General features: G+C 40.3%; 2 protein-coding genes and 2 long non-coding RNA genes across 4 annotated transcripts; 3 read left to right on the top strand and 1 right to left on the bottom strand.

Annotated features, from left to right (window-relative positions):
• Nucleotides 1–9,364: 9,364 nt before the first annotated feature.
• LOC311295661 (uncharacterized protein) lies at nt 9,365–15,253 on the top strand (the record flags this gene model as incomplete). The annotated part of the gene is made up of 3 exons (XM_084417126.1): nt 9,365–9,705; nt 10,646–13,871; nt 15,248–15,253. The coding sequence occupies exons 1-3, from the start codon at nt 9,683–9,685 to the stop codon at nt 15,251–15,253; spliced, it is 3,255 nt and encodes a 1,084-aa protein (XP_084273252.1). The 5' UTR covers nt 9,365–9,682.
• Nucleotides 15,254–102,715: 87,462 nt separating this feature from the next.
• Nucleotides 102,716–104,375, bottom strand: LOC311296093. The gene is made up of 2 exons (XR_014628490.1): nt 103,406–104,375; nt 102,716–102,917 (listed from the first exon to the last, which is right to left on the bottom strand). It is a non-coding gene; the product is annotated as an uncharacterized lncRNA (long non-coding RNA).
• A 9,407-nt stretch (nt 104,376–113,782) lies between these two features.
• Nucleotides 113,783–212,352, top strand: LOC311296107 (uncharacterized protein). Its single transcript, XM_084417754.1, has 6 exons — nt 113,783–113,981; nt 114,173–114,329; nt 146,539–146,777; nt 148,134–148,170; nt 211,555–211,717; nt 211,847–212,352. The coding sequence occupies exons 3-6, from the start codon at nt 146,716–146,718 to the stop codon at nt 212,002–212,004; spliced, it is 420 nt and encodes a 139-aa protein (XP_084273880.1). The 5' UTR covers nt 113,783–113,981; nt 114,173–114,329; nt 146,539–146,715; the 3' UTR covers nt 212,005–212,352.
• Nucleotides 212,353–212,418: 66 nt separating this feature from the next.
• LOC311294912 lies at nt 212,419–213,730 on the top strand. Its single transcript, XR_014628133.1, has 3 exons — nt 212,419–212,549; nt 213,490–213,533; nt 213,618–213,730. It is a non-coding gene; the product is annotated as an uncharacterized lncRNA (long non-coding RNA).
• Nucleotides 213,731–288,358: the final 74,628 nt, after the last annotated feature.

Genomic DNA, 288,358 nt, shown 5'->3' with positions numbered 1-288,358 from the left:
TTTTTCAATTAAACGTTTCACATGCTGTTGAATAGTTAAACCCTGCTACCTGGTTACAGTGCACAGCCGAAGAGGAGTGTCTTGCTCGAAGTATCCTCCCCGTCTGGTGGTCTCTACATGCCCCAGTGAAGGCCTCCGCCCTGTTCAGAAAGAGAGAAGGTATCCCTGTTGAGTGTTTGAATACCGCTGAACCATTGAACCCTGTTGTGTTGTTGCAGTACGCAGTTGAAGTGGAACGTTCGCTCAAAGTGTTCTTCTGCCTGGTGGCCCTCCATGCCTATGTTGTAAGCCGTTGCCCCCGTTGAGAAGGAAAGGGAACAGCTGTGGCCCGTGCCTCGATCGAAAGGTCTTCCCGTTGTCCAAGGTTCCCTCACGTCCCGGCTAAAGGCCCTCGTCCTAACTGGTCTGGCATAAAGGACACCTACCGGGATATACTTACCTGTGTCCCCTCCTGGCCCGGTCCGTTCGCCATCTGTGTCCCTGTGCTTTGTCCGAGTCTGAGGCAACCGCTCTCTGGGTACTTACCTCTGGGGCAGCATCCGGGACCTGTTCCACTCCCGTCCATGAGTCCGTACCTGGTTCCAGTCTGAATGGGGTCCGTATAGTCACGACTTCCTCTTGAGTCCTGTAAAGAGTACTTACCAGTGATCTACCTAGACGGTGTGAGTTCCCCTCTGATTCCTCTCCAACGAGCTGCAGGGCCGCCATGATCGTTCCCCTCTCTACGGTCCAGGGGGTCATTGAATTCCCTCTGGTGACAAGAAAGAAGATTTTAATTAGGATTTTTCAAATTATTGCTCTTAACTGAATAAAGAAAATTGTTATTCCTCTATTCTCTGGTCTGTCTGGTCCTTGGTACGTTCCTCGAGGTGGTACCCGGTTTCCAGGGGTGGGTGCAGTCTGGCTTGGCCCACCCCGACCTGTGACAGAACTTGGCGTAGTCGGCAGGGTTACCACCTTGAGTGGAGCGATCAAGGACCTAAATGGCAGAAGAAGAAGAGCCAGTGGCCCGACAGCCGGTTATGCCTTTCTTTATGGGAGAAGTACCTCCAGAAGTACGTAGGTCCGGGGTCTGAATTGAGTCTGTCAGCATGGAAGACCCAGGTTGAATACCTGGCAGGGCTCCAAGGGCTAAGCGCCCCGCAGAGGGTACAGTTCGTGTTAAATTCGTTGGAGGGAGAAGCAAGAAGAGAAGTACAGGCAGCGCCGGAAGCAACCCGAACCACAGTCCGAGCCATCTTTGATTTTCTCACGGGACAATATGGAGACACCACCCCGGTAGCTGTCCTGCAAACACAATTCTTTAATTGTAGGCAAGGGCCTCGACAAACTGTTCGGCCATTCGCGTTGCAACTGAGGGAACAGTTTACCAGGTTAAGGGGAAGACAGGATCGTGGCCTGGGGGATGAGGAAACCTTATTGCGAGATCAGTTCTTGTTAGGATTACGGGAGGGTCCCGTGCGTCAGAGTCTGCGGGTGCAACTGAGACGGAATCCTGACCTCACGTTCGAAGAGCTGCGACGAGAGGCTCTAGCGTGATCACACCGAAGGTGTGGATCCTCCCAGCTATCTGGCTGCGAACGCTGTTAGTGGGCCTTCGGCCCCTGCTATTCCCGATTGGAAGCATGCCCTCCGGGAAGAATTGAAAAGGGATATCCGCGAGCAAATGTCCGATTTGTCTAAGTCTGTCGTCGAAGAACTCCGCCGAGAACGCCTCCATTCATTTCCCTCACCACGGGAGCGAGCCTACTCTGACTGGAGTCGCCCTTCAGAGCGTTATTCCACCCGATCTATGGGTCCCCGATTCCAGTGGGACGAACAGGGGCGTCCCGTCTGCAATGGTTGTGGAGAAGCCGGACATTATATTAGTCAGTGCCCCTCCAGACGCCCTTCGAAGGGGGGTTTTTAGAGTCTCCGGCCACTGCGGGTCAAGTGGTCGGGACCCCCTTGTTAGACCCTTCATCTTCCAAACTGTCTGAGAAACGCCTGGTGGGCCGTTGTCCGGTCATCGGTTCCTTCTGAACATCGGTTCCGGTTCCTTCTGAACACTTAACATGCCCCCCAAAGCATATGCCTGTAAGTGCAATACTCCCACTGTCTAGTGCAATAAACTCAGGTGATATTTATATCTATATTATTCATACTACTCAAAATACTGTAAATATGTTTATAATCTGTAACATGCGCTAGACTCCCACTGTCTAGTGTAATATTCTCTAATTCAGGTGATATTTATATTATTCATACTACTCAAAATACTGTAAATATGTTCATAATCTGTAAATGTTTATTCAGACTAAACCCAACTGTGACCCTACTTTTTTACTTTTATACTATTTTTATTTATTTTTTATATATTTTCATTCTTAGAATTTGTATTACTATGTTCTTGTTGTATTTGTATTTGTATATGTGCACTGGAAGCTTCAGTACCAAGAAAAATTCCTTGTGGGTGCAAGCACACTTGGCAATAAAGCTCTTTCTGATTCTGATTCTGATCATGGTTCAAGTCAATGGCCAGAAGGTACAGTGTCTGTTGGACACGGGGTCGCAAGTCACTCTGTTCACGGAGAGCCTCGTCCAGGAACTGTTCGGTACCCAAGGCCGGTCGACGACTGAAGCCCCCTGGTTAACTCTGCGAGGAGCAAATGGTCTTGACATCCCGTACGTGGGATACGTGGTGACAGACCTAGAAATTCATGGTATGGTTGTACCCCAGAAGGGAGTGGTTGTGGTTCGTGACGCGTGTCTGGGGTCTCATCGCCCCCTGCTGGGCATGAATGTCATTTCTGAATGCTGGGAGGAGCTGTTCCAGAGTAGGCCGACCCGAGCAACTGCGACACTTGAGGGCAGAGAATGGGAGCGTATTAGAGCTGATTGTCGCCGAGTTTGCCTGACTGAACAGCAGGAGGACCGGGAGAGTACTGGAAGAGTGGCTTGCCGCTATGCTTTGTCCATTCCGGCTCGAAGTGAGGCGATGGTCTGGGTCAGGGTACCCCCTAGACTTTATCACCCGGACGAGTGGGTGTTGGTGGAACCGCACAACGATGGCCCTAAGGTGGAGGTGGCCAGAGGACTGGCGTCTGCCCAAGGAGGTCGAATCCGGGTGAGAGTCCGAAACACGAATCCTTTTCCGATCCAATTGTATCGTCATCAGTGTCTGGCCCGAGTTATCTCGGTGAAAGTCAAGTTCAGCCAAGTAGGTCCAACCATAGTGGAGGTTGCTTTGGCGCAGACGGGGATGCACAGAAGGGAGGCTGGAGGAGGGCTGCCGGCCCATCTTGGGGGTGAGTCCCTACAGGGAGAGGGGTTGGGTCCCTACAGGGAGAGGGGTTGGAGGAGGATCAGACAAGGCGGCTTAAGGCTTTTCTATCAAAATGGCCACAGTTGTTCTCCACGCATGACGAGGACTATGGGTGTACCAACATTGTTAAGCATCAAATCCCCACTGGAGAAGCCACGCCTAGTAGAGAGTGTTACCGACCGGTACCCCCAACATTATACTCTGAGGTTCGTGCTCTTCTGCAAGGGATGCTGGATAAAGGGATCATCCGCGAGAGCAGCAGCCCTTGGGCGGCCCCGATTGTTCTGGTGAGGAAGAAGACAGGTGCATGGAGATTCTGTGTGGATTATCGGAGGTTGAACCGAGTGACGAAGCGAGATGCTTTTCCATTGCCTCGAGTCGAGGATTCCCTTACAAGTCTCACACGGGCGGCCTGGTATTCTACATTAGATTTGGCGAGTGGATATTGGCAGGTACAGGTGGACGAGCGGGACCGGGAGAAGACGGCCTTTACGACTCCCTTTGGGTTATATGAGTGGGACCGGATGCCGTTCGGCCTTTGCAACGCCCCTGCCACGTTCCAACGGCTGATGCAGCGCTGTCTAGGGAGCCAGTTGATGGATACCACTCTTGTGTACCTGGATGACGTGATTATTTATTCCCCCGACTTTGAGTCCCATCTTCAGCACCTTGAGCAAGTGTTCTGCTCTCTCGAGAAATACGGGCTGAAGCTCCAACCGGATAAATGTCAACTTTTCCGGAAGGAGGTTAAGTTCCTGGGCCATATCGTGAGTGCTGCAGGAATCGCTGTAGACCCAGAGAAGGTGTCGGCTGTGCAGGGGTGGGCTGCCCCAAAGACCGTGCGCCAGGTCCGATCTTTCCTTGGCTTCGCAGGGTACTACAGGCGATTCATTAAAGATTTCTCTAAGATCGCCAAACCCATGAACCAGCTGTTGGGTGGAACGGGACACGCCAGGGGCCGAGGGTCCCCCGCGATTCAATGGGATCCGGCATGCGAGGCCACCTTTCAGAGGCTCAAGCAGGAGCTATTACAAGCACCCATTCTGGCATACGCTGATTTCACACAGCCCTTCATTCTTTACACTGATGCTAGCCATCTGGGCCTGGGGGCTGTGTTAGCTCAGAAACAACAGGAGGAGGAGAGAGTTATCGCTTATGCTAGTCGGGGTTTACATCCCGCAGAGAGGAACGATGCCAACTATAGTTCCTTCAAGCTCGAGTTACTGGCCATGAAGTGGGCGCTTAGTGAGAAGTTTAAAGACTACCTATGGGGAACAAAGGTAACTGTGGTGACTGACAATAATCCACTGGTGCACCTGCAGACCGCCAAGCTGGGGGCGGTGGAACAGAGGTGGGTGGCGCAACTGGCCAACTTTGATTATCAGCTTCAGTACCGGCCAGGAAGGGAACACACCAACGCTGACGTGCTGTCTAGGTAGCCTGAAGGAGGGCCGGAAGATCCGAGTTCCATGCTTGGGGTAGACCGTGGCGAGGGAATGATGGTGGGCATTGTGGAGGCACCGGGACAATCATCGGGAACGGAGGGTGTGAGAGGTTAAACCAGATGCTGATCGGTCTCTTGGGGACTTTGGAAGGCGACCAACAGGGACAGTGGGCTGACAATCTCCCGGCGATGGTCCAGGCGTACAACAACAGTATTCACAGCACGACCGGTTATGCACCGACTTACATGATGTTCGGAAGGCATGTGAGACTACCAGTTGATCTACTGCTGGGAACTGCGGCAGCTGAACAGGGAGGCAGCGTAACGGGGTGGGTGATTAGACACCATCAACGCCTTCAACTGGCTTATGAACGGGTCTCGGACCGAATTAGTCAAGCCGCAGCCAAGAACAAAAGGTTGTATGACCGGACTGCTCGAAGTGCACCGTTACTGCCTGGCGAGAGAGTTCTCGTGCGAGATAACCGACGACAAGGAAAGGGTAAGCTCAGTGATCGGTGGGAACCCCAGCCGTATGTGGTCCAACGACAACCGCATTTCGATCAGCCTGTATATGCCATCCGTCCCGAAGGGAGAGAAGGTCCAGAGCGGGTGCTCCATCGAAACCTGATGCTCCCTTGCCCAAATTATCCCAAACCAGCTGTAGAGAGACCTCCGACTGAACCAGTGTGGATGCCTCCTTTGGTGGGATGGGCTGTGGTCCCTCAGAGATTGGGTATAGGGCCAAGGCCCGAGGAACCTAATTCCCCGCCAAGACGATCCCAACGGGAGAACCGGGGACAACCCCCAGCCAGGTATGGAGACTGGGTGTCCGGATCCCGTTCTAGGGACTAGAACGTTTTGGCAGGGGGGTATGTCACGGTGTGACAAATTAGAACAGGACTAAAGTCCTTGTGAATGCAGTGTTATTCAGAGACCTCCAGTGGACGCCCGCCTCTATTGCATCGTGAATCCGTTGCCATGGCAGCAAGGTTAATTGCCCGATTGACAGCAGGTGTGGAGTAATTACAGAGAGTTGTGAGAGGGACACGTATTCAGATGGGGCTTTAAAAACAGAGAGGAAGCAGACTGTCGTGTGGTTCTCCTCCCGTGAGATACTGTGTTTGTCGGCGGGTTTGTTTTGGATTTGAGGCTGGGCTGTGAAGTGGGTGAAGATTGAAGCTGAGGAGCGGAAAGAGAGTGAAGTAATTATCAACGAAATCCCAAGGAATATCGTCAGCAGTGGGGAAGACGCAAAGTGATGAGTATCGGATCCGTTGTTTATATGCACTAACACTGAAGTGATGTCGAGAGTTTGGCAAGTGGGTGGCACGAGTGAACTAGTACACCGAGTGAATTGTTGATCTGTCTCCAACTTTTGTCTGCTCTTCGCTGAATGTGACGATTGCTGCATCCGTTTCCTGCTGTCTCGGGAGAGAGGTTGAGCCCTTGTGAGAGACAAGAGTTGATCTGGTGGGGGAAAGACCGGTGGGTGAGTGCTGGCCCGAATGCACGGTGTGCGAGTGGAATGCAGTGCCTGAAGTGACGATTCACACGGTTTGTGTTATGGAGTGAAGTTCATCGTGTGGAGAAGTAATAGTAGTTTGCTGTGCACTCTCTCCTTTCAGTCTTTCACTCGCCGTCTCCAAGGAAGGTGTGATATATCAAGCGCCCAACTTACCATTTTGAGACAGCCCGGCTTTGCTAATGCTGAATGTTTCATATGCTGTTGAACTGTTAAATCCTGTTACATTGTTACAGTGTACAGTCGAAGTGGAGTGTCTTGCTCAAAGTATCCTTCCCGCCTGGTGGTCTCCACACGTTCCTATTGAAAGCTGTTGCCCTGTTCAGAACGAGAGAAGATATTGTACCTGAATGTTTCCTCTATGGCTGAACTGTTAAACCCTGCTATATTGTTACAGTGTACAGCTGAAGTGGAGTGACTTGCTTAAAGCATCCTTTCCGCCTGGTGGTCTCCACACGTTCCTATTGAAAGCCGCTGCCCTGCTCAGAACGAGAGAAGGTATTGCAGCTGAATGTTTCATCTACTGTTGAATGGTTGAATCCTGTTGCATTGTTACAGCGTACAGCTGAAGTGGAGTGACTCGCTTAAAGCATCCCCTCTGCCTGGTGGTCCCCACACGCTCCTATTGAAAGCCGCTGCCCGGTTCAGAACGAGAGAAGGTGTTGCAGCTGAATGTTTCATATGCTGTTGAATAGTTAAACTCTGCTATCTGGTTATAGCGCACAGCCGAAGTGGAGTGTCTCGCTCAAAGTGTCCTTCCTGTCTGGTGGTCTTTACACGCTCCATCGAAAGCTTCTGCCCTGTCCAGAAAGAGAGAAGGTATTTCAATTGAACGTTCATATGCTGGTGAATAGTTAAACCCTGGTACCTGGTTACAGCGCACAGCCGGAGTGGAGTGTTTCGCTCAAGTGTCCTTCCTGTCGTGTGGTCTTCACACGCCCCATCGAAAGCTTCTGCCCTGTCCAGAAAGAGAGAAGGTATTTCAACTGAACGTTTCATATGCCGTTGAATAGTTAAACCCTGCTACCTGGTTATAGCGCACAGCTGAAGTGGAGTGTCTCGCTCAAAGTGTCCTTCTTGTCTGGTGGTCTTCACACGCCCCATCGAAAGCTTCTGCCCTGTCCAGAAAGAGAGAAGGTATTTCAATTAAACGTTTCACATGCTGTTGAATAGTTAAACCCTGCTACCTGGTTACAGTGCACAGCCGAAGAGGAGTGTCTTGCTCGAAGTATCCTCCCCGTCTGGTGGTCTCTACATGCCCCAGTGAAGGCCTCCGGCCTGTTCAGAAAGAGAGAAGGTATCCCTGTTGAGTGTTTGAATACCGCTGAACCATTGAACCCTGTTGTGTTGTTGCAGTACGCAGTTGAAGTGGAACGTTCGCTCAAAGTGTTCTTCTGCCTGGTGGCCCTCCATGCCTATGTTGTAAGCCGTTGCCCCCGTTGAGAAGGAAAGGGAACAGCTGTGGCCCGTGCCTCGATCGAAAGGTCTTCCCGTTGTCCAAGGTTCCCTCACGTCCCGGCTAAAGGCCCTCATCCTAACTGGTCTGGCATAAAGGACACCTACCGGGATATACTTACCTGTGTCCCCTCCTGGCCCGGTCCGTTCGCCATCTGTGTCCCTGTGCTTTGTCCGAGTCTGAGGCAACCGCTCTCTGGGTACTTACCTCTGGGGCAGCATCCGGGACCTGTTCCACTCCCGTCCATGAGTCCGTACCTGGTTCCAGTCTGAATGGGGTCCGTATAGTCACGACTTCCTCTTGAGTCCTGTAAAGAGTACTTACCAGTGATCTACCTAGATGGTGTGAGTTCCCCTCTGATTCCTCTCCAACGAGCTGCAGGGCCGCCACGATCGTTCCCCTCTCTACGGTCCAGAGGGTCATTGAATTCCCTCTGGTGACAAGAAAGAAGATTTTAATTAGGATTTTTCAAATTATTGCTCTTAACTGAATAAAGAAAATTGTTATTCCTCTATTCTCTGGTCTGTCTGGTCCTTGGCACTTTCCTCGAGGTGGTACCCGGTTTCCAGGGGTGGGTGCAGTCTGGCTTGGCCCACCCCGACCTGTGACACATAGATATGAGATCCTTTATTTGAAACATTTAAAAATGCTGTAGTGTGTTGGCTTTTTAACTTTGAATACAAACGTCTTGTCTTTTACTTTTGTAGCTTTTTTACTAGTCAGCTTCCGACGCGATGTTATTCCTTGTACGCGCAAATTCAAAGCGTCGCGTCTGGGCACGTAAATGACGCTCGCGCTCTTTTAAACTCGTAATACGAGTTTATATTTAGAATACATTGCAATCACTCCAAAATAGATGACGACAACTCACAACTCGCATTACGAGCTGTGCTTCTTTTAGAGGTGGGAATCTTCAGTCACCTCACGATCCGATCCGATTCCGATTCTGGGAGTCACGATCCGATTCCAGAACGATTCTTTATCTACCCCCCCCCCCCCCCCCCCCATTAATTCATTAGTTTACATAAGTAATTAAGTAGTCTATTTGTTTTATAATTACAAATAAAATAAATAAAACATTAAAACAGTTTTATTTTAAGAATTTTAAACTAATATAACTTCAAACCATATAAATAGCAAATAATAAAGAGAAGCATAGAAACAAATGACAAAGAAACAGAAGAGTGCTTTCAGTATTTAAGATTATCTGAACATTTTCCATTCAAAAACTGTGAGTGATTTATTTTCATCATACTTTTGTTTTTTACTTTGACATCTTATTAGACTGAGATATCTTAGATATCTATTTAGCTGCATTCACGCTCGGATCTCTTTTTAAATAGGCCTGGTTTGTCCTCACCGTTTAATCCCTTAAGACATAACTTGCTGTGTTTACGTTCATTTTGCACAAGTATATTAAACCACTCACACGGAGTCGCACAGCCGCATGCGCGAGCAGTCAACACAAACAAAGCGCGGATCAGCATTTGAAACTGAAAGCAGCCTTCTGTTAGCGAGGTTCATATTTTAAATATATAAGTCCACTGCATTCCAAACCACATAAACGATGACTTCGTAGAGCATTTTTAAGGAGAATATCGACGCGCGAGGCAGCACACTTCAAGTGTAACATGTTACGGTTGTGATGCTTTTGTTGTTGTTCCTGCTGTCTCCTTCTTTAGGATTGGTCCTGGACTTAATGAGAAGCCGTTGGTGGTTGGACCAGAGAAAGAGGCCTGGACTATAAAATCCCCTGGAATTCCTCTGGAGGGAGCTCTCTGTTTTTTTTTTGCTTGCACTTTGTTGTACTGTGTGTTTGACCTGTGAAAGTGTAACACAATGTCTGCTGTGCTCTTCCTGTGTAGAGTTAACAGAGTGCTGTTAGCCACCTAATTCTTGGTGATATGTTTTTAGAAACCTCAATGCTTGTGATTACATCTGTTACATACCAGCTACATGACTTTGAGAAGCTGTAGGGGGTGAGTGCCTTGTTTTTTTTGTAGGCCAAAAGGCCTTCACTTTTCTCCTGTTTACTGGACAGTTAAGGAGATAGGGTACTTTTTCTGTATCTTTTTGTTTCTTTTATTTGTGATCATTAGGGAAGTTAGCTTTCTTGTGGGAAAGATAGTTTCTGTTTGTTTGTTATTTTGGCATTAGCTCACCCCTGAAGATTTTGCTTCATATATTGCTTTGTTTGATTTATTTGACTTATTCAAGACACTTTGTAAACTCTGAGATACCATCTTCTGAAAACAATCAAGAGAGCAAGAAAAGTCAAAATAAAAGACTAACTGAGAAGCATTGTGTTGTTGTTTATGTTACTTCCCTGACCTAGACCAGGGTCCGTAACATAAATTGGGGGCTCGTCCATTGCATATCAATGAAGGTAGTTGATATTAGTTATACAAGCATTTTTTGCCTGGTAATTTTTCTTTGGTGCTTGACGAATTTGAGGAGTATAAGCATGGAATTTGATTTAACGTCGTTTACATTGTCTCCTACCACGGAGGAATTTAATAAGTGTCGTAAAGCTGATTTGTTACAAATTGCAGATTTCTTTAATATTGGTGTTCATAGGGAGGGGCCAAAACGATTGGTTAAAGAAGAGTTGCATAGCAAACTGGTGGAGGCTAGAATTTTGCCAGATGAATCTGTGGAAGGAGTAATTGAGAAGGGTGCTGAGGCAGCAGTAGATGGAGATATCTTTCCTTTTTCAAGCATAGATCCTAGTCATTCTCGATTTGATCCTATGCTGGCTATTAAATTGAAGGAGTTGGACCTGCAGTTAAAGAAACAGGATTATGACGCGCAGCTTCTTCATTTTCGGACTCTTGAGTTAGAGGCTGATAATAAATTTAAATTACGCAGTTTGGAATTGCAAGCTAGATCATCACCTAATGTGCCTGTGCCTGTGCCCAGGTCTAGACCACCATCTCCTCGTTTGCCAGGGAATGTTCCAATTTCACCTGCACAGAATCAAAGTCCACCCGCTACCTCTTCTGTTGGTGCGTCTGCGACCAGCTTTGATGTGAGTAAATACGTTACACTTGTTCCTCCTTTTAGAGAGACGGAGGTAGACTCCTATTTCGTCGCTTTCGAACGCATAGCAGCTACATTACGTTGGCCAAAAGAGTTGTGGTCGCTGTTATTGCAGTGTAAATTAGTGGGTAAAGCTCAGGAAGTGTGTACAGCTTTACCTATTGAGCAAAGTTTGAATTACGATACAGTTAAAGCTGCTGTTTTGAGAGCGTACGAATTAGTACCTGAAGCTTATCGCCAGAAATTCAGGAACCATCAGAAAGTTACCAGTCAAACATTCGGCGAGTTTGCTCGTGAGAAAACAGTGTTGTTTGATAAATGGTGTGCAGCAAGCAGAGTTACAACATTTGAGCAATTACGTGAACTCTTGTTGTTAGAGGATTTTAAAAGTTGTGTTTCAGAGAACATTGTTGTATATCTGAATGAACAGAAGGTCTTGTCTGTGACTAATGCCGCTGTTTTGGCAGATGAATTTGTGCTCACGCACAAAACTGTTTTTACTCCGTCTATGTGTAGAGAGAAACATGGTTCATCTGAGTTTCCTGTGAGAAACAGCTCAAGGGTTTTTTTTAAGGGTAAAGGAAAAGGAGAGAATAGAGAAGCAGCTTCGAATGTGTTTCGTAATACCAATGTGGCTCGTGAGGGAGAGAGGCGCGTTTGTTTTTTCTGTCGCGAGCCAGGACATTTGATTGCTGATTGTAAACGCTGGAATCAGATTAAACCTCCTGAGAAACCAAAGGGAGTTGCTCTGGTTCATACTGCTCCCTCTGTGTTTAATTCTATTAATTCGCATACAAATTTATACTGCCCTTTTATTATGAATGGTGCAGTATCTCTCACAGGGGAGCAGGGAAATTTGAAGCCGATTACAATCTTGCGAGACACTGGTTCGGTTCAATCCTTTATTGTGGAAAGCGCACTAGACTTCTCAGAACAGTCGTCCTGCGGATCAAGCGTGTTAATCCGTGGTATTGAGCTCGGCTGTGTTAAAGTTCCTTTGCATTCTGTTTACCTTCAATCTGATTTGTTTACAGGAATTGTAAGTTTGGGAGTACGTGCTCAGCTTCCGATAGAAGGAGTAGGTCTGATACTAGGCAATGATATTGCTGGGGGTAAGGTGTTTCCTCAGCCCATTGTTGTGGATCAGCCAGATGTGTCTGGGTTTTGTGAACAGCTTGATGTAGGTCAACAGTTTCCTTCTGTTTTTACTGCCTGTGCGGTAACCCGTGCTCAGACTAGAAAGTTTGATGATGTTTTAGATGTGTCTGAAACATTTATGACTGATAAAGTTGACAGAGATGAATGTATGCAGGATGTTTCTCCTAATGTGTGTGTTTCTGACCAGGATGTTGTAGTCCAGTTGGAGTCTATGCTTGGGGCCGGAAAAGAACAGCTGGCGGCCGCACAGAAAGCTGACCCATCTCTAGCCAAGTGTCTTGCTGAGGCTGTACAAAAAGATGTAGTAGATAAAGATGTGGCTTATGTTTGGGAGGATGGAGTGCTTATGCGTAAGTGGTCCCCATCAGAGAAGGATCTGAGCTGGAAGACTGTGTTTCAAGTAGTGGTCCCTCATAATTATCGTGAACAGATTTTGTGTTTAGCTCATGATCATGCTCTCTCTGGTCATCTCGGAGTAAACAAGACTTTCGGTCGCATTCTTCGCTATTTTTTTTGGCCTGGCTTGAAAAAAGCGGTTTCAGAGTACTGTCGATCCTGTCATGTGTGCCAGCTAGCTGGTAAACCTAATCAGGGAATTCCTAGTGCTCCTCTTCATCCTATTCCAATTGTGTCGGAGCCATTTGAGAGAATTATTATTGATTGCGTTGGTCCATTACCCAAGACTAAGTCTGGTTATCAGTATTTGCTGACTCTAATGTGTGCTGCTACTCGGTACCCCGAGGCGATTCCTATGCGTACCATTAGAGCTAAGAATGTGACTAAAGAACTGGTCAAATTTTTCTCTACATTTGGTATTCCCAGAGTTATACAGTCAGATCAAGGTACAAATTTTACCTCCAAGCTGTTTTCTCAGGTTCTGGACTGTTTGTCTGTAAAGCATAAACTTTCTAGTGCCTATCACCCAGAGTCACAGGGAGCACTAGAACGCTTTCATCAGACCTTGAAAAGTATGTTGCGTACGTACTGTTTTGAAACTGGGAAAGATTGGGATGAGGGCGTTCCCTTGGTCATGTTTGCTGTACGAGAAACCGTTCAGGAATCCTTAGGTTTTAGTCCTGCCGAATTAGTGTTTGGGCACACTGTGCGGGGCCCGTTAAAACTGTTTCGTGAACAGTTGTTGGCAGAGACAACCCCCCAAACGAGTGTACTTGAGTTTGTGAATTCCTTCAGAGAACGCCTACGCCGAGCTCGTGAAGTGGCACTTTCGGAGTTGGGCCGCACTCAAATTAAAATGAAGACCCGCTTTGATAAAAAGAGTGTTTATCGAAGTTTCCAGGAAGGTGATTTGGTGCTCGTCTTCCTTCCTCTTCCAGGGTCCTCATTGCAGGCAAAGTTCTCGGGTCCCTATACTATCAAGCAGAAATTAAGTGACACAGATTATGTCATTAATACTCCTGACAGAAAGCGAAAGACCAGAGTGTGTCATATTAACATGCTTAAGGCCTATGTAATGAGAGATGTAACTCCGAAGGATGTAGCTCAGAGTGTGCCAGAAGCCACTGATTCCATCTCTGCTGCTATGGCAGCTGTGTATTGTCCTGAGGAGGATGGGCTTAGGATGCGAGAGGTATCGTGTGCTCTGCTGGACAATTCAAAGCTTTTAGTGGATCTAAAGTCCCATCTGTGTTATTTGAGTGAAGCGTGTCAAAGTGATGTTGTTGCGCTCATTAAAAAGTTTCCTGTTCTTTTTTCTGATGTGCCTAGTCAAACCACAGTGTTGGAACATGATATTGATGTGGGTGATTGCTCTCCTATTAAGCAAAATTCTTATCGTGTAAATCCCATCAAGAGAGAAATAATGCAAAAAGAGTCTGCATACTTGTTAGAACACGGTTTTGCTGTGCCAAGTTCCAGTCCATGGAGCTCACCCTGTCTGTTGGTGCCTAAATCAGATGGGAAATTTCGGTTTTGCACAGATTACCGCAAGGTAAATTCCATCACGAAACCTGATTCCTATCCTTTACCAAGGATGGATGATTGTATTGATAGGGTTGGCGCTGCAAAGTTTGTAACCAAGCTTGACCTGTTAAAGGGTTACTGGCAGGTACCTTTGACCGCCAGGGCTTCAGAAATCTCTGCTTTTGTTACGCCTGATCATTTCCTGCAGTACAAGAGGATGGCTTTCGGGATGCGAAACGCACCCGCCACTTTCCAACGCCTAATGAGAATAGTGCTGGCTGGGTTAGAAAACTGTGAGGCATACCTGGATGACATTGTCGTTTATTCATCTGATTGGGAACAGCATCTAACAAGTCTATATGCAGTTTTTCATCGACTAAGTGATGCATCTCTTACATTGAATCTTGCCAAATGTGAGTTCGGTAAAGCGGTCGTGACATATCTTGGGAAATGTGTGGGTCAGGGACAGGTGCGTCCTGTCAATGTGAAAATTGAGTGCATAATTGACTTCCCAGCTCCCAAAACGAAACGAGAGCTGCGTCGTTTCTTGGGAATGACGGGATATTACCGTGCTTTTTGCAAGAATTTTGCTGAAGTTGCATCACCCCTTACTAACTTACTGAGTCAATCCAAAGTTTTTGAGTGGAGTTTAGAATGTCAGTCAGCTTTTGATGCTGTTAAAACGTTGCTGTGTAGTGCCCCAGTTCTATCAGCTCCGAATTTTTCACGACCATTTAAATTGGAAGTGGATGCGAGTGAGGTGGGAGCAGGCGCAGTCCTTATTCAGGAGGATGTTACTGGAATTGATCACCCAGTATGCTATTTTTCAAGGAAGTTTACGAAATCGCAGCGACATTATAGTACAATCGAAAAAGAGGCTCTTGCACTGTTGCTTGCACTTCAGCATTTCGAAATGTATCTTGATGCTTGTAATGTCCCTATCCTGGTGTATACTGACCATAATCCCCTGGTTTTTCTGTGCCGGATGTCGAATTCAAATCAAAGACTGATGCGCTGGTCTCTTTTGATACAAGGTTTTAATTTGGAAATTCGGCACAAGAAGGGATGTGAAAATGTGCTTGCCGATGCCTTGTCACGTGCACCATGTAACCTTGAGGATTAAGAATTGCTTTGTGATTACAAATAATTATTTGTAATTTTAAGGGTGGGGGTGTTACGGTTGTGATGCTTTTGTTGTTGTTCCTGCTGTCTCCTTCTTTAGGATTGGTCCTGGACTTAATGAGAAGCCGTTGGTGGTTGGACCAGAGAAAGAGGCCTGGACTATAAAATCCCCTGGAATTCCTCTGGAGGGAGCTCTCTGTTTTTTTTTGCTTGCACTTTGTTGTACTGTGTGTTTGACCTGTGAAAGTGTAACACAATGTCTGCTGTGCTCTTCCTGTGTAGAGTTAACAGAGTGCTGTTAGCCACCTAATTCTTGGTGATATGTTTTTAGAAACCTCAATGCTTGTGATTACATCTGTTACATACCAGCTACATGACTTTGAGAAGCTGTAGGGGGTGAGTGCCTTGTTTTTTTTGTAGGCCAAAAGGCCTTCACTTTTCTCCTGTTTACTGGACAGTTAAGGAGATAGGGTCCTTTTTCTGTATCTTTTTGTTTCTTTTATTTGTGATCATTAGGGAAGTTAGCTTTCTTGTGGGAAAGATAGTTTCTGTTTGTTTGTTATTTTGGCATTAGCTCACCCCTGAAGATTTTGCTTCATATATTGCTTTGTTTGATTTATTTGACTTATTCAAGACACTTTGTAAACTCTGAGATACCATCTTCCGAAAACAATCAAGAGAGCAAGAAAAGTCAAAATAAAAGACTAACTGAGAAGCGTTGTGTTGTTGTTTATGTTACTTCCCTGACCTAGACCAGGGTCCGTAACAAACATCAAACATGCGCGTCTCTCACAGCGCATCCTGTACAATGAAGCCTGTGAATGTCCTTATAATTCGTTTCAACCTTTCCGAACTTTATTAAATATTATTTTACTGAAGGTACGTGTGTGGGGAATTGTTAGTAAGCAAAAGACGGGTGTTTCTAAAGCAAACTCTGCGTCATCGCACATCTGGTTATAAACTAAGCTCAGAATTGATTCTGAAATTCTCAGAATCGATCCAGAATCGTTGGAGAGAGAATCGCGATGCATCGATGGATCGATTTTTTTTCTCCCACCACTAGCTTCTTTGCGTGCCTATTTAGGCTTTTGCTTCGCAGCACCTGATGGATGCGTTCGTTACACAAACGTTCAGAAGCCGGCACCCGCTTTGAAACGGAAACATTAATTGGTTTAACTGCAGATGAGTGACAATTCAACAATATCCAATGAACAATGAGGCTAGTATTTCTGTCCGTCTTGACTGGTGGACTATAGGGGATGTTACAATTATGGAGGCCCCTCCTCAAAGCCCGAGGCCCTAGGCAATCACCTGCTCTGCCTATAGCTAGCGCCGGCCCTGGTGACGCCACCTCTCTTGGGAATTTAGCTTTGATGAACCTTGTTCCATCTTCAATATCCGTGCCTGGATAACATCTCCTCTTCACACTTGAGACAGGGATAACTCCCCACCCCTCCAGTTTTGTTATGATGTCGTCGTCGTTCAGATAAACGGGTATATGCATAAACGACACCACATACTCCCTGTCTTCCAACTTCTTCACTTCACATATTTGTCCATTAATATCCAGTCCATTTAACAGTTCATCACAACATTCCTCAGATTCCATTGTTACCTCGTATTGTTTCTGTTGTTTCGGGCGCACCGCCAATATTCCCCTCACACCGATTTTCTTCGTTATTGCTTTAATGATACTGTGTTGCCATCTCTTGTTTCACTCACATCAATAGTTATTGTTGCCTCTTTCCTTCGTGCTGCTTATGATCCTTTCTCGTTGCCCTAATTCAGTCCTTTGTTCTTTTGCCATCTCTGTTTCTGCCGCCATTTCCTTGTTGCTGTCGTGTAGTCCGTCCGAGTCACTCATACTTACAAAAAAACAACAAACTTAAACCACTTCCCAGACAGCACACGGCTGCTGGTTAGTGGTTTAAAACAAAAAAAACGTACTAAAACAAAACAAATTTCCCACTCACACTAAACAAATAAACAAAGAAGATAAGAGAATCTCTCTTTCCAAACTGCAGTCACACACTTCCTGGTTTGCTCTATAGCGCCCTCAAAGTGGTATGGCCGTAAGCGAAATCTGCTGCCAAAAACTGGCTTTTTGAAGAAATGCATAGATTTTTCAGATTTTCTGAAGAAACTCTGCTGTCAAGACTGGGCTTTTTGAAGAAACTCAGAGACAATTTTGGTCATTTTGAACAAACTCCTAAACTCTTTTTTTTTTTTTACAAAAATGCTTACAGCACCTGGTATTCTCAGGCGGTCTCCCATCCAAGTACTAACCAGGCCCGACTCTGCTTAGCTTACGAGATCAGACGAGATCGGGCGTTCTCAAAGTGGTATGGCCGTAAGCGAAACCTGCTGCCAAAAACCGGCTATTTAAAAGGTTAGAAAATTAGTGAAGTAAACTAAAAAGCTTACAGCACCTGGTATTCCCAGGCGGTCTCCCATCCAAGTACTAACCAGGCCCGACTCTGCTTAGCTTCCGAGATCAGACGAGATCGGGCGTTCTCAAAGTGGTATGGCCGTAAGCGAAATCTGCTGCCAAAAACGGGCTATTTAAAAGGTTAGAACATTAGTGAAGTAAACTAAAAAGCTTACAGCACCTGGTATTCCCAGGCGGTCTCCCATCCAAGTACTAACCAGGCCCGACTCTGCTTAGCTTACGAGATCGGGCGTTCTCTTTTTTTTTTTTTTTTTATCTTTTTTTTTTTTACTTTCAATTCACAGATTTTCAATTACATCATTTCATCTCATTTTACATACTCACATTTCACTTCATTTATATAGTTCCATAAACATAAAAAAGGAAAAGAAAGAAAATAAATAAAATACACACAAATGTGTTGGCATTTACTCAATTTGCAACAACCAATCCCAACCAAATAGTTTTATTTTTACCAATTGAAACATATGTCTTTGCCTGGCTCTTGATATATTAACTTATTTGTATTTACAAAAAACTCTTTCACCTCTTTCTCTTCATATTTACAAATCAGCTCTACATCTCTTTTTGTTATTGACTTAAATCTATTATTTTAACCTTCCTCCCTTCAAAATGTGCATAGTTCCTTCTTAGAACCACTGCTAGTCTGGCATGACTCAATATAAAATTAATTAAGCAATTGTCCATTTTTTTCTTTTTCTCCAAAATTCCAAACAAAAACATTTTACTCCATTCCTCCTCTGATTCAACTCCCACACCCCAGTTTTCTATTAACAATCTTTTTAGAAAGTCAAAAAAATCGACCAAAGCCTCACATCTCAAAAAATAATGTAAAAAACTCTCATGGCCATTATTACACACATCACACATCACATTTACCTCATTGTTTATTTTATTTAACACCACATTTGTGTAGATTCTATTATGTCTTATCAAAAAATCATTATTCTCACACTCTATACTGTTATATTTCACATTTAAGTTCGACCATATTGTTTCCACATCCAAATTATCAAACACCCTCTTCCACACTTTCTCTGCCGCTGGCTCTTTTCTAACATCAACAATTAGCCTCCTGTATACATTTTTAACACTTAAGGTTCTGATTTGATATTTCTTTCCACCATAATCTATATACATCTCCGGCATACTTTGTTCTCTCTTGGATATACATTCACTTTCAATCAGATTTGTCCATTGTGTGGGTATACTTGATTTAATCTTTTCATATATTTTGTTCACTTTCTCTCTGTTCTCCATTCCCTCCAAATCACACACAGAGTCATAAATGCAGTTGTTTCTGAGGAATCCTGGAATGACTTCATACATAACGTCTTTTACTTGTTTTATGCCTCCTTCTATAAATTTAGGTTCATATAACATTTTGTTTTTATGTTTAAACTTTTCATTTAGAAACAGTGGTAGATTTTTAATCATATGTATGTCTTCACACTCATACTCTGTCTTAGGCAGAAACTGCCTCCATGCCTCTAATACCTCCCGGTATATTTCTGGTATTCCTCCCGTCATAGATTGTTTAAAGCCCATGTACCAACCATTTTCCCCTATTCCTCCAACATCGTCAATATATTTTCTCAAGAATTCCTTCCACCCATAATCCCATCTACCTCCCATATACTTTATCACTGTTTTTATTCTCATTGCAGTCCTTTTTATTTCTAGGTCCATCAAGTTTAAACCTCCTTCCCATTTCTTTCCCACCAATGTTTTCTGTGCTATTTTCACTCCTTTTCCCTCCCAAATAAAATCACGCACAATTTTATTCAACTCATTCATCACCCACCCTGGCATTTCGATTACATTCATTACATACACACATACTGATAACAACAGACTATTTACTACAATTACTTTCCCATTTAATTTTAATTTCCTTCCTTTCCATACTGCGCATACTGTTCTTATTTTGTTAATCACCCCGGTCCAAGTCACATCTCTTGCCTCTTTGCTTTCCACCCCTAAATATACTCCCAGCACTTTTATATATTTTTCCTATTAGTCTATTAGTTTTCTCGATGGAACAGCTTTAACAAAAGTTGAAGAGTTTAAATATCTTGGTCTCTGGCTTGATACTCAGCTTTCCTTCAAACCTCATATTAATTCAATCTGCAAGAAAATATATGGTCAATTGAAGTCACTTTATCGCTCTGTTGATTGCTTTTCACAACAGGTTCGAAAAAGAATAATTACGCAATTGATACTTCCAATAATTGATTATGCTGATATTATATACGGGAATACTACTGATTCAAATCTTCGTCCTATCTCTGTACTTTATAATAGTCTTTGTAGATTTGTGCTTAGATGTCCCTATAGAACTCACCACTGCCGAATGTATGAGTCTTTGTGCTGGCTGGCTCCCAAGTCAAGAAGGCAATTTCACTGGTTACTACTTATTTTTAAGTGTATTCACTTGCATTTCCCTCCATATTTGAAATGTTACCTAATTTCTTTTAATACACAGTACAATTTAAGGCATACGGATCAGCTCTTCTTTTATGTACCCAGAATTTGCAAAGAAGTAGGTCGTCGTGCGTTCAAATTTAAAGCTCCATCAGACTGGAACAATCTTCCCTGCTCGCTCAGATCTATAACTACTTTACATGTTTTCAAATCATCTCTTCTTACTTATTTTCAAACACCGTGTTCCTGTTTCTGATCTCTCTTTCTTTTAATTTTAATTTTATTTATTATTTTTGTTTATATTGTACATGTTTGCATTTATGTACCTGTATGCGTATAGTGAAGTGTGTAAGCATATTTATACCTTGTTTTTGTATTTGCATGCTCGCAGATGGCTCATTGATTTCTCCGATTATGGTATGGGCTAAAATGGGGGGATTAGGTTTGTGGGAGCATTGTTAGTGTGTGTGTGTGTGTGTGTGTGTGTGTGTGTGTGTGTGTGTGTGTATGAATGTTACTGTATTTAAATGTTTTTTATAGTCTTGTGTAGTATTTACTTTAATTATGATTTTCCATTTTGTTGCTGGTTTCTTTGTAATGTAAAGGACCCCCTCGAAAATGAGATGGTGCATCTCAAGGGGTTATCCTTGAAAAATAAAGAAATAAAGAAATAAAGAAATAAAGAAATATATTTTTCCTCTACTTTTATCCCTACCTCTACTCTCTCAACCTCCCCTATGTACATTAACTCTGATTTCTCCCTATTTATTTTTGCCCCTGATGCCTTCCCATACTTCTCTACTATCTCTAGAACTCTTTTTACACTATTTCCCCCCCTCACTGTGATTGTGGTGTCATCCGCATACTGATTTATAATACATGTTCCTCCATATGGCAAATTAATCCCGGCTATCCCTTTATCTCTCTTAATTAATGTGGCTAAAGGCTCTACTGAAATGGCATACAGTAATGCGGATAGGGGACATCCCTGTCTCACTGACCTCCCTATCTCAAACTTATCTGTTAGCACTCCATTTATCTTTATACAGCTTGTTGCTCTCCCATATAATTTAAGTCAAGTCAAGTCATCTTCATTTATATAACGCTTTTAACAACGTAGATTGTTTTAAAGCAGCTTCACAGAGATATGCGTATAATTTAAGGTAACAGAGATTGTTTTGGCTTTATAGCAGAGTTAAGTTATTTTCCATCTAAAGTTAGTTTTGATTGATTTGCTTCCGTCGCAACGATCATTTGTTATTAAATTAGGGGCCGCTAAGACGACACCATTCCCTCTACACAGACTTTAAACGCGAACCTGTGAGAAACGCTGATGGCGTTCACATGCGCATTTAGAATGGGTTCTATAGTTATGTGCATTTGAAAATACGCAGGTTTGGAATTCCCTACAAGCCAAGCCTAAACAAAGTACTTGTCTTTCCTTATAAATTTTGATAAAGAATTTTATTTTATTTTGTTGCTTTGGGGTGGAACGCGAAACAAATTTTCCTGACAATGCCTTATCTGTATAGTGGTAGAGGGATCCTCCATAGGGAAAGACTAGTTGGCACTTCAGCACTGCGTTGTCATCGGTCCAGGCGAAGGTCCTTCGTCAGATCTGGATACGGCCTGGATCCGGCAGGCTGCAGGAAAACCTCGGGATAAACATAGACACTAAAATTAGCGTAGATGCCATTCTTCTCATGATGTAACGAGTACATCAGGAGTTATGGGAAGTGTTCCCGGTTCTGGCTGACCTAATCTATGCAGCCTAACATTATATTATAGAAGTCTATAATGAATTATGTGAATGCTAGGTCAAAAAGATGTGTTTTTAGTCTAGCTTTGAACTGACAGAGTGTGTCTGCTTCCCGGACAATGGTAGGAAGACTGTTCCAGAGTTTTGGTGCTAAATAGGAAAAGGATCTACCGCCAGCAGTCGATTTAGATATTCTAGGTATTAGTAACTGGCCGGAATTTTGAGATCGCAATAGACGTGAAAGACTATAATGCGTTAAGAGCTCACTCAAGTACTGCGGAGCTAAACCATTTAGTGCTTTGTAAGTAATCAGCAATATTTTAAAATTGATGCGATGTTTAATAGGGAGCCAATGCAGTTTTGACAGAACTGGGCTACAGATGGTGGACAACCAAAATGCCTATTACCGCCGCGCCAGCTGCCGCGGCGAAATCACCGCGGCGAAAATAAACCAGCCGCATTTCAAAGTCGTTCCCGAAATGACCGCCAGGTGGCGCAAAGGGACATTGTGCAAAACACCAGCAATTGCCGTATTTTAAAATGTAAGTGGGTTAAATATAAAACCCTAAGCCTAATAGGCATATTTTTCATATATATAAATAGGCCTATTAGGCTACAACAGAATAGAACCAAAGATAGAATAAATTTTAGAACTGAAAAAATAGAATCAAAAGTTAAAAATAGAGACGATATTAGGAGCAATGACGCGGAATATTTTTACTATTCTATTGAGGAATTAGATAAATGAAGAGCTCTCGTGAGCGATACAATTGCATAGTAATTTATACTGATTTCAAAAGCAGTCCTTAAAAAAAAAATACATGGAGTAGTGTGGCATAATTTTTGAGAGATTACTCGGAACGCGTTTTAGTTAAGATCCTGGTTTCAATGCCCTTAATGTATATAGGCTTGGCTACTGCTTTAAAAAAATGTCACAACGCGTTTTGAGATTGTTTTGGATTAAACATTGAAGTTTAAAATGTAGTGTTTTGGCACACCAGGCCGAGTGGCGTTACGCATTGTTCAAAAATCAGGTTTTATTCTGGCATGTTGAACTGGCGTTAGATTTATTTATTTTTTTGATTTATTAGATTTAGATTTTAGATTTCGTTAGATTTATTTTTCTCATAACAGCTAAAATAACTTATACATGCCTTGTCTTAATATGACCTACTTAATATAGGCAATAGGCATATAATAGCCTATATAATAAATTAGCAAAACTTGGCCACTAAATATTTCATTTTCAATTATTTTAATTATCACAATTAAAGTTTTAATTTTATTAAATTGAACAAGCGCAACAATCAGCATCTAATCAAATATTCTAAAAGATGTATTATTAATAATAATGTTATTTCAACATAATATTTCGTTTTTTCGACATGTGTGCGTGCAACAAGCAAGATGTGTATTTGTAAATACGGTGATGCGTGCATTGATTTTTATCAATAAACTAGTGTTTTCTGACAGTGTCGACTGCAAAGATGAAGTTGACGATCGCCATTTTTGTAGTGAACGCACCTAGAGAGAAATGCACATATAGACATAATCAGAGAGTAGCCTTTTTCTTTTCGTTTTGAATTATTTCGTTTGAAGACATTTCAAGCTTTGTGTATTTGATGTATTTATCATGTCTGTGTGAGGCATACGCTGAGTTTCGTTAAGTTAGGATGAGATGCGCTCCAGCTGACGTGCAATGCAAGTGACCGCGCGGGCGCCTCCATGATTAGTGTCTGTTATATTTGCTTCTCTTACTTATTTAAATTCAGGCAGTATAGTAGGCCTATAGACTTTTTTTTAGAATAGAATTTTGCTGTGCACTTGCATATTAGTGTCAGCTGGGAAGGAAATATATACCAGACCTCTTGGAACTTTAACTGAATACATAGCGTTGGTAAAGCATACTGAAATTACATCCCTACAAATTTATTAGGCCCTACTGAAAATAAATGTATCGAATTTAAGCAAAGTAGCCTAAATGTTAAGACTGTAAGCCCTTTGCTTTTTTACGTAGCCTATAAAGGACTCTTATAGCCGACTTTGTGTTAATTTAATTTGTAGAGGATTTTTTTTTTAACTCAAACATTAACACTGAAATAAATGAAACTAAATTATTGTAATTTTTTTGGCACACCACGACGAGTGGCGCTATGCATTGTTCTAAAGCCAGGTTTTATTCTGGCATGTTGAATTAGTGTTGGACAAACGCGGCGGCGCGTTCATTTGAATGAAGAGCGTTTGAGCGAACACACACTGGAACGTTAGGCCATGTCGCAACGAGTGAATCGTGGCCGAGTGGTTGAACTTACGTTACGATCATTTAGATGACACGGGTTCGAATCCCGAACTAACTTGGACTACTGATATTTGTATATTAGCCTATTAATGCATTTTATAGTCTATTGTTGATGCAGAGAGATTTGTCTAGTTCTAAAACATAGTTTTTTGCTTATAGCCTATTTACAAAATAAAAATCACCATGCATTTCCATTTTACACTAAGGAACAAATATTATACAATGACTTTACTTCTGTAACCTATAATAATTCCAATCGTAATTTCAAAAGCAGTTCTGTTAAAATTTGTATATATATATATATGACGTTTAAACGACAAACAATAAAATCAGAACCAGTATTCTGTTGCGTTCATGGGGCTCGATGGTGTTTTAAGCCCCCACTGGCTCCTTAGAGGCAACTAACCCATACCCTCAACCTTAAACCTACCCATCCCCTCGCTGCCTGGAAGGCGCCGTTGGGGGCTTAAAACACCAAGTGCCGTTGGTTCCAGTGGCAGTAATGCATCCACGGCTTTTCAAAATGTCACAAAGCGTTTTGAGATTGTTTTGAATGAAATATTTAAGTTTATAATTAAGTGTTTTGGCACACCACGACGAGTGGCAAACTCTTTGTTTTGTTTTGCAAACTCAGCTAGCCTGTGGGGGGTTTGGAGAAGGCAATAGTTGCTTTATCGTGGGGGTGCAGGACAGAGGTGTTAATGTTCCGTCTTTCATATGGAGAGTGTCGGAGCCAGCCTGATGAGCAGGCAAAGGCAAAATTCTTCTAAGGATTAATCTCAAAATCTCCAAAAGTCCATATGTAGGCCCTATATCTTATTAAATTATAAATATTGTAGTTTTATTGATTGTATTTAAAGGTTTTCCACACACAATTTCAATTTAGCAGATACAGAGCTCTTTAATTCGCGACCCACCTCGTTTTATTGTAAGGTGAATTCAGCAAGGCATGTTGTATCTTTGAAGGAACAAAAGCTATTTGTTACAGTTTTTTCTTTCGTGATTTGTGTGGATGACACACAGCGACAGTACAGTATTATCAGCTGTATGGTGTTTTTTTACGTTTAAATGCTTAATTTCGAGAAAGACCCGCCGCGCGCAGTGAGGGAGACCAAACTTACTAAAAAAATATCCAGCGCGAGAGAGAGGCAAAGAAAAACGCCTGTTCTTAATTTATGTTGCTTTGAGCTTTTTTCGTTTTGTACCGTTTTAATTTTTTTATTTAGCTGCAATTTCTTTGACAATAGAAATTTAAAATGTTGCAAGAATAAGATTCTGTGTTTCTTATTTTGCATCACAAAGGGAATAAACTCTATCGATGCAACCCTGTTTAAATAAATAAACTGACACTTTATTCGTACCTTGAAATGTGCGATGGGTTTTCAAACTTAATTAATTTTCTTTTTCTTTTACATTTTCATTGTTTAATTTTTAATTGAAAGCAATACTGTATTGAAAGTATTTTTCTGATTTGTTCGATCTGTTTTGAAAAATGTCTTCCGTTGCTATGGCCGGGTATCACTGTCAGTCATCTCAATCTCGTGAATGATTCACACACACACAAAAAAACGGCTCAATTGGAATGTAGCAAATTTATGTTGTAATGTACAATTGATAATTAAACAAGATGATTGACTTTAATAAACAGATGCATATTTAAGCATCAAGAACGGATAAACATAAACACTGTCGGCTACACTGAGATTCGATCTCAGATCGTTTGAAGCTCCGAAAGGCTATTGTTAATGCATTGACCACCGAGCTATCGTCTGAATAGAACAGTTGAATAGTTATAGCCTACCACTCGGTCACGAATTTGTTTTGTTTTATTTTGTTTGAAATGGATTTTTACATGTTTTGCTTTCGTTAATGTTAACCAATTCTGTAGTAGCATAATAGGCCTATATTTTTTCCCTAAAAGTTTGTTTTATTCTCTGCTTTGTTTGTTTATATTTTTACATATTCAATCAGTCTCATTTTTGTTCAAATAATGAAAAACGTTTTTTTTGTTGTTTTTTTTTTTACAAGATCTTGCGCCACGTTTTTTTAATTTATTATTATTATTTTTTAAATAAACAGATAGGAAACTTACCTTTTAAAATGCCGCAGTTGCTGCTGTTTTGCCCTGTCACTTGCGCCACCCGGTATAGCCTAGTCATTTCGCGAACGACTTTGAAATTCGACTGGTTTATTTTTGCTGCGGCAGTAGGCCTAATAGGCATTGTGGTTGATTATTTATTAAAGAATTCAATTGATAATCATAACAACATGTAAGCCTATTTAATTCTGAATATAACAAAGAATGCTTAAACCGACTAACATCGGTTAGTAACTGCAAGTCCTGAAAATGTTTTAATTTTATGTAAGTAAATGACAAGTAACCTATTGACATAGCCTTTCTAAATTATAGAAAAACTGGGCACACAATTTTAACGTGTCTACTTTGTTTAAATTTAATGAATTTGAATTCGTTTAACCACAATATTTATCTTGAATTTATCTGTGGCCTCTCAGCTCAGATTACTGCCGCGGCCGATTACGTCATAAAGAGAATAAACGGACACTTTTCAAAGTCTGTGATTACAGCGCCACTCAGCGGTAAAAGGCAGCAAATACACATCCCAATTTTGCCGCCGCGGGAACGGCGGCGGTAAAAGTCTCATTCTGGTTGTCCACCATCTGTAATATGGTCATACTTCCTGGTTCTAGTAAGAACTATAGCTGCTGCGTTTTGAACTAGCTGTAGTTTGTTTATTAAGCGTGCAGGGCAACCACCCAGTAGAGCATTACAATAATCTAGCCTTGAGGTCATGAACGCATGAACTAATTGTTCCGCATTTGTCAAGTTTCCCTAGTTTACTCACCCATCCCACCATTTTCACCCCAAATCCAAACTTCTCTAATACTCTAAATAGGTATTCGTGTTCTACCCTATCAAATGCTTTATTCCAATCTATCCCTATTACTATCCCTCCTTTCCTATCTCGTTTCATATACTCTATCACATCTCTTACTGTCGCTATCGTGTCCGTTATATCTCTGCCTGGTACGCTATAACTTTGTGTTGGTTGCACTATACTCCCAATCACTCTTTTCACTCTGTTAGCTAAAACCTTAGTCAATATCTTATAATCAACATTTAGCAAACTGAAATTCCCTATATCTTTTAGCAAAGTCTGTAATTCCCTATATCTAACCTATTCCCTTTTTTATAAACTAAGGCGATCACTCCCTCTACCATCCTATTTTGCACTATCCCTGTTCTTTCTATCCCCCTGAATACTTCTAATATTGGTGCTACCTCTTCCTTGTATACTTTATACAACTCTATACCTATCCCATCACTTCCTGGACTTTTTCCGCTCCTTAACCCCCCTATTGCCTCTATCACTTCTGCCTCTTCTATCTCCCTATCACACCAGTCTCCATCTTCCTTAGAACATTCTCTGCGCTTTCTAGCACGTCGTCTATACTTTCCTCATCTACTCCTCCCCTTTTATATAACTCTTCATAAAATCCCTGCACTGTCTCCAAAATCTCTACGTAATCTTTTGTTGCCTTACCCTCTTTCGAATTTATTTCGTTAATATATGTTTTACTTTGTCTCCTTTTCTCTAGACCTAAGAAATACCCTGTACATTTTTCACCTTCTAATGCATATTTTGCTTTGCTCCTTAAAATTGCTCCTCTACATTTCTCCCTCTCATATTTCTCTAGTGCTGTTTTAACTTCTATAAATTTTTCCATACTGTATCCTTCTTCATCTTCTGCTTTATCTAACTCTTCTCTCAATCTTTCTCTCAACACCCTTTCTTCCTTTATCTTTTTCCTTCTTCTTTTCTTACTATACTTTATGCTAATTGATTTGATTTGGTCCTTCATTGTCTCCCATCTCTCTCCTATTCTATCATCTAATTCGCTATTCATTTTGAACTCATCTATCTTCTCGTTTTCTCTATTTAATAAATCCTTCATTTGTATCTCATATTCTTCCTCTTCAATATATCCTGCATTCAATATCCACATCCCTCCTCCTACCTCTTCATTTCCTATCTTGATTTTAAACCTAACACTATCGTGGTCACTTAAACTATTTTCTTGATGCCTTATTCCGTCTATATACCTAATTATTTCTTCCTTTGCTAACACTAAATCTATTCTACTCTGTTTCAATATCCCTTCCCTTAACTGTTTCCTAGTGAACTCTCTTTTTCCTGGATTTTCATATCTCCACACATCTATCAATCCCTTGTCTCTTATTATCTCCATCAACATTCCCCTCGACTTCTCCCATCTGAATTTTACCCCCTTGCCAACATCTAATCTACTGCATTTTATGTTGAAGTCTCCCACTATAATACATTTTCCAACAACTAATTCTTTTAACTCTTCTAGAATTTCCCTCCTGTCCAATTCTACATTTGGAACATATATATTTATTAATCTAAAGTCTACATCTCTATACCTAAATTCGACTATCAAAATCCTTCCCCTCTGATCTTTATATACTTCTTTTATATTTTCTATGCTATCTTTTTTAAATTAAATTGCCACACCTCTTGCATTCTTAGCTCCGTTATTGTAATATATGTCCCCCCTCCACTCTTCTCTCATCTCCTTCACCTTATCCTCTTCCCAATTTGTTTCTTGTATACAAATAATATCGCTTCTAAATGTAAATAGTAACTCTTTCATCTTCATTTTATCTCTTAACCCATTTATATTTATTGATGTTACAGTGGCCATGAGAGCAAACCAAAAAACATATATCATGAAATAAAACATTTAAACAAATATCACATACCCGACCTTGGTTCTTTTATCTGTTCAGTCTGTTCTCTGTCTATCTCAGACTTTCTCTTTGCGCTCAGTCTTTTGATTTTTGATTTCAGTCCTTCTCTTTCTCCTTCATCTCTCTTTATTCCGCCACTACTTTCTCTGAATTCTGGTGCGGTCTCTTTCTTTTCCTCTTCTTCACTTCTTTCCTCTTCATTGTTTTCTCCTTTCTCCTCCTCCTCCTCCTCCTCGCTCTCTCCCGACTGCTCCATCTCTTCCTCACCGCCATCCTCTTCACTGGAACTTTCAGCTCTATCTCGCCATTCCATTTTGTTTCTTTCTTCACCTCCCACAGCTCCGTCCGTCTCTTGCCTTTCCACATCATCAGTTGTCTTCTCGCCTTGTTCCTCAGTCAGAATATTGTTACTTCTTTCACCTTCATCTTGTCCATCCATCTGCACTCCCTCTATTCCCATCCGTTCTTCACAATCACTTGCATAGTGTCCACTTTTGCCACACTTAAAGCACTTAAATTCAGGACACTCTCTGAATATGTGCCCTGGCTTGATGCAAAGTCTGCAGACACGTACTTGCCTATCATGGATGACCCGAAAGTATTCTGTGCCCCTCAGAGTCTCAAACTTCGTGGAGTATGGAAGTGAACATACCTGCTCTGTGAAGCGAACTTTTAGGAACCGCGTTCCATCTACTGTATCCGTTCCAGGCCATACCCGACGTTTTATTGGTGAGAGTGGTCTCACTCCCCAATCTTCTAGCTTAGAGAGAATCTTCTCATCCTCTAAGTATACTGGCAAGTTAATAAAGGACACCACCATATCATTATTTATAATGTCTCTTGCATGCACCATCACTCCTTTTATTCTCACTCCGTCCATTAGTTTTCCTTTTGCCTCTTCGTCCTTCATTGTGAGTTCATAAATCCTTTCACCTCTCACTCTGCAGCCGATCACCTCTCCACACTCCTTCTTTACTCCTTTCAGTAACTCCATCATGGAAATTTTCTCAGTTCCCTCCACTTCCACCTCGACAGTCAGCTCCTTGCTGTATTTCTCTCTTAATCCTACTTGTGGTCCTCTGCTGGTTTCTTCTCTCTCTTTCTGTATGTCTCTTGTGACTTTACTTATCTCGTGTTGTTTTTGCATCTTTGTTTGTTTGTCTGCTCCCTTCCTTTTCTCCTCCTCTTCGTTCTTCCCATCGATGCTTTTTCTCATTATTTCTTGCTCTCTTTTCTTTACTGCAGCCATGTTGTCCATCAGAAGCATGGAACAAACAAACCAAGTTCAGAGTCCAGGCTAAATCTAACTTTTAAAAACTGTTTTTCAAAAAAACAAACTGAAATCCAAAGACAAAATTAGTCAAATAAAAAGTTTTAAGCAAGCACTGTTTAGCTACTTCTTTGCCGCCTCACTCTCTGGACTGTACCACCATGCGTTCTCAAAGTGGTATGGCCGTACGCGAAATCTGCTGCCAAAAACGGGCTTTTTGAAGAAATGCATAGATTTTTCAGATTTTCTGAAGAAACTCTGCTGCCACGACTGGGCTTTTTGAAGAAACTCAGAGACAATTTTGGTCATTTTGAACAAACTCTTAGACTCTTTTTTTTTTTTTTTTTTACAAAAATGCTTACAGCACCTGGTATTCCCAGGCGGTCTCCCATCCAAGTACTAACCAGGCCCGACTCTGCTTAGCTTCCGAGATCAGACGAGATCGGGCGTTCTTTTTTTTCTTTTTTTTTTCTTTTTTATAAAAATAAAATCAGCTTTCCATACATTAAAAGTTGTTCATTCATAAAATCCTCATCTCCTCGTTAACACATTCATAACACAGATTTAAACCGAGAAACTTAAACAAGACAAGTTCATCCTCTTTTGGCAAGTAAAAGTGCTTTTGTTTAAAAACACATATAACATCTTTGGTAAAAATTTCATAAAATTCCCCCATCTTGTTCTCCATTAGAAAATAATTGTACAACATTTTTACATAATCTTCCACCATCTGTTTAAAAAGCACCCATAGATTTAGAGTAAAATCTCTATTTCTTGCTACATTCCTTCTTTTCCATATCGCTTTTTTCACCAGTATTAAAATCAAATTTACAAGTTTCCTATTTTCTTTGTTCTCCGTCATTCCCAGCATAAAAAATCTCTTCCATTCATTAACCTCTTTGTTTTCTCTTAATTCCTTGACAATTTCTTTCAGTTCATTAAAAAATGGGTTCAGCTTTTCACAGAATAAAAACAGATGTAATATCCCTTCATCATCTTTTTTACAGACTTTACATTGGGCATTTCTTTCTTTCTGCATTAAACACAATCTCATTTCTGTATAAATCACATTTTGTCTTATAAAATAATCTAAACATTCTAAATCCACATCCAACCATTTCCATGTTCTATTCTTCCAGATGTCTTTCTCTTCAATTCCATTAAAATTCCTTAGCCAGACCTGGTTGGCCACAGGTTCTTTAAAAACTCTATTTATAAAAAACTCATAAAACATTTTCACCGTTCCCAAATTGAAATCCACCTTCTTGTCTTTACATTTTAAGAACACCATAATTTTGTTTTCTTTTTCTTCTTTTTTGTTAATCTCATCTAGCCATTGCCTTGGGATTGCTTTCTTGACATCTTCATACTGTTTTTTTAAAACCATCACATTAAAATCCTCCTTCTCCTCCTCCATCGCATCCATAATCACTTGGAGCAGTAAAAATCCCTCTTTCAACTCCCATAAAACATCCCTCACTTTTACAATCCCCACTTGTAGCCACTTCTTAAAATAGATATCTTAAAATAGGTGTGACGACACCTGCTGTCGATTCTGTGAATTTTGTAATATGACTAAAAATGCACAATAAAGCAAATAAAAACATAAAACTCGATTTCAATATATGAGAGATACTCATTTTGTATTGAATGCTATTTATTCCATATCTATTCTAGATTATATGAAACATTATTAATCTAATGTAAAGACAACAAACACAATTTAGTGTATAAAAAAAAAAATCACAGGACAGGTTTCATTATTGAAGGCTGCAGCTCCATTTATTATCAAAACAAAAATAAATCACAGATTAGGTGCGGGCGAGGGTGAACCTCGCGCCGGGCTGTACAGCGCGGGCTCGTCAGGCAGCGACCACCACTCGAGGCCGAGGCTTATACGGCCTACGCTTTCCTCGTCAGCGTCCTCACCGTTAGGTCCACCAAACCTACCTCCTGGAGCAAATTGTGAAACCAAGCACTGTTTAGCTACTTCTTTGCCGCCTCACTCTCTGGACTGTACCACCATGCGTTCTCAAAGTGGTATGGCCGTACGCGAAATCTGCTGCCAAAAACGGGCTTTTTGAAGAAATGCATAGATTTTTCAGATTTTCTGAAGAAACTCTGCTGCCAAGACTGGGCTTTTTGAAGAAACTCAGAGACAATTTTGGTCATTTTGAACAAACTCTTAGACTCTTTTTTTTTTTTTTTTTACAAAAATGCTTACAGCACCTGGTATTCCCAGGCGGTCTCCCATCCAAGTACTAACCAGGCCCGACTCTGCTTAGCTTCCGAGATCAGACGAGATCGGGCGTTCTTTTTTTTCTTTTTTTTTTCTTTTTTATAAAAATAAAATCAGCTTTCCATACATTAAAAGTTGTTCATTCATAAAATCCTCATCTCCTCGTTAACACATTCATAACACAGATTTAAACCGAGAAACTTAAACAAGACAAGTTCATCCTCTTTTGGCAAGTAAAAGTGCTTTTGTTTAAAAACACATATAACATCTTTGGTAAAAATTTCATAAAATTCCCCCATCTTGTTCTCCATTAGAAAATAATTGTACAACATTTTTACATAATCTTCCACCATCTGTTTAAAAAGCACCCATAGATTTAGAGTAAAATCTCTATTTCTTGCTACATTCCTTCTTTTCCATATCGCTTTTTTCACCAGTATTAAAATCAAATTTACAAGTTTCCTATTTTCTTTGTTCTCCGTCATTCCCAGCATAAAAAATCTCTTCCATTCATTAACCTCTTTGTTTTCTCTTAATTCCTTGACAATTTCTTTCAGTTCATTAAAAAATGGGTTCAGCTTTTCACAGAATAAAAACAGATGTAATATCCCTTCATCATCTTTTTTACAGACTTTACATTGGGCATTTCTTTCTTTCTGCATTAAACACAATCTCATTTCTGTATAAATCACATTTTGTCTTATAAAATAATCTAAACATTCTAAATCCACATCCAACCATTTCCATGTTCTATTCTTCCAGATGTCTTTCTCTTCAATTCCATTAAAATTCCTTAGCCAGACCTGGTTGGCCACAGGTTCTTTAAAAACTCTATTTATAAAAAACTCATAAAACATTTTCACCGTTCCCAAATTGAAATCCACCTTCTTGTCTTTACATTTTAAGAACACCATAATTTTGTTTTCTTTTTCTTCTTTTTTGTTAATCTCATCTAGCCATTGCCTTGGGATTGCTTTCTTGACATCTTCATACTGTTTTTTTAAAACCATCACATTAAAATCCTCCTTCTCCTCCTCCATCGCATCCATAATCACTTGGAGCAGTAAAAATCCCTCTTTCAACTCCCATAAAACATCCCTCACTTTTACAATCCCCACTTGTAGCCACTTCTTAAAATAGATATCTTAAAATAGGTGTGACGACACCTGCTGTCGATTCTGTGAATTGCGGTTGGCACCTGAGCCCATTAATCACCTAGATTGCCAGTCTACTGGAAACACCTGTGTTCGTGCCTTGGATGCTGTTTAATGGTGCGTTCACACCGGACGCGTTTAGCGCGTCAGGCGCGAGTCATTTCAATGTTAAGTCAATGCAAAGACGCGTTACGCGCGTAAAAAATTCCTGCGGCGCGAATGAGGCGTTTAGCGCGGCGCGGTAGACGCGAATTCGCCTCATTCGCGCGTCAAGTTCGCGCGAATGACGCGAATTGAGCGTCTGGCGCGTTAAGCGCGTTATGCGCGAATGATTTTATTAGTGCTATTTGTGCATTCACGCGTTTGACGCGAATTCGCGTCTGCCGCCCGAGTTGAAAAATCTGAACTTCTGCGTCAATTCGCGCCGCGTTAACCAATCAGGAGCCTGCTTGCATGCTGCTGTCACGTGGTGAAGTGACAGTTTATAATGTTATTTTATGTTTGGCCTCAATAAATTATTTTGTAATATGACTAAAAATGCACAATAAAGCAAATAAAAACATAAAACTCGATTTCAATATATGAGAGATACTCATTTTGTATTGAATGCTATTTATTCCATATCTATTCTAGATTATATGAAACATTATTAATCTAATGTAAAGACAACAAACACAATTTAGTGTATAAAAAAAAAAATCACAGGACAGGTTTCATTATTGAAGGCTGCAGCTCCATTTATTATCAAAACAAAAATAAATCACAGATTAGGTGCGGGCGAGGGTGAACCTCGCGCCGGGCTGTACAGCGCGGGCTCGTCAGGCAGCGACCACCACTCGAGGCCGAGGCTTATACGGCCTACGCTTTCCTCGTCAGCGTCCTCACCGTTAGGTCCACCAAACCTACCTCCTGGAGCAAATTGTGAAACCCCTGAAACCCTCCGGAGGGTTTGGTGGACCCGAGAACAGCGACGATGTCCACTACGCTGCTGTTTCTGCTCTCCAGAGCATATACGAGCGGTGACTCTCTCGATTAATGCTAATGCTAATGCTCGATAAACATCTAAAAAAAGATGGCCGCCAACAGGTTTCGAAACTTTCGCCTCTGACGCGCGTAAATTTCGATTCAAACTTTTGATTTTACGCGCGTCAATTTCGCTCTTGACACGCGAATGCACACAAAGTGGTCAAGCGTATAACTAGACGCGGCAGGCGCGAATTTTGACGCATTTTCGCGTCCGGTGTGAACGCACAGTAAGAGATCACCAATTGACCGGACAGATTCAGTCTTTGGTTTTGGACTCTTTGGTTGTGTTGTATTTTGTTACCCTCTTTATTTTCATTTGCAATCACATTTTTACTTCAACACTGGATTACATTTCAAACCTGCACCTTGCCTTACACACTGACCTTGCTGACGAATACAGAAATGTTATTTTCTTTAATTGATTTTCATCTTCTCAACATTTAGTGTTGTCTTATTTTGTAATTAAATAAATATTTCTTTGAGCTTATAATTTGGTTTTCGTGTGTCCCTTGTTTTTGTTGCTTCCCTTGAGCCAAGGGTCGTAACAAAATTGGGGGCTCGTCCGTTTAGATTATTTGATCGCGCTAAAGTTTTGTTTTTGTATAGGTTGATAATTGATTTATTACATTTTTTTTTGGGACATGCGAAAATTTGTTTGTACCGAAGTCAATTAGTTCGTCGTGTGAAATCGCCAGTTGGTAAGTGCAATATTGTTTTTTTTGAACGTGAGTTTTCTCTGATAGGTATAGCGGCATGTTTCTTTTGAGACGTGTCGGATTTGTTATTTTTCTGTAGTGTTGCGGTGAAAGTGGGTAGAAGTAATAATCTCGGGAGCACATCCGTGGTGTTGAAGGCGTCGCTGGTTTGACCAGTTGCGTTTTTCACCCAGCGGGCTACAGTGCATAAATACCCCCCACCGGTAATCGCATGAAGACTAGGGTTGAGTTAGGTAGAGGTATTCGAAAAGTAGGTAGAGGGAAAACTCTCGTTATTTGATTGCACTGTACTAATTATTCTTGTGATTTTTAGCATGGCTGATATTGATGAGTTTGTTAGTTCACCGTCGCATGAATTTTTGGACAGGTGTACTAAAGAGCAATTATTAAGTATTGCCGAACGTTATGAAATTGTGATTAAAGATAAAAGGCTCAAAGAACATGTTAAAATAGCTTTGAAAATTGAGTTAACCGAAAAAGGTTTATTAGACACTGAGATGAAGGAATATGTACCAGTTGCGTCTGAATTAAAAAGTAATTTGTCTTTTGAACAACAAAAAGAGCTGCTACTTTTACAGATGGATCACGAGAGGTTAAAACTGCGTTCTGAAGAGGGTAAAGTAGAATTAGAAAAGGCAAAATTGGATTTGGAATTTCTCAAGCTCAACCTGATGAAAGAAGGTAAGCTTTCTAGTTCTGGTCAGGAGCAGAGTATGTCTTTTTCAATCACTTCTAATCTAAAACTTGTTCCCAAATTCAATGAGGAAGATCCTGATACCTTCTTTACTCTATTTGAACGCATGGCAGAATTGAGGAACTGGTCAGATGAGAATCGTGTTGCACTGCTGCAGTGTGTGTTAACTGGGAAAGCACAAGTAGCGTTCACTTCATTGTCCGTTGATGATTGTAAAGATTATGGTACAGTTAAATCTCTCATTTTAAAGGCATATGAATGTGTACCCGAAGCATACAGACAGCACTTTCGATTACAGAAAAAAGACGAGTGGCAAACAAACTTAGAATTTGTGCGTGATCTGAGAAAACACTTTAATCATTGGTGTAAGGCATTAGACATTAAAACATTGGAGGAGTTAGTTCATTTGATGGTGTTGGAACAATTTAAAAATTCAGTTCCGAGCCATATTGCTATGTTTATCAGTGAGCATAATGTTAAAACGCCAGAGGAAGCGGCTATGTTGGCCGATGATTTTGTACTGACGCACAAAACCACTTTTGTTGATTGGCATGCTCGTGATGTTCAGTATGTAAAGTCTCCGTTTATGTATAATCGTGTTTTCACAGGAAAATTTGATCCAAGCAAGATTTGCAATTACTGTCATGAGAAAGGACATTGGAAAGTAGATTGTCCGGTCCTTAAAAATAAATCCAGAAGTAATGCACAAAGTTCACAAGCTAAGCCTTCTGCTCTTGCAGCACCAGTCCTGTTGGCAGGGAGTGAAATCGTTAAAAGTCAAAAACTTGATGTTGATTTCTCTTCTTACTCACCTTTTATTACAGAAGGGCGTGTATCTCTGGTTGGAGAGAAAGAGGAAATCCCCGTTAAAATCTTGCGGGATACTGGCGCAATGGATTCATTTATTTTGGACTCAGTTTTGCCTTTTTCTTTGCAGTCTCATACTGGTGAGAGTGTTTTAATTCGTGGAATAGGACTGAATACTCTGTCTGTGCCTCTTCATAAGGTAAGGCTTCAGTCCGATTTGATTCAAGGTGAGGTTGTAGTGGGAGTACGACCAGCTTTGCCAGTTGAGGGGGTCCATATTATTTTGGGTAATGGACTGGTAGGTGAATGGGTGTGGGCTGATACTTCACTGTTTCCCATAGTGACCACTGCTAATAAAATTGAGACTGAACTGAGTGTTTTGTGCCAGGATTCAGCATGTGTTGTGACTCGTGCAATGAAACGTGCCAATGATGAAGTGTGTGATCAAAAAGAGATTCAATCTGATAAAGGCTGTTCTAAGTTGTTTATGCCTGACTTGTCTGCCTTGTCTTTTCCTGTTTCTGCAGAGGATTTAGGAAAGGAACAGCGAACTGACTCCTCTTTGGATGAACTCTTCCAGAGTACTGTTCTTCCAGTAGAGGAGTGTAACGTTGCCCGTGGATATTTCGTTCACAATGGAGTGTTGTTGAGAAAATGGAGTCCTCACAAAGATTTTGTTGGGGATCCTGTTTTTCAAGTAGTTGTTCCTACTAATTTTCGACAAATGATGATCGAAATTGCGCATGATCAATTAGGTCACCAGGGGGTGCGTAAGACTTACGATCGCCTGTTGCGATATTTTTTTTGGCCGCGTTTAAAACGAGATGTCTCTGCTTATATTAAGAAATGTAAAACCTGCCAGTTAACCAGTAAGCCGAATCAGGTGTTGAAACCTGCTCCGTTGAAACCAATTCAGGCTACTGGTGAACCGTTCGAGCATCTTGTTGTTGATTTGTGTAGGGCCACTTCCCCGTTCGAAGTCTGGTAGTAGTTATTTGTTTACTGTGATGTGTTTGAACACGCGTTTCCCTGCTGCATATCCACTACGTACAATTACATCTCGTTCTATTGTGAAAGCTCTAACCCAGTTTATATTTGTCTTTGGAATTCCGAAAAACATCCAGAGTGATCAAGGTTCAAATCTTACTTCGCATCTTTTCCAGCAAGTGTTAAAACAGCTGCACATTAAGCATAATCAATCTACTGCGTTTCATGCACAAAGTCAGGGTGCATTGGAGAGATTCCATCAGTCGTTAAAGTCACTTCTCCGTGCGTACTGTGTGCAGCTGGATAGAGATTGGGAAGAGGGTTTACCTTGGATGATGTTAGCCGCACGTGAAGTGGTGCAGGAAAGTATGGGTTTCAGCCCTAACGATTTGGTCTTTGGCCATAATGTTCGTGGACTGTTGTCCGTATTTCAGCAGGTTGGTAAAGCTGTAGAGCCTCCTAAAAACTTGGTGTCATATGTTTTGGGGTTTAAAAACAGACTCATCCAGGCTAGAGAACTAGCAAATTCTTTGCAGTGTCCGAATCAGAGGTTGGTTCGGTGGTCCTTGTTCCTGCAATCCTTCTGTCTAGATATTCGACATATTCGAGGATCGGAAAATGTGGTAGCTGATGCGCTGTCACGCGCCCCAGATGCAGTTTAATCTACTGGATTTGATGTGTTATTCCTTTTTGGTGTCTTTGGGAGCTGTCTGTGGTTCTGAATTTGAGTGTACCCTATGACTGAATTTTGTTTTGTTACAGGGATCTTTGTGGGAGTCCCTGTTTTATGGGGAGGGGTGTGACGACACCTGCTGTCGATTCTGTGAATTGCGGTTGGCACCTGAGCCCATTAATCACCTAGATTGCCAGTCTACTGGAAACACCTGTGTTCGTGCCTTGGATGCTGTTTAAGAGATCACCAATTGACCGGACAGATTCAGTCTTTGGTTTTGGACTCTTTGGTTGTGTTGTATTTTGTTACCCTCTTTATTTTCATTTGCAATCACATTTTTACTTCAACACTGGATTACATTTCAAACCTGCACCTTGCCTTACACACTGACCTTGCTGACGAATACAGAAATGTTATTTTCTTTAATTGATCTTCATCTTATTATTTAGTGTTGTCTTATTTTGTAATTAAATAAATATTTCTTTGAGCTTATAATTTGGTTTTCGTGTGTCCCTTGTTTTTGTTGCTTCCCTTGAGCCAAGGGTCGTAACACTCATGTATCTTTATTTTGTCATTTAAAAACAGAGGCTGATTTAAAATCCTTTCCCTCCCCTCTGGATTAAAATCCACCTCTGTTAGAAAAAGCCTCCAAGCATTTAAAACCTCTTTATAAAACGGTGGAATCCCCTCTATCATCCAAATTTTCAACTTCATCCATAAAATGTTTTCCCCAAGGTTAAAATTCCCACATTTATTTAAATAAAAACCCATCAATTTCTTCCATTCAGCTCTATTCTTGTCATCCAAATATTTCCTAACCACTTTTACCCTCATGCTTTTCATCTTTTGTTCCACATCAACTAAACCCATCCCTCCCTTTTCTGGTTTTCCTATCAGTGTATAATACGCTATCCTTGGAGGCTTTTTTTCCCATAAAAATTCTAAAATACTCTTTTTTTTTTTTTTTTCTTCTTTTTTTTTTTTATTATTCTCTTAAAGACCCAGTTTGGTAATGACATCACATGCAACTTGTACCACATCTTTGATAACATTAACATGTTTACAGTTAAAATTTTCCCTTTCAAACTTAAAAACCTATTTCTACAAAAATCAGTCTTCTTTCCATCCCTCCCAGCATCTCTTCCCACATATTATCAATAGCTTCCTTCTCGTTCTTTGCTAAAACTGCTCCTAAAATCTTCATCTCTTGTACCTCTATGAACTTAACAACCCCTGTTAAAACCTCTGTTCTTCCAAACTTCATGTATACTGTTTTTCCTTCATTTATTTTTGCACCTGAGCCGTCACAATAGCTTTTAATTTTTACCATCACTTCTTTAACACTTTCTATATTTTCAACCACAATTGTCGTATCGTCAGCGTACTGGAATATTTTCGTTAATTCTTTTTTTCCTTCAAATTGTATGCCCTTTATTCCTTTTTCTCTGTTTATTAAAAGCCCTAAAGGTTCCGCCACCAAAGAATATAACTGTGCTGACAGTGGGCACCCCTGTCTTATGGATCTTAAAACTTTAAAAGGCTGCGTTAAAAAACCATTACATTTTACCTTTGTTAAAATATCACTGTATAAAACTGAGATCCATTTTATAAAATTCCCTCCAAAACCAAATTGTTTTAAAACTCCCAATAAAAACCCCTGTTCCACTCTGTCAAAAGCCTTCTCAAAATCCATGCTTATTACGTATGCACTCTTTCCTTTTTCTTTTATGTATCCCACAATATCTCTCATGCTGCTGGTGATGTCTGCTATATCCCTCCCTTTTACTCCATAAGCCTGGTTAGTTTCTATTATGCTTGGCATGACATTCTTTAGTCTGTTTGCTAAAACTTTGGCTAAAATTTTTAAATCTGTTTAACATTGTAATGGGCCTAAAATTCTTCAGTTCTGTTTTGTCTCCTTTTTTCTTATAGATTATTTTCATTAAGCCTAAGCCCATTCTTGGGTGTACTCTTTCTTTTTTGAAAACCTCTTCATAGATTTCTTTTAAAATTATGCTTATTTTTTCTTTAAAAACCTTGTAAAACTCACTTCCAATACCATCTATTCCTGGGCTTTTCTTCACTCCTAGCTGATTTATGGCCTGTATAATTTCTTCTGTTATTATTTTCCTTTCACAATCATTTTTATCCCTCTCACTGACTTTTCTTTTTATCTGTTGTAATAAAATATTTATTTTTTCCTCATCTCCTCCCTCTGATTTAAAAAGTTCTTCATAAAATGTGCTTATTTCCTTTAAAATCCCCTCTGTGCTTAAAACCGCTTGTCCTTCTTTATTCTTAAGTTCCCTAATTATTTCCACCCTCCCCCTGCTTTTCTCAAGGTTAAAAAAGAATCTGTTACATTTTTCCCCTTCCACCATATATTTTGATTTACTTCTTAACATCGCCCCTTTGTATTTCTCTTCTTCTATTTTCCTTAACTTTTCCTCCACTTCGATTACTCTTTGCACGTTTACCTCATTTTTATTTAGCTCCTCTCTTAACGTTCTTCTTATTTCTTCCTCCTTTGTTCTTTTCACCTTTTGCAACAATTTATAGTAGTTCATTGAATATTTCTTTATGTCATATTTTACATTTTCCCACCATTGCCTTTTGTCTTCGTTGTACATTGGGTCTCCTTTTCTCTCATCTAATATATATTCTATCTCTTTTTTAAAACTTTCATTCTTTAAAACTTCAGTGTTTAAAATCCATACCCCAGTCCCTTTGTGTCTCTTTTAAAATCCATCCTCATTAAAACCATTTTGTGATTGCTTAGGGTCGTTTCTTTATAAAATATTCCCTCAATAAAACATTCCAGATTTCTGGTACTTAAAAAATAGTCTATTCTGGTTTGGCACATAAAATTCCCAACCAACTGTCGTCTTGTAAATTCCTTCTTTTTCCCATTTCTTTCCCTCCACACATCAATCATATTTTTCCCTCCCATCAACGACCTTAGTTCTTTTCTCCCCCCATCCGATTTAAAAACCATCCCATTTGCCATATCCATTTTACTATAAACAGTGTTAAAATTTTTCATTTATGTCAGCTAAAACATTAAAATACCTTTTCTTTTCTTTTTCTTCATTGGGAGCGTGCACGTTCACTAAAATAAAATCATCTTCTTCCATCTTAATTTCTACAGCCATGCATTTCCCTTTTGTGTCATTATACATTAGTTTTGCCTTGATACCTCTGTCTTTTCTTATTAACACTGCAACTCTCCATTATTAAAAAAGAATTCCTCGCCTTTGCCAATGTTTTCATTATCTTTGTCCTTTCCGTCCTCCTCACCAGTCTGTTCTTTCTCCTCTGGCTCTTCCGTTTCCATTTGTCTAGTCTCGTTTATCTCCATCTGTTCCTCCATTTCCTCACTGTCCAGTGTTAGCTCAGTCTTTTCGATCTCGTTGCCATTGCCTATGCTTTCATTGTCCTCTCTTTGTGTCGCTCCAATGTCCTCACGTTGCTCCTCTTCGTTGTCCGTCTCATGCATCTGCCCGCTCTCTCGCTCTTCCTCCTGTTGCTGATCGCTGTACCAGCATTCGCACTTGTCCAGTGCACGCTTGCAGTCCGGACACCTCACCACCTTGCAGTCCCTCGCGAAGTGGCCTGTTTCCTCACATTTAAAGCATTTAAAGTCTGGGCAGTCCTTCATCATATGCTCAGGGCTCATGCACAACCTGCAGGTTCTCACCTGCTGGCTATGTATCACCCTGAAGTATTGCGGACCTTCTCCCGTCTCGATTCTAGTGCTGTAGGGTAAGGAGGCCACTTCTTTCGGGAATCGCACCTTCAGGAACCTCGTTCCATCCTCAATGTGTGTGCCGTTGTACACTCTCCGCCTTATCTGAGAGATGGGAGTTACCCCCCATCCCTCCAGCTTCTGTAAAATATCTCCGTCGTCCAGGTATGCGGGCAGATGCATGAAAGAGACAACAAATTCTTTGTTATTTAACTTTTTAATTTCACACATTTTTCCTTTAATCATCAATCCTTCATCCAGCTTATCAATATCTTCTTCCTTTTCGAATGTAATTTCATATTCTTTGATCATTTTGGGTCTTACCCCTAGTATGCTTGTCACGTCCATCTTGTCTTTCAATGCTAATTATTGGACAAAAAACTTCCTCACGTAATAACCTAGAATACTGTCTAACACTTGATGGCTGCTCTGTTAAGTCTTCGTCGTCGGTTAGGAACCTGGGTGTGCTCTTTGATACCAATCTTTCATTTGAAAGTCACGTGTCTAGTATCTGTAAAACCGCATTTTTCCATCTTAAAAATATATCTAAATTACGTCATATGCTCTCATTGACAAATGCGGAACAATTAGTCCATGCGTTCATGACCTCAAGGCTAGATTATTGTAATGCTCTACTGGGTGGTTGCCCTGCACGCTTAATAAACAAACTACAGCTAGTTCAAAACGCAGCAGCTCGAGTTCTTACCAGAACCAGGAAGTATGACCATATTAGCCCGGTTCTGTCAAAACTGCACTGGCTCCCTATTAAACATCGCATCAATTTAAAAATATTGCTGATTACTTACAAAGCACTAAATGGTTTAGCTCCGCAGTACTTGAGCGAGCTCTTAACGCATTATAGTCCTTCACGTCTATTGCGATCTCAAAATTCCGGCCAGTTGATAATACCTAGAATATCTAAATCGACTGCTGGCGGTAGATCCTTTTCCTATTTAGCACCAAAACTTTGGAACAGCCTTCCTACCATTGTCCGGGAAGCAGACACACTCTGTCAGTTCAAATCTAGATTAAAGACACATCTCTTTGACATAGCGTTCACATAATACATTATAGACTTCTATAATTCAATATTAGGCTGCATAGATTAGGTCAGCTGGAACCGGGAACACTTCCCATAAATCCTGATGTACTTGTTACATCATGAGAAGAATGGCATCTACGCTAATTTTAGTGTCTTTGTTTATCCCAAGGTTTTCCCGCAGCCTGCCGAATCCAGGCCGTTTCCAGATCTGATGAAGGACCTTCGCCTGGACCCGATGTCAACGCAGTGCTGAAGTGCCAACTAGTCTCTCCCTATGGAGGATCCCTTTCCCACTCTACAGATAACGCGTCGTCGGGAAAACTCAATTTGCGTATCTACCCCGAATTGATAAAATAAAATAAAATTCTGAATCAAAACTATAAGGAAACACCAGTAATTTGTTTAGGTTTGGTTTGTAGGGAATTCCAAACCTGCACACATATATTCAAACGCACATAACTATAGAACCCGTTCTTAATGCGCATCTGAACGCCATCAGCGTTTCTCACAGGTTCGCGTTTAAAGTCTGTGTAGAGAGAATGGTGTCGTCTTGGCGGCCCTAATTTAAAAACAAATGATCGTTGCGACGGAAGCGAATCAATCAAAACTAACTTTAGCTGGAAAATAACTTTATTAAAGAACCGCTATAAAGCCAAAACAATCTTACGTTAAATTATACATTTATCTCTGTAAAGCTGCTTTGAGACAATCTACATTGTTAAAAGCGCTATATAAATGAAGATGACTTGACTTGACTTGAATGCTTGTATTATGTCCTCTGCTTTTCCTTCTTGCACCTCCGCCAAATCAATTACCACCGTTGCTTCTTTGCTGTAATATCTTTTGTGTTTCTTTTCAGGTCCATCCTTTTTTCTTTGCCTTGTTTCCAGTCCGGTTTCCGTTTGCCGACGTGTTCCTCTTGCCAAATCCATGTCTGTTGCCGTTATTCCGTCCATTTCTCAAAAACAAAAAACTGAAACGATCCCTCCCGAACAGCAAGGCTGTTGGGAGGACAAGTAACAAAATAACAAAAAAGTACTCAAAAAACACTTATTTAGATCAAAATAAACACAAATATAACACAAACGTTTGGGTGAACCTTCTTCACCCCACTGTAGCCAACTCACTTCCTGTAGATTACTAGCTCCCTCTAGCGTTCTCAAAGTGGTATGGCCGTAAGCGAAATCTGCTGCCAAAAATGGGCTATTTAAAAGGTTAGAACATTAGTGAAGTAAACTAAAAAGCTTACAGCACCTGGTATTCCCAGGCGGTCTCCCATCCAAGTACTAACCAGGCCCGACTCTGCTTAGCTTCCGAGATCAGACGAGATCGGGCGTTCTCAAAGTGGTATGGCCGTAAGCGAAATCTGCTGCCAAAAACGGGCTATTTAAAAGGTTAGAACATTAGTGAAGTAAACTAAAAAGCTTACAGCACCTGGTATTCCCAGGCGGTCTCCCATCCAAGTACTAACCAGGCCCGACTCTGCTTAGCTTCCGAGATCAGACGAGATCGGGCGTTCTTTTTTTTTTTTTTTATTATCAAAAGTATCAAAAATATAATTTTACAACATAATCTCAATCAAATCAAAACAGACACAACACTTGAATTACTTCCACAAAAAAAAAAAAAAAAAAACATAATTACACAATATACACAAAATATACCATAACCATACATTCCACCTTCAAAATGTTTATTTCCTTTTAGAATTTTACGCTTAAGCCTTCTTTGTCATCTACCCTTATCAGCCTACATCCATTAATGAATGCCTTTTCAAAAGCGTCTTTACTCAGATATTTCCACATTAAATAAACATTCTTTCTCTCCACAGATTTGAACATCACAGTAACATCCACTTTTTTCTTTTCAAAGTATGCCAAATTTCTCCTCGCCCATATTGCATACCTTGCATGACTTTATTGTGACCTTGCATGTGGTTAACTCCCACATCTTTACAGTTTGTACTTTCACCAAATAAAAACAATTTTTCCCACTCTTTCCCTGTTACATCTTTTCCCCAGTTTCCCTTGATCAAATTTTTCAATTTTTCATGAAATACATCCAGCTCTTTGCATTCAAAAAATATGTGCATTAGTGTTTCAGGATCAGTCTTAGGCCCCGTTTACACGATGGGAAAACGCAGATATTTCCCTGCGTTTTGGCATGTCATTTACACGAAAACGCCGTTTTTATCCAAGAAAATGATTATTTCTAAAAACTCCGGCCAAAGTGGAGATTTCTGAAAACGCCGGTTATGTGTTGCCGTGTCAACTGGGAGAAACGGGGTTTTAGGTTCTCAAACGTCACATTATGCGCCAGAAAATGCTTACGTCATGTGAGCGCCCTATGTTTAGAGTTTGTTTGGCTACTATTTGATCATGGATGCTGTTAAGGTGGTACTCATTTTTACTTTTGTGCAAACGTTTTTGGCCTGTTTGCATTTGCTTCGCTGCCTGTCCACACAAACGAATCTCGCGCCATGTCTGTTGTTTTGAAAGGAACTGAAAGTCGCTCGTGCTATTCGTTGTTGTCGATTTTGAGGATTCTGATTGGCTTGCATGGCTTTATCCTTCTCCCTACACTGCCGCCCATAGGTTTGGCATAATTATGATGTTGCTCGACGCCGTATTTATGCGGGTTGATGTAAACGACAACTTTTTTGAAAACGATGTTGTGTGCACGATGTTATTTTTGAAAACGGAGGGGGGAGAAATATTCGTTTCTCTAAATACCCGGCTATGTGTAAATGTGGCCTTACAAACATCACATTCTCTGTTCACATTTCTATTGATTTGATGAATCACCACCTTTGTGTATATCCTGTTATGTCTCAGTTTAAAATCTAAATTCTCACAATCCAGCCCATTATACTTCACACTTAGGTTCTTCCAAATTACCTTCACATTAAGATCTGGAAACACTTTTGGCCATACACTTTCTGATGCAGGCAATTTGATTTCCTTTTCCACCAACATCTTGTATATCTCTTTCATGGTTACCACAGCCAAATGTTTTCTCTCATCATTTTTCACAATATACATGTCTGGAATTCCCCAATTTCCAACTTTCATCACCTCTTTCTCTATCCTTTCTACCCAACTCCTGGGCAGACTTGCTTTGATGTTTTCACCTACACAGTCAACTTTTGATTTTTCAATCTCGTCATCCCATCCCACAACACAATCATAAATAGCCCTATTTGGTAGAAAACCCCTTACATATTCATATACTATATCCTTGACTTGTCTTATTCCCGCTTTCATATACAGTCTGTTATAAAACATTTTCCCTTTCATCCTTATCTTGGGATTCAAAAATATCGGCTGGTTGTGTATTTGATTAATATTTTCGCACTCATATCCTATATTAACCAAAAACTCAGCCCATGCACTAAAAACTTCTTGGTAAAATAGTGGTATCTTTTCAACCATTGGCTTCTTTAATGCTAGAAACACCCCTTCCTCTCCACATCCACCACTTTTGTCTAAAAAATCTCTCAAGAATCCCTTCCATCCACAATCCACTTTATCATACAAATACTTCTTTATCATTTTCACTCTTATTGATTTTCTTTTTACATCTATATCAATCAGCTTCAAGCCTCCTGCCGTATAATCCGCTATTAATGTTTTTGTTGATATTTTTACCCCTTTTCCTCCCCACAAAAAATTATTCACCACCTCCTTCATCTCATTCAGTACCCAGTCTGGTAAATCAACTGCGCCAATCACATAGTTACATTTGGAAATTACTAACGAATTTACAACTACTACCTTACCTCTCAATCTTAAGTCTCTTAACTTCCAAAACTGTAGCACTTGTTTCATTTTATTTAGAATTCCAGTCCACGTAGCATCCCTAGCTTCCTTTGCATTAACACCTATATTCACACCTAAAATTCTCATATGATCACTTGTAACTTTAAAAGGAATATCACACCCTCCTATATCCACTCCTCCTACACTCATTATTTCTGATTTATCAATGTTTATTTTTGCCCCTGATGCTTTCCCATAAGTTTCCATGTGTTTCATTATTTTATTTATACTCTCAATATCTCTAACTGTAAATGTTGTGTCGTCTGCATACTGGTGTATTAAACTCATCCTTCCATATGGAATTGGAATTCCTCTTATCTCCTTATCTTTTTTTATTAATGTTGCCAGAGGTTCAGCTGTTATTGAATACAGCAAAGCAGATAAGGGGCATCCCTGCCTTACTGACCTTTCCAAAGGAAAGGGATCTGTTAAAACACCATTTACCTTTACACAACTTTTTGCATTATTATATAAAAGACTTATCCACCTTAAAATCCTCTCCCCAAATCCAAATCTTCTCATCGTTTGTTCAATAAAACTGTGTTCTACCCTATCAAATGCTTTGTTTAAATCTATACATAAAACTATCCCCCCTTCCCCATCCTTATCCAAACTATCTACTACATCTCTTATTGTACAAATTGTGTCTGTGATGTCCCTTCCCGGTATACTGTATGCTTGATTTTGTGATATTATATTCCCCACTACTTCTTTTATTCTATTGGTTAAAACCTTTGTTAAAATCTTATAATCTGTATTTAAAAGACTTAACGGTCGGTCATTTCCCAAACTAAGCGGGCTGCCTTTATTTTTGTACAGAATCGTGATCACTCCTAACCCCATTGTCTCTGGCACCTCCCTTCTCTCCTCCATACTTTTAAATACCTTTAGCAGTATTGGCGCTAATGTCCCTATGAAGGTCTTTTAGAACTCATGCGTTAAACCATCCGAACCCGGGCTTTTATTCTTTTTTTGTCTGATTTATTGCACTCTTTATTTCTTCAATATCTATATCTCTTTCACACATGTTCTTCTCATCCTCATTTAGCTTCACATTCACAGTACCCAATACTTCATCCACACACTCTTGTTTTACACCCTCTTTTTTGAATAATTCCTTATAAAAATTCTCCACTTCTTCTATTATCCCACTAAAGTCATTTATTTTTTCACCTTTCCCATTTTCCAACTCTACAATATGCTTTCTCCTCTGCTTTTTATTTTCTAGATTGAGGAAAAATGTTGTGCTTCTTTCTCCTTCTAAAGCATACTGAGCTCTGCTCCTTATAATTGCTCCCTTGCTTTTTTCTTTTTCATACTTCTCTAATTCCGTTTTTAGCCTCACGAAGCCCTCTTCACCATGCTCAGGATTACTTTCTATTTTTTCCGCTTCTTCTTTTAAAGCAATTTCCAGCGCTTCTGCTTTACTCCTCCTCATAAAATTCCTTTGTTTTGAATACCTAATGCTTCTTTTTTTTATTTTCCTTTTCATTCCCTCCCACCATTCACATATATTTTCCTCAAATAGAGGATTCTGGATTTCATAATTTATACACTTTAAAATACTTTTCTTGTATGGCTCTTCATTTAACAAATTAGCATTTAAACACCACACTCCCCCTCCCCTCTCCTCTCTAGTTACACCCACCTTGATTGTCATCACTGCATGATCACTAACATCAACAAACTTATGTTTTACATTTCTGACATATTTCAACATTTCCCTTTTCGTTAAACATAAATCTATACGACTCTGTTTAAGGCTACCCATCACCATTTGTCTTCTCGAGAATTCTCTCTTATGTGGATTCTCTTCCCTCCACACATCAACAAAATCTTCATTCCGCATCCACTCTGTTAAAATCTTTCTTGACCCATCAGATTTAAAATTGGCACTACACGAGGCATCCAATCTCGTGCACCACACATTAAAATCCCCCACCACTATGCACCTCCCCTTACATATTTTCTTCATTTCGTTGAAGACTTCTTTTCTATCAGCCTCTATATTTGGTGCATAAATGTTTGAGTCTAAACGGTTCATTGCAAAACATAAATTCAAGCCCTAACATTCTCCCGCTTCCGTCATTATAGATCTGTTTCACATTTTGTACTTTATCTTTTCTTATCAAAATCGCCACCCCACAGGCTTTAACATTTCCGTGACTCACAAAAATGTCACCCTCCCATCTCTTTTTTATATCACCCATTATGTCTGCTGTCCAGTGTGTCTCTTGTAAACATAACACTTCGGCTTTTGACAGTCTTTTCACTCTCTCAAATTTGTTTAGGTCTCTTAGCCCATTAATGTTTAGACACGCAATGTTCATAACACCCCACATCAGGATTATCACATTTTTAAAAAGATTTATACTCATTCAGATTAAGTCAAGCTCTTACTTTCCTCCTTATGCTCCTCTGCTCTTTTCTTCTTTCTTTTTCTCTGCACACTTTTCCCCTCACTCGTGTCCATGTCTTCCTCCACATTTGTTACAGGATTCTCAGGTATTTCCTTCTCCTTTCCTCCCCCTTCGTCCTTCTTCATACTTTTCTCCTCCCAATGTTTGCCTCCCTGGCTTTTGGCTCCTCCTTCGTCGCCATTTTTTTCCTCCTTCCCGTCCCCATCTTCACTTTCCAGGTCTTTTGGACCCATCTCTTTGCCTGGTGTACTCTCTTTCTTCTTTCTCTCTCTCATCCGTTGCCTTGAGCCCGCATCCTCTTGGCTGCTCTCGCTCTCAATGTCCTCTCTTTTTTCCTCTCCTTTTTCCTTTCCCCAGGTGCTTATACTTGCCTCTCCTTCTGCGATCCCCTCTTCTCCGCTCTCCACCACCTCGTACAGATCTGACGATATCTCCCCGGTGTCCCCGTCTTCTGCTGCTACCAGAGTTTCACACACACATAGTCCTGGCCGCATTCCACACATGTCGCAATTCTCCTCTTTGCACTCTCTTGCATAGTGTCCGTGTTTGCCACATCTAAAACATTTAAAGCTCGGGCAGTCTCTCACAACATGCCCAGGTTGTAAACACACGCGACAAACCTTCACTTGACGATCGTGTATCACCCTGAAGTGCTCCGTCCCACCAAGCGTTTCAAATTTCGTCGAGTAGGGCAATAATTTTACAATGTTGTTGAATTTGACTTTTAAAAACCTTGTCCCGTCAGCAATGTCCGTTCCCGGCCACATTCTCCTTTTTATTTTCGACGCCGCTGTTACTCCCCAGTCCTTCAGTTTGTTCAGGATTTCTTCATCTTGAATATACATGGGCAGTCCTAGGAAAGAAACGACCAACTCCATGCAATCCACTTCCTTCACCATCACACGACTATTCCTGATCTTCAGACCATCCAGAATTTTCTCTTTTGCTTTCCCGTCCTCCATTGTTAGTTCATATTCTTTTGGAGTTTTGTATCTGCATCCAATCACTCTTCCGCATTCTTCTTTCACGCTCTTCAATGATTCCATCATTGTGATTCCGTCCTCCCCTTCCATCTCCACCAACACCGTCAGCTCTTTACCGCATGTTTCGACCTCTTCCTGTCTCTTGTTGTCCAGCCATTTCTCCTTCTTTGCTGCTCGAGGTATCCATCCCCAAACAGCAAGCGCTGTTTGAGGATTAAATAACCCCAAAAAGCAAACACTCCTTTGTCAAAATTCTTTTAAACAAAATAAAAAATATATATTCTTTCACTCCAAACAAACACTCTCCTTTCCCTCCTTGCTTCTCTTGCTGTACCACTTCCTGTAACCACTAGGGCGTTCTCAAAGTGGTATGGCCGTAAGCGAAATCTGCTGCCAAAAACGGGCTTTTTGAAGAAATTCATCGATTTTTCAGATTTTCTGAAGAAACTCTGCTGCCACGACTGGGCTTTATGAAGAAACTCAGAGACAATTTTTGTCATTTTGAACAAACTCTTAGACTCTTTTTTTTTCTTTTTTTTTTAAACAAAAATGCTTACAGCACCTGGTATTCCCAGGCGGTCTCCCATCCAAGTACTAACCAGGCCCGACTCTGCTTAGCTTCCGAGATCAGACGAGATCGGGCGTTCTCAAAGTGGTATGGCCGTAAGCAAAATCTGCTGCCAAAAACGGGCTATTTAAAAGGTTAGAACATTAGTGAAGTAAACTAAAAAGCTTACAGCACCTGGTATTCCCAGGCGGTCTCCCATCCAAGTACTAACCAGGCCCGACTCTGCTTAGCTTCCGAGATCAGACGAGATCGGGCGTTCTCAAAGTGGTATGGCCGTAAGCGAAATCTGCTGCCAAAAACGGGCTTTTTGAAGAAACTCAGAGACAATTTTGGTCATTTTGAACAAACTCTTAGACTCTTTTTTTTTTTTTTTTTTTTTTTTTTTTAAACAAAAATGCTTACAGCACCTGGTATTCCCAGGCGGTCTCCCATCCAAGTACTAACCAGGCCCGACTCTGCTTAGCTTCCGAGATCAGACGAGATCAGGCGTTCTTTTTTTTTTTTTTGACATTTTTCCAAATACAAAAAGTACATCATTACTTTCATCACTTTCAATACATCACTTTACAATACAAGTACTCAGTACAATATATTTAAGCTTAAAAACTGTTAAAAAATACAATAAAATAGAAATAAAGTAAAAGTAAAACCTAAAAAACCAAATCACTTCCAGGTACATTCCATTCTAAATCTTTTAAAACTTTAGAAACCCTTGGAGTAAAAACAACATAAAAGCTTTGCAACATGTTTTCATACTTAAAATACAAATACAGTCCTTCAATATATCTTTCTGTTTTCCTTTTAAGAACATTCCAAACATCAAGCACCACTTTTCCTTTTTTGGCCACATTTCTTCTTTCCCATACTGCATTTTTTATCAACATTATTAACAGGTTCACAAACTTTTTACTTTGACAATTTTCCTCAAATCCAAACATCACTATCCTCTTCCATTCTATTACCTCTTCGTCCCAGTCCTCAATTAATTCTTTTATCATCTTTTTGCATTTTCTGTAAAAACCCTCCAACTCTTTACAGTGTAAAAACAAGTGTAAAATTCCTTCATCTTCGTCTTTGCATACTTTACATGTTGCATTCTGTTCCATTCCAATCTTAGTTAAAATACATTCGGTAAAAATTACTTTGTGCCTTATAAAATACTCTAAACATTCCAGCTTGGTTTCCACTATCTTTCCCCTCATATTTCTCCATATACTTTCTTTTTCCAGATCTTTAATTCTCTGTACCCAAAAATTGTTAGCAACTGGTTCTTTAAAAACACCATCTCTAAAATAACAATAAAACTGTTTAACATTACACTCCTTAAAATTACATAGTTTCCCTTTCAGTCTGACATAAATTTCTTTCTCTTCTTTCCATTCCTCCATGTTTTCTATTCTTTTAATCCATTCCTTCGATATTGCATTTTTGACGATTTCGTATTTATTTTCTATTTCTCGTTTGTTGCATTCCTCTTTTGCTTCCTCCATTGCATCCATTATAAATTGTGATGGTAAAAACCCTTCTTGAAATTCATACAAAACATCTCTTACCCTTGTTATTCCCACCTCCATCCATTTTTTGAAAAAGATCTCTTTCCCATCTCTTAAAATACTTTTGTTTAAGAACAGAGGTTGGTTTAAAATGTTTTCTCTTCCTTTCAGATTATAATCTATTACAGTTAAGAAATCCCCCCAAGCACTTCAAATTTCCTTATAAAAGTCAGGTAATCCTTCCGCCATCCAGTTTTTTGTTTTCATCCATAAAATATCCTCCCCCAAATTAAAATTCCCACATTTGTTTAAAAAATATTTCATAACTTTCTTCCATTCTGTTTCATTTTCTTCCTGCAACAATTTTTTGACTATTTTAACTCTTAAGCAGTTTTTCCTTTGTTTAATATCCATTAACCCCAACCCACCCTCTTCTAATGGTCCTAATAAAGTGTTGTATTCTCGATGGTTTACCCTCCCACAAAAAACAGAGAAAACATTTCTTCAGCCTCCCTTCTACCCACAAAGGCATTTCTGTCACATATAAAACGTACCACAGCTTTGAAACCATTAAAACATTCAATACTAAAACCTTCCCTTTCAAATTTAAAGCCCTCATTCTCCAAAAATTTAACCTTCGCTCTATTCCTGTTATTAATTCCTCCCATATTTTTTCTCTTACTTGTCTCCCATCCTTTCCCATTAAAATCCCTAAAATCCTAATTTCTTCAACTTCCTTAAAAGCGTTGCCCCAAACTTCATATACACTGTCTTGTCCTCATTAATTTTACTTCCTGATCCTTTGCAAAATTCTTGTACATTCTTCATTACTTGTTTTACACTCTCTTTCTCTTTAACTATTATTGTTGTGTCATCCGCATATTGAAAAATTGTCCCTTCTGCTTTGCTTTCCTGTATTTGTATTCCTTTTATTTTCTCTTCTTTTCGTATTGCTAGGCCCAAAGGTTCTGCTACAAGAGAGTATAATAAAGCTGAGAGTGGACATCCTTGTCTAATTGATCTAGTTATTTTAAAACATTCCGTTAAAAACCCGTTACATTTTATTTTTGTTAGAGCCCCCTTATATAAAATCTTTATCCATTTCATAAAATTCTCACCAAACCCAAACCTATTTAAAACCCCAAATAAATATTCATGCTCAACTCTATCAAAAGCCTTTTCGAAATCTAAGCTGATCAAATATCCGTCATCATTCTTTTCTTTTCTTTTATGTATTGTATTGTGTCTCTTATACTCATCGTTATGTCTGCTATGTCTCTTCCTTTTACTGCATATGCTTGATTTGTTTTTATTATTTGTGGCATCACTTCTTTTAACCTATTTGCTAAAATCTTTGCTAATATCTTTAAATCAGTATTTAACATTGTTATTGGCCTGTAGTTTTTTAAATCAGTTTGTTCACCTTTCCTTTTATACTTCATCAGCCCCATTCCCATTCTTTCATTCATCTCTTCCTCTTTAAAAATTTCCTTAAAAACCTCCTTTAAAATCTCTGTTAAAATGTCCTTAAAACGTATATAAAATTCACTTCCCAAACCATCTATCCCTGGGCTTTTCCTTTTATTTAGTTGATCTATCGCTCTTTTGATCTCCTCGTTCTTGATTTCCCCTTCACATTCTTTTTTATCCTCTTCACTTAAATTTGTTTTTAATATAATTTAACAGTTTCCTTTTTTCCTCTTCTTCCACTCCTCTTGTTTTAAAAAGATCCTCATAAAAAAACTTTATCTCTTCTAGCACTTTTTCATTCCCCTCTACAATCTCTCCACTTCTCCCTTTTATTTCTTTTATTATTCCAACTTTCGCCCTTTTTTTCTCCAAGTCAAAAAAAAACTTTGTACATTTCTCCCCCTCCACCATATATTTGGACTTACTTCTTAATCTTGCCCCCTCATATTCTTTTTCTTCTATTTCTTTCAGTTTCTCCTCTATTTCTTTTATCTTTATCTTTAGTCTTTATTCTCATTATTTAATTCTCTTTCTAATGTCTCCTTTATTTCTTTTTCTTTGTGTCTTTTACTTATTTGTAAGATTCTGCAATACTTTATTGAAAACTTTTTTACTAGATATTTAACATTCTCCCACCACATTCTTTTGTCTTCTTCATAATTGCATCATCCTTCTCTTTCTCTATGATTCCTTTTATCTCTGCAACATAATCTTCATTCTTTAAAATCTCTGTATTTAAAATCCAAGTACCCGGTCCCCTTTGCACATTGCTCCAATCAATTTTAAAACGTAAAAACGTATGATCACTAAAACTGGTTTCTTCGTAGCTGATTTTTTCAATAAAATTCTCCACATTTCTTGTACATAGCACATAATCAATTCTTGTTTTACATATAAAATGCCCCACTATTTGCTTCCTTGAATAAACCTTTTTCCCCCCATTTATTTCCCTCCATACATCTATTAAATTATTTTCTCTCATCAATTCGTTTAATTCTTTCCTCCCTGTGTCCGATTTAAAAACCATCCCCTCAGCCATGTCTAGTTTGCTAAAAACTGTGTTAAAATCCCCCATCATTATTATTTCCTTATATTTCTTTATTACACTCCTTAAACGGTTAAAAAATTCTTTCTTTTCTTTCTCTTCTGTTGGTGCATGTACATTCACTAAAATTAATTCACGTCCTTCATAATTTACTTCCACAGCCATGCATTTCCCCATCTTATCTTTGTACACCACTTTGGTTGTATTAAAAACATCTTTTCTCATTAAAAACGCCACCCCTCTTCCAAGCCTACCATCCCCATTATTATATAAAATATCCCCTTCCCATTTCTTTCTGTATTCCATCATCACACTCTCTTTCCAATTTGTTTCTTGTAAAACAATGACATCTTCTCCTCTACACTTTTCTTTCACTCTTTCAAATTTTCTCATGTCCATCAGCCCCCTTGCATTAAAAGTAACACAACTTAAAACCATTAAAAGAAATAAAAATAAATACCTAAAAAACATTATTCTCCATTTTCTCCCTCCAGGCCCTTTAACACTTCATATCTGTTTGCACTTTCATCTTGGCTCCTTGTCATAGTCCTTTTTCTTGCATTTTCCAAATTCGGTGTTACCTTTAATGATCTCCTTCTTATTTGTCCTCTCCCCCCTCTGTCTTTGTCCATATTGTCCATTGTTATTTCTTCTTCACTCTCTGTCTCTTTACTTTGATCCTTCCTTCCTTGTCCATCTTTCTCCACGTCATCCCGATAATTTTTAAAACTGTCCGATGTTTCCATTGCTGTCCATTGCGTGTCCTGCTCCATTGTTTGTTCTTTATCTTTATCGATCTCTTGTTCCCTTTCTCCTTCCTCTCTGTTTCTCGTTCCTCCTTCCATTTCTTTTTGTTGTACATTTTCTTCCTCTTGTCCTTCATCGGTTTGTCCTTCCTCCTCGTTGTTTCCTTCATGCACCTGTCCGTCCACCTGATGCTCCCTACCTCCTTCCTCCATCCAACACTCACACTTATTTAAAATTTCCTGACACTCCGGGCACCTGACTGCATTACAGTCTCTTGCGAAGTGTCCCTTTTCTTCACACTTGTAGCACTTAAAATCTGGGCACTCTTTAAGCAGGTGATCTGGGCTCATGCACAGCCTACAGGTCTTCACCTGGTGACTGTGCACCACCCTGAAATACTGCTGCCCTTCAGCTGTTTCCAGCCTTGTGCTGTATGGCAATGATGCCACCTCCTTAGGGAACCTTACTTTAAGGAACCTTGTTCCATCCTCAATTTCAGTGCCCGGGTAGCATCTCCTTTTAATTTTCGATATGGTCCATCAAGGTAGACAGGCAGGTGCATGAAGGAAACAACATAGTCCCTATTTTGCAGTTTTTTTTATTTCACAATTCACCCCTTTTATATTAAGTCCATCAATCAATTCCTCACATGTTTCCTCATTTTCCATTGTTAGTTCATACTCCTTTCCTTGTCTTGGTCTTAATGCCAGAATTTTCCCATTTCCACATTTATCCACCACTGCCTTGATAATATCCGCAGCTCTCACCTCATTAACATTCTCCACATTCACTATCAGCGTCGCCTCCTTTAAATACTTCCTTCCACCGAGCTTGTCTCGAACGTCTTGATTTTTCCCGTGTCCCGCTCGTTGTCGATAATCCAGTCTCGTGTCGTTTTCCATTAATCCATCCATTATAAATAAAAGAACAAAAACATGCTTAAACTCCCCCCAAACAGCGTAAGCTGCTGGGAGGAAAACTCAAAAAAAAAAAAAAAAAAAAAAAAGACTATTATTTTCAAAAAACAAAACTAAATTAAACGGAAAATTGGTGAGCCTGTCTCACCTACTGCAAACTACAAACTGCCACGTCACTTCCTGTTTGCTCAATAGCGCCCTCAAAGTGGTATGGCCGTAAGCGAAATCTGCTGCCAAGACTGGGCTTTTTGAAGAAACTCAGAGACAATTTTAGGCATTTTGAACAAACTCTTAGACTCTTTTTATTTATTTATTTATTTATTTTTGACAAAAATGCTTACAGCACCTGGTATTCCCAGGCGGTCTCCCATCCAAGTACTAACCAGGCCCGACTCTGCTTAGCTTCCGAGATCAGCAAGATCGGGCGTTCTCAAAGTGGTATGGCCGTAAGCAAAATCTGCTGCCAAAAACGGGCTTTTTGAAGAAATTCATAGATTTTTCAGATTTTCTGAAGAAACTCTGCTGCCAAGACTGGGCTTTTTGAAGAAACTCAGAGACAATTTTAGGCATTTTGAACAAACTCTTAGACTCTTTTTATTTATTTTTTTACAAAAATGCTTACAGCACCTGGTATTCCCAGGCGGTCTCCCATCCAAGTACTAACCAGGCCCGACTCTACTTAGCTTCCGAGATCAGACGAGATTTTTTTTTTTTTTTTTTTTTAATTTTCAGTTTTAAGTACATTACAATACATTTACTTTTACAAGTTGTAAAACACCCTTTACAAACCAACATTAAGGAATAAAACCTTTAACATTTTCCACTCATTTCACACACACATTTCTCAAAACAGTATTTTACATTGGTAGCTTTACCTTCACTTCATTCAAGATATGTCGTATTTCTGATGTCATAAGACTATTAAAACAATCCACCCTATCCTCCATTTCCAAGTAACTGAACAGTACTTGTAAATACTCATCCAATTTTCTCTTGAATAGCATCCATAGATTTACTTTAGACTTTTTCTGTTTCACAATGTTTCTTCTACTCCATATTGAATACTTTGCCAATGCCAATATTACATTTATTACTTTCTTATTTTTACATTTAACATTGATACCAAACATCATTATTTCATTCCAATTAATTTGTTCATCACCAACATTTCCCATTAACATCGGCACAATTTTCTTTAAAATTCCCATCAATTCTTCCAGTTCTGTACAATATAAAAACATGTGTAAAATTCCTTCATCCTTTTCCTCACACACATTACATAAAGCATTCTGTGCCATTCCAATTTTATACAACCTCATTTCTGAAAAGATCACGTTTTGTCTTATATAATAGTCCAAACATTCTACTTTGGTGTCTAGATACTTCCAATGGATATTACTCCATATCTTCTTCTCTTCAATTTCAGGAAATATCTTTTGCCAGAATTGGTTTGCTATTGGTTTTCTAAAAACAGAATCTCTAAAAAGGATATAAAACACTTTCACAGCACATAATTTAAAATCCAAATTATTTTCCCCTACTTTAACTAAAACCTCCATTCTGTTATCTTCCTTTTCTTTACTCTCTAGTCCTTTTCTTTACGCTCTATTCTTTTAACCCATTCTTTTGGTATTGCTTGTTTTAAATCCTCATATTGCTTTTTTAAAGTAGTCATCTCAAACTCTTCTTTTGCCTCAACCATAGCATCCACTACTACTTGTATTGGCAAAAAGCCTTCCTTTACTTCATATAAAACATCCTTGACTTTTTTAAAACCTACCTCAATCCACTGTTTATAAAAAACCTCTTTATTTTTCAATAAAATATGTCTATTTAAAAACAAAGGTTGATTTAAAAGCACTTCTCTTTCTTGTGAAGAATAGAATAGAATAGAATCGGGCATTTATATAGCGCTTTCATATGTACTACTGTACACCCAAAGCGCTTTACAATCATGTCAGGGGATCTCTCCTCAACCACCACCAGTGTGCAGCATCCACTTGGATGATGCGATGGCAGCCACAGTACAACGGCGCCAGTGCGCTCACCACACACCGGATATAGGTGGAGAGAGGAGAGAGAGTGATAGAGCCAATTCAATGTAAGGGGATTATTAGGAGGCCATGATTGGTAAGGGCCAATGGTGTGTGGCCATGACACCGGGGTTACACCCCTACTCTTTACGAGAAATGCCATGGGATTTTTAATGACCACAGAGAGTCAGGACCTCGGTTTAACGTCTCATCCGAAGGACGGAGGGACACTAATCCTTGTGGGTTAAAAGAAACATGATGTAAAAAATCGATCCATGCATCTAAAACTTCTTTATAAAAATTGGGTATCCCCTTTATATTTCTTTTCTTCAGTTTCATCCACAAAACCTCATCTTCCAGCCCCATGTCTCCACACTTATTCAAAAAATATTTCATTATTATTTTCCAGTCACTCTTGTTTTCTTCATTTAAATATTTTCTTACTATTTTAATTCTCATGCTTTTTTTTCCTTTGCTTCACATCCATCAATCCAACACCTCCCCTCCTCTATTGGTCCAATTAGCGTATCATAGGCTATTCTCGAAGGCTTGCCATCCCATAAAAAGTTTAAAATAAATTTTTTTAATCTCTTTTCTGCCCATATTTGTATGGGCATTACTGACAACGCATACCACATTTTGGATAAAAGTAAGGTGTTGGCTTCCCTTTCAGATTTAAATTCCTTTGCTTCCAAAAAATGAGTCTCCTTTCCATTCCTCCCAATATCTCCTCCCACATCATATTCACACTATTCTTCTCATCTTTTCCAAAGTTTATTCCTAAAATTTTCATGTGCTCTTCTTTAAAAGCAAAATTAGTTGGTAATATTTTGGCTTCTCCAATCCTCATGAACGTTGTTTTTTCCTCATTCACACTTGCTCCAGAACCTTTACAATATGTTTGCACAGTCTCCATTGCTTTACTTATACTATCCACATCATTCACTATTAAGGTTGTATCGTCAGCATATTGAAAAACTTTTTGCACTTCTATGTTACCCCCAATTTTTATTCCTTTAATATCTATATTTCTTTGGATAGCAATCCCTAAGGGCTCTGCTACCAAAGAGTAAAGTTGAGGTGACAATGGACAACCTTGTCTAATTGATCTTGTAATTTTAAAAGCATTTGTTAAAAACCCATTGCACTTTATCTTACTCATTGCTCCTTTATATAAAACTTTAATCCACTTAATAAAATTCTCTCCAAAACCAATTTTTTTTTTAAATGTCAAATAAAAACTTATGTTCTACTCTATCAAAAGCTTTTTCTAAATCCAGACTAATAACATAACCACTTTTCTTTTCAGCTTCCGTGTAACCTATCATGTCTCTCACATTAATCGTATCAGTTATATCTCTTCCTTTAACAGCATATGCTTGGTTTGTTTCAATTATTTTTGGTAAAATATCCTTCAATCTGTTTGCTAAGATTTCAGCTAAAATTTTAAAATCACTGTTTAACATTGTGATGTGTCTAAAATTATTTAAAGCTGCTTTGTCCCCCCCTCTTTTTATATATAATTTTCACTAAACCCATCCTCATAATCTGACTCACTACTTCTTTCCTAAAAATGTCATCATATATTTCTTTTAAAATTGGTATTAACTTATCTTTAAAAGTCTTATAAAACTCATTCGTTAAACCATACTCCTGGACTTTTCCCTCCCTTTAATTGCATTATTGCCCTTTCTATTTCTTCCAGTTGTATCTCTCTCTCCCCTGCTTCTTTGTCATGTTCTTCCACTTTTAATATAATATGTTCTAATAAAAACTCTTTCTTAATTCTATCTATTCCTTTTCCATTAAACAAGTCTTCATAATAGTCCTTTATTTCTTTAAGTATTTCTATTGTTTCCTTGACTCTTCTCCCATCTTTCCCTATTATTTCTTTTATTATGTCTGCTTTTCCCCTACTTTTTTCTAAATTGAAAAAGAACTTGGTACATTTTTCCCTTTCCACTGTATACCTTGCTTTACTTCTTATGATAGCACCTCTGCACTTTTCTTCTTCTATTTCACTTAATTTTTCCTCCAGCATTATTATCTTTTGCAAATCACTTCTTTCTTTACTTAATTCTTCCTTTAAATCCTTTCTCACTATTCTTTCCTTCATCCCTTTTACCCTCTGTATTAAATTACTATACTCTATTGAATATTTCTTTGTCATACTTTATATTATCCCACCAAATTCTTTTATCCTCTTTATACATTTTATTTTCCTCTCTATTTTCTATTAGTCTTTCTACACCCATCCTATAATCATTTTTCTTTAAAATTCCTGAATTTAAAACCCATACCCCTGGTCCTCTCTCAAATTCATTCAAATCCATCTGTACAAACAAAAACTTATGATCACTCAGAGTTGTCTCTTTATAATACACTTTCTCTACATATTTTCCCAGAGCTCTTTTAATTAAAATAAAATCAATTCTAGTTTGGCACAGAAAGTTTTGCACTATCTGCTGTCTTGAGTATTCTCTTTTTTTCTCATTTCTTTCCCTCCATACATCAATAAGATCATTTTCTTCTATTAAGACATTAAGCTCCTTTCTCCCTTTATCTGATTTATACACCATTCCTTCTGCCATGTCCATTTTACTAAAAAGTGTATTAAAATCACCCATTATCAATACATTTCCCACTTTTGATATTAAAGGTCTTAAATTGTTGAAAAAATCTTTTCTTTTTTTCCTCCCCTGGTGCATGTATATTATATAATATCATCTTTTGTTTCCCACAATTCATTTCCACCGCTAAACTTTTACCCGCTCCATCATGTAGTGGCAATTTTTCATTAAACAATCATCAACTGCGTAAGAGACACTCTGAAATTCAAATGATCATTAAAAAAGTATTTTATTCTTGCAAGAAGGCCCAGTTGCCACACAGAAGTCATTAGTACAGTCTGTGGAACAAGTGCGACGAAGGGAGGGAGGGCAAAGGAGCCTTTATATCTTTTCCAAGGTCTCTTACAGGCCGGCTCTTATCTATAGAAGGGAAGGTTTCTCTGCTAGTGACCTAATCCTGCGGAGTTTATTCCTACAAACTCAGAAGTCCCAAATGGGACCACCTCTGATCCCAAGGGGTCAGAGGTTCCCTTTTCAGCTGTCTCCCCCTTTGTCTCACAGTGTTCACATTAATCATTATATTGAAAAATCAGGAGCACACCTAGAGTGTGAAAATTAAAATTCCCATTACAATCCCCCCTTTTTATCATTCATTGATAACTGATCAATCAAAACACATCATACTAATACTACAACTCTGATCACTCTTCTTAAACTTGCAGGAACAGAAAAAGATTAAAATGAAATAAGCTTAGGCTGTTTTGTAAGGATAGGCCCTTAATTTTATAGCAAGCAAGTAAAGGTTTATATAAGGCCGGGCTAGGTGGATAAGCACTGTTATCGCACCCCCAACACAAGGTCGGACCCTCAGTCACCTCAATATAAACAAGAAATAGTATAGATTATATTTAGAAAGAAAAACATCATTAGGAAAAGATAAAAGTAAGATAAAAGTCCCTCATTTCAAACTCTGTCCTTGTACGCCACCTCGTGACACGGATGGCTACTGTTTTTAACCCTCTTTACACATTATCATCGTCCTTAGAAAGAAAGAATTTAGAAAGTAAGAAAATAAGAAATTGAAAAACACCCCCCAATTTACCACCCATTACTGTAGCTTCCGCTACTTCCACCGTCTGCCTAATTTTGTTCATCCTTTGGATAGGCTGTCATTTTCGCCAATTGAACATACATTCCAGTACCCATGAATAACAAAATTATCAGAATACTCTTGTACTCAATACTCAGAACTCCTGTACATTCAGCCTTTTCCATTAATCCACACCCATCTACATATTTCCTAACCATATTCTGCTTGTTTCAGGCCTGTTATTTGGTCTCTTAAGTCAGTCATCTACAAACGTTTTCCAATGTCAAAGTCATCAATTGTTTCTATCAGGTCAGGTCGTGGTGTACAGACTTGGTCAGTATCAGTCAAACAACATTCTCCTCCCTTTGTTCACAATAATCCACAGAGCTTGATGACCAAATTTCTTTCAAATTTGTCATTTGCCTTAACCCATCTGTAATGATAAAACTCTCGTTCCAGAGGTCAATGACACATACATAGACACTATTCAGACAGAATAGCTCCCATAATCTAACACTTACCAAGACCTAGTTCATTCACCCTCAAACACACACACACATACCTGACTATAAATCACTCACATTTTCATATTCACATCTTTTTCTAAAAAGATTAACGTTTATAATAAGATTTTAAACTTCTCATTTTCCTGTAGCTTTTATCTAATTTTACATGGTCTCTTTACCAGTTTCAAAGCACGTCTGTTCATTATTCATTTTCTCTTAGAAAAGTCAGCTTGGTTGTTTTGGTTCATTATCATTATTTTGCTTCAGCTTGCTTTAGCAGGCCGATAACAGAAAGACAGACAGAGTACCCTTCCTCCACGTTCAGTCTCTCTCACTATTCACAAATAATCTTTTCAACAGCCTCCTAAGACTGTAATTTAGACAAAACATAATAATAAATTCATTACAATAACCTTTGACCATTAACCTATATCCAGACTTTTCTTGAATCCACAAAAGCTGTCTTCATCTTTAGCCACCACCATGTCTAACGACCTTCAGGAGTTAAAACTATCTTACAGGCATATTATTTCAATATCAACACTTCTATAATTTTTTCCCTTGCCCATAAGGCAACCAGCATCATGTTCCTGACATAAATTAAGTTTTGTTACTGTCTCCACAACAAATAATGACAATCACTTCATGGTCTCAGCTGGCTCTTGAAAGCCCATTCCCGTTAGCTCTTTATCTTTAATCTCCATCAGGGTGTGTCCCCTGGCATCGTTGCAGTGATGGAAACGCGGTTTTCTGGTGAGTGGTATAGAGGAACTCACATTTTGCGGGTCAGACTGCCATGACTCGTCGGCACAGCATCTCCCCTCTCAGTGACCTGCTGATGCTGGTGGCTAGTGCAGTCTTTCAGCGTTCAACTCTCATACCTTTCTCACATATAAAACACCTGCCTTCTCTATTTGGCAAAGCGCCCAGCAGCGATGCAATCCTGCTTTGGGCGTCCATCCTTTTAAAGCCTTTGGAGAATCTTACCCGTCATCAGATATACACCTCATGCATACTGGTCATCGCGGTTATTTTCATTTTCTTTTTTTCATCATCACGCAATCAGTTTTCTTCAACAGAACTCAGCTGTTTTCTGGAGCTCAGGAAAGTCACATTCAAGAGTCACCTCACCCGGACTTGCCTAATAAGTGTTAAGGGAGACAGGTTAATAGCAACACGATTTAATCACTTAAATCTGTTAGACCTGTCCGAATCAGCAAAATCTCAGTGAACTTTAAGCACATCCGTCTATTCAGTGTACTGTAGCCATTGCCATAGGTCCTGTCTCATAGTGGAGGCTAAGATCAGACAAAGAAGTTACTGGTCCTAAATTAAACTAGTCAAAAACGTCACTTCTATCGTTTAAGACTTCTTAAAAGTCATTCAGTTTTACTTTAAAAACATTAACAAACTTCCCTTTAAATGTATGAAATCTGAACTGCCTGTAGCATGATTTCTGTTAACATCTCCATGTCTATGATTTTTAAACTGAAACACTGTGCCTTACTATATTATGACACAGGCTCAGATAACAGCCTTAGCTGACATTGAATGAGAGAGACTCTGAGGCATTCAGGGCTGGTACACTGCACTCTCATAAACTTCTAAAATCAAACTTTATCTACCAAACTAAAATTCCCATTACAATCCCCCCTTTTTATCATTCATTGATAACTGATCAATCAAAACACATCATACTAATACTACAACTCTGATCACTCTTCTTAAACTTGCAGGAACAGAAAAAGATTAAAATGAAATAAGCTTAGGCTGTTTTGTAAGGATAGGCCCTTAATTTTATAGCAAGCAAGTAAAGGTTTATATAAGGCCGGGCTAGGTGGATAAGCACTGTTATCGCACCCCCAACACAAGGTCGGACCCTCAGTCACCTCAATATAAACAAGAAATAGTATAGATTATATTTAGAAAGAAAAACATCATTAGGAAAAGATAAAAGTAAGATAAAAGTCCCTCATTTCAAACTCTGTCCTTGTACGCCACCTCGTGACACGGATGGCTACTGTTTTTAACCCTCTTTACACATTATCATCGTCCTTAGAAAGAAAGAATTTAGAAAGTAAGAAAATAAGAAATTGAAAAACACCCCCCAATTTACCACCCATTACTGTAGCTTCCGCTACTTCCACCGTCTGCCTAATTTTGTTCATCCTTTGGATAGGCTGTCATTTTCGCCAATTGAACATACATTCCAGTACCCATGAATAACAAAATTATCAGAATACTCTTGTACTCAATACTCAGAACTCCTGTACATTCAGCCTTTTCCATTAATCCACACCCATCTACATATTTCCTAACCATATTTTGTTAACTTTTAATTCAATCGGGCAATGGTTTTACTTAGTAAGCTCTATTTAATACCCTATTTAATCTATTACTAAGCCCCAGTTTGATTCAATCAAATAAAATCATCAAAAACCATCACAAAACAAATTATTCTGCTAAACTTAAACCATTAGTTGGTCCACACCCTCCTCCAGGTGTGTTGATCATCTCATTCGCCCCATGGACATTCCGTCTTCACCAGGGTGACTCTTTGCGAACCGTTGCAATGGGCTTTCCCTCGCTGGCAAGGGAGGTACGTTACTAGCACGTCCTTGATCCCTCACTGCCCTCCGCGTCGGCGCGTGGGGTTGTTGAGGTTGGTTGGTGTAGTCTAAGGTGAGAGGCGTGGACCCAGGTGTCACCCTCTCCGAACATTTTTCCAATCCTTACGGGATTTTCCCTCAGATCCCGACTGCACCTCCACTGGAATCAACCATTTGCTGTTTGCTGTCCCCTGTGAATGCAGACCCTAGCTATTTTGTTAGTGACCGTTTTTGTCTAACCGGTCGTCCCTTTTGGTGTGACCTGTGGAATCAACTTTGCTCATGTCAACAAAACAATATTTATACATTTGGAACAGAATCAGTTCTGTTCGACAATACATCCTGACATTCTGCAAAGGGAATATTTAAAGTTATGCGCTTGCACAAGGTGTGGCCTTTCATTCTGCCCTGTATCTGTCTGTCTGCATGCTCTGTAAAGAAAAACAAATGTCGAGGTTATTGTCAGATAGTAAAGTACGTAGTTTCTTTTGTCTGCTGTGCTGCCGCGGCCTTCGCTGCCGCATCTGCCCTGGCGTTTCCTGTTGAAACGGTCCTTGTTATAAGCACTTACAGACAGCAAATTTTGTTAGGCATAAGAACGACTTCTTGCAGGGCTTTTACCCAGTTAAACCCAGTGTCCTCCCAACATTTATCGTCCAACCTGTTTGATTGCATTCAGCAAATTCGAACCCCTTGGTATGGCAATTGTTACCATCCCCCTTTTGATGCATGATGCACAACTCGTGCATCAATTTAACAATGGTGTTTGGGTAAACTAACCCAAACGTTGTCCTTCAGCCAAATTTCCCCCAGACATCTTTCTCTGCCTGAAGGGCACTGGCCCTGAGTCTCACTGCTTGTTTCAGGCCTGTTATTTGGTCTCTTAAGTCAGTCATCTACAAACGTTTTCCAATGTCAAAGTCATCAATTGTTTCTATCAGGTCAGGTCGTGGTGTACAGACTTGGTCAGTATCAGTCAAACAACATTCTCCTCCCTTTGTTCACAATAATCCACAGAGCTTGATGACCAAATTTCTTTCAAATTTGTCATTTGCCTTAACCCATCTGTAATGATAAAACTCTCGTTCCAGAGGTCAATGACACATACATAGACAATATTCAGACAGAATAGCTCCCATAATCTAACACTTACCAAGACCTAGTTCATTCACCCTCAAACACACACACACATACCTGACTATAAATCACTCACATTTTCATATTCACATCTTTTTCTAAAAAGATTAACGTTTATAATAAGATTTTAAACTTCTCATTTTCCTGTAGCTTTTATCTAATTTTACATGGTCTCTTTACCAGTTTCAAAGCACGTCTGTTCATTATTCATTTTCTCTTAGAAAAGTCAGCTTGGTTGTTTTGGTTCATTATCATTATTTTGCTTCAGCTTGCTTTAGCAGGCCGATAACAGAAAGACAGACAGAGTACCCTTCCTCCACGTTCAGTCTCTCTCACTATTCACAAATAATCTTTTCAACAGCCTCCTAAGACTGTAATTTAGACAAAACATAATAATAAATTCATTACAATAACCTTTGACCATTAACCTATATCCAGACTTTTCTTGAATCCACAAAAGCTGTCTTCATCTTTAGCCACCACCATGTCTAACGACCTTCAGGAGTTAAAACTATCTTACAGGCATATTATTTCAATATCAACACTTCTATAATTTTTTCCCTTGCCCATAAGGCAACCAGCATCATGTTCCTGACATAAATTAAGTTTTGTTACTGTCTCCACAACAAATAATGACAATCACTTCATGGTCTCAGCTGGCTCTTGAAAGCCCATTCCCGTTAGCTCTTTATCTTTAATCTCCATCAGGGTGTGTCCCCTGGCATCGTTGCAGTGATGGAAACGCGGTTTTCTGGTGAGTGGTATAGAGGAACTCACATTTTGCGGGTCAGACTGCCATGACTCGTCGGCACAGCATCTCCCCTCTCAGTGACCTGCTGATGCTGGTGGCTAGTGCAGTCTTTCAGCGTTCAACTCTCATACCTTTCTCACATATAAAACACCTGCCTTCTCTATTTGGCAAAGCGCCCAGCAGCGATGCAATCCTGCTTTGGGCGTCCATCCTTTTAAAGCCTTTGGAGAATCTTACCCGTCATCAGATATACACCTCATGCATACTGGTCATCGCGGTTATTTTCATTTTCTTTTTTTCATCATCACGCAATCAGTTTTCTTCAACAGAACTCAGCTGTTTTCTGGAGCTCAGGAAAGTCACATTCAAGAGTCACCTCACCCGGACTTGCCTAATAAGTGTTAAGGGAGACAGGTTAATAGCAACACGATTTAATCACTTAAATCTGTTAGACCTGTCCGAATCAGCAAAATCTCAGTGAACTTTAAGCACATCCGTCTATTCAGTGTACTGTAGCCATTGCCATAGGTCCTGTCTCATAGTGGAGGCTAAGATCAGACAAAGAAGTTACTGGTCCTAAATTAAACTAGTCAAAAACGTCACTTCTATCGTTTAAGACTTCTTAAAAGTCATTCAGTTTTACTTTAAAAACATTAACAAACTTCCCTTTAAATGTATGAAATCTGAACTGCCTGTAGCATGATTTCTGTTAACATCTCCATGTCTATGATTTTTAAACTGAAACACTGTGCCTTACTATATTATGACACAGGCTCAGATAACAGCCTTAGCTGACATTGAATGAGAGAGACTCTGAGGCATTCAGGGCTGGTACACTGCACTCTCATAAACTTCTAAAATCAAACTTTATCTACCATCTTTTAACTCTACTCCAGCGTAAGGCATCTTTGCCAGAATTTACATGTATTTTCAAACAACCATATTTTATATTTGTCTTTTGCCCACATCAGGGAATTTAGACATTACAAATTTCCACTCAGATCGTGTCTCTGTCGCACTGGACGTCTCAGCCACAGCACACACCAGATTCAGATAAGCAAACTGTTTCAGCCAATCACAAGCTTATCTTTTGAAAGCAAAACATCAGCTCTTAGTTCTTTCATGGTCAACTATTCCTCCACGTTCAAATTACTAACAAACTGTTTGTTTAATCAGATGCCTTTCTACATATTTTACATTTATCAACTGTTAATCCAGTAATACTGCTTCTACTTATTTGATCACATTTCATCTCAATTTTAGTTGTCCCACTTCTGACACCAAAATTGTAGTGGCAATTTTTCATTAAACAATCATCAACTGCGTAAGAGACACTCTGAAATTCAAATGATCATTAAAAAAGTATTTTATTCTTGCAAGAAGGCCCAGTTGCCACACAGAAGTCATTAGTACAGTCTGTGGAACAAGTGCGACGAAGGGAGGGAGGGCAGAGGAGCCTTTATATCTTTTCCAAGGTCTCTTACAGGCCGGCTCTTATCTATAGAAGGGAAGGTTTCTCTGCTAGTGACCTAATCCTGCTGAGTTTATTCCTACAAACTCAGAAGTCCAAAATGGGACCACCTCTGATCCCAAGGGGTCAGAGGTTCCCTTTTCAGCTGTCTCCCCCTTTGTCTCACAGTGTTCACATTAATCATTATATTGAAAAAACAGGAGCACACCTAGAGTGTGAAAATTAAAATTCCCATTACAATCATCATATATCCCTTTAACTTGTCCACACCCATCTCTTTTAATTAAAATGGCTACCCCACTTCCTCTTCCACTTTCATCGCCATTGTTATAAAAAACATCTCCATTCCACCTACTTTTAAAATCCTCCATTTTTCCATTTTTCCAGTTTGTTTCTTGTAATAAAATAACATTTGCTCCTTTACACAGCTCTTTCATCTTTTCAAATTTTTCCACATTCAATAATCCTCTTGCGTTCCATGATACAATATTCAAAACCATATAAATAAATAAAAAACAATCATTATTTTCCCCATTTTCAGTCTTCTTTTTCTTCTAGGTTCCTTACATCAAATCTGTTTATATTTTTCAAAATTCCCTTTCTTTTTCTACATACTTCTAAATTTGGTGTTACCTTCATTGATCTTCTTCTCCCCACTTGTCCCAAGCCTTTGTCTCTGCTTTTATCCTCCGGTCCATGTCCTTCTTTACCATTGCTCTTGTCCGTGTTTTTGTTTTTTTCCCCTTCATTTTGCTCTTCCATTGCGTTTGTTTTTACTTCAATTGGTGTCCATACTCCTTCCTCCATACTTTCCTCCTCATCTCTTCTTTCTTCCTCGTTGCTCTCAGCTTGTACATTTCCATTCTCCCTCTCCTCTTCTACTGTTAAATCCTGCTGCTCCTCCGTTTCCTGCATTTCTTTCTTTTCCATGGTCTCCTCCTGCACCTGTCCGCTCTCCTCTTGTTCCTCCTCCTTCTTCTTCTTCTTCTTCTTCTTCTTCTTCTTCTTCTTCTTCTTCTTCTTCTTCTTCTTCCACTTCTCTGCTATCCATCCAGCATTCACATTTGTTTAAAGTTTTCAAACAGTCTGGGCACTTGTCTGCTTTACAATCCCTTGCGAAGTGACCTTGCTCCTCACATTTATAACACGAAAACTCCGGACAATCCTTGAAGATATGCTTTGGACTCATGCACAGACGGCAGGTCTTCACCTGCTGACTGTGGATAATCCTAAAGTGCTGTGTTCCCTCCGTTGTCTCGAAGCGTGTACTATAGGGTAATGATGCTACTTCTCTTGGGAATTGCACCTTTATGAATCTGGTACCATCTTCGATGTCAGTTCCCGGATAGCACCTTCTCCTTATTTGAGAGGTAGGGATTACTCTCCAGCCCCGTAGCTTCTCCAGAATATCCTCGTCCTCTAGGTAAGCGGGCAAATGCATAAAGGAGACCACGTACTCCCTGCTCTGTAGTCTTTTTATTTCACACATTTTCCCTTTGATTTCAACTCCATTTACAAGTTCATCACAAATGTCTTCTTTGTCCAAAGTTACCTCATATAGTCCATGTTGTTTTGGTCTTACATCTAGGATTTTTCCTACTCCCACCTTCTCCGATATGGCTTTAATGATATCTTCTGCTCCTCCATTTTGCACCTCTGTTACATCAATTGTTATGGTCGCCTCCTTTGCATATATTCTTCTTTTCTCCTTCATATTGTTTCCATTATCTGCTTGTAATCCTTTTTCCGGTCCTAGTTCATGTTGTCTGCCTGTTTCTCGTACCTTTTCCAAGTCCGTTTCTTTGTGTCCGTCCATTTTACTCATTTCCATTTCCTCCACCCGTGCAAACACAAACAAAAATAAACTACTTCCCAGACAGCTCAAAGCTGCTGGTTTGAGATAGAACTAAACAAATCTAACTTCAAACTATTATTTTACCCTAAACATACAAAAAAAACAAAAATAAAAAAATAACTGAATATGCAGAGAGCCTTTCTCTCTGAACTGCTGCCAAACTACTTTCTGGAACGTACCAAGATCAGACGAGATCGGGCGTTCTCAAAGTGGTATGGCCGTAAGCGAAATCTGCTGCCAAAAACGGGATTTTTGAAGAAAATCAGAGACAATTTTAGGCATTTTGAACAAAATCAGAGACAATTTTAGGCATTTTGAACAAACTCTTAGACTCTTGTTTTTTAACCAAAACTGCTTACAGCACCTGGTATTCCCAGGCGGTCTCCCATCTAAGTACTAACCAGGCCCGACTCTGCTTAGCTTCCGAGATCAGACGAGATCGGGCGTTCTTTTTTTTTATTTATTAAGAAATTTCAATCAATAAAATACAATAAGAATAAATACAATAAAAAAAAAAACATTTTCTTCTACAATCATCTCTACATCACATATCTTTCTTTTACATACACAATTTAAAAATCACCTTCACTTCCTGGCAGCTTCCACATTAAATCTTTTAAAACACAACAAACATTTGGGGTAAAAACACGATAAAAAGCATCCAACATATTTTCACATTTAAAATACATATACAATCTTTCAATATATAGCTCCGTTTTCCTTTTAAACACAGTCCAAACATCCAATACAATTTTTTCTTTTTTAGCCACAGTTCTTCTCTCCCATATTGCACTTTTCATTAACATTACACACAGATTGATAAAACTTTTGTTTTGACACTTCTTTTCCCAACCAAACATCACCACTCTGTTCCATTCCATTACATTACATTTTCATCCCACTCCTCAGTCAAATCTTTAATTAAACATTTACATTTTTCTAAAAATTCCTCCAGTTCTTTACAATATAAAAACAGATGTAAAATCCACTCTTCCTTTTCCTGGCACACTTTACACAGAGCGTTTTCTTCAAAACCTATTTTATTTAAAACAACCTCAGTAAAAACCACTTTATGCCTTATAAAATACTCCAAACATTCCAATTTTGTTTCCACACACCTCCCCCTCATGTTTCTCCATACACACTCTTCTTTTAAATCTTTGAATTTCTGCACCCAGTATCCATTTGCAATCGGCTCTTTAAAAACACCATCTCTAAAAGAACAATAAATCATTTTCACAGTACATTTCTTAAAATCATACAGTTTTCCCCCTAACTTCACATAAATACCTTTCTCTTTTGGCTCTCCTTCCATACTTTCTATTCTTTTAATCCACTTTTCAGGTATTGCACTTTTAATGATTTCATACTTATTTATTATCCCTTGTTCACTGTAATCCTCTTTTGCCTCCTCCATTGCATCCACAATAAATTGTGTCGGTAAAAACCCTGAAATTCATATAAAACGTCTCTTACTCTTGTTATCCCCACTTCCATCCATTTCTTTAAAAACATTTCTTTCTCTTGGTTTAAAATGTTTTTGTTTAAGAACAGAGGTTGATTTAAAATGTTTTCTCTCCCATGTGGATCATACTCGACTTTGGCTAAAAATTTCCCCCAGGCACTAAAAATTTCTCTATAAAACTCTGGTAAGCATTCTGTCATCCAAATCTTCGTTTTCATCCATAAAATTCCATCCCCCATGTTAAAATTCCCACATTTGTTTAAAAAATATTTCATCGTTTTTATCCACTCTGGTTTTCCCTCATCTTGTAGGTATTTCTTCACTATTTTCACTCTCAAACTATTTTTTCTTTGTTCCACATCCATTAAATCTAACCCCCCCTTGTCTACCGCCCCTAAAATCGTGTTAAAAGCTATTCTTGCTGGTTTCCCCTCCCATAAAAAGTCAAGAAAACATTTCTTCAGCCTCTTTTCTGTCCACAATGGCATCTCTGACACATATAAAACATACCATAGCTTAGAAACCATTAAAACATTCAATATTAAAACCCTCCCTTTCAAATTTAATGTTCTCAATTTCCAAAATTTTTACCTTCTCTCTATTTCTGTTACTAGTTGCTCCCACATTTCATCTCTTACTTTCCTCTCATTTTTCCCCATTAAAATTCCTAAAATCCTAATTTCTTCCACTTCCTTGAAATTAAAATAATTCCTTAAAACCATTGCTTTACCAAATCTCATATATACTGTCTTATCATTTGCTTTACTCCCAGATCCTTTACAATATTCTTCTACAACCTTCATAACTTCTTTGACGCTCTCCTTTCCTTTTACTATTATTGTAGTGTCATCAGCATATTGAAAAACCTTCCCTTCAGCTTTGTTTTCCTCAATTTCAATTCCAATTATTCCTTCTTTTTGTTTTATAGCTAATCCTAATGGTTCCGATACAAGTGAATATAATAACGCTGAAAGCGGACAACCCTGTCTTATTGATCTTGTGATTTTAAAACAATCTGTTAAAAACCCATTACATTTTATTCTTGTTAAAGCACCCTTATATAAAATCTCAATCCATTTGATAAAATCTCCCCCAAAACCAAAATTCTTTAAAACATCAAATAAATACCCGTGTTCAACCCTATCAAAAGCTTTTTCAAAATCTAAACTAATTACGTATCCATCTTCCTTTTTTTCTTTCATGTACCATATTGTGTCTCTTATGCTCATTGTTATATCCGCTATATCCCTTCCTTTTACTCCGTACGCTTGGTTTGTTTCAATTATACTTGGCATTACTACTTTTAATCTGTTTGCTAAAACTTTCGCTAAAATCTTAAGATCTGTGTTCAGCATTGCCTTTAGTTTTTTAAATCTACTTTTTCTCCTTTCTTTTTATATATCAGTTTTGTTATCCCCATCCCCATTCTTTCATTAACTTCTTCTTTTTCAAAAATTTCTCTAAAAATTTCCTTTAAAATCTTGGTTAAGATCTCTTTAAAACATATATAAAATTCACTCCCCAAACCATCTATTCCTGGACTTTTCTTTTTATTTAGCTGCTTTATTGCTCTTTCTATCTCTTCTTCTCTGTTTTCTTGATCGCATTCTTTTCTATCTTCCTCGCTTATTTTTGCTTTTATCTGATTCAACAATTCCCTTTTTTCATTTTCTTCTACACCCCTTGTACTAAAAAGATCTTCATAAAAAATCCTTATTTCTTCTAAAATTTTTCATTCCCTTCTACAATTTCCCCATTTTTCCCCCTTATCTCTTTTATCATTTCAGCTTTCCCTTTTTTTTCCAAATCGAAAAAGAACTTTGTGCATTTTTCTCCCTCCACCATATATTTAGCTTTGCTTCTTAACCTCGCCCCCTCATATTCTTTTTCCTCTATTTCTTTCAGTTTTTCCTCCATTTCCTTTATCTTTTGTATCTCTTTATTTTCTTTATTCAATTCCACTTCCAAACTTTCCTATATTTCTTTTTCTTTGTATCTTTTGCATTTGCGTATTATACTACAATACTTAATCGAGAATTTTTTTATTAAAAACTTTACGTTCTCCCACCATATTCTCTTATCTTCTTCATACATTTCATTTTGCTTTTCTTTTTCTATAATTCCTTTAACCTTTAAAACATAGTCTTCATTTTGTAACATTTTTGTATTTAAAACCCATATTCCTGGCCCTCTTTGCACTTTATTCCAATCCATTTTAAAAAATAAAAAACTGTGATCGCTAAAACTTGTGTCTTCGTTAATATTTTCGATAAAATTCTCCACATTCCTTGTACATAAAATAGTCAATTCTTGTTTTGCACACAAAATTCCCTACTATTTGTCTCCTTGAAAATTCTTTTTTCTTTTCATTTCTTTCTCTCCACACATCTATCATATTATTTTCTGCCATTAATACTTTTAATTCTTTTCTCCCTGTATCAGTTTTAAAAACCATTCCTTCTGCCATGTCTTGTTTACTAAAAACCGTGTTAAAATCCCCCATCATTATTATTTCCTTATACTTCTTTACAATATTTCTTAAAACATTAAAAAACTCTTTCTTTTCCTTCTCCTCCGTTGGTGCATGTACATTTACTAAAATCAATTCTCTTCCTTCATGTTTTGTCTCAACCACCATACATTTCCCCATCGTATCTTTGTATATAATTTTACTTGCTTTAAAAAGTTCATCCGTCATTAAAAAAGCCACACCTCTCCCCAGCCTCCCATCTCCATTATTGTATAAAATTCCTCCTTCCCATCTCTTTTTGTATTCATCACATTTTCTCTCCAGTTTGTTTCTTGTAGCACAATAATGTCTTCTCTTTTACATTTTTTCTTTTACATTTTCAAATTTCTTCAAGTTCAAAAGTCCTCTCGCATTAGTCAAGTCAAGTCAAGTCATCTTCATTTATATAGCGCTTTTAACAACGTAGATTGTTTCAAAGCAGCTTCACAGAGATAAGCGTATAATTTAAGGTAACAGATATTGTTTTGGCTTTATAGCAGAGTTAAGTTATTTTCCATCTAAAGTTAGTTTTGATTGATTTGGTTCCGTCGCAACCATCATTTGTTATTAAATTAGGGGCCGCTAAGACGACACCATTCCCTCTACACAGACTTTAAACGCGAACCTGTGAGAAACGCTGATGGCGTTCACATGCGCATTTAGAATGGGTTCTATAGTTATGTGCATTTGAAAATACGCAGGTTAGGAATTCCCTACAAGCCAAGCCTAAACAAAGTACTTGTCTTTCCATATAAATTTTGATAAAGAATTTTATTTTATTTTGTTGCTTTGGGGTAGGAACGCGAAACAAATTTTCCCGACAACGCCTTATCTGTATAGTGGTAGAGGGATCCTCCATAGGGAGAGACTAGTTGGCACTTCAGCACTGCGTTGTCATCGGTCCAGGCGAAGGTCCTTCGTCAGATCTGGACACGGCCTGGATCCGGCAGGCTGCAGGAAAAACTCGGGATAAACACAGACACTAAAATTAGCGTAGATGCCATTCTTCTCATGATGTAACGAGTACATCAGGAGTTATGGGAAGTGTTCCCGGTTCCGGCTGACCTAATCTATGCAGCCTAACATTAAATTATAGAAGTCTATAATGTATTATGTGAAAGCTAGGTCAAAGAGATGTGTTTTTAGTCTAGCTTTGAACTGACAGTGTCTCTGCTTCCCGGACAATGGTAGGAAGACTGTTCCAGAGTTTTGGTGCTAAATAGGAAAAGGATCTACCGCCAGCAGTCGATTTTGATATTCTAGGTATTAGTAACTGGCCGGAATTTTGAGATCGCAATAGACGTGACGGACTATAATGCGTTAAGAGCTCACTCAAGTACTGCGGAGCTAAACCATTTAGTGCTTTGTAAGTAATCAGCAATATTTTAAAATTGATGCGATGTTTAATAGGGAGCCAATGCAGTTTTGACAGAACTGGGCTAATATGGTCATACTTCCTGGTTCTGGTAAGAACTCGAGCTGCTGCATTTTGAACCAGCTGTAGTTTGTTTATTAAGCGTGCAGGGCAACCACCCAGTAGAGCATTACAATAATCTAGCCTTGAGGTCATGAACGCATGGACTAATTGTTCCGCATTTGTCAATGAGAGCATATGGCGTAATTTAGATATATTTTTAAGATGGAAAAATGCAGTTTTACAGATACTAGACACGTGACTTTCAAATGAAAGATTGGTATCAAAGAGCACACCCAGGTTCCTAACCGACGACGAAGACTTAACAGAGCAGCCATCGAGTGTTAGACAGTATTCTAGGTTATTACGTGAGGAAGTTTTTTGTCCAATAATTAGAAACTCTGTTTTTTCAGAGTTAAGAAGTAGGAAATTACGAGTCATCCAATTTTTTATATCTGCTATGCATTCCGTTAATTTTGTGAATTGATAAGTTTCGTTAGGTTTTGAAGAAATATACAGCTGAGTATCGTCAGCATAACAGTGAAAGCTAATTCCATGTTTCCTAATGATATCTCCTAATGGTAGCAAGTACAGAGTGAACAGCAGCGGTCCTAGTACTGAGCCTTGTGGTACGCCATACTGAACTTGTGATCGATGAGACATCTCATCATTTACTGCTACAAACTGATAACGGTCAGATAAGTATGATTTAAACCATGCTAGTGCATTTCCCGTAATGCCAACATAATGTTCTAATCTATTTAAAAGAACGTTGTGGTCAATGATGTCAAATGCAGCACTAAGATCGAGTAACACTAATAGCGAGATACAACCACGATCGGATGATAAGAGCAAATCATTTGTGACTCTAACGAGAGCTGTCTCGGTACTATGGTACGGTCTGAATCCAGACTGGAAATTCTCGCAGATATAATTTCTTTCAAGAAAGGAACACAGTTGTGAGGATACTGCCTTTTCTAATATCTTTGACAGAAAAGGTAGATTCGAGATCGGCCTGTAATTGACTAATTCTGTAGGATCAAGTTGCGTTTTTTTAACTAGCGGTTTAATCATAGCCAGCTTAAAGTTTTTTGGTACGTATCCTAGAGACAAAGATGAATTAATGATATTAAGAAGAGGATCTATGACCTCTGGAAGCATCTCTTTCAGTAGCTTAGTCGGTATCGGGTCTAACATACATGTTGTCGATTTAGATGATTTAACGAGTTTAGTAAATTCTTCCTCTCCTATAGCAACGAATGAATCAAATTTTTCCTCGGGGAGACTACAATGCACTGCCTGATGCGATACTGTAGTAGACGGTTGCATAGTTATAATTTTGTCCCTGATATTTTCTATCTTATAAGAGAAGAAGTTCATAAAATCATTACTGCTGTGTTGCTTGGAGACTTCGGTGCTTGAAGCTTTATTTTTCATTAGTTTAGCCACCGTTTCAAATAAATACCTAGGATTATGTTTATTTTCTTCTAATAGGGTTGAAAAATAAGCAGATCTAGCAGCTTTTAAAGCCTCTCTGTAAGCAATCGAGCTCTCCTTCCATGAAATGCGAAATACCTCTAGTTTTGTTTTCTTCCAGTTGCGCTCCATTTTTCTGGCTGCTCTCTTAAGTGCCTGAGTGTGCTCGTTGTACCACGGCGTTGGACTATTTTCTTTAATCTTCTTTAAGCGCAACGGAGCAACTGTGTCTAAAGTGCTGGAAAAGAGAGAGTTAAACGTTTCTGTTGTAATATCAAGTTCTTCTAAGCTATCTGGGATGCTGAGATGATGAAACTGATCAGGAAGATTATTAATAAAGCAATCTTTAGTGGCAGAAGTGATAGGTCTCACATATTTGAAACACGGAGTTGGCTTTGCAGCCTTGGCTTAAATGCAAATTACACGAGACTAGATAATGATCTGAGATGTCATCGCTCTGCTGCAGAATTTCAACGGCATCAACATCTATTCCATGTGATAATATTAGATCTAGAGTATGATTACGACGATGAGTAGGTCCTGACACGTGTTGTCTAACTCCAATTGAATTTACAATGTCTTTAAATGCCAATCCCAATGCATCTTTTTCATTATCGACGTGTATATTAAAATCACCAACAATTAGTACTTTATCTGCAGTCAATATTAATTCTGATAGAAAGTCCGCAAATTCTTTGATAAAGTCTGTATGGTGCCCTGGTGGCCTGTATACAGTAGCCAGCACAAATCTCAAACGTGATTTATCGTTTACACTATAGATTTTTACATTAAGCACCAATGCTTCAAAAGAATTATATTTAAAACTTGATTTCTTAGTGGTTTTGAAACTATTACTATAAATTACAGCAACACCACCCCCTTTGCGTTTCAGACGAGGCTCATGTTTATAACAGTAATCTTGCGGGGTTGATTCATTTAAAGTAATGTAATCGTTTGGTTTTAGCCAGGTTTCTGTCAAACACAGCACATCTAGGTTATTATCTGAAATCATATCATTAACAATGAGTGCTTTTGAAGTAAGCGATCGAATATTCAGCAACCCAAGCTTTAGCATTTGCTCGTCTGTATTATAGCTTTTTTTTATTTGTTGAACATCAATTAAATTTTTAACCTTAGATGGGTTAAAACGTTTTTTGGATTTCCAAATTCGGGGAACAGACACAGTCTCTATACGATGATAGCTAGGTAAAAGAGGCTCTATGTGATGGGATTTATCTGACCTGGGTGACGCGAGGCCGCTAGCAGACAGTCGGTTTAGCCAGTCTGTCTGCTTCCTGACCTGAGCCCCAGATTGTCATGTTTGAGCTCTAAGACTATGAGCCATATTACTAGATAGAAGAGCAGCACCATCCCAGGAGGGATGAATACCATCTCTTTTCAACAGGTCAGGTTTGCCCCAAAAACTTTTCCAATTGTCTATGAATTCTATATTATTAAGCGGACACCACTTAGACAGCCAACCGTTAAGCGAACACAATCTACTAACTATCTCATCACTCCTGCGAACAGGAAGGGGGCCAGAGCAAATTACAGTCCTTGACATCGTACTTGCAAGTTCACACACCTCTTTAATATTAATTTTGGTGATCTCCGACTGGCGGAGTCGAACATCATTAGTGCCGACATGAATAATGATCTTAGAGAATTTACGATTAGCATTAGCCAGCACTTTTAAATTTGCTTTGATGTCAGGCGCTCTGGCTCCCGGCAAACATGTGACTATGGTGGTTGGTGTCTCTATTTTCACATTCCGTGTAATAGAATCGCCAATAACTATGGCACAATCATTCTCAGTGGGTGTTTCACTGAGCGGGGCAAATCGATTTGTTGTGGTAATCGGAACGGAAGAGTGGTTTTTAGATCCGCGACTAGAGCGATCCCTCACTGTCACCCATTTGCCCGGCTGCTCAGGCTCTACTTCAGCCAGAACCGACTCATGTAAAGTGTTCACTAAGCTATGCTCATCCAAAACATCTGAAGCTCTAGCACTCTTACTATCCTCAATTAAAGTTTTAATTGGCTTTTTTAGGCAGACAGGAGCAATCGATCAGGAGCCTAAAAGTCATTAAAAGTCACACAACTTAAAACCATTAAAAAGAAAATAAATAAATATCTAAAACCCATCATTCTCAGTCCTTCTCCTCCAGTTCCTTTAACGCCTCAAACCTGTTTAAACATTTCACTAGTCCTTTTTTCAGCACTTTTTTTCTTGCAGTTTCTATATTTGGCTTTACCTTTAGCGATCTTCTTCGTACTTGTCCCCTCTCCACTTTTTCCTTCTCGTCCGCCTCCATCCTTATTTCTCCTTCGCTGTCAGTTTCTTTGTCTTGTTCTTTTCCTTTTTGTCCATGACTTGAAGATATGTCCATTGGTGTCAATTGCATGTCCTCTTCTCTTATCTGTTCATCATCCTTTTCATTTTCTCCTTCTCCATCCTGTCTATTGTTTGTTCCTTTCTCTGCTTCCTTTGGTTGCGATTCGTCCTCTTCTTGTCTTTCTTCACAATGTCCTTCTTCCTCGTTGTTCCCTTCATGCACCTGTCTGTCCACCTGTTCTTCCCTTCCTCCTACCTCTCCCTCCATCCAGCATTCACATTTATTTAAAATTTCTTGGCAATCCGGGCACCTGACAGCGTTGCAGTCTCGTGCAAAATGTCCCCTTTCCTCACACTTATAGCACTTGAATTCTGGGCAATCTTTCAGCAGATGTCCTGGGCTCATGCACAGCCTACAGGTCTTCACCTGGTGGCTGTTCATCACCCTAAAGTACTGCAGCCCTTCCGCTGTTTCCAGCTTTGTGCTATAAGGGAGTGATGCCACTTCTTTAGGGAACCTCACCTTCACAAATCGTGTACCATCTTCAATGTCAGTGCCCGGATAACACCTTCTTTTGATTTTAGATATGGGGGAAACCCCCCCAACCTTCCAATTTGTCCAAAATTTCATTATGATCCAGGTAGACAGGCAGGTGCATGAAGGAAACAACATAATCTTTATTTTGCAGTTTCTTTACTTCACAGTCCACTCCCTTTATTGTCAATCCCTCGATTAAAACGTCGCACATTTCTTCCTGTTCCAGTGTCAGTTCATATTCTTTGCCTTGTCGGGGTCTTACAGCCAACACCTTTCCACTTCCAATTTGTTCTGAAATAGCTTTGATTATATCCTCCGCTCTCACTCCACTCACGTTCTCCGTATTTACGATTACTGTTGCCTCCTTTAAGTATTTTCTTTCACCAAATCTTTTCCTTGCTCCTTGATCCTTTCCATTTCCAGCTCTTTGTCGATTCTCCAGTCCAGTGTCGTTTTCCGTGCGCGTTCCTCCTGCCAGTCCAGTGTCGTTTGCCGTGCGTGTTCCTCCTGCCAGTCCAGTGTCGTTTTCCGTGCGCGTTCCTCCTGCCAGTCCAGTGTCGTTTTCCGTGCGCGTTCCTCCTAGCAGTCCAGTGTCGTTTGCCGTGCGCGTTCCTCCTGCCAGTCCAGTGTCGTTTGCCGTGCGCGTTCCTCCTGCCAGTCCAGTGTCGTTTGCCGTGCGTGTTCCTCCTGCCAGTCCAGTGTCGTTTTCCGTGCATGTTCCTCCTGCCAGTCCAGTGTCGTTTTCCGTGCGCGTTCCTCCTGCCAGTCCAGTGTCGTTTTCCGTGCGCGTTCCTCCTGCCAGTCCAGTGTCGTTTGCTGTGCGCGTTCCTCCTGCCAGTCCAGTGTCGTTTTCCGTGCGCGTTCCTCCTAGCAGTCCAGTGTCGTTTGCTGTGCGCGTTCCTCCTGCCAGTCCAGTGTCGTTTTCCGTGCGCGTTCCTCCTGCCAGTCCAGTGTCGTTTGCCGTGCGTGTTCCTCCTGCCAGTCCAGTGTCGTTTTCCGTGCGTGTTCCTCCTGCCAGTCCAGTGTCGTTTTCCGTGCGCGTTCCTCCTGCCAGTCCAGTGTCGTTTTCCGTGCGCGTTCCTCCTACCAGTCCAGTGTCGTTTGCCGTACGTGTTCCTCCTGCCAGTCCAGTGTCGTTTTCCGTGCGCGTTCCTCCTGCCAGTCCAGTGTCGTTTTCCGTGCGCGTTCCTCCTACCAGTCCAGTGTCGTTTGCTGTGCGCGTTCCTCCTGCCAGTCCAGTGTCGTTTTCCGTGCGCGTTCCTCCTGCCCAGTCCAGTGTCGTTTGCCGTACGTGTTCCTCCAGCCAGTCCAGTGTCGTTTTCCGTGCGTGTTCCTCCTGCCAGTCCAGTGTCGTTTTCCGTGCATGTTCCTCCTACCAGTCCAGTGTCGTTTGCCATTAATCCATCCATTTTAAATAAAAGAACAAAAACACGCTTAAACTCCCCCCAAACAGCATAAGCTGCTGGGAGGAAAACTCAAACAAACAAAAAAAAAACTAAACAAAAAGACTATTATTTCCAAAAAACAAAACTAAATTAAACGGAAAATTGGTGAGCTTGTCTCACCTACTGCATACAACAAACTGCCACGTCACTTCCTGTGAGCTCAACAGCGCCCTCAAAGTGGTATGGCCGTAAGTGAAATCTGCTGCCAAAAACGGGCTTTTTGAAGAAAATCAGAGACAATTTTAGGCATTTTGAACAAACTCTTGGATGGGAATAGACTCTAGCAGGGAAAAATGCTTACAGCACCTGGTATTCCCAGGCGGTCTCCCATCCAAGTACTAACCAGGCCCGAATCTGCTTAGCTTCCGAGATCAGACGAGATCGGGCGTTCTCAAAGTGGTATGGCCGTAAGCAAAATCTGCTGCCAAAAACGGGCTATTTAAAAGGTTAGAACATTAGTGAAGTAAACTAAAAAGCTTACAGCACCTGGTATTCCCAGGCGGTCTCCCATCCAAGTACTAACCAGGCCCGACTCTGCTTAGCTTCCGAGATCAGACGAGATCGGGCGTTCTTTTTTTTTTCTTTTTTTTTTATCAAAAATATCAAAATAATTTTACATTTCACAACCAAAATTCCTCATTACAACATTTAGCATGTCACATTAAATACATTGGTACTTCTCAAAAGTTAATGTACATTTTCTTTCTATCATCCACATTAATCAAGTCACAATCCTTTAAAAAATATACTTCAAAAATATCCTCCTTCAAATACTTCCACATCAGGTAAGCATCTTTCCTCAGCACCTGTTTGAACATTGTACATATTTCCACACTTTTCCCTTCATAGGGCCCTATCTTGCACCCAGCGCAATTGACTTTGTACACCGACGCATGTTTCATTCCTATTTTGCACCCGCGCAAAGCGCGCTTTTCCCTCCACAGAAGCACGTCGCTAAACTAGGGAATGGCGGTTCAGCGCAAAGAGGAGGCGTGTTCCGGCGCAAACGTTCCTTCATGCTATTTTGCAGTTTTAGAAAACAATTGCGCCACTAACCAGGAAAAAATTTTTTAAAGTCAGTGGCGCGTTGCGCATGTTATTCATATGCTATTTTAAGGGCGCATGCTTGGCCATAATCAATGTAGCGTGTGCACAACGCGCACTTTGATTCTCTCATCTACACACAGACGCAGCAGTTTTCATTTTTGCAAATCCTACATTATTACGATAGATAGATAGATAGATAGATAGATAGATAGATAGATAGATAGATAGATAGATAGATAGACAATTTATTATAAAAGCATACATCTAGCTTACACATTTACCCAAATTATCATACGCCTTTTTAACCGAAGTTAATTTGGGTGGGTTTCTCCATCCCCAACGTCCCTGACGAGAGCGTTGCTCTCCATGGCTGTGAACCGCTCCTGGCGCGCGCCTGGCAAATCCGCCGTTATAATAGGAATCCGCTTTACAAGTGCGTCTGCTCTTAAAGGGAATGTGAGATGATGCTCTGATTGGTTTATTTCACGTTACGCCCAAACCACACCTATGAATAATGAAGCTCTTCAGACCAACCCATTTTAGATTTGCGCCTGGCGCAAGAGTCATTTATCCCGCCGGGAAAATAGCAACAGCGCCAAGACCCGCCCACAAAGTTACTTGCGCTTTGCGCTTTGACACTTGCGTTTCAGATCGTTAAAATAGGGCCCATAGAACGCTAAGTTCCTCCTTGCCCATACTGCATATCTTGCATGACTCAATATATAGTTACAGAGATTCACTTTCTTATCTTTATTACCCACCATATCTCCAAATAAAAACAGTATTTTCCATTCATCTTGACCAACATTTTTCCCCCAGCTCTCCTTAACCCTTAAAGGGGCAAGCATAAATAAATTTGATGGAAAAATTATTAATTGCTATTTTTGTATGTATCTAGACTAAAATGACACAGTTCATGCATTTTTTCCAAAATATGACCTTTATTTTCTAAGTTACACTCTGTATCTCCCGAGATACATTGCCCATTTAGGGTAACATTTTGCAATGTATTCTTTTTTATTATAGTTCATATGACTACACTACACTACACTACACTACACTACACCACATTACACTACACTACACTACACTACACTACACCACACCACACCACACTACACTACACTACACCACATTACACTACACTACACTACACTACACTACACTACATTACACTACACTACACTACACCACATTACACTACACTACACTACACTACACTACACCACATTACACTACACTACACTACACCACATTACACTACACTACACTACACTACACTACACCACATTACACTACACTACACTACACCACATTACACTACACTACACTACACTACACTACACTACACTACACTACATTACACTACACTACACCACACTACACTACATTACACCACATTACACTACACTACACTACACTACACTACACTACACTACACTACACCACACTACACTACACCACATTACACTACACTACACTACACTACACCACACTACACTACACTACATTACACCACATTACACTACACTACACCACATTACACCACACTACATTACACTACACTACACTACACCACATTACACTACACTACACTACACCACATTACACCACACTACATTACACTACACTACACTAAACCACATTACACTACACTACACTACACTACACCACATTACACCACACTACATTACACTACATTACACTACAGTACACCACACTACACTACACCACACTACACTACACTACACTACACTACATTACACCACATTACACTAAACTACACTACACCACATTACACCACACTACACTACACCACATTACACCACACTACATTACACTACACTACACCACATTACACCACACTACATTACACTACATTACACTACACTACACTACACTACATTACACTACACTACACTACATTACACTACACTACACTACACCACATTACACCACACTACATTACACTACATTACACTACACTACACTACATTACACCACATTACACCACACTACACTACACCACATTACACCACATTACAGTACACTACACTACACCACATTACACCACACTACATTACACTACACTACACTACACTACATTACACTACACTACACTACATTACACTACACTACACTACACCACACTACACTACACTACACTACACCACATTACACCACACTACACTACACCACATTACACCACATTACAGTACACTACACTACACCACATTACACCACACTACATTACACTACATTACACTACACTACACTACACTACACTACATTACACTACACTACACTACACTACACCACATTACACCACACTACATTAAACTACACTACACTACACCACATTACATTACACTACACTACACTACACTACAAGTTAAAGAAAAACCTTTATCATATTCAATATCTGTAGAGAACAGGCCTCAAAACATAAGAATATCTGTGAGTGATCAGCCCTGTTAAATACCCTTATATGGGCAATGTATCCCCCAGGATACAGGCATTCAATGCCTGATAATCAAAGTTGTGAGAAGATTATTTTAAAAATATCCACAAGAACATGTAAAACTATCCTTAAAAAACAATTTTCTAAAACAAAATCACTCAAAATATCATAATCGTGAAAAATATAAAAACACTTCCCTCATAGCCAGTGTCTTTGTCCACGTATGCTGCCATTTTGGATTTTGATACAAATATTTGGAATGTTGGCATAAAGTCACATGACCTGATTACATGACCCATCACCCCATCAGTGTTTCTCATCAACTGCAACCACATAATGCCCCTCCCCCCATGGCCCTTCCCCCCACAGCCTGTTTCAGATCGTTAAAATAGGGCCCATAGAACGCTAAGTTCCTCCTTGCCCATACTGCATATCTTGCATGACTCAATATATAGTTACAGAGATTCACTTTCTTATCTTTATTACCCACCATATCTCCAAATAAAAACAGTATTTTCCATTCATCTTGACCAACATTTTTCCCCCAGCTCTCCTTAATTACTTCTTTTAATTTTCTATGAAAGTCCTCAAGTTCTCTGCACTCTAAAAAGATATGCATCAATGTCTCTGGAGCAGATCTACACACATCACAATCCCTATTTATGTTCCTATTTATCTGATGAAGCACCACTTTCGTATAGATTCTGTTGTGCCTTAATTTAAAGTCCAAGTTTTCACACTCTAGTCCATTGTACATTTAAAGTCCAAGTTTTCACACTCTAGTCCATTGTACTTTACACAAAGATTCTCCCAGATTTCTTTGACATTTAAACCACGGAACACCTTCTGCCACACAATTTCTGATGCTGGTGCTTTTATCTCCTTTTTCAACAAAAATTTGTACAACTTATTAGTAGACACTCCTTCTAGCAATCTTTCCCCATTACCTCCATCAAAATACAAAACTGGCAATCCCCAGGTTTAACAGTTTCATTTTCAATTCTCTTTACCCAGGCTCTGGGCAGACTCATTTTAATGTTTTCACACATCGAGTCCACTTTTGACATTGCAATTTCATCATTCCATCCCATAACACAATCATATATGGCTCTATTAGGTAAAAACCCTCTTACATACTCATATGCTAGATCTTTTACTTGTCTCACTCCTGCTTTCATATACAAGTTGTCATAAAACATTCTCTCTTTCATTCTAATTTTTGGATTTAAAAATATTGGCTGATTTAAAACTATTCTGACATTTAAACTTTACATTCCCTATTACTTCTGCCCATGCACTAAGCACTTCCTGATAAAACAGTGGCACTTTGTCATACATTGGCTTTTTCAGTACCATAAACAACCCTTTGTCACGAATCCGGTCTGTGGCCTTCTGCCCGATAGCCACCAGAGGTCGTTTCTCCATCATATTGACTCACACAGCACACTGGACTGCATTTCCCATCATTCATTGCATGGACGACACACACAGCTGATTACACTAATCACTCTCCCAGCTGAGAACTATCTCACAATCACTATCACCAATTACACACTCTTTATAATCCTTGGACTTTCTCTCTGTGATCGCCGAGTATTGTTTAGCGCTTATCCTAGCGATAGCTACTCTACGGAGCTGAGTTGTTTATGCCTTGCCTATTTTCTTGTGTTTTGACATCTGCCCGTGTTTCCAGGATTAACCCTCTGCCTTGCCCTTTGGACTCTGTTTGCCCCTCGTTTGGATCTTTGCTTGTGTACCTGGATTATCTCTCTGCCTGGTCCTGTTGGATATTGTTCGCTAATCGTAGACCCACGCTTGCCCTAGGATCTCTCTTGTGTATTTCCCTAACTATACCTGCTTGCCGTTGTCTGACCCTGCCTGTTTACTATGTTTATGAATAAAAGCTTGCACATGGATCCGCACGCCTCATGTCTTGTTCGCCCCGTAACACCCTTCTTCCCCACATCCACTACATTTGTCCAACACCTCCTTCATATACCCTTTCCATCCACACTCCACTTTCCCACATAAATACTTTTTCACCACTTTCACCCTCATGGCCTTCTTTTTAACTTCTAAATCAATCAATTCTAATTCTCCTCCTATTTTGCTCGCTATTAATGTTTTCCTTGCTATTTTAACTCCTTTCCCTCCCCACATAAAATCATTCATTATCTCAGTCATCTCATTCATTACCCATTGTGGCAAATCAACTGCTCCTAAAACATAGTTACATTTGGCAAGCAGCAATGAATTAACTAGCATGACTTTCCCTCTTAACATAACCTCCCTTAATTTCCAAAATTGGAGTACTTGCTTAATTTTATTTATAACTCCTGTCCATGTGGCATCCCTTGCATTCTTAGCATCTTCTCCAATTTGCACACCTAAAATATTAACATAACCTAATGTAGTTTTAAAAGGTATATCACACCCTCTTAAATCTACCCCTCCTATACTCATTATTTCAGATTTTTCTATATTTATTTTTGCTCCTGACGCTTTCCCATATATTTCTATGTGCCCCATTACCTTTTTTATACTTTCTACATCCCTAATCGTAAATGTCGTGTCATCAGCATATTGGTGTATCACACTCTCACAACTGTTTGGAATTTGAATACCTCTTATCTTTTTGTCTGCTCGAATCATTATTGCTAACGGCTCAACCGATATTGAATAAAGCAATGCAGACATCGGACATCCTTGTCTTACTGACCTCTCAAGCGGAAATGGGTCTGTCAAAACTCCGTTTACTTTCACACAACTTTGCGCTTTACTGTATAACAAATTTATCCATCCCAGCATTCTCTTCCCAAACCCAAATTTCCTCATTGCTTGTTCCAAATAGCCGTGTTCCACTCTATCGAAAGCCTTGTTTAAATCTACACATAAAATTATTCCGCCTTCCCCATCCTCCCCCATCCTGCCCACAACATCTCTTATTGTGCAGACTGTGTCAATTATATCCCTCCCTGGAATGCTATAAGCCTGATTTGGTGCTATTATGGTCCCTATTACTTTCTTTAGTCTATTTGCTAAAATCTTTGTTAAAATTTTATACTCTGTATTTAAAAGACTTAGGGGCCTATAATTTTCTTATTTTAACGGACTCCCTTTTTTTTTATAAAGAATCGTTATCATCCCTGTACACATAGATTTTGGCACTTTTTTTTTGTCCTCCATCTCCGTATACATTCTCAACAATATCGGTGCCAAAGTACCCATAAAAGTTTGATAAAATTCATGCGTTAAACCATCCACTCCTGGACTTTTATTTTGCTTTGTCTGTCTGATTGCTTCTTCTACCTCTTCTAAAGTTATGTCTCCCTCACACAACTCCCTATCCCCATCCTTAAGACTTATATTTATATGATCTAATACCTTGTCAATATCTTCTTGTTTTATATTCCCTTTCTTAAATAAAGTTCTATAAAACTCTTCTACTCTTTCTATTATTTCTACATAATCCACAACTTTCCTACCTTCTCCATTTTCCAACTCCATAATGAACTTCCTCCCTTGTTTTTTCTTCTCTAAATTCATGAAATATTTTGTACACCTTTCCCCTTCTAAAACATATTGCGCCCTGCTTCTTATTTTTGCACCTTCACATTTTTCTTTTCCATACACTTCAATTTCTGCTTTTATCTGACAATAATGCTCCTTTGCATATTCAGGATTATTTTCAATTTTCCTTGCTTCTTCTTCCAATAACATATACATATTGTCTAGTTTACATTTTCTCATGTGATTCCTTTGTTTAGAATATCTAATACTAACTTTTTTTAATTCCTTTTTTAAAATACCCCACCATTTACATATATTTTCTTCGCATAAGTAGTTTTCCATTTCATCCTTAATACACTTCTCTATTCTCCTTCTGTACGCATCTTCCTTTAATAAGGCAGAATTTAGACACCACGTACCCCCACCTTTTATTTTTGAGTTTCCCCCTAATTTCACTATCATTATTGCATGGTCACTTATACCTGTACAATTATAACATACATTCTTTATTTTTTGTAAAATGTCCCTTTTACAAAAGACATAGGTCTATTCTACTTTGCTTTAATTCACCCATCACCATTTGCCTCCTTGAAAATTCTCTTTTGAAAGGGTTTTCCTCCCTCCAGGCATCTATCATATCTTTACTCTGCATTAACCTTTTCAAACATTTTCTAGAAGTATCTTCTTTATACACCATGTTTTCAGCCATGTCTAATCTTGTACATTTCACATTAAAATCCCCCCCCCCCCACTATACAATTCCCAATACATAAAGGCTCCAACATCCTAAAAAACTCTTTTCTTTCAGTTTCCCCATTTGGAGCATACACGTTGACTAGCCTATATTTATCATTTTGAAATGTAAATTCAATCCCTAATACCCTCCCATCACCACCATTTTGTATTTGTTTTATATTGCACATCCACCCTTCTCTAACCAAAATAGCTACTCCACGGGATTTTTGTTTCTTTGTTTTGTTTCTTTGTTTATTTTAATTGCTTATTTTCTATATCTTCATTTTCCTCTAATGTATCTATGATAGCCTGTAAAGGTAAAAATCCTGGTTAAAATGTCTTTAACTTCCAATCCCTATAAAAAAAGGTGCTTCTGTTGTTTCTGATATGTTGATTTAAAAAAAGCGGTTGCTTCAATAGTTGTTCTCTCCCTTTAAACTCAATGTATACATTATCTTTAAAACATTTCCATGCTCTTAAAACTTCTTTATAAAATTCCGGTATTCCCTCTATCATATTGTCCTTAAAATGCATCCATATAAAATCATCCCCCATTTTCCCACACTTATTTATATAAAAACTCATTATTTTTTTCCATATTAAATCATCCTTTTGAAAAAACTTTTTTACAGTCTTTATTCTCAAACTTTGCTTTCTTATCATTGGATCTATCAGTCCCAAACCTCCCTTTTCTACATCCCCAATTATTGTATTATAGCTATTTTAGCTGGCTTACCATCCCATAAAAAATTTAAAATGAACGTTTTTAATCTTTTATACACCCACATTGGCAGACTAACCACATTTAAAATATACCACATCTTAGATAAAAAAAGAGAGTTTAAAACCAGTACTTTCCCTTTTATAAATAATTGTCTTTGTTTCCAAAAGTTTAGTCTTTTTTCCATTTTTCCTAAAGTCTCCTCCCAAACCAGGTCTCTTGTTCTAATTTCATCTCTTCCAAGTGTTATTCCTAAAATCTTTAGTTCATTCTTCTGTTCTTTAAAGTTCCATTGTCTTCCTAAAACATCTACCTTCCCCATTCTCATGTATTCAGTCTTATCATTATTAACTTTAGCCCCTGTTCCCCCACAATATTTTCCCAATATTAACATTGCCTTTTCAACACTCTTAAAATCTTTTAAAAACAAGGTTCAGCAACTAAAGTGTACAGTAGTGCTGATAATGGGCACCCCTGCCTTATAGACCTTGATATCTTAATAAAATCCGTTAAAAACCCATTTACTTTAATACAACTTAAAATATCATTATATAGACATTTCATCCATGCAATAAAATTTTCCCCAAAACCAAATTTTTCCAATATATCAAATAAATATTTATGCTCTACTCTATCAAATGCCTTTTCCAGATCTATACTTATCAAATATCCTTCTTCCCCTTTTTCTTTCATATACCACATTAAGTCTCTAATACTCGTTACTATATCCGATATATCTCGATTTAAAACACCGTATGCCTGATTTGTTTTTATAATGTTTGGAATCACTTTTTTCAGTCTGTTTGCTAGAATCTTTGCCAGTATCTTATAATCAGTATTTAACATGCTCAACGGTCTATAATTTTTAAGCTCCTCTCTTTCCCCTTTATTTTTATATATAATCTTAATCATTCCTTTTTTCATACTTTCACTTAAATTTTTCTGTTTAAAAATATCAATAAATAAATCATGCAAAATTGGCGTTAAAACATTCTTAAAAACCTTATAAAATTCAGATGGTAAGCCATCCAGGCCTGGACTTTTCCCATTACTCAACTGATCTATAGCTTCATCTATTTCTTCTTCTTTTATTTCTTTATCACACATTTTCTTATCGTCTTCCTTAAATTTTGTTTCAATTTGATTCAATAAAAACTCTTCATCTTCCTCATTTATAACTTCTTTTTTAAATAAAATATCATAAAAATTCTTCACTTCGTTTAAAATACCTTCTTTTTCTTTCACAACCTTCCCATTTTTTGAAATACTTTTTATCATTTCTGCTTGTTTTCTTGTTTTTTCCAAATCATAAAAAAATGTAGTACTCCTTTCTCCTTCTACTGTATTTCTGGCTCTACTTCTTATTTTAGCTCCCATACATTTTGCCTCCTCTATTTTTTTCAGTTTCTCTTCTAATATCACTATTTTATTTGCATCCATCCTTCCTTCTGACACTTTTTTCATTTCTTCTTCCCATTCCTTATTTAATAATCTTTCTTTACTTTTCTTTATTCTTTGCATTTTCTTTGAATATTCAATAGATAATTTTTTAATATCTATTTTTAAATTATCCCACCACACACTTTTTGCTTCTTCATATAAGACATTATTAATGTTATTTAATATGCAATTTTCTACTTCCATTTTATAAATGTCGTTTTTTAAAAGTTCTGTATTAAAAACCCACACCCCTGGTCCTCTCTCCACACCACTATAATCAATAATTACATTTAAAAAATCGTGATCACTTCCACTAAAGATTTTGTAAAATACTTTTGTAATAAAACTCCCTAACTGTCTGTTACATAATACTAAATCAATTCTACTTTGTTTTAAAACATTGTTAACCATTTGTCTTCTTGAATATTCTCTTTTTACTCTGTTTCTCTCCCTCCATAAATCTATAAATCTATGTTTTTCCATAACTTTCTTTAATTCTTTTCTCCCAACATCTGCTCTATATACCATATAATCCTCCACATCAATTCTTTCTAAAACAGTATTAAAATCACCAATTAGTACCACATTGTTATAATTCTCTATTAGAACATCCATTTCTTTAAAAAAAGTAGCTCGTTCTATATCCTCATTTGGTGCATGAATATTACATATTGTTATTTCTTCTTCTTTTCCTTCTACCTTTACCACCAATGTCCTTCCTATATTATCTGTGAATATAACTGTTGCTTTTTGTGTTGTACCCCTTCTTATTAAAATTGCTACTCCTTTTTTCTTATTAGGATCATTATTGTTAAAAAAATCTCCATCCCATATATTCTTCAAACCATGAATTTTTTCATCATTCCATCCTGTCTCTTGTATACATATTATATCATTCTTCTTTGTCAAGTGATTAATATTTTCAAATTTGGTCATAGTTGACAATCCCCTTGCATTAATTGAAACTATGCTCAATTTACTCATATACAAAATAAATGTAACATAAAAACAAACAAAAAACCACATCACTTTTGTTCAGTCTCTTTCAATACCACCTCTCAATACCACCTCAATACCAAGTCTTTTCAGCTTTTTTTTTCTTTTTTTCTTTAGATTCTCTTCTTATTCTTTGTTTTTCCATCACCTTCTCAATGTTAATTTGTCCTGTTGTTTTCAATTTACTCCCTCCGCTCAAAATGTTTTTCTTCACACTTTCCTTTACACCAATAGTTTTATTCTTAATGTCTCTTACCTCATCTATGTTTGTACTGTCCTTTGCTCCTTCATTGTCTTCTTCTTTGTTTTTCATCCCATCCTGTTCAACTTTATTTCCTCCTTCTTCTCCTCTGCTCTGTATATCCATAGTTAATCCATGTGTTTGTTGTGTTACATTTCCTACATAATCCTCTTCCACATTCTCCCCGTCGTTGAGTATCTCCGTCTCCATTTCCTCATGTTCCTCTTCGTATGTTTCACATCTGCACCTGAGAAATGCCTTTCCGCAGCCTTGGCACCGCGGGGCTATGCAGTCCCGCGCATAATGCCCCTGCTCCAGGCATTCTCTGCAAATTAGTTGTGGACAGTCCTTCTTTTCATGATCCACACTTGCACATATTCTGCATGTCTTTACCTGGTGATCATGAATCACCCTGAAAAACTGCGTGCCTTCCTCCGTGTCAAATCTTGTATTGTATGGCAGTGACAGCACATCTTTTGGAAATTTCACTCTTATAAATCTCGTTCCATCCGCCACAGTTGTCCCAGGGTAATACCTCCTTCTCAGAGGAAGTATCGGTGTAACCCCCCAGCTTGTCAGTTTTTGTAATACTTCCTCATCATTTATATACACTCACCTAAAGGATTATAAGTGTTGCGGCGATCTGCCGGGAGGTGTGTCTGCGCGCGAGTGCATGTGACAGCAGTCTTGCTTCTACATGCGCGTAACAGCGAGCGTGCAGCTCTGCAGCGCGCCTCAGCAGGTGAGCGAAATTAGATTAATTAGTAGCACACGCCAGAGACCTTCATACAATAGAAGCGGTGCGAGTTTGTTCAGGTTTGCAACGTAGCTAAGAACAGCAGAAGGAAGAAGTCGCTAAAGAAGGACGGAATTAAAACTTATGGGAAAAGGAAAAGATCAAAAGGGCTACCGGTAAGCTCACATCTCCTTACTGGACTCTGAAGACTGTTTAAATGTGATCGCTGGCTACGTAGTAGTTTGAATGGGCAAGTGAAATGTATGGTCTGTTGATAGAGATGCATTGTTAATTGCACTATTAATAGATTGAAGCTAAAACATTTCTGTACATTGGGTAAATGTTTAGCTTTGTACAAAGAGACTTAACCATTTCTGAACAGAAATAATCTTATGTTAATCTACAGTAAAATCGTTTGGAATGCTTGATTTCCTTTAGGGTGAAATTATGAATGCAATATGTCATATATAAATTCTGTGTAGAATGATAGGTTAAACAGAGAATAACAGGTTAATTTAAAAGTAAATGGGTCTAAAAGTAGAGCTGACTTCCTGGTTATTCAATGCCTGATTTACATTGTTTACCTGGGTTGATATAAAGTAATGGTTAATCTAAGTGTAAAATATACATACCCTTTGCCTGATGTACTTTGCTGTGCTTTATTGTATTTGATGTGAAATATTGAACTTTATTTAATTTGTTATATTTGTTGTATGTTTAAAGGTTTTTCACCTTCCTTGTTTACTGGTCAAATAAACTGAAGAACGAGTGAAATCCTGAGTCTGATCAAGTCCTTCCCTTTTCAAGTGTGGGAAGCCATGAAGTTTTAAATACACTTGACAGTGAAAAACCGCGGCCAGTAACCAGCGAAGATTCTGCTTGCGGCCACAACCGAGAGGGAAGACACTCCACCTGCGTGCCTGAAGGATAAAGCTGCTGTTCGTCTATTGAAGGGAACAATATGGCAAAGTCACTTGATGATTTGAAAGTGGAGAGGACCACAGCTAAGAGACTTTTCTCCCGTCTTGCCAATAGCATTACGAGGACCCATACAGAGATGTCTATAGAGGAGTTAAAGGAGAACTTCAAGAAGCTTACACTAGAGAGCTCCAGAGTCATGGAGGCAAACGAAGAGATAGAGGCCGCTTACATGGCAGAGTCCAATGCAGCTACTGCAGAGGAGCTGAGCGACTTAGTGAGAGCCGACATAGAAAAGACGGAGGAATATTGTAAGCAAAAGACGAAAGAAGTTAAACTCCTAATTCGAGAGACACTCTGGGTCGTATATGGAGAAAAAGAACTGTCCCTAGCTCTACATGTTGCAGAGAGTGAGTGCAAGAATGTCTCCTCCACCCAGCTAGACGTAACTCTGGAGGTTTATGAGTTTATGCTGACCCACTTAGAGAAGTTGGTGATCAAGGTAAAGGAAGCGCACCAAAACTGGAACCGCTGGGCTTCACCAGCCGAGCAGGGAGATGCTGATGGCCGTCTAAGAGCACTTGAGGTGCACTTTCCCCAGCTGGTGTCGCGGAAGGCTGCCTTCATCAAAGCAGCAAGGATAAAACCAGACACTGAAGAACCCCCAGGCCGCCGTTTAGCTCCAGTGGCAGCGATAAAGCTGAAAGCCACAGCTCTACCAAAGTTTGCCGGTAACCAGAGAGGCTACTACAGATGGAGGCAAGAATGGGAGGCTCTGCAGAGACAAGGTGAACCAACCGGCTCCAAAGAGGTGAAGAAATTTCAACTGCTCGATAGCCTTGATGAGAAGTTGGCCAGAGATCTATGCCTGTCAACATACAACTCCTCAAACGAGATCTTCCGAATCCTGGAGAACCGGTTTGGGAACCAAGCCACCATCGCTCTCGAGATTATCGAGGAGCTACAAGCAACTCCACCAGTCAGGAGCGGCCAGCCAAGAAAAGTCATAGAGCTCATCCAAACTGTGGAAAAGGCCCTTTATGATTTGAGTGAACTGGATAATGTAGATGCCATAAATAACCCGATAGTGATTAAATCCATCGAGGGCAAGCTCCCAGAAACTCTGAAGAAGGACTGGCTCACCTATGCTGCTGATGAGAGAAACGCTGTTAACCGTCAGAACCGTTTCGACAAGCTTATCACATACCTGAAATCACAAGAATCCATATATGAACAACTAGATCAGCTGAAAGACGTCGTCGAACCCGCTAAGGAGAAGACCAAGTCTCTTAAGTACGCCAGAACAAAGACAACCAAGACCAGCAGTGAAATAGCAGGCTGCATCATTTGTGGTGACCCAAAGCACAGGAAGAAACTATATTTCTGCAGGAAGTTTAGGGCTAACCTAAAGCCAGTGGAGAAGGACGCAGCGCAACAAATTGGTGCCTGCAAGAGGTGCCTCGAAGTCCACAATGGTGACTACTGCAGGAAAACTAATTACCTGTGCGGGAATCCAGAGTGCAAAGACCAACACCACTTTCTTCTCTGTCCAGTTGCCAGATCCCAGCCTCAAAGAACACCCAAGTCTAGTCCAGTGGGAACTGAGGGCAAAAGATACACCGAAATCCAAGAAAAGTTCCTCTCCAAACTTACATCGGAGCTGGCGCAGCAATGTCAAGACGCCTTCTGCAACGTAGCATCCAGGGCATACAATTCCACTGTAGCTGAAAGAGGTCTTCTGGAGGACAACTGCTTAAAGGAGTACCCAGTGATCCTAATGCTCCTTGACGTTACTGCCAACGATGGACAAAGAATAGGGACCCTCATTGACTTGGCATCAGACACGAACTACATAACACACAGAGCTGCGAGCAAGTTGAACCTGAGAAGTGAAGATGTGACACTGGTGGTTTACGGCGTTGGAGGGATGAAAGTGTCTGTCGCAACCAAACGTTACCTCCTCAGGATACGTGTTGGCACTCCCAGAGGGACCCTCAGGTCACATCAATTGATCTGCTATGGGCTTGATAAAATTGCAGAAGTTCACAGGCATGTTCCAGCTGTCAAGTTACAGAAGATATTTCCAGATATTTCCCTCAAAGACCTCGCAAGACCGAGGGAAATACAACTCCTGATCAGCCACAAAGAAGGGCAGCTGGTACCCCAGAAAGTTCGTTCTGTCTGTGACCTGGTGCTCTGGGACGGCCCGCTCGGCAAGACCATCGGAGGCACGCACCCGGACCTCTTTGAAGAAGTCACATTAATGGCTCATACGTCAAAGACGCACTTCGCAAGATCCATGAGGACCGCAGCAGTCAAATACACTGAATTCACCTGTAAAAATCCAGTCTCCTGCCAGTCTCCCGACCATCCCAGCATCCAGTCCAATACAGCCACTAGTAACAGAGACTTTCTGAAGTGGTGGAAATGGGAAAGCATCGGAGCCTCTTGTGAGCCGAGATGTGGAGGGTGTCGCTGCGGGAATTGCCAACCTGGGGGGAAGGAAATGACGCTGGCTGAGGAAAGAGAGATGGAGATGGTGAGAGATGGCTTGACGTATGTGAAAAGAGATCACCACAGCCCTGAACCACACTGGCATGCCAAGTATCCATGGACAGAGGATCCAGCATTGCTCCCCAACAACAGGAGAGCGGTTGAAGCCACATTTCACAGAACGGAGAAGCAGCTGGCAAAGGAACCCGAGTGGAAAATGGCCTATGCTTCACAAGTCCATGAAATGGTTAATCGCGAAGCTGCAGTGAAGCTGCCCCAAGAAGTTCTGCAAAGCTGGAAGGGGCCAGTGTGGTACATAAGTCACCTGATTGCACTAAATCCACATTCAGTCTCCACCCCAGTGAGGCTAGTGTGGAACAGCAGCCAGAAGTACAGAGGCCTAAGCTTGAACGACATACTGATCAAAGGTCCTGACGTCTTGAATCCGATCAGAGCCGTCCTACTGAGGTTCCGAGCTGGTGTCTTTGCTGCCCTTGGTGACATCCGCAAGATGTACAACTCTGTCTGGCTGGAAGAAAGAGAGGTCCACCTGCACAGGTTCCTATGGCGCGACACTGAAGATGCAGAGATAGAGGATTTCGCCGTAACAAGAGTCAACATCGGAGACAAACCTGCTGGTTGCATAGCCCAAGTCGCCATGCGGGAGACCGCCAACTTACCTCCATTCAGCCACTTTAAAGAAGAGAAACGTGTGCTGGAGGAAGACGCATATGTTGATGACATCCTAACCTCTCACAATGACCTCGATCACCTGAAACTCCTCACGTCCAACATTGAGCAGATCCTTAAAGCAGGAGGATTCTTCATGAAGCCCTGGGTCTACTCTGATCAAAGTGGGAGGAAAGGGCAGAGAGGTGAGAAGATGGATTCAAAGACCGTTATCCTGCCGAACCAGTTAACTGAAGAGGATAACAAAGCCCTTGGCCTCGGTTACACCATTGAAGACGACAAGTTACACGTCATGGTTGCAGTGAACTTCTCTAAGAAAAGGAGAAAAATGCGCCTTGGCCAGGACTTACTGAGGGAAGAAGTAAGAAGCCAAACCCCAGACCCACTCACCAGAAGAGAACTGTTAAGCCAAGTCTCTGGTCTTTATGATCCCCTTGGCCTTGTGTCTCCAGCAAAACAGAAGGGAGCCATCCTGATTCGAAAAGCTTTTCAAGAAGCGAAAGTGATGCACTGCATAGAGGACACCTGGGATGCCGCCTTGTCCAAAGAACTCAGAGAAGACGCAGTAAAGCTCCTCGAAGAATATGCTGACCTGAGACAACAAAGCAAAGAGTCACTTGAAGAATATGCTGCTAAGAATGGGACTTACTGGACATGGAAGATCCTTCCAGCCAACTCACCTCACCGAAATGGCGCTGCCGAAGCTGCTGTCAAGATCACTAAAAGAGCTCTCCAAAGTCTTGGTAAAGGAGGAGGCCTTACCTTCTGCGAATTCCTGACGGTGCTCAAGCTAGCTGCCAACCTTGCCAATGAAAGGCCTATCGACGCCAGAGTCCAGAGCCGTGAAGACCGCATCCAATACATCAGTCCGAACACCCTGTTGCTTGGTCGAGCCACACAGAGTGGAGATTTCAAAGCATTCGACTACACTACTTACCCCTTCAAAAGGCTGCAAGAGATGCAAACTCAAGTTAACTACTTTTGGAAGTCCTGGAGCCAGCTTGCAGGTCCAAACCTGTTCATCCGCAGCAAGTGGCATACTGCCGAAAGAAACGTTGCCATTGGAGACATAGTTTGGCTCTGCGACCAAAATGCACTAAGGGGGGCAGTTCAAGTTAGCAAGAGTCATCAGTGTGAATGCAGATTCCAAAGGCATCGTCCGGGATGTCCACGTGAAAGTCTCTCCGAGCGGGTGTGTTCAGGCAAAGACTCCAAAACCTCTTGTCGAAGAGTCCGGGTCTAAGGAAAAGGATTTCCAGGGTACCATACTGCATCGGGACGTGCGGCGCCTCATCGTCCTCATCCCAGCAGAGGATCAATTCGACGGGGACCAGCTTGGCCTTAGATTCGACTAGCCTCACAATGACACCATGGCTGCAGCTCCAACGAAGGTACAGCACGGCGCCATACGCGTGCTCACACCGCCAGATCCAGGTGGACGACCATGTGGCATCACCTTCTCTGACGGTAGTGAGCACGCGTATGGCGCCGTGCTGTACCTTCGTTGGAGCTGCAGCCATGGTGTCATTGTGAGGCTAGTCGAATCTAAGGCCAAGCTGACCCCTCTAGACCAGAAGGGTGACCCTGTGAAAGCCGAGTTGTGCGGAGCAGTCTTTGCAGCCCGGCTGAAAAACTACTTCCAGAAACACTGCAGAATCGATGTCGAGAGGTGGTACCATCTTGTCGACAGTCAGACCATCTTGGGCGCAATACAGCGTGAAAGTTATGGCTATCAGACCTTCTTTGCGAACCGAGTTGGCGAGATCCAGAGCAGTACCGACATCCGAGATTGGTTGTGGATTCCTGGGTCGGCGAACATTGCAGATATCATCACCAGAGGGGCCAGTCCTGATAATTTAACTGAGGAATCCGAGTGGCAGTCGGGTCCACAGTTCCTTCAGCTTCCTGAGAGTGAGTGGCCGAAAAAATCAGCCAAAGACATTGCTGCACAAGCAGGAGACAGTATCACAAAAATGCAGAAGAAAACATTTGTTGCGGTACTCACCCGAAGTCGACAGAAAGCGCAAGATTCAATCAGAATCCAGGAGACAGAGTCCAAGTCCAGAAGACCACCGGCAGTAGCAGCAGTCCAAAAGCTATTGGACGAAAGGCGCTTCAGCAGTCTAAGACGGCTGGTCGGGGCGATAGCATGGACTTGGAGAGCAGCTAAGAAGTTCCTGTGTGCTAAGATTGAAGAGAAAGAAAAGTGGGAGGCAGTAGAGTCATCTGGTATCATCACAGTCAATGAAAGAGAAGAAGTGTTCCGGAACCTATGCCTGGCAGCACAAGAGGGCGTACACTTTCCGAACACAACAACGGACAGACTGGTTGTTTACAAGGATCAAACAAGTGGACTCCTGATGTGTGGTGGCAGGATCCAGACCTTCAAAGAGGACCAGAGAGCTGTTCCCCTGCTACCTTTCCAGACCTGGATCTCCACCCTCCTAGCCCGAGAAGCACATAGTGAGGGACATGATGGAGTGGCAGGGACTTTGCTGCGGATGCGAAAGAAAGCATGGGTCATCAGGGGAAGAATTATCGCCCAAAAAGTAGTTGACAAGTGTGTCATTTGCAAGAAGGCAAAAGCAAAAACCTGTCAGCAAATAATGGGAAACTTACCTGAGGAGAGGACAAGCCCGGCTGCACCGTTTCAATTCACGTCTGTCGACCTGTTCGGACCGTACCAAGTGAAGGATGATGTCAAGAGGAGAGTAAGCATGAAAGTATGGGGTGTGCTCTTTTGCTGCATGTCGAGCCGAGCCATCCATGTCGAACTGGCAAGCACGCTAACAACAGAGAGCTTTCTACTTGCTTACCAGAGGTTCACTTCTGTCCGAGGCCATCCTCAGAAGATCTGGTCCGATCCAGGTACGAATTTTATTGGAGCAAAACTTGTCCTAGAAGAGATGTACACTTACCTGAGTCTGATCAAGTCCTTCCCTTTTCAAGTGTGGGAAGCCATGAAGTTTTAAATACACTTGACAATAAGGAACACCATACTAATACTGTGTTTGACCCCTTTCGCCTTCAGAACTGCCTTAATTCTACGTGGCATTGATTCAACAAGGTGCTGAAAGCATTCTTTAGAAATGTTGGCCCATATTGATAGGATCGCATCTTGCACTTGATGGAGATTTGTGGGATGCACATCCAGGGCACGAAGCTCCCGTTCCACCACATCCCAAAGATGCTCTATTGGGTTGAGATCTGGTGACTGTGGGGGCCATTTTAGTACAGTGAACTCATTGTCATGTTCAAGAAACCAATTTGAAATGATTCGAGCTTTGTGACATGGTGCATTATCCTGCTGGAAGTAGCCATCAGAGGATGGGTACATGGTGGTCATAAAGGGATGGACATGGTCAAAAACAATGCTCAGGTAGGCCGTGGCATTTAAACGATGCCCAATTGGCACTAAGGGGCCTAAAGTGTGCCAAGAAAACATCCCCCACACCATTACACCACCACCACCAGCCTGCACAGTGGTAACAAGGCATGATGGATCCATGTTCTCATTCCGTTTACGCCAAATTCTGACTCTACCATCTGAATGTCTCAACAGAAATCGAGACTCATCAGACCAGGCAACATTTTTCCAGTCTTCAACTGTCCAATTTTGGTGAGCTCATGCAAATTGTAGCCTCTTTTTCCTATTTGTAGTGGAGATGAGTGGTACCCGGTGGGGTCTTCTGCTGTTGTAGCCCATCCGCCTCAAGGTTGTGCGTGTTGTGGCTTCACAAATGCTTTGCTGCATACCTCGGTTGTAACGAGTGGTTATTTCAGTCAAAGTTGCTCTTCTATCAGCTTGAATCAGTCGGCCCATTCTCCTCTGACCTCTAGCATCAACAAGGCATTTTCGCCCACAGGACTGTCGCATACTGGATGTTTTTCCCTTTTCACACCATTCTTTGTAAACCCTAGAAATGGTTGTGCGTGAAAATCCCAGTAACTGAGCAGATTGTGAAATACTCAGACCGGCCCGTCTGGCACCAACAACCATGCCACGCTCAAAATGGCTTAAATCACCTTTCTTTCCCATTCTGACATTCAGTTTGGAGTTCAGGAGATTGTCTTGACTAGGACCACACCCCTAAATGCATTGAAGCAACTGCCATGTGATTGGTTGATTAGATAATTGCATTAATGAGAAATTGAACAGGTGTTCCTAATAATCCTTTAGGTGAGTGTAGTTCGGCAAGTGTAAAAAAGATACCATCCTTTCGGTTGCACAAAGTTTTCTTATTTCACAACATTGTCCATTTATTTGTATTCCATCCAGCAATGGTTCACAGTCTTCTTCTTTCTCCAATGTGAGTTCAAATTCAAATTCAGTTTTTTTCCGTAGTCCATATAATTTGCCCATTCCAGTTTTGTCCTCCACAGCTTTAATTATCATCATAACCGCTAATTGTTCTGGATTTTTCACATTCATTGTCAATGTAGTTTCCTTTTTGTATTCTCTCTGATATCTCATTTTTCCTCTCAATTTATTTATCATATCTTCTTTTTGATTGTCTTCTTTTCTCTTTTCACCATTTACATCATCTTTTTCTTTACCTTGTATCTTCTGTTGTTCAGTCCTTCCTTTCACCATTTCAGCTCCATTTCTCTTCTTTCTCGAAACCACAGTTGCCCATGTTTCTTCTTCATGATTTTCACTTTTTTCTTGCATTATCCTTTTGCGTAGATCAGTATCGCCATCCAATTCATTATCCTTTTTCTCATGTTCCTTTTCCAGTCCTGTTCGATTATCCATTATGTCCTTCCTTGTTTGTACACCTCTCCACCAAAATCAAAAAGTAAAAAGAAAAATTCAACCCCAAACAGTTAAAAAACTGCCTGGGGTTAAATCGTGACAAATAATAACAAAAACAAACTTTAGAAGAGCCTTCCTCCCCAACTGCAGCCTACTCCTTTCTTGGAACGTACCAAACGAGATCGGGCGTTCTCAAAGTGGTATGGCCGTAAGCGAAATCTGCTGCCAAAAACGGGCTATTTAAAAGGTTAGAACATTAGTGAAGTAAACTAAAAAGCTTACAGCACCTGGTATTCCCAGGCGGTCTCCCATCCAAGTACTAACCAGGCCCGACTCTGCTTAGCTTCCGAGATCAGACGAGATCGGGCGTTCTCAAAGTGGTATGGCCGTAAGCGAAATCTGCTGCCAAAAACGGGCTATTTAAAAGGTTAGAACATTAGTGAAGTAAACTAAAAAGCTTACAGCACCTGGTATTCCCAGGCGGTCCCAGGCGAAACCCAGGCGGTCTCCCATCCAAGTACTAACCAGGCCCGACTCTGCTTAGCTTCCGAGATCAGACGAGATCGGGCGTTCTCAAAGTGGTATGGCCGTAAGCGAAATCTGCTGCAAAAAACGGGCTATTTAAAAGGTTAGAACATTAGTGAAGTAAACTAAAAAGCTTACAGCACCTGGTATTCCCAGGCGGTCTCCCATCCAAGTACTAATCAGGCCTGACTCTGGTTAGCTTCCGAGATCAGACGAGATCGGGCGTTCTCAAAGTGGTATGGCCGTAAGCGAAATCTGCTGCCAAAAACGGGCTTTTTGAAGAAATGGATAGATTTTTCAGATTTTCTGAAGAAACTCTGCTGCCAAAACTGGGCTTTTTGAAGAAACTCAGAGACAATTTTTGTCATTTTGAACAAACTCTTCTTTTTTTTTTTCTTTTTTTTTTTTTAAACAAAAAAGCTTACAGCACCTGGTATTCCCAGGCGGTCTCCCATCCAAGTACTAACCAGGCCCGACTCTGCTTAGCTTCCGAGATCAGACGAGATCGGGTGTTCTCAAAGTGGTATGGCCGTAAGCGAAATCTGCTGCCAAAAACGGGCTATTTAAAAGGTTAGAACATTAGTGAAGTAAACAAAAAAGCTTACAGCACCTGGTATTCCCAGGCGGTCTCCCATCCAAGTTCTAACCAGGCCCGACTCTGCTTAGCTTCCGAGATCAGACGAGATCGGGCGTTCTCAAAGTGGTATGGCCGTAAGCGAAATCTGCTGCCAAAAACGGGCTATTTAAAAGGTTAGAACATTAGTGAAGTAAACTAAAAAGCTTACAGCACCTGGTATTCCCAGGCGGTCTCCCATCCAAGTACTAACCAGGCCCGACTTTGCTTAGCTTCCGAGATCAGACGAGATCGGGCGTTCTCAAAGTGGTATGGCCGTAAGCGAAATCTGCTGCCAAAAACGGGCTATTTAAAAGGTTAGAACATTAGTGAAGTAAACTAAAAAGCTTACAGCACCTGGTATTCCCAGGCGGTCTCCCATCCAAGTACTAACCAGGCCCGACTCTGCTTAGCTTCCGAGATCAGACAAGATCGGGCGTTCTCAAAGTGGTATGGCCGTAAGCGAAATCTGCTGCCAAAAACGGGCTATTTAAAAGGTTAGAACATTAGTGAAGTAAACTAAAAAGCTTACAGCACCTGGTATTCCCAGGCGGTCTCCCATCCAAGTACTAACCAGGCCCGACTCTGCTTAGCTTCCGAGATCAGATGAGATCGGGCGTTCTCAAAGTGGTATGGCCGTAAGCGAAATCTGCTGCCAAAAACGGGCTTTTTGAAGAAATGGATAGATTTTTCAGATTTTCTGAAGAAACTCTGCTGCCAAAACTGGGCTTTTTGAAGAAACTCAGAGACAATTTTTGTCATTTTGAACAAACTCTTCTTTTTTTTTTTCTTTTTTTTTTTTTTAAACAAAAAAGCTTACAGCACCTGGTATTCCAAGGCGGTCTCCCATCCAAGTACTAACCAGGGCCGACTCTGACGCCTTTTAACTTCTTTTTTCAGCATAATCCTATAAAAAAAAACTTTCAATGGTATCTTTGCCAATTCCACTTTACAACCATTCTGCTCAATATACATTTCAGGAAACTTATACTCTTTTGTTTTAACCTCTTGTTTGTCTATTAAGGCAATCCAAGATTTTGGAATACTACTCTTGATTTTTTCAAAAACATTAATAACTGTACCTTTCCTCATATTTTCATTTCCTTCCATTGTAATATCCAAGATTGCCTGGGAGGGCAGAAAACCTGGAACAACTTCATACACGTAATCTTTTATCCGGTATAATCCAACTTTCATAAAACTTTTGTTTTCTAGCATATGTCCTTTATCTGTTATCTTAGGGTTCAAAAACACTAGTTGATTTAGCACTAATTCAAGCATATCACACTTATAATATACTTGGGGCAGAAACTGAGCCCACACTTGGAGGACTTCTCTATAGAAATGTGGCATCTCCTTTATCATAGACTCTCTTAAACACATAAACAGATTACTTTGACTACAAGCCCCAAATTTCTCCAAACAATCCCTCATGCAATATTTCCAACCATATATTTCTTTACTATATAAATATTTCTTAACAATTTTAAGTCTTAGCGCTTCCCTCCTCAAATTCAAATCCACCAATTTTAAACCTCCCTCCTTATAATCTGCTATCAAAACCTTTTTTGAAATTCTAACGTTTTTCCCACTCCACAAAAAATCTAATACAATGGAGTTTGCCTCTTTTAAAACCCACTCTGGCATGTCTAACACACTCAATGTATGAACAAATCTTGACATTAACAAAACATTGACAACAGTCACTTTCCCTTTCAGTGTAAGACCTCTTAATTTCCAGTAGTTCACAATTCGCCTTATTTTTTGTAGAATTACAGACCAAGTTACATCCCTTGCTTTAATATCTTCGACACCTATATTCACCCCCAGAACTTTGATGTAATCTTTAACATTTTTAAAAGGGATACCACAGTTGGATATTTTAGTTTCTCCAAAGAACATAATTTCTTTACATTCTTTACATTCTTTACATTCTTAACATTAATCTTTGCCCCTGCTGCTCTACCATATGTTTTTATGTGCTCGACTATCCTATTTATGCTGTCTATGTCCCTCACGGTAAACATAGTATCATCTGCATACTGATGAATTAGACTGACACCATCACCAGCAAAATTAATAGGTTTTAGCTCTTTATCTGCTTTTATTAGGGTTGCCAGTGGCTCAACAGTAATACAATATAGCAGGGCAGATAAAGGGCAACCCTGCCTTATCGATCTCTCAATATTAAAAACATCCGTTAACACACCATTGCACTTTACTACACTGTGTGCACTAATATACAGTAATCTTATCCATGATCTAAATTTACTACCAAAACCAAAAGTTTCCAAAGTCTTCCCTAAAAATTGGTGCTCCACCCTATCAAAAGCCTTGTTTAAATCCACACTTAACAATATACCTCCTTCTTCCTTCATATACGATACCACATCTCTAATTGTACTTATAATATCTGCAATATCTGTATATTGGTATACTGTAAGCCTGTGTTGGGGCAACAATACTCCCTATTACTTTTTTTAGCCTATTTGCTAGGATTTTTGCCAATATTTTATAGTCAGTATTTAAGAGGCTAATTGGTCTATAGTTTTCCAAATTTAATCTACTCCCTTTATTTTTAAAAAGAATACTTAAAACCCCAGCCGCCATTGTCCTTGGCATTACCTGCATCTCATCCATATACTGATATAGCTCTAACAGTATTGGCGCTAGAACATCCTTAAAAGTTCTATAAAACTCTCCAGTTAGGCCATCTGAGCCTGGGCTCTTGTTAGCGTTCAGACTAGAGATTGCCTCATTGATTTCTTGCACAGATATATCATTATCACAAAAAAATCCTGTCTATATCTGATAATCTGGCACTAACTGTACCCAGCACTTGTCCCATACTCTCCATATGTACCCCTTCTTTCTTAAAGAGAGTCCTATAAAAAGATTCAACGTGATCTAAAATCCCTACCAAGTCACTTAGTTTTTTTCCTTTTCCATCTTCTAACTCAGTAATACAGTTTCTGCTCTGATTTTGCTTCTCCATGTTTAAAAAGAAGGACGTGCATTTCTCACCTTCTAAAGCATACTTCGCCCTGCTTCTTATAATGGCTCGTATCTGTTTACTTCATGTTTCTTCAAATCTGATTTAATTTTTAAATAGTTTGTCAAATCATAATTTGGATTACTGTTTATTTGTTCCAATTCTAAAAAAAAAACTCCTTTGCATATCTTTGTAATCTCTCCTCTCTATACCATTCTTTTCCTTAGCATACTTAGTACTCAGGATCTTCATTTTCTGTTTTAAATTCTCCCATCTTACACATACATTTTCAGAATCTAATTGTTTCATCCATTCAGATTTTATACAATCATGGATTTTAACTAGGGGTGCACCGAAATTTCGGTTGCCGAAAATTTCGGCCGAAAATGGCATTATCGGTTTCGGGCCGAAATAAAAAAGCCAGCCGAAAATGTCAACCGAAAATAAATGTCAAGCGCGCCCCTCCCATTCACGCGCAAACGCTTGAGTTTCACTCACGGTCGAGCTGTTATCACCATAGGTTATCATTTGTCACCCACCCCCCCCCTTCGTGGAAGTATTTTAAAGTTTCAGATGAGGACAACAAACTTGCAATATGTAACGTTTGTTCTGCAAAAGTCTCAAGAGGGGGTACGGTGCCAAAGAACTTTTCGACAACAGGTTTGATACACCACTTGAAAACACGACATCCAATTGAACATGAGGAGTACCGCAAAACAACATTGGTTAAAAGTACCCCAACTACATCACAAACACCCTCTGTGGCCACATTATTTGAAAAGACTAAGCAATTTGAGGATGATAGTGTCAAAGCACGTGGCATTACTGAGAAAGTGATGGAATTCATTGCCTTAGATGACCAGCCATTTTCTGTGGTGGAGGACATGGGATTTCGTAGGCTAATACAACATATTGAGCCACGTTATACACTGCCAAGCAGACGCTATTTTGCAGAAACAAGTCTACCTGCAATGTATGACCGAGTTGCAAAACACATTCATGAGCTCATTTCCACAGACAGACAAACTCTAAGTTTTACCACAGACATTTGGAGCTCAGACGTTAGCCCAACTAGCATGCTTAGCTTAACAGCGCAGTGGATTGACTCTGATTTTAAACTGCAAAACATTTTGCTTCACTCACGGGAGTTTGTTGGGTCACACACCGCAGCAGCGATATCTGATGCTTTGTCTACAATGTTTGACACTTGGCACATTGAGAAATCTAATGTGCATGTGATTGTGATTGTCCGAGACATTGCACGGAACATGTTAAAGGCTATGGAGGACAGTGGACTGAACAGCATACCATGCATGGCACACACGCTTCAGTTGGCTGTGAATGAAGGAGTGCTGAGTCAGCGCAGCATTTCTGAAATAACAGCAATCGGGAGAAAGATTGTGGGACACTTTAAACATTCTCCGCTTGCTTATTCCCGACTGCAAGATTTGCAAATACAGTTTGGGATGCCAACCAAACGTCTCCAGCAAGATGTAGCTACTCGCTGGAATAGTACGTACTACATGTTGCAAAGTCTACTCGAGCAGAAGCGGGTCATAGCTGCCTATATGACAGATTATGATCTGCCCGCTACTTTGAGTGCACACCAGTGGATGCTAATGGAAAACATAGTGTCTCTTCTCGCCCCATTCGAACAGATGACCAAGGAAATAAGCTCGGCTAAAGCCTCGGCTGCAGAGGTTATTCCTTTGATAGCAGCACTGAAGCGTCTGCTGGGAAAAGAGGTGGAAACAGACCATGGTGTAAAAACAGCTAAAAAGACTCTTTTGGAGGCTGTTAACAAGCGCTTTCAAGACACTGAGTCCAACCCTCTCTACTGTATTGCAACTATGCTAGACCCGCGCTTTAAAGAACATTACTTCGACGAAGAGAAAAAGCAGCGAGTGCGTGAAATGACACAAAAAGCGCTGACGGAGATTGAAACATCTGGTGAAAGAAGAGACTCGATGGGGAGCGCACCACAAACGGTGCCCGAGAAACGGTCACGTACAAGTGAGGAGGCGTACACTCCCTCACTTTCTGAGATGTTTGACGAAATTTTACAGGAAAGCACCTCAATTCGCAGCGGTGTTGAAACAAGCGCAGCCGCACAACAAATAGATGTATCTAGCTGAACAACCCATTGCCAGAAGCGACAATCCTCTGGATTACTGGCGCGCAAACAAAGACCGCTTTCCATTGCTTGCACGGATTGCACGCAGGTATTTATCTGCCCCAAGCACCAGCACAGACAGTGAGAGACTATTCAGTGCAGCATCTCATGTTCTTAATGAGAAGAGGAACCGTCTTTCTTGTCAAAAAGCTGAGCAACTTTTGTTCTTAAAGAGAAACCTGACACGTTTCCTTAAATAAAAAGCAGTCAAATTTTCTGTGTATATAGTTACATTAAAATTTGCGTAGCACTGCACAACTGTGTTTCGTAAGTCTACATAGGCTTACATTTTGTTTACAGTTTGAGTTTGGATTAAGTTCTATTGCTGTTTTTGCACTGTTGTTTTGCATTGTTTTGCACAGAAATTTAAAATGCAAGTAAATAATTGTTTACATGCAGCAGCAGAATAGAGGCCCACTGCCATTCTGTGATTTTTTTTTTTTTTTGTGTGCAGTTATTCAGATAATTGTGGATTGTTTTTTCCCCACAAAATGTTAAACTATTTTATTTAATGGAAGAAAACTTGAAGAATACCGGTAATATTATTTATTTATTGTTAAAAATATTTTAGGTTTTGTTATGTAACTGTAAGTGTTAATAAAAGTTTGATGATTATTCTATTGGTTTGTGATTTTTCATTTCAGATCCATTAAAAATTAAGCAATATAAATATATATTAAAGTTTTTAAAAGAAGCCATTTTCGGCTTCAGTTTCGGTTTTCGGCCAAGTGCATCCTAAATTTTCGGTATCGGTTTCGGCCCAGAATTTTCATTTCGGTGCATCACTAATAAATACGATAACTATATGGTAAAAAAAACTAAAAAACTAAAAACAAAACAAAAAACACACCTTTATGAAGGACATTAAACAAGAAAAAAATGCACTGTCTCTTCGGTTCTGCCAGATGGCCTGGAGAAGGATTCCTGAATTCTACGTCTGACAGATGGCTGTTCGTTATGTGACCCTGAAAGAAAAATTGCAACTTAATGTAATTTCGTCAAGTACAACAAACAAAATCACGTTTTAAAAATTTCACTGAAGTGATTACAAAATTGGTAATCTTAGAGTATGGTTAAAGAGCAACTCTGTAACAGAGCAAACCTGAGCCATTAACTACCTTAATATAGAGAGCACATAAACTGCCCTCCAAGTGACAATAATACACTGACAATACAGTCCAAATATGATCAAAAACAGAAGATTCGTTCTTTGCATACAACAGCCTCATTGGTGTTGTTAGGGGTTAACAGTTTAGGACCCAAGGAAAAGAAAAGATGTTTGAAAAGAAGACCCGGAGTCAGAATTATAAAAAATTGAAGAAAAGTTTTACTGAAGATAGTTTGCAGTTTCATCAGCAGAAGTCAGCTTCAAGACTCACACAGGAGTTAGTAGGCCCGCCCCGCTTACAGTTACAAAGATCACAGCAGTTATACCATTTCCAAGGTCTAAGCTACGTCATTGCTTACAGGCTGAATGATTCTTATTGGCCAAGAAATTGATAAACATAGTAATTTTCCACACATATACAGATAGACAGAAGCATATCTCCATAGATTATGCTGCTGACACTCGGACCCTGAAGTTAGGCACGTCATGACCTTCCAGGTCGCAGATTTGGGTTGCTGGGTGCCAGCATGTCTCGAACAACAACTCAGTCAATCTCCAACAATGCCAGTGGTTCCTTAACCTCTAAGCAAGAAGACTAACACACACACCCAGCACACATCTTTTCCAAGGTTGGATTTGGCCAGGCTCTAACTATAAACAGGAGTCTCGTCTCAAAACATCAAGATAAGTTCTTTCTCTCAGAATAGGACACTTTAGTCTAAATGGAAACTATAGGCTTTAACTGACAAATGGTACCTTAAACTATAGACTTAAATGACCCCTATGTGTTTTAACATGCTGAAGCCCTTTCTCAAACACAAAACCAGTCCCTATTTAATTTCTGGAAGCTGGGATAAATAGGCAAGAAATGTTACTGCATTCAAATATCAAATACTGACATTAATGAATACATGAAAAGAACATTTCAGTAATCACACTGGTAACTTCTATAACAAAGTAAAATCTCCAGAGAAGTCATTCAACTCATTTGATATTTAGAAGGAAACATATTGATTAATACCTTGATTATAATCACTCATTACATATACATTGAAGCAGCAGTGGATTCCAATCCACTCCCTTCAGTGTCCTGATGCGCTTCAGGAAAGAGTGTGTAGCAGTGATGGCAGACATACAACAAATGTTTCACTGTTTTGTGGTGAGAGAAGATCACAGAGATTACCTACGCTTCCTATGGTACCGTGATAATGACCTTAACAAGGACATTGTCGAATACAAGATGAAAGTCCATGTCTTTGGCAACAGCCCTTCCCTGGCAGTAGCGATTTACTGCTTAAGATGAGCAGCAGAGAAGGGTGCGCCGCAACACGGTCCAGACACCAGGCACTTTGTGGAACATGGATTCTATGTGGATGATGCACTAATTTCCTTGCCAACTGAAGAGGAAGCAATAGACCTACTAACACAAGCATCCCTCTCCGAATCAAACCTGCGGCTGCACAAGATTGTATCCAACAGTCTACAAGTACTCAAAGCATTCCCAACTGAAGATCATGCAAAAGACATCAAAGACCTCAATCTCAGTGGAACAACTATGCCTACACAACGCAGCCTTGGTCTGAATTAGGAAACTGCGACTGATACATTTACATTCAAAGTATCAGTCAACGACAAACCATTCACCCGCCGTGGTGTCCTATCCATAATCAATAGTCTCTTTGATCCTCTTGGTCTTGTGGCTCCTGTCACTATACAGGGGAGGTTTCTACTTCGAGAGCTATCCATTGAAGGAACAGACTGGGACGAACCACTGCCACAAGAGAAACGTGGTGAGTGGGAATCATGGAGGCATTCATTGAAAGACTTGCAACACCTTCACATTCCTCGTCCTTACACACCCAACTCTCATTCAAAGGCAATTCACAAAGAAATCTGTGTTTTCTCTGATGCGTCTACAAAAGCCATAGGAGCTGTAGCATATCTAAGGGCAGTAGATGGAGATGGACAGATCAGCATTGGCTTCATCTTAGGAAAAGCAAAATTGACGCCAAAAAACCAGCCTACCATACCCCGATTAGAGCTTTGTGCTGCAGTCTTAGCAGTGGAGGTAGCAGAACTCATTGTTCAAGAAATTGACTTCAAACCGGATGCTATTACCTTCTACAGTGATAGCAAAGTTGTACTTGGCTACATCTATAATGAAACTAAACGTTTCTACGTCTATGTCCACAACAGGGTGCAGAGAATCAGACAATTTTCAGAACCAAAGCAATGGCGATACATACCCACAGAGCACAATCCTGCTGACATTGCCTCCAGGTCCATCCATGCATCTCAACTCGTGAAATCTAACTGGTTTACAGGTCCGGCATTCCTGCATAAGCCACATGAAGATGACTTCATTATGACAGACAACTTTGTTCTCCTCTTGGAAATCCTTACAAAGAGCCATTGCAACGCTCATCCATGTAGCTTGCTCTTCTAGATCCACCAATGAATCCAACACATGCAGCGGTTGGCACCTTTGTTCACAAGCACGCACTGTAAGTGAGCTGTTAAAAGCCAAGAATGTGATAATCCACTCTGTGCAAAGGGAATCATTCAGCAAGGACATCGAAACATTCTCTAAGGGAGGACACTTGAGCAGCAAAGTTCCACTCTCAAAACTGAATCCTTTCTTAGATAAGGACTGCCTACTCCGAGTCGGAGGCAGATTAAAACTGGCAGATTTAAGCTTCCCAGAGAAAAACCCAGTCATCTTACCTGGCAAGCATCACGTTTCTGCGTTACTCATAAGGCACTACCATGAACGTGTGGAGCACCAAGGCCGCATATTCACAGAAGGGGCCATTCGTGCTGCTGGATTATGGCTTATTGGAGGCAAGAGATGCATAAGCAGTATTCTTCATGGATGTGTAACCTGTCGTAAACTTCGTGGTAAACTAGAAATGCAGAAAATGTCAGACTTGCCACCAGAACGACTAAGTGTGTCACCACCCTTTACTTACACGGGCTTAGATGTCTTTGGGCCTTGGACAGTGGTAGCTCGCCGCACAAGAGGAGGTCAAGCTCTCAGTAAACACTGGGCGGTGCTTTTCACCTGCATGAGCACCCGTACAGTTCACATTGAAGTCATTATGTCTATGGACTCTTCGAGTTGTATCAATGCACTTCGCAGGTTTTTCGCGATCCGTGGCCCTGCAAAACAACTACACTCAGACTGTGGAACCAACTTTGTTGGTGCTTGCAATGAGCTTGAATTCCACAAAGTTGTTAAAGAAACAAAGGTGCAAAGATACATCAATAACGAGGGATGCACATGGGTTTTCAACCCACCACACTCCTCCCATATGGGAGGTGCATGGGAGCGAATGATTGGTCTGGCTTGTAGAATTCTTGACTCAATGCTGATGCGGGAAGGACACTCTAACCTCTCCGATGAAGTGCTTTGTACACTTATGGCGGAAGTGACAGCAATTATTAACAGTAGACCTCTCGTACCTGTTTCTATTGATGCAGACTCACCCTTGATTCTTACTCATGCAATGCTCTTGACACAAAAGGCAGGTTCTTTACCTCCAGCAGGAGACTTCTCTGAAAAGGACATCTACAAACGCCAATGGCAGCAAGTACAGAGCCTAGCCAACCAATTTTGGTGTCGCTGGAAACAGGAATATCTGCAAACACTGCAGATTCGTCACAAATGGCAGGAGCCATACCCAAACATCCAGGAGGGTGACATAGTACTACTAAAGGACAATCAAGAGGCCCGAAATGAATGGCCTGTGGCACTCGTCACAAGTGTTTTCCCTGGTCAAGGTGGAAAGGTTCAAAAGATTGAACTTAAAGTGACTAAAGAAAGGTCCAGCAAAACTTTCTTGAGGCCTGTATCTGAAGTCATTCTCCTGCTTAGAAAATAAGAAAACTCCTTTAAACAGTTGGTATAGATGACATCTTTATAGATGTCAGGCGGGGAGTGTTATGTTCATTGGATTAAGTGTTTTAGTTTTCACACTTGGGACTCTAATTTTGAAAATTACCAGACTAAGCAAGGGAGCAGCCATTTTAGTTTCAGTTTGCTCAGCTCTCTCAAGCATTAAGCTCCATGTGACTGCCGCTCCAGTTTTCTTTAATGTTCATGCCTCCGAAAGCATTGGCAGTAAGTAATTATTGTAAAATGTGTAAATTGAGAATATTTTCTTTATTTCCTATGCTATTTTGGTAATAATTAAGTGTTGTTTTATACACCAATTGCTCAACTGGTAAGTCTGCTCTGTCAGCCTTTATATTGTGTATATATTTTGTATTCCTTTTACTAAAAGCAATTTATTTGTGTATTGTTTTTGATAGTTTCACTCTCCTTTGAAGCATATTGGAGTAAACATCAGGAGTTTTGAAAACTACACCCTGGCTCCAGTCTTTATTTGAAGGGAGTTTGGCTTGCTGCTAAATTGTGTTCACACATATGGAAACACACAAGGAGAGCAGTACATCTATATAAATGAAGGTGACTTGACTTATAGGAAGTGTCCCCAGTTCCGGCTGACCTAATCTATGACTATGCAGCCTAATAATCATTTAACTGATTTGAATAATATAAATGTATAATGATCTGTATGAATGCCAGGTAAAAGAGATGTATTTTTAGTCTAGATTTAAACTGACAGAGTGTGTCTGCTTCCCGGACAATGTTAGGAAGACTGTTCCAAAGTTTAGGTGCTAAATAGGAGAAGGATCTACCCTCTACCGTCATACCTTGATATTCTAGGTATTATCAACTGGCCAGAATTTTGAGATCGCAATAGACGTGAAGGACTATAAGAGCTTGCTCAAGTACTGGGGAGCTAAACCATTTAGAGCTTTAAATGGCACTAGCTGAAAGTGAGCTTTAATATTAAGTCACTTACATTTTAGACTTACTTCTAAAATGCCTTACTTCCTGCTCAGCTACTGTTCGTACGCTCTTGCTTACTGCTCCGCCCTTTGCTCGATCGCTTTTATATTTTATCTCCTTTTATCTCCTAAATTTAACTTTTATCAGCACAGTGCCCAAACGACAAAAATTCTAGGATTACTAGAAAAAAGCTGAATTCTTTTATCCGACCAGCCTCCCACTGAAAGACATCAGCTTACATTCCGGGGAAGGGAAAACACAACTGCCTACTTTCAAAAGGATAAGAGAAAATGCCTCTTCTGGTTCAAGAATCTACTTGCTGCACAAACTCCCACAGACTTTTACAAAGGATTGCAGTTCTTGAAACAAAGTTACTTGCGGGACTACTAAACTTGCGGGACTACTGTGCGCCAGTGCGTCCGTGCCGAGCGTTCCCTCGGTCAGGGAGTAAAACAGGTCGCAATGGGACGAGTCGTGGGAGGCAAACAGGCCTACCTGTGCGTCCCCGAACTGATCCCAAATCAGCTGATCCATCTGGGGATGGAGTCTCCATTCTCCAGGGAGAGGCTGAAGCCATGAGAGCTTGTCGGCTGCACAGTTCAGGTCTCCCGGGATATAAATGGCTCAAAGCAACGTTAGATGCTTCTGACTCCATAGGAGGAGGTGGCGGGCGAGTTGCGACATACGGCGGGAGCGCAGACCACCTTGTCAGTTGATGTACGCTACTGTCGCGGTATTGTCTGATCGGACTAGTACGTGCTGACCCCTGAGCAACGCACGGAAGCGGTGCAGGGCGTGATGTACTGCCAGCAACTCGAGGCAATTGATAAATGAAGGCCCAGACGGGTTAAGTGCTGGAGCACTAGGTCCCTGTGTTTGCAAGCCTGGTCTCGAGAGTGAGCTAGGATCAGCCAGTCATCGAGATAGTTCAGGATGCGAACCCTGTGTAGCCGTAGCGGCACAAGGGCTGCCTCGACGACTTCCGTGAAGACGCAAGGAGAAAAGCCTACTGGTATGCCCGCCCCTCAAAGCAAACCATAGGAACAGTCTGTGACGAGGAAGAATGGAGACATGAAAATAGGCGTCTTTCAGATCAATCACTGCAAACCAATCCTGTGGTTCGAATCCAACATTCGAAAATGTGTTTGGCCGTGAGCATCTTGAACGGGAGCCTGTGAAGGGACCAGTTCAAGACGCGCAGTCTTGAAGTTTCACAATGAAGTAGGGGCTGTAGAATGATCGCACCCTTCGCCAGTAGGGTGGCGATCTCCGCTCTCATGACGGGCATTGCCACCGACCATAGTGAAGTGGACTCCCCTGAAGCGGGGTGGAGACTGTGCAAACTGAATCACATAGCCGAGCCTGATGGTTCTCTAGCCAGGCTCCCGAGAACTGTGCCAGCGGGGTCATGGGAACCACAGACGTGCCCTCGGTGGTGCAGAGAGGCAGAATGACCGGCCCAGACGTGGGTGGCATAGCGGCCCGGTGTGGGGGCACGGTCATTAGCCGTGTCCTGCCAAAGGGGACCAGGGAAGGATCAGCGTTCCACGGGAGCATGCTCTAGCAGGGGTCTGGCGACAGAGGGGGACGAGAGTAGCGAGGCTCGTCATCCGAGAACTCTGTGTGCTCAGAGATGGGTGTGTAGTTCTTTCTTTAACCACATTAGGGTGCTGCTCGTCGGGGGACAAGGATTCTCCCCCGGCCCTTCACTGGGGGAAGGAGTGGCCCTGCAACCATCTCCTGTAAGGAACTGACTGCCATCTCTGAGCAGCCTGTTTCAGGGGCACCGCTTAGCCTGGCATTTAACGGGGCGCAGGGCCGGAGAGGGCTGTGGCGCCTTCCTGTGGCTTCCTCCACGATGCGGCATGATGAAGCACTACCTCTCGTGGAGGCAGTAGATCGGGGTGTGGATGAGGGGACTCTCCCTCTGACTCATTGAGTCTCAACCGAAGCGTTGCGATGGTCATGTTCCCGCAATGGGAACATGACTCATCCACAAACGCTGCCTTAGCGTGATCAATGCCCAAACACACAAGACAGATTGTGAGACGATTGTGCACATCAGAATTAGAAACCAGTCGGCCGCAACCAGAAGTGCACTGGCGAGACGTCTTTAAAAAGACGTGCCACTCGCAAGCTCTTTTGTGAGAGGAAGGTCTCTGCAGAGTGTTGAAGCGACCAGGGAGATGAACACACAAACACTGGCAGATCACTGCACAGATCAGCAGGGAATGTGCACTCGCTGACATTCGCCGTCACACCAACACCTGGAGAGAAGCTCGTCTCGAAGAGTAGAGATGATCGATGATCTCAGGATGGCTTGTGGAGTGAAATAAAACACTTGGCTCCGAAGCTGAACTTCTGGTTCAGAAGTTACCCACGAGGTGGGGCAGAGTTACGCTATGCAAATTCCGCAGCCCCATGGGATTTCTTTGCCATTGGCTCATTTTAATTCTCAAAGAGAAGAGGCTTTCTAGGCGAAACCCCATTCGTCGTCACGATGTAACTCGTAGTGACTACAAAATGGAACACGAGAACTACAGCTGACTTCAGCCACAGCCTTAGATGAAATCAACTGAAGAGAAAAGAAGACACTAAATCTCTGAAGATCTCAGCAGAGGTGGATTAAACAACTCAGCATTACCAACTTCACTTATTACTAACCAGAATGACTTTGTTTCTGTCAGACATCTACAAAAGTTTTTTTGCAGCAGCAGCAAAGAAAGCTAAAGTGAAATGAGATCAGGTGATGATGGTTTCCTGATGATTGGTTCATAATCATCATGAAATAGCCTGAACCACTGACTTTTTTGTGTCTGACAATTATGTTGTGCTATTAATACATTCAAATTACAAACCCTGAGTTACTGCAGCATGCGATCCAGCAGTACTATAACATTATTATTATAATATAACAATCAGTTAAAATCTTTTAACAAACATGAGCACAAAAACTTAAATTATGCTGACACACACACAGATATCAACAATCAGCGTATGAATCTCAACAATGGTGACAATCAACAAAATATTCAGATAGTCAGATAAATTCAGAACATCACCTAAAAGCTACTAAATGTCACAACAAAAACAACAGCAAAATATAAAAGCAAATATTTAAAATCAAACAAAATAATAGTACAATTCAGCGACATAATTTATCCATGTTGCAATGCATGCTGGGAGTTTTGTACTATGCTGGCACCCAGCATGATTGCAGCAAGGTACTTTTGATTGTCATCATTGTTTAGATTCATGTGCTGATTGTTTATTTCTGTGTGTGTCATCGTAGATTAACTATTCGTGCTCATGTTTGTTAAAATCTTCTAACTAATTGTTGTAATGCTACAGGACCTCGAGATGCAGTAACACAGGGTTTGTGATGTGAACATATTAATGGTACAACAAGATTGTTAGTTTCAAAAGACATCAGTGAATATGTCTACTTCATGATGATTATAAAACCATCATCAGGTAACCATCATCACTTGATCTCATTTCACTTTAGCTTTCTTTGCTGCTGCAAATGTGTTTGACAAACACACTGTCACAGCGGCTGAAAAAGCCCAAAGCTATTATAAGAGTTAAGAGCCCAACTAATGGAAACACTAATCACTGTTATGGTGACTTCAAATGAAACACATTAGAGTTAAACCCATGTTAATTCTCAATAAAAACTTTTGTAGACATCTGACAGAAATAAAGTCAGTCTGGTTAGTAATAAGTGAAGCTGGTAATGCTGTTTGTGGAGTTGTTTAATCCTCCTCTGCTGAGATCTTCACAGATGTTGTGAGATGTGTCTTCCATGTGTTTAGTTTAGGACAGCTCAGAGTGTGTGTGAATGAGAGTGAGTGAGTGCGCGTGCCCGTGGCGCGCCCTTCCCCCGCCCGCTCTGTGTTATGATCGCTGCTAAGCAACGGTGTGTGTGTGAGACGGTGATCGGTGCGGGTAGTTGATTCGATATTGCAGTGAGTGTATTAAGTACGGCTGAAAATAAAGCAAATAACTCTTCGGCACGAAAGTCTCCTGTTTATATATGCCACCACAACTAACAGCGTGAAGTTTTAAGGAGTTAACCCCGGGAGGAGAACTACCGGCCCTGGAGAAGACAGATCTCCCCTGCGTCACCCAACCACGGTTCGGAGACGAGCAGGAAAGGTTAACACTGGCGACCACGAAGGGACCCTCACGTTGTTAAAAAGAAAAAAAAAACTGGTGAGCAACGAAAATCAAAGGACAATAAAAATAATAAATAAATAAGTAAATAAGTTAAAGCCAAGTGACTGTAATACAGCTGTAATAGCGGCGTGTCTAAGCTCATATGATATATAATGGCGGCCGCTCGCTATCCCTCCGATGTTTACGGACGAGAGACAAATTACTCAAACCCATTCATGTCGCTAACCAATGTTGAGGACAACAGTCATGGTACTGTGACAGCTTATGAATGCAAGGCTGAGAGAAAAAACGAACATTATAACCCATTCCTGTGTGATGAAAGTTGCACTAACACAGTTGTTAATGGAGAGGATCTGTTCGCACCACCTGACGGCCCCGCCCGTTTCTCACCCACAAATCCCTTTAGCAGAGGCCACCGTCAAAGCCACGCCCCCGCAGGAAGGCCAGACATTCACATGTTCACATATCCCGCTCCTGACATGCCATTAAAGGGACATTATGAAGTCACAAATCCCTTTGCCAATGCTCACATGGGAAGTTTCGTGCATAGCACACCGTTTATATCCAAACCTGAAGCCAGTACGTTTCCCATGCCCTGTTCTTTTATTAATCCAGACATGACTGTAAAACATGGACATTTCCCATTGCGCCAGCCCTGTTCCTCATCTCCAGCACAAAAGAGCCGCCCTGCTCAGGCGGCTCTTTTGTGCTGGAGATGAGGAACAGGGCTTTTGTCTTTTGTCAGACTCCTCAGCCGGATAGTGATGAGGACTATAACCCCAAAGAGAGAGTACCCACTCTACGTCCCGGCCAGTACGATGGCGCCACACCGTGGAGAGAGTTCCTGCACAGATTTGAGAGCTGCGCAGAGGCGAATCACTGGTCAGTCAAAACAATGGCCATTCAGCTGAAATTCTGCCTCACGGGGGCCGCAGGCGCCATCGTCCACAGAAACCCTCGTTCATCCAAATGGGACTACCGCCGCCTGCTGGAGGAACTCGAAACTGCTTATGGCCCTTCTTCAGATCATGCAGCGGCTGTAGCAGTAGAGCTGAGGCAAAGAGTGCGTAAACCTGGGGAGGCGCTTCATGTGTTCAGAGATGACATTTATGGAAAAATAGCTATAGCTTATGGTGATTGGTCAGAGGCTGAGCAAGACGCTATAGCTGTTGAAGTTTTCACAAACAGCCTGGGTGATGCAGAGCTAGTTCAAAGACTGTTAGAAAAACGTCCAGCTACACTAGCCAAAGCTTACGAAATAGCCCACCGTCATGACACCACCAGGAGAGCTGCTTCCTATGTCACCAGCATCATGCAGCCAGGGGCCCGTAACTTCACTGAACGCAGGCCCCGGGCCGCTGTAGTCAGAGAAAGAGACAAAAATGAGGCTGTGACTACCACTACCTCTGCAGTTAGCCCATCACCCAATCACTTTGTCCCACGCACATCTGCAAAAACACTAAAGCAGCACAAGAACTTTAAAAAGGGTGACATTCGCTGCTATAACTGTAACGGTTGGGGTCACAAACATAGCCAGTGCTCGTCTCCTCAAAGAAATACAAAGACTTTCCTGTCCAGCGCCGCCAAGGAAATACCCCTGACCACGGTGTTCCACCTTAAAGGCCAGAATCGTGAAATGAACATTCACATGCGCATATCCGAGCTGGAGGTATGTGCAGTCCTGGACAGTGGAGCGCGGAGGAGCGTGCTGCCTCTTCACCAATACAACGCCATTCACCAAGACGTGAGACCACCGCTTCAGTCATCCATCGTAGAGACTTTGTTCGGGGTGGGACCAGGAGATGTACCGGTGCTTGGTGAGGCCAAGGTACCGGTCAGTATCAACAACCGTCAAGTTGAAGTGGACTTTCTTGTAGCGGACATAGAGGGCAACGAGGTGCTGCTTGGCCATCCTTTCCTCACCCAGGCGGAGGCCCGCCTTGATTTCGGTAGGCACCGCATAATTCTGTTTGGAGAGGAAGTGCCTTACTTTCACCCAGATACTGTTCCAAAGTCACACGCTGTGAGAGTAGCCAGAACTGTTGTGCTTGAAGCGGGACAAGAGTACTTAGTAAAGGGCAACGTGCACTTTTGCGGAGAAGTTAAGGGAGACATGATTCTTAGCCCCACAAAGGGTTTTGTTGAAAAACACAAAATACTCATTGCCAGAGCCCTAGTCAACACACAGCCCACCAACCTTGTTCCGTTACGCCTCTTTAACCCTGGTAACAAGGCGGTGACTATTAAAGAGGGTGCCATTGCAGGCCTCCTCCAGCCAGCTGAAGCTCTGCCCTCGCCCAGTGTCCCCACAGCGGCAGATTTCTCAGCCAGTTCCCCTGCAGTTCCAGAGCACCTCAAGGAGCTCTATGCCCAAAGTTCCACTGACTTTAATGATAATGAAAAACTTGAACTATCTAACCTGTTGTGTACCTATGAAAGTGTCTTTTCCAGGGGACCTGGTGACCTGGGCCGGACCAGTCTTGTTCAGCATGACATCATAACCCATCCGGGACCTCCAGTGAAGCAGCCTCCTCGTCGTATGGCTGGGGAAAAACAGCGAAGCACAGAACAGCAGATCAGTGAGGGCCTTCAGAGCGGTATCGCCACACGCAGCCATAGCAGTTGGGCCTCACCGATCGTGATGGTGCGTAAAAAGGATGGAACTTATCGCCTATGTATAGACTACAGGGCACTAAACAGCCACACCATCACCGACGCGTACCCGCTGCCCCGCATCCAAGACACGCTGGACACTCTCGCCACCGCTAAATGGTTCAGCACTTTGGATCTTGCTTCAGGTTACTGGCAAGTTGAGCTAACACCAAGAGCCCGTCGCGCATCCGCCTTTTGCACCCGTAATGGACTATTCGAATGGAATGTTATGCCGTTCGGGTTATGTAACGCCCCGGCAACGTTCCAACGCCTTATGGATCGCGTCCTTGCCGGCATGCAGTGGGAGACCTGCCTTGTCTACCTGGACGACATCATTGTGCTGGCCAAGGATGTGCCCGAGATGCTGCAGCGGCTGAGCCAAGTGTTCCAGAGACTTAAACAGGCAAATCTCAAACTGAAACCAGCCAAATGCTGCCTGTTCCGCCACCAAGTTGTCTATCTAGGTCATATTGTGTCCGAGCATGGTGTGGCCACTGACCCCAATAAAGTCAACAGAGTCCAAACTTGGCCCACTCCCACATCAGTCCAAGAGGTCAGACGTTTCATTGGCCTCGCCTCCTATTATCGCAGGTTTGTGAAAGACTTTGCCTCCGTTGCCGAGCCGTTACATAACCTGACAAAGAAAAATGCACACTTCCAGTGGCACGCTGAACACCAAGCCGCCTTCGACACGCTCAAGCACCACCTCATCACAGCCACTGTTTTAGGCTATCCACTGGACCATGGTGAAATGATCCTGGACACTGATGCCAGCGACACAGGCATCGGCGCTGTTCTGTCGCAAATGCAGGGTGGCACAGAACGGGTGTTGGCGTACGGCAGCCGCAAACTAGCCAAAGCTGAACAGAACTATTGCACTACGAGGCGGGAGCTGCTAGCCATTGTCGATTTCACATCCCATTTTCGGCAATACCTACTTGGGAGGCCTTTCAAGGTACGAACCGACCACAGCAGCTTGCGCTGGCTCACGCGAATGAAAGAGCCGGAAGGTCAGTTAGCCCGGTGGCTTGAGAAGCTAGCGGAGTACGAGTTTGAAATCATCCATCGCCCAGGTCGCTTACACACTAATGCTGACAGTCTCTCCCGCAGGCCCTGCCGCCAGTCGTGCCCTTGTAATCTGCAGGACCCTTCCTTGCAGCTGAGAACCACAAGTCACCAAGCAATTCAGTGTGATTTGGACTCAGACACCAGCCCCCTATTGCTGAGTCCGGTGGGGGTAAGCGCTGTCAATGTTACCAACCCAAACATTTTAAAACAAACAGAGAATATTTATGTGACAAACATAAGTGAAACCATACTGTTTCCCGGCTGGACTGTGGAGGAGTTGCGGCAGGCTCAAGCTGCCGACGCAGACATTGCACCAATCAGATCTTGGTTAGAAGCCAGCAGTGAGCGGCCCCCGTGGGTCACAGTCTACCCATGCAGCCCAGCCACTAAAACGTACTGGAGTCAATGGAGAAGACTGTACTTCAGAGATGGAGTACTGGTTCGCCGCTTTTACTGTTTAGACGACACACAGTTCTATCCTCAAATTGTTCTCCCCCGCAAAATGCAACCTGATGTTATGCGGCAAATGCATGAAGGGCCAGTAGGAGGACATTTTGGTATTGAAAGGACTGTAACCAGACTTCAAACCAGATTCTACTGGTACCACATGCGAGAGGATGTGGCGCTCTGGTGCCGGACTTGTACAAACTGCGCATGCAGAGCCAGACCCCACAAGACTCCACAAGCACCCATGGGAACTGTCAGAGTTGGAGCCCCCATGGAGCGCATTGCACTGGACATTATGGGCCCACTAAATGAGACAGACCGTAAAAACAGCTATATACTCGTAATACAGGAGTATTTCACAAAATGGACTGAAGCGTTCCCAATCCCTGACGAAAAGGCTGTGACAGTGGCAAACGTAGTAGCAACTGAATGGGTATGTCGCTTTGGAATGCCTCACTGTCTGCACAGCGACCAAGGGCGCAACTTTGAATCAGAGGTATTCCAAGAAATGTGCCGTTTGTTTGGCATCGACAAAACCCACACTACACCATTCAGACCGCAGTCCGACGGCCAAGTCGAACGTTTTAACGCCACCCTCCAAAAGATCCTGGCCTCCACTGCAGAACACTGTCACTGGGATTGGGACCTGATGATCCCATATGCAGTGATGGCCTACAGAGCAACCAAGCACAGCGCTACTGGTTTCACCCCCAACTTCATGATGTTCGGCCGTGAAATAAGCGAGCCAGTGGACCTTGTGGCTGGTTTGCCTCCGGACTCAGATCATGCACCTTCCGCCCCTGAGTATGTGCAACAAATGCGTGAGCGGTTGGAACTGGCTCACAACATCACCCGAGAAGCCCTCGGTGAGTCAGTCACGCGTGCAAAAAGACAATATGACAAAAATGCTTGCCATACACAGTATAAAGTCGGCGATGCGGTGTGGTATCTCATCAAAGGAACCCGGCATGTCAAAAACAAAGTCAAAAAGTTCCTCCCCTCCTACGAAGGACCTTACTTTGTTATGGGACATTTAGACGATCTAGTCTACCGGATCCAAAAGGGCCCCAGAGCTAAGGTCAAAGTTGTCCACCATGATCAACTCAAATGCTACCGCAGCCGTGAGCCCCTGGACAACACCTGGGTCCTGGACCAGTCCCGGAACTGGACGCCTTCTGAGATCCTGCCACCAGCTGTGGACGGGCACCCAGCAGACCGGGAGGATCTCGGCCTGCATAGCCTCTACTCCACTGTCTCGAGTGATGGCCCTAGTAACTCCCGGTCGCCTACTCCTCCTGCTACTCATTCTCAGGTGGTTGGGGCTCTTCCATCCACTCCTTCCCATGTGATACTTGACCATGGTGGGGGTGCGGTAGGAGAGCCACACCACCAGTCTTTGCGCGAACCTCGGCCCCAACGCCAGCGCAGAGAACCGTTACGGTATGGGGACTGGGTCACTGAATGAGTTACCTGACAGTTCGTACTTGCACTAGAGACGTTACAGTTTACGTTCATTTTGGACACTAGTCAAGTTTTGTTCTATACTTTTCTACAAAAAGCATATTTCCAAGTAAAAAAAAAAAAAAAGGCTGAAGAGTTTTTCAATGCTTTTACATGCTTGCACTTTATTGCATCCAATGTATGTTTTCATTATTACTGTATTAGTCAGACAGTATTACCTCTGGTCACCGAAGAATAGGATTTAAAAGGTGATGTACTCTTATGTTTTATTAGAGACTATTGCATTTCTAATAATTTTTCACTCCTGGGTTCACTGTTGAATGAGCTTTAGAACTTTTAGCACTGTTTAGGCACTTGTTAAATTAGTGTAACCTACTATTTGGGGCACTACTATCTCTTCACATTTTAGGCCTGCAGATATAGAGAAAGTTGTGCTAAGTACATTTAGATGGAATGGAATTAATGTTAATTGCCAATCCATGGTGGGGGTAGTGTTGTGAGATGTGTCTTCCATGTGTTTAGTTTAGGACAGCTCAGAGTGTGTGTGAATGAGAGTGAGTGAGTGCGCGTGCCCGTGGCGCGCCCTTCCCCCGCCCGCACTGTGTTATGATCGCTGCTAAGCAACGGTGTGTGTGTGAGACGGTGATCGGTGCGGGTAGTTGATTCGATATTGCAGTGAGTGTATTAAGTACGGCTGAAAATAAAGCAAATAACTCTTCGGCACGAAAGTCTCCTGTTTATATATGCCACCACAACTAACAGCGTGAAGTTTTAAGGAGTTAACCCCGGGAGGAGAACTACCGGCCCTGGAGAAGACAGATCTCCCCTGCGTCACCCAACCACGGTTCGGAGACGAGCAGGAAAGGTTAACACAGATTTAATGTCTTCTTTTCTCTTCAGTTGATTTCATCTTAGGCTGTGGCTGAAGTCAGTTGTAGTTCTTGTGTTTCTGCTCGTCTCTTTTTCTGTTCTCTTCTTTTCTTTAGTGATTCTGCTTGTTAACAGGCTTATTAAGGCTGAAATGACTCCATATTTAATATACACAGATTTTGTGGCTCAGATAATGTCCAGTTGTGGTTTATTTCTTTGCTCTTGGCTGACATGTGTCATTGATATGGCCTGCTTGTGGCCCAGATCTGGCAAACAGGAGTGAGCCGCCAGATCATCTTTCCACATGTGCCAGAAGTGGGCCAGATCATCTTTCCACGTGTGCCAGATGTGGGCCGGATCTGGGACATCAGTGTTTCCCCTACCATTATACAAGGGGGGCGCCCCGCCCTGCCCTGCCCTGCCCTGCCCTGCCCTGCCCTCCTAACGGCTCGCCCCGCCCCCCTCGAAGGTCAAGTAAATTTGATTTGATTTTCTTTATAGCACCAGATTACAACTTGTTATTTTATTAAACAAATTAAATAGCCCTTAAGTAATATGTTATTTATCTTATTTCCACGATGGCATGTCTTTTCTGTCTGTGTTTGCGCGTTTACAATTATCCCAATGAGTGCACACGCTCACACACAAACAAGCACTTGCGTCACATACAGATGAGCACTAGCGGACAGAAAGCGCGCGGCGGGAAATATGTCGCGTCAACCAGATGAAAACCAGACAAAAATATTTGCGTTTTTTAAACGCTCACAGGGAACTGAAGATGGCAACACTCGCTCTACTGCGAGTAGCAGCCGGAGTAGCTCTCCTGCTCCAAGTCTAACGCCCGTTTCACACATACTCCGTTTGCAGTGCGTTTTTTTTTGCCGTACCCATGTTAACAGGTTAGAGCTTTCACACTGCACGCGGTTGCAGTCCGTCGATCCGTTCCAGGTGCGGTGCATATACAGCAGCGCAGACATCGTTTCCACACCGAGTCTATTTTTGCTGTGCTGCACACACTGAATTAACCCTAAAACTGGCAATGTGATCTGGGTGTAACATAGTTTTTGTTGTCTTTTTTTGGGGCATAAGAATGATTTTTTTCATCAAATCCTTTTATCATTTATCACAGCCTGGTCTGTCTTGAGTATGTTGGTCACATGATTTGTTTAAAAAAAAATTTGATTAATTAGTCAGCCTGACCTAAATCCAACATGGCTGCCAGTGGTGCAGGACATTCAGATTTTGAGATAAGTAAATATATATTAACCCTTAATCGCTGTTAAAAAAAGATAACACTTAAGATGTTTGGGGTCATTTTGAGCGATTGCATAAGGAAATATACATTTTTTTAATGGAAAACTATATATCATTTTTTTTATTTACTTCTCAACTATACATTTATGCTGTGTTTTTGTGGAAATTTTGAAGTTTTTTACCTATTTACTGCACAATTACATAACTAGGCCATAAATTGGCTCATGAAAAAAGATTTTTTAAAGAAAAAATCACTTAAATGATGATCTTAATTAAATCTAAATAGTTTTTGGACATTGCTCTATGTGTTAGGGATAGAATACTGACATCTGCTGGTTTGTGGAAAAACTTTAGAAATTATAATTAAAGAAAGAAATTGCAATGACCACATATATCCAATAGAGGGCCATAGAGACTCATTCATTTTCACTTCATTTTTCTTGATACTTAAACTTCTCCTCACAACTTTATGATATATATTTTGTGAATATTTATTTAAACATTTTGAAATACATAAAAAATATGTAGTTTTGTCAGAGTTATAATTTGTTGTTGTTTTCTGATATATTTTGAATTATCTTGCTTTTGCAAATTATTATACATACATTTGCAGTAACATTACAAGTCACCACTATGACATGACTGTAATGTGTGTGTGTGTGTGTGTGTGGGTGTGGGTGGGGGCAAGCTTGTTCCATGTTGCATATGTGACATTTTTCAGATTTATGCCAGTTTAGTTGATTTTATTTGCCAATTTCTATAAAAATGCTCTCTGTTGCAGTGACATACGTGTGTGTTTGTGTGTGTTTGTGTGTGTGTGTATGAGATAGAAAGTTCGTTCTACTTTGGGTTTATGCTCTAGGACCAGACCTTTATTTAAATGTAAATTTTTTTAGATTTATGCCAGTTTTGTTTATTTTATTTGCCAATTTCTGTAAAAATGCTCTCTGTTGCAGTCACATACATGTGTGTGTTTGTGTGTGTGTGTGAGTGTGTGTGTATGAGATAGAAAGTTCGTTCTACTTTTTATTTATGCTCTAGGACCAGACCTTGGTTTATTTGTAAAAAATTTCAGATTTATAATGGATTTACTTTTATTTTTTTGACAAACAAAATTTTAAAAAGTCATTTTTTTCATTTTCCCATTCATTTTCAATGTGGGGTCATTTTGACCCCAAACAGCTTAAATGGTACTTTTTTTTTTACACACTTTTAGAACAACCAAATCAAGCCCAGTTTTTTTGTGCATGTTTAGATAGATTATTTAGGAAAAGTCACAGAGTTTCATGCCCCTGAGATGAAGGTAACACTTTAAAAAAATGAAGGAAAAGTCCATTGGGGTCATTTTGACCCCAAACAGCGATTAAGGGTTAAACTTACTTTTCTTTTGAAAAAAGAATACTAACACTGCTAACATTAATTATGAACATTGTCTTAAGGTGCTGAAAAAGAAAATGTATAAAAATGTTGTTCATGTTGTTATTTAGCACGTTTTGAAATGTATGTTACACTTGAGTCACATTGCCACTTTTGGGTATAATAAAGGGATTAACTTTGTATTCATTTTTGTAACAATCTTTGTATTCTGAGGTTGTTGTTTTTTTTACAAATTATAAAATTTACAGGTTAAACTGATACAGCCTGTCTGTCTTGAGTATGCTGGTCACATGATTTGCTTCAAGTTATCTGTGATCAATTAGTCAGCCTGACCTAAATCCAACATTTTTTACCATTTTACCTTTTTTTTTTTTTTTTTTTTATGGTAACGCAAGGTCCGATTTAAAAACGGTTTTCACAGGCTGAATCTTGAGTTTGTAAGCTTTCCAATGATATATAATACGTCAACATTATATGAGTTGAAGTATAGGATATAATTGTTTTAAACATGCAATGGCAGTTACAGTTATAGATTTGGTCCTTTTTTTTATACCCTAAACAGACCTAGAGCAGGCTATCTAGCGTGCTCATTGGCTGCCCTGCGGCAACTGCAGCAGCCTACCACTGAGCCTGGCGTGACGTCACGCCCAATGAGGGCGCTTGGCGCCCTCACGCATCACAGCCCGCCAGAAGGGGCGTGGTTAAGCGTATATAAGGAAGGCTCGGAGGCTGGTTCACTGATTTTCGTCTCTTCAACGAAGCTCTCTGCATCGCTGGACTCTGAGAGAAGCCGCCGTCGAATTAAGCGACCAGCAAGCCGAGGATAGAGTCTGAGGAAGCCGGTCGTCTTCGCCGCCTTCAGCCATCCGTGCCTGCTTCGCTATCCGGCGACAGTATCCTTTTATTGCTGTGCTTCACTGTGTGCTCGCCCCGCGACATACTATTCTAAAAGAGCGCGAGGCGTTTGGTTCAAAATGCCTCGCATTTCCTGCGGCTCTTGCAGAGCCCCGCTCAGCGACAGGGACCGCTATGTGATCTGCGCTCTCTGCCTGGGATGAGACCACGCAGCCCTCGCTCTCTCGCTCTCTAGACTCCGCTTTCCGGTCTCCTCGACCCTCTCTCAAGTAGACGGGGCCGCCGAGAAGGGATATACACAAATCCCCCCGGTAGAAGAGGCTGTCGCAACGCACCTTTGCCCGCCATCCGCTAGATGGCGCTCAATGTCTGCCCTGCCGTCCAAAGCCTGCAGGACCACATCAGCTCTCGTCGGCCGCGCCTTCGCTGCCGCCGGCCAGGCTGCTTCCGCCCTGCACTCGATGGCTGTTCTCCAGATCCTTGAAGCCGATCTCCTCTGCGAAATGGACGAGAAAGGCCCGGATCAGACTGTCCTGATGGACCTGCGCAGCGCAACGGACCTCTCGCTTCGCACTACAAAGTCCGCGGCACAAGCCATCGGGAGATCCATGGCCTCGCTCACCGTCACCGAAAGACATCTTTGGTTGACGCTCGCGGATATGAGCGAATCTGAGCGCTCCGTGTTCCTCAACGCCCCGCTCTCCCCCTCCAGTCTCTTCGGCCCAGCGGTAAGCGGGATTGTGGATCATTTTTCGGAGGTACAGAAGGCGCCGCAGGCTATGAATCTCTTCCTGCCCCGCCGTTCGAGCTCAGCTGCAGGCCGCTCTCAGAATCAGCCTCCTGCACGCAGCTCATCACAGCGCTCTTCTCAGCCTCCGTCTTCGCAGCGACGACAGGGCGGCCGCCCTAGATCGCTCTCGACCAGCCGTCACAGACCGCCTCCCCCTCGGGGACCAAGATAGCGCTGAAGCCCGAGCCCGCGAAGTCCTCCTAGCAACCGCAGGGAGGAAAAGATCCCCTTAGAAAAGGCTACTGCAGCAGTGTACACCGCAGCCAACGAGTCAGTTACACAACTCGCTCGCCTGCACACAAATGCCGTTTTTACGGCGACCCAGAGAAATCTCAAAAAGAGTGTAATGTCTGGTTATCCGGCTCACGCCGATGGTGTTATGATTGTAGAAAATGTGCCCACATCTCTGTGTTCACCCCTACACACAAGCACGATCCCCCCGGTATCTCCCACAGAGCGCACTCTCATAAAGCGGGCACGCGCCGCTCAAGTGCTAAGGGTAGGAAATGTGCCCACGATCCCGTGCCCACGCCTACCCACTGCCCGCTCTGTAGGCTCTCCGAGCCTTCCTTATATACGCTTAACCACGCCCCTTCTGGCGGGCTGTGACGCGTGAGGGCGCGACGTCACGCCAGGCTCAGTGGTAGGCTGCTGCAGTTGCCGCAGGGCAGCCAGTGAGCACGCTAGATAGCCTGCTCTAGGTCTGCGTGCTGCTGCACTGCGTTGACAAGATTATAAAAATTAAGGATAATTTTTTGACTTCATATCTCGAGAAAAGATGACTTTACCCGTAGCGTAAGCAACTTACGCAATACTCGTTCCCTCTTCTAGAGAGAACAGAGGTTACGTTAGGTAACCGATTACGTTTCCACACATTCAGAATGTTCTTATTTTTCATTTGTTTTTTGATGTGTTCCAGAACTCAGAATGGATCTGTACAGTACGCAGTGCTTTGGCATCTCCCTGTGGTCTTGTTTGGTATGGCAGGTTGACTTGAGCTTAGCCTTTTTAAAGGTGAACTAATAAGTAACTTTTTTACCTTAACTGAACAGCTTCGGAGTCATTGGAATGGTTATATTACTTATTTCGGGTTGAATGGTGGTCGTTTCGCAGCCCCCTGGTGCCCGTGAGCGGAAAATTCGCACTTGCAACTTTGAGACGGCGGGCCACCGGCCACCGCGGCAGGAAGTATCGCGTGATATCAGGTCTCGCGATGTAAACAATTGCTTTACGGCCAAAAGAAATCTGCTCAAATACTGTCATTATTGCGCTCCCTCACGCTGTCCGAACCCGAAGGAAGAAGACGTTTTAAAGAATGTCCCATCTGCTTTGATGTCGTTGATCTACTAGCCTCTGGTGTCTGAGAATCACCAAAGAGTTTTTACAACAGTGTTGTCAAATATCTATTCCGAAGCTGTGGGGGAGCTCTAGAGAGAAACCTGCGAGCAAAAAGCGAGAATACAGCGAAGAAATCCCGAAGCTACTGAGTGCTGCTTTAAGTTACTGTATTTTAGCAGACTCAGAGTAAGTACTTTTACAGTGCCTGTAAAGTTTGCAGTATTGATTCGGAGAGGAGGGGGGCCTTGGTTGGGAACCACTGAAGAATATAGATTAACATGGCAGAGATGGAGCTGCATCTTCCACCAAATAATTGCATACATTAATTTCCATAAATTAACACATTCATTTCCATACATACTCATTGACTAATTCAGCCATGCAGTAGTTCAAATCTGACCTATTGGACATATTTCTGGCAAAGGGGTCCACAAAAGGTTTCTAATACATACTCTCATAGAGTTCTGATGTGTCATAGACTTCTGATGTTAAATCTGCTAGACAGTAGTCCATATTTTACCTAATTAATATATTACTGGCCCAAGAGTCCTTGATCATGAACTTTCAATACATACTCATTACTCCCTCTGATATTAACTCAGCCATACAGAAGTCCATATTTGACCTACTGAGCAAATTTCTGGCCAAAGAGTGGTTAATCTTGAATTTTCTATACATATTGATTCCTTATAATGTTATATGAGTCATAAAGAAGTCCATAGTTCTCCAAATCTAACAAAAGATTAAATGAAACTAGACAGGTGTTTAAATATATAAACTCATGACTTTGAGTAACAAAGTAATCGAGAAATACAGAGTTTGCTTCTACCCAGTAACAAAAGTGTTTGCTGAATTATGCATATGAAGAGCCATTCACATTGTAGGAAAGTTGTGTAATATATCATGTCACTGTTGCCATGCTCCTATTCTATAAAAATTATATTCTTTTTGCTGGTGGGATTCTGAAATTGGTCTGAGATCCTCCGGCTGTGATTAAAGCATATTCGAAGGCATTTTCTGGAGTTTGTCTAGTTAATATGCAGGTTATAGGACACTAGATATCAAGCGTAGCGTTAGTTCTATGGCAAGCCGTTTTAACATTTAATCATTTAAACCGACTAGTCTCTATTTTCATGCTACTAGTACTTATTTTTTAGATACTAGTATCTATTCCATTAAGTACTAGTACTTATTCATTAGCTACTAGTGCTTTTTCTTTAGGTACTAGTGCCTATTCTTTAGATACTTGTGCTTATTCTTTAGGTACTAGTACCTTTTTAAAGATACTAGTACTTATTCAATAGATACTAGTACTTATTCCAATAGTGACTAGTATTTAATTATACCCAACTTAAGAAAAAATAGAACTAGTGCTTATTTTTTAGTTACTAGTAACATTTTAGATCAAAGATATCCTTACCTTAATAGATACTAGTACTATTTAAATAATCAGTATGCAAATAATATGTTGAATATTAATGAACCAACAACATATTAAAGAGAGATGACAGGAAACGGAAAGAGAAGAGGAGAAAGAATTAAGGTGCAACATGTCGGAGGTTGTTGAACAAATTCGCAGAAAATGCAGTTATGTAGAAAGAGCACATGGACATGGAGTCTTAGGAAGTGCACATCTGAATGCCATTGATTCGACTTTATTGAACGCTGTCTCCTGAAACAATGGAAAAACTTGTTAGTAGTCTATCGGATCTCAGAGCTTTCGTCACTCGAGGAGCGCAGGGCAGACGCCTTCACAGTTCCTAGAATTCGCTCAGGTCTGTAGCATATTTTTACTTGAGTTTTCACAGATGCTGCTCGGAAACACACTTTTACTTTGGTCCCGTTCAAAAGAGGCGTTACGGTATATTAATCTCGCGCCTCGCCTCTCGTTTTCATGTCTGTTCCGCATTCCCCAAATCTTTCCGAATGAATAAATATGGTGTTAATGTGAAGACTAATTAAAAAGTAAGTAAACCTCTCCGTGTCTGACCAGCGCCTGTGGTGTTTACCGAGATGACTGGTGATAATAAAAATTAAAAAAATTATCAAAACGCTACAGCACTAGAACGAATTAAACTACTGACATTGGCTTTTGGTTTTATTAACTGATGCCTTGCAAATACCTCGTTACAGTAGCCTACGTGAATGAAGGAATAATTTAATATCCACTGTAGTCTACAGTATTTCACTGCAGCATGGTAGGCTACCTTTAATATTATTTTCAAAACCTTCAATTCGATATGTTATGTAAATAGTAAAAAAAAGCTTGTTAAATGTGAATACATGCAGTTCTTTTTTATTGCAAGAAAATAAATATCACTGCTTTGAGTACATTAACATAAAAAGGAAAAGGAAAAAGAAAGAGTAAAAAAAAATACAGACAAATACAATCATAATTCTTAAGAAACTTGTTCTTGTTGTTATCAATGAGTTTACAGTTGTTTTTTACAATAATGGAATTCCCAACGATAAAGATCAAATAGGGAGAGTCTTGATATTCTATGTGCAGTTAAAAAATGCATATAAAGTTGTCATGATGTCATTGTTTTGTTTTAATTAAAATGCATGTTTAGTTATAATTATACAGATAATTTGAGCTAGAGAAGTCATACAGTAGGCCTACATTATTGATGCACAGTATTTATTATTCAAGAAAATGGAAAATGTTAGAGGAGCCCAATGATACTTTTTGCCCCAATACTGATAAAAGTCTAGAATCACCCCTGCTGCCAAACATTCTGTTCTTACAGGGTTTCCCAGTAAACAATACCTGTCTAAATATGTTTATTAGACATTGAAATATACATTCATAATGAAATTGGTAAGATCAAATGACAGTATTTAAAGCAAAGCACGGAATTAAAAAACTAAATTAAAGGAGAAAAGGAATTAACAATTTATATTAATCTCAACAACCCAAATTTTGCATAATACTGGTGCATTTGCTGGCTTTTTTAGTTATCATACAATGGAAACTAGCTGTAAATAAAAATATTTTTTATATTTAAGGTTTTGTATTCATATACTTACATTTGAGAATATAATAATTTATTCAAAAATAAATGTGGCAATAAAAGAAAAGATAATTAGGTGTCCCTACATCAGCTTCAGGACTTTGTCTTGTATTGGTACATATTTCATGTTTATGCTTCATAAAAAAACAAAATAAACAAAATCCTATCACTGCCATAAGACAAAATGCATTACTATTCATGGTTTCTGTTAAAACATGATTTGCATATCCTCAAGTAAAGTTTTGTTTAAATATTTTACACAATAAATCATTGTAGATTTAAAAATCATGGTTTCCCCTTTATGGTTGAATCACGGAAGCTACACCAGTTACCTTTGCCAAGAGATTCAATTTATTATGTATCATGTGTCAGACAGAGAGAAACAGGCATATAAGAACATAAGGCTACATGAGAGGTCTTCATTCCAGATTTCTCTGTTCCCCATTTCTTTATCTTCTCATCCCATCATGCTAGATGTAAATGGTTTCTCTGGTTTTTTGTTTCTCTGCCATTAAGTTTCTCTAAGCTTATACCATTGTTTCTCTGTTTCTCTGAGGTGGTACAGTAAGATAGAGCTTATATACATTACAGAGCAGCTTCCTTTTAAGGTAACAAAGTATGTTGCTTAAGCTTTAAAAATGGAACGTATATGTCATACGAACACATGGCACAATTCACTTCCATATTAAGAACATATCTTTGTTGCTTACATCTGCATCAGTTGGAAACATGTTACAGTACACACCCTTCTGTCTCCCTCTGTCTCTGACATATGATCTTTACATGCATCCATGCTATCTATAGTCTCTCATACACTCAAACTCATGCACATAAAACTCCATATGATAATGCAACTGATTATGAATATTAATAAAGAATAATAGTACAAATACATAATATAAAATAGTAAAATAATATTAAAAGATGAAATTTTAGTCTTCATCTCCCTCCACTGGAACTACGGCCGTCAGTTCCACACCATCATTCCCAGGTGGCCAACCTATAGAAGTGATAGTGAGGAGAAGAAATAGCAGACCAAGAAAATAGACAAAAAGGACAGAAGAATAGAAACAGAACAGAAAAAAAAAACAAAAAAAAAAACAAAAAAAAAAAACAAAGAACAAAAAAAACCCAACCCATGTTATGTCCCCGTATACCATGTGTTATTTTAACGTCTATGTGTAAGCATTTAAAATGGACCCCAATCATCTAAGAAAGGAAAAACTAATAATTCTTCTACCGGTGCCTTGACTCGTTAAGTACTTAACTCCTCAAGTTCCCGGCTAAAACAACAAACCAAAACAAACGTTGATGTTAAAAAGATCCTATCCCTTGGGGTTGAAAATCAGTAAACGGGTGTTCATTGTTTGTGGAGTTGTATTTTGTATGTAATATATAAAATCTCCTATTTCACGCTGTATGTTCCATTCTTGGTTCCGTCCATTTTGTTAGTAATAACCAATTTGACAGGTTTGGTACTTTTCCTTCTAGTAACACAAATTATGAGTTGTATTAATAGCAGGAACACGAAAACTCCTACCATAGTCAAAACTATCCATTCCGACCATGATAACTTCCCTAGGATATGTGTTAGCTTCCTTTCAGACATTAATTTAGCTACACCATTTGCTATGATAACATGACCCATGGCTTGAATTCCCTCCTCTTGAGCTGCTTTTACACTCTTTTTAACTCTTCTGACCATCTCAAAGAGTTCATAATTCCTTTCTTCTACTAAATCATTATTCCACCATTGTGGCTCTAACTGCAACAATTGCACATGTGGAACATGAATTCCACCCAAGTGAAGAGGATAGAGAATCTCAAGGCAAAATGGATCAGGAGGAATTGGACATAACTTCCCTCCGTAAATCATGTTATCACTTATTCCATCATGTAAAATACACCACTGTGCTTCTGACACTTGCCATGCACCTGTGGCTTGATCTAAAGGAACTACTTCCCAAACTGCGGAACCATTAAGAGATAGACTAAACATTGTAGAGCATGAGCAAATTACCCACTCATGTTCCTCAACACAACAATCTGTGGTAGAAATCATTGGTGTTTCACCTTCAGCCCAATATCCATTCTTTCCTAATCTAATTACCGAATTCCCTTGTCTAACACCCATTGATTGAAATTGCCTAACTGTCATAATATTGCGCTTCCCATATTGAGGCCATATCATGATCAAGGGTAACATTCCAGAACCTGACAACAAATTTTCATTAACGGCGATTTTAACTAATGGGACATGTTTAGCAGAAGTCAAATTAAGTTGGTTACCGAAAACCACTAACAACGATTCTGCTATTCGCTCAGGAACTTGTCCCATTCGAATAACTTGTATATCCTCTACCATTTGATCCTTTAAATTCTGAGCTAAAAATAAACATGCCGCACGATGTGTCTCAAAATTAGACGATTTTGTCAATGCATCTGCCAATTCTTTTGCAGCATTATTAAGATGCTCACCCGCTGCTATAATATGTAGAGAACCTTGAAGAGCCTCAGTGAGTCCTTTCCCCGTCATGGTTCCCACCCACTGAGTATAGTCGCTTAGTTGGTTCATTTGAGCAGTATTACTTATTGAATTGACAGAGCCAAATACCCCCGCTATATCTCCCCATATACTTCGAGGTTTACGATTTTTACTACTCAGAGGATTTTTAGAGGTATAATATTCAACTTCTTTTTCCAACCAACTTCTTATTTGTGTAAAATTACCACAATAAGACTGATCAAAAACGGTAAGAAGGGATTTCAAGTTATAATTAATGCGTTGTCGTACCATATGGGCTTCATTTATCAAGGTTTTGGTTTCTTTTGCCAACAAAATACCATGAACTGGTGCAATAGTTGTATTTGGACATGTTTTAGCTTTGTTTGTTTTTTCCGCTGAAAGATAAAAACACCTTCCAATTTCCCCAGTTTCTAGTTCAGTTTCACAATATTCATTCTCGTCTTCTGAATGCCATACTCGCATATAATTTCCCTTGAATCTTGTTGTCCCCGAGGAAGTATCCCTCAGAAACCCTTCACATGGCAACACAATGGGATAAATACAACCTTGAGCCAATGAGTCCCATATTGTAAGCATGTGAGTACGATTCAAAATGAAATTAATTTCGACATTGGTAGACGTTATAAGGTCTAACCCTATAACTTCACATTGTTCTTTTGAACAAATTTCTCTTCTTTGAGCACTACCAGTATACCCGCCGTCTTTCACAGGCCAAATTACTCTGCTTTTGTAACATTGATGGTGAAAGTTACATCCGCCAAAGATGCCCTCACGATATTTAGCAAGATCTTTATCATTACGTGGCACCCAATCCCATAATCCCCATCTGGAAATAAAGGGTAGAGTAAAATGTTGGCCAGTTTTCAGGGTTGCATTCCGAGTGATTTCTTGAACTCGAGGAGTCCATAAAGCTTGGCTTCCTTGGTAAATGCCAAGTAAAATTAAAAATAAGCATACCATTGTCGGTGGGTATCGAGAATAACTGGTAACCATCTCTAATCAATGTCAATGGAATTGATTCCTGAAATGGAAGCAGAGAAATAATTAACATCACTTCTTTGTTCCCAATCTTTAAAGCTAATGGATGAACATTGCTCAATCTCAGGCCATAAGCCATCATCATCATTTTGTTCATTCACTAAGCAAGGTTTAACTTGTGACCAATGATACCATCTGTCTGTTCCTACACCTTTCCCTTTAAGGCAAACACTTGTATCAGTTGTTAAGAGTATCTCATATGGTCCCTCCCATCTAGGCTCTAAACCTTTCCTAGCAATACGTTTGACCATAACAAAACTACCTAACTCAGGAATGTGTGGAATATCAGTAGTGGTATGTTTTTCATCCCATTGCTGTTGAGCTTCTCTCACTTTCTTATTATTGTTTCTATATTATTATTATCTTATTATTGTCTTATTGCTTCTCTCACTTTCTTATTATTGTAGCTTTGTCAAGCATTGTGATATAGCGTCGTAACTTCTCTTGGAACAAAGTAGAATCTCCTCCTGTTCCCGCAGGTGGCGGAGCATCAGGAGGTAGAACCATTGCTCTTCCAGTCATCAGTTCAAAAGGGGTTAGTCCTGTGACTCTGTTTGGAGTTGCTCTCAAGTTCCACAGAATAGCAGGTAATAACTTATGCCAACCTTGGCCAGTTTGCAGAATGGCTTTGGTAAGAGCGGTTTTTAACAATCTGTTCATCCTCTCTACCATCCCTGAACTTTCCGGATGGTACGGAATGTGGAATTTTTGTTTGATTCCCATCAATTTCATTGCCTCCTTCATCAGTTTTCCAGTGAAATGAGTTCCATTGTCAGAATCAATTTCATATGGCAGACCCCAGCGAGGAAAAACTTCTTCCACCATTACTCGTGCTGCCGCTTCAGCAGTGCAAGTTCTCGTAGGGAATGCTTCCACCCACCTAGTAAATCTGTCCATGATTGCTAGAATGTATTGGTACCCTCCACTGGGTGATAAAGGTCCTGTGAAATCAATTTGGAGGTGTGTCCATGGACCTGTTGGTCTGGGTGCATGTGACATTCGCACCTTTACAGATTTTCCCACATTTGCCTTCAGGCATATCAAGCATCTCCTACAGTAGTCATCAATGTCTCTCATCATCCGTGGCCACCACCAAGTCTCACTGATTTGAGCTTTCATTGCTTTTGCTCCAGCATGCACTTTTCCATGATACAACTGCATCAGTTCTCTTCTTGTTCCAATCGGCATCACCACTTGTCCTGTTGGAATTCTCCAGATACTTTGATCATCTTCTTTTGCTCCTGCTTTTATCCATTGTTCTTTCTCTTCATCTGTCTCCACTTGATATGACAAAAGATGGAGCTCAGGATTATCCTTGCTGTTTTCCTTTACCAAGGTAACAGGAGTAAGAGGAAGTAGAGCTGCTTCTCTAGCTGCTGCATCTGCTGCCGTGTTCCCTTGACTTTCTTTGGACTTGTCAGATTGATGTGCTTTTACTTTGATCACGGCTGCTTCTTTGGGTAAGTGACATGCTGCAATTAAGCGACGAATTATGGAAGCATGTTGTATTTCGCTCCCACTACTAGTGATAAGTCCACGTCTTTTCCACAAAGCAAGGTAGTCATGGACCACGCCAAAAGCATAACGACTATCTGTATAGATGTTGACCCGATAACCTTCCGATTGTTCAAAGGCTTCCGTAAGTGCTATAAGCTCAGCTACTTGTGCTGAAAATTGCCCCGAAAGAGCTCCTTTCTTCACGACAGTTCCATCAGCTTCCACTACAGCCCATCCAGTATGTCGTTTTCCATCAACATAATAACTGGATCCATCGACCCATAACTCTTTGTCTGGATTTTCAAGAGGGATTGGATTTACTGGACCAAGACTATCTTCTTCTACTTGTTTTTCACACTCATGTGGTATTCCCTCATGTGGTTCCAACATCATTGTTGCAGGGTTAAGAGAAGTGTCTCTGATGATTTCCACTCTCAGATCCTTGTTCAACAAAGTTGCTTCCCATTTTGCTCTTCTTGCGTCAGTTATGGTTTTGATGTTTGTGTTGTTCAACAACGTCACTATACTGTGTGGAGTGTGTAGTATGATAGTTTGTGCTCCTATCAGATTTTCAACAGCATCCACTGCCCACGTAGCACCATCAAGAGCTTGTATACATCGTGGTTGACCAATCATAGTGACAGGAATCTTTGTGGAAAAGTATCCAACTGGTCTGTATCTATTAGGGCTGGTCCGAATACCATTTTTTGAGCTTCGAAGCTTCGATAGGAATTAACATCGAATATTCGAAGCTTCGGATGGAGGGGGCTGAACATATTTTTCTCTCTAATAAAGGCAGGAATCTCTACGTGTCTGTCTGTTTGCATTTAGATTATTTATCTTGCATTTTGAACCGTTCATCCAATCGACTTCACGAGTGCAGTGTCACATTTGGTGCAATATAGACACGCGAGACGTGACACGTTCAGAATTAATAAACTTTTAATACAGAACAGCGCGAGCGGGAAGCGCGCGCGGCTCACGCGCAGGGCTCCGAGAACGGACACTGCACTAGTGATACAAAACACAGCCTAATATTTTTCTGAGTAACAAATAACTCTCAAATCAGAAATCAGCAGCACAGTAATTACTGACACAGTAAAGGGTAGGCTAATATATTGTTTCTATTCTATTTCCACAATGTCAAAGCAACACGTGCTTATAGCCTACAAGCTCAGGCATGCACTTCTGCCCATACAAACACCGCTGTTCTGCGCTCTAAAATAAGAGTATTGTATTTCGCCCAAAATGATAAAAAATAACCGTGTGAGAGCGTTTTAGGCTATATCATGTTATAGCCAGATATGACGACGCTTACAGCACGCGTCACCGCAGATCAGCATCTATTCATCAAGCCAACGTGCAACTAATCAAAGTGAAAGTGGGTCGCAGATGCTTTAACACACAATCAACTTCATTAAAAGTAAAGAACCGAAATGATCTTACCAGGGCTGTTGCGCGCTCTCTTATTGCGGTCTTTGATTTAGAAATTTTAGCTGACGATCAGTAAAATGCAGCTGTTGCTGGTGACGTGCACTCCATTACATCTGCCTATAGCGCGGGATTTGAAGTTCGGATTCATATCCGTTTTGCAAAAACACATTTATGTGTTCATTGTTCATATTGACAAATCAGAGAGAGCTATCCATCTGAGAAAACGCATGACAGCCCCATTCAAGCGCGAATGGGAACCGTTTCTAGGGGGATGCCAGGTGTGAAAAAAAAAAAAAAAATTAAAACGAATATTCGAATGTCAAATTTGAAAATCGAATACCAACCCACCGAACGAATATTCGAATACTCGAATATTCTGGTACAGCCCTAGTATCTATCACCTGGTTTTTGACACAGAACTGCTGAATACGTCTCATCTCCCACCCTGGTCCACAAATGGAATTGCAACCGTCCATCAGGAAGTCCCAAGGCTGGGGCTGATGTCAGTTTCTCTTTCATAGAAGTAAATGCTTCCTCAGCTTCCGGCGTCCAGTTTATCTTTTCCACTCCAGGCTTTCCTCCCTTGTACAAGTCGATGAGAGGGCTAGTGATGCTGGCAAAATCAGGTATATACTGGCGACAGTAGTTGAAAAGTCCCATCACCTTCCGTATTCCTGTAACTGTTAGAGGTTTTGGGAGTTGTCGTAATGCCTCTACACGCTCTGTTGTCATTCTCCTTCCCTCGACAGATATTTCTTGGCCCAAGTAGATAACCTTGGTTTTAGCCAACTGTGCTTTGTCGGGGTTTACTTTAAATCCTCCTTTCCTAAGGGCTTGTAGGACAACATCCAGAGCAAATATATGGCTGTTTTCATCTGGGCTTGCAATCAACAGGTCATCAACATATTGGATGCAAACACTTCCTGAACTCTCAATTTCAGCTTTTTGCTCCGTTAAGAACTGATCCAAGGCTCTATGAAATACAACAGGAGAAAGATTGAGCCCTTGTGGGAGTCGGTTCCAGACATACTGGTTTGCACCCACTGTAAAGGCCAATTTCTCTTGAGATTTTTTGTCTATAGGTATAGACCAAAATGCCGACAGTACATCTAGTACTGTAAATATTTTTGCATTTCCTGGGATATCATTCAAAATGGTTGCAGGATTGGCCACAATAGGATGCGGTTTTGGTGTTATACTGTTAAGTCTTGTGTAATCTATGGTTAATCGCCATGAATTATCCGATTTCTTGACAGGCCAGACAGGGCTATTAGTGGTTGATGAAGTTTGTCTGATAATTCCTTCAGCTTCCAAGTCTGCCACTATCTCTTCCACGGCTTGTCTTGCTTCAGGTCGGATAGGGTATTGTTTATGAGGGGCATGTATCGGTCCCTCAATAACAACAGGGTCAATGTTGGCTTTACCGCAATCCAATTTGTGTTTAGCCCAAACATCTGGATATAAACTGCACAGAAGACCCCACACACCGTCTTTTCCCCAATCTCTGATAATTGGTTTTGCTGTACCAACAGATGTTAAATTACATGTGCGATCTTCGTGTGGTATTATCCCAGCTGTTGTAGTGATTTGACGACTGTCAGTGAATATGATCATGTTCAACAATGGAAGAATGTCCATGCCAATAAGGCTTCCTTGTGAATTCGGCCCTACCCAGAAAGATGTCCATAAGACTTCATCTTCATGTATTTGCAAAGGAACTTGTATACTTTTGCGAAATTTAGTGATAGCTCCTCCAACTCCTTCAACTTCCATAGTTTCATCGGTTGTAGGTAGGTTCAGATCTGTTATTGAAATCGAAGCTCCTGTGTCGACCAAAATGTCACATGGGTGGCCCCCTATTAATGCATTAACGAAAAGGCGATTGTCTCTTTTCTTACTAATACAGGGGGCCGCTGATTCCTATTGCGGACGCACGATTCCCTCAATGAGCTGACGGACTTGTGCTTCAGTCCACGTCTTCCCTTGAGAGGTTTCATCATGTTTCTTCGCACTGGCCTATCTAAATGATGGACCTTGACCTTCTGCTCCACCTCCTTTAGCCCAACAATCTTTTATTGTGTGGCGAGGTTTTCCACAGTTGGTGCAGAAAATCATCCTCTTCTTTATGTCCATGTTGTATTGAGCTGTTGCCACTCCTCTTCGATTTGGCTTGTTTCCGTCTTCCTTATTTGATCTCGTAGCCATCTCTAAACGCCCAGCCCATTGTAAAATCTGATCATATGTCTCACCTGGATTGACTCCAAGTGATAAGGCTTGTTGGTATTTTGTGCTAAGTCCGTCCACAAGTGTGTCAGTAAACTGCACATCATCTCTGTCAGGTTGTTTCTTAGCACAGAGAGCCCATCTCTCATAAGCATTCCACTTACGCAGAGCATATTCATCTGGAGATTCATCATCCTTTTGCTTAATCAACGTCACTAATGTGAAAGGAACTTTCCCACTGCCCAAGATTTCTTGGATTTCTTTTCGAAACACATCTAATGCCTGCCAAAGTCCCAAGGGTCGTCCTTGGTCATCAACCCACAAATTTATCCATTGGGCTGTTGTTATCGAAGCTGGCAAGCGTTCCCATCTGTCTCTTGGGATTTTAGCTTTCACAATGGTGTGTATGTCTTTTAATGTCATTTGATGTGCTTCAACCAGAGAGTCTAATTCTCTCCAAAACTCTGTGTTTGGATCTTGTCTCTTCAGAGGAGGCAAGGCTGTGAGAATGGCTTGACGTTCTCCTGGTGTGAATGGTCTCTCTTCTGTCATCATTTCAGATTGTAATTCTTCCCTTTTAACAGCAGGTGAAGAAAATTCAGGACCGATCTTGTCAACTGTGATCATGTCGTCATCTCTTGTCTCATCACCCCAGTCAGATCCATAATTACGAGCTGGTGTACATCGCAGCATGTCTCTGTTTGGCTGGGCTGATTTAGATCTTGTTATTATTGGAGATGCTTGTGCAGATGCAATGTACATTTTGTCAACTGGACCTCCATTTGATCCCAAAGCTTGAAGCTGTGTCAAAGGTTTAGATGAACTTGTATATTGTTCAGGCAAAGCTGGATAAATTGGTTTGTAAGGAGGAGGTGTTACTGTCACGGATTTCACTGGTTCTTGTGAATATTTCTTTTCAGCTTCAGTTATTATATTTGTCCAATCTGGATCAAATGAATCATTATTAGTTGTATTTTCTTCATCTGAACATTTAATAGACATAATTTTATTCAACTTGTTATATGCTTTAATTTGAGGCTTCATTGCTTCAACAAGTGGAACTGGGCAACCATTAATTCCGCAACAAATTCCACCTTGTTTCACAATCCAATGAGCTGCCAGTATTGGAAATGCTTTTGACTTTATGGAGTCTTTTTGGGACTCAAACCAGCTTAACTGCACATCCATAGATGCGTTAATATCGAGTCCTTTTTTCAAAAGCTTAGCTTGCTTCTTATTTTTCCTTTCCAGGAACCAAGCAGATATTGTTCTGCTATTACAGCCACTTTCTGCCATCTTGCAAATTATTTGTCCCTCTGTGTCTTGTATGCTCAAAACAACAGGACTATGAATGTATATGAGTGTGTGTGTGTGTGTGTGTGTAAATTCCAGGGAAGGCCCTCTGCTTCTCTCCCTTTCCACCTGCTCTGGTTACTCAAAGGGCGAAAAATGGGGGCTGCTTCACAACTGTCTGTGTGTGTGTGTGTGTGTGTGTGTCTAGAGTGAATTATCAGGAGGGGGCAACTGCTACCCTTGCTCTCTCTCTCTCTTCTCTAAACACTATAAGAACTATAAAAAGTTATAAACAAGGTAAACCCTTATATTTTCAGTTATCTTTGAATTTCTTTTTTATTTATTTATTTAGTTTACCTCAGATACCTTTTTCCTTTAAGCTTCCTCAGAATTGTATCCTCAAATATTTGAATAGCTTTACGGTCAAAATCAGAAATGCCTGCGATCTTATCTAGTTACATCGGCACATTAATACTTTTATGACTCCAGTGTTAATGTCCTTAGAGCTTATTTTTAACCCTTTCTATGGCGCTCGTCACACTTAACTACTCCTGTCAATCAAGTCTTGCTGCCTTTTCATACTTGTATTAATTCCAGCGTTAATGTTTTAGAGACTATCTTTACCCCTTTCTCTGGGAACTCGCCACACTTAACCGCTCCTATTAATCAAGTATCCTCAAATATTTTCTAGCTTAACCGTCTTACAGCTAATTTCTCGAATTTTTGACTAGATAGTCTTCTTTCTAAAAAAGATCTATCTCTATCCCAGCATATCAAATACTTTAGAGGTTTACCCTTCAGAGGAACTTAAAAATTCCAAATTAAATTTAATTACTTAATTGAATTCCATTTTTCCCTTTTATTATTATGTCTGACATATTCATTGGCAACACAACTGGTAATTAAAATAGCACAGTTCTTTTAAGCAGTTTCAGTCTATGTTTAATCATCAGGCAGACTCATAATTATTTAGAATAAAATAAGGTCTTACCTGGAATGATCAAACAAAGGCCTGAAGACATTGTGGTGGATTTTTAATAGATAAAATAGTAAACTGTATATTAAACTAACCATGTCTCTAACATCTAACCTTACTTCTCTTTTCAGGCCTAACATGATAACACTTTGAAACACAATGTACTAAAACATTCTGTCCTGTGTATAAATAACACATTTGGGAAATGAAACTAGACTAGTCTGTTAGTATCTTGTGATAGAACAAATTAAGTCATCAAAACCTTGTGATAAGTAATCACAAGATCAGAGTTTGCTTTACCTAGTAACAGAGGGGTTTGCATATGAAGAACCAATCAAATAGTGGGGATATTATGTAATGCAGCCTGACATTTATGTCATACCTCTATACTATAAAAACTGTTGTATATGTGTTTTTTGGGGGGATTCTCAATGGAATTTGTCTGAGATCCTCCGGCCCTGCTTCTTGGGAGAGATTCCCTGAGAACTGCTCGGGAAGATCTCCTGGCCGTGATTAAAGCATTTAAAGGACATTTGCAGATCTGTTTGTCGATTTATTCCTGCGCAGGAAGCTAGTTTAGGGAAACAAGTTATTTAGAAACTCGGCCATTTGTCGACTGAAGACGCAAGAGCCGGAGAGTTAAGGTATTGGTGTCGAGTGTAGACGCCAGAGAGAGTTTAAGGTATTGGTGTCGAGTGGAGACGCCACAGATATTAAGATCAGTAGGGTGTCGAGTGCAGACGCCCCAGATAGTTAGGTTTAGGGAAAGAAATCCATGACAACATCAATCCTGTTCGTGACGCCAATTGTAGACTTAAAAATCATGGTTTCCCCATTATGGTTGAATCACGGAAGCTACACCAGTTACCTTTGCCAAGAGATTCAATTTATTATGTATCATGTGTCAGACAGAAAGAAACAGGCATATAAGAACATAAGGCTACATGAGAGGTCTTCATTCCAGATTTCTCTGTTCCCCATTTCTTTATCTTCTCATCCCATCATGCTAGATGTAAATGGTTTCTCTGGCTTTATGTTTCTCTGCCATTAAGTTTCTCTAAGCTTATACCATTGTTTCTCTGTTTCTCTGAGGTGGTACAGTAAGATAGAGCTTATATACATTACAGAGCAGCTTCCTTTTAAGGTAACAAAGTATGTTGCTTAAGCTTTAAAAGTGGAACGTATATGTCATACGAACACATGGCACAATTCACTTCCATATTAAGAACATATCTTTTGTTGCTTACATCTGCATCAGTTGGAAACATGTTACAGTACACACCCTTCTGTCTCCCTCTGTCTCTGACATATGATCTTTACATGCATCCATGCTATCTATAGTCTCTCATACACTCAAACTCATGCACATAAAACTCCATATGATAATGCAACTGATTATGAATATTAATAAAGAATAATAGTACAAATACATAATATAAAATAGTAAAATAATATTAAAAGATGAAATTTTAGTCTTCAATCATTAATTGTTGTTAGTCAATTGCTTAACAGTGTGTGTATATCCATAGGTCAGCGAGGGAGACCTAAGATCACAGTGACGAGACAACAGCTGGAATTCTTGGTGACCCAGGGCTACACCATCAAGCGCATGGCCCAACTTTTGGGATGTTCGGCATCATTTTTATATAAGAGGACAAAAGCTCTGGGGCTGCCAACTAGGAATTCCATGTCAAGATCATTGACTGATGAGGAGTTGGAACAGCACATTAGACGACTTCATGGGTTATATCCCAGATCTGGCAATGAGGTAGTACCAAACTTTTTTTATCGCTATATTGTTTACATATGTTTACATTATTATTGTAATTTTACATTTTGTTACTTTAAATGTGAACTTTGTAGACAGTTTTTAAAATGTAGGCTGATCCCGAGTAAGAGTAGTATTCTAGTATGCAGTTCTGATCAGAGGTGTTTAAGTTAGCCAGAATCCACTCACTAATCAAACCACTCACCATGATTTACTCACCCTCAAGCCATTCTAGGTTTATGTGAAATTCTTCTTTCAGATGAATACAATTTGGAGTTATATTAAAAAATGTCCTGGCTCTTCCAAGCTTTATAATGGCAATGAATGGCTGTGTCTGTTTTGAAGTCCATAAAAGTGCATCTATCCATCATAAAAGTGCTACACACAGCTCTTGGGGTTAATAAAGGCCTTCTGAAGCGAAGCCATGCGTTTGTGTAAGAAGAATATCCATGCACTTAAGGTGTAAGTAGACTACGTATGTGCGTTCGGCCGGAAGCTAGAATTTTACTTTGTAATGTGTTAAAGGTGCTCTAAGTGATGTTGGGTGACGTCTGAACACTGTTTGTTTTGTTTTGTGGTGCGGGTTTTCCCAGTTTGTTTTTGTTGCTGTTTGTGGAGCCTGGGGTGTCTACAGAGACTGTTTTTTTTTTTTTTTACAGTGTGTTCAGGGGACAGGCAGCTAGCGGATAGTGAGGAGATGTTTGCTGTATGTGACAAAAAATGTTTTGGCCTAAAAAACGTGTGACATCGCTTAGAGCACCTTTAAATATTAATATTTTTCTTACACAAACTCATCGCTTCACTTCAGAAGGCCTATATTAACCCCTCAGAGCCATGTGGAGCACTTTTATGATGGACAGATGCACTTTTATTGACTTCAAAACAGAAATGGCCATTTACTGCCATTATAAAGCTGGGAAGAGCCAGAACATTTATTAATATAACTGATTGTATTCGTATGAAAGAAGAATGTCATATACACCTAGGATGACTTTAGAGTGAGTAAATCATGGGCTAATTTTCATTTTTGGCTGAACTATCACTTTAAGCATTGTCTGTGTAACTGGGGGGTAAATCAAACTCTGTGTAATCATTTGCATATCAAAACATCACAGATGATGAGCGCATCTGATCATACGAAAACACCCTTTAAATATATTTGTTTGAGTTTTTATTTTAATTGTTAACATTTAACAGTTGTGTACAAATTTAGAGTTTAAGTACCAAGAGGATAAAACAGGTGATGGACCCCATTGACTTCCATAGTATTTTTTTTCCTTACTATGGAAGTCAATGGGGTCCATCAACTGTTTGGTTACTGACATTTTACAAAATATCTTCTTTTGTGTTCAACAGAAGAAAGAAACTCATACAGGTTTGGAACAACTTGAGGGTGAGTACATGATAGAATTTTCATTTTTGGGTGAACTACCCCTTTAAACAAACTTATGAACAAAGTAGATCTTACTCTTGACCAAACCCTTGCATGTTGCAAATGGCAAAGTCCATGTTAGACTTAAAATTGGCATAGTCCTTGTGTAAAGGGAGACGCAAGCAGTTGATGCACATGTTTGAAGTTTGAAACTTCTCTCTTAGTGAAGCAGCCCAAGGTGTAGAATCGGGAGTATGTAGGAACTCAATGGATGGCTGAGGCTTTAATCCAATTGCAGGCAGAACATTGCATCCAGTTGCGAACATAAGGATTTTTTCTAGCGAGCAGTTACAGTTGCCCTCTGAAAAAGAAAAATGTGACAAGGCTGAGTAATAAGATAATAATTTATAAATTTTTTTGAGCTTTACATTTTGGGCTGCCATTATATTGCTGGATTAGCCAGGATGTGTTTTAATATGACGCGTTGTATTCGTCTGAAAGAAGAAAGTCATATACACCTAGGGTTGCTTGAGGTGCAAGTTTTTGGGTGAACTATCCCTTTAACTCGGGTATGCTGATTCCAAAAACGTGGTTGGGAGCAAGTTCAGTCAACCCAGAATATGTTCACAGTAAAAACACAAAGACATTCTCAACAGAGCGCCGAATCCATAAGTCACCATGGAAAGGGACTCAAAGAAAGAGTGTGTCGCTGTTTGCGTCCATTCCCACGGTGACTCATGGATTTGTCACTCAGTTAAGAACATGTTTGTGTTTTCACTGTGAACATTGACTGAACTTACCCCTGGTTGCATTTTTGGAACCAGCCAACCCTGAGAAAGCAAGGACTGGGTTAATTAACAGAGTTCAGGGTATCTGTGATGGTAAGTTAACCTTGCTTTAAGGAATACACCCCTTGTTACTAAGGCTACCAAGCCAAAATAAATAAGAAAATTATTTTTTATGATGTAAATGGTACATGCCGTTTTATGTTGTTACTAACTATTCCCATTGCGCAAGAATCCATTAACATACCAATCAGTAACATTACTTGCCTTCTGCATCTAGAAGGTAGTCCCTCCAGAAGGCTACTGCAGTGTTTTCTTCTGCCCGCCTGTTACTTCCAGCAACAGAGTAGCGAATGTTAAACAAGTCTTCAAGGGTGTCTGCAGTAAGTGGCTGTTGTGGGCTGCAGGAAAGGGGTCTGAAGGCTTCTTTGCGTTTAACAACAGCCTCCAACAGGCCAAGAGTTGTCAGGCCCTCCCGGAATCTTCAAGAACAAAAAAATAGTTTGTGCATAAAAAAATATTATTTGTCCTTTTCAAACAACAATTGTCACATTTTCATGGGATAATGTTTTGTTATTTATGATGACCGGTAAACTATACAATTCTCTACAGTTTGATACATATTTACATTTAAAATAAATACAGATTAATTTTCATGGAAATTATGTGAAGAGACCTCTATTCAAGAGTATCAATTCAAGTTGTTGCTGCAATAATAACTCTAATCTCACTGATCACTCGTCATAAGAAAAAAACGAATCAATATTTCAGGTTTTAGAGATTGCAATGATGTGAGAGGACAAGAAGAAAAGCACACATAAAAAGTAAAGAACCACCAAATTGCCAGAAAAAATTAAATAGTTTGGAATGTCATACTAAATGTAAAGTAAATCTGTAAAGTAAATTATATAATAAAAGTAAATTACATCTGCCCTACTGTCCAAATATGTGGCCATTAAGAAATATCAAAACTGATACCTAATCTCGAGAGCATGATCATTATAAATCATTCTTACCGTTCAAGTGGGCCATGGACTCTATTCACAACCTGAAACATTAAAATATCGTCTACAAGTTGATCCTTGTCTCCGAGGCATTTTATAGCTCGAAGACAGGCTGCATTTGCCAGGTATTCTGTTATACTCTCAGTTGCCTGACATAACTCGTCCATGGTCGCAGCATTTGCAATCTGGAAAATATACGTATATATATGAATTTTAATTTATTACAATGCAAATTGTGACATTTTAAGTAAGTAATATCACACTCTGTGTGCATTTTGGCTCTATATCAGCACATCTGTGATCCGGCTGAGTGTGACATTGCATTTATACAACAGATTGATGGCACAATTGTCTAAAAAAAAAAACAAATCTCTTTTGTGCGAAACTGCTTCCTTCCGCCACAGATTCAAATAAATGAATGAGGCATTTATACACATCTCAAGTTGTCAGTTTAACAGTTTGAGCCCAAGCCTCCATTACTAACTCTAAAACGTCACTTTAGAACTACCAACGAAGGAATGCGGAGTTGCTTCATTGAAGCGTAGTATATATGTAAAGTATTTGGTAGAAAGGGAGATTGACTCAGTGAGTGTATTTCTGCAACTTCCAGAAGAACTGGCTGAGATGGCCGCTGATGGCCTGGAGCTCACATCCCTGAAAACGGCCAAGTACATTTTCAAATAGGTGCTATCTTTATAAATTAACCGTATATTTGAAGTTTAAACAACTACATTCTCGCCTAAAAAAAAGTTCAGGGGCCGTATTCACAAAGAATTTTAAAGGGATACTCCACTTTTTTCGGAAATATGCTCATTTTACATCTCCCCCAGAGTTAAACAGTTGAGTTTTACCGTTTTAGAATCCATTCAGCCGAACTCCGGGTCTGACGGTACCACTTTTAGCATAGCTTAGCACAGATCATTGATTCTGATGAGTCCAGTAGCATTTCTTTCAAAATGACCAAAGAGTTTCAATATATTTCCTATTTAAAACTTGACTCTTCTTTAGTTAAACCGTGTACTAAGATCGACGGAAAATGAAAAGTTGCGATTTTCTAAGCCTATATGGCTAGGAACTACTCTCATTCCGGCGTAATAATCAAGGAACTGTGCGGCTGTACCATGGGTGCAGCAGGCGTAATGATATGACGCAGCGCCTGAAAATAGGTCTAATAGGTTAGACAAACTTAGTCCCGGTCACGTTGGAAGAAGTTACCGAGCTGGGGACTATTTTCAGGCGCTGCGTCATATCATTACGCCTGCTGCACTCATGGTACAGCCGTCGATCTTAGTACACGGTTTAACTACAGAAGAGTCAAGTTTTAAATAGGAAAAATATTGAAACTCTTTGGTCATTTTGAAAGAAATGCTACTGGACTCATCAGAATCAATGATCTGTGCTAAGCTATGCTAAAAGTGGTACCGTCAGACCCGGAGTTCGGCTGAATGGATTCTAAAACGGTAAAACTCATCTGTTTAACTCTGGGGGAGATGTAAAATGAGCTTATTTCCGAAAAAAGTGGAGTATCCCTTTAAGGCTAAAAGTAGCTCCTAACTGGCGAATTTAGGAGCAACTTTTAAAAATAATGGGCGTGTCACTCGTAACTTTAGGACTCCTAATTTTTTTGACTAAGTGTAATTCACGAAGCATTTTAGCCCTAAAAGTAGCACCTAAGCCTGGGACAGCTTAAAAGAAGTCGAGAGGACTCCTAACTCACTAAGACCTATTCACAAACCGCTTTTAGTGACATTTCACGTTGCAATGTTTTGAAACGGCGGCTACAGGAGCTTCCAATCGCGAGGGAACAATTCTGCATTGTAGGCATAACTAGGGATGCAATAACGCCACCAACAACAACCAAAACTAGGCTACTCATTGCATGTAAACTAATTGTAACGTTTCATTGTGAATCAAATTAAAATGTTCTTCTCTTTGCAAACGTAGGCAGAGGCATATAGTGACAGATTCATTCAATAATGTTGCAAAGATATTGCATCAATCCATGTTTCATTAGGCTACTAGACTATTTGTTTTGCCTTACTCTTTATTCATTTAGGCTATTTATTCAGTTATTCATCATCTTCCGTCCTTCGCACTACTTGTGTAGCGCACGCATTCTCAGACCTGTCACTCATCATCGTAGGGGAGGGGTTTGGAATCATTCCCGCGTTACAATCATCAGCCAATCAAGGTGGTCACTTCAGTCAAGCTCGTGCATGAGTAATGACGTCATCCATAGCAACAAAGACTCACTCTTAGTTTAGGAGTTGTCATTTTTCTTTACTAAGAGTAGGTCTGAAAGGCGTTGTGAATAACTTTTAAGAGAAAACTCCTAGCTAAAATATTTTAGTGCGATTTAGGAGTACTCCTAGTGGTAAGATAAAATGCTTTGTGAATACGGCCCCAGATGCAAAAGCCTCTAAGTGCCATCTGAAATTTTCTTCTAGAATGATCATTTTTATCAAGCTCGTATATTTAAGTTCAGTAGTTTAACTTAAATGACAATTAATAGGTCATTTTCATTGCTATTTAAGTGAAATTACTGAACTAAAATATACAAGCTTGATTAAAAATTATAATTCAAGAAGAAAATTTCAGATGGCACTTAGAGGCTTTTGCATCTGAACTCTTCATTTGTAAAATTTATGGTGGGTTTTCTCATCCATGAAACTTGCTGTGAGAAATCAGTTAGCGGAGTGATACAACCTGTGAAACGGTTCCTGTGGAGATACTGGTAGAACATCGCATGGCTGGAAAGACCTCAGCCAATCAGATTCAATGACCAGGGGCCGTATTCACAAAGCATTTTATCTTACCACTAGGAGTACTCCTAAATCGCACTAAAAGATTTTAGCTAGGAGTTTTCTCTTAAAAGTTATTCACAACGCCTTTCAGACCTACTCTTAGTAAAGAAAAATGACAACTCCTAAACTAAGAGTGAGTCTTCGTTGCTATGGATGACGTCATTACTCATGCACGAGCTTGACTGAAGTGACCACCTTGATTGGCTGATGATTCCAAACCCCTCCCCTACGATGATGAGTGACAGGTGACAGGTCTGAGAATGCGTGCGCTACACAAGTAGTGCGAAGGACAGAAGATGATGAATAACTGAATAAATAGCCTAAATGAATAAAGAGTCAAGTCAAGTCAAGTCATCTTCATTTATATAGCGCTTTTAACAATGTAGATTGTCTCAAAGCAGCTTTACAGAGATAAGTGTATAATTTAAGGATAACAGAGATTGTTTCGGCTTTACAGCAGAGTTAAGTTATTTCCATCTAAAGTTAGTTTTAATTGATTTGGTTCCGTCACAATGATCATTTGTTATTAAATTAGGGGCCGCTAAGACGACACCATTCTCTCTACACAGACTTTAAACGCGAACCTGTGAGAAACACTGATGGCGTTCACATGCGCATTTAGAATGGGTTCTATAGTTATGTGCGTTAGAATATACGCAGGTTTGGAATTCCCTACAAGCCAAGCCTAAACAAAATACTTGTCTTTCCTTATAAATTTTGATAAGGAATTTTATTTTATTTGTTGCTTTGGGGTAGGACCGCAAGACGAATTTTCCCGACAACGCCTTATCTGTAGAGTGGTAGTGGGATCCTCCATAGGGAGAGACTAGTTGGCACTTCAGCACTGCGTTGTCATCGGTCCAGGTGAAGGTCCTTCGTCAGATCTGGATACGGCCCGGATCCGGCAGGCTGCAGGAAAAACCTTGGGATAAACACAGACACTAAAATTAGCGTAGATGCCATTCTTCTCATGATGTAACGAGTACATCAGGATTTTTGGGAAGTGTTCCCGGTTCCGGCTGACCTAATCTATGCAGCATAACATTAAATTATAGAAGTCTATAATGTATTATGTGAAAGCTAGGTCAAAGAGATGTGTCTTTAATCTGGCTTTGAACTGACAGAGTGTGTCTGCTTCCCGGACAATGGTAGGAAGACTGTTCCAGAGTTTTGGTGCTAAATAGGTAAAGAGTAAGGAAAAACAAATAGCCTAGTAGCCTAATGAAACATATGCAATATCTTTGCAACATTATTGAATTAATCTGTCACTATATGCCTCTGCCTACGTTTGCAAAGAGAAGAACATTTTAATTTGATTCACAATGAAACATTACAATTAGTTTACATGCAATGAGTAGCCTAGTTTTGGTTGTTGTTGGTGGCGTTATTGCATCCCTAGTTATGCCTACAATGCAGAATTGTTCCCTCGCGATTGGAAGCTCCTGTAGCCGCCGCATACGCATTTCAAAACATCGCAACGTGAAATGTCACTAAAAGCGGTTTGTGAATAGGTCTTAGTGAGTTAGGAGTCCTCTCGACTTCTTTTAAGCTGTCCCAGGCTTAGGTGCTACTTTTAGGGCTAAAATGCTTTGTGAATTACTCTTAGTGAAAAAAATTAGGAGTCCTAAAGTTACGAGTGACACGCCCATTATTTTTAGGAGTTGCTCCTAAATTCGCCAGTTAGGAGCTACTTTTAGCCTTAAAATTCTTTGTGAATACGGCCCCAGAACTAACTGTTGTATAAATATAATAAAACTGCTAGTTCCTGTCCTTGATTCTGATTGGTCAATAGCGGTTTTATTCGCGATAAAGCACAACTATAACCCCTTCACCCAACGGTTCTGTGTATCTATTCTTAGATGCATCGCGATGTGGGTGTAGACGATTCTGAATCGATTCACAAATGTCAAAAATCGATTTTCAAATTTTGTTTTCTTCTAATAACACAATATTGACGGAACGCAAAAGGCAGAACTCTGAATTGCGGACGTGCAGCGCCCGGACAGTCTATGGCGTGCATATAACAGAGACGCATGATGGCTGAGCGTGAAATCCGAACGGCACTCTCTTCGTTAAAAGCTAACGTACGGAAAATTGCCATAATTTCATTGTGGCCTATTTTGTATTTTTTAATGAGAGCTGCTTTCTGTATTGTTTGTTTTTCACATCAATCTGTTTATGCTGTAAAATAGATCTGTAATACGTAGGTTTACTGTACTGACCTCCACAGTCACAGTGTGTGTCAGTGCAATGACAGTCACAACAAGTTACATTTTGACTGTGCTCTCTGCAGATGTTAATGTATGCAGATGTTTTGTATAAGCTGTTTTTGATTGTGGCATACAGCAACAATTTCAAGTCATAAGTCTTAGACTCTTAGACAAATTATTTATTTGTGTATAAGAGCAACTTTTTTATGTTACTAATTATTCAAAATATGTCCACAAGTCCACAAGCATTCTTTTTGTATGAGAGCTACTGGTACATAATTCTATATTTTTTTGTATGAAAGCTGTTTGTGATTTTGCACAAAATGTCCCAATGTTGGGACATGTGCTGGCAAATGTAACCTTACAGTTGACTTGCCAAATCACTTCCATTTGTTTTATTAATAAAAGATATTGTAAGTAAATTCTTTATGGGTCATTATAACTACTTTGATTTAAAAGTACCAAGTAGTAAAAAAAAAAAAAAAAAAAAAACGCATCGATAATAGTTTTAGCATCGCAGCCCTCTGAATCGAAAATCAAATCGAACCGTGAGGTGCCTAGAGATTCCCACCCCTAAAAAGTTACTTATACAAAAAATACCTTTTGGATTTTAGTTTGCAAATCCAAGTCATTAACATCATCTATGGTTGGGGACACGTTCCCGTTACAGATGCATTCGAACAAAGTTGATGAAAAGAATCCAGGAACCATGCTGTCCATGCTGAACCTGTCACGGTTCATGAATTCACTGGTTTCTTCGTGTCTCGTGTATTTGTTGTTTTGTGTGTGTGGGTGTGTGTGAGTGGGCGTGGCTGCTCGTTCAGTTGATCAGCACTCCACCTGATCTCATTCCCCTCATCAGCTACCATCAATCATCTCTGCTATATCAACTCATCGCACTCTCCTTTCCCTGTCAGATCGTTGGTTTTGGTGTCCTCAGTGTGTTGTCGTCGTCTGCTCTTCCAGTTCCAGTTCCTGTTCCAGTTCCAGTTCGTGTCCTGTTCGGTGTTTTCGTGGTGTTCGTCGTGTTGGATGTTCACTTCACTGGATTCACCGTCACCTGTCTTCACCTCCACGCTGACCATCAAGTCCCTGCGCCACCAGCCCACCCGTGTGTTTTTGCTGTGTCTTTTGACCAACAATAAAGGAGTTTTACTTGCATATTGCTTCCGCCCCTGAATTATGACAGAACGATCTGACCAGACGATGGAAGCAGCAAGTGGATCCTCTTCGCTTGATGACTTCATCAGAGTAACCATTTCTCGGATAGAGGCTCAAGAGAGGACATCTACGGAGTCGGGTCGGGCCACTCAAGCTCTCGTGGCGCAGGTGTCCGAGCTCACCCAGCAGCTTCAACATCTACGAGCTCCCACTGCGCCACCACCCACACCGGCCGCTCCCCCAGTTCCACCATCAAGCGCCTCCCAGTCAGAACCCCGTCTACCGGTCCCTGAACCCTACAGTGGTGAGGCGAATTTTTGCAGAGCTTTTCTTACACGCTGTACTATGCATTTCTCTCTGCAACCCAGAACATTTGCCACAGAACAAAGCAAAGTGGCATTTGTACTCACACTGCTGACTGGGAGGGCAGCTCTGTGGGGGACGGCGGTGTGGGAGAATCAAGATCCGTGTTGTTCCTCGTTCCAGACACTCGCCGCCGAGATGAAGATGGTGTTTGACCGCGCGGTCGCGGGAAGAGAAGCAGCACGAACCCTGGCGGATCTCAAGCAAGGAAGCAGATCCGTATCAGATTATGCCATTGAGTTCCGGACCTTGGCGGCTGAGTGTCAATGGAACGAGGAGGCGCAGTGGGACATGTTCCTGCATGGGCTGGCTGACCGCGTCCTGAGAGAAATCTACGCGTTGGATTTACCCGCTACACTCAACGGACTCACCTGACCGTCTCTCTCGTGTTGAACGGATGAAGTTACCGGTTCGGGCTTCAACCACCGTGGAGACCACGCAAGCCAGTGGCGGGGACGCGGTCAGCCCCGTCTACGATCACGAGCCCATGCAGGTCGGGCGAGCTCGGCTTTCCCGGGAGGAGAAGGAAAGGCGGAGATCCCAGGGCATTTGCCTGTACTGTGGGACTGCTGGTCACTTCGCTTACAACTGCCCGGTAAAAGGGCAAGCCCGGCAGTAAATCTGAGGCTACTGTCGGGTGGGATCTCCGCTGAGAAGACCTCATCAACATCAACTCTCCTTCCGGTAAGACTTAGGTGGTCAGCCAACACTCACGACTGTCTTGCACTTTTGGATTCCGGGGCAGAAGGTAACTTCATGGACTACACATTTGCTCACAAGATTCACGTTCCCCTGTTACCACTCACCCATTCCATTGCTGTGCACGCCCTCAATGGTCAAGCCCTTCCCACCATCGCATTCACCACTGGACCCATTACACTCACTGTATCCAGCAATCACACAGAGACTACCTCATTTTACATCCTGGACTCCCCCCTTGCACCTGTCGTTCTCGGTCATCCCTGGCTAATCAAGCATAACCCCAAGATTGACTGGCAGCAGAGATCAGTGTTGGAGTGGAGCAGTTTTTGTCATGAGTCCTGTCTTGTGTCTGCCTGTCCGTCTGTTGTTGTTTCTGCTTTTCAGGAGGAGGCAGTGGATTTATCAAACGTGCCCGCGGAGTATCTGGACCTGAAGGAAGTGTTCAGTAAGTCTCGGGCTGCTTCTCTCCCTCCGCATCGTCCCTATGACTGTGCAATAGATCTACTGCCAGGTACGTCTCCGCCTAAAGGCAAGCTTTACTCTCTATCTATTCCCGAGAGGGAGGCCATGGAGAAATATATTTCTGATTCTCTGGCATCCAAATTCATCCGACCTTCCTCTTCTCCTGCGGGGGCGGGGTTCTTTTTTGTGGGGAAGAAGGACGGTTCTCTGCGACCTTGCATTGATTACCGAGGGCTGAATAACATCACGGTAAAGAATACTTATCCTTTGCCGTTGATGTCTTCAGCCTTCGAGAGGTTGCAGGGAGCGTCGGTCTTCACAAAACTGGACTTACGTAACGCTTATCATTTGGTCCGCATCAGGAAGGGGGATGAATGGAAGACTGCGTTTAACACCCCCAGGGGGCACTTTGAATATTTGGTTATGCCTTTTGGGCTGTCCAATAGTCCAGCAGTCTTCCAGGCACTCGTCAATGACGTGCTGAGAGACATGGTCGATCAGTTCATTTATGTCTACCTGGATGACATATTGATTTTTTCTTCGTCTCTCCAGGAACATGTTCAGCACGTCAGACGAGTGCTTCAGAGGTTGTTAGAGAATGGTCTTTTTGTCAAGGCGGAGAAATGCGCTTTTCATGCACAGTCTGTTCCTTTCTTAGGGTACATTGTGTCGTCTGAGGGGATGCGTATGGATCCTGAGAAGGTTAACCCTCTGAGGTCTGAGCTGTTTTCTGGGCCCTGGAGGTGTTCTGACATGCTCTGACATTTGTGGTTATTTCTGTTACTTGTGACATTTTCATGGCTAAAGTCTGATTACACTGTATTCAGCACAAACTCTGCTACAATAATATATCAGCAGCATGTGTGTAAAAGTTTGTAGTTTTGAGATAATGACATTTATGCGTGGTTTGTGAAAATACAAAAAAAAATTCTCACTGAAATAAGGTCATGAAACCCATACTGATTATTTCTTCACAAGACTTTTGAAAATTGTATGGCGTAGCCTAGAATATTTGCTCCAAAACTATGTGAAAATCACCCTGACTGCTCATTCAGAGAAGACAATATATTGATTTGAAATTTTTACGACGTGTTTTGTGTGAAAAAGCAATATGCGAAGGGGCGGATCATCTCATTAATATGTAAGGCTTTTCACACCTGAGAAAGACAAAGACACACCCTAATGGCCCTATTAGGAGCTTATCAGGGCCCATCATTCTGACCAACCTTCCACAAAGAATGAGGAGATTTAAAAAAGAATGGCTTTTAGATTGTTTGGATTTATTTACAACACAACATGATCCAAAGAAAGAGACCTTTGTGCCATTCCTACAAACATTGTACATACCTTTCATTTCCAAGGTGTTTGATTTTCACTTTACCATGTTCATGTACAGAGACATGTACTGTGAATGTTGAAGTCAGCAGGACTCAGTGGCATCTGGGTCCTGAAAAAAAAAAAAAGTGAACACACTGATATCAAGAGAAAGGCCTGCATGATTTTGGGAATACATTTTAGAATTTTCTGGTTAAAATTGCTTTTTAAAATTCACAGAATACACACACACACACAAATGTTTCCAACAATATATTACAGAACACCACGTTTGTTGTGCCTTGTAGGCATAGGCTATGCGCAGTGCTGCATAAAATAATAACAATATAGCAGCCTATATAAATCTTCCAAAAGATTTCAGTAACTAAGCTAGAGAAAAATATATTGATTATCATGTTACTTCAAATGTTTCCATTCGTTATGATGATATGAAATGAGATAATAGTAAAACATGAAGCCGTTTGGAGCGTTTTGCTTTTCCAAAATATGATGCATTCAAACGCGATCGCGATCCAAAATGTGATACATTCAAACGCGATCGTGCTCAAATATAAAACATTATGGTTACCATACATATCTACGTTTGACCAGATATCCACAGACACAGTAACAGTAAACACGGATCTAAATATGATAATAGTCACCATATATCTAGCAACAGTTCAACTGCAATGTGAAATTTATGCAACAATAACAAACTAATATGTAAGAATTTCTTACCTTATCTTTCTTGTCTTCAAATCGCGTTCATCTTCTGGGGTAAAGCCAATGTAAGCTCACGACGCGTCTTTCAATCTCGACGAAAAGCAGAGACTGATGAAGTGTTTTGGTGTTTTGTTTTTGAGGTAATGAGCGCGTTCGCGCTCCATGTGGAGATTTGCATGTGAATATCTTTTGCGCGAGTAGGCGTGGTCAAATTAAAACTAATGAGCAAGCGTTTGAGATACTGGACATCTTGTTGGTTTTATACAAATTACTTAAACAGAGAATATTTGTTTTCAGTTTGAATCCGATCATTTAAAAGTACACACTTAAATGTTTATAAAGGTATATGGCTCATAAATGTGTGACAAGTATTCGCTGAGTTTTGTTTCAGTTTATAGACGTGCTCAAGAAAAAAAAGTTCACCGCGACGGAGAGGCAGAACGCACACCCTGTTTATTTTCTTTATTTTTCAAAAGCACAATGTTTTGATTTGATTGTAAGTGGACACATACAAAAGTAGAAATATCACAGATTCTTTTTTTATATTTCTTTTTTTCTGTATGACCATAAATGATGGAGTAATTTAAGTTTAAAGTGCTACAATGTGAAGAAAATCCAACAAAACGCGGGGGCGCGTTTTCCGACCTCAGAGGGTTAAGGCTGTGGTGGATTGGCCAAGTCCGGATTCCCGTAAGGCCCTACAGAGGTTTCTGGGGTTCGCCAATTTTTACCGGCGGTTCATTCGCAATTTCAGCCAACTAGCCTCACCTCTGACCGCCTTGACCTCCCCCAGAACTACGTTCAGGTGGTCAGACGCAGCCGAGGCTGCGTTTGCCAAACTGAAAGGCCGCTTTGTTTCAGCCCCCATCCTAGTTACCCCTGATCCATCACGTCAGTTCATGGTGGAGGTCGACGCATCAGAGGTGGGGGTAGGTGCAGTGTTATCCCAACGTTCTCCTACAGACGACAGAATGCATCCGTGCGCGTTTTTGTCTCATCGTTTGTCCCCTGCCGAACGTAATTATGATATTGGTAACAGAGAGTTGTTGGCAGTCAAGTTAGCATTGGAAGAGTGGCGTCACTGGTTAGAAGGGTCGGGGGTACCTTTTATCGTATGGACTGATCATAAGAATCTGGAATACATTAGAACCGCTAAAAGATTGAACTCTAGGCAGGCTCGGTGGGCACTTTTTTTCGGACGTTTTGACTTTACTCTCTCGTACCGCCCGGGCTCCAAAAACATCAAGCTCGATTCTTTGTCACGTATTTTTGACCATTCCGATCGCCCGTCTACTCCCGAGTGCATTTTTCCGGAGTCCCTAATTGTCTCCACACTCTCATGGGAGGTCGAATCGAAGGTCAGAACGGCCTTAGAAGGGGTAACGCCTCCGCCCGGTTGTCCACCGAACCGGTTATTTGTGCCAGAGCAATTACGGTCCAACGTCATTCAGTGGGGTCATTGTTCCAATGTGGCTTGTCATCCAGGAGTCAGTCGTACCACGTCTTTAGTTAAGCAACGATTTTGGTGGCCACGTATGGCTCGTGACGTTCACAGTTTTGTTTTGGCTTGCTCAGTTTGTGCCACTGGTAAGACTTCCAATCGACCCCCAGATGGGCTCCTTCAACCGCTGCCGATCCCTTCGAGACCCTGGTCCCACATCGCTCTAGATTTTATCACCGCCCTCCCACCCTCTCAGGGTAACACGGTAGTTTTGACCGTGGTGGACCGATTCTCGAAGGCGGTCCATTTCATTCCCTTGCCCAAATTACCCTCAGCCAAGGAGACAGCGGTAACAGTCGTTGACCACGTCTTTCGGCTACATGGCCTCCCGACAGACGTGGTCTCCGACAGAGGACCCCAATTTGTGTCCAAATTTTGGCAAGAATTTTGTAGATTAATGGGTGCAACTGTTAGTCTGTCCTCAGGGTTTCATCCCCAGAGCAATGGCCAAACTGAGAGAGCCAACCAGGATTTGGAGAGAACATTGCGATGTTTGGTCTCCAAGAATCCTTCCTCATGGAGCCAACGACTGTCAATGGTGGAGTACGCCCACAATTCGTTACCAGTATCATCTACGGGCCTATCGCCGTTTAAGTGTAGTCTAGGTTACCAGCCACCAATTTTTCCTAGTCTGGAATCCGAAGTCGCGGTCCCCTCCGCTCACGCCTTTGTCCAGAGGTGTCGCCACACTTGGACTAGAGCCCGCGAGACTCTACTCCAAGCGGGAGCGCGCACCAAGGCTAAAGCCGATCGCCACCGGTCTAAGCCTCCCGTATACGTCGTTGGTCAAAAAGTGTGGCTTTCTACTAAGAACATTCCTCTCCGCTCCGTCTCTAATAAGCTAGCTCCCAAATTTATTGGCCCATTCACTGTCACCAAGATCATTAGCCCGGTGGCAGTCCGCCTCAAACTCCCTCCAGTGTACAGGAGGATTCATTCCGTCTTCCATGTTTCCAAAATCAAGCCCGTGTTTCGTTCTCAGTTTAATCCGCCCATCCCGGTTCCCCCCCCGCCGCGTCTCGTAGAAGGGGAACCTACGTATTCGGTTAATCGCATTCTGGACTCAAGACGGAGGGGACGCGGATTCCAGTACTTAGTGGACTGGGAGGGTTACGGTCCAGAGGAGAGGAGTTGGGTTCCTGCCAGAGACATCCTGGATCACTCTCTTATCGATGATTACAATCGACAGGTAAGGGAGTCTGGGGACGCCAGGAGGCGTTCCTAGGAGAGGGGGTACTGTCACGGTTCATGAATTCACTGGTTTCTTCGTGTCTCGTGTATTTGTTGTTTTGTGTGTGTGGGTGTGTGTGAGTGGGCGTGGCTGCTCGTTTAGTTGATCAGCACTCCACCTGATCTCATTCCCCTCATCAGCTACCATCAATCATCTCTGCTATATCAACTCATCGCACTCTCCTTTCCCTGTCAGATCGTTGGTTTTGGTGTCCTCAGTGTGTTGTCGTCGTCTGCTCTTCCGGTTCCAGTTCCTGTTCCAGTTCCAGTTCGTGTCCTGTTCGGTGTTTTCGTGGTGTTCGTCGTGTTGGATGTTCACTTCACTGGATTCACCGTCACCTGTCTTCACCTCCACGCTGACCATCAAGTCCCTGCGCCACCAGCCCACCCGTGTGTTTTTGCTGTGTCTTTTGACCAACAATAAAGGAGTTTTACTTGCATATTGCTTCCGCCCCTGAATTATGACAGAACCATGTCCCCCGTGAACCATGCTGACAGCAATTGCTTTACCAGCAAGGTAGTATCTGTCTTCTCTGAAAGCTGGAGTGGAAAAGTGACAATTATTACAAGGTTGTAAAAACAAATGTGTGATTGAAAAACGTTAAATTAAATAGTGCACCAACTGAGTCAAGAGCAAGGTTTTTTCTTCCATCTGGGCCTGCAAGCAGTGCAGTGCAATTTTTCAATTGCTTCCATAAGCAAGGTGAGGAACTCTCTCCTAGGACCTCCCAAATCCACAGCCTCCTCAAAATTTCCACATTCATCAGAGAATCGGACAGAAATTCTTTTAAAAGGATCGTAGGATTTTCGTGTCAATTCTCTAAATGCACCATCTAGTACATTTTTTCGATTAATGTTGAATCTGCAGCTTTGATTGTAGTTTATTTCTTGCCCAAGCTCCAGAAGCATCTCCTCTGTAGAACAGTCCAGGTCTCCCATGTACCTGACAATGTTATCACAACACAATAAGCAATTTAAGGGGTAGTTCACCCAAAAATGGTCATGATTTACTCATCCTCATGCAGTGCGCAATGTATATGGCTTTCTTTCTTCAGATAAACATAAATGAAAATTTGTATAGATTAAAATGCATGTAATACAAATGAATTGTTGCCACTCATTTGAAGCCTGAAAAACAACATGTGTCGGTAATCCATAGAAACCCAGTGGATGAATCAATGCCTTCTGAAGCTAAACAAATATTTTTGTAACTTTAAAACAATTGCTTCCAGTCCACTGTTATACAAGTGCATTGGGAAGTTGTGATGTATGATGCAAGTGCGTTGTGCAGCTTGTGCGAGATGCGGGCAGTCATCAGTGCTTCTGCATTACTTCTGACACAAGCTTCACAACCCAATTTACATTGTCACAATTTCCCTCTCATGGTCACTCATGTGACAGTAGACTGGAAGCAATGATTTATAGTAAAAAAACAAAAACAAAACAAAAAAATTATTTAACACACACACATTCATCCACTGGGGTCGTATGCGTTCATGACCTCAAGGCTAGATTATTGTAATGCTCTACTGGGTGGTTGCTCTGCACGCTTAATAAACAAACTACAGCTGGTCCAAACCACAGCAGCTCGAGTTCTTACCAGAACCAGGAAGTATGACCATATTAGCCCAGTTCTGTCAACACTGCATTGGCTGCCTATTAAACATTTTATAATTTTTAAAATATTGCTGATTACTTACAAAGCACTAAATGGTTTAGCTCCGCAGTACTTGAGCGAGCTCTTAACGCATTATAGTCCTTCACGTTTATTGCGATCTCAAAATTCCGGCCAGTTGATAATACCTAGAATATCAAAATCGACTGCTAGTGGTAGATCCTTTTCCTATTTAGCACCAAAACTTTGGAACAGTCTTCCTACCATTGTCCGGGAAGCAGACACACTCTGTCAGTTCAAAGCTAGACTAAAAACACATCTCTTTGACCTAGCATTCACATAATACATTATAGACTTCTATAATTCAATGTTAGGCTGCATAGATTACTGCTAATCTATAAAATTCTGTATAAAATTTTTAATGCCAGACAAGTAGTTTGTTAAAGGTAGGGTAGGTAATCCTTTTTCTAAAAAAAAAAACATTCCAAATTTGTTTAAACTGTCTTAATATACCAATGCATAATTAAAATGTAAGTACTCTGAAAAAGAAAATATAAAAATCGAGTGACTGTAGACCTTTTAATCTGCAATAAACACAGCTCATTATTTCCATTCAATCCCACCCCCTCCCTTCTGAGCTCCTTCCAAAGCCACGCCCCCAAAACACATGAACGCGCGACGCCAAACGCTCAGGCTCAGCTGGAAGACGCATTTATTACGAGACGAGTGGAGAGGAAGGAGCGCAGTGCATACAGTGACATCATGTCAGAATCACATGTAATAAAATACCTAACTTTATCACTATGAATATAAACAAATAAGATTTCTTTTAGTACTCACTATCAAGCTAGCATATCGATAATGGTAAAGTTTCATTCGGTAACGAGCTATATTTATAAGGCAAAACTAAAAACAGGTTGCATTGATACACGTTTTCCCATTACCATCAGTTACACTGTGATGAAGGTGAATTTCGTGTAAGATTCATAACATATACGGTGTTTTGCATGTAAGAGTTTCCATGATGAAAACATTGTTGACTCTAATGAAGACTAACCTACACTCCGAGTCCGGAGACAAGTACCGCATCGTCGGTTCGAGGACAGGTCTGGGGTTGAGGGCGAAGCAGAGGAGGTCGTTCAAGAGTGCGGGCAGGGTCCGAGGAAGTAAGTTTTGCCTTGTTTGCCTTCGCTGACTGCATATGCAGGTGCTTTGAGCTGAATATTTCCGGGAACGGTGACGTGATGAGTGCACGCAGGGCAGCGCGCGCAGTGGGGCTCGGGCACGAGACATGAAGGCATCTGATTGGTTCTTTACATTCGCACCGAATGGCAGTGATTGGTCAGAGTTTTTACTGTCCTGCAGCTGCTACAGAGGTCTGATTTTTTTTCATTCCTTTTTCTAAACACATAATGTATTGACTACTATCAGGATGGAAGGACCATTTCACCCAGTATAAAAAAAAGTGTTTCTGAACAGGATTACCTACCCTACCTTTAAGGCTTGGTTTGTAGGGAATTACAAACCTGCGCACATATATTCAAATGCGCATAACTATAGAATTATTTCTTGATGAAACACCATCAGTGTTTATCACAGGTTCGCGTTTAAAGTCTGTGTAGAGAGAATGGTGTCGTCTTAACGGCCTCTAATTTAATAACTAATGATCATTGCAACGGAAGTGAATCAATCAAAACTAATTTAGCTGGAAAATATCTTTATTAAAGAACCGCTATAAAGCCAAAACAATCTCTGTTACCTTAAATGATCTGTTTATCACTGTAAAGCCGCTTTGAAACAATCTACATCATTAAAAGCGCTATATAAATGAAGATGACTTGACTTGACTTGACTTGACTCGTATACGGCCCTGAACCGTAACGAAGAAAAAGATTAAATCATGTGTTTGTAATTACAGAACTAAAGGTTGGACTCCATAAAGTTTTTTTTTTCTTTTGCGGAGTAAGTGTAATTTTCACACTGTCCTTTGTGTATGGTAGTCAGGGCAAGATCTTAGTTTGAAACATAATTCTGTAGCAAAAGATGATTGTCTCTATTCAGTGAATCACGCTGTTTCTCGTAATACTGTGATATCCCCCTCTCGAAATAATCATGTAATTACTACTTTATTTTCGTAATGTTTCGACATTTTAAAACTTTTTAAGGGCCTAAATACTCTAAATTGATTTATCAACTTTTAATACTTTTTAAGACCCCGCGGACTCCATGTATAAGTAAAATTAAACAAAGCAACAACTTCACAATGGAAGCCACTTACATGATTTCAGACCCATCTTGAAGTTCTTGGTCATCTGGCTCATCTATGTCATTGTCTGGCATTATGTCAATGTAGTTGGTGTATATTTCTGGTCCAGGATCCATTATTTCCAAGTCACTTTGGAAGACCTCACTGTGGTTGGAGATTATTAATTCTTGAGAACCAGAATCCATTACTTCAAGGTCAACCCGGATGACCTCACTAGCCTCAAGTTCGTCTGAAGTTGTTAAAACTGGATTTTGCGGCACACAAATGGCCTGAAATAAAATAAAATAAAATATTCCATTAGCATTTATGAAGGGTGACGACTTTCTGTGAATTCCCTTGAAAACACAGTATGTGTAGCATACACTGAAAACTTTTTAGTTTTCACTTTTTACCTGGAAAAAAGGCAGTTTATAAGTCTGAACAACGTAAATCTACATTTTAAATGTGTTGTTACTTTGCAACGATATCCCTAACTAAAGTAAAATTCCTAAAAATTGTTATCAGTCATGTGATCAGCTGAAGACAAAAAAGAATGAAAACCGGACACACACAGTCACAACATCTCACAGCGAATCACTGAGAAACGTCCTGCTTTTTATGAGGTCATTTTGTTGCAATAATCAGTAATAAAACAAGAATGAATAAACAAATTACAAGCAGAAGCTTAAATACAAAATATACTGCACTGTTTAATTCAATAGAATAAAGATTAAACATTGCAGTATATTGTTCAGGCAGGTCTAAAAGTAGAGAAATACCACAGAAATTGAATAATCAAATTAAAAATATTTGTGCAGTCTTAACTGTTTAAATTAAATATAAATGAATCCTTAATAAAAAGTTCCCGTTTGTTGTTTGATTATCATTAATGACACAGATAACGAACAATAGACAGAAGCAGGTTTAAAGACTGCGGTCACTTTAAGACCTAAGGTTAGGGTTATTGCCAATAGGAATTTACTTACCTGTACATCCTCCATGTCCATCCATCGAACATGGATGTTCAATGGGGAAATCAGGTAATGATCCAGAAATTGTGTTGATTATTAATACTGCTGAAGTAGCTTCCTTAATATAAAAATACTCAGTGGCTGAGGAGTGTGTTCCCACAAAGTCAAACAGGACCTGAAAAAACAAAAGTATGTCGAAATGCCCGTCTTGGCGAAAATTCACATAAACACTGTCGGTTATGTCTGAAGGAAAAAGGAAAAAAAATAAAACACGTGTAGCACTATATTGGATCCATGAGAGCAGGCTAACTGTCCGTTCACACCACCGCTGACGAGAGCATCAAAATTCGCTGTAGCTGCCCTACCAACAACACTGTAGAAAGATTTGATAGACTCAACATAACATTATCTTGATTATTTAACAGCTTTACCTGCATTTCATCGGATACTTGGAACTGTCTAATTTTTATTGTGCCATCTGGGAAAGTAAATTTCAGTGGTATGCCTTCAGCTGGTTATTCAGTTCTCCTCATAAGTCTTTCCTCTATTATCTGAGAGACATAAAAGTTATTTGGAAAAAACTGTTGGAATGTGCATGCGATTTTTAAAAGGAGCGCCTTCCTGAGTACAGGTAAGCTGAAAGCACCTTTAAGCGCCTTTCTTCATATTGTGACTTTCTTGTCTCCTCTGATCCTGCCAATAGGGAAAACTATCAGGATCCATAAAAAATATTTTATACATGCAAATAGTTACAAATATTAAAAGACATACCTTTTCCTGATCAGCTCTCAATGATTGCTCATACTCTAGGTCTTGTTGTCTTCTTATAGCTCGCCACTCCTGTGAAGATATATTTATACAGTATAGTTCAGTCATAATATTTTCTGTAGTAATGTCAATTAACTTAAATTGCCTTGTATTTGAATTTGTGCATTGTTACAATACTTTAAAACTGTGGTTAAGAGGATTGCTTTTGTAAATGGACAGTAAAATTTCCATAGCAATAAATGGTTGGTGGTCATGTTATTATTTTCAGATTCATCTGAGCAACTAGGGCTGCCCCCTAATAGTTGACTATTTGTTAGTCAACTAGAAACAGCTTAGTCGAACAACATTTTATTAGTCGGTTAGACACAGGAAAAAAATAGTCACACAGTCCGTATAGGAACAGATGGTTAACAGTGGGTCCTTGTGGTAATTACAGTATGTCAGGCAGTAAATCCAAAAGTTTGCCAATATTTATTAAAAGTAATTCAATGAATATAAACATGCAATTAGTCGACTAATGGCTTAAATGAACAACCAAAAGTAAGAAAGAAAAAAACTTTAGTCAGCCCTATGAGCAACTGAAGTAACTTTTACATTACCTTAAACCATTTGTTGTTTCAGGTCCATCTGTGATTGCTGGATTTAGTGGCATGTTGCTTGTCTGCAGAGACATCATCATGAAAATCTCAGTGAATTTAAAGCATAACCAATGAAACATTTGGATGCAATAAGGATTTTGCTACATGCTTTTATGTGTATATAGAACAAGAAAGTTATTCTTCTTGGCCATGAAGAATTATCTTTCTGAAAAGTTGATTATAAAAGATTGTACTGTCGGCTCGGTGGACAGATTAGTTATGTGTGTGTATATATATATATATATATATATATATATATATATATATATATATATACAGTGAGGAAAATAAGTATTTGAACACCCTGCTATTTTGCAAGTTCTCCCACTTAGAAATCATGGAGGGGTCTGAAATTGTTATCGTAGGTGCATGTCCACTGTGAGAGACATAATCTAAAAAAAAAAAATCCAAATAACTATTTATTTGTATGATACAGCTGCAAATAAGTATTTGAACACCTGAGAAAATCAATGTTAATATTTGGTACAGTAGCCTTTGTTTGCAATTACAGAGGTCAAACGTTTCCTGTAGTTTTTCACCAGGTTTGCACACACTGCAGGAGGGATTTTGGCCCACTCCTCCACACAGATCTTCTCTAGATCAGTCAGGTTTCTGGGCTGTCGCTGAGAAACACGGAGTTTGAGCTCCCTCCAAAGATTCTCTATTGGGTTTAGGTCTGGAGACTGGCTAGGCCACGCCAGAACCTTGATATGCTTCTTCCAGAGCCACTCCTTGGTTATCCTGGCTGTGTGCTTCGGGTCATTGTCATGTTGGAAGACCCAGCCTCGACCCATCTTCAATGCTCTAACTGAGGGAAGGAGGTTGTTCCCCAAAATCTTGTAATACATGGCCCTGGTCATCCTCTCCTTAATACAGTGCAGTCGCCCTGGCCCATGTGCAGAAAAACACCCCCAAAGCATGATCACCCCCATGCTTCACAGTAGGGATGGTGTTCTTGGGATGGTACTCATCATTCTTCTTCCTCCAAACACGTTTAGTGGAATTATAACCAAAAAGTTCTATTTTGGTCTCATATGACCACATGACTTTCTCCCATGACTCCTCTGGATCATCCAAATGGTCATTGGCAAACTTAAGACGGGCCTTGACATGTGCTGGTTTAAGCAGGGGAACCTTCCGTGTCATGCATGATTTCAAACCATGACGTCTTAGTGTATTACCAACAGTAACCTTGGAAACGGTGGTCCCAGCTCTTTTCAGGTCATTGACCAGCTCCTCCCGTGTAGTTCTGAGCTGATTTCTCACCTTTCTTAGGATCATTGAGACCCCACGAGGTGAGCTCTTGCATGGAGCCCCAGTCCGAGGGAGATTGACAGTCATGTTTAGCTTCTTCCATTTTCTAATGATTGCTCCAACAGTGGACCTTTTTTCACCAAGCTGCTTGGCAATTTCCCCATAGCCCTTTCCAGCCTTGTGGAGGTGTACAATTTTGTCTCTAGTGTCTTTGGACAGCTCTTTGGTCTTGGCCATGTTAGTAGTTGGATTCTTACTGATTGTATGGGGTGGACAGGTGTCTTTATGCAGCTAACGACCTCAAACAGGTGCATCTAATTTAGGATAATAAATGGAGTGGAGGTGGACATTTTAAAGGCAGACTAACAGGTCTTTGAGGGTCAGAATTCTAGCTGATAGACAGGTGTTCAAATACTTATTTGCAGCTGTATCATACAAATAAATAATTAAAAAATCATATATTGTGATTTCTGGATTTTTTTTTTTTTTTTTTTGGATTATGTCTCTCACAGTGGACATGCACCTACGATGACAATTTCAGACCCCTCCATGATTTCCAAGTGGGAGAACTTGCAAAATAGCAGGGTGTTCAAATACTTATTTTCCTCACTGTATATATATATATTAGGGGTGTGTTACGGTTATAGTTGAACACCGTCATTAGAACTCCATAACTGCCAAAACCGTGTTATTAAAATATTTACAAATATTTTTTATCATAGAGAATGTTTAAATTCTAATTAAAAACAATTGTTGACAGTCTGTGTTATTATTGGTCTACGTCGTTTCCAACTGTATTTGATTCTTTGCAAAGTACCCCCTGACCGACCGCCAATCATTTGAGATAGAAATAAAAGCTATGACTATGATATAGTGATGTGCCATCATTATGAGATTTATTAAACAAATGAAAAACATTTGTAATAATAAACATTAGCAATAAACATTTGCAATAATAAACAACGTATCATTACCGATAACTGATCGTGCAGTTTAATTACCCCTTGACTGGCCCCAAACATGTTTGATAAAAGAAACATATACAGTACACACTGAAATTTGGTCAAAAAATGTTGGTGCGGATGATGAGTTTTGTCATTTGACTCACCAATTCTGAAACCGGCACACCCCTTATATTTATATATATAAATATAAGGGGTGTGCCGGTTTCAGAATTGGTGAGTCAAATGACAAAACTCATCATCCACACCAACGTTTTTTGACCAAATTTTGGGATTGTCAGCAGGGGTGTCAGCAAATTTTGGCAGCAGGGATTGTCTGTCAGAGAGAGTTGGAAGTGAGTAAAACATTATAATGAAAAAGCAGCTGCCTGTTGTGGTTTGGCAACGATGGTTACAAATACAAAGGGCTTTTGTAATGTCATAACAAGCTGATCATTGGCTGTTGCTCGTCGTGACACCACAGGCTATCGAGTCGGCCGACAGCTCCAGATATTTGGCATGCTATATATTTGTCTGGCGTCGGCGATGTGTCAGCGAGCTTTTTTTGATGCGTCATTAAGTATTTCACACTTAAAGATTGCCGAGCGCGGATAAACCGCAGATTTGCACGCGATTACAGCCGACCGGTCGGCGAGCTCGTTAACTTGCAAATCGGGCTTAAATCGGGCTTAAAATCCTGTAGTGTGAACTAGCCATAAGTGGGACTTGACGTCATCATTTTAGGGGCGGGGTATGTCCGTGTAACTTTTATTTATTTATTAATGACAGTGATTTTCTGTGAAAATCCTGCATATATATTATATAAACACTAATAATAATTAGCACTAGATGTTTTGCTAGTGTTTCTTTATTATTAATTGTGCAATAGCAATATCTGAGTGAAAATATGTTTCCCTTTCGAGGGAACTCGAACTGCGTCGGTGACGACACTAGGGGAACGCCCTTCAGCGTAGCGCGTCTGAATTTATGAATGAAACTCAGTCCAATCCTATTGGCGTTGCGTGATGACGTAGTGTGTGACGGCATATACGGATGTGTACAAAAGCACGCCGGCACACAGAAATGTCAGCTTTTTGCTATTCAGCAAGCGCTCTGTGTGTGTGAAAGTCAGTTCGTTCTATTTGGTGTTGTTTGTCTGTTCATATATATTACCCATCATGTCCAGTGTGCAGTTTAAAAAGTGCGTGTTCCCATGCCCTCGTTTTATTACGGCTGGGGACACACACGAGATGTGTGTGTCATGTTTGGGAATGCAGCACGCCCAGGCAGCCCTCGAGGGGGCTGCTTGCGGTCACTGTGAGACTCTTTCTATGAGAGTGCTGCGTTCCCGCCTGGCTTTGTTTTCTGAGGACGGCCAGATGCGCGCTCCCCGCGGTTCAGGTCCCGCATCCGCCGAGGCGATGCGGCGGCTTCAATCGTGGGGCTCGCAGCGAGAGCTTGCAGAGGGGATCGAGACTGCCGAGGCACTTTCTCGATCCTCATCTGAGAGTTCAGATTCCCCTATCCCCCGTTCGGGAGCCCGCCCCGCGGCTTCTCCCGTTCGGGATGTAGACCCAGTACTGCAGCTGTCTGATTCTGAGGAATTAGACGTGCTCAGTATTGTGGAGGGGGATCTAAATGAGACACAACAATCGGCCCAATCTGTTCAGTCTGCACCAAGTTATGATGAGCTTTTGGAGGTTGTGACACGGGCTGTGGAAAAATTAGATATTAGTTGGCCACAGGAGAGGCAGGAAGCGCGCGTTAAAAGCAAACTAGACGAGCGCTTCCTGCAACACCGCGCACAGCCTCCACGCCGGTCTTTACCGTTCTTCCCGGATTTACACAACGAGTTGTGTAAATCCTGGAACAGGCCATTTTCAGCGCGCCTGTCTAACCCCCCAATATTAAATTATAGTAATATTGTGGGGGTTAAGGAGAACGGATATGGGATGATGCCTCGGGTTGAGGAAGCTCTGGCCAGCTATCTTTCACCTGACCTTGCATCATCCCTTAAAACACCGGCACTGCCCACCAAGCCATGTCGTACTACATCTGCTTTGGTGGGCAGAGCTTATATGGCGGCAGGTCGGGCTGGTGCGAGCCTGCACACGATGGCTATCTTGCAGGCGTACCAGGCCGACCTGTTAAGAGAAATAGATCAAGGCGAGGGTCCTACTATGGAGGATATAGCTGAGCTTCGCAAAGCCACAGACCTGTCTCTCCGGGTTACCAAAGAGACGGCCCGTTCCATCGGTCGATCTATGGCAGCTCTGGTAACCACGGAGAGGCATCTGTGGCTTAACCTCTCAGGCATCAAGGAAAAGGACAGGGCCTTCCTCCTTGATGCACCCATTGCTACCACTGGTCTGTTCGGCGAGGCGGTTAATGCTGTCGTCGACAGATTTCAAGATACAAAAAAGCAGAGCGAAGCATTCAAGCAATATCTCCCACGCCGTTCAAGGTCTAGGAGGGCGGCTGCTAGAGATCAGTCACAGCCATCAGCCAGCTCCTCTTACCGCCAGAGCCAGAAAGGGAGTGTCGCTTCTAGAGGTCCCCCTCAAAAAGCTTGGGACTCTAGGCGGCGCTTTCACCCACAGCCTCCTGAGAAGGCGGATCTGAGGACCGTCATCCAGTCTAGGAAGGCAAAGGGAAAGAGGTCCTAACTCCTATGAGACCTCGGAGGGCCGCCCCCCCCGAGAGAGAGCGATTGAGGTCCCTTCTCTCGTTGGGCCCTCAGGAAGCTGGCGTCAGTATCCCGCCGTCTCTGACGCTTCGGGACACGCTAGCTTCCAGCGAGCACACGCTGGTCTGTCTGCCCCAAGGGCTTGCAGCCAGTCAGCGTTTGGGTTCGCACACCGTGAGTCGTTGTCGGTCTTTCCCTGCCGGTCCTCCGCTTCAGGGTGCCGTCAAGGACTTGCACAAAACACTGGACACCAGCCCCGAGGGATTTTGCAGAGGCATGGCAAAACCTCGCGAATATTTCTCCATGGGTCCTGCGCACTGTAGAAATTGGGTACAGACTGCAGTTCCAGGTCCGCCCACCAAAATTCAACGGGGTGGTCTGGACTTCAGTGCACCCAGAGCAGGGTCTGGTGTTGGAACAGGAAGTTCACTCGCTGCTGGAAAAAGCGGCCATAGAGCATGTTCCCCAACCAGTCAGGGAGTCCGGGTTCTACAGCCGGTACTTCATAGTTCCCAAGAAGGATGGAGGGTTGCGTCCAATTCTAGATCTAAGGCACTTGAACCAGTCTCTGAGGAGATTCAAGTTCAAGATGCTCACTATTCCCATCATCGTGAGTCAAATCCAATCCGAGGATTGGTTTGTCACGATAGATCTAAAGGACGCATACTTCCATATATCCATCCTTCCATGTCACAGGAGGTTCCTGAGGTTCGCTTTCGGGGGCGAAGCGTACCAATATCGGGTTCTTCCATTCGGCCTAGCACTCTCCCCTCGCACATTCACCAAGTGTATGGATGCAGCTCTGGCCCCGCTGAGGCTCCAGGGCATCCATGTGCTGAATTACATCGACGACTGGCTAATCCTGGCCCAGTCTCGAGAGTTGGCAGTTCGGCATCGAGATGTCGTCCTTGGCCATATTCAGCACTTGGGGTTGAGGCTCAACACGAAAAAGAGCGTGTTGACACCCGCCCAACGGACGACGTTCTTGGGGGTGGTATGGGACTCGACAACGATGCAGGCACAAATGTCTCCTGCACGTATCGAGTCCATATTGACCACACTAAACAGGGTGAAGCTAGGCCACACCATCACAGTGAAACACTTCCAGAGAGTGTTGGGTCTCATGGCAGCAGCGTCCAGCGTGATTCCTTCTGGCCTTCTGCACATGAGAGCCCTGCAGTGGTGGTTGAAAGCCAAGGGGTTTTCCCCGAGGGGAAATCCTTTCCGCATGATAAGGGTTACGCGCAGATGCCTTCGTTCCCTATCAATGTGGAAGAAACCTTGGTTTCTGTCCCAAGGTCCCAAGTTGGGAGCGTTATGTCGCCGAATTACGATTTCGACAGACGCCTCCCTCACGGGCTGGGGCGCGGTCATGGACGGCCGCTTTGCGAGAGGTCTCTGGCAGGACCATCATTCCTCTTGGCACATAAATTGCCTAGAAATGTTGGCGGTGTTCCGGGCTCTGAGGAGCTTCCTGCCAGACCTCCTCGGTCGCCATGTCCTTGTGAGAACCGACAACATGTCGGTGGTGTCTTATTTGAACCGCCAGGGGGGTCTGAGGTCGCGCCCTCTGTGCAGACTGGCGCATCAGATCCTCCTGTGGTCCCAGCGGAGACTATCGTCTCTCAGGGCGGTGTATGTCCCGGGGGACCAGAATCAGGGAGCAGACGTCCTGTCGAGGCAGGGGCTGAGGCCCGGGGAATGGAGACTCCACCCCGAGACGGTGGAGTTGATATGCGAGAGGTTCGGCCCGGTGGAAGTGGACTTATTTGCGTCTCGAGAGACGACACACTGTCCCCTGTGGTTCTCCCTCACGCATCCAGCCCCGCTGGGGTTGGATGCCATGGTACAGACGTGGCCGAGGCTACGTCTCTATGCTTTTCCCCCGATCGCTCTGCTCCCGGGAGTTCTGGAAAGGGTCCGTCGAGACGGTGTCAGTCTACTATTAGTAGCCCCGTTGTGGCCGGCCCGAGTATGGTTCTCGGATATCATATCACTCCTGGCAGGCCAGCCATGGCAGATCCCTCTGAGGAGGGACCTGCTGTCCCAGGCAGGGGGCTCAGTTCTCCACCCTCGGCCCGAGCTGTGGAAACTGTGGGTCTGGCCCTTGAGGGGGCACAGTACCTAGAAGCCGGCCTATCTACAGGAGTAGTTGAGACTATTCTCAGTTCCAGAGCTCCCTCCACGAGGAAGTTGTACGGCCTGAAGTGGAATGTATTTTCCATTTGGTGCAGAGAGCGTGGATTGGACCCAGTTAACTGCCCGGTGGCTTCAGTACTGGAGTTTCTCCATGACCGCTTTTCTGCTGGACTTACCCCATCCACACTCAAGGTTTATGTGGCTGCCATTGCGGCTTTCCACGCTCCTCTGAGTGACGGGCCTCTGGGGAGGCATCAGCTGGTCGTACGCTTCCTACGGGGAGCCTGGAGGATGAGACCTGCGACTCGCACCAGGGTTCCCACCTGGGACCTGGCAGTGGTCCTCGAAGCGTTGGCTGAGGCCCCCTTCGAGCCGCTGGAGTCGGCTGAGGCCAAGAACCTGACTCTCAAGATGGCTTTTCTCCTTGCCATCACCTCTCTTAAGAGGGTGGGAGATCTCCAGGCACTCTCGGTATCTCCTCAGTGCCTGGAGTTTGCTCCTGGGAGAGTCAAGGCCATCCTGCACCCCAGTTTGGGCTATGTCCCTAAGGTGCCAACCAATATGGCTAGGTCTACGGTTCTGCAGGCGTTTCATCCCCCACCTCATGTGACGGCAGAGGATGGAAGACTTCACCTGCTCTGCCCTGTCAGAGCATTAGACATTTATGTTCAGAGGTCTTCACAATGGAGGAAGGCGGACCAGTTGCTGGTGTGTTTCGGGTCCCCCAAGAAAGGGCTTCCCGCCTCTAAGCAAACCATCAGCAACTGGATCGTTCAGACTATTTCCCTGGCCTATCAGGTGCGCAATCTGCCTTCACCTATGGCCGTGAGGGCTCACTCTACTAGAGGCATGGCGTCCTCCAAAGCCCTCCTTTCAGGGACTCCTATCCATGACATATGTGAGGCGGCGGGCTGGGCCACTCCGCACACATTCATGAGATTCTACAGTCTGGACCTTCCCTCTACACCCGGTGCACGAGTGCTTTCGTCCTAAGTTGTGCCTGAAGACAGCTTCACACTAGGATGAGCGGGGTTCGTTGTGGTATAGTGGGTATCTCGTTCCCCTAGTGTCGTCACCGACGCAGTTCGAGTTCCCTCGAAAGGGAACGTCTCGGGTTACGTATGTAACCCTTGTTCCCTGAGAAAGGGAACGAGACACTGCGTCGGTTCGCCACACCTCACCCCGCCTGGAGCACTTGCTTCATAGCAAAAGCTGACATTTCTGTGTGCCGGCGTGCTTTTGTACACATCCGTATATGCCGTCACACACTACGTCATCACGCAACGCCAATAAGATTGGACTGAGTTTCATTCATAAATTCAGACGCGCTACGCTGAAGGGCGTTCCCCTAGTGTCGTCACCGACGCAGTGTCTCGTTCCCTTTCTCAGGGAACAAGGGTTACATACGTAACCCGAGACGTTTTATATGTCTATTGCCTGGAAACGTGTGCTCTAAGCCAGGCATCATGATAAACCTAAAATGATTGAAACTCCATAAACTTTAAACTTTAAAAATTAAATTCTCTCTTTTCTTTCAGTAAATTTCTTAACGTGTTACTTACGTTCCTCTCCATTCGTAGGACAGCGCCTTAATTCATAATTGCGCTATATAGTCTTAAAACGCTCATACCATTGCTACATTATCATGGAAAACGTGAAAATGTTCAGAGAATTTAAAAATTGTGATTTACAGGCCATGTAAAATCATGAAAATGAATAATTTTAAAACTTTTAAAAATATTCAACTTTTGTAGTAAAATATGGAATAATTCTGCCCAGCTCCTAGTATTTTATCAATATTCGCATTGTAGGCCTACTTGTTAGCCTCATGAAGTCATAAGTTATGTACAGCTTGCAGAATCTGCTAAATATCAATAATTTGTCTTTTTCTCATATATAAGATTAATCATAAATTAGGCTACATCTTTAATTAGCACTGCAACAAATATTTATTAACAGATGTTTACATATAGCCTAGTCCACAAGATATAAATATGCATTTACACAAATGAGGCAGTACACTACACGACAAAACCCCGACAGTTGATGCCACATTCTTCAATCCATTGTGCATGGCAATTAACGCATTAATTTACACTATTAGTTAATATAATATGTTATTAAGGAATTAACACATTGACACATTTAATTAATAAAAATTCATATATTACTTAATCTATTAATCATTAAGAATCTTTATCAGTTACTGTATGAAGTGATCAATTAATGGTTTAGTTCTTCATGAGTCATACATTAACACATGATTATCTGTGCATTAGTTAAAGGGATAGTTCACCCAAAAATGAAAATTCTGTCAGTAATTACTCACCCTCATGTTATTAAAGACATCGTTAATATTCATTTCCTTCTCTCTGGGCCTCGAGTGAGTTCACGTAGTTAAACAGCGCAGCGCTTCTGTGTCATACGTCACACGCATCACACACATGACCAGCGTCGGCCAATAGTGAGCCTACGTGTGACGTACAACACAGAAGCGCTGCGCTGTTACACTACGTGAACTAACTTGAGGCCCAGAGAGAAGGAAATGAATAGTGGAATAAAGTTGTTATTTTTGTTTGTTTTTGCGCACAAAAAGTATTCTCGTCGCTTGATAAACTTAAGATTGAGCCACTGGAGTCACTTGGACTATATTAACGATGTCTTTAATAACTTTTCTGGGCCGGCAAGTTTCATTCCCTTAGAAGCCTATGAATGAGTGATCCAGCTCTCAGATTTAATCAAAAATATCTTAATTTGTGTTCCGAAGATGAACGAAGGTCTTACGGGGTTGGAACTGACAGAATTTTCATTTTTGGGTGAACTATCCCTTTAAGCATGAATTAATGCATATTAGTGCACCTTTATTGTAAAGTTTTACCATAATATTCAAGTGCTTTCATGAGAAGCAATTAATTAATTTGCAATTTGTAGGCCTACATAGATTCAGATGAGCGTTGGTCAGAGAGACAGCTAAATCTCGCTTAACGGTCAGTATGCTTCCAACCTTTTTTCTTTTGAGAGCTACTTTTTAAAAATGAAAGTGGACGAGAGCTACTCATGTAATACAATACTTAAATCTCTTAAATAATGTCTCATAACTCTCATATTAACAACTATCCAAACTGTTTTAGACCTAAAATAGTTTTTGTAGGCCTATATATGCACCCTTAAATGTCAGAGAAAAGAACAGAATCAGAGATGAAAATTAAATTATAGAAAATTGTACTTTGCATATTATACTGTAAAAACACATAATTACTGTTGATTTTATAGTGCATGATAACTAGAGATGAAATGGCATGAAAATTTCATTTCATGATTATAGATAGGCCTATTATAATTATATAATAATATTAGCCTATTCATGTTTTAATGACCAAAATGATCACGGTTATCACAGAATCCTGTTCAAAAAGTACTAATACTAAAATCAATTCACCAAGTTTTATGTCGAAAACCAGCAAATAATAAACTTAGCATCAATATGCATTTTTTGTTTACATAAACATATATATATATATATAACAAATAATAACATTAAAAATGATGGCCAGATTTTAAAGGAGTGTCTTGCAACATGTTATCTACTAACATGTACAAGTTCAAATAAAGTTTTGACACAAAAGTTTTTATAAAAAGATAAACCTCGCATATTTCAGCCTTTAAATCATTTTTAAATCATTTTTACAATGCACATTAGCTTATCTTTTATTATTAATAGTAACATTCGGTTCGATTTTCCCGCGGCGTCTGTCGTTGCTATGCAACCATACACTGCGCTCTCCACAATGAAAAATAAGTTTTAATAGCTAATTAAAGGGGCATTCCACCCATTTGAACATTGTTTTTTATTTAAAGTGGGTCATATATGTAGTCGAAATGTAAAATAAATTTTGAATTTGGTGCCTTCGTGACCGAGGAAAAACAAAAAATAACTTCAGGACGCATTTGTATGAAAGACAACAACTCCCACAATGCACCACATTGCACAGCTCCGCAAGCCACTCCCACTAATCCAGAAAGCGCATATCTGCCTATAAGAGAAATCGCCATGTATGTATCGCTGCAGCCCGGAGACCTGCAGGTGGGAGGAGCTTACGCCGCAAGTGGGAGGAGCTTATGCCGCAAGTACTGCAAATGTGCAAGTAGGAGGAGTTTACGCCGCAAGTGGGAGGAGCTTATGCGGAAATCCCCAAGCTGTCATTGCAGAGGACGGCGGTGAATGAGTATAGCAGGAAGTAGCGACAGTAATGAAAATAAACGATAAAATATTACGTTCCTCATCATGGTCTGATTTCTTAAAGCTTTGTTATTGTTGTGTGTGTCCAATACCACTCACTGTCAATGATGAAGTCACGTCTTTACACCTTTTACCATACTTAAAGTGATGGTGTTCCTTATTCAAGCATATTTCTGAATATTAGCTACATATTCTACAATTCTACAGTATGAAGTAAATGAACATATTAAATTGTGATGCAATTGGACTCAGTGAAGTGAATGTGTAAATACATGAAAAACATGTGGCTAATGTAAAAAAAAAAAGTTACCATCCATCTTTACTGCATTTTTTTTTTTTAAATAGCAGACTAATGTTCTTCTGAATGTGTTACACATATATTACATTTAAATCTCAGGGTGGATACATTATTTTTTTTCGATGAATAAAATCATGTACAAGTCACTCAGAATTGATTGAAAAAGTGTTCATTTTATTTGATTATTTTTAGTCTTTTTTTTTTTTTATTTGTAAGGCACTCTATCAGCTCATTAGAAGAATTAATCTGCATGCAGTGAAAACCTGTAGTATTTTAGAATTACCATGCTTTCCACCCTCATATCCCCCTGAGACAAGAGATTTATGTATTTTTTGTCTGGAAAAAATCCTCCGATGACGCAAAAATCGTCATTTTGCGTCATCGGAGGATTTTCTGGCCAGAGGCTAAAGACTACAGCCAGTAGATGGCGTTGTTCCGCATGTTTTCAGCCCGCCCATACAGGGTGGGATCTCACTCACAGAATGTACACACAGTCAGCCGTCTTTCTTTGGAAGCTAAGCTATCAGGCTCTTGTTCTGTGGAGAAAGCTGAATAGTAGGAGAAAGCTGAGTGAGTAACCATCCTCCTTTTCCCGGACTTGTCCGGCGGGCGAGATCGTTCAAAATGTCCGGGATTCAGCTTTTGCTTTCTGCGGTCGCTATTCCTTGTTTACATGCACACCTTTTGTTTCAATCTAACTGAATTCATTCCGATTGGTGAATCTGAATGTAGTGTTTACATGAACGCTAAACAAGTGATCGGTTGATGTGCGTTTTACCATTGCTAAGAAAAATTCCAGCTCCTCCGTGAGAGATGCGAGACCCGGCGCGTCTCAGTAATCACGCCACCGGCCTCGCGCCGTTCTCCCGCGGCCGTCAGCCTCGTCCTGCTCGCCACAGTAAACATGATGAATGGCGACTGTAGAACGCAAAAGCCGAATCCCGGACATTTTGGGCTATCTCTAAATCCCTCGCAAACTCATCACGTAGGCTAGCTTTGTTGTTTTAAACTGCGCACTCTTACCGGTAGGCGTGGCCTCCTAAACTCCTTCTGGGAGTTGTTGTCTTTCATCAACATCAGCCAAAAATACATTTTCTGGCTTTTCTCAGTCTAGAAAGCTCCAAATTCAAAAATTTCTTCACATTTCTTCTACTTAAATGACCTATTTTAAATACACATTCATCTTCCCAGAGGTGAAGTATCCCTTTAAGAATAATTTCTCAGCTCTGTAGGTCCATGCCATGCAAGTGAATGTGTCCAGAACTTTTAAACTCCAAGGGATGACATAAGTAAATTATATTTTTAGTTTTCCTTTAGACTAACAACTAGTTTATTCATCACGAAGTTACACAAAACGTACCAGGTGTGCAGCATTTGTACTCAAACCCACACTCCAAACAAGTGGGGATTGAGTACATCCTCCAGAAGAGCTGTTTGAAGTGAGACGACTTGTTTTTCCAGCATGTAACACCTGAGGTGAAAAAAAAATGAACATAACATTTAACATTATCAATGATGTTCTTGTTATGCGTTTTATTTTTTAATGTCAATATTTACTTTCTAGCCATAAGAAGTGTGCCTGCTTCTTGAAACTGTCATCCCCAACTATGTCCCTGAACCTTGAGCAAGCCAATGACAGGGGCATGTAGGCAGCATCTCCTTCTTGAAGAACAACTTCAAGAAGTATGTTCTTCAGCAACACTCCTAACTGAAAAGATAGCAACAGTTAGCACAGGCTGTTAAAAAAATGTTAAAAAGCACATTATATAACATTATTCAACTACCTTGAAGATGAAGCATGATGGAGGGTCATCATCTTTTAACAGCTCATCCTTAAAGAAAAATATAAGTGGATTAAAATTGTTCTATGATACATTTTAAATCATCATTAAAATTGATTATGCATACCTTGCTAAAAACAGTCGGTACTTCATAGTTCCCAAGAAGGATGGAGGGTTGCGTCCAATTCTAGATCTAAGGCACTTGAACCAGTCTCTGAGGAGATTCAAGTTCAAGATGCTCACTATTCCCATCATCGTGAGTCAAATCCAATCCGAGGATTGGTTTGTCACGATAGATCTAAAGGACGCATACTTCCATATATCCATCCTTCCATGTCACAGGAGGTTCCTGAGGTTCGCTTTCGGGGGCGAAGCGTACCAATATCGGGTTCTTCCATTCGGCCTAGCACTCTCCCCTCGCACATTCACCAAGTGTATGGATGCAGCTCTGGCCCCGCTGAGGCTCCAGGGCATCCATGTGCTGAATTACATCGACGACTGGCTAATCCTGGCCCAGTCTCGAGAGTTGGCAGTTCGGCATCGAGATGTCGTCCTTGGCCATATTCAGCACTTGGGGTTGAGGCTCAACACGAAAAAGAGCGTGTTGACACCCGCCCAACGGACGACGTTCTTGGGGGTGGTATGGGACTCGACAACGATGCAGGCACAAATGTCTCCTGCACGTATCGAGTCCATATTGACCACACTAAACAGGGTGAAGCTAGGCCACACCATCACAGTGAAACACTTCCAGAGAGTGTTGGGTCTCATGGCAGCAGCGTCCAGCGTGATTCCTTCTGGCCTTCTGCACATGAGAGCCCTGCAGTGGTGGTTGAAAGCCAAGGGGTTTTCCCCGAGGGGAAATCCTTTCCGCATGATAAGGGTTACGCGCAGATGCCTTCGTTCCCTATCAATGTGGAAGAAACCTTGGTTTCTGTCCCAAGGTCCCAAGTTGGGAGCGTTATGTCGCCGAATTACGATTTCGACAGACGCCTCCCTCACGGGCTGGGGCGCGGTCATGGACGGCCGCTTTGCGAGAGGTCTCTGGCAGGACCATCATTCCTCTTGGCACATAAATTGCCTAGAAATGTTGGCGGTGTTCCGGGCTCTGAGGAGCTTCCTGCCAGACCTCCTCGGTCGCCATGTCCTTGTGAGAACCGACAACATGTCGGTGGTGTCTTATTTGAACCGCCAGGGGGGTCTGAGGTCGCGCCCTCTGTGCAGACTGGCGCATCAGATCCTCCTGTGGTCCCAGCGGAGACTATCGTCTCTCAGGGCGGTGTATGTCCCGGGGGACCAGAATCAGGGAGCAGACGTCCTGTCGAGGCAGGGGCTGAGGCCCGGGGAATGGAGACTCCACCCCGAGACGGTGGAGTTGATATGCGAGAGGTTCGGCCCGGTGGAAGTGGACTTATTTGCGTCTCGAGAGACGACACACTGTCCCCTGTGGTTCTCCCTCACGCATCCAGCCCCGCTGGGGTTGGATGCCATGGTACAGACGTGGCCGAGGCTACGTCTCTATGCTTTTCCCCCGATCGCTCTGCTCCCGGGAGTTCTGGAAAGGGTCCGTCGAGACGGTGTCAGTCTACTATTAGTAGCCCCGTTGTGGCCGGCCCGAGTATGGTTCTCGGATATCATATCACTCCTGGCAGGCCAGCCATGGCAGATCCCTCTGAGGAGGGACCTGCTGTCCCAGGCAGGGGGCTCAGTTCTCCACCCTCGGCCCGAGCTGTGGAAACTGTGGGTCTGGCCCTTGAGGGGGCACAGTACCTAGAAGCCGGCCTATCTACAGGAGTAGTTGAGACTATTCTCAGTTCCAGAGCTCCCTCCACGAGGAAGTTGTACGGCCTGAAGTGGAATGTATTTTCCATTTGGTGCAGAGAGCGTGGATTGGACCCAGTTAACTGCCCGGTGGCTTCAGTACTGGAGTTTCTCCATGACCGCTTTTCTGCTGGACTTACCCCATCCACACTCAAGGTTTATGTGGCTGCCATTGCGGCTTTCCACGCTCCTCTGAGTGACGGGCCTCTGGGGAGGCATCAGCTGGTCGTACGCTTCCTACGGGGAGCCTGGAGGATGAGACCTGCGACTCGCACCAGGGTTCCCACCTGGGACCTGGCAGTGGTCCTCGAAGCGTTGGCTGAGGCCCCCTTCGAGCCGCTGGAGTCGGCTGAGGCCAAGAACCTGACTCTCAAGATGGCTTTTCTCCTTGCCATCACCTCTCTTAAGAGGGTGGGAGATCTCCAGGCACTCTCGGTATCTCCTCAGTGCCTGGAGTTTGCTCCTGGGAGAGTCAAGGCCATCCTGCACCCCAGTTTGGGCTATGTCCCTAAGGTGCCAACCAATATGGCTAGGTCTACGGTTCTGCAGGCGTTTCATCCCCCACCTCATGTGACGGCAGAGGATGGAAGACTTCACCTGCTCTGCCCTGTCAGAGCATTAGACATTTATGTTCAGAGGTCTTCACAATGGAGGAAGGCGGACCAGTTGCTGGTGTGTTTCGGGTCCCCCAAGAAAGGGCTTCCCGCCTCTAAGCAAACCATCAGCAACTGGATCGTTCAGACTATTTCCCTGGCCTATCAGGTGCGCAATCTGCCTTCACCTATGGCCGTGAGGGCTCACTCTACTAGAGGCATGGCGTCCTCCAAAGCCCTCCTTTCAGGGACTCCTATCCATGACATATGTGAGGCGGCGGGCTGGGCCACTCCGCACACATTCATGAGATTCTACAGTCTGGACCTTCCCTCTACACCCGGTGCACGAGTGCTTTCGTCCTAAGTTGTGCCTGAAGACAGCTTCACACTAGGATGAGCGGGGTTCGTTGTGGTATAGTGGGTATCTCGTTCCCCTAGTGTCGTCACCGACGCAGTTCGAGTTCCCTCGAAAGGGAACGTCTCGGGTTACGTATGTAACCCTTGTTCCCTGAGAAAGGGAACGAGACACTGCGTCGGTTCGCCACACCTCACCCCGCCTGGAGCACTTGCTTCATAGCAAAAGCTGACATTTCTGTGTGCCGGCGTGCTTTTGTACACATCCGTATATGCCGTCCAGTGTTTCCCACAGAATTAGATTCTATTTGCGGTGGTGTGGTGTTTGGGGACCGGGGGGGGGGGGGGGGGGGGGATTAAGTTAAATATATCATATATATATATATATATCATATATATATATATATATATATATATATATATATATATATATATAATGTTTATATATATATATATATATATATATCATATATTTTTATTGACAAGTACACATTCCCATTGCCAACACTTAGTGTCAGATAACTTAAAGACTTTGCCATTGCTACATTTCTATGCTATGACTGCTCCACAGACTTTTTGTTGCAAATTTTGCTCACACACAAACCTGGAACTGGACACACACACACACACACAAACTTACTGACACACTCAAACACAGGCTCACACACTCAAACACAGGCTCACACACACTCACACATTCAAAAAGACTCACACACACAGATTCAAACACAGACACACACTCACACTCACTCAGACCCAAACACAGACTCAGACACACACAGGCTCACACACACACACCAAACTGGACCTGGAGGTGGACACACACAGACTCAGACACACACACACACGCACACCTGGAGATTGAGGTGGACAAAAACCAACACACACCAACCTGAACCTGGAGATAATAATAATATAATGTCTAGTCTGGTGGCTGTGATATGAGCCTACCAACGTCCGTTGCAATGATTTTTGGAATGACTGATCGCGAGAGGAACAAATGACGTTTTAGTCGCATAACATCGGTTAATGGAAACGCCGTCATTTCGCAATAGTTGTAACGTTAATTGATATTTATAAAAAAAAAAATCGCAAAAGTTTTGCGCGAATCTGTAATGAAACGCGACCGCGCTTAACATCTAGACAACTTCTCAGAGTTATGTTGAGCAACAGTGTTCATTATACTAACCATTCAACTCCGGATTGATTCTGGAATCTTCGCTGGGGGAATAAGCATTAAGCACCGGCAACAATCCGCCCTCTACATGCTCATGGTTTGATTCAGATCGTGCGGTAAGAGAAGGAGGGGCTAGTCGTGCCTCCATTGTCAGTTTGTGAGAGAGAGGGGGAGCAAGCAGCGCGAATAAAATACAATTTGACCCATATTAAATAGTTAAAAAATCTGAATCAATCCGTGGCGGTCAGGGTTGATATGTGGCGGGCCGCCACAAATTAATGAATGTATGGGAAACCCTGCCGTCACACACTACGTCATCACGCAACGCCAATAAGATTGGACTGAGTTTCATTCATAAATTCAGACGCGCTACGCTGAAGGGCGTTCCCCTAGTGTCGTCACCGACGCAGTGTCTCGTTCCCTTTCTCAGGGAACAAGGGTTACATACGTAACCCGAGACGTTTTATATGTCTATTGCCTGGAAACGTGTGCTCTAAGCCAGGCATCATGATAAACCTAAAATGATTGAAACTCCATAAACTTTAAACTTTAAAAATTAAATTCTCTCTTTTCTTTCAGTAAATTTCTTAACGTGTTACTTACGTTCCTCTCCATTCGTAGGACAGCGCCTTAATTCATAATTGCGCTATATAGTCTTAAAACGCTCATACCATTGCTACATTATCATGGAAAACGTGAAAATGTTCAGAGAATTTAAAAATTGTGATTTACAGGCCATGTAAAATCATGAAAATGAATAATTTTAAAACTTTTAAAAATATTCAACTTTTGTAGTAAAATATGGAATAATTCTGCCCAGCTCCTAGTATTTTATCAATATTCGCATTGTAGGCCTACTTGTTAGCCTCATGAAGTCATAAGTTATGTACAGCTTGCAGAATCTGCTAAATATCAATAATTTGTCTTTTTCTCATATATAAGATTAATCATAAATTAGGCTACATCTTTAATTAGCACTGCAACAAATATTTATTAACAGATGTTTACATATAGCCTAGTCCACAAGATATAAATATGCATTTACACAAATGAGGCAGTACACTACACGACAAAACCCCGACAGTTGATGCCACATTCTTCAATCCATTGTGCATGGCAATTAACGCATTAATTTACACTATTAGTTAATATAATATGTTATTAAGGAATTAACACATTGACACATTTAATTAATAAAAATTCATATATTACTTAATCTATTAATCATTAAGAATCTTTATCAGTTACTGTATGAAGTGATCAATTAATGGTTTAGTTCTTCATGAGTCATACATTAACACATGATTATCTGTGCATTAGTTAAAGGGATAGTTCACCCAAAAATGAAAATTCTGTCAGTAATTACTCACCCTCATGTTATTAAAGACATCGTTAATATTCATTTCCTTCTCTCTGGGCCTCGAGTGAGTTCACGTAGTTAAACAGCGCAGCGCTTCTGTGTCATACGTCACACGCATCACACACATGACCAGCGTCGGCCAATAGTGAGCCTACGTGTGACGTACAACACAGAAGCGCTGCGCTGTTACACTACGTGAACTAACTTGAGGCCCAGAGAGAAGGAAATGAATAGTGGAATAAAGTTGTTATTTTTGTTTGTTTTTGCGCACAAAAAGTATTCTCGTCGCTTGATAAACTTAAGATTGAGCCACTGGAGTCACTTGGACTATATTAACGATGTCTTTAATAACTTTTCTGGGCCGGCAAGTTTCATTCCCTTAGAAGCCTATGAATGAGTGATCCAGCTCTCAGATTTAATCAAAAATATCTTAATTTGTGTTCCGAAGATGAACGAAGGTCTTACGGGGTTGGAACTGACAGAATTTTCATTTTTGGGTGAACTATCCCTTTAAGCATGAATTAATGCATATTAGTGCACCTTTATTGTAAAGTTTTACCATAATATTCAAGTGCTTTCATGAGAAGCAATTAATTAATTTGCAATTTGTAGGCCTACATAGATTCAGATGAGCGTTGGTCAGAGAGACAGCTAAATCTCGCTTAACGGTCAGTATGCTTCCAACCTTTTTTCTTTTGAGAGCTACTTTTTAAAAATGAAAGTGGACGAGAGCTACTCATGTAATACAATACTTAAATCTCTTAAATAATGTCTCATAACTCTCATATTAACAACTATCCAAACTGTTTTAGACCTAAAATAGTTTTTGTAGGCCTATATATGCACCCTTAAATGTCAGAGAAAAGAACAGAATCAGAGATGAAAATTAAATTATAGAAAATTGTACTTTGCATATTATACTGTAAAAACACATAATTACTGTTGATTTTATAGTGCATGATAACTAGAGATGAAATGGCATGAAAATTTCATTTCATGATTATAGATAGGCCTATTATAATTATATAATAATATTAGCCTATTCATGTTTTAATGACCAAAATGATCACGGTTATCACAGAATCCTGTTCAAAAAGTACTAATACTAAAATCAATTCACCAAGTTTTATGTCGAAAACCAGCAAATAATAAACTTAGCATCAATATGCATTTTTTGTTTACATAAACATATATATATATATATAACAAATAATAACATTAAAAATGATGGCCAGATTTTAAAGGAGTGTCTTGCAACATGTTATCTACTAACATGTACAAGTTCAAATAAAGTTTTGACACAAAAGTTTTTATAAAAAGATAAACCTCGCATATTTCAGCCTTTAAATCATTTTTAAATCATTTTTACAATGCACATTAGCTTATCTTTTATTATTAATAGTAACATTCGGTTCGATTTTCCCGCGGCGTCTGTCGTTGCTATGCAACCATACACTGCGCTCTCCACAATGAAAAATAAGTTTTAATAGCTAATTAAAGGGGCATTCCACCCATTTGAACATTGTTTTTTATTTAAAGTGGGTCATATATGTAGTCGAAATGTAAAATAAATTTTGAATTTGGTGCCTTCGTGACCGAGGAAAAACAAAAAATAACTTCAGGACGCATTTGTATGAAAGACAACAACTCCCACAATGCACCACATTGCACAGCTCCGCAAGCCACTCCCACTAATCCAGAAAGCGCATATCTGCCTATAAGAGAAATCGCCATGTATGTATCGCTGCAGCCCGGAGACCTGCAGGTGGGAGGAGCTTACGCCGCAAGTGGGAGGAGCTTATGCCGCAAGTACTGCAAATGTGCAAGTAGGAGGAGTTTACGCCGCAAGTGGGAGGAGCTTATGCGGAAATCCCCAAGCTGTCATTGCAGAGGACGGCGGTGAATGAGTATAGCAGGAAGTAGCGACAGTAATGAAAATAAACGATAAAATATTACGTTCCTCATCATGGTCTGATTTCTTAAAGCTTTGTTATTGTTGTGTGTGTCCAATACCACTCACTGTCAATGATGAAGTCACGTCTTTACACCTTTTACCATACTTAAAGTGATGGTGTTCCTTATTCAAGCATATTTCTGAATATTAGCTACATATTCTACAATTCTACAGTATGAAGTAAATGAACATATTAAATTGTGATGCAATTGGACTCAGTGAAGTGAATGTGTAAATACATGAAAAACATGTGGCTAATGTAAAAAAAAAAAGTTACCATCCATCTTTACTGCATTTTTTTTTTTTAAATAGCAGACTAATGTTCTTCTGAATGTGTTACACATATATTACATTTAAATCTCAGGGTGGATACATTATTTTTTTTCGATGAATAAAATCATGTACAAGTCACTCAGAATTGATTGAAAAAGTGTTCATTTTATTTGATTATTTTTAGTCTTTTTTTTTTTTTATTTGTAAGGCACTCTATCAGCTCATTAGAAGAATTAATCTGCATGCAGTGAAAACCTGTAGTATTTTAGAATTACCATGCTTTCCACCCTCATATCCCCCTGAGACAAGAGATTTATGTATTTTTTGTCTGGAAAAAATCCTCCGATGACGCAAAAATCGTCATTTTGCGTCATCGGAGGATTTTCTGGCCAGAGGCTAAAGACTACAGCCAGTAGATGGCGTTGTTCCGCATGTTTTCAGCCCGCCCATACAGGGTGGGATCTCACTCACAGAATGTACACACAGTCAGCCGTCTTTCTTTGGAAGCTAAGCTATCAGGCTCTTGTTCTGTGGAGAAAGCTGAATAGTAGGAGAAAGCTGAGTGAGTAACCATCCTCCTTTTTCCCGGACTTGTCCGGCGGGCGAGATCGTTCAAAATGTCCGGGATTCAGCTTTTGCTTTCTGCGGTCGCTATTCCTTGTTTACATGCACACCTTTTGTTTCAATCTAACTGAATTCATTCCGATTGGTGAATCTGAATGTAGTGTTTACATGAACGCTAAACAAGTGATCGGTTGATGTGCGTTTTACCATTGCTAAGAAAAATTCCAGCTCCTCCGTGAGAGATGCGAGACCCGGCGCGTCTCAGTAATCACGCCACCGGCCTCGCGCCGTTCTCCCGCGGCCGTCAGCCTCGTCCTGCTCGCCACAGTAAACATGATGAATGGCGACTGTAGAACGCAAAAGCCGAATCCCGGACATTTTGGGCTATCTCTAAATCCCTCGCAAACTCATCACGTAGGCTAGCTTTGTTGTTTTAAACTGCGCACTCTTACCGGTAGGCGTGGCCTCCTAAACTCCTTCTGGGAGTTGTTGTCTTTCATCAACATCAGCCAAAAATACATTTTCTGGCTTTTCTCAGTCTAGAAAGCTCCAAATTCAAAAATTTCTTCACATTTCTTCTACTTAAATGACCTATTTTAAATACACATTCATCTTCCCAGAGGTGAAGTATCCCTTTAAGAATAATTTCTCAGCTCTGTAGGTCCATGCCATGCAAGTGAATGTGTCCAGAACTTTTAAACTCCAAGGGATGACATAAGTAAATTATATTTTTAGTTTTCCTTTAGACTAACAACTAGTTTATTCATCACGAAGTTACACAAAACGTACCAGGTGTGCAGCATTTGTACTCAAACCCACACTCCAAACAAGTGGGGATTGAGTACATCCTCCAGAAGAGCTGTTTGAAGTGAGACGACTTGTTTTTCCAGCATGTAACACCTGAGGTGAAAAAAAAATGAACATAACATTTAACATTATCAATGATGTTCTTGTTATGCGTTTTATTTTTTAATGTCAATATTTACTTTCTAGCCATAAGAAGTGTGCCTGCTTCTTGAAACTGTCATCCCCAACTATGTCCCTGAACCTTGAGCAAGCCAATGACAGGGGCATGTAGGCAGCATCTCCTTCTTGAAGAACAACTTCAAGAAGTATGTTCTTCAGCAACACTCCTAACTGAAAAGATAGCAACAGTTAGCACAGGCTGTTAAAAAAATGTTAAAAAGCACATTATATAACATTATTCAACTACCTTGAAGATGAAGCATGATGGAGGGTCATCATCTTTTAACAGCTCATCCTTAAAGAAAAATATAAGTGGATTAAAATTGTTCTATGATACATTTTAAATCATCATTAAAATTGATTATGCATACCTTGCTAAAAACAGAGGGCACAACTGGGGTTTGGTCTGCTAAAATGAAATTTTGAGTTTCACCATAAACGCATACAATATGTTCCTTAGGATCCATGGCCTCATCCAGTACACGTGAAACCTAAAAATGAAAACGCATTAAAACTACATTTTTCATATTAACAACAATTCTATCTTCTATAGGCCTTTCATTATTATTGTTAAATCTCAATTGGTTGATAATTTATATAATTAACATACTGTATATAATTCTATGCCTCAGCCGTTAAACTTCTCAGTGTAAAATTATGAGACATAACGGTATAATTTTCATTAAAGCTGTTCTGAAATTTTGTACAATATTATAAAGCTGGCTTGATTTCATACCTTTTCCTGTAGTTCTGTGCTCAATGGATGTTGCCAGCACCTGGAGCTAGCACTCACATTCTGCAGTTTAGTAATAGCCTCATCTTTTTGCAGAACCTTAATATTGTCAGCGTTTGAGATATCTTGAGATAGACCTAAAAGAAAAAAAAAAAAAATCATAGTACACATGCTCATGCAAAAAAGTATGTTACAAACACAGACATGTTACCTATAATAAGTTGCCCATTCTTGTTCATGAAGGTTTGTCTGGTTCCCATTGACTTCTGTATTTTCTCCAGCCTTGATCTGTTAAGCTGGGTGTTGTGATGGTGGACTATATTACGAATTAGAAAGATCTGAGAGCTGGGTGCCATCATGTTGAGAAAGTAGTTGTTTTTCTCCATTTGAGCAAAGAATTGTTCTACTACTTGGGTATTAACCTTCCCAGCCAGTTCTGGCACCAGAGCAGTTCTTCTTAAAAAATCCTTGGGATCTTTCGCATTCGTTTCATGCAGTTTATCATATAGCACATAATGCTCTGAACTCCCTGTTGTAGGATGCCCATTGATATCGGGGGGATTTCGCGGCTCTGTTAACCAGGGAAGATTAACCTTGACCTTGCCCTCTTTGGCTAAAGAAATGTTTTCTTCTGTAGGGCTAAGTAGTCTTCCCTCATGTGGAGCAAATGGCAACACCAACGGGTCCCTCAGATTCCCATGTGTTGCCAGACCTCTGGCAAAATCATAAATGGTAACATTTGGTAAATGTTGCCAGGACAGTAAAATATCAACATAGTCTCTTGGACTTTCCGCTCTCATGTTGAATTTCAGGCTGTATACCACTCCACATGGGCACATAACTGCAGACCAGCCTCCTAAAACCATCAATTTTTAAAAAATTATAAATTCTTTAAATTCATTTGAAAAACAAAACCATAATCAGAGTATGGTTCCTTACCTGATGTACCCCAGATTTTCTCAAAAATCTTATCATAAGTACTCCTACTCTTAATTTCATTATGAAGCCTGAGGATAAGGTCTGTTTTTGAACCACAGGGATCCACCCCACAAGCTTTGCACAGTTTCTTGACATCATCAACCTGTAAAGTTGAAACAATTTTTTACAAATAAGTAAAACTATGATACATATTCACACAGACAACAAATATTACAAATAATCCTGACCTTCATTTTCATGACTTCCTCGAGAAGTCTGTCTTCAGTGATGTCTAGCTCTGCCTGCTCTTTTGTTTTTGCTGGGCGGTGTACTTTTTCCCACTCTGTGTTTAAAACCACATCAGATTTTCGAGTTTCTGGTCCAATCCACGGTGCCCAAAAACCAAAGGTCGGCTTGACAACAAATGGATTCTCCTCTCCAACTACATGAGAAAACATTTAAATATATGTTGTTTCAGTTTGTTAATCAATCATTCAATAGAGGCAGGTACAATTTACTTCAGTGACAAAGAAAAAACCATGTCTTACCCTTCACAAACCCAAGGGAAATAATATTCAAGGACAGAGACTCCCAGAAGTCTCTCACATTAACTTCCCCAGTATACTCGGTTGGATCAGGTACCTCACTCACTGCAAAAGGAAAACCAACATTCTTTGTTCCTCAAAATACAAACAAAGCCTAAAACAAACATTGTCAGAATAGCTTTAATGTGTATGTTGTCATACCTGGCATACTGAAAACTCCCTTTTTATGAAGATCCATAATAACCACAGGAGGATGAGAGCCACAATTGATGCATATTTGTAGTCATGTTGCACCAATGCTTCAAAATGTAGGTAACCATAAAACAGATGGTTATGTGAAGGAAGCTTTAAACCAGATGCAAGTTCCATTGCTTTGAAAACTCTGCCTGCTGCATTATGAGTCTACAGACAAATATAAAAGTGTTATACTTTGTGCCAGGTATTGTTAGTTAGTAACAATAAGCAGTAATTAGGACTGTGGGAAGGTATAATAAACAATATATACAAAGAGAGAAAGAGAGCTTAAATTTTTAGGAATAAAGGCACATTTAAAATGTACAGGGACCATACCTGGAGTGATGCCCTTAAATACAAACACAAGTGGAAACTCATGAGAATATGATTGTTAAAGTTGTGGATTCCATGTTCCCAGTCTTGGTAACGGTACTCCGTTCCACATCTTAGACATTTCCTTAAGTATGTGCTTATTCCTGAAAGGAATAAATTGATTAGACACATAGATGTGAATATAACAGCATGCTGTAATATTTTTTTTTTTTATAACACTTACCTTCATAGACACATGTCAGTGTCACAATCTTAGCTTTTGCTGTGATAAGGATGGGGTCACTTAGAGGCAAGTTATGACCACATTCAGTGCAGAACTTTTCTGATGGCACAATATGCTTTGGTGGGGGAGGATCAAACACTCCTCTGCAAAGATTTTCAGGAAAATTTGTTGGATACTGTTTTTTTTATCCATGATATACTTTAAAATTCTCCGCAAAAGTTCTTTCCCAAGTCCAAGCGGCTGTTCCATCTTTTCCTTGTCACCTTCTTGATGACCATCCAAGTTATCTTCTTCTGTTCCAGTTGATTTGACATATTTAAAAAGCTGTCTATTAGTTTGAAAAAGGAACCACTTTGCGACATACTTATGTGGACAAGACATCCGTGCATTAACACAGGGACAATGCCAGCTGTTTCTCTGGGCATCATACATAACCATCACCCTTCCCAATCGACTGTAGTATGATGGTTTCCAAGAAGATCAAAAAGATCCAAGATGGCGGCGCGAGTACATCGCGAGGCTCGCGGTCTCTCCAGATTCTGTAATTTAGCAGTATTTTTCTTGCTCATTTCGGGTCTGTTCGTCCAGAACAGTTGTGCCTTAACATCGTACACCCAAGGTGAGCTTTTGGATATTGGTTTGCGAATTTCCGACAGTTTTATGGACAACCTTCGACTCCTTCCTGAGATCGCCAGATCACCCGAGGCTATGCACTCTGCACCGGGCGGAAGTGCTCGCAGGCGCCGGCGAGATCGTAAACAAAGGCGGGGGAAGCGCGGAGGACTAAGAGCTAAGCTAAAGCTAACACCACACCGGCTCTCTTTACCCAGCATTTTCCTTGCCAATGTACGGTCGCTGTTGAACAAAATGGAGGAGATTCGACTCAACATCACATACAGCAAGAGACTTTTGAACTGTAATGTTCTAATTTTCACGGAAACATGGTTAAACAGCGGAATACCGGACAACGCTATTGAGCTAGCGGGACGCCATACATTCCGGGCGGATAGAACATTAGATGGCTCCGGTAAGACCAGAGGTGGTGGATTGTGCATTTACATTAACAAAGCTTGGTGCACAAACTCTGCTATTGTTGGGAGACATTGTTCAGCTAACCTTGAGTTTCTCATGGTTAAATGTAGACCGTTTTATCTACCGCGGGAGTTCACTTCCACTATTATAACTGCAGCCTATATTCCCCCGGATGCTGATGCCAAGTTTGCTATGAAAGAACTTCACGCAGCCATCAGTAAACAACAGACCGTTCACCCGGAAGCTGCGTTTATTGTTGCGGGTGATTTTAATCATTCAAACTTAAAGTCAGTGCTACCGAAATTTCACCAGCATGTTTCCTGTCACACCAGAGGAAACAAAACCTTAGACCATGTTTACACAAACATGGCTGAAGCTTACGTCGCGACACCCCTCCCCCACTTGGGACAGTCAGATCACCTTTCTTTGTTCCTCACCCCCAAATATGCACCTCTGATCAATCGCGTGAAGCCATCAGTGAAGACCATCAAGGTGTGGCCTGCGGGGGCAGATTTCTCACTCCAGGAAAGGTTTCTACACACAGACTGGAGTATGTTTGCTTCTCAAGCCACCAGTGGCTCTCACACGGACATTGACTGCTACACCTCCTCTGTACTGGATTATATTAATACCACCATTGACAGTGTTACAACCCAGAAGCAGATCACCACATACCCAAATCAGAAGCCATGGATGAACAGGGAAGTGCGACTCCTATTGAAGACACGCAATACTGCCTTCAGATCAGGAGATGCACAAGCCTATAGCACATCCAGAGCAAATCTGAAAAGGGGCATCAAAGAGGCCAAGCACTGCTACAAGCTTAAGATAGAGGGACACTTTTCCAACGCTGACCCTCGGCGCATGTGGCAGGGCATTCAGGCCATCAGTGACTACAAACCCTCTCACTCCACCCCCGCAGCCACTGATGTCAACTTCCTGAACGAGCTAAATGACTTTTATGCTCGCTTTGAAAGAGACAACAGAGAAACTGCCACCAAGCTCAAATCCTCAGCTGACCACCCACCGATCACACTCTCCTCCACAGATGTCTGCAATGCACTGAGCAGGATCAGCGCGCACAAGGCTGCTGGACCAGACAACATCCCTGGACGCGTACTCAGGGCATGCGCGGAGCAGCTCGCTGGGGTTTTTACAGACATTTTCAACCTGTCTCTTGCCCAAGCAGCTGTACCAACATGCTTTAAATGCACTTCCATTGTGCCAGTGCCAAAACACTCCAGCCCGAAGTGCCTTAATGACTACCGCCCTGTAGCACTCACACCCATCGTAATGAAGTGCTTTGAGCGGCTGGTCCTGGCACACCTAAAAGACTCTCTACCATCCACATTGGACTCACACCAGTTTGCCTACCGTAGCAATAGGAGCACAGAGGATGCAGTCTCCATGGCACTGCACTCTGTGCTCACACATCTGGACAATAAGAACACTTATGCACGCATGCTGTTTGTTGACTTCAGCTCAGCATTCAACACTGTCATCCCAACTAAGTTAATAGCCAAACTTGGAGACCTGGGCTTCAACACCTCCATGTGCAACTGGATTTTGGACTTCTTGACCAACAGACCCCAGAATGTTCGATCAGGCTCCAACTGCTCCACATCCATCACACTCAACACTGGTGTACCACAGGGCTGTGTGCTAAGCCCGTTCCTCTACTCCCTCTTCACCTCCGACTGCAAGCCTGTGTACGGATCTAATTCCATCGTCAAGTTTGCGGACGACACTACGGTGATTGGTCTCATCAGCAACAACGATGAGACTGCCTATAGGGAGGAGATCAAGCACCTGGCCACATGGTGCACCGAAAATAACCAGCTCCTCAACACCACCAAAACGAAGGAGCTCATCGTGGACTTCAGGAAAGTGTCAAGAGGCACACACGACACCATCCACATCAATGGAATGGCTGTTGAGCGTGTCTCCAGTTTCAAGTTCCTGGGGATCCACATCTCGGCGGACATGACCTGGACAACCAACACCTCCAGCCTGGTCAAGAAGGCTCACCAGCGCCTTTTCTTCCTGAGGACACTGAGGAAGAATCAGCTTTCCTCCACTATCCTGGTGAACTTCTATCGCTGTGCAATAGAAAGCATCCTGACCAACTGTGCTACAGTGTGGTATGGGAGCTGTTCTGTTGCAGAGCGCAAGGCACTGCAGCGGGTGGTGAAAACCGCCCAGCGCATCACTGGGACTCCACTACCTGCCATCGAGCACATCCAGAGGAAACGCTGTCTGCATCGAGCTCGCAGCATCCTTAAGGACTCCTCTCACCCAGCCCACAGACTGTTTTCTCTCCTGCCCTCCGGCAGGCGTTTCAGGTGCCTCCGGACCAGGACCAGCAGACTAAAGAACAGTTTTTTCCCCAGAGCTGTCTCTTTATTAAACTCTAACCCTCATTGATCCCACTCCCCTCATATACTGATTGACTCTCCTCTCCCTCCTCACACCTGCCTCCATTTTGATATTTGCAATACTATAATGTTCATTTGCACTGCTGACTGTTATTACAGTAACAACTGTTTACATATGCATCTTGCACTACTACCTTGACTGGAATATGCTCAATTTGCACTGCCGACTGTTTATTTACAGTACCGACTGTTTATATATACATTGCAATATCGTACCTTAACTGTAATATGCAATTACTTTCCACTGCACTTTCACTCGGATAGCTTCTGTCCAAACTTTATTTGCACTACTTTAAATCCATTGTTATACTGCTCATTAGCCTAACTTATACATATATCTATTTGTTAAATTCTGTTTATAGTAATAGCCATCTGTATATTATGCTCACATTCTGTTTATAGTAACAGCCATCTGTATATATATTCATAGTACATATCTATCTGTAAAATTCTGTTTATAGTAACAGCCATCTGTATATTATATTCAGTACATATCTATCTGTAAACATTCTGTTTATAGTAATAGCCATCTGTATATTATTATATTCAGTACATATCTAGCTGTAAACTCTGTTCACAGTAATAGTTATCTGTATATTATATTCATAGGACAATCTATCTGTAAATTTTTGTTTATAATAGTATTCAACTCTATATTTATTCAGTACATACCCATGTTCTGCACTTATGGAACCACTGTATATCCTGCACTTGCTGCTATTGCACTTCTGGTTAGACCTAAACTGCATTTCGTTGCCTTGTACCTGTACTTGTGTAATGACAATAAAGTTGAATCTAATCTAATCTAATCTAAATGGTTTGTTCTCCAAGACAGACACATAATGCTTTTTGGGTGGCCCAATTTTAACACCCACAGCAAGTGGAGCACTTTGGTCTGTTGCCTCCTTTAGTCGAGCAAGACACATCTCTTTCTTGTTTTCTGTAAACCATCTTTGCTTTACAAGCTCACTCAGTGTGTCCTCCTCAAGATGACAGGTGTTTGAGGGAGTTGAACAAAAGTCAAGTGACCTTAGGTGAGAACATCTAAATGCTTGATGCCCACTCCTACCTGCTACATCATAAAACAAAGAGCAGTCATCCATCTCGCATTCACTTGGACCTCTCAGCTTTTGTTTAACATGAACAGGAACAGGTGGCCCACAGAAATTTTTGGCAACTGCAAAAATACCATTTCTTGCATCAATACACTGGCTGGCAAGGTGGCGATCTGCACACATGTCGATTTTTTTCAGTTCTATGCTTTCTTTGTACGTGTCGTTGTAAATTTTTCAAGTGTAATGTCACATTACATTTAGGACAGGAAACATTTTTTTGACTTCATTTATGATGTCTTAGCTCCTGCTCCACCGATGGTAGACCCCAGTGTTTCTGGTTTGTGGTAGATGGCTGGTCAGTTGGTCCAGAAACTATTATGGGCTGCTGGTCCCTCCGCTCACTGGCCATTGCTGATGGCTGGTCAGTTGGTCCACAGACCATGGTGGGCTGCTGGTCCCTCCGCTCACTGGCCATTGCTGATGGCTGGTCAGTTGGTCCACAGACCATGGTGGGCTGCTGGTCCCTCCGCTCACTGGCCATTGCTGATGGCTGGTCAGTTGGTCCACAGACCATGGTGGGCTGCTGGTCCCTCCGCTCACTGGCCATTGCTGATGGCTGGTCAGTTGGTCCACAGACCATGGTCGGCTGCTGGTCCCTCCGCTCACTGGCCATTGCTGATGGCTGGTCAGTTGGTCCACAGACCATGGTGGGCTGCTGGTCCCTCCGCTCACTGGCCATTGCTGATGGCTGGTCAGTTGGTCCATGAACCAGAGTGAATGACTTTTCCCCCTGGTTATTAGCCACAGTCCTGGTGGCTTGTCCACCTGCACTCTTATTTGCTGTACGAATAAGCAGGTATTTTGTGAAGTCAGTCCGACGTATTACTGTTTTGTCACAGTAACAACAGTGGTAGTGCGCTGTTTTGCGACACAAGAGGTGGCATTTATAGATTTTGAAACCTGAAATAAGTATTATTAAAAAAAAGTTAAAAAATTTCAACTTTTGTCAAAAATGATTGGATACGATCTCCTATTCATAGTGAATATAACAATAATATTTTGGTCAACTTACTCCCATGTACTACCACCCAAGATAAATGGGACTGAAGGTGGCCTGTTGCCTGAAATTCCTCATCAAATTTGATATTGTCCTTAGGACAAAGCGGACAGTGAAATTGTGCGCACTTGAGGCACTGGTATGCCTCAAGAGTGTCCTGCACATATTTCACTGATAAGTGAACCTAAAACACAATAACATGCGTTTCACATTTATTTCACTGATTGTTATGAGTAATACATTTTATAAAATAATTATTATGATATTAAAACAAATGTTTGAATTACATTACATTACATTGTGGATTACACAGAAAAAAAGCATAACTACAATGAAAACAAGTTTTAAAAGAATTGCATGCATTGTACAATTAAGTTAGGAGTTGTATTCTAATATCAAATCCATTTACAAAACGTTTAAGACATTTACAATTTGAAAATCAATGCAGTCCTAAAACGTACAAAAATTACACTGCCACATACCTTATTATGGTCTTCAGCATCCATAATCTGGAGAGAAAATTGTAGAAATGGAATGCATTAAAGATCTTGTCATGCACGTACAGATTTTGTAATTTGTGTGCTACTAAAAAAAAACTACAGCAATTTATTTATACACTTTACCCTTATTCTTTTTTAATATATCAAGACTAAAAACTGTGTACAAACGCCATTATGAAATGGTCTTTTTCAGAACTTATAATGCTTTTTTACAAAACTAAAAACTGTAAAACAAGCTTACCCATCTCAACAAGCGGTTTTCTTCTTTGTTTTCTGATGGATCGCAACAAAACTTACACATTACCGCCACCAACTGTGGAGCATAAACCAATAGCTACTACAACACAGGTGATACTAAATAAACCAATCAAAATCCTCTGGAAGTTTGTACAGCCCACTTGCGGCTAAAGCTCCACCCACTTGCTGCTGGCTCCGACCTCCGTTTATACCCTACTCGAAATCGCTCTTCCGTCTACAAGGCTTAGCTACCACCAGAGCTTGAAATTCATTTCACATTCACACAAAATGTCTAGTTAGTTGGCGAACTCATTACTCCTCGTTTGTATTTCTTTCGAAAAGGTGAATTATTGCATGGTACCTGGATGTTCAGTCAGAACATATGCGGTGCGAAACTAGGATAGTTCTCAACACAAACGTCCGTGTCCTCGTCTGATTCAGAGATTTCGTCCAGGAGAAATTGTCATCGTTGAAATTCTTTGCCGCAGACGGACTCTATCTCTGTGTTCGTAGTTGCATCTTACAGTCTATGAGTTGCATAGTGAGATCACCGGCGCCACCAGTCCGCCCTAACTCGAGCCAGTCCGGGCTCCTCGTCCGCGGCAGGCAGGTCTTCTGCCTCGGCTGCTCTTCGCTATAATGCGGCTTGTAAAGGTAGCCACAAACACCTGATTCAAGCATCAGACTTCCGAAATCCTCTTCTTCTATATCATATTGAGTACTCTCCACCGCTATTGTCATAACTTTACATCTGTCTCCACAGCGCCTGTTAGCTTAGCTTCAAACAAGATGGAGGATATTGCTTTCAGTTTCAGAGAGTAAAGTCCCACCCACTGATCTGTAATAGGTCTGTAGCGTGAGCGGGTCCCGCCCCCTGGGAAAGATGAGGAACTAGTGCTTGTAGTCTCAACAGAAATCCCCCCCTCTTACACTTCCTCCTACAATGAAGCAAAATGACGATTTTTGCGTCATTGTAGGAGGAAGTGTAAAAGGTAAATAACGGAATTATCCCGTCTCAGGGGAAAATGAGAGAGTGTTGCACGACCATTCAGTAGTATGACTGGGTTTCTAACAATGCAAAGCTTAATGCAAATGGGTGGAGTGTCCCTTTAATGGATTTCCACCACCGAAAAACGCTTGCTGATTTATTTACGGAGAAGAAAAAACACCCGTAGTGTTTGGGTGCACCCCATCCTTCATGTTGACTCACTGCGGCCTGGAAAAAATGTGCGCGTCGCTTCAATTATTTGAAATAACGAACTCGAGCGCGCAAAAGACGCGATATGTGAACGGCCCTTGGAGATAGCGCTGTGTTGGAGACCCTAGCCTATGCCCGCACAAAAATTCGTAGGATAAGCTTGCAATTCGATTTTGATCTCGATTCAATATCGATTCATTATTGTGTATGTGTTATGAATTATCTATGTGTATGTGTTGTCTATGGTAGGCCATGATCATTTTTGTCAAAGAAAAAAACACCTTTCTCTGATGTTGTAATGGAACCTGCAGCTGCAGAATATAATAGTATTAAAGTTCAGCAACAAGTTGATTTTTTTTTTTATTCAATTTTTATAATCACAATATAATAATAGCCTACCTTTTTAATGCTATTAGAGTAAAAAAAAATTAATAATGAATAGGCATATGTAATATAGTGCTACTCTTATTTTGACATGAATCGCATATCAGACGCAGAGATGTATTGCGTTTTTTTTTTTTTATTGTTAATTATGAATGCCCTCCAAAATCACAATCTCTGTGTATTGTGGTTGTTTGGCTGGTGAATATGAACCGGTTTTTCACTCATGTTTGGATTTTATTATTGGCAGTTAAGTCTTTAGTATGGCCTAGGGCTAGGCTACTGTAAATAAATCTCATATTAAACGCATATTTTCTCCCCTTCATGCTAACCAATTAGCTAGATAAACCGACAAAGCCAGTAACTTAAGAAAAATCATTCTTCTATAGCCGTAGTTTAGCCTGCATTACCATATTAACTCTGATTGGATGGTTGAGAGTATACTCATGTTTATGTAATGATCTGCTTGAAAGAAGATATCTCTTAATATTTTCTTACTAGTTCCTTATGAGGTTGAAGATATCTGCAAATTAATAGATACTAGTAGCTATTCTGTTTTGATATCATCTATTTATTTATGACTAGTAAGTATTCCAATTTTGACTAGTATCTTTTAAAATATTACTAGTACTTATTTATTAGATACTAGTACTTATTTATTAGATACTAGTACCTATTAATTAGATACTAGTACTTATTAATTAGCTACTAGTACTTATTCATTAGATACTAGTACTTATTCATTAGATACTAGTATCTTTTGTAATTGTTACTAGTAACTATTCTTATGTTTCTAGTCACAACTGCTTTTTTACTAGTCTTATGTTTTGACTAGTCAGAACGGCAACTGGAGAGTTCAATTAAAAATCTTACTAGTAAAATTAAAAATCTTACTAGTAACATTTGGAATAAATACTAGTATCTAATAAATAGGTACTAGTATCTATTGAATAAGTACTAGTAGCTAATTAATAAGTAGTATTTAATTAATAGGTACTAGTATCTAATGAATAAGTACTAGTATCTAATTAATAGGTACTAGTATCTAATGAATAAGTACTAGTATCTAATGAATAAGTACTAGTATCTAATGAATAAGTACTAGTATCTAATGAATAAGTACTAGTATCTAATTAATAGGTACTAGTATCTAATGAATAAGTACTAGTATCTAATGAATAAGTACTAGTATCTAATGAATAAGTACTAGTATCTAATGAATAAGTACTAGTATCTAATTAATAGGTACTAGTATCTAATGAATAAGTACTAGTATCTAATGAATAAGTACTAGTATCTATTGAATAAATACTAGTATATAGTAATAGGTACTAGTACCTAATGAATAACTACTATTATCTAATAAATACGTACTAGTCACAATTGGAATACACACTAGTCAGACCTGAATAGTTGATATCTGAATGACAGATCCCTATGAAGGTAAATCAGTAGCAAAACTCGAGAGCACGTAAATGTGAATTTGAGAACTTGTACAATAAATATTTGTACTTGTACATGAACATTTACACTCACAGCTCCAATGTGAAAACCTGTAAAATAAAAATCTGAAGTTGAATGTTGAAATTTGCACTCGCAGACAATAGTCACAAGCTGTATTCTGAATTTGAAGCTGCAGACAAGTAGACACAAATGTGTAAAATGCCATTCACAGCTAATACAACGACAGACACAAACTTGTAATATATATTTTGCGTTTAATCTTACGTTCACATTCGCGGTACTTCCTCAATTAGGCACTTACAACTTCTCAAATCTGTCACTGCAATTTCAAATTTCGCGCCTTGACTTTTGCTACTCTTTTCGCGATATATCAGATGCAAAACTAACTTGTGCACTTGAAACTGAGAGGCGGTGAGAGAGAAAGGGGGGCGGGAGGAGGGGGGGTCAAAGGAGTCGTTTTATTGGTTGGCAGCTAGCCAATGAAATGGGACTTCGATGATGTCACGAAACTCGTGTGCACTGAAACGCTAACATGGCTTAATGATTAGACTGATATTAAAAGAAATAAACGATATTATCAAACTCAGTAAACACAATGCTTATAATGCATACTACAGAAAAGCAGATGAGCACAGAATATGACAAAAGAAAGCAAATGTGTGTTCAGTGCAAATAAACTTGCTGCCTGTGTTTTATTAATAATTTAACGAATTATGTGTTTTTTTTGTTTTTTTATTTATTTTATAACTGTTGGTCCATTAAGCCTTAAGCGTTTTCTTGGTTTTCATACTACCGAAAAGCAGATGAGCACAGAATATGAACACAACGCGTTTAATTGAGACAGTGGTATTAAAAGACCAAACTCAGGAAACACCATACAAATAAAGCAAAGCAATTGAGCTCTGAATATGGATGCAACGAGTTTAATTGTACGTTTTCCTCCCACAGAAAACCAAGAAAACGCTTAATAAGGCTTAATGGACCAACAGTTATAAAATAAATTAAATAAATAAAACAACAACACATAATTCGTTAAATTATTAATAAAACACAGGCAGCAAGTTTATTTGCACTGAACACACATTTGCTTTCTTTCGTCATATTCTGTGCTCATCTGCTTTTCTGTAGTATGCATTATAAGCATTGTGTTTACTGAGTTTGATAATATCGTTTATTTCTTTTAATATCAGTCTAATGCATTAAGCCATGTTAACGTTTCAGTGCACACGGGTTTCGTGACATCATCGAAGTCCCATTTCATTGGCTAGCTGCCAACCAATAAAACGACTCCTTTGACCCCCCCTCCTCCCGCCCCCCTTTCTCTCTCACCGCCTCTCAGTTTCAAGTGCACAAGTTAGTTTTGCATCTGATAAATCGCGAAAAGAGTAGCAAAAGTCAAGGCGCGAAATTTGAAATTGCAGTGACAGATTTGAGAAGTTGTAAGTGCCTAATTGAGGAAGTACCACGAATGTGAACATAAGATTAAACGCAAAATATATATTACAAGTTTGTGTCTGTCGTTGTATTAGCTGTGAATGGCATTTTACACATTTGTGTCTACTTGTCTGCAGCTTCAAATTCAGAATACAGGTTGTGACTATTGTCTGCGAGTGCAAATTTCAACATTCAACTTCAGATTTTTATTTTACAGGTTTTCACATTGGAGCTGTGAGTGTAAATGTTCATGTACAAGTACAAATATTTATTGTACAAGTTCTCAAATTCACATTTACGTGCTCTCGAGTTTTGCTACTGATTTACCTTCATAGATCCCCATCGAAATCAATGGCAAAAAAAATTAATTTGTTACTAGTAACAAAAGAATAGTTACTAGTCACTCTTGAAATAAGTACTAGTATCTAATGAATAAGTACTAGTATCTAATGAATATGTACTAGTATCTAATGAATAAGTACTAGTATCTAATAATAAGTACTAGTAACTAATGAATAAGTACTAGTAGCTAATGAATAAGAACTAGTACCTAATGAATAAGTACTAGTATCTAATGAATAGGTACTAGTATCTAATAAATAAGAACTAGTACCTAATGAATAAGTACTAGTATCTAATAAATAAGAACTAGTACCTAATTAATAAGTACTAGTATCTAATTAATAGGTACTAGTATCTAATAAATAAGTACTAGTATCTGTTGAATAAGTACTAGTATCTTTAAAAAGGTACTAGTACCTAAAGAATAAGCACTAGGCACTAGTACCTAAAGAATAAGCACTAGTAGCTAATGAATAAGTACTAGTACTTAATGGAATAGATACTAGTATCTAAAAAATAAGTACTAGTAGCATGAAAATAGAGTTCAGTTCAGTTCAGTTCAGTAATACTTTATTAATCCCCAAGGGGAAATTCTTTGTCACAAATTGCACAGTTGCACAGTTGCCCACATGTATAATAAACAACAATAAATATTGTAAAAACATTTACATTATTTGGATATGTAATAATGAACATATTCATTCAATCTAATGTTCCAATGAACAAGGGAACACATAATAACGAAAGTATTACACATTAATTTTTAAAACCGGTCAGATTAAACAAATAATGTTGCACAGCAACCAAAATATTTAAAAGTTAAAACTAACTAATGGTTCCTGTGCCAGACACTCAGAGGGAAGAATTATAAAGCTTAATGGCCACTGGCAGAAACGACTTCCTGTGGCGCTCAGTGGTACATTTTGGAAGAATAAGTCTTGCACTAAAAGTGCTCCTGTATTTAAGTAGCAGATCATAGAGTGGATGGGAGACATTATCCAAGATGACATTCAGTTTGGACAGCATCCTCCTCTCTGACACCACTGTTAAGGAGTCAAGCTCAACCCCCACCACATTACCAGCTTTACGGATCAATTTATTCAGTTTATTTGCATCTGCCACCCTCAGTCTGCTACCCCAGCATGCGACCGCATATAGGATAGCACTAGCTACCACCGATTCGTAAAACATCCGCAGCATCATCCTGTCAATGTTAAAGGACCTTAGCCTCCTCAAAAAATAGAGACGGCTTTGGCCCTTCTTGTAAAGTGCTTGAGTGTTCTTGGCCCAGTTCAGTTTATTGTCTATGTGCACTCCCAGGTATTTATAATCCTCCACAATGTCGACAGGGACCCCCCGGATTGATACAGGGGTCACTGGTATATTTTTTCTCCTCAGATCCACAACAAGTTCTTTGGTCTTTGTCACGTTGAGCTGCAGATGGTTCTGATCACACCATGTAACAAAGTCCCTCACCATATCTCTATACTCAGTCTCATCACCCTTACTGATACAGCCAACCACAACAGAATCGTCAGAAAACTTCTGAAGATGGCAAGAGTCTGTGCGATAGTTAAAGTCGGTAGTGTAAATTGTGAAGAGGAAGGGAGAGAGTACCGTCCCTTGCGGGGCCCCGGTATTGCTGATCATGATGTCTGATACACCGTGTCTAAGGCGTACATACTGTGGTCTACCAGTCAGGTAGTCAACAATCCAGGACACGAGGGGGGCATCCACCTGCATTGCTGTCAGCTTCTCACCCAACAAGGCCGGCCGAATGGTGTTGAAGGCACTGGAGAAGTCAAAAAACATGACCCTCACAGTGCTATCCGGCTTGTCCAGGTGGGCGTAGATGCGATTGAGCATGAAGATGATGGCATCCTCTACTCCCAGTCGAGGCTGGTAGGCAAACTGGAGTGGGTCCAGTACAGATTTAACTATGGGCCGCAGCTGGTCCATGACCAGTCTCTCCAGGGTCTTCATCATGTGGGAAGTCAGTGCCACGGGTCTGTAGTCCCTGGAGTTACTTGGACGTGGCGTCTTTGGCACAGGAATAAGGCAAGATGTTTTCCATAGCACAGGGACCCTTTGGAGACTCAGGCTCAGGTTGAAGACACGACAAAGCACTCCACATAATTGGGAGGCACAGGCTTTGAGCACTCCAGGACGCACACCATCAGGGCCAGCCGCCTTATTAGAGTGTAATCTCCTCAGTTGTCTTCTCACCTGGTCCAATGTTAGACCCCCAGAAGTCAGAGGTGGAGAAGAGGGAGAGCTAGAGTCGTTATATTGAAGAGGGCTATTTATCTGAGGGCCGGAGGATGGGGGAGTAATAATCTCCCCAGGGAAAAGAGGAGGACACTGAGGTGGAGGAGGAGGATGGGAGAGTAATTGGATTGAAGGTGAGCCTGCTGCTGAGTTAATAGGTGGATGGAGTGGAGACACATTATCAAATCTGTTGAAAAACAGATTAAGTTCATTGGCCCTGTCCACACTACCCTCAACACCTCTGCTGCTAGTCGGTCTGAAGCCAGTGATGTTCCTCATGCCGTTCCAGACCTCCTTCATGTTGTTCTGCTGGAGTTTATACTCCAGCTTCCTCCTATACTTCTCCTTAGCCTCCCTAATCTTCACCCTCAGATCCCCCTGAATGACCTTCATCTCCTCCTTTTTCCCGTCTCTAAACGCCCTCCTCTTGGCATTCAGGATTTCCTTGATGTCCCTTGTTACCCATGGTTTGTTGTTTGGGTAACAATGTACAGTTTTCGCTGGTACAACACAGTCTACGCAAAAATTTATGTAGTCCGTGATACACTCAGTAAGCCCATCTATATCCTCTCCATGTGGCTCACAGAGTGCACTCCAGTCTGTCACCTCAAAACATCCCCGAAGTGTCTCATAATCCTCCTCTGACCATCTACTCACCATCCTTGTAGTCACCGGCTGCCTTTTCACCAGAGGCACATAACAAGGATTAATATAAACCAAATTGTGGTCAGAACTACCCAGAGGGGGGAGGGGGGAAGAGCAGTAAGCCTCCTTAACATTGCCATACAGCAAGTCCAAAGTTCTCTCCTCTCTAGTATGGCATCTTACATACTGGGTAAAATTTGTTAGTGTGGTGTTCATATTGACATGATTGAAATCACCCGAGATCACTATAAGGGCACTCGGGTGTTGAGTCTGTAGTTCAGCTATGGCGGAGTAGATAACGTTACACGCCGATGTCGGGTTTGCAGATGGCGGAATGTAAACAACAACGGCGATGGCATGTGAAATTTCTCGTGGCAAATAGTATGGCCGAAGTCCCACAGAAAGTAGTTCAGTGTCCGGGCTACATATACGTTGTTTTACCGTGATGTGACCGGGGTTACACCATCTGTTGTTAACAAGAACAGCCAGACCCCCACCCTTGCACTTACCGCTCACGATGCGGTCCCTGTCAGCTCGAACAATCTGAAAACCGTCGATGGAGACGTTGTGATCAGGAATATCCGAGTGCAGCCAAGTCTCTGTGAAGCACATTAAACTACACTCCCGAAACTCCCTCTGACTCCGGACTAACGCTGTTAGCTCGTTCATCTTATTCGCCAGTGATCTCACATTGCCCATGATGAGAGAGGGGAGACACGGTTTAAATCTCATTCTCCTCAGTCTCTGTTGTCTGAATCCCTCTCTCTTCCCTCGCAATTTCATTCCTCCTCTGCAACCTCTGTGAGTCTTCTTCCAGATCTCTCTGGGGATATCTGTAGGCATAGGCGCCGCGGTTGACTTCAGCACGATCAGCTGTATCCGATTGTAAACAAGGCGGCCATGAAGTTGCTGCACAACAATTCCATGGTTTTCCAAAACTCTCTCACATTCCATGATGAGAGAAAGTCAAGTTCAAATTACTTGTAGACCGCAAATCACACATGTGCATTTAAAATAAAGTTTAAAATGAATAAATAAGGCAACAAACAACTGGGCAACTGCGACCGGCTGCATGCACGGTGGCGCATGCGCACAACTTTCCTATATGGAAAAGTTGGAAGAGACTAGTCGGTTTAAATGATTAAATGTTAAAACGGCTTGCCATATTAGTTCTGGCAGTTAGTCAAGCTCGCATCAGTGACTCTCAGCTGATCCACATCTACCTATAGGAATACGACGCCTATCACCGTATACATATATAAGCTCCTTCAGTATTATCAGCAGCTATCGCGTTTCTCAGGAGCGAATTACCCTCCTCCATCCCCAGCTCCTCCTCTCGCAAGCATCACTGATGAAGACCAAGCATCACTGATGATATGCTGCATGTTTCTTTATTTAAAAAGCATTTAACTGTACTGCAGTGATTATTTAAATTTAGTCTTTAGGCCTACTCAGTATATATTTTTCTGTATATTTGCACCATATATACTGTATTTGATCATAAACATAAGGAAATATTTTTTTGTTCTGTAAGGGTAGAAAGTTCAAGATCAAGTACTCATTTGACCTACTTGAATATATTTCTGGCCAAAAAGCACTGTTTAGCTGATGTATCAGCAGAAACACTCAATGAGTATATGGATAGTAGGAGAAGTACTCGCAAGAACACTGCTAAGAATTGATTTAAAGGGTTAGTTCACCCAAAAATGAACATTGTCATTAATGACTCACCCTCATGTCGTTCCAAGCCCGTAAGATCTCCGTTCATCTTCGGAACACAGTTTAAGATATTTTAGATTTAGTCCGAGAGCTTTCTGTCCCTCCATTGAAAATGTATACGTATACTGTCCATGTCCAGAAAGGCAATAAAGACATCATCAAAGTAGTCCATGTGACTACAGTGGCTCAATCTTACATTTATCAAGCGACGAGAATACTTTTTGTGCGTAAAAAGTAAACAAAAATAACGACTTTATTACACTATTCATTTCCTTCTCTCTGGGCCTCGAGTGAGTTCACGTAGTGTAATAGCGTAGCGCGTCTGTGTTGTACATCACACGTAGGCTCACTATTGGCCGACGCTGGTCATGTGTGTGATGCACAACACAGAAGCGCTACGCATGGGAAATACATCATGCTAAAATAATCTGTCATATACTGTGGTTCACATTATTGGGGTCACTTGCAAGTCGCAGCAGCACAAGTACGTGACCAGCAACATATTTCTGCTTCAAATATTGTGCGTAGTTAACAGTGAGTGGTGGTTTCAGACATTATTTTATTACAGTGCATTTGTCAGTGCCGCACTCGTACTGACTCTTATTCTGGGGTGCGTTTCCCGTACAACTATATAGCTCGCTGCTTAACTACCATAGTTAGGATGCATCGATGGAGAAATCAACTAGCTAGTCACGACTGTTTCCCGAAACCGTATGTCGCAAAGTATCGTTCAACCACATTGGTTTATGACGTCTCGCACGTGGTGGACTAATAACTTATTTTAATTAATCTGTTTGAGATCGAATTAACGCTAGATTTTGTCATATAAGCTACAGATATGGCATCTGAAGACCATTTCTAATTTTTCTCAGTTATTTTGCTTTATTACCAGACTCAATATTTGGCTCGTTCTTATATAGTAGAGCACATTCGCACATGCGCAGTCTTCAAAAACGGTGCTTTAAATCTCTTGACAAACTAAAAGACGTAAATTACATTTGTATGTATTCTAAATGAATAACACGGGTTGTACTGAATGTCAGCTTGCTTATTTTGCTAAAGATAAGGATTTATTCTGTCTAAATCTCATGTAAACTAGAAACTAAGCTTCCAACCACAGCTCGAGAATAACTGAAAATCGAAAATAACTGAGAAAAATTAGAAATGGTCTTCAGATGCCATGTGACTCCAAGGCACTAGGTAAAGTCACACATCACTCAGCTGCCATTAGAAGCTCTGTTTCCAGAAAAAGGAGAACTACTGCAAATGCACAATAACTAAATCTAAACAAAATTTACAGTTTTAACTCTATTTCTATACTCTTATGGCACAGTTCGTGCCAGATTTTATTGCTAATTTGTTTTGAGATTGCAGCAGTTCCCCATTCAAGTAAATAGCATTTAGCCTTGCACAACCTAAAAAATGTTGCCTGGAGGCGTTGCAAATATGGCCACCAAGTGAACTGATGTTCATTGAAAGCAGAAAGCTTGTCAAACTCAACTTTAGAAAAAGCCTTGATTTGGTTTTCTGTTTGTTTTTGTTTTTTTCTGAAAAAATACAGTCTGAATAGCCTTTCAGAATTTTTGTAATAATATAATATAAATAATAAGCCTGGACATTTAAAAAAAATATAAAAAATAAACACATGTTGCCTTGGAGTCACATGATGCTAAGCATATTTTTTAACTGTTTCTTTCAGAATTATTATGACCCATTTTTAAAAGCTGTACTGTTTGACGTTCTTCATTTTAGATGGAGAAGCTGAAAGCTCTGGGATATGTTCCTCTTCTTCTACTAGGGAAATGTTCGAAGGCCCGTAAGTGGACAGCAGAGATCCAGTGTCCCTTTGAGTTCCCAACTGAGGGACATATGGTGATGGAAAAAATGCTCATCCTCTTTGAGCATATTTTACAGGGTAAATTGTATATTTGCAAGCACTAACACCTAAATACTGTAGCTATACAAGTTTCTATGTTAAAGTGCACTTTATAAATAAGTTTTTTTTTATGTGTTTTAATATGACTTTAATGGTACTTTTTTAAAGGTTTGAGTCCAGAAGAAGGACAAGAGGTCACAGAAGTTAATGAAGCAGAAAGGCAGGACTTGAACGAGACTGTAGAAGAGGACATTATACTGGAAAACAATGTAGAAGTGGAAAGACTGGAGGATGAACAGCAGACTGTTGTTGTCAGATTTTTTTAGTGATTTCCAATCTGAAATTTAATCTTAAATGTAATAATTGAACAGTTTTGGAGAATTTGATGTTTCCCCATTCAGAGAGATAGGAGCTTGCACTTGGATGCCCAAGAGTCATTTCAGAGATGAGTGCAGAGCGAAATGACTTTGGGTAAAGCCAGTACAATGAGCAAGGAACAATGTGAACTTGAACTAAGGCAAAAAATATATATATATTTTTTTTACTTCACAGCAAATCAGCTGTCAACATGGCAGCAAAGAGAAAGCGCCAAAAAATACAGACACAGGTGTAAAGTGTTACAATACAGTTAGCTATGCATTGCATCCATTTGGAAAGTTCTCATAATATTGATGTTTATATTTGTTTCAATGTTGTTTAGGTTTTTAGATAACTTTAACTTTTAGACATTCTCTGTTCAAGTTAAGTAATTAATTCATTTCTAACCAAATTTTACATTTGTACAGAATGTCCATTCCATGCGTCTCTGGACGTATTTCCAGTGGAATTTGTATCCAAGACAGGAAAAGGTTGGCAAGGTTGGCTCAGAAAGGTTGGCATTGTTCTGTATCTTCAATCTGTTAATGTTGTGTTTTCCATAATACCGGTGACGTTTTCATGTAAAGATAATTAATTTAAAGTAATTCATTTATGTTTTCGCTCAAATGAATGGATCAGTATCCCAAAATATTTAGCTCTATTGCAATGTTAAGAACTCCACATTCAATATATGCTAATGTGTAGGGTACTTTATTGCAAAAAATAAACATCTGAAATGGATTTCATATTTGCTCACTGATTACAGTATGAGTACAGGCAGTGCAAAAGAGCATAAGGTAGAAGATCACAAACCAATACACAAACAATTATTAATAAGGTGAAGAATTCATATTTTATTATAAAATATTCTGTACAGTACTACAGTGTTGGCTTCTACAGTATGAATATAACATATAATCTAACTATATAACATGTAAAGGTCTGGTGTATATTTCCATTGCTTTTGAATGTGTTAACAGCAGTTGTTGAAGTTGCTCTTCAGTCTGTTAGGCTTTGCTTGAGTGGCATTTATGGGTCAGTTTTGGTTTAGATGATAAGAATTCTAAATTATGAATTGGAATTCAAATTTCAGATTGCGTACTTTGATGACAAAACCTGCTGTAGTATGTTTTTGCAAGTGTGGGTATGTTGTAGCTTTGTTTGTGGAGCAAGGTCTTTTTAATTGTCCGTTAAAGCTGTCTGTAAAGGTTAGGGGTTAGTTTCTGTTGTAGTTACATACATAACTCGACCTGCAGCTACGTCTCTGTTTTTGTGCTGGTGGTGTTGCTGTACCACAGTAATGCCACATGTGCTTTGTTAAAAGTTTTTGGTGAGTTACATTAAATGCTTTAAAAATTAAGTGATGTACTAAAAGTGATGTAATGATATGTAAAGATTGAAATGTAATGATGATTTGTTTTGTAATTGGCTCTTTATTTTTACCTGATTCACAGGGATGTAAAGAGGTGTTGGTGCATTGGTTGCCTTGTCCATCCTGGTAAGAATAAGTAAACCTACATGGCAACTTAATTCACCTCTGTAAATTTCTAATTTATTGATTGTTGTTTTTACTTTTTTCCAGTAAGACGACATGGCCACCCACCTGGCAGCCTGAAGATCATGTTCAAATTACTCTGAGTTTTTTGTTTGTTTGTTTTTGAACCACAGTTTCTGTTATAGTGGACAAATAAAGGTTTGTGTGTTCACAATGTCCAATTACATCTTTTGACCATTTGTGTGCCTGAAATATCCAGGTGCTGGAGCTTATCCCAGCTATCTCAAGCCAAAGGTAGAAAATCACCCTGAACAGGTGACCAGTCTGTACAGAGACGACACATACAATATAGTCTGTAGTTTTTGATGAACTACATCTTCATGTTGTTGGAGTGCGGAGGACACTGGTGCACCCAGGAAAGCCACAACATTGGGGAAACTATCTGGAAGGGCTCAAGGAAATATCAAGTCATTTGTAGTCTTACATAATAATTTTTTTTATGTAAGCTCATTGTGTGTGTACAGTATAATATACATACTTGTCTATCAGTAAATATGTGGATTTGAACAACCATATTCTCTTTAGACTAGAGGCTGTACAAGGTATATTATATTGTCATATATTAGCACATAGACACAGATTGCGATTGAGTCTAGACAAAGTGAAGTACCACTACTGCATAAGAATATCTGGTAAATACCATAGTAGAATTATCAAATATTTACCCTTGTATAGTCAAACAACGCTTTTAATAATACAAAACAGAAGTTTTTCAAATAATAGTTCTTACACATCCCTTCTGATAAAATTAAATTGGGTGACAATTTGTTTTGTTTTTTTCTTCAGGTTGCATAGTTTCATCTTTTTCTCAGGACAAAACTTCATCTCAGATAAGAACCTTCATTTGATTTTTTTTGATTTTATTATTATTTAGTGATACCCCTCTAGGTTCAAGTATCTCTAAGTTAGAGTCCCTGTTCGGGCGCCATTTTGTAACTTTTCTCTTTTTGTTCTTCGATTTAGTTACTAACGAGAGTTTATCACATAGATCAATTATTGTTTAATGAACTTGAGCACATAATCTACTATATTTTAGGTGATTTATTCCCCCAGTTCTGTGGCACTTTATAACAATAATCCAGAGGAAGGACTAGAGAAACAGTGTCTTTGATTTCACACACACAAAAAAAAATCAAATGAAGGTTCTTATCTGAGATGAAGTTTTGTCCTGAGAAAAAGATGAAACTATGCAACCTGAAAAAAAAAAAAAAAAAAACATTGAGTGCGTTGAAATTGGTTTCCATGAAGAAAAACATTGAGTACATTGAACTTCTTCTTTCATCTTTAGAACTGTCCTTTCAGGCTGGAGAAAACAAAACAAACAAATCCACTCCACCACAAAATCCTTTTGAACCAATAGGCTTCCCAAGACACATGGTAAACAAATAGTTCTTCTTAACATTGAGCTTAAAACCCTACGGTTTCTCAATGAATCCAAGTCTTCTAAGGTAGCCTCTAAGAAACATGTGCTCCCCCTCATAGATATATATATAAACACTAGATACCTCGTACGCGCTGTTGGCCAATGGAGGTCGACGTCCGCACACGGCGGCCATCTTGCGACAGGGTGCTCGCTCACTCGTTTAATGGTGCATGTACTTTAAAATAACCATAACTTGCTCAATTTTCTACCGATTTTCAAACGGTTTGGTTTGTTATAAACGTCAGAGATGTAGTTACGACACTGCATACATAAACTGCATACATATGAAAAATTATAACATGCATGTTCAAGCATTCGGAATTATAGCCATGTTAATAACGTTTGTAAGAAACCAAACCGTTTGTAAATCCGTCGAGATTTCATCGAGATATGAGGATTTGTGTACGTGCTGATCATTCACCTTAATGCACAGAGCACTGCCGTAAGATGGCCGAACGGTGATGCCGGAAGTGACTGCGCCATAAGACATCTAGCGTTTATATATGATATCTATGCTCCCCCTACCCCCAAACTGACTTGCTTCTTCATGCCAGCTTTTTCTTATATGCCATACAGGTAAGCATATATAGCGCCCTCTAATGGCTTGTAGTATCTCTTGAAGTAATTGTAAGAAAGGATCAAATAAAAAGAACTAACAGCAAACATAACTCAAAAATGGATAGGGATGAGATCGTGTCCGTTGAGGATTTCTCTGATGAAGCATTCATCCAGAGGAGAGATCCAGTGAATGAAATGATTGACACTTTTAGTGGACTTTATATTGATTCAGAAGAAGAAAAAGAAAAAATTGTAATACAAGGCCTGGCGATCCAGATGACTTTACTGCAATTCCACCTCCACCACCGGTTGTCTTTGAGGAGGAGCAAATGTATACAAATGGAACGGTAACAATGCAACGTTTAACCGACATTGAAGAACACCTTACTGACATCGAACATAGGATGAGTGATTGTGTAATTCAAAACACAATGGTAGATATGATGAAAAGACTTGAAGATAGAATTAACTACCGTATCCAAAGAGAAACTGATAGAATTAAAGCACAAATGGACAGTAGGATAGCTGATTTGGGTCAGAGCATGGTTGATTGTCTAAAAAGCAGAGATAAACAACTAGATCAGAGGATTCAAGCTCTAAACCCACTTTCATCTACTCCCATTAAAGCAACTACAGTCAGTCATCATAAAGCTGCAAAAATAAAAAGTACGCCGATACAAAATTATTCGAGTCAACAGTATATGTCTCTGTCTACAATACCAGCACCATACAATCCGCCGGTTAAATTAGAGTTTCCCAGCTTCACCAATGCAAGTGTTGATGATCCAGTGGTATTCATTGAGAGAGTTGAGGAGTATGTTAATCTTCGACCGTTACCTGATAAAGAACTACTGGCATCATTGGCTGTGGTCCTAAAAGGGACAGCAAAAGACTGGTGGACTGCTGAAAAAAATAATGTAGGTACTGTAGCGTTTATACGCCCACGTATAAATATTATTAATTATTATTCATAACGGAATATGATCAATAATTAATATTTTAATTATTTTTAATTATTTTCATAATTTACTGTAGCAGAATCAATAGTATGATCATTTTATCAGTTCATCCAATGAACAGAAAGCATAAACAAGTATTAACTCTAGGAAATATAATATCTTCCTGGCCAAGAAATAATTAATCCCCAGCTAACAATAAATTACGAAGTAAATTAAGGATAACAGCATAGGTAACTTAAATCGAAGTTCAAGACAATAAATCTGATAAGCACATGCGAGTAATCTCTTTTAAATACAAACAATACTTTATTGATTATATAGGCTACTAACACATAAAGCTAATATCTAACACAAACACACGCATACACATTCATACGAGTTGCAGAAAGAAAGAGAGAGAGAGATGAGATGATTAAATCCCACGTTTCTATGCACTAATAAGACACAACCTGAATGAACCATCAAACATTAATTTAACCCTTCTATCGTTTTAAGACAGGTTATTAAATGTATACAATGCACCAGTTAAGATTTTTGCCTGGAGGTACTTGCGTCTTGCTTTTCCTTTTGGGAATTTCTTTTGTTGCGTAAAAGGGGGGTTTCCCTTTGTTCGTTCGTCGGCTGGCCTCCTCGTGCTTGGATAAATGTCTGTGGCGTTCCAGTCACGTGGTGTGCTGGAGCTGCTGAATGAAAAGTCTTTGAAGTTGAAAGTGTTCGTTGCAGCCGTGAATCGTTGATCGAAGCTTTGCCGCAAAACTTAACTTAAAACCGAGACTTTCAATCGGAAAGTGAAAATAACACAAAGAAAGAAATTAAATGAGATATGGAGAGTAGTTAGATGACTGGAAATGAATCTTACCCATCTGATCTTAATTTGGGTTGGTCTGCTCCTCGGTTACATGGTTACTAGTCTTGCTTTAGATCTTCATCTTTTTCTGCCCATCTTTGTTCTGCCTTTGTTGAGAGTTCTTCTTCAGAGCGAGAACCGAGAGAGAGCACCGAGAGAGAGCACCGAGAGAGCGCCGAGAGAGCGTCGAGAGAGCACCGAGAGAGAGAGTCTTGAGTTTTGAGTCTAAGGTTTTTAAACTAAAAGTTTGTCCCCTCCTGAAGAGATCGGACCAATTAGACACTGGCTTTGTTTGTCTCATTGTAAATCATGCATTATCTGGGGGGGTGTCTGTTCTTTAGCTCTTAAGCAGAGAGAACAGAGGCCACAGTTTAGACATGATTTCTAATTAAAAGAAGATCAAAACATATTACACAGATATCATTCAAGCCATCTTTTGAATCTCAGGCATACGATCATACTGATATGAAACACAACACACTTTCATTTAAACATCTAATAGTTATAACAATTACATGAATTATATGGGATTAAAGCATATTAAATGGACACATATATCATAGAAACACATAGAATTATGTCTGATGTCTATAAGTCCATTGAAAATTGTTCTTGAATGAGTTTTATGGATTTTGATAGGTAAAGTCTTTTTGGTGTGTAAAGTTTAGACATTCCAATCTGAGGTCATAGATAGATCCTGCTGAAGAGAGGTTTTGTTCATCTCTCATGGGACCAAGATGGGGTCCGTTAGCCGCAGGGGTCAGCAGTACCATTTTCTGAACTGATCCGTCTTGCGAAACTATCAAACGTTGACCAGTTCTTCCTTCAGTTAACCAATAAAAGTCTTTGGTTAGCAGACTTTCTGGAGACTGAAATGATTCATGGCTCTGGGTTGGGTAATTTGAATCTGGAATGTGAGGGCTCTTGTGTGAGACCTTGGTCTCTGTCTTTCTCTTAACCAATCAGTAATTTCGGCAACAAAGATAGCATTGACCAGTTATGTGTTAGTGCTGGGGGCTCTTGTAATTAGACTGGTCGCCGCCTGGATCCCGTGACAAGATGGATGAGGATACGAAGTCCTGACCAAATCTTGAATTAATATTCTGTTTGAATTAATATTCTGGAAGAAGATTAGTTGGTGGTTGGTTTATACACATTGTCGTTACAGTACATGGAAAAGCTTTAAGGATAAGTTTTTGTTTGCATTTTTAAATGAGGATTTTAAAGAAGTGGCTGCACAGAGACTCATAAATAGGAGACAACAAAGCAAAGAGAGTATTCGGGATTTTGCTTATCACTATAGAGCCCTTTGTATGAGTAATAATCCAAAAATGACTGAAAAAGAGATCGTGAATGCAATTCTCAGAAACTGCAACCCAAGATTAGCCAGTTTGCTGAGAAGCTCCGCAAACACAGTCGATGACTTAGTTCGTTTGGGGACACAGATTGAGAAGGATTGGATGGGAGCTAAAAACCACTGGAGTTTAGTTAACAGTGAGGAGCAAAACAGGAAATCACCAGCAGCTATGTCAAAAAGAGAAAATCAATTGATGCTGGTAGATCAACATAACGCTGGCAAAGGGTATAGAGAAAGGAAGTAATCAGTTTTCTATAAGCAATCAGAACTTTATATTAGCAAATGGACAATGTCAAAAAGCTATCGGAAAGGTGAGATGGATGTGTGAGATCAAAGAAGAAAAGTTTGAAGTGGACTTTTTTGTGATGGAAGATAAGGATTTAGCCATGTCAGTAATCCTGGGTCTTGACTTTTTGAAAACATCCAAAATGGTTTTGGATTTTAACACTTTGAACTTTAATTTTCCAGAGGTAGCACAAAAGAAATGTACATTGCCTTTTTCTTTCCACGATGAACCATCCACCAACCATTTTTACATGGCTATCCTGGATACAGAGGAAGATCCTGCCATAAGTGAAGAGGACCATCATAAAGCCAAACCACAAAGCCATAAACCGCTATAAAGCCAAAACAATCTTACGTTAAATTATACATTTATCTCTGTAAAGCTGCTTTGAGACAATCTACATTGTTAAAAGCGCTATATAAATGAAAATGACTTGACTTGACTTGATCATCTCATTGTTGAAGCAGCAAAAAATGCTGAAACAACCCCTGAGATACAAGCACAGCTGAAAGACCTGATGGTAAAGTGGTCAACGGTATGTACACAAAGTCAAGTCAAGTCAAGTCATTTTCATTTATATAGCGCTTTTAACAATGTAGATTGTCTCAAAGCAGCTTTACAGAGATAAATGTATAATTTAACGTAAGATTGTTTTGGCTTTATAGCGGTTCTTTAATAAAGTTATTTTCCAGCTAAAGTTAGTTTTGATTGATTCAAAGTCTAGGCCGAACCAGCATTATTCGACATCAGATCATCACAACTGACCAGCAACCGGTAAGAAAAAAACCATACAAAGTCTCTACTTATAAGAATGATTTTATAGAAGGACAAGTGAAAGAATTACTTGAAAAGAAAATCATCCAGCCTTCAACCTCTCCGTGGGCATCACCAGTGGTAGTGGTGGATAAAAAGGATGGAAGCAAGAGACTATGTGTAGATTATAGAGGGCTGAATGCAAAGACTCACCTGGATGCCTATCCCAAGCCGCAAATTGTTGATATACTGGAATCACTGAATGGAGCCAAAGTTTTTAGTACTTTGGACCTGAAAAGTGGGTATTGGCAAATGGAGATGGAACAGTGTTGAAAAAACAGCGTTTTGTACATCTTCAGGATTATATGAATTTTTATGTCTACCCTTCGGCCTTAAAAACTCGGCCGCATCTTTTCAAAGGCTCATGGAACAGGTGCTTAGAGAGTACAAAAACAAATTCTGCATGGTCTACATTGATGATATTGTGGTGTACTCTCCTTCTATTTCAACCCACATTCAACATCTCCAGAAAGTGTTTACCTGTCTTCAAAAGGCTGGTTTGTCTCTTAACTTGAAGAAATGCAATTTCATCAAGCCATCACTGACATTTCTAGGTCATGTCATCTCTGCAGATGGAGTTAAGACAGACCTGGAGAAAGTATCAGCTGTCCAATCATTTCTGGTACCAACGTCAGTCAAAGAAGTCCAAAGATTTTTGGGTCTGTCAGGTTGGTACCACCGGTTTATTGAGAATTTTTCTAAGAAAGCTGCTCCACTTCATGCTTTAAAGAAGAGCCTTTGAGACGATCAAACAAGATCTCATCAGTGCTCCGGTTTTAATCTCACCTGATGTTAACCGTGCTTTTAAAGTTCAGACAGATGCCAGTGAGAATGGGTTGGGGGCAGTTTTAACTCAAGAAGAAGAAGGACAAGAGAGAGTGGTGGCATATGCCTCTCGGCTTTTGAGGGGAGCGGAGAGAGCATACTCTACATCAGAAAAAGAGTGCCTAGCAGTCGTATGGGCTGTAGAAAAATGGAGACATTACCTGGAGGGCCAACCTTTTGAGGTGGCAACTGATCATGCTGCATTGGTATGGGCATTCCAACATCCAAAGCCATCCTCCAGGTTAATAAGGTGGACAATACGGCTCCAAGGGTTGCATTTCATCGTAAATTACCGTAAGGGACAATGCAATGTGGTTCCTGATGCCCTGTCGAGACAGTACCACACAGAAACTGAGTCTCTTTTTTTAAATACTGCACAAAAAAAGAATTTACCTGACTACACTCTACCTGTTGATCTTGAGCAAATCAGCAAAGCTCAGAAAGATGACAAGGAGATCCAGAATTTGATATCCCAAAATCTGCTAAGACAAAGTGATGATGCAATGAGAGTTCACTATGTGTGTAAAAATTGAGTAATTTTTAGGAGTGAAAGGACAAAGAAAGGACAAAAACTGCAAATAGTGATTCCAACTGTTTTCAGAAAGACATTTTTATCCTATGCTCGTGACAATCCTTTGAGTGGCCATTTAGGAAGGTTCAAGACCTTAATGCGACTGCTTGATTTTGTGTATTGGCCCAACATAAGAGGTGACGTCTGGCAGTATTGCAAAGTATGTACTGTATGCCAACAATACAAACCACCCACAACTAAGACTGCAGGTATGATGCAGAGTGTACCAGTAATCGAGCCGGGATACATGATGGGGATTGACATAATGGGTCCTTTTCCAAGGAGTTCAAAGCAACATGAGTACCTGTTAGTAGTTGTGGACTATTTCTCCAAATGGGTGGAGTTATTTCCGCTGAGAGCCGCAAGAGCTCCTACCATTGCTCGAATTCTCATAGAAGAGATTTTCACGCGTTGGGGAACCCCCACTTACCTGGTGTCTGACCGTGGAAAGCAGTTCACTTCAAATCTCCTCACAACTATCTGCAAACAATGGAAAGTCATTCAGAGGTTGACTACAGCCTATCATCCTCAAAGTAATTTAACAGAACGGGTCAATAGGAATCTTAAAACGATGATGGCTTCATATGTAAAAGAGAACCATCGAATGTGGGATCAGTGGATTCCGGAATTTCGATTTGCATTGAATTCAGCATGGCAAGAAACCACAGGATACTCACCAACGGAAATCGCTCTTGAAAGAAGGTTGAAAGGGCCTCTGGAACGAGCAATTCAACATCCCCCAGATCCAGACCATCAGAGTTACAGTACTCTGGAACGTCATGCTCATCTAATTGATCTGGTTAAAGCTAATGTGGAGAAAGCACAACATCACCAAAGAAAGTATTACAACCAGAGAAGAAAGAACCAAGAGTTCTGTGAAGGAGATGTGGTATGGGTGCGATCTCATTCTTTATCCAAGGCCGATGATGCTTTCATGGCCAAATTATCTCCTAGGTGGAAAGGGCCTGCAAAAATAGTAAAGAAGTTAGGACCTGTGAACTATCGGGTTTCTCTTATTTCTGATCCAACAGTCATTGATTCATATCATGTACAGAACTTGAAAATTTGCCACGGATGTCACAAATTTTAAAAACATTGGAGGGGGAATGTAACAGAGTGAAATATCTGTAACAGGTATTTTGTAATAAAAGAATGGAAAGATGTAGATATACTACAAGCCATTAGAGGGCGCTATATATGCTTACCTGTATGGCATATAAGAAAAAGCTGGCATGAAGAAGCAAGTCAGTTTGGGGGTAGGGGGAGCACATGTTTCTTGGAGGCTACCTTAGAAGACTTGGATTCATTGAGAAACCGTAGGGTTTTAAGCTCAATGTTAAAAACTATTTGTTTACCATGTGTCTTGGGGTGAATTGGGAAGCCTATTGGTTCAAAATGATTTTGTGGTGGAGTGGATTTGTTTGTTTTGTTTTCTCCAGCCTGAAAGGACAGTTCTAAAGAAGAGAGAAGAAGTTCAATGTACTCAATGTTTTTCTTCATGGAAACCAATTTCAACGCACTCAATGTTTTTTTGTTTTTTTCTTCAGGTTGCATAGTTTCATCTTTTTCTCAGGACAAAACTTCATCTCAGATAAGAACCTTCATTTGATTTTTTTTTTTTATTTGATTTTTTGTTTTTGTGTGTGAAATCAAAGACACTGTTTCTCTAGTCCTTCCTCTGGATTATTGTTATAAAGTGCCACAGAATTGGGGGAATAAATCACCTAAAATATAGTAGATTATGTGCTCAAGTTCATTAAACAATAATTGATCTATGTGATAAACTCTCGTTAGTAACTAAATCGAAGAACAAAAAGAGAAAAGTTACATTATATATTATCATTATAGTTCAACTGGTGAGATTTGGTTGAAGGGTTTATTTCCAGGAAACACAGAAGTGTTTAAATGTATACCATTAATTTACTCTAGATGCACTAAATATTACAGAAGCACTTCATTTGAGTAGCTGCACTTTGGTCAAGAAATACTGCAATGCTTTAATAATATCAGACTATTTTTTTTGTAAGCAAAGGAAGAAAAAAAAAAAAGTTTCACTGTAATCAACAAATCTTTTGCGGCATCAGGTTAACCCCAAAATGCAAACTGTCATTTTAGTTTCATATTTAATGGGGGCAAATAAATGTTTAAATTATAATCTGATCATTCACCACAAGACCCTGGAAGATTCTGTCATAAATGACCATATATGGACAAGTGTGACGCATCTGCTCAATTAGGTTGTCAATGGCTCTGACCTTCCCTTGGCACCTGCAGGATTCGCTGTGGTTGGACAATCTTTTAGCCCATATTAAAAACCGTTTAATGTTGCAAAGTACGTGTTGCTGTTATTATTATGTAAGTAATGCATTCAGTTAACAAAGCGGCGTTGCTATGTTGTGAGAAATTACCCCTTTACCGAGATCCTAACCCTAAGCATAACTTCCCTGAGGGTGGAAGGGCAGTAAAACATACACGGATGTATTCGCATCATGGACAACAAAGTCTGTTGAGTCACATTTATATTGTCTTTTCAACAACTTGATTATATAAGTTGTTGCAAGTTTATAAACATTGATAAAATGGGCCACTTTCTGGATGAATTTTTACATGTTCTTGGTTACTTACATTAGGGCGGCTCTAACCCTACGTGCAAGCCCTAACCCAATTTTTAACCCTAACCCTAAGACATTATTAATAAAATGCTTTTTAAGATTCTGGATTGTGGCTCAAGACAACTATAATAGTTGGGACTTGTACTATACCTAAAATGCAATTCTACATACTTTTGATGTATTTTATTGTATACAACGTTCATTGATGGGTAGTAACTGGATTACGTAATCAGATTCCAAAAATTAAGTACTTGTAATTAGATTGTTATATTTTAAAATACTCATAACCAGACTACAGTTACTTTTTAGATTGCTCCTGTCTGCCTCGCTGCCTGCTGTGAGTGTGTTTGTTTGATTCGGTGCGATAAGCTCCGTCTTAGCCATATATTTCTTTGTTTTGAACCATCATTTTACTACCATTTCTAGTTGTTTATACTACTACATTTTACCCAACATCTCAGATTAACCTGACATCGCTAGCTTTTGTTATTAGTACTACTAGCACAAAACGCTAGTAATTCGCTAGCCTGTTAACGCGCCACCCGTGTATTTTTCTCTCGCGCGTCCGCGCCTTTGAGTTCATAAAAAGCTCAGGTGAGTAAGAATCAGTCAACAAACACGGTGAGTAATGTCTTGTCCTGTTATTGTCACTTGCACTTCATGTCACATGTTTAGTATAGGCTTCTCTGTCGACAATATAGGATTTATATGTGATAAATGTAAGGAGACAGTTAGGTTGACAGAGAAGATTTCAGAATTAGAAACACGCATCCAAACTTTAATTGAGGATAGTAAGAGTGCTAGTGCTTTAGATGTTTTGGATGCGCATAGAATAGTGCACACTTTACATGAGTCGGTTCCGGCTGAAGTAGAGCCCGTGCAGCCGGGCAAATGGGTGACAGTGGGGGATCGCTCTAGTCGCGGATCTAAAAACCACTCTTCCGTTCCGATTACCACAACAAATCAATTTGCCCCGCTCAGTGAAACACCCACTGAGAATGATTGTGCCCTAGTTATTGGCGATTCTATTACACGGAACGTGAAAATAGAGACACCAACCACCATAGTCACATGTTTGCCGGGAGCCAGAGCGCCTGACATCAAAGCAAATTTAAAAGTGCTGGCTAATGCTAATCGTAAATTCTCTAAGATCATTATTCATGTCGGCACTAATGATGTTCGACTCCGCCAGTCGGAGATCACCAAAATTAATATTAAAGAGGTGTGTGGACTTGCAAGTACGATGTCAAGGACTGTAATTTGCTCTGGCCCCCTTCCTGTTCGCAGGAGTGATGAGATAGTTAGTAGATTATGTTCGCTTAACGGTTGGCTGTCTCGGTGGTGTCCGCTTAATAATATAGAATTCATAGACAATTGGAAAAGTTTTTGGGGCAAACCTGACCTGTTGAAAAGAGATGGTATTCATCCCTCCTGGGATGGTGCTGCTCTTCTCTCTAGTAATATGGCTCATAGTCTTAGAGCTCAAACATGACAATCTGGGGCTCAGGTCAGGAAGCAGACAGACTGGCTAAACCGACTGTCTGCTAGCGGCCTCGCGTCACCAAGGTCAGATAAATCCTATCACATAGAGCCTCTTTCACCTAGCTATCATCATATAGAGACTGTGTCTGTTCCCCGAATTTGGAAATCCAAAAAACGTTTAAACTTTTTTTTAAAAATTTAAAATTTAATTGATGTTCAACAAATAAAAAACAGCTATAATACAGATGAGCAAATGCTAAAGCTTGGGTTGCTGAATATTCGATCGCTTACTTCAAAAGCACTCGTTGTTAACGATATGATTTCAGATAATAACCTAGATGTGCTGTGTTTGACAGAAACCTGGCTAAAACCAAACGATTACATTACTTTAAATGAATCAACCCCGCAAGATTACTGTTATAAACATGAACCTCGTCTTAAACGCAAAGGGGGTGGTGTTGCTGTAATCTATAGTAATAGTTTCAAAACCACTAAGAAATCAAGTTTTAAATATAATTCTTTTGAAGCATTGGTGCTTAATGTAAAAATATATAGTGTAAACGATAAATCACGTTTGAGATTTGTGCTGGCTACTGTATACAGGCCACCAGGGCACCATACAGACTTTATCAAAGAATTTGCGGACTTTCTATCAGAATTAATATTGACTGCAGATAAAGTACTAATTGTTGGTGATTTTAATATACACATCGATAATGAAAAAGATGCATTGGGATTGGCATTTAAAGACATTGTAAATTCAATTGGAGTTAGACAACACGTGTCAGGACCTACTCATCGTCGTAATCATACTCTAGATCTAATATTATCACACGGAATAGATGTGGATGCCGTTGAAATTCTGCAGCAGAGCGATGACATCTCAGATCATTATCTAGTCTCGTGTAATTTGCATTTAGCCAAGGCTGCAAAGCCGACTCCGTGTTTCAAATATGTGAGACCTATCACTTCTGCTACTAAAGATTGCTTTATTAATAATCTTCCTAATCAGTTTCATCATCTCAGCATCTCAGATAGCTTAGAAGAACTAGATATTACAACAGAAACGTTTAACTCTCTCTTTTCCAGCACTTTAGACACAGTTGCTCCGTTGCGCTTAAAGAAGATTAAAGAAAATAGTCCAACGCCGTGGTACAACGAGCACACTCGGGCCCTTAAGAGAGCAGCCAGAAAAATGGAGCGCAACTGGAAGAAAACAAAACTAGAGGTATTTCGCATTTCATGGAAAGAGAGCTCAATTACTTACAGAGAGGCTTTAAAAGCTGCTAGATCTGCTTATTTTTCAACCCTATTAGAAGAAAATAAACATAATCCTAGGTATTTATTTGAAACGGTGGCTAAACTAACGAAAAATAAAGCTTCAAGCACCGAAGTTTCCAAGCAACACAGCAGTAATGACTTTATGAACTTCTTCACTTATAAGATTGATAATATCAGGGACAAAATTATAACTATGCAACCGTCTACTACAGTATCGCATCAGGCAGTGCATTGTAGTCTCCCTGAGGAAAAATTTGATTCATTCGTTGCTATAGGAGAGGAAGAATTTACTAAACTCATTAAATCATCTAAATCTACAACATGTATGTTAGACCCTATACCGACTAAGCTACTGAAAGAAATACTTCCAGAGGTCATAGATCCTCTTCTTAATATCATTAATTCGTCTTTGTCTCTAGGATACGTACCAAAAAACTTTAAGCTGGCTTTGATTAAACCGCTTGTTAAAAAAACGCAACTTGATCCTTCAGAATTAGTCAATTACAGGCCGATCTCGAATCTACCTTTTCTGTCAAAGATATTAGAAAAGGCAGTATCCTCACAACTGTGTTCCTTTCTTGAAAGAAATGATATCTGCGAGGATTTCCAGTCCGGATTTAGACCGTACCATAGTACTGAGACTGCTCTCGTTAGAGTCACAAATGATTTGCTCTTATCATCCGATCGTGGTTGTATCTCTCTATTAGTGTTACTCGATCTTAGTGCTGCATTTGACACCATCGACCACAACGTTCTTTTAAATAGATTAGAACATTATGTTGGCATTACGGGAAATGCACTAGCATGGTTTAAATCATACTTATCTGACCGTTATCAGTTTGTAGCAGTAAATGATGAGATGTCTCATCGATCACAAGTTCAGTATGGCGTACCACAGGGCTCAGTACTAGGACCGCTGCTGTTCACTCTGTACATGCTACCCTTAGGAGATATCATTAGGAAACATGGCATTAGCTTTCACTGTTATGCCGATGATACTCAGCTCTATATTTCTTCAAAACCTAACGAAACTTATCAATTCACAAAATTAACGGAATGCATAGCGGATATAAAAAATTGGATGACTTGTAATTTCCTACTTCTAAATTCTGAAAAAACAGAGTTTCTAATTATTGGACAAAAAACTTCCTCACGTAATAACCTAGAATACTGTCTAACACTTGATGGCTGCTCTGTTAAGTCTTCGTCGTCGGTTAGGAACCTGGGTGTGCTCTTTGATACCAATCTTTCATTTGAAAGTCACGTGTCTAGTATCTGTAAAACTGCATTTTTCCATCTTAAAAATATATCTAAATTACGCCATATGCTCTCATTGACAAATGCGGAACAATTAGTTCATGCGTTCATGACCTCAAGGCTAGATTATTGTAATGCTCTACTGGGTGGTTGCCCTGCACGCTTAATAAACAAACTACAGCTAGTTCAAAACGCAGCAGCTCGAGTTCTTACCAGAACCAGGAAGTATGACCATATTAGCCCAGTTCTGTCGAAACTGCATTGGCTCCCTATTAAACATCGCATAAATTTTAAAATATTGCTGATTACTTACAAAGCACTGAATGGTTTAGCTCTGCAGTACTTGAGCGAGCTCTTAACGCATTATAGTCCGTCACGTCTATTACGATCTCAAAATTCCGGCCAGTTGATTATACCTAGAATATCAAAATCCACTGCTGGCGGTAGATCCTTTTCCTATTTAGCACCAAAACTCTGGAACAGTCTTCCTACCATTGTCCGGGAAGCAGACACACTCTGTCAGTTCAAATCTAGACTAAAAACACATCTCTTTGACCTAGCATTCACATAATACATTATAGACTTCTATAATTTAATGTTATGCTGCATAGATTAGGTCAGCCGGAACCGGGAACACTTCCCAAAAATCCTGATGTACTCGTTACATCATGAGAAGAATGGCATCTACGCTAATTTTAGTGTCTGTGTTTATCCCAAGGTTTTTCCTGCAGCCTGCCGGATCCGGGCCGTATCCAGATCTGACGAAGGACCTTCGCCTGGACCGATGACAACGCAGTGCTGAAGTGCCAACTAGTCTCTCTCCCTATGGAGGATCCCACTACCACTCTACAGATAAGGCGTTGTCGGGAAAATTCGTCTTGCGGTCCTACCCCAAAGCAACAAATAAAATAAAATTCCTTATCAAAATTTATAAGGAAAGACAAGTATTTTGTTTAGGCTTGGCTTGTAGGGAATTCCAAACCTGCGTATATTCTAACGCACATAACTATAGAACCCATTCTAAATGCGCATGTGACCGCCATCAGCGTTTCTCACAGGTTCGCGTTTAAAGTCTGTGTAGAGAGAATGGTGTCGTCTTAGCGGCCCCTAATTTAATAACAAATGATCATTGCGACGTAAGCAAATCAATTAAAACTAACTTTAGATGGAAATAACTTAACTCTGCTGTAAAGCCGAAACAATCTCTGTTACCTTAAATTATACGCTTATCTCTGTAAAGCTGCTTTGAGACAATCTACATTGTTAAAAGCGCTATATAAATGAAGATGACTTGACTTGACTTGACTTGACTTTTTATTGAGTACATGTTATTGTCAATGGAAGTGAATTTTTAAAAATATACTGTATATTCTCTCTACTTCTTTTTTTATCTTTCTAAAAAAGTCTTCTGATTATATACATTCAGAAAGTCTTCCTTCCAGGTTTGTGGAGTAGCACTTACACATTAGCCACTAATCATGTGTCTATCACTGGAAACTCATGCAAAACACAGTATTTGATCACTGGATTTACAGAAATCATAAACATTTTAGTGTTTTAATTGTTTTCTCAAAATTGCAACATTGAATATCTAATTGACTCCTGGTGGAAACAGCATTATTTGAATATCACTCACTGAGTCATTTAACCATGTATTACTGTCAGAAGGCTTTTGTATTTGAAAGCCTTTAAAAAAAAAAAAAATACAAATTCATGTCATTTCACATTTACATGCAATGCAGGGTTTCCCCCAAAATGTTGTCAGATGAACCTCTTTTACATAATATATTTACTAGAAATAAGCCCCGAGATTTCTACTTACTAATTTAGGTCAATAATAAACTACAATTTGTCATGTTATTTGGAATCAGTAACCACCTACAATTTGTAACTACAAAATGTTAGAGTATTTATCAGAACAGTACGTATTAGTCAAAGGAGAAAATACTGCAGAATTATCTGCACACCACATGCAAGACCTGCCTGAACAGAGATAAAATAAAGGAGATAAAAAGACAAGACTGTTTTTGTTGATCACTGTACAAGTATTTTATTTTGCTAACAGTGGGAAAAAATATTTGTTAGGTGAAAACTTTATATACTGTATGGGGTGTGTTTTTCAGTGTGTAACTTTATCTTACATTGATAGAAAATTTGTATATACAGGTGCTGGTCATAAAATTAGAAAATCATCAGAAAGTTGATTTATTTCAAGAATTCAACTTAACAGGTGAAACTAATATATTATATAGACTCATTACATGCAAAGTGAGATATTTCAAGCCTTTATTGGCTTTTAACCAGGTTTTGGTTCTTTTGGCAGTGTGGGCAGGTGCAAATCCTGCTGGAAAATGAAGTCAGCATCTCCATAAAGCTTGTGTGCCTCTCCATTCTTCCTCCAGACTCTGGGACCTTGGTTTCCAAATGAGATGCAAAATTTGCTCTCATCAGAAAAGAGGACTTTGGTCCACTGTGCTTTATTAAATCCAGAGTCAACGTAGCCGTCTACCAGGACATTTTCAGAGCACTTCATGCTGAATTCATTTTCCAGCAGGATTTGCACCTGCCCACACTGCCAAAAGAACCCAAACCTGGTTCAATGACCATGGTATCACTGTGTAATTACTGTGTGATTTCATGTAATATTCTAATTTTCTGGGATTTTGATTTCGTGGGTTTCATAAGCTGTAAGCCATAATCATCAAAATTATAACAAATAAAGGCTTGAAATATCTAACTTTGCATGTAATGAGTCTATATAATATACTGTATAAGTTTCACCTGTTAAGTTGAATTCTTGAAATAAATCGATGATATTCAAATTTTATGACCAGCACCTGTATATTTAAACATTATTATTATTATTCATTATTATTATGAGAAATTGACTCCTCCTAGAACTTTAATGCTTCACCAAACTCAGTTCAGACCTTCAGACTGGTCTGACTCGCTTATATCTTTTCTAACTAGTCAGACTTACTTTCCCAAAAAATCCATTGACTATATCTGAGCAATGAAGGCCGTAATACTTAATGCTGTCCACTAGAGGACAATAAGTCGCCCCGACAGGATAATAAGTGTTTTCTACTCTCTTTCCCTGTTTGCATCAGTTTAAATGACAAATAAATGCATGGATTTCATTCATAAATGGGCCATATCTGTTTATCCACTCTCTAGTTTATTTTAAAATATTGTTATTCACACTGGTTTTTGCATTTAATGTTTGACTATCTGGAACTTTTATTTGTCATGAGCTCTATATTTTAAGATGTAGCCTACTAGAAAAAAAATATGATTCAACAACACAAACTCTGTTTTTACTCGGCAAATTCGTTTCCCTTTCAAGTAGGCTATAGCCAGCAAGTTATCCTGCTTTTTGCCATGGCTTGTCACACTGCCCAGAACAAACTATATTTTCTCCACACGAGATGTTTAAGAAGTTTATATTATATCAAGTTTGTGGATGTATTGTTCTGTTCCAGTGATGTTCTGTGACTAAACCTTGAAGGGAAAATATATCAAAGCCTGTTCCCCAATGCGCTCTTTATTTCTCTTTCTTTCTTTCTTTCTTTCTTTCTTTCTTTCTTTCTTTCTTTCTTTCTTTCTTTCAGGTTTATTTAACAGGGACAATGCACACTAATAATACATAGATAAATGTATAGCGTGCCATGTGTTCTTTTACTTTTAGATGTGTTCTTTTACTTTTAGATGTGTTCTTTTACTCTTAGATGTGTTTTTACTTTTAGATGTGTTTTTACTTTTAGAAGTGTACAACTTGTATTAACATCTTTTACTTTGTCTTTACTCATAAGCATTTAAAGAAATATAATCATATAAGCTTGCAGGGACAAAAGGTCCTGGGTGATAGACGACTTAGTAGCATAGAGACTAAGAGTACTCAAGTGACCTATTGTTGGACTTCAAGTGTGAAAAATATGTGCGCAGCTCAGATCAAAATAGAGATAGACAAAAGGTGTGAATTTTGAGCAGCAGCTAAAAACAGGAACTTGTATGTAGGCACGATATTGTTCTGTCTAGATATAATTTATGCCAGACAAAGATTTTGAACAAGATGTATCCTTTTAAGGTAACGAAGGCGATCTTTTGAGAAAACCAGGATGTGTTTTGTGTATATAAGCTGGGCAAAAAGCAGAAGTCGGGGCCTTCTCATACCAGATGCGTTCTGTATGTGAATGTCAATTTCTTGCAAGAAATAAAGCTGATCTTTATTAACCTTTGAGATATCCTACTGTCTTACAATTATTATTTAAAGTTGAGAAAAGAATTTCCACGACACCCTGGACAGATCTTAATATGTCACACCTAAAATAAAAGGATTGAAATAATACATACAGGTTAATATGAATATACAAAAATGTTTTTTTTTACTAAATCAACATATAAAATAGAACAATTTGTCAAAATCAACAACAACACCAACACACACATACACACACAAGCCAAACTGTCAGTCCATATAACAAACATTTTTTGTTTCATTCTTTGCACAAAAAACAATATAGCTGGAACAATGATGAACAACAGAGGTTTAACCTATAAACAAAAATGTGCCAGACAACCTCATCGGCACAGCACAAGAAGCATCAACAAACAACAAACAGGCAGGACAGAGAAGACAGAGTAACAGCAAGATTTCATGTCAAATGTAATGTTGACAGTCCTGACTACCTGTTAGCCACTTCTTTAAGTTACATTTAAAAGAGGTGTAAGTTTTAAAATTCCTAATGTGAATTGGAATGAGGTTCCATTCGTGAGCAGCCCTGACTGAGAAAGCTGTTTGACCAAGTGCACTCTTCCTCAACGGGACAATGCAGTCACACCTCTTGCTGCACTCCTTGTAGATCTGTGAGCATTTGGTGCTGTGTTTACACACTGGCGCAATACAGGAGGAGCCAGTCCATGTACAATTTTATGGATTTCCTATCAAGTACTTTAAGAGTTTTTTTATATAGAGAGAATAGTGGTTTGAGAGAGGTGTTACTAGCTTGTGACTAGGCTGTCAAACAGTAGGTGATATGAGATAAAATCATTGAGTGCATGAACATCATAGCGGCCCTTCTTGACATGCAGCTACAGACATATCTAAAATTTTTCAGGTTGTACTTGATGTGATTACAAACCTTCTTAATATGTAATTTAAAAGTAAGATTGTTATCAATGTATACGTATCTGAGACGACTTGTAGTCTCTCCCCTGCTACGACTACATCCGGTTCTGCACAGCGGCTTTTAGATTTACTAAAAAAACATACATACAGTTTTGGATACATTCAATTGAAGGCAATTGTGATTTAACCATTCTGTGATCTTTGCATGGAGTTTGATAGCAGATCAGCAGCTTGAGCTCGACTGTTAGCATGTACATAGATTACTGTGTCATCTGCATATATTTGGGTTACATTAGGACAAACATTTGGCAAGTCATTAACATACAAAGGAAATAAAAGTGGACCCAAAATAGAGCCCTGTGGGACACCTGCAGACAAGGAAATAACACCTGATTGATAATTCCTAACTCTAACAAACGGAGTCCGATGTGTTACATACGATTCTACCCATTTAATAGTGCCTGTGGCAAAGTTAAAAGTTTGTAACTTAGATAGAAGAACTCCATGATTAATGGTGTCAAATGCTTTTTTTTTATCTAGAAAAACAGCACCAACAACCCCTCCTCGATCCAACAGTGACTTAACTCTGTCAACGAAATAGCAATTGGCTGTTTCTGTTGAATGATTAATATGGAAGTCAAATTGATATGGATGTAAAGAATAGGAACTAGTATTTAAATGATTTGTTCATTTGTTGAGACAAGTTTTTTGGCCACCTTGGAAATGACCTGCAGGATACTAATAGGTCTGTAGTTGCAGATGGACAAACGATCACCTCCTTTAAATACAGGAAAGACTGCAGCCAACTTCCACACATTTGGGAACAATCCCTGAGCAATTGAAAGGTTAACAATTTACATCATTGGGTATAGACGCCTCCCGGTGCTATTCGTATTGGAATTGTGTAATCACAGATTATGAACAGAATCCAGCAGAGATAACGCAACTACAGGCTGCTTTTGCCTATCAAACTGAAATTATCACAGATTTTCAAGGCCAACTTTCATCTCTACGGGCTGCAAACGAACATCTCACACGGTACATTCAATCTCTTCCACCGATCAGGCATGATACGGTAAGATTTTCTTTACCTGACAAGTTTGATAGCACTGCTGAAAGATGCAGAGGGTTTTTGCGTCAATGCACTATCTATTTTGAGAATCAGCCGGAGGCTTTTTTCAGAGATTCAATCAAGTGCTCATTCATGATGTCACTGTTAACTGGAAAAGCCCTCGATTGGGCATCTGCTGTTTGGGATCATAACGACCAACTGAGAACCTTGTTTGATTATTTCTCCAAACAAATACGAGAAGTCTTTGAATATCCCACGGGAGGAAGAGATGTTTCTTTACAGTTGCTACAGTTACGTCAAGGAAATCGCTCAGCAGCCGATTATGCCGTCGAGTTTCACACGCTTGCAGCGCAAAGTGGCTGGAATGAGATTGCGTTGAAACCAGTGTTCAAGCAGGGTCTGAGTCATACATTACAGGCTGAGCTGACATGCAAAGGATGTGGGTTCAGATCTCAGTCAACTCATCTCAATGGCTATCAAGGTTGATAATCTTCAACGTAATAATCCACCAAGTTCATTGGCAACTTCAAATGTTATCCCAGCTATCAATATTCAGGAACCAGCTGAACCCATGCAGATCGGATTCACCAAGGTATCTGTGGAAGAACGGAAACGATGCAGAGCGAACAGGCTATGCTTCTACTGTGGTCAGCCGGGTCATCAGTGTCGTTCATGCCCTAGTAAACCAGTCCAAACCAAAGTGAGTACCCCATTGTCTATGATGTTGACTAAATGTTTTTTCTCTTCTCATCATGCTCACATATGCTAATTATTCTCAATGTGTTCCAGCGTTAATTGACTCTGGCGATTAACATTACAGCCATTAATAGTCAACCTATTGGAAAAGGAATTACTCATCAAACTGTTCCAGTTACCATCAAGATAGGCCTGTTTCACTCAGAAACCATCTCTGTAGCAACAATGACATCTGCTTTTCGCATTAAGTAGATCATGTGATGGCAAAACACATCGTCTTTGTGTTTGCTGGTTAATAATTGCCCCACGAGGACCAATTTGCCAGCGCCAGTTTGGCTGGTACACCGATGTGACTCGTATCCCCCGACTTTACAGCCTCATGACATTCCACACACACACACACACACACACACACACACACACACACACTCGTGGACTTTCAACCAGAAACCCACCACGAGATGCAACTTAAGCACATTTCCATACATGGACTTCCACATATTAAATTTCATTTTACCACTCATTACAAATTTATAATAGAGGTGTGACTTGCTAGAGTAAAATCTTTAATTCTGAAGGTTCATTGAAAGAAAATCACTCCATAGTGTCTTGTAACTCGACCTGGTTCGGTCTGGTAATTTAATCATAAACTTTATGACCCAGAGCTGCATCTCATCCAGTTCCTGCAAGCCCACATTCCATACACTTCCACACAGGCAATCCAAGAACCATGTTTTTGATATGTATTTTTATGTGTGTATAATTTCCATGGTAGATTGAGATTTTCTATGTTCTATCATAAGAAATCAATTGACTCTTAAAATGCTCAGAATCCTACATTAGAAATGCATATCTGTATTCCCATGTTCTGTACACCATGTCTGGTATCATTCTAATCGTAGTGATCTCACGGAATTACATATATGTATGAGATTACAATGAAATGTATTCTTACGGGTAGTATCTTGTCTGAAAGAGGAAATACGAATTCTATCTCTCACATGACAAAGTCAAAGTAGGCGTCTTCTTCTTCACACAAAGAACTGTTTCCCGCTTCATATCAGGAGAGCTGATTCGCTCTGTCACAAAACAGGGCGTAAACAGATGTCTGTTAAAAGGAAGAGACCCCCACTCTGATCTCTCTCTTCTCTCTTCGATCGCTCTGACCTCCTCCTCTTCTCCCCGGCTTCAAGAAACATCTGAAAGGCTCAGGCCTTCTCCTTGGACCAACACATGTTCGAGTCGTAGCTGCCGTTCTTTGCAACTAAGTTCCTATCGCCTTTCCCCTCGACAAGGGAAACGACTGAACTTTCTCGGTAACGTTAAATTCAAGTGAGCCTTTCAAGCTTCCCGCGACACCAGAAGACGCAACAGAAACCGGACACTGTCCGTGTTTCCTTCCTGTCTCAGCCTCACCCGAACAGAGAACAGACTTGCAAGTATCTTTTGATCTCTCTCTCTAACAGCTGATTCCTGGTGTCTAGCTCGTAGGTCTGTGAATTAAGTTACCGTCTATCTTTTATCTCTTTATTTCTTTCTTGCTTTCTTTCTTTCATTTTCATTTTATTCTGATCACATATTTTTCTTGTTTGTTTAAATGTTTGTGTGTTTTATTGTTTGCATTTTACGTACGTTTATATTTGTAGCTTATATAATCTCTTAGTGTGTGCCATTTTATTAATAAACCCATTTATACTTTTCACTGCCTCTGTGTTTGAAGAATCCACTTTTTATGAAGTCAATGAAATCAAAGATCTTATTTAAGCTACAAGCTCGATATTAGACTACATTCAGTAGTTTTAATTTATAAACTCAGAAAGTTGGGTGTCCGTGGCCAGGACATGAAACTCTCTTGAAGTTTGTGAATACCTCTTCTTGACTGTAATGATTTTACATTTGTTTCGCTGGACGAATTAAATGTTGGTCAGATAGTTATAGAACAAGGTAATCTCGATAATTGATAAAATAAATGTACATGCGACTTATGAATTATGACCATGAGTCATAAATATTAATATTCCCAAGATTCCCCATATTCTTGAGCTAATTCATATTTACCCAGAGTCGTATTCGCTACATCTCCTTGTATGTGACATCAACGCCCCAGCATCCGATAATCCTAGGAAATCCATGGCTGACTATTCACGACCCACAGATTTTGTTCCAAGGAGCTCACAAAATGGTCACCACATTGTTTCTCACGTTGCCTCCAAATTCGGACACAACACCCTTGTCTAACCACAAGTATTGAGAGTCCTGTAACTAATGATCATGTGTATATTCCCCCAGAGTATTCTGACTACAGCGAGGTCTTCAGCAAGACCAAAGCCACCGAACTACCTCCTCATCGCCCATGGGATTGTGCAATTGAAATGTTACCCAACACTGCACCCCCTAAGAGCAAGGTCTATCCACTAACCATTCCTGAAACACAAGCCATGGAGAATTATATCGAGGAGGCTTTGGAATCTGGCTTCATCCATCCTTCCACCTCACCCGCTGCTTCCGGTTTCTTTGTGGAAAAGAAAGATGGAGGTTTACGCCCCTGCATAGATTACCGTGGTCTCAACTCAGTCACCATTAAGAACAGGTACCCACTCCCATTAGTTCCTTCTGCATTAAAACAGTTACGAGAAGCCACCACCTTCGCTAAATTAGATCTACGCAGTGCCTATAATTTAATCCGAATCAGAGAAGGTGATGAATGGAAGACAGCTTTCATCACCACCAGGGGGCACTATGAATATTCTGTTATGCCTTATGACCTGTCTAATGCTCCCTCCGTGTTTCAGTCATTTATAAATGAGATTTTCCGTGATGTCCTGAACCACTACGTCATTGCCTACATTGATGACATTTTGATCTATTCTAAGACACGGGGGCAACATATCTATCATGTAAGAAATGTCCTGTCTCGACTGCTGGCTAACATCTATACGTCAAAGCCGAGAAATGTGAATTTAACGTTTCTAACACCACCTTCCTCGGATACAAGATCAGTCATAAAGGAGTGGAGATGGACACAGCAAAGGTCGGAGCTGTCACGGAGTGGCCACGTCCTACCACGGTCAAGGAACTGCAGAGATTTTGGGGATTTGCTCATTTTTATAGGAGGTTTATCCGCAATTACAGTACCATCGCAAGCCCCCTTACATCGCTACTTAAGGGAAAACCAAATAAATTGTTATGGACTCAGCATGCACAGTCGGCCTTTGAAGCCCTAAGGACCAGCTTTACTACAGCTCCAATCCTGAAACATCCAGATCTGGACTTACCGTTCATTGTGGAAGTAGATGCTTCTGACTTTTGCATTGGAGCAGTATTATCTCAGAGACATGGTAACCCAGGTAAATTGTTTCCTTGTGCTTTTTTCTTCAGGAAACTGACTGCAGAGAGGAACTATGATGTGAACTGTTGTCCATAAAAGCAGCACTGGCGGAATGCCAGTCCTTTACTGGTATGCTTTCAACTAATAGATCTACAGATAGAACTATAAGGAAACACCAGTAATTTGTTTAGGCTTGGTTTGCAGGGAATTCCAAACCTGCACACATATATTCAAACGCACATAACTATGGAACCCGTTCTTAATGCGCATCTGAACGCCATCAGCGTTTCTCACAGGTTCGCGTTTAAAGTCAGTGTAGAGAGAATGGTGTCGTCTTGGCGGCCCTAATTTAAAAACAAATGATCGTTGCGACGGAAGCGAATCAATCAAAACTAACTTTAGCTGGAAAATAAAATAACTTTATTAAAGAACCGCTATAAAGCCAAAACAATCTTATGTTAAATTATACATTTATCTCTGTAAAGCTGCTTTGAGACAATCTACATTGTTAAAAGCGCTATATAAATGAAAATGACTTGACTTGACAGAATCGTGTATAAATAATATTTCACATTTCTTAAGGTTTAACATTAAACCAGCGGATCTGGAAAATTTAGATATACATTCCAGGGCCATTTTAACTTGCTTTTTATCTCTCAGAAATAAAGCAGTGTCATCTGCCAATTGAGAAATTTTGATTTCTCTATCAAATATTTTCAATCCCAGAATGTTATGATTATTCAAGTTCATCCACTATTAAACAGAAAGGGAGAGATTGGACAGCCTTGGCGTATGCCACGATGAATCCCAAATCTTTTAGAGGTTCCCATATTAAGAATAATAGAGCTATTAATATCTTTATAAAACATTTTTATAATATCAATGAAATTATTGCCAAAACCAAAAACTTTCAGTGAATGGAGTAAGAAGCCGTGTTCGATGGTGTCAAAGGCTTTACAAAAATCTAACAACACAATCTAACAGCCCCTGAATCAATTTGATCAGAATAGTCTAGAAGGTCAATTATAAGGTGAATGTTATTACTAATGTGCCTATTTTTCATGAAACCTGAGTCTCATTAATGACTTCATTTAATCCGGATTTTAATCTTTTTGCATATACTAGTACAAACAATTTATAGTCTATAATATAGAGCTGACAGTAATTCCTGCTTCTTAAGGTCAGAGTCACAACGGTTTTATAAGTCATTACTGATTAATGGAATAAAATCTTGAATGTCATTAGTAAATGATTTACAAAAGTCATAATCATAATAACATCAGAAGGAGTCAATTAATATATATAGAGAAATCAAGTTCATAAACCCATCGCCCAGAAATGAGTTTAATAGTCAATTATGGATAATTTTTTGGCTGAAGTACTATCTGAAAGCTTTTTCTTTGACAGTTTCTTAACCGATTAAGTTTAAAAGTATTGTTAATATAAACTATGAGTATGTATAGAAAGATCAAGGACTCTTCCAGACAGAAATATGTTCAGTAGGTCAATAACTGACTTCTGTCTCAATGATGAAACATCAGAACAAGCCTATGATTATGTATAGAACGACCAAGATCGATCGTTTTGGTTATAGAAATGTTCAATAGGTCATATTTGAACTACTGTATGGCTGATGAAACATCAGTTGGATTGTAAAAGAAATTAGTCTAGAAATATAAAGTTCAAGGTCTCATGTCTAGAAATATGTTCAAAATATAAAATTTGAATTACTGTTCAAATACATCGGATAGCAGATCGGATAGAAGATACATCAGAAGCAGTCTATGAGTACGTTTAGAAAGTTTTCTGACTCTACGGTCAGAAATATATTCAATGGGTCAAATATGGGCTTTTGTATGGCTAATGTATTATTAAGAGAAGTCAATAAGCAGAGAAAGTTAATGTTCAAAGACTCTTTGGCCAAAAATGTGTTCAGTAGTTCAAATAGGAAACTCTGTATGGCTGAATTATTATAATAAGAAACTCTTTGAGGACCCTTTGACCAGAAATAAGTTCAATTGGTCAAATATTGAATTCTATGTGGTTGTGAACCATCAGAAGGAGTCTAGGAGTGAGAATACAAAGTTCAAGATTGAGGACTCTTTTCCAGAAATATGTTCCTTGGGTCAAATATGGACTACTTCATGACTGACATAACATCAGGAGGAGTAAACAAGTATGTTTACTATGTTTGTATGTATATACATATGTATATGGGTCATTCTATAATTAGGGGTACATTTCAAGTCCATGGGTTGTATTTATCATTTTTACTGAATATTAGCTTCAAACAATGATCACTTTTATATTTGGGCACATTTCTCTTTATTCCATGCAGAAAAGTAAACCAGTTCCATAAGTTAATTAGGAGAAAATGCATATGCTGTACTGGAAATTGCAGTTTTTGTGCTGTCCGATTTGCTAAAAGTCAAGTTTTGCCTTTCAAATTAACACTACAATACATGTTTTTGTATATTATTTTCATCATTATTTGTTAAAAATAATCATTAAAACAAGGCAAATGTATTTTAAAAACTAATTCACTCGTTTATATCTATTAAATTATTAACTTTATGTGTGTCCCAGAAATCTTTGCCAACTGTGTTACCCATTGACAAAACCCCTATAAATCAGCAATGGTTTGTTCCAAAGTCACATGTCCAACATCATGTGATGTCACATCCTTCAGTGGCGGGAATTTGAAATACAGTAAGGTAAGTTTCTACTCCTACTCTTCAATTTTTAATCATTATTATTGTCTACACAGAGTAGATGAATTGCTCATCAACTGTGTTTTCAACTAGCCTGGCTAACGTCAGACCAAGTCTCATTTGAGACTTGGTCTGGGAACCACTTGTTCATTTTCTCGTATTTGAAGCGTGGTTTACGAATGCCCAGAGCCGTTTATTGGGCGCTATGAATGTCTATCAAATGTGCCTGTACGTAGCTCATAGCCAATCGCTTCAATTATACCAGATGACGTATGTAGAGTGAGAGAAATTCGACGAGGAAAAAGACGATGGGTCAAAGATTTATTTGTACACGATGGCGTTTAGCGAATATTACCGTTTGTGCAAGATAAACATAAGGGTAGAAGGTAACGTCAAGTCTGATGCCATGTTGGATCCATAGATATAAACAAACTGCTTCGGTGTCGTCATCGTCTTGCTGCTCCCTCCCCGTTCTGTGATTGGTTCCCTTTTTCAGGGGAAAATCTGGTCCATGGTGTCCAGGCTGCCTAGCAGCGTGAATAAAATCGCGCTGCGAGCAAGGCAGCATGGGGAAACCCAGGCTAGTTTTCAACATGGTCTTGTGAATTTACTTTAGATACTATATTTACAAAAATGTAGAGAAAATGTATAAAAACACTAGTTGATCAAGGTAATGTTGATTATGAGGTCAACAGTTAGCACAAGGCCCTAAAATGGAAGAAATGTCAACTGTGTTACTTGTCAACTGTGTTACCCATCAAGTGTAACACAGTTGACAGGGATTAACACTGTTGACAATGTTGGCTGGGTTTCTTGTCATAGTTTATGCCTAAATTGAGTATTGTTGATAAAAACATTCATTAACTATTGTTATTACACAGGAATGACATGGTAAAATATGAACAAGTGTAATTACATAGTAATAGTTATTTTATAAAAACATGTGATTCACATTAAGGGATTAATTTAACTTATCTTAACACTATTATATTATATATTACACTGAATAAATCATTACACTCTAACTAGACTATACTACATTAAAGGAGCATTCCATAGCTTTTCAGCAAAATCTATATTATCTCCAGAAATATACATGTATCAACAAACAAGGATTTCATGAAGTCGAGTCAAGTCAAGTCAAGTATATTTGTATAGCGCTTTTCACAATACAGATTGTATCAAAGCAGCTTCACAGTATTAAATTAAAATAATACAACAAGGTTTGTTTCTAGTGGAATTTATTGATTGATAAAGTCAAATTAAATATCCCCAAAATATCCCCAACTGAGCAAGCCAAATGCAACAGTGGCAAGGAACCGAAAAACTCCATCAAGTGACCTAATGGTGTCCTAAAACTCCATCAGGTGACCCAATGGAGAAAAAAAAACCTTGGGAGAACCCAGGCTCAGTCGGGGGCCAGTTCTCCTCTGGCATTTATTAACTAGAGGCCGGATTGTAATTTGAACTGTAAGATTAAAAATATTATATGAATGCCTGGCTGAAGAGATGCGACTTTAATCTAGTTTTAAACTGGGAGAGTGAGTCTGAGCAACGAACAGTATCAGGAAGACTATTCCAGAGTTTTGGGGCTAAATGTGAAAATGCTCTCCCTCCTTTGGTGGATCTGGATATCCTAGGTATGACCAAAAGCCTTGAATTTAGTGATCTTAAAGAGCGCGATGGATTATAGGGCGATAGAAGATCCGTTAAATAGACTGGAGCTAAGCCGTTTAGGGCTTTATAAGTCAGTAGCAATACCTTGTAATTAATACGGAACTTTATAGGTAACCAATGCAGTGATGATAAAATCGGTGTTATATGATCATATTTTCTTGATCTAGTAAGAACTCTAGCGGCGGCATTTTGGACTAACTGTAGCTTGTTTATTGAGGATGCAGGACAACCAGCTAATAAAGCATTACAGTAATCTAGTCTCGAGGTCATGAATGCATGAACTAACTTTTCTGCATCAGAAACTGATAGCATGTTACGTAGCTTAGCAATGTTTCTAAGGTGGAAAAAGGCTGTTTTTTTAACATACGAAATATGATTTTCGAAAGACAGGTTGCAATCGAGTATAACACCCAGGTCTTTTACTGTAGAGGATAAAGTAACAGGACATCCTACGATGTTAAAGTTGTATTGTGAAAGGTGAAAGAAGTATGGTTCATTTTTATATGATTTAATGGTTTGGAATGGTGGGTTTCTGCTGACATTTATTTAATGTGATCCCTATATCAAGCAAGGTTGAAAAACTATAAATTGCTCTTAATCTTGTTTTAGGGAAATGAGGTTATCTGCTGCTGAGAAGCAGCGCCAGTACAGTGCTCAGCGTGATGCTGATCCTGAGAGAAGGTCTGCTTATTTACAAAAACATAGAGAGACGTGGCATGAGAACGAAAAGCTAGGAAAGGTGAAGACAGTGAAAGATTTAAGTGAGAGGGAGAAGAGAAGGAAACGAGCATATTGGAGAAAAGCCCAACACCAGTCCAGAGAGAGAAAGCAAGTGATAGAGAACCAGGTTTCTCCACCCCTGAGTTCTGAAGTTGATCCACAGCCTCAGATGTCAAGGTAGAGATTTTGTGAACAACATTCAGAAAATAGTTTTAACAATAGATTTGATTATGAAATTATGGTGAAAAGACTAGAGTAATTGCTGGTCATCCTTATTCTGTCCAGTGAGATAAATGAAAACACATGATCAATGAAGTAATGCTTTGTGTATGATTTCAGAGAGAATTGCTGGAAGGAAGAAAGTGCAGAGAAGGGAGTCAAAATTGTACAGGGAGATTCAGGCTTTGAGGGAATCACTCAAACAACAGAAAAGACAAACAGACAAATACAGAAAAAGATATGCAAGACTATAGAAAGATTCAGACTCACCCAGATCAATAACCAAGCACCTTTTAGGAAGGTTTCCTGTGCCTAGAGAAGTGCACAGAACGTTAGTTTTCCACCATGCCCTAGTGGACAACATCCGCAAAAAGTATGCCTCTACCAAACACAAGAAATCTAGACAGTTAATTGCAGCTGTAGTGTCAGGAAGAATTTTGATAAAAAATAAAAGTTCAAACAAAGACTTCAGGAGACTAGCAATTTCGAGAAAACAGCAGAACCACTGTGAGATATCCATAATCTCCAACAAGATGAAGTACAGATCCCTATGTTTTAAACAGCATGACAAAGTTATGTCCTTCTGGACAAGGGATGACAACAGTCGCCTAACAGCTGGAAAATCGCAAACAATAACAAGAGGAAAGATAAAGAAACAGAAAAGACACCTAAATGACACCATGAAAAACCTGCATAGGAAATTCCTCCTTGAGAGCCACAACAACAGCATTTGCTACAGTTTGTTCTGCCGTATGCGACCCTTCTGGGTGGTCCAGCCATCCATTGCAGACAGAGAGACCTGCCTCTGCAAGGTACATGAGAATCTCTGTTTTCTTGTAGAAAAGCTACATTCTCTCCGACTCATTGGAAGCATTGATTTGGAGAAAATGGCAGAGTCAATATGCTGTGACTCAAACTTGAAGGACTGCATGTACAATGAATGTCCCAACTGCAAAGTTAGAGACTTTCCAGTTGCAACTGAGGGGGATTTGCAAGCAAGTGTTTGTTTCACACATCGGACAACAGAGAATGTTCTCAGAGAGAAAAAGATCAAGGAAGGTGAAAAGGAGAAAGTGTCTGTCAAAACAACAGTGAAAAAGACGACGGAGACAACTTTGGAGAACCTGCTAGAGCTCTTCCAGTGCCAACTTAAACACTTCAGAAGACACCTCTTCAACATTAAACGGCAATTCACCTACCACCAGGAACTAAGGAGTTCCATGAATGCTTAATTTATGTAGATTTCTCAGAAAACTATGCTTGTAAGTACTCCTCTGAAATACAAGCTGTACACTTCGCTTCTAACCAGCAGCAGGCAACACTTCACACTGGAGTTCTACATGTTGGTGGAGTGGAAGAACATGTGTGCTTTGGCACAATCAGCTCATCAAAAGAGAAAGGCCCAGCAGCCATATGGACCCATCTTTCCCCAATCCTCGATCTGGTCAAGGCTTCTTATCCCAATGTGACTGTGGTGCATTTCTTCAGCGATGGGCCATGCACACAATACAGGCAAAAGGGCAATTTCTATATCTTTTGCACTAAGCTGCAGCAATATGGGTTCCAAGCAGGCACCTGGAACTTTTTTGAGGCGAGCCACGCCAAGGGTGCTCCAGATGGAGTTGCTGCAGCAATATGGGTTCCAAGCAGGCACCTGGAACTTTTTTGAGGCGAGCCACGCCAAGGGTGCTCCAGATGGAGTTGAAGGCCTCCTCAAAAGGACTGCTGACCGACTTGTCAGCCATGGGAAAGACATCCCAAATGCTGAGCTTTTCTTCAATGCACTGGTGGATGCACAGACCTCAGTAAGACTGTTCTACATAAATGAGAATAGTGTAGATGAAGCCACAAAGAATATGCCACATAGTCTCCCGGTGGTTCCATCAACCATGCGCATTCACCAAGTGAATGTTACCAAGTTACCCCAAGAAAAATCAGTTACCGAGATGTGAGCTGCCTTTGCTCAACAAGACAGACCCTGGAGTGTCAATGTGATGACACCAAAACGTTTACCTTTGAGGTTCAGGCAACAGCACCCACACAGAAGAATAACAGTGAAGACCTGCCTGAAATTTCTTGGCAAAACTCAGACATCATTGGCAAGTGGTGTTCTCTCAAATATGATGACGATATTTATCCTGGCATTATTCAAGAAGTGACTGAAATGCATGTCGAAGTCAAATGTATGCACCGGATTGGAGTCAACCGCTTTTTCTGGCCAACACGGGATGATGTCCTATGGTATTTGCACGATGACGTCATCAGGATGATTCCACCTCCAACTTTTGTGACCTCACGTCGAGATCATGTGGAGATCGACAGAGACATATGGTCCAAGATCTCAGAAATGTGAACTGTCGGAAATCAAAAGAAACACGAAGGAAAAAAGAAACTGGAAGATGAAATAGACTTTAAGTAGGATGTGTTGGAAAGGACTGTTTTGTGAATGAGACTAATGTAGTATTAACAGCATTTTTTTAAGTTTTTGTTTGTTTTCTCCATTGTTTCAAGAGAGTTAATTAATTACTTGTTGCTGACACTTGTCAAAATAAAAAGGTTTTATTTTAAAGAAAGGTTTCTCTTTTTCTCCTAATGCATCCCGTCAACCGTGTTACTCCTGTCAGCTGTGTTACTTTATCTGTCAATTGTGTTACGTGTGATTTTTGTGTCATAAATCTTTAATTGTAGGCAAAAAAATTATACAAATGATAAAAAGGACATCTCTAGAGTGAACAGTAGGAAAGACATTGAATAACTCTAAATTCAGTGTAATGGAGAATTATGTTGAAAAATTATCCATCCTTGATGATAGTATACCAAAGAATATCCGTTATTCAGTTTAAAATTCATATTTTTTAAATCAGTTAGACATACAACCTCAAAACCCCTGGGGCCTCATGTATCAATCTTGCGTACGCACAAAAACTTTGCGTATGCCAGCTTTCACGCTCACGGTCGGATGTACTAACAGTGAAATTAACGCGGGAATGCGCGTTCCTCCACGCCAATTTCATGTCTGGCCTATGTACATTTCTCATTGTTTTTGTCCGTTGGCGACTCTTACAGGCAATGAAGTAAAGTTGCAAACATTACACAACGAATTGTTCTACAAGTCTATCGCACCACCACCTGTGGGAAGCATTGCTATTAATTAGCAATTTATAAAATAATTGACATATTGTCACATGAGCCTTATGGGAATATTCTATCAATTATGCAATTAAGTAAGAACATAAAAAAGCATATGTAAATTGAAAATTGATACAACCCTTAGTCTATAAATAAAAAAAATATATATAAAAAAATATATATATCAAATATAATATAATATATATAAAAAATTTTTTTTTAATATATATTGTTTTATGGTGTCTATTCCTATCCACCTTCTACCTTATTTTATTTATTCTCAGGTAAGGTAAAGTAAGTCAAATTCGATCTAAATATAAAGTATAAATTCATATACTTACAATTTAGTCGAAAGACTGCTCCGTGGTTTTGTTCAGCTCAATATTTGGTAAAACAGAGACTAAAGATAGGCGAGCTTATTAATTTCAATTAAATATAATTTTTATTACATACAGGTTAACTAGTTTACATAAAGGTACTAAAATCTAAAATAAAATTAAAAGTAAATCAGAACCAATTAATCTACAAGCTTTCATCTTCATGAGGCGCAATGGCAAGGCATCTAACACCGGAGAGGCCGTCCTTGGTGAAACAGCGTCTCACTTTAACATTCTTTACAATACTTTTTATAGTCCACACGCCCTCCGCACAGGTTCAGTCCTTTACAGACAATCTGTCCAATCCGAAGTCTTGAACTGTCCTCCGTTCTGGAAATCCCCTTGTAACTCCATATATAAAGCTCTTTCCTTTGTTCTCCTTTGTTTGCTGCTCTGGACCCTCTGCCTTTCTCCTGCGTCTCATGCTCCTCATCAAACGGGTAATGCTTGCCATTTCTACTTTGCTAAGTTACATGTTTTTTTCCACTACTTAATGTTACTTCTATCTATTGATTAAATGCTTAAACATGAGTATATCATTATTACTTCTTGCATGCATTATTACAATAAAAGTTTATTACAAGAACAAAATACCGTGTCTTCTTTAATTACAACAGTTCAATAATAAAGACCTTTACAAAATCGTCTCCATTGTCTTCCTTAATAAAACAATTTCACAATAAAAGAATTATACAAAACAGTTTGCATTGTCTCTTTCTTAATAAACCAGATTCAATAAAAGACTTATACAAAACAGTTTGCATTGTCTCTTTCTTAATAAACCAGATTCAATAAAAGACTTATACCAAACCATTTGCATTGTCTTTTTCTTAATAAACCAGATTCAATAAAAGACTTATACAAAACCATTTGCATTGTCTTTTTCTTAATAACACCCTATTCTAATAGGTTATATAGTTAGTTAGTAAGAATACAGAATAAATTGTATACACATATTTCATTTCTAAAACTACAATGGTGATTAATATCATATACGCCCATGTATATGAGGCGTAATAAAAGAATAAATTGCATGTTTACTTAACACGCCCCTTATGCAAATTTATTCTTTTATTTCCAAAGTCAAATACTGCACACAGCATTTTTTCTTCTTGTCATATTTTGACAACTTAGAATACACTCTCCCTGTCTCCGTAACAACATTCATTTGAAAATGTTCCTTCAATGTTCCACCCAGGATCTCCTGTTTACCAAATCTCCAGAAGGCCAAGTTTTTTTTTTTTTTCAAATAACATCCAAATTTACTTGCTTCAGTTTTCCATCATTCATTTTATGATACCATTCTCCAACTAATTGTCTCTTAGAGTCTTTACACAGAAACGTACGGCCACCTTCCATTAATCAGACTAACTGATCTTTGGAATGAAGGACTTCCCTTGGGCCGCTTGTTTTATCTCGATGCTCTGACGAGACCATTGTGTCTGGAGTGGCTGATCCTGTCTCCTGCAGGTCCCCATCAATGTTTCTGTCTATATAATAAAATACTTTATCACATTTTATCACTGTTATAACATCCATGGTAAACCTACCATGCAATTTCATGTATAAACAGCTTGGTCTTTTTTAATCCAATCTAAATGTGCAACTAAATCATTGTAAAATTCTTTGACCTCTGGGTGGAGCATTTTCAACGTTTCTATATCTCCCAAACACATCTGTGCTAAAATACATTATCAACTCAATTGCTTTCACACAATATTCCCTCAATCCATCATTGTTATTGTATCATATATATATATATTTTTTTTTTCCAAAACCATTCTTTATATAGGTCTTCCATCTCAAAATCAGCTTTCTGTACAAATAACATATTAAAGATAACTCATGCATTCATCATCTCTACTTGCAATCCATCACTTCTGATGTCTTAACAACAGTTTTCTATTTTCCCTTTTAACTTTATACCCTTCAGCTTCTTCTCATTAATTACAATGTTCAATGGTTATCAATGAATAGAGTTATATTTGTTCTAGATATAATAAATGTATATCTACCAGTATGTTGTACATGCCATATTCCTCCAGGCCTCTGAAAGGTCGTGTAAGGGTCAGTCTGCTGAATACCATGTTGAAAATGTACTGGTATCTCCAGTCTCTAGTTCTCTGTGTTTATGTTATTAGATACACATTGCTTTATACAGTACTCTTAATTTCCTCTGGCTCACCATTTTTCATTCTTTCCATTCTCTCTTGATGTTTTCTAAGAATGGAAATGGTGGCATACAGTCACAATAGGGTCAGACAATAATCTGCTTATCCCTTGATTTATATTATTCCTTCTAATATTACTGTCCCATGTCTGATTCAAATATTCCCGTCCTGCATATATGCTTGGACTCATTCCTCCAAAATACTTTACGGTTCAGAATTTACTCAAATTGAATAATCCCTTTTCCTCTGCCAAATTATCAATAAAATCCTATGTTATTTTGTATGCTTATTATGGCAGATTTTTTGTCTTATACAATACTCTGGAATTTCTTTAGAAATCTCCCATGTAATTATTACTTCATCGTTTTTTTACATCATCTTATCAAAAATAAAGGTATATGATAATATTTTACCCAATCTGTATTACTTACTGTACTCTTACTTTAATGCCCTAATTATGAGCTCTTTACCAGACCCTTGATTTTTGATTGGAATTATTTCCCCATACTTGTGCATTGCTACATCTTCCAGCACATCACACAGTCTGAACTGTATCTGACTAGTTACTGTATTATTCTCTGTTGTTTCTCTATCTTTGAGTCTTAATTTTACTTCCATCTGAAAATGTTAGCCTTAAACACTCATCTTTGTACTTGCTTTTGCTTTATAATTATTTTCACATTGCCAATTTCACACACATATATAGCCTATCCAATTCATCCCTCTAGCTTTTCAAGTTTGATTTCAAACTTGATACCTTAACTCTTATAATAACTTAATACTACACGTTATATGTAATTTACCATTGTATTTTGTTTTATCACATTCATTACAATTGTCATTTATACATTTTCCTCAAAATGTATCTGTTTTAATACTAACTTAATGAAACTTTTTCTTTTCACACTATTAAAATGATTCTTTAGGTTCTAAATCAATTGTTTTCTCTTTTAGATTTTCCATATCAATCTCTTTGTCTATCACAAAGGTTGCATGCTTTTTGTACCTTTTTTCCTTTACCTTTTTTTGTATCTCTTCAGTATTCACTTTTAAAGTTCCAAGTTCTTAAGATTCCAAGTTCTTGTTTTATGTGTTAGAGGATTTTGCTCTTTAAATTGGGCCTTATTCCCCTTCTAAAAATCCACCAACACATATTCCCCTTCTGTCAAGGGTTGTCTTAGTTTGTATACTTACGGTGTCAGATGTCCAAGCCATTACCAACAAATTTACATTATTTGCTTACAGCCTCATTTACTCACTCTGCCATGTCCGTCTCATTTCATATTTAACTTTGTATCCTATATGGCTATTGTAATTGAACACTTTTATTAACGTTCAACTTTGCTTTAACTTTGCTCCATCCAGAGACACGCTATCAGTAGTTTCATTACCCCGTAAATCTGCATTCTTGCTGTCTCACACACACAAGCAAGCTAGAATGAGTTTGGTCTGTTCCATTCTAGGATCTTTAACGCCGTTATCAGTCTTAACTGTAGTATATCATCGTTTATCCTGTTATATTCCTGCTCTTACATTCTCACGAAATCCCTTTTAGCTCCGATCGTAACAAACTTTAGTTCCATCCAGAAAGTTCCAAACCTCATTATCCGACCAAAGGAATACGTTTCCTTTTCCACTGGCCTCACAAGGGATAATTTATTTATTTATTTATTTATTTATCAGAATTTACGATGTGTCACAGTGTACTGCTGCTACAAGGTCTTATTTCGTCTTCCTCCTCGAGAAATATCCCGGTTTTTAACAATCATTAGACCAAAATTAAGTTTCTCTTGCCCCATAGCCCATTTTTTTGAAGCTCAACTGTATGCTTATCCACTATTCTTACAATTTTATATTTTTTGGTAATTAAATCCTTAATAGGTTTAGTTGATAACAATATGTTTAATTTACATTATGCCTTTTTCACGCTCAAGGACTTTTTACACTAATAGTAACTGATGATTTTCATGGTGTTTATTTTTTCTCTTTATCTTTGAATTACATTAGGTAAGTTATTACAATTTAATGACTCCTCAATTTTCCATCCCATCTTATGTCCTTATATCTTGCTCTAAAGAGACTTTTTAAAGTTCCTACTGCACATTTTTTAATTACATTACTTTCTGGTGTATACCGCTAAGCTTTGTGTAAAACAGTTTGTTTTTCAGATAACCTCTACCTTTCCTCTGATAAAGTATATTATTTTATCAATCCAGATATTCTCGGGTCTAGACTGTCAGTAACTCCTCTATTGCTTTTACAAAGATATTTAATATAGTGTCTTTTACGGTGCTTGCTCAACGACTATCTACTGCTACTAATTTATATTTATTTTATTTTATTTTCTTGCAATACCTGGTAGTTCTGCATATCTTTTACTCATATTTGCTAGTTTCTTCTCTATAAAAAGAAATTCCTTTTCTGTTTTTTTTTTTCAGCTGCTTATTCATTTCAATATGCTCTTTTTCCTTCTTTATAACTAATATTTAATTAATATAAACTTCCACAGGTAATTCTTTAATGGAAATGCTGCTGAGGAATTTATCTATCCCTATTTATTGGTAATCTCTGATATACTTAATGTTGGCTATTTTAGTAAATTAAGTATTTTTTTGACTCATCTCTGTTAATAGAATTGATTAAAAATCATTAGCCAAATCCAATTTTAAAAGAAATTTACCATTCCTCGATTGTTAAATTGTACTACTAGCATTAGAACCATAATGCCTACTTTACTTTATTACTCTAATTAGTGCTTTATAATTTGTTAAAGTCTCATCTAATTTTGGTGTTTATTGTACAGGACTTCTTGTTATTGCATACGTAATTGCCTTAACTCCTTGCTTCAATAGCTCTTGTATTGCCATATTTAATTTTTCTTTTATCCATCACATTAATTGGATATTATCTTTTTAATTTATGTATCTTACTCAGTTTTTTATAAGTATATGCTTCACTAATTACTAATTGATTTTATTCCACAATCGCTTTTATATCTACTTAAATAGGGTATTTCTAGTAAAGCCCATAGTAATTTTCTCTCTTAATTAATATTATCAATTCATTCCATTTTCATTTATATTCTTGTTCAATATTTACCTTTAACCTCAAGACTTTCTTTAATTCTACTCCTTCATGCAAATTGTCCATCATTTTAACACCGAATTCTTCTCTCTTACTAATTCATTTTTTTTTTCTTATTAAAAATATTCTCTGTAAATTGCATTGGCTCTGTTGTTGAGTACACCTGAGCACATTTGTCTAATATAAATTAAATTTATTTAACCTATTTAATTGACAAACTAGTTTTTATTTTTATCATTCTCTTTAGTCACCCTGTTTCTTTTTAACAACCTATTTTTTTTTCAATGTATCCTAACCTTCTTTTTATCCATAGCTGTTCTTTATTCATCAAGCTTTATTTATTTATTTATTTATTTATTTATTTATTTATTTTATATATTTTTATTCTGCTTACATCTTTTTATTTATGAGTTTTCTATTTTACTTATTACCTGTCTTCCTTGTTTTAGGGTTATTCCTTTCCATTTATCATTAGATATAACTTGTCTATTATATAATATTTTTATTCATCTTAACACTTTGTACTATCAAAGGATAAATTTTTGTTTTTATATTAATTTATTGTTTTTACCACTATTCTCAAATGCTGAGACCTCAAGTCATACTCAGCTATATTTTTCCTCTATTTGTATTTTAAGTACAGTATTTAGGATTATTACAAATTTATCAACCTCATTATCTTCCGACCTACTTCTCTTAGTAACCTTACTCTATCTGTTATTGGTATTTCATCCTGCATTGATAACCATTTACTTAATAGTGGAATTTGGTCTTCAGATGCATTAACTAACATCTCCTTTCATTGCCAATATTTCTCCTTTGTCCCTGTTCTCATAATGTCAATAGCTTTTAGTTTTTGTTATAGCTATGCCAAATTAATAAATGTTATAGCTTCTCAACTCAAATTCACATTTTTAGTTGTTTTAATTATACAATTTCTATAAGCGCTGTTGTCTTCTCTTCTCTTAACTTTTCTTTGGGTTTAAATTCCAGTTGCCTGACTGGATTCCTCTCCTAACAGAAGTCAAAGGTCCCCTTCTATCATCCTTTCTCTGCTTTGCTTCTACACTCTCCTAGTTCTCAGATATCTCTGAGTTTAAGAGCTTTATTGCTCGCTGATTTTTTTTCTTGTTTCCAGCATTCTTTTTAGTCTCTTTATTTCTAGTGTTTAATGGTTTTATAATTTTTTATATTTCTCTCATTATTCTAAATTCATAACTTACTTAACATATGATTGTTTCATTTTATTCTGTTTTCCTGACTTTAAACATCACTCTTTTCTTTAGCTATTTTTTAAACCAGAGGCGATTGTCTGTTTTCACTTGCCCATAAGTCCAGTCTATGTCAGGAACTATCTCCTTTTCCCAGTTTCTTATCAGCGCTCTTTTCATTGCTAGAATGTATTTCCTTTAACTCCTAATTTTGAATTCTTTAGTTCTTCTTTTCAACTGCAATTTATCTATTCATTTATTTTCCATAGTCTTTTTCATATCCCTAACTTTGTTTCACTATTTTCACTTTCTGTATTAACTATTGATGAATATAACTCATCATCTTTCTGCTCTCCGTCTGAGCCGTTTTCAAACTCCCTAGACCTCTGTCTATCTCTCTATAACTTAGAGACTGCTGTTACGGCAGTCATTGTTGTTACTCTTATTTTGTTATACGCTTGCTTAAACTCCTCTCTATGAGTTTAAAATCCTCTTTTGAATTCTCTACTATTCCTGTTATTAATAACAGCTTTTACACTATTCCAGTGGGGTGCACAACAACTATTGTGACTGACCCCAGGGATATCACTTTTACTCTCCCTTTTTCATTGTCTATCTCTTTTAACATCTGTACTCCTAACAGATTAAAACTACACTGCAGTCCCTTCAGTTAGCATTTGTTTGTTTCTACTTAAGAAAATCATTCCCTGTATAGCCTCTACTTTAGAACATAACGTATATAATTCTACTTTTTCCAATATTTAATCTATTATTTCCTGTTTTTTTTTCTCTCTTATGTCTGTTTTCCTAGTATTTTATCTAATTTAGTATAGTATATTTTTATTGTTCCTACGTTTGGTATTTTTAACAATATACCTTCTATTTCTTCGTTTTTACACTGTATATATTTACACTGTATTTCTATCACTCTTTAATTTTCGTGCCCACCGTATTACTGAGATGGCTACCTCTGTCTCATTAAACTTTCCTTCACTCAATTGATTTCTGGATGGAAACTAAAGTACAAACAAATCCGACTTTATTTCTATCGCCGATTTATTTGCTCTCAAAACTCTACTTCTCACACAAGCACTCTTGGATTTCTTCCAATTGTAAATCTTGATGTGAGTCTGCTGTCCCAGCCACCCAACAAGTGCGCACTCTTGCAGGATAGCCCCAACAGCACACACCAAATCCTTTCTCTCTTTGGATTTAGTGCACCTCTACTTTTATTGTAGAGAATAGTAGCGCGTGCATGCACTAGCCTCTCTCGCGGCTTAAAATAATTCCCTCTGGAATTATTAGTATATAGGATACTCTTATCCTATATACATCTCATTACATGAGATCTCAACACTACTATTTATACCGTCCTTCCTCTGGACTACTTCAATAATTCTTACTTGAATTATTTTACTCTGATCGAGCCTTATTTACAGAATATACAGAACAGAAGTATCCTTGCTGGCTAAGTGGTGCACAATTAACAACTTGTCCCTTAACATCTCCAAAACCAAGGAGATTGTCATTGATTTTAGGAGCAAAAATACTAAGTCGCTTCAACCTCTGGCCATCAAGGACAAAACTGTAGAGTGGGTGGAAAGTTTCAGGTTCCTTGGGACCATTATTTCCTCTAGTCTTAAATGGAACCTCAATGTCAGCCAGATTGTTAAAAAAGCTCAGCAGCGACTTTTCTTTTTGAGACAACTAAGGAAATTTAAAGTGTCCAAGGCTGGAATGCTCCACTTTTACAGGGGTGTGATAGAGAGCATTCTTACTTTCTCCATCACTGTATGGTGGGGTAGCTGCTCGGCGGAGGATAAGTCTGCATTGAACAGGGTAGTTAGCACTGCGTCAAGAATAATTGGGTTGGACCTCCCTAAGATCTGTGACATTTATAACAACCGTCTACTCAAAACTGGTCTGAAAATACTTAAGGATTCATCACACCCTGCTAATTCCCTTTTCATTCCTCTACCATCAGGCAGAAGGTTGGGAAGCATAAGATCTAGAACCACCCGTTTTTCTAATAGCACTTACCCGCAGGCTGTGAGGGCTCTCAACTCACAACAACAATCTCTATCTACTTTACTTATTCAGACAAAGCTATGCCCTTCTTCTTCTTAGGGTCACTAAATGCACTAGCACTTTGTCTGATTAGTTTTATTATTATTTATTAGCAGTAATCTAAGTATTTGTTTTCTGTTTAGATTTCATGTTTTTATTGTATATGTTATGTTGTACTGTCTTGTGTGAGCCAATTCACCAAAATGAATTCCAGGCGATGTGGGTCGTTCTGGCAAAATAAAGACTTGAACTTGAACTTGATTTAGGATTTCTTTTTCCTCTATCTAGGTTCACTTTCCTTCGTGTAACCTATACACAACGGTCTTAGTCTTTTGAGCAATCAATCATAGATCTTGGCCAGAGATTTATGATTAATGTGCCCCTATCCCGTTGGGCGCCATGTTTTATGGTGCTTAATTTAACTCCTTGTTTGGTTCTTAAATATAGACACCTTCTACCTAATTTTATTTAGTCTCATGCTCCTCATCAAACGGGTAATGCTTGCCATTTCTACTTTGCTAAGTTACATGTTTTTTTCCACTACTTAATGTTACTTCTATCTATTGATTAAATGCTTAAACATGAGTATATCATTATTACTTCTTGCATGCATTATTACAATAAAAGTTTATTACAAGAACAAAATACCGTGTCTTCTTTAATTACAACAGTTCAATAATAAAGACCTTTACAAAATCGTCTCCATTGTCTTCCTTAATAAAACAATTTCACAATAAAATAATTATACAAAACAGTTTGCATTGTCTCTTTCTTAATAAACCAGATTCAATAAAAGACTTATACAAAACCATTTGCATTGTCTTTTTCTTAATAACACCCTATTCTAATAGGTTATATAGTTAGTTAGTAAGAATACAGAATAAATTGTATACACATATTTCATTTCTAAAACTACAATGGTGATTAATATCATATACGCCCATGTATATGAGGCGTAATAAAAGAATAAATTTGCATAAGGGGCGTGTTAAGTAAACATGCAATTTATTCTTTTATTACGCCTCATATACATGGGCGTATATGATATTAATCACCATTGTAGTTTTAGAAATGAAATATGTGTATACAATTTATTCTGTATTCTTACTAACTAACTATATAACCTATTAGAATAGGGTGTTATTAAGAAAAAGACAATGCAAATGGTTTTGTATAAGTCTTTTACTGAATCTGGTTTATTAAGAAAAAGACAATGCAAATGGTTTGGTATAAGTCTTTTATTGAATCTGGTTTATTAAGAAAAAGACAATGCAAATGGTTTGGTATAAGTCTTTTATTGAATCTGGTTTATTAAGAAAGAGACAATGCAAACTGTTTTGTATAATTCTTTTATTGTGAAATTGTTTTATTAAGGAAGACAATGGAGACGATTTTGTAAAGGTCTTTATTATTGAACTGTTGTAATTAAAGAAGACACGGTATTTTGTTCTTGTAATAAACTTTTATTGTAATAATGCATGCAAGAAGTAATAATGATATACTCATGTTTAAGCATTTAATCAATAGATAGAAGTAACATTAAGTAGTGGAAAAAAACATGTAACTTAGCAAAGTAGAAATGGCAAGCATTACCCGTTTGATGAGGAGCATGAGACTAAATAAAATTAGGTAGAAGGTGTCTATATTTAAGAACCAAACAAGGAGTTAAATTAAGCACCATAAAACAATATATATATATATATATATATATAAATATAATATATATAATATAATGTATAATAATATATAATAATAATATAATATATATAAAATAATATATATAAAATAATAATAATAATAATACCAATACCGCATTGACGGCATCAGCCAAACTCTCCCGCTCATATTTTTTTCCTTTTGTTATTAATGTCCTCTTTTGTTATTAGAGGACAAAGTTCCACATAAAATAATTTTTTCTCGTTTCTACCTTCGATAGTAGCACCTCCAATTCACTTTCTGTAAAGTTGTGTTTCTTGCCGCTTGCTTTAGCCATTTTCTTACTGCTTTCTTTTGCCAAAGTGGACTCATTACCATATTTAAATTGACTTAATTAAGGGAGGAGACTGGGTGGGGCGTTGTGCTCGTGCATATGCGCTCAATTTTACGTTAATTGGGATTTACAAAGAGAATATGCGTGGGATCCTTCGTACGCAGAGATTCATACATCTGGGGTTTTTTGTGCGTACGCACATTTACAGCTTTGTCCGTAGGCAATGTTTTAGTATGAATTCAATGCAAGTCTTTGTACATGAGGCCCCTGGTGAATAGACTCAAGAACTTTAAAAAAAAAACACATATGTGTAGTACTTCATTTATGTCTTCTATTTTGTCTGTAACACAGTTGACAAAACAATGAATCGAATATTTATTTTCATTTAAATATTCAAAAAGTAATTTGAGCTTAAGCTTGGCAACTAATGAATTTAGAACAATATGGGGGTATATTATGGAAACAACTAGATTATTTTGCAGAAAAGCACACTGATTTCTTCACCTTTTTGTTGATCTGAAATGCTGAAATCCTAATTATAGAATGACCCATATGTATATGTATATGTATATGTATATGTATATATGTATATGTATATGTATATGTATATGTATATGTATATGTATATGTTGTAACAGTGGTGGGCCCCAATAACACTTTTAACAATATTGCTTGGGCGCCAGACAGGAATAGGCCTGTCAAAATAATCCCAGGATAGCTTAACACAACCACCTGTTATATAAAGAAATTGCTGTATAGTTGCTGTATGTTTGCAATGCACTCATAGCTTATATTTTATTCTTCAATGCACAAAGTTTGATCGTTTGTGCAATGCAATGCAACAACACATGTTATCTCTTTAATGAACATGGGATTTAGTTAGTTCTGGTGTGCAATGCACTGCAATGCAAGAAGTGCATAACTTATATGTTATTCTTCAATGCACAACGTTAGATCGTGTGCAATGCAACAGCGAATGAGTTTTTTGGGGGATTTTTGTAATGCAAAAACCGAATGCAATGATTTCACTTCTATACAAAAATATATAAGTTAGTTACATTGAAAAAGCTCATATGTTATGTGTTTTCTGTCCATTGCACAAGTTAGAGCTTTTATGCAATGCAATGCAAAAAGCACAAATGTTATCTCTTCAATGCACAACGGAATTAACTAATTACTGTATTAATTGCATTGAAACATGTGCATGGTTATACTATTCTTGAATGCACAACGTTAGATCGTGAGTGCAATGCAATGAAACAGCGTATTTTTTGTAATGCAAAAAAGCTAATGCAACGATTCAATACACAAATGAATAAGTTTGCAGTGTGCGTATGTTATGTATTGTCTTTTCATTCCACAGAGGAATAAGATAAAACTTTTATAAAATGCAATGCAAAAGCACGTTATCTCTTCAATAAACACCAGAATGAGATAGTTCCTGTATGAACTGCAATGTAAAATAAAGAGCTGAGTGCAAAACCTTAGATCGTGTTTGCAATGCAATTCAACAGCACAAATTTGACCTTTTAACGTGTGCAATGTAATGCAACATCACATGTGTTCTCTTTGTTTTGCAAAGGAACAAGGTAGCTCTTCTATGCATTGTTATGCAACAGCACATGTCATGACTTCTCCCAATGAGTAAAGGAATGAATGTTATTCTTAATAAGCAATGCAAAGCGAAAGCACATATTTGTTTTCTTTTCACTGCACAGAGGAGTTAGTTGGATCAATACAATGCAACCAATGATCTTGAATTTTCTATACAAACTGATTATTTCTGATGTTACATCAGCCCTAAATTTGACCTACTGAGCAAGTATCTGGCTTGATACTGATTCACTTCTTCTGATGATACAACAGCCATACAGAAATCCATATTTGACCTACTAAACATTCTTATGGCCATTGAATTCTTCATCATGAACTTCTAAACATTCTTATTGACTCCTGATATGTAACATCATACATCAGTTTCTGTGAGGATTTATGCATCCCTACCAGGACTTACTTATCATTCAACAATGATAAACCATGGTTCACACCAAAACTCAGACAGCTTCGTCAGGTCAAAGAAGATGCCTACAGGAGTGGGGATAGGATCTTGTATAATCAGGCCAGGAACACATTGACAAAGGAGATTGAAGTGGCTAAGAAGAGCTATGCCAAAAAGCTGGAAAACCAGTTTTCCTCCAACGACCCTGCATCAGTGTGGAAAGGCCTGAAAGACATTACCAACTACAAGACACCATCCCCCAGCATCGACAGCAATAAGCATCTTGCGAACGAGCTGAATGTCTTTTACTGTAGATTTGAGACCCCCGATCAGACACCCCATACCCGCCCTGACCATCTCTCTACACAGCCATCAACACCTCCAGCCATCCCCCTCCCCTCCCCCCCTGCACTTCAGATCAGTGAGGATAATGTGCGTCAGATCTTCAGGAAACAGAAGAGAAGGAAAGCACCAGGCCCAGACGGTGTTTCACCAGCCTGTCTGAAAACCTGCGCTGACCAGCTGGCCTCTATCTTCTCACTGATCTTCAACAGATCACTGGAGCAGTGCAAAGTCCCTTTCTGCTTTAAACGCTCCACCATCATCCCAATCCCGAAGAAACCAAAGATCACAGGACTCAATGACTACAGACCTGTTGCCTTAACATCTGTGGCCATGAAGTCATTCGAAAGACTGGTGTTAGCATATCTGAAGGACATCACTGGACCCTTGCTGGACCCCCTGCAGTTTGCCTACAGAGCAAACCGGTCTGTGGATGATGCGGTCAATATGGGACTGCATTACACCCTACAACATCTGGACAAACCAGGGACCTATGCAAGGATTCTGTTCGTGGACTTTAGTTCTGCCTTCAACACCATCGTCCCATCACTGCTCCAGACCAAACTGACCCAGCTCTCTGTCCCTAGCTCCGTCTGTCAATGGATCACAAGCTTTCTGACAGACAGACAACAGCTAGTCAGAATGGGCAAAATCACGTCCGACAGCCGCACCATCAGCACCGGTGCTCCACAGGGATGTGTTCTCTCACCACTGCTCTTCTCCCTGTACACAAATGACTGCACCTCTAAAGACACCTCTGTCAAGCTCCTGAAGTTTGCGGACGACACTACTGTTATCGGACTCATCCGGAACGGTGACGAGTCTGCGTACAGACAGGAGGTGGAGCAGCTGGCTCTTTGGTGCAGTTATAACAACCTGGAGCTGAACACGCTCAAAACAGTGGAGATGATCGTGGACTTCAGGAGAAACCCCCCTGCACTCCCTTCACTCACCATCATGGACAGCACTGTGACTGCAGTAGAGTCATTCAGGTTCCTGGGCACCACCATCTCTCAGGATCTGAAGTGGGACACTCACATAGACTCTATTGTGAAGAAAGCCCAACAGAGACTGTACTTCCTGCGTCAGCTGAGGAAATTCAACCTGCCACAGGAGCTGCTCGTACAGTTCTACTCAGCTGTCATCCAGTCCATCCTCTGCACTTCCATCACCGTCTGGTTCGGCTCTGCTACCAAAACCGACCTCCGTAGACTACAGCGGATAGTTCGGACTGCTGAGCGAATCACTGGCACTACCCTTCCCACACTCAAAGTACTGCACTCATCCAGAGTGAGTAAAAGGGCTCGCAAAATCACTCTGGACCCGTCACACCCAGCACACTTTCTGTTTGAACTGTTACCGTCTGGTCGACGCTACAGAGCACCGAGCACAAAAACAACCAGACACAGGAAAAGTTTCTTTCCCCAGGCCATCTACCTCATGAACACTTAAATGTTCCGCTACTGTGGAACAAACATGTGCAATACTTCCCTCAGACATTTCATTATAGCACCTTATAACTTTATATATATTTATAATTTATAATCTTTTTATTTTTATTTTTATTTTATTTTTATTTTTTCTATTTTTTATTTATACCTATGTTACTTGTCTTGTCACTTTATATTGTATGTGTACTGGAAGCTACTGTCACCAAGACAAATTCCTCGTATGCGCAAGCATACTTGGCAATAAAGCTCTTTCTGATTCTGATTCTGATTCTGATTCTGATATTTAATCAGTCATACAGTAGACAATATTTGACCTACTAATTATATTTCTCACCAAAGGGACCTTAAAAGGTAACACTATATGAAGAGTTCAGATGCAAAAGCCTCTAAATGCCATCTGAAATTTTCTTATAGAATGATCATTTTTATCAAGCTCGTATATTTAAATTCAATAATTTCACTTAAATGGCAATGAAGATTACCTATTAATTATCATTTAAGTGAAATTACTGAACTTAAATATACGAGCTTGATAAAAATGATCATTCTATAAGAAAATTTCAGATGGCATTTAGAGGCTTTTGCATCTGAACTCTTCATATATTCTCATAGACTCATTCTAATGTTACGTCAGCCATAAAGAAGTTCATATCTGATCTATTGAACATATTTCTGGCCAAAAGGATCCTCAAAAAGTTTTTTTCCCTATTTAGACTTATAGACTCCTACGGATGTGTTTCAGCCAGAGAGTAGTCCATGTTTGACCTGCTGATAATATTTCTGGCCAAAGTTTCCTTGATTTTTAATTGTCCACTGTTATAGAATATGCAATTATTCTATTATAAATATCCCATTTTGTGTATGAAGCACTCATGTATTGTAGTCAACCTGTCGGTTGGTGCGTCCAAATTCGCATACTATCCGTCCTAAATAGTATTCGAAAATAGAATTAGTACGTCCCAAATCGTAGTATGTTGAAATGAGTGTTCCAAAGATACCCGGATGGTCTACTATTTCCGGTCAGAATCCGAAGTGCAGATCGATGCACACTCTAACGGCTAATATTGCCCACAACCCATCGCGTGTTGGACGAGGTTTCGGTTAGAACTACAAACACGAGTGAAAAGTGTTAAAAAACTACAGACATGGAGGACGCGCGAGTCTGGCGGTTATGTAGAGAGGTAAAGGGGTTTGAGTGATTAATTATCAGTATCTAACCTGACGAAAATGTTGCATCTGCAGCAGCATTGTGAACTTTTGTAAAGATACGTTTAGCCATTAACTTTTAAATGCATCATTATATTCAAATTGCAAACACATGAGGAGAGTCTCCGCATGAAAGACCCACGACTGGCAGATAAACGTGCAAATATATTTCTCTCCGAAACGGTAGGAAATTAAATTAGATTGAATAGAGGATTTTAACTGTGACAAGATGATTGACAGGGCAGTTTGCGGTGACAGGATGCACGCGACAGATCTGTCCGTTAAGTAGTATGTCCCAAAGCTTGCCTACTCTTTTGCTACACACTCAAAAGTATGTACTTTTTCTTCACAAAAAGAGTACATACTTTTAGGGCGTAGTATAAGCAGGCGAATTGGGACATGTGTTCATTTTGTGTATCTGTTGGTTGTTGTGGGTGTGGGGTCTGAGTGTGTAGTGCTTGTTTGTTGCTTAGTAACTAGCTGATCACTTAATCCGTCCGCAGCTGCAGCTAGTTACTTCCGTTGTTAGCTGCCTATATCTAGTGGGAGTGATTATTGCTTGGTGTCAGTTCGTCACTCTTGTTTGTGCTCTCTTACCCAGTTCCGGTGCCTGAGTTCCTTACGGAGTTATTTCCTCGATCTCGTCTGTGTTTCCAGACTTCTGGAGATCGTTTGGAGTTCTCTTCATCCAGTTCCAGTTTGGCATCTGCGCTGGGCTTATTCATATCACTCATCCTCTCCTATGTATTTGAATTGTGGAAAAATTTATAGTTTCCTTAAACATTGTGTGGGTTTTCTTTCAATTCAATCATGTGTTTTCTCTCCTGGAATGTATGTATGCACCTGGCAGGAAAAAAGACACGCACACAGTAAAACAAATGGTCAGATGAGCCTTTGAAGTCTCTAGTGTGTATTTGTATTCAGGAAAGACAGAGGTATTATTTAGCCACAAACAAAGACCTTTTGAGCTCACGGGAGTGAGGACAGTAAAACCACAGGGGGGGTTTGGGCAAAGAGGACCACTACATTTCTTAAATCCAGCTAGATCTGGTTTACTGGGGGAGCGGAAAATTACAGGAGAAGAGACTATAAAAAGACTGTCTGTTTTCTGTGTGATTAGGTTCTTGCTCCTATCACTGGGTAGCTGCGGTGATTTGTGTGACCAAGCCTCTTAAAGAGAATAAAACTTCTCTTTAATACAATTTGACTCTGAATGTTTCTTATGCCTTGATGCTGTTTGTTAGTTATTGTTTTTGCCACAACAGTGGTCGCCCGCCTGCTATATGTGGTGTTTTGAGTATAATCACTGTTTCAACCTGTCTTCAATAAACTGCTTGCTTGCATTTGGATCTACGACTCTCATTCTGACACAACCATAATAGTAACCTTATATAATGAAAGTGTAATGAAAGACAAAGCAAGACACCAGAAGTTGTTATTAAACCATTTATTAAGGAAGTGTTATATAAAGACACTTGTAATTATCATTGTAACCATATATGAAGAAAGTGGTTTATAAAGAAAAACACTGCAATTATTTTTGTAAAATGGTTTATAAAGAAAAACCACACTTAATGGTTTAAGCATTTATTAAAAAGCATATTGAGGAACAAAACATGTATTAGAAAGAGCTTTGCTGAAGAAAGAAAAAAATGCAAGCATTGCCGTCGTATGTGTTGCAGACGAGACACAGAATGCAACAAAGGTCAGAAGAAGGAGGAAAGAGGCAAAAGGCAAGTCCTAGGGAGTTTCCAGGAGAGGATTTCTGAAGAGGTCAAAAACTTTGATGGACTTTAAAAGGACTAGAAAGATAATGTCCAGTCAGACGCTGATTCACCAAGGACGGCCTCTCCGGTGTTAGATGCCTTGCCATTGCGCCTCCTGCAGTTAAAGCTTGTAAATTATTTGGTTTTGATTTACTTCTATTTTATATATTAGTACCTTTTATGTAAACCTGTATTTAATAAAAAAATATATATAATTGAAAGTAAGAAGCTCACCTGCCATAAGTCTCTGTTTTACAAAAGATTGAGCTGAACTGACCACGGAGAAGTCTTCTGTGATCTAAATATTGTAAGTATGGAAATCCAAATGCTCATTATTTAGGACAGATTTGACTTTCTTTACCTAACTAGAATAATTAAAATAAGGTAAAAGGGGTTTATAATTACGCACCATAAAACACCATGCATACTCACTCCTTCTGATGATAAATCAGCCATACAGAAGTCCATTTTTGACCTTCTGAGCATATTTCTGGCCGAAGAGTACTTGAGCTTGAACTTTTACAACATACTCATTGACTCCTAATGTCAAGTCAACTATGCAGGAGTCCATATTTGACCTACTGAGAAATGTATGACCAAACAATACTCAATCTTGAATTTCTCATTATACCCAGTGACCAAAAAAAAATAAAAAAAATTCCGGGCCAAACAGCACTCGATCTTAAACGTTCTACATGTGGCAGCACAGACGGAGGGACTTGGAGGTGATCAGCACGCCACCCGGGAATCTTGCCAGGGACAATACAGTAGAATTTCTGATTAAAGGCAACACGTTCATTCACAGTAAAGTGGCAGGAGACGTGGATACAAAAAAATATACATTTTATTGAAGATAAATACTTTATATAGAAAAATAAACAAAAAAAGCACAAAACACAATCAACAACAATTAATATAGACACAACAATGTCACTATTCAACAAGACACACACAGAGCGACCTGAGAAGTCAGCGAAAAAGGAGCCGAGGCAGAGCAGGGGATAAAGGGCACATAAGGCCTCCACGGCAAGTCACCTTTCCCGTACACCTGTGCACACACACACACTCACACACAAGTACACACACCACTCATGACACAGCACTCGTGAGAAAGACCACCACCAGCAATCCGCCCCTGCTTTACGCACTCAGCTCCTGTAACGACAGAATGAAGTTACACCAGAGCCCGTCTACAGAGAGCCTTGGCACTCCCTATTCAGCCCCATTGTATTGATTTTGGTTGTAGTTCCATTAGAATTCCACTGGGGGTGATCGCGAGCGAGTGCAGAATGAATGGGAGTCAATGGGGCTATACGGCTAAATGTGTCTCTTTCACCCGATTGCCGTTGAGAAATCTCAGATTTTATTGTAGGCTTTGCAAGTTCAACATAGGTTATAGGTCGAAAATTGAATGAACCAGTACTTATGTCCTTTCGATTTCTTACAGGTGGGGCCGTTGTTGGCCGGAACAAGCTAGCATTCTGCTAATGAATGCTGATTGGTCAGTGACGGACTTGCGACTGATTACGACCACAGACCCCGCTTGATGGCACCTGAAGCTAAAGCAGAATCAGAAGAAAGAGCTCGAGCCCGTCTGAGAATGTCCAGAGAATGTCTAATGTAGACGGTTCTGGAATGTCTGACATTATCTTAAGGAGGACTTTCTGTCGAAGTTAATTTTTGTGTACTGTATTTATATTTTGCTGCGGGCAATTTTATTTTCATTTCATTGTAAAAAGTACATGGGAATAAATGGAATTTGAGTGTTTTTTCTATTCTTGTGTTCAATGTGTTTATATACATGGTAAGGTTATGGTATGACAACCTTAAATAATCCAGTCAATATCCCGCTCAAAAACATTTCAATGATCATAGCATAAATTAGAAATAACGAAAATGCCTCGTAGATGTGCAGTAATGCATTGTTCCAACAGTGGGAATGGACTGTCATTCTTTTCATTCCCCAAGGATAAAAAAAGGTAATGTTCTTTCTTGCTCCTGTATAAACGGTCATAGGATACCGGCACCTGGGCGGGAATGTTGGCAAAAACTGGAGCGCGGGTAAAATTGCGCATGACCAGAGAATGTCTAATAGGAGTCCGCGCTGCCAGAGCCTGTCTATTGAGACTTTCTCTGGCGCTTCCAAGTGGTTGGGTGTCGAACACTTAACGTACCTTAACCAATTGTTCCATACAGATCGTTTGTTTACGATTTAACAACTTCAGCATCTGCTTAGACTGTATCAGTGGTGCGCACAGACCTCCGGGGCAGGGGCGGAAGAACCAAAAAGGGCACAAAAAACATCGATTTTTTTAAAATAAATCACCTGTATTTAAAGCAGTACCCGTCTGTCTGTTGTGTTTTTATATATTTTAATGACTTTCTCACAATTATTTGGAATATCTCGCTCGATGGAGTGCAGCAGTAGGTCAGATAGCCTCTCATTACCAATGAAAAGATGTTGATACAATTAGAATGCATAACATATACAAAAGTACGTAAATAATATTACTACTAAATATTATTTTACCAAACAAAACAGATAATCAAGTAGGTAATTGAGGAATTCATGTTCAGCTATGTTGATGTTATAAATGTTATGTATTCATTAGTAAAATTTGTCAACATAATTTGTTGTTAGCCGTTGAAATTGAATTTGAATTAACCATCAGCCCTGCAACACATTATAAGCTACAAATTTGTTAAATGAGGAACATGGTCTAGGCTACATGACCTCCTAATAGACAGACAGATAATCACATTGAAACAGTAATTACACAAAACATTGCAACAGGCTAGTTTATTCAGTTTAGGAAATACAAATAAAAGGCATCAAAACATTAAGATAAAGACCTGAAGATTAAAATCTATATAAAGAACATCTTATACTACATCTACAGTAAACTTCACACCAACAGAACTGCAGAGGTGGAAGTAACGAATTACAACTACTCACGTTACTGTAATTAAGTAGTTTTTTTGGGTACTTGTACTTTTTTGAGTAAATTTTTAAATCTGTAATTTTACTTGTACTCAAGTACATATTAAGCTAAGTAATCTACTTCGCTACTTGTAAAATCACATTTCGTTACTGAGTACAATTTGAATTGATATTCAAATATTTGAATGGCATTTCGGTAGCCAATAAAAATATTCGATCGTAAACGGACCAGTAATACCCCTGATATTTGGACTGAATGAAAGCCGCCGCAGTCGCAGCAGGTTTTGAAGAGCTGATCATGAAGGAGGCGAGGAGCTCAGAGTGATTAATGGCTGGACTGAAAGTTTGGAACAACAAACTACATAGTAGTATTGTCAAAAATATCTATATTTTACCAGCTGCGCGTTCTCATTCTCTCATCTCAACGACAGCGAGTTTGACACACCCGCCTCCTCTCAGCGCGGGATTGCAGGTAGGCCTATTACGCATAATTTTATTAATACCTGCAAGTTTCTATGGCATATTTTAATGGCAAATGTCACGAACAATATTATAACGCGAGGGCACATTCATGTAATCGCAGAAAACTGGACGCGAGCTCTCAAATGTAGGCTACGAATGAACTGGACTCGGATATTGAGTGTGCGCTCTCGGACTGTGTGTCATATCATATGTAATCGCGAATCTCTCCAAGTGGTTCTCACTGCAGACTCAAATGACGTCCAGCTCCAATCTCTCCATGCTCTTGAATTAAACGCTGTCAAAAGTTATGAAAAATCTAGTCTTTTTGCAAATTAAATTCAGTTTGAATTGAAATCAAGCTTCCTTGTGCTGTGTGTGAGCTATTGCAACAGTTCACGTTACCCTATTGTAAAGACAAATACACTGAGTGAGTAAATATTAGATTATTGTAATGGTTATTGATCAATGTTTAAATATGTAAACAAAAGCCTAAATTAAAATCTCACCTTATAAAGTGGACGTGTCTCTTCAGAAGACTTGAATTAAACTTTTCCATTCAAATAGATTACTGTTACAATGAGTGTTGTGCTTTTCAATGCTTGAAAATAATGATTGCCTTGACAAAATGGATGGACAAAAATGTAGATATTAAAATATTTAGTATTAGTTTTCCCGATGGTATTAAAAATTATAGGCTAGGCCTACTGAATATTGACATATTTCAAGGTGTCATATTGAAGTTAGAAATTCCAGTATCCACTAATTAATGTCCTTTGACAATAAGGTAAAAACGTGTTAAAAGTAGCTATTTTGTTGAATATTTTTATTGGTAATGCATTAACTATCGCCAGCTAAAAAGTAATTAGTAACTAGTACTCTGAGTAGTTTTTGAGAAGAGTAATTTGTACTTTTACTTAATTACTTTTTTGACACCAGTACTTTTACTTGTAATTGAGTATTATTTCAGCAATGTAACGGTACTTGTACTTGAGTACAAATTTTCAGTACTCTTTCCACCTCTGCAGAACTGTAAAAACGAGGGGTCTAACAACAAGAACACAACCAATAGTAAATTAGTAAATGAACAAACTTGAAAATGATAGGATACTATACTACAATACTGAACATTCAAACCCCTGGCGACGACAACTTGGTGCAGGAAACCAGGAGAAGGAGAACTTCCTGAGAGAATGCATCAATTGGGTGGCAGGCTGCTGGAATGAAGCATCTTTACACCTCAAAATAGAATCAGGGCTGCACTGTGGTAGTGCAACACACAATTACTTTTCAAATAAAAAGCCTGCTGAAACTAAGATTTCAAACACTTTTTTTTTTTGGTGGAACCTATTCTCCTTAGTTCCTTGGACACAACTAATAGTAAATAATAATGAGAAATGATAGGATAGGTTACTATACTAAGTCAAGTCAAGTCCTACAACTTCAAGAATAAAGAAATCAAAAGAACAAAGAATTCAGGAGTATGTGTGTGTGCGAGGGGGCTTCTCAACAGAACAATAAAAGTGAAAGGCCTATCAAAAGAACAAGTGGAATACCTAACAATAAGAACAATAACACGAGATGTAAATAATTGGATGATGTAAATAAAGTCCATTAAGTCTGTAACACATTCAACAATTTGAAGGAGAAGGAGAAAACTGCTAGTGAAGAACCAATATGTGGATAAGGAAAATTATGAAAATTATGATTCTAATCCAGGCTTCAATTTCAGGAGAAAGAAATGGCTCATGAACATGAGACGAAGTGACCTCAGACTCTCCATGTCACACGAGGAGTTAATACAGGGGGGATATGTTGTTTGTGAAATGCATTTTGAGGAATGCTTCCTTGTCAAAGTGAGTTGTGCATTTGGAAGGAAATGACAATTTAAATAAAAATAATACAATAAATAATACAATTAATAGAATTACTGATACATTGTGCTGTGTGCTTCTAATAGCACAATGGAAAGGCGACACTCACCAGTGATGCCATCCCTAAATTGGTGGATTGCGACAACCCGCCAACACTTGCCTCCCCACCTCTAAAAAGGCGGAAAAAAACTGAAGGTAACAATGACAACTGAGGCTAAGACCAAACAAATAATTAAGACACAAGACCATGAAATTACGTTTACATACATTACATTAAATGAATTAACTTTAACTGATCCTTTGATATTAATTGACTGATTCAATTCTCAAAAGCTAAGCAAAGACAATCTGAGGAGCAGGAAGAAGAGAGGGATATAATAGACACAGAGGGAGGGACAGAAAAAAGCACAGAGGAGACACCAGATATTATAGAGGAAAGGTCAGAGGAGACTCTCGAGACACCAGTTGAGATAGAGGAAAGGACAGAGGAGAGCACAGAAGGGACAGATCATGGAGGCACAAAAGAACAGGCTCAGGTTCAGGTGACCATTCCACTCAGCAGTCTCCAACAAAAGGACCAGGTGATGATCTGATCTTCTTCAATTTCAAGATTGTGACTGTAGCATTATCACAAGACACACATACAGGATGCCTTTTTTGTTATTACAGAGAATTAAACAACTAGAGGCACGCCTTGCACGGCTGGAAAGGCTAAAACGGAGGAAAAGAAAGCCAACTGTCAGGCCTAAAAAACCCAAGTAATGTAAAAAAAAAGGCAAAAAAAAGCTGCCTTTAGAATTATAAACCCTTGATTTAACAAAAAGGGAATGCATCTTGAATCTTACAATCTACTTACTTGTTCTTCCATAGTCCCCATGAAATTATGGCTGAGATGCTCCAGAGGTGTCCTGAGGGCTGCCAGAAATTCATCAAGGCACAGCTGTCAGAGGCAGGGAAAAAAGACAGAGGAAGGAGGTTTGACCGGAACATGAAGGACCTAGGGCTGCAGCTTTTACACAGCAGTCCAAAGGCCTATCGTCAACTGAAGACGATATTTGCTCTTCCCTCAACAAGAACGCTTAGGTGTTATGTCACTGGACGTGTGGGATATTTCTCTGTAAATACCAATTTATGAAATTAGTCTACTCAACTTCGACCAGTTTCATAATTTGAAGATATAACAAAATCTGATTATTCTATTATAACTAGAGTAAGTTATTAGAGTAAGTATAAATATAATTATTCTGATTATAACTTACTTGTTCCGACAGCCTGGCTTCCTGCAGGGAATCATCTCCCAAATGGGAGTCATCGCCACCACTATGACCCCTGTGGAAAGAATGTGCACAGTAGTCCTGGACGAGATGGCAATCAAAAAACAATTTGATTACGACCGGAGAAATGACGCCATTTATGGTGTATCAGGATCAGGAGCTGCTGCCAAACAAACAATGGTCGTCATGGCTAGGGGCATTATGGGGAAGTGGAAGCAGGCAAGCCATATTTAAGAAAAACATTTGTTTTGGATATTGCTGTGTATATTCAAACGCATTTACCTAAATCATGTCTTTCAACAGACCATAGGATATTTCTTTTCCCCAACTTCAATGCCAGCGGAGGAAATTGCAACCATTATTAAAGATGCCATTCACCACCTACAAAACATAGGGCTGACAGTATGTAGTGCACAGATTTTTTTATTTTTTTAAATAACAGCATTAACAAATGCATTACTGCATTGTGTGACAAAATGTATAAACCAATTTCAAAGGTGCAGGCAGTAATATGTGACCAGGGCAGCCCTAATGTTAAGGCTGTGCGTAACCTCGGGGCTAGCCTGGACCCTCTGGGAGGTGAGGAGTCCCACTGCATCCTGGTGGGGGTTCAGAGAGTTCCAGTCATCTTTGATGTACCTCACCTTCTGAAATCAATCAGGAACAACCTGTTCAAATATGGCCTACAGGTAAGCACAGTAAACAAAGCAATCACAATTGCAATGACTCATACTGAACATAAAAGATATCACATTGATTCACACACCAGTACATATTTATTTATATCCTTAGACACAAGGAAAAAATGTTTGTTGGAATTACATCACAAAATTCTACGAGCTGGACAAGCTTCACGCCATTAGAATGGCCCCAAAACTAACAGAGAGGCACATCCACCTGCCTGCATTTTCCAAAATGCGCGTCAGCTTGGCTACACAAGTGTTTAGCCACACTGTCTCTGCTGGTAAAGTTTATCCATCTTTTCAAAAACTTTTCTTCAATAACTAACTGCAGATTGTAATGTGATACTGACCACCTATTCAATTGTCAAATCTGTTGTGACCCAGGCATTTCTGCGATGGTAACATTGCAGAGACTGCCAGCAGAGGCAAAAGATACAGCAGAATTTGTTGCAAAAATAAATCACCTCTTTGACGTGCTAAATTCCAGGTAATTATGTAAAAAAAATAGCACCTTAACTTCAAACATACAACTTACTAACTACACACGATTAACTACGACCTATCCTACTTGCAGATCCGTCAAGGACTCAAATCCCTGGCGACGACCCCTCGGTACTGGAAACCAGGAAAAAGAAAACTTCCTGAGTGAATGTATCAATTGGGTGGCAGGCTGGCAATTCAGGTCAGTCAATAAGAAAAGAAAAACTACACCAAATCAACATCTAGGCTGAGGCACACACTAACCAACCCCCACCCCCCAGATCTCAGCGTAAACCACCACCGTGCCAGCACGGAATGTGCCTCTCCATAAAGAGCGTTCCCCTTCGAGGGAACTCGCACTGCGTCGTCGTCGTGACGACACTATGGGAACGCCCCCAGCGTAACGCATCTGAAGCATGAATGAAATCTGTCCAATCCTGATTGGTGCTGCGTCATGACGTAGTAGATGACGGCATGCCCGGAAGCTACAAAGGGACGCCGGCTCAAACACACGTTAGCTTTTTGCTCTTCAGCTTAAGCGCTCTGTGTTTCTGTGAGTCTTATTTGGTGTTGTTTGTCCAAGTTTCACAAGCATTATTAGCATGGCAAGCGAGCAGTTTAAAAGGTGTGTGCACCCGTGTCCACGTTACATTTCGGGCACGGACACACACCAGATGTGTGTGCATTGTCTCGGCGCGCAGCACGCTAGAGCGGCTCTCGAGGGAGCCGCTTGTAGCGAGTGTGAGAAGCTGCCGCTGAGGGTTTTGCGCTCGCGGCTCGCTATATTTGATCAGCTCGGCCAAGCTCGCGAGCCTCGCGGTTCTGGGCCCGCCGTTGCCGAGGCAGCGTGGCGCCGCAGATCGTGGGGTTCGCAGATGGATCTTTCAGCGGGACATGGGACTGATTCGTCATCTTCCCAGTCCTCGTCTGAAGATCCTGACGCTCTCCCGCCTCGTGTGGAAGCCCGCGATGCGGCTTCTTCCCGCGAGGTGGAGGCACCGATGCTTCAGCTATCTGGCTCTGAGGGGTCAGATGCTGTGAGTATCGAGGCGGGTGTTATGGAGCCCCATCCATCGCTTCATACACCCGCTCAAGAAGAGCTGGTGGAGGTCTTGACCCGCGCTGTGGCCAAATTAAATATTAATTGGCCACAAGAAGAACCTGTAGTCCAGCCTTCTAGTAAACTGGATGAGAGGTTCTTTAAGCGCCGGGCTCAGCCTCCACGCCGGGGCCTTCCGTTTTTTCCTGACTTGCACAATGAGTTGTGCAAGTCGTGGGAAAAACCTTATTCAGCCAGGCTCTCCAACCCCCCAGTGCTTGATTTCGCTAATGTTCTGGGGACGGCTGAGCATGGCTATGGGAAGATCCCTCGGGTAGAGGAAGCTCTCGCGAGCTATCTTTCTCCCGAGGCCGCATCTTCCCTCAAGGCTCCGGTATTGCCCACCAAGCCATGCCGAGAAACATCTTCTCTGGTGGGCAGAGCTTTTATGGCGGCCGGGCGGGCTGGTAGCTGCCTGCATACCATGGCGGTATTGCAGGCCTATCAGGCTGATCTCCTTAAAGAGCTAGACGAAGGCGAGGGTCCTTCTCCTGATGATATTTTGGAGCTGAGGAAGGCTACTGACTTATCTCTCCGCATTACCAAAGAGACGGCCCGTGCAATCGGCCGCTCTATGGCTGGTCTGGTATGCGTAGAGAGACATCTCTGGCTAAATTTATCAGGGATGAAGGAGAGGGAGAAGCATTTTCTTCTCGACTCTCCGATTTCGCCTTCTGGCCTCTTCGGCGGCGCGGTTAATTCCGTAGTTGAGAGGTTTCAGGAGGTGAAAAAGCAGTCAGCTGCCTTCCATCAGTACCTCCCTCGCCGCCCTGGCTCCTCGGGGAAGACTGCTGCAAAAGGGCAGTCTCAGCCGTCTACCAGCTCCATGCACCGTCAGGTGCAGAAAGAGAGTGTCGCCGCCCGCGCCCCTCCTGAGGGAGCTTGGCAAAGGAGGCGACGCTCTCGAGGTAAGCCCTCCCAGCCTAAGGTCGATCTGAGGACCGTCCTTCAGGCGAGGAAGGCTTCCTCTAAGCGGTCCTAGGCGTGGCCGGACCACTGAGAGCTGTCCCCCCCGGGGTGGAGCGATTGAGGTCGCCTCCGTCCCGGAGCTCTCGGGGAATCAGTGCTGTGCTCCCGCCGTCCAGTACGCTTCGGGCCACACTGATTTCCCGCGCACGCACGCCGCTCCAGCCGCCTCAAATAAGACCTGCGGCTGGGCAGCGAACGCGTACGCACACCGAAAATCATTCTCGACTGCTCCCTGCCGGTCAGCCGCTTCAGGGGGTCGGGAACGAGGCTCGGTTGACACCCGAGGCCAGCCTCGAGAGGCTGGTTCCCTTAGTAGATTATCTCGGCGCATGGTCATGCCTTCCGAATATATCTGCTTGGGCCCTGCGTACTGTAGAGCTGGGTTACAGACTGCAGTTCAGCTCCCCTCCCCCGAAGTTCAACGGGGTGGTCTGGACTGTGGTCGGCCCAGAGCAGGTTCGGGTTATGGAACAGGAAGTTCAATCCCTGTTGGTCAAGGAGGCCATAGAACGTGTTCCTCTGCCAGACAGGGAGTCCGGGTTCTACAGCCGGTACTTCATAGTTCCCAAGAAGGATGGGGGGTTGCGTCCAATAATAGATCTCAGGCACTTGAATCGTTCTCTGAGGAGATTCAGGTTCAAGATGCTTACAATTCCAGCCATCGTGAGTCAGATCCAGTTCGAGGACTGGTTCGTCACGATAGATCTAAAGGACGCATACTTCCATATCTCCATCCTTCCATGTCACAGGAAGTTCCTGAGGTGCGCTTTCGGGGGCGAAGCGTACCAATATCGGGTTCTTCCCTTTGGCCTAGCTCTTTCCCCTCGCACCTTCACCAAGTGCATGGATGCAGCACTGGCTCCGCTGAGACTCCAGGGCATTCGTGTACTCAATTACATCGACGACTGGCTAATATTAGCCAAGTCGTACGATGTGGCAGTTCGACATCGAGATGTCGTTCTCGCTCATATCAGGTGCTTGGGGCTGAGACTCAACACGAAGAAGAGCGTGTTGACGCCCTCCCAGAGGACTACGTTCCTGGGAGTGGTATGGGACTCCACGACGATGCGGGCACAAATGTCTCCTGCTCGGGTGGGTTCCATACAGGCGTTGGTCTCCAGAGTGAAGCTAGGCCACAACCTCACTGTGAAGCAGTTTCAAATACTGCTGGGGCACATGGCAGCAGCGTCCAGCGTCATACCTTCTGGCCTGCTGCACATGAGACCCCTACAGTGGTGGTTGAGAGCCAAGGGGTTTTCCCCGAGGGGAAATCCGTTCCGTATGATCAGAGTAACGCGCAGATGCCTTCGTTCTCTCGTCATATGGAGGAAACCTTGGTTCCTGTCCCAGGGACCAGTGCTGGGAGCATCATGTTGCCGGAAAACCGTTTCAACAGACGCTTCCCTCACTGGTTGGGGCGCGGTCATGGACGGCCACTTTGCGAGAGGTCTGTGGGAGACCCGGCATTCTTCCTGGCACATCAATTGCCTGGAAATGCTGGCGGTCTACAAAGCTCTGAGGAGCTTTTTCCCAGACCTCCGCGGCCACCATGTCCTGATACGCTCGGACAACACTTCGGTTGTCGCGTATCTGAATCACCAGGGGGGTCTGAGGTCGCGCCCTCTATGCAGACTGGCACACCAGATCCTCCTGTGGTCCCAGGGGAAACTGTCGTCTCTCAGAGCGATGTACGTCCCCGGGGACCAAAATCAGGGAGCAGACATCCTGTCGAGGCAGGGGCTGAGGCCCGGGGAGTGGCGACTCCACCCAGAGGTGGTAAAAGCCATATGCGTGAGATTTGGCCCGGTGGAAGTGGATCTCTTTGCGTCTCAAGAGACGTCCCACTGTCCACTGTGGTTCTCTCTCAGGCATCCAGCTCCGCTGGGGCTGGATGCCATGATGCAGACGTGGCCGAGGCTGCGTCTGTACGCATTTCCCCCGATCGCTCTGCTCCCGGGAGTCTTGGAGCGGGTTCGCCAAGAGGGGATCAGTCTACTCTTAGTAGCACCCCGCTGGCCGACCCGAGTTTGGTTCTCGGACATTATAGCTCTGCTAGACGGCCCCCCGTGGCAGGTCCCTCTGAGGAGGGATCTGCTGTCTCAGGCAGGGGGCACAATATTTCACCCCCGGCCAGAGCTGTGGAACCTTTGGGTCTGGCCCCTGAGGGGGCTCGGTACCTAGAGGCTGGCCTGTCAGCAGATGTTGTCGAGACCTTACTCAGCTCCAGGGCTCCCTCTACCAGGAGACTGTACAGCCTGAAGTGGAATGTGTTTTCCACTTGGTGTAGAGAGCGTGAGGTGGACCCAGTTAACTGCCCAGTGGCTTCAGTGCTGGAGTTCCTCCAAGATCGTTTCTCTGCCGGTCTTACCCCGTCCACACTTAAGGTGTATGTGGCTGCCATTGCGGCTTTCCACTCGCCTCTAGGTGATGGGCCTTTGGGGAAGCACCACCTGGTTGTACGTTTCCTCCGTGGGGCTCGGAGGATGAGGCCTGCGGCTCGCTCCAGAGTTCCAACCTGGGACCTGGCGGTGGTACTTGAAGGGTTGGCTGAGGCCCCCTTCGAGCCACTGGAGTCGGCTGAGGCAAAGAACCTGACCCTTAAGGTGGCTTTGCTCCTTGCTATCACTTCTCTGAGGAGAGTGGGGGATCTCCAGGCCTTGGCGATATCGCCAACTTGCCTGGAGTTTGCCCCTGGCGGAGTTAAGGCCATCTTACATCCTAGACCGGGCTATGTGCCCAAGGTGCCATCTAATGTGGCACGGTCAGTGGTTCTTCAGGCCTTCCATCCTCCACCTCACGTGACGGCGGAAGAGGGGAGACTCCACCGGCTCTGCCCAGTCAGAGCCCTGAGAGTGTACCTTGAGAGGTCCTCTCAGTGGAGGAAGTCAGACCAGTTGTTGGTGTGCTTTGGTTCACCCAAGAAAGGGCTGCCTGCATCCAAGCAGACAATCAGTAATTGGATTGTTCAGGCTATAGCCACGGCTTATCAGGTGCGCAATCTGCCTTCACCTATAGCTGTGAGGGCTCATTCTACCAGGGGCATGGCCTCCTCGGTAGCCCTCCTTTCTGGAGCCTCACTTCAAGATATTTGCGAAGCGGCTGGGTGGGCCACTCCGCACACCTTCATAAGATTTTATAGTCTGCAACTCCCTGTGACGCCTGGCGCCAGAGTGCTCGCGTCCTAAGTGTGCCTGGTCTCCAGCTTCACACTAGGGTGGCGTGCTTACGGTGTGGCATAGTGGGCATTGCGTTCCCATAGTGTCGTCACGACGACGACGCAGTGCGAGTTCCCTCGAAGGGGAACGTCTCGGGTTACGACTGTAACCCTTGTTCCCCGAGAAGGGAACGAGACACTGCGTCTCGCCGCCACACCTATCACGTTCAGAGCGCTTGCTTCATCGCAAAGTAGCTAACGTGTGTTTGAGCCGGCGTCCCTTTGTAGCTTCCGGGCATGCCGTCATCTACTACGTCATGACGCAGCACCAATCAGGATTGGACAGATTTCATTCATGCTTCAGATGCGTTACGCTGGGGGCGTTCCCATAGTGTCGTCACGACGACGACGCAGTGTCTCGTTCCCTTCTCGGGGAACAAGGGTTACAGTCGTAACCCGAGACGTTCTTCTAGTCCACAAGAGGTGCACAGATGCTGGAATGAAGTATCTGTGCACCTCGAAATTAAATCAGGACTGCATTGAGGTAGTGCAACACAGAATTACTTTTCAAATAAAAAGTTTATCAAATAAAAAGCTGAAAACTAGGATTTTGACCACCTTCTTTTTTCTGTTAGAACCTATTCTCCTTGATTCGGGGCAAAGGGGGCCACAAATACAACCCAAGTGCGAGAGAGTTCACCGCTGCGCTCAGGGGATTGAGTGTCTCAGAGGATGCAATCCCCTCTACCTCTTCCACAACAGCTCCAATGACCTCACTGGCACTCCCTACCTCACTGACCACAGAGATCGAGGACGAAGAACTGGTGTTGATGTCGGACATTGTAGAAGATAAGGTCATCTCTACAACACAAAACACTGCATTGACACAAATAAATCACATGGAACAGACATGATAATGCTCATATTAATGCTCATATTCAATGTAACACTGTATTTTCTCTTACTTGTAGACTGTTGGCGATTGCATCGAGGAGGAGGGCCTGTTCTACGTCGCTGGCTGGCTTGTCCGGGTCCTTCAGCAGGAGGAAATAATCCAAGCCTGTCCACACTGCGAGGTGCTGCTGTTGGGTGACCGACATCAGGACCACAGCTATGCCGCAAGTGTGGACCACCCATTCCTGGAGGCCAAAAAATACACAGCATCGGCAAACCTCATGAAGCCATCGGAAAAAATTTTCGCTGCAATCCAGCTTTTGGAGGGGGAATTTGCGAGGCACATAGACACTTTCTGGCCTCACAACAAGATCACCCAAAAAATGGAAAGGACTCTGGGCAATCTGGGTGTGTTCAACAGCCTCTTTAGCTCGCACCCTGAGCATGCCAGCCTATTGGAGACAATAGCTATTAAAAAATTTGTGATGTGCAGGCTCGGGGCAGAAATCCGCGAGAGGAACAGGAGGCTGAGCAAACAACAAAGCGCCATAGCAGCTCAGAGAAAGCTGTCCTCCTTCACGGCCTGAATGGAGAGCTGGAGCTAGAAGACCATTATTGCTGTGGCTGTTCCTGTGAATAAGTTTTTTCTTAATATTAACGAAGTTTAAAACAAGTAGTCTAAATAAAAAAATACCACATGGAACGATTGTTATTTATTAATTAGCCATCACCATTGTTCTACATTGTTTTAAAGAAAATCAAACTTCAATGAATGCATCCATGTATTTTAGCTGTGAGCTCAGTAGGTATATCTTTGTCTAGAGAAAAATCAATACGGCAACATCCGTAAATTAATGATGTTAATATATAAGGTTATTTTACCTTCACCATTGCCGCCATAAATTGGCTAACGTTAGGCTACATAACAGATAGCTAACTGTTGGCTGGCTGTCGAAGAAAATATGATTTCTTCGACAGCCAGCCGAAGAAATCAAAGTCGCTGCCATTACCATTGTAAGTAATATACATATGTAAAATATTCGCGCATTTTCCTTTTTACATTAGCTAACTAAAACTCTTTGTAACTCGTGTATTAACCGAAAGAGCCTTACCTCAAGTAGCAGCTGGTGTTATCGTCGATGCCACGAGTAAGGAAGCCATGAAGCGGAAGTCAGAAATTGCCGTAAAGCAGACCCTCTGGCAGTGTGAAAATATGTGACGTCATCACATTTTTGAACGCTTTTTTAGAGCAGATAAGTGAACTTAAAAATGCAATTTTCAGCTGAGTGTATTATCTTAGCCCCCCCTTTCGAATACAACATTTAAATTACTAGACAAAAAATTATATCCTGAGAAAAGTGGATTTTGAGGGTTTTTCGCCATAGACCTCCATTCATTCTGCACTCGCGAGCGAGCGCCCCCGCATGGACAGAGACGTGTTACTGCAACCAATCCAGAACCCGGAAGTAAGCAGAGAGTGCCAATTCTCTTCCTATTAGACATTCTCTGGTTACACTCAGAATTGTCACGGTTGAAACACTCAGAATTGGCAGTTGAAACACTCAGAATTGGCAGTTGAAACACTCAGAATTGGCAGTTGAAACACTCAGAATTGTCACTTCACGGAGACAAATGGAATCGAGGTGTTCACACTTTTCAATTTAAACCTTACAAATTCTAAATCAAAATACAAAAATAACTAATACAAAAGAAAAAGATATAAACCACAATCACACACGCGCATACACACACACGTAATACACAAACACGAAAACGATGTCAGTCCAATTGTTAACAGCAAAGCAACAGCGCCTTCGGACAGTAGTTCCACGCAGTCCAACTGCAAGAAAGCTAATCGGCCATGCAGACGCCACCAATCCGTACTTGATGCATCTATAAAATTACAGGTTAACAATCAGACGAATTCATCATTTAACTACGAACAATTACTAAAATCTGTTTCTCTCAACAGAAGATCGCCACGCGATCCAGGCGATAATGACTTAAATCACCTACCTTATGGGTGCGATCCCTGGGAACCAAACCAGTCAGGCAGATAAACGCATACATGCAGACTGAGTGCTCGTCCAGTCGATCGGGAGTGTGCCAGCGGAAACTAAGCACTTCCGCATTGAAGTGTAAACACTCATACTGGCCGTACTTCTCATAGATATATAAAGGCTAGATGTCTTAAGGCGGAGTCACTTCCGGCATCACCGGCGGCCATCTTACCACAGGGCTCTGTGAATTAAGGTAAGTGAGCAGCACGCACACAAATCCTCTTATCTCGGTGAAATCTTGACGGATTTACAAACGGTTTGGTTTCTTACAAACGTCATTACCGTGGCTATAATTCTTTCATATGGAAGTCCATTTGTATAATTATTCATGTATGCAGTTTCATAGCTACATCTCTGACGTTAATAACAAACCAAACCGCTTGAAAATCTGTAGAAAATTGAGCAAGTTATGGTTATTTAAAAGTACATGCACCATGTTACGAGTGAGTGAGCACCCTGTGGTAAGATGGCCGCTGTGTGCGGACGTCGACCTCCATTGACCAGCAGCGCGGACGAGACATCTAGCCTTTATATGATATCTATGGTACTTCTCACTCAAACCTTTGACTGTACACAACAAGAATGTCACTACAATACAAGTGGATACAAGGTGTAAAACCAATCACGACTTCACCTACCAGAGGAGGGACAACCTCAATCAACTGCCAGCCACAGGAAACTCGCACGCCACTCTGAAAATAGGCTAACGTATAGCTACATTATACCATAGACAACTCAGCTAACATCACACAACATACCTGGATGGCGACCAAATGACGACCCGGGAAGGGGCGGTGACTCGTGACACCATAGCCAGCCCGTTTATATATGCTGCTACAGCCCACTGATAGGACGAAACTCAACGAGTGGACTAACCAACCACATGCAGGCGGGAAGAATTTCATTGGACCTGCCACATACACATACTGATTCGCTTCATTTGATGATACAATAGCCATACAGAAGACCATATATGACCTTCTGAGCAAATTTCTGGCCAAAGAGTACATGAGCTTGAATTTCTACACATATTCATTTACTCCTTCTGATGTCAAGTCAGCTATACTGGTCCATATTTGACCTAATAAAAATATATTGGGCCAAACAGCACTCGATCTTAAAAGTTCTACACATACTGATTCACTACTTCTACAACAGCCGAAGCCATATGGCTTCTTCCTACTAAACATTCTTCTGGCCAAAGACTTGATTTTGAAATTTCTATAGATACTAATTGACTCTTTATGATGTTACATCAGCCATACAGAAGTCTATGTTTGACCTGCTGATAATACTTCTGGCCAAAGTTTCCTTGATTTTGAACTGTCCATACATACTCATTGACTCCTTCTGATGTCAAGTCAGCTATACTAAAGTCCATATTTGACCAACTGAAAATATTATGGCCAAACAATACTCGATCTTGAATTTTTTATTATTATTTATTTAGTGACCTACTAAAAATATTCTAATATAAAAAAAAAAAAAAAAAATTCTGAACTGAATATTTCGTTTCACAGTATTCACGTACAAATGTGAAGTAACCTACTGAAGTACTTTTTTTCCCCTCACATATGATTTTACATTAAACTACACAAAAGTATATAGTTTAAATGTAACAACCTTGAAAATATACAGAAGTAAAATGCAGTAGTAGCATAATATAAATGCAAAACTATCATAAAAACCCTGACAAGGAGTTTTTTTTTTCCCCCTGCAGAATACATACCTCTAATGTACTTAAAGTATCAAGAGTAAAACTAGAGTATGCAAGATAATTTTGCTTAGCTAAGGTTTTAGTAGTTTTTCCCCAATTTTATGTACTGTAAATTTAAATGTTTATGTTGATTTTGATATGTTTAACGTATGTTGTTAATAGTTGGAAAAAGTACTTTAATGTAGCCCGTGGAACAAATGATTTTCATTTACCAATTTTATTTAAAAAAAAAAAAAAGGTATAGAAGAATTTGTTTCATGTAGAAATTATGACTGTCATTACAAAAATAAACAATGTACAGAACAATTCATTCTCTTTTATTTACACATTGAAAGTTGCATAAAAATAATGTACAGATTTTTTCTTTCCTTAAAAAAAAAAAAAGTGAAAAAAAATTAAACAAGAATATGTAGAAAAAATATGTATTTTTCAATAATTCTCTCAAGAAGAGAAAACAGCCTGTGCATCCTCTCCCTCCTCTCCTGTGCTCTCCTCACCTCTGCCTCCCTCTCTAGTTGCTCTTTGTTTCGCCGCCTTCATGCTGGTGCTGCTGCTGGTGGTGCTGCTGATGCTGGTGGTGCTGCTGATGCTGGTGGTGCTGCTGCTGGTGCTGGTGGTGCTGCTGCTGGTGCTGCTGATGCCCCTGGCTCCTCCTCACCGTGGGTGACTTCTTCACTTCTTGGTCATACACTGCTGAACTTGGCCCCGGTGTGTCCTCAGGGATTGAGGCAATGAGGACAGGGGGGTTGGTGCAATGCCTCTGTCCCAACACCTCATCCATGAGGACAAACCAGGGCCAAGTTGCAGCAGTGGGTTTCCCACTCACACCCTCATATGTCCCAGGACACTTGCAATCCTAAAGGCAGAGCAAATGAACCATGGCTTGTTAACAACAACAGCACAATACATTTCAGCAAAGATGTGTGTATTAATTTTCTTACTTTGTATTTATTTATTTTTCTCCTGAATTGCTCTAAAAAAGCAGAAAGGGGTACTTAACACAGGGGTGCAATCGTAAGTGCATTGTTAACACTGCAAAATATGACATATCAAGACATGCATACAAAATACTTCAGAAATCATATTTCTGGAAACTCAAATTTGGTTAAAACCTTTGTAGACAGCTTTCATGACAGCACTACAAAAACACATAAAATTGTGTGGTTGCACAAAAACACTGTTGTATAAGCTTCGATTTATCAATAGCTGACCCTTTTAAGACCACCCAAATTGGATGCCCTCTGACCTCTGGGGTCAAAGGTCCCTTCCCAGCTGTCCCCAAAGTGTCTCACTCCTGCTTTCACAGGTGTGCAAACATACATAAATTAACCGTCCTCAAACATATATTCCCTGTTCCCATACCACACTACAATCAATATAAACATGTGGCTCACATTACTTTGTAATATCTACTGAGGATCAATAAAAATTACATTTTTCCATTACAGACCCCTTGGCCAGAAATGTGTTCAATAAGTCAGATGTGGACTACTGCATGGCTGATGTAACATCTGGAGGAGTCATTGAGTATGTATAGAAAGTTCAAGATCAAGAATCTTTGGCTGATGTAACAACAGAAGGAGTCAACTAATGTCAAAGTCAACTAATGTATATTGACAGTTCAAGCTCAAATAATCTTTGGCCAGAAATTTGCTTAGTATGTCAAATATGGATTACTGTCATGGCTGATTTGAAATCAGAAGGACTCTATGAGTATATATATTAAAAAACCTTTTGTGGACCCCTTGGCCAGAAATATGTTCAATCGGTCAAATATAAACCACTGTATGGTTGATTTAATATCAGGAGTAAAAGAGAATATATGGAAAATTCAAGATCAAGTATTCTTTGGCCAGAACTCACTAGGTCAAATAAGGACTTCTGTTTGGCTTAAGTTTCATCAGAATGGGTCTTTGAGACTATAGTGTTACCTTTTCACCAGAAATATATTCAGTAGGTCAAATATGGACTTCTTTATGTCTGACATAACCTCAGGAGTCAATGAGAATGTATAGAAAGTTCTTGATTGAGAAATGCTTTGATTAGGTCGAATTTGGACTAATGTGTGGCTAACGTAACATCAGAAGGAGTTAATACATGTGGATATCACACCTACCGATGTGGGCCCGATCTGCCCTGACATTATGTTGCTGTCTGGGACATCAGGCATGCTGTAGCACAATGTTTTGTCTTCAGTGCACAACGGAATGAGTTTAGTTACTCTATGCATTCTAAAGCAATAACCTCATGTAATCTTTTTCGTCAGTACGTTATTTATTTTTTCTATGTTAATGTTGTTTTGAATGTTATTCAGACCACGTTCGCTCATCTGTGCAGTGCAATGCAAAGGCAACAGCACATATGTTATCGTTTCGTTGAACAACGGAACTATGCCTTACATGCAAAAGGTAAATGCAATGATTTCCCTTCAAATACACAATTGAATAAGTTAGTTGAATTTTGTTCATATGGTTCAAACTCATATGCTATGTTTTTTTTTTTATGGCATGGGGGAACATGTTAGATCTTTTATGCAATGCAATGTAAGCAAATATGTTATCTCTTTAATCCAGAACGGAACAAGCTAATTACTGTATGCATTGCATTGCAACAAGCGCATAGCCTTATACGTTTTTCTTCAATGCACAGACCGATTGTGCAATACAAAGTCACAGCACATACTGTATGCTATCTCTTTGTTACACATCGGCATGATGTAGTTCTTCAGTATGTTATAATGCAACAGCTAAATGCAATGATTCCCCTTCAAGAAACAATTGAATATAGTTGTAGTTACCAAATGAATGCGAAAGCTCGTATGTTATGTATTGTCTTTTCATTACACAGAAGTTAAAAGTTCAAACGTTTATGCAATGCAATGCAACAGCACATGTGTAATCTCTTCAATGCACAATGGAGTGAGTTATTTCTGGTATGCATTGCAATGTCACAAGCGCATAGCCTTGTTATTCTTCAATACACACCGTTAGATCGTGTGTGCAATGCAATGCAACAGCAAAAATCTAATGCAATGCACTTCAACACACAAATTAATAAGTTAGTTGCAGAATACAATGCAATGCAAAAGCACATACGTTAGATCAACAGCACAAATGTGACCTTTTCACGTGTGCAAATGCAATGCATGTGTTCTTTTTGTTGCGCAATGGAACAAGCTCTTGTATGCATTGTTATGCAATAGCCCATGCAGTGATTTCTCCCAATCATTTACAAGAATGAATATGTTAGTTGTAGTAAGCAATGCAATATGAAAGCACATATTTGTTTTATTTTCATTGTACAGATGAGTTAGTTAAATCAATCCAATGCAAGCAATGCAACGATCAGACACAATGCATTACAACAGCACATTTGTTATCTCTGTTGCACAACAGAATGAGTTAGTTATTGTTTGCATTGTAATGGAACAGGTAGTGTTATTATTTCCCTTCAAATAAACAAATGAATAAGTTAGCCTGCAATGTAATGCAATAGCACTTATGTGTTTCTTATTGCAAACTAGGAGGAATAAGTTAGATCTTTTATGCAATGCAATGTAAAGGCACACAACTTTATCTCTTCAATGCACATCGGAATGAGTTGTATGCATTGCAAGTGCAAATATGTTTTTCTTTCACAAGGTGTGTGCAATGCAAAGTAACAGCACAAATGTTAACTATTTAATGTAACACATCGTAATGAGTTAGTTTTGTTATGCATCTTAAAGCAGCCTCTCGTTTATTGTTTTATTGTTAGTACACAGATGGATAAGTTAGATCTAATATGCCATGCACTGCAACACATTTTATATTTTCGTTGCACAACGGAATAATTATTGTATGGATTTAAAGGAACAGCTAATGGAATGATTCCCCTTCATTACGCAAATGAACAGTTAGTTGTAAATGAAATGCAATGCGAAAGCACATATGTTATGTATTGTCTTTTCATTAAACCGAATAATTAGCTTGATCTTTTATGCAATGCAATGCACCAGCACAAATTAACATACACTTCTTTAAACAATGGAATGAGGTTGTTCTTCCAACGCTTTGCTTGCAACAGCTAATACAATGATTTTCCTTAAATGCACAGATATTAGTTGTGGTATGCAATGCAATGTGAAAGCACATACAAAATAAGTTCAATTTTTTTATGCAAACAAAAGCAAAAATGTTATTCTTCAACACACGACGTTACATTGTGTGTGCAATGCAACCCATAATTAACCAACTGAACATATTCCTGGCCAAAGTGTCCTTGAACATTTACTTACAATACATTCTCATTGACTCCTGATGTTACATCAGCCATTTGATCCACTGAACATACATTACCGTTCAAAAGTTTGGGGTCAGTAAGATTTTTAATGTTTTTAAAAGAAGTATCTTCTCACCAAGGCTGCATTTATTTGATTAAAAATACAAACAAAAACATTAATATTGTGAAATATTATTCCAATTTTAAACAGCTGTTTTCTATGTGAATATACAGTAAAGTGTAATTTATTCCTGTGATCAAAGCTGAATTTTCATCATCATTACTCCAGTCTTCAGTGTCACATGATCCTTCACAAATCACTCTAATATGATGATTTGATGTTCAAGAAACATTTATGATTATTATCAATGTTGAAAACAGTTATTTACATTTTTATTTTATGATACTATGATGAATAGAAAGTTTAAATAAATGCTGTTCTTTTGAACTTTCTATTCATCAAAGAATTTTGAAAAAAATGTGTACAACTGTTTTCAACATTGATAATAATAATGAATGTTTCTTGAGCATCAAATCATCATATTAGAATGATTTCTGAAGGATCATGTGACACTGAAGACTGGAGTAATGATGATGAAAATTCAGCTTTGATCACAGGAATAAATTACAGTTTAAAATATATTAAAATAGAAAACAGTCATTTTAAATTGTCATAATATTTCACAATATTACTGTTTTTTTTTATTGTTTTTTATCAAATAAATGCAGCCTTGGTGAGCAGAAGATACTTTTAAAAACATTAAAAAATCTTACTGACCCCAAACTTTTGAACGGTAATCCGTTGTGCAGAATCCAAATAATGTAAAAACTATATGCACTGTTTCATTGAAGAACTGTTTTGTTTCATTAGATTGAATACAAGAACTAACTTATTCCGTTGACCATTGAAGAAAAAACACATAACCTGCTTTTGCGTTGCAATGCGAACTCATTTTGCCGTGCATTGAGGAAATAAAAATATATCCCCTTGCAATGCATATCTAACTTATTCCTTTGTTTATTGAACATAGCATAGCACTAGTTGCTATGCATAGAATAACATGCACTAGTTGCATTGCAATGCATACCGTTCCATTGTGCAATGAAGAGATATAATATTTGTGCTCTGTTGCATTGCATAAAATACCTTTGTGCTTTTAAAAGACAACAATAGTGCATTCACATTGCATTGCACACACGATCTAACATTGTGCAATAAAGAATAATATATAAGCTATGCACTTGTTGCATTGCAATTCATACAATAATGAACTCATTCCGTTGTGCAACAAGGAGATGTGCTGTTACATTGCATGAACATACTTCATTTGTGGATTGAAAAGACAGTATTAGCCTACAACAGGCTGTTGCGTTCAATGCGTTCAATAAACTAAATAATTTTGCTGTGCAACGAGGAGATAACAGTTGCATTGCATAAAATACATTTGCAACTTATACATTTGTGCATTGAAAAGACAGCATTAACATCGCATTGCACTGCAACAACTAACTTGTGCAACGAAGAGATGATATGTGCTGTTGTATTGCATTGCACACACGATCTATCGTTGTGCAATAAAGAATAACATATAAGCAATATACTTGTTGCATTGCAATGCATACATAACTAACTCATTCCGTTGTGCAACGAGGAGATAACATTTGTGCATTGCACAACATAATGAGTTAGTTATGCATTGTAATGCATAAAGTGCATTGCTATGTTATTCTTTATTGCACAACGCATTACAATTCAATGCAAGAGCATTAACATAACATAACAACGTTAGATCGTGTGTGCAATGATGAATAACATATAAGCTATGCGTTTGTTGCGTTGCAGTGAATAAAATAACTAACTCATTCTGTTGTGCAACGAGGAGATAAATTTGTGCTATTTCTTGAAAAGACACCATTCACATTGCATTGCACTCTAATTAACTAACTTGTGCAATGTAGACATAACATATGCGGTGTTGCATTGCATTGTACACAGGTTCTAACACTGTGCAATAAAGAATTAAATATAGCATTATACTTTGTTGCATTGCAATGCATCAAGTGCATTGCTTATATGTTATTCTTTATTGCACAACGCATTTTTTCTATGCATTCACTCTTTAGGAAGTGAAGCCCAGGCATCTATCCATTATTGACCCACTGAACATCTGGCCTAAGAGTCATCCATCCTGAACTATCTGTACATACTAATAGACTCCTTGTGACGTTAATTCAGCCATACAGTAGTCCATATGTCAGTGCCGTCGCAGGTGGGGTGCGAGGCCCTGT

The sequence above is a fragment of the Rutilus rutilus genome (assembly GCF_951802725.1).
Source record: "Rutilus rutilus genome assembly, chromosome: 8".
Classification (NCBI taxonomy): domain Eukaryota; kingdom Metazoa; phylum Chordata; class Actinopteri; order Cypriniformes; family Leuciscidae; genus Rutilus; species Rutilus rutilus.
The sequence above is the reverse complement of the archived record's forward strand: the minus strand, read 5'-3'. Positions and strand labels throughout refer to the sequence as shown.

What these genes read in the sequence shown, in the direction of transcription:
- LOC311296107 (XM_084417754.1), top strand. Translation starts at nt 146,716, where the DNA reads ATGAGGAGTTGGAACAGCACATTAGACGACTTCATGGGTTATATCCCA. An exon ending in ATCCCAGATCTGGCAATGAG is followed by an intron (nt 146,778 to 148,133) that starts GTAGTACCAAAC and finishes TGTGTTCAACAG; the next exon opens with AAGAAAGAAACTCATACAGG. An exon ending in CTTTGAGCATATTTTACAGG is followed by an intron (nt 211,718 to 211,846) that starts GTAAATTGTATA and finishes ACTTTTTTAAAG; the next exon opens with GTTTGAGTCCAGAAGAAGGA.